Source organism: Adiantum capillus-veneris, chromosome 22, assembly GCF_014529385.1.
Source record: "Adiantum capillus-veneris isolate H3 chromosome 22, ASM1452938v2, whole genome shotgun sequence".
Taxonomy (NCBI): domain Eukaryota; kingdom Viridiplantae; phylum Streptophyta; class Polypodiopsida; order Polypodiales; family Pteridaceae; genus Adiantum; species Adiantum capillus-veneris.
In genome coordinates, this window is record NC_140952.1 from 120,551,922 (window position 1) to 120,840,279 (window position 288,358).

The window sequence follows — 288,358 nt, forward strand, 5'->3', positions numbered from 1 at the left end:
TTCGTTCTAATTTAGAACCAAACGATATCCGCTCAATTAAATAAGATATTCTCATGTAATTATAATTGATGAATTCTCAATGATGACATCACAAATATTACATACAATTATAATCCAAATTTCAGAAGCTTGTGATTTATCTATGCTAGAAATATTTAACACTAAAAAACTACTTCTATTTGGAGATATAGCGCAATTGCCTGCAATATGTAATTGTAAAAATAAAGATTTGATATGCCAAAAATGTGTAATAACAAGTTTTACATTTTGGAAATTATCTATACACCACACATTATATACCTCAATACGTCATTGTTCAGATCCAAACTTCATTGAATTCTTAAATATAATCAGACAAAGTAAACCATCTAAATCACAATTAGATAAATACTTAAAAGATACATTTATACAGGATAAAGATTTAGAACAATATATAGATAAAGACACAACTATATTATGTACACATAATAAAGATGTCATATACTATAATGACCTCATATTATTAAATATTTTCAACCCTTCCAATATATTCAATATAGATATTGCTACAACAACACATCATATACCAGAACTACAACATTGGATAAATGATACAGAATTTCATACCCTATCGAAAGTAGCAATAGGGGCATTAGTAATGTTTACACAAAACATAGATCTCGCAATAGGTATAGCTAATGGAACTTTTGGGACAATCATAGATATTAAATATAACAATATAACATCTATTATAACAAAACTTATAATACATGTAAATCATACACAACAAAATGTAACTATTAGAAGATAAAAAGACATACAATGGAACATGGTATCATAAAACATCTTTTCCACTAACACTAGAATATGCAATGACTGGACATAAATCCCAAGGATGTACTATCTTTGGTAAGTCATTGTTAATAGTTCGAAAATGTTTTTCTCCTAGACTATTATATGTCATGTTGTCTCGATCGACTAACCGAAAGAACATAAAAATATTGAATTCAATTACAATCAACGATTTCTAAATACAAGTAATAAACCATTATATATATGAAGATTATTGACTTGCAAAAGTATACTCCAAAGATTAAAACAAAGGTAACGTATGCTAAATTATTTTATATCAAACTTAAGGTGCTATAATTTATTACTATATTGATATAAAAGAAGTATTAATAAATTCATTTTTATATTTTTCAGATTGAAAGCTAAACAATATGGAGGTAAGCTTATATCTCTAATCACATACTTCAATATTTATAACCTTAAATGTATAAATTGTGTTCAAATATATTAGGTCTTCAATTCTATCAAAGCTACAGCAAAAACCACAATAGACCTACAAGAAAAAGAACAAGAAGAGCAAAGAAAATAAAAAAGGCAACACAGAGAAAACTTCTTCTTAAGAATCAAACAGCTTAAATATGCAAATATCTCGGGACATGATCCAATAAATTACATTTATGGCTGGCCATATTATGATGAGCTAAAACAATATATGGACGCAGCCGACAATATGTTTCAAACATGGAAAAAAACACATACTACTAAAGAACTCCCTGCATATGGTAAATAATTCAGCTTATGTTTTAAAAAATTTAATTCTATTATTCATAATTTCAAATATAATTAATTTAAATAAAATTACTTTGCAGGTCTAACAATACGAATTCTTAAGATATTCAAAGAAGATTTACCAAATGAAGATATAATGCTTGAGTGATACGAAGCTCAAGCTTTACTAGATAAACACACGAATGGAATTTCAACATATGCTATCAACTTATTGCATTTTGGCTACAACATTCCATTAGACTCTTTGAAAACTCTTGATAATAAACTAGCTTCAATCATTCTAAAAGAGTATGAGCAACTATACAACGTAAAAAACAAACAAGATCCAATCACTTTGGAGAGCATTACAGCATCACTAGATATGGAATTTTCACGAAGGCAATATGGCACTACTTGCAAATTTTTCATTACTATGAATCAAAGCAATGGTATAAAATCATAATTTCTTCTCTATTTATAAATGATTATATTCTTCAAACTAAAAAAAATTACATAACATTGTTTATAGATATGGATATAGCTAATAAAGGAGAATCATCTTTGCAATCAACTTCAATACCTATAGATATTCCATCCACCAGTCAAGGTACAATTATTACTCCAAAAATTCACATTTTACTCAAATACCAACAAGTTCAATAATATTTTAAATCAATTATCAATATAGTCAAATAATGCATTCTCGCATCTCTCTCTCTCTCTCTCTCTCTCTCTCTCTCCACCCAAATGTGAATCCATTGTTTATTTTAAAATAACAATCTATATTCTAAAATATTTAAATATATTTTAAATACCTTATATATTTATATTACAACTCATAAAAGTTCATACAAAATCATTTGAAAAGAGTTTAAATTTTTTTTTAACAGAAGCAAAGTCTGCTCGAAAATCAACAACTCCCGAAAATAAAAATAAAATTTTTATTTATAAATTACAATGTATAATAAATAAAAAATATATATATTGGACAAACGAATAATCTAAAAAGAAGGATTTTACAACATAAAAAACAACCTACTAAATTGATGATAACTGACATTAGCAGATACAAGCCGTTCAACAAAAAGTTCACGATCGACATTATAGATTCAACAACAATAAAGGACAAAGCAAATCACTTAGAAACACTGTATATCAAGAAATTTAGATCGATTACTCCAAATGGATACAATGTTTTTTCCGGAAATCCTCCTTCTTTTAATAAATACTATTACCTAAAGAAAAGAGACCTTATTTAATTTAAAAGGTTGTTATCTCTTTCCAACTCTCTCTCTCTCTCTCTCTCTCTCTCTCTATCTATCTATCTATTCAAAAAAATACATTATATACGTAATCTATTGCAAAAATGTATACATTTCACATTAAATCTAACCCTACACAACAACTTCACGCTCAACCATTAGCTAACTGCCCCATACTAGTTTGTTCTAAGAAGAGGACCCATAGCATCAATGCCCCATTTTTCAAAGGGTCCATTTGCAAACACAATCTGCCTTGGACCATGGACCAATCTTCTATTTCCATTTACCTGACAATTGTGACAGCTTTTACATGAGTGCTGGACATACACATGCAAGTTTGGCCAAACATACCCCGCAAGCAAAATCTTCTTCACAGTTAACTCTTGGGAAAAATGACCGCCACATGCCTCTTCCTGCAAACCTTTTGGAATGGCTGGAGTTTCCTTGATAGTTGGTACTCTTCAGCATAGTTGATCCTTCCCTCTTTGATAGAGGGAGCCTTCTAGGAAGAGATAGAAACTTGCCTTCTTCATGAGTCTCCTCTTTTGAGCTTTTGTGAAGTCTTGTGGATACTCGCCCTCCAAAATGTAGCCAATATTGGGATCCAATGACTCCAATCCCTGGTATCTCGGTTGCTTGACAGCTGTTGCCACCATGATGACGTGCACTTCTTTCTCAACAGATGTAATTGCTTGTTGTGCAAGTAAATCGGCATCTTCATTTTGTTTCCTAGGAATATGATATAGTTTCACTTTTTCAAACTGATTAGAAAACCTACAAATGGCATGAACTTTTGTACTTAATCTTTCATTCTTGCATGCTCAAATGCCTAGAATCTGTTTCACAATGAGAAGTGCATCCCCCTTTACCATGAGACATTGTATACCTTGGCCAATGCACATCTTTAGACCATGAAGTAGTGTGTTGTATTCTGCTTCATTGTTGCTAGTTGAACCTGGTAGGCTGACCTTCTCTTTCATGACCACCTCTCCACTTGGGTTGAGCAATACTAGCCCTCCCCCTACTTTTCTTGTGACTCATCGAAAAGCTCCATCAAAGAACAAGCTAAAATCATTAGAAATACTTTTTGGTGGTGGCAATGGTAGGTTCTTTACTTCAGGCACCTTAATTTCCCTCTCATGTACCCTATAACTGAGAATCCCTGCCAATTGTGCACGCACAATATCTTCTACCTTGAAAGAGTATTGAAACTCTCGCAACTCCATAATCCACTTTGAGATCCTAGTACTAAGATTCATTTGAGATGACACCCAATGGAATAATTTTTTTGCAGTGAGGATTACAAAAGGTTTTGGTAGCAAGTAGGATCTAGACTTTCTCACTGCAAACATGAGAGAAAGCATCATGAGTTTTGCCTCCGTGTAGCCTCTCTCCAAGGCATTCATGACCCTACTAGAAAAATAGATGGGTTGCATCGTGGTACTGTGGGGATCTTGTTGTAGAAAAACATCACTAATTGTTTCTTTCCTAACACTAGAGCTAACAAATAATGTGTACTCCCAACAAGGAGGCATGAGTGTTGGTAGCTCTAACAGAATGACTTTAATGTTACAAAAATACTCTTCAAGCTCATCAGACCATGAAAATTATACTTGTTGTGTCAACTTTTGCAAAGAGTGAAGTAACTCCGAAGCTAAGTGAATGAAGCGTGACATATAATTACACCTTCTGAATGAATGAGATGACCTCCTTAAGACTCTTGGGTGATGGTAACTCAATAAGATCCTTTGCCTTTGAAGGATCCACCTCAATACCTTTTTAGGAAACCTTGTGACCAAGCAAGATCACTTCATCATCACCTATGTGGCCTTTGTCAGGGTTGAATTGACCTCTCTTGTTGTAAAGTTTTGTCAAACCCTCTTCTACCTTTTGTAGATGCAATGATTTTGAACTATAAATGCAAAAATCATCAACAAAAACCTTAATGGACTTTCCAAAGAATGCTTGAAACACCATGTTCATGAAGCGTTGGAAAGTTGCAGGAGCATTTGTTAGGCCAAATGGCATGACTCTAAAAGCATAACAACCCCAAGGAGTAATGAAGGTTCTTTTCAATTGGTCCTCCAATGCAATCCCTATTTGAAAGTAACCTGAGTAGTCATCACACACAGTGTACTTCTCTTCAGCAGTTACCTCATTTAGTACCTCATCCTGAAATGGAAGGGGAAAGTGATCTCTTTTTGTTGCCTCATTGAGCGGACGATAAACCACACACACCCTCCACTTCCATTTTTATTGGGAGTGACAACAACGGGAGAGACCCACTCTGAATTCTCCACTGGATAAATGAAACCTGCTGCTAGAAGCTTTCTTACCTCCTTGAGTAGAGCCTTCTCCTTGATGACTCCTAGCCTTTGTAGCTTTTGAGCCTTAGGTGTGGCCTCTAACTTTAACTCAATCTTGTGTTGAACAACATCTCCTCCACGCACATCAGTGTAGTCTTTAGCAAAAAGCCTAAGAAACTTCCTTAGCACACATTTGAACTCCTCTCTTTTGTCCTTTGTAAGTGTTGTAGACAACATACCTTATAACATTCCTTCATCTTGCACATTTTGGCTCTCTTTGGGAACCTACCTCTTCCAAACCTGGGCAAGAGGTCTCTTGGTTGGTTGGATTAAACCCTACCCCCATGACTTCAATGGAAGACTCCTCTTCAGTAATGCTCCTACTACTTTCTTCTTCTGAAGTGTTATCGGTCCACTCTTCTTCTGTCTCACTTTGAGATGATTCTTTGTGGAACTCCTCTTGGTGTTGCTCCTTCATGTCAAAGAAAACCTTCTTATAATTTTCATTCCTGCAAATTAATTTTCCACTCTCCCAATCCTGCAAAGCTCGCATTTTCATTAGCCACAGTCTTCCTAGGATAAATGGCTAACCATTTCCTCTGGTAGACATAACATAGAAATCCACTGCCTTCTTAATGCCAAAGGCCTCCACAAAAACATTTTTGCAAATGCCTATGCACCTAGCCTTGCTATTGTTTGCCATTTTCACTTTAATTTTAGGTGTCTCATGGATGTTCATGCCTAGTCTTTGCATGAGTCCCTCTATCATGATGAAAATTTGTGCACCCCCATCCACTTAACCTTTCCTGGCCAATCTTCCTTTGATGTACAATCTAGCACAGGTGTAATATCCTTATTCATTTCAGCATGTGCAATTCTTACAACAGGCACACTCTCTTTTATCTTTCTCCTAGTGCTAAATGGTTTCGTTAAATCTCTTCTAACTTGTGGGCATAATGCAAGAAACTGAGGCCATGAGATATCAGGCCCCCCTTACCTCTCATGTCTTCCAACAAGTTGTATGGAGCCATACCATGTCCAAGAGGGAAGTCTTGGAGATGGATATGACGTCGAGTCCTCTTAGCTTCCTTGGTCTCCTTTGCCTTCTTTCCTTGTCCATGGTCACTCTGTGATGTGACTCCTTCTTTCTCTTTACCGTTTCCTCGGCCACACTTAATGCCATTTGCTTCCATTTGAACCTTATTTGAATTTGTCACCTCTACCACATGCATATTTGGATCTGGCAAAGGTGGAACTCCTTCTACCCCTTGTGGAGGTGGTCTTGGTCCATTTGGCCTTTGTAGAAGCCTTGGTTGTTGACCAGTTCCCCCTAGATTCATCACTGGGTAATTCAAGTTAGGTCTCCTTGGCCCCCCATGGGGCCAAGGACAATTATACATCCCATGTCTAGACTCTCCGCAATTCAAACATTGCAAGACTCTCCTGGGTCATGGCTCTCTCTCTTCTCACTTCTTTGCTTGTCCCTTTGGACTACATCTTGTGCAAGGTGAATTGATAGGCTGCTTAAAGATTCGTTTAACTTCTCAATCACTTCAGTAGTTACCTCACGAAGCTCCCTAGATGTCGATGATTGTGACTTACCTTTGGGTATAAGACCTTCTATTGGAACCTCTCCCCTTAAGCACTTGAGTTTCCTATACTTCTCAGCAACCCTAGTTTCTGCTGCATCAAAGGTATAAGTTCAGGAAAGAGTCCAACTATGAACCTCTCCTTCTTTAGAAATTTTGTACCATCACCAAGATTAGAAACATTTTGTATCCATAGAGCCCAAAGACGTAGAAACTCTTGCTTGTACAAGTAGTAGTCATCTAAGTCTTTTTGCTTATGAGAAACTATGTCTTGCCATAGTTTTTGAGTGTTCTCGGGATCAAAGAAGTATCTCTTGAAATGATTTACAACTTCCGTGTAATTCCCTTTAACTTTCTCAGGCAAAGAGTCAAACCAAGTGCTATCATCTTTCCTAAGGACCACCTCAAACATTTCTACATGTTCTTGATCAGTTACTATCCTCTTGATACGGCAAGACATCGTAAAATCTTCTAGAAATAATTTTGCATCCTCTCCAGGCTCTCCAAAGAAGAGGATATCGAAACATTTGGCATTGGGACTCCATTGAATCAATTTCAAAGTGACAACACATTTTTGTTTTTCTTTCTTAAAAAGATTTACATAATAATGTTTTCTAAATTGCAATCTATCCTACAACAAAATAATAATATGCACATCAAATGACCTATGATAGTCAACAAGAGGCAAGATGACATGGTTTGGTGATGCAAGAATTTCTCCTACTCTTTGGACACCAAACATGAACACCATACGTTGTTGCAAATGGATATTTCTACTAATTGCAATGTTTATTGTAATGTGTGGAGTGAAATGAAAGGGAAAAAACCTCTGTTCCTCGGCCATTATCCATGGTCTATGTATGACCTAATTCTTAAAACAAAACAAAAATATAGACATCCAAACTAAGGTCTTACATAATGAGAGGCAAAATAAAAGGACCTAAAATTCACAAATTACACATTGAAATTGCAATTTAGTACTAACAATTATGTGTACCTTTTTCCTTGCAATGGGAATGAAAGGATCATACAAATTCTCGTGATTCATACAAACTACTTGACTATGCTAAAGGTTGAACCTACACAAAAAGATACAGAAGCCGTCCTCCGAGGGGGCACCAAAATTGAGGTGGTCCGGGGCGGGCAACAAGAGAGGCAACCTCTAAACACCCCTGAAGGCTCCCGTGCTGCTCAATTGGGACTGGGGAAACCACAAGCACAACACAACAACAAACCCACAGCCAAACCCAAACAAGATAGGCGCACCACCTAGTTATGGTATGCGAACTAGGACGCAAAAGAGATTTTTCACAACAAAGAAGATGTGCCACAAAACACACACACAAGCAACCTCACACCAAGACACACACAAAATGGACCAGAGTGAGCTAGAGCAAAGGGAAGAGAGACAAATGGATCTTGCATAATACCTTATTTATGACTTACAAATGGAGATGGCTCGTTATCAAAGAGTTGGCGGTCTTGCCAGAAAGGCGTGGGCCTCTAGCTGCGATGGTTTGTGAGGAGATTGTGAAGGATTTCATTTAAGCAAGCTTAGTGTTTGTAGCAAATACATTGTGTGTAGCATTGCAATCTTACATGTAGACACACGCATATGCACACATGAAACCCTCAAAACAAAACAAAGATGAAAACATCGAGGCTTTGATCGTATCTAATCAAAGGTAAGATGAAAGGGTTCACTAATGCATTTATAGCAGCAAGTCGTTGTGCTCCAAATAGATTGAAAATTGTTCTTTGAAACTGTAACTTAGTGCTTACAAAGATGTAGATGTTTTGCCTAGTGGTAGGAGTGAGCCGTGTGAACAAGTCTTCTTGGTTCATATTAATATTAAGAAATCAAGACTCAACCCCTAGAGGAGAATAAATATGTGCACATCGAAAGAATTAGAGTATTCTAGTAGTGGAAAAATAAGAGGACGTGGAGAAAGAAGAATTTCTTGTAGTCTTTCAGGCCCAAAGAGTAACACAATTCTCTGTTGGATGTGGATTTTATGGCTAATACAAACGTTAATCCTAATATTTTTCACAAAGTAAAAGGGTTGGAAGGTTACACCATTGGGATTATTCATATAAGAAATTAGTTTAGAAAGCAGTCAAACAATGGAGGAAAGAGATAAGAGGGACAATCAACACACAAAGACCCACACAAGCTCAAGCCAAAGAAGTGAAGCACACCTCAAGAATTTTTCGCCTTGTTGCCAACTTGATGAAGTAGAGGATGAGTAGTAGTATCCAACAGTGTTTTTGAGCCACCAACAATGTGTCTTTATTGATGAAAGAAGGTTACATAGAGTGTATGAGTATTACGAGTGAGGAGATAGAAGGCTTGAGGCATGAAGTAGCAAGCTCAAGATGTGTTGGGCTGAAATTGAGAGAAAGTTTTACTCAAGGAGATGGCTAGGAGGTTGGGTGATGGCTTGATAGAGTGGCTTGATTATGGGGATTGCTTGAGCGCTTGATTACTTGATGGTTGCTTGATGCCCAAGTGAGGGGCAAGAGGCTCTATTTATAGGTGAAGTTGCCCCTTGAAGAAGATATTTGCTTAGAAATATCCAAGGGATTTGTGTGACGAGTGTTTATCTTTTCAAAATATCTTGAAATTATCTTCAAAGTTTCTAGATCTTTCTCTTCAAGAAATATCTAGAGGTCTTCTAGATCTTTCTCCAAATATCTTCTCCTTACTGCCACATGTCAAGGGTTAAGCCTCCAAGAGTTGTTGAGCTATGGTGGGAACGTGTGCATAAAGTAGCTTCCTAAAAAACTGAAAGAGAGCTTGGCATACATCATGGATGATATCAAACAAACTTGTAACCATTTTTCTAAGGGATTTTTCTGGGTCCATAATTACTCCAAAGTGCACCTACTATGTGTAGAATGACACCTCATGGGGTATACTATGACTAAGGCCACTTTTGACCATGCTACACATGTCATATGCCACCTAGGATGCCTAGTAGATAGGAGGTATGTTTTATAGGCTCATTTCATCATGGCTCCAAGAAGAGGTTCACAAAGAATCCTGGGATCATAGGACGAAGCCTTCACAGGGTGATTCCAAACCTTCATTCTCGCTTACTTGATTAGCCGGGTGACTATCCTCTCTTCTTTTGAATACCTTGATTCTCTTTCCTGCAATGGGTATCTTTACCTCTTTTCCATCCAATTCAGCAAGGGTGTAAGTGGCATTGTCATGTACGTACTTGACTATATATAGTCCAAACCATCTTTTTGAAACCTTTCGCATGACATTATGCTAGTTATCAAGACTACTGTCATACACTAAAACCCAATCTCCTTGCTTAATTACCTTCCTTTTTAGCCTGTGTCCTCTATCAAAGTAGTCCTTTCTTTTCAACCTGGCATTCTTCAATATTTCTTTTGCAACCTCAATGTGTTCAGGCCTTCTTTCTAGCTGTCTTATATGCAAGGCAAGGAGCTCTTCTATGCTAAGCTCATCTTGCCAAGATAGCACATTCCATGTGGGAATGGTCTCTTCAATGGGCATTACAGGTTTTTGACCATACATAAATTTTGCAGGCATGTAGCCGGTTTACTGAGTTGTGTGTCGTGCGATCAGCCCATAGAGCATATGGCAATAGTTTTGGCCACTCACTAACTCTCCCTTCACAAGATTTAGCCAAGGGTTTGATGATTGGCGGATGCCCTCTTTCACTTTTCCCGTTTCCTTCCGGATTGTAAGTGGTGGTAAGGGAAAGCTTGATTCCTATTCTAGAAAAGAATTCCATTTCTTCCTCGGCATCCAGCTCTCCTCTGTCTGCAGTTATCTTTCCCACACAACCATAGCGGCAGATTACATCCTCAAGGAGAAATTTACATACTGCCTCTGTAGTCTTTGTCCTTAAAGCTCGCCCTTCAACCTGATTAGTCAAGTATTCTCTTGCAAGAACCAAGTACCTCATCTGCCAGAGTCCTAAAGGCATGGTGACTAGATCCCCAACCCATTTGTAATGCATGGCTAGTGGATAAGTAGGATGTAACCTATCACGATGTCGCACATTTGAATACATTTGACATGTTACACATGATTCCACAAAGTGGGATATATCCTTGTACATACCTTTCCACCAATACCTTTCCTTTAGATTTGAAAATGTTGCCCACACACCACGGTGTCCATCCCATAGGTTCTCATGAAACTCGTGCATGAGATTTACTTGACTCTATTTGTTACATACTACCCTTTGTGGTATAGCACCCCTTTGTTTTGGATGTCTCCATAAGTAACCATCCTGCAGAAAGTACCCATATGCTTTTCTGCATAACCTCTTAACTCATGTTCAAACCAATCACCCTGTTTTGTTAAAATACTCAAATAACGACCAATAAGCAACCAATCTCCTTCATACCCATCTTCTAAAAATAACTCAAGTGCACTAGGTGTGAAAACATCATTATGCTCAACATGATTAATGGAGTAGAACCTTCTGGCTACATCTTCACTATCATCTACCATGTCTTGCTCATCCTCATACCTTGCCATTGATAGCATATCCGCTACCGGATTGCCTTTTCTTGCAATATGCTTGAACTCAGGATTCAAGGACTTAATGTAGGCAATCCATCTTAGCATGGCAATGTCTAGTGTTGAGCAGCTTGTAATCATTCCAAGGAGTGGCAGACAATCTATTTCCACAACCACATATGCTCCAATCAAGTACTCCTTTTCACACTTTAGTACTGTAACCATGCCCCACAACTCCCGTTTTACCTGTGGGTAGTTCCTTTGTCGAGTACTTAGAGCCTTGGCTCCAAACCTTACCACATACCTATGTCCCTCTTCGTCATCCTGCCCTATTTCCCATCCGATTCCTGTCAGACTCGTATCCACTGTCACTATTACTGGCTTTCCACACTCATAGTTTACCTTTCTTAAAGTCGGTGCTTGTTGATCCTTTAGCTTTCTTATAGCCCTTGCTTGTGCGTCTCCCCAATGAACCTTTTGATTTTTCCTTAACAACTGGTACAAAGGATCTGCTACATGTGCATAATGTGGAATCCATATAACATAAAACACACATGCACCAAGAAATCTGCGAACTTCACTCACAAATATGCATACCTCCTTCATCTTTTGAATTGCATCAATTTTTGCTGGGACAAGGTCGTCTCCCATTGGGACCACACATGTGCCCAACAATCAACACCTCCTTCACTCCAAACACATAATTTTTTCCTGAGAGGGTAAGGTTCACCTCTTCCAGTCTGGAAACAATCTTGTCACTCCTTCACTCCAAACACAAACTTTTTTCCTGAGAGGGCAAGGTTCACCTCTTCCGGTCTGGAAATGATCTTGTCACAATCATCTATGTGTTGTGCCACAAAGTTGTGGCACCCCTTGGAATCCAAATCTTCATCTTTATTACTTACTTCACATCCTTTGATAGGAACATCATCAAAAAAGGGCATAGTTACTTGGGGAATAAAGTCACGTAAGACCTTATTCATACCATTTATCATATGTGTAGCCGTACTGGTTGCTCCTTGTGGTAAGGTACACATCCTCACCAGACCCAAAGGTGTCCTCATGGTAGTCAGATCCCTGCTTTCCATTGCTAATTGGAACTGATCATACCCTGAGTACAAATCTCCCATAGAATATATTTCCCTTCCTGCAAATGCTTCTGTAAATTCATCCACAATTGGCCCTATACCCATATTCCTGATTGTGACTTTGTTGACCGGCTACATATCTTGGATGAAGCGCAAAGCTCCATTCTTCTTTGGTACTGTGAACCACCTGTTTGAGTATGGAGCACATGAAGGCTCCAAAATACCCATCTTGATCTTCTCATTTAGCAGCTCAATTAACTTTGGTAAGTGAGCCTTTGGAATTGGTATTGGCCGTAAGTTCCAAGGTACATGAGGGATGGTAAAGATCACCATAGGAGCAACAATGGTAGGATCTACACATCCTATCTCATGCGGCTCAAATGAAAATGCTTTTCCATGTTTAGAGAGAATCTCTTCAAAACATTCTCTTTCAACCTGTGTCAAGGAGTCCTCATTCCCAATCTTCAATTGCTTTAGATACTCCTTTGTAAACCTGTATCCAATCCCTTTTGGATCTCTGAGACTAGGCAGCAAAGAAGCCTGTTCTAGCTTTTCCTTGCAGCCCTTTGGCAAAGGAAGTGCCATTGGTTTTACCTTCTTTGCCACAATCTTGTACTTGGTGTCCACCTTTACTTCATGTTTTTGCTTTCTATCCTCCTGTTCCTTTTGAAATGCCTCAACCACATTGTACATTTCAAGTGAGCACACCTTCACTATCTCATTTTGGTCATGCAAAGGATAATCTACTATAGACTGCAGATCCTGTAATGTGTCCACAAAGGAAAACTCCTCAAACACACCTGTTATGTTTTCATTTTTTCTTAGCAGACCATGTTCTTTCCACTCCTTTTGTAGACTATGTACATGTTTGCGGGAACCTCGACTCAAGTTCTCACATTTTAGAAAAGAGACATATCCATATTCTGTTAGTCCTGCAAAACCTGTACAGAAAACCTCCTTATGTGAGAACCTTTCCCTTTTTGTACCATCGTAATCCCACTCTACAATGGTACCTGGACAAAACCCATTCTCTCTCGATGATCATAAAACTCTTTACTCAATCTGGGCAATGGGCGCTCTCGAAGACTGTCACGATTTCTTTCATGGTTCACACAGATAGTGAGAAATTGAACAACATGTCTTCCATCTTTACTTCTTATCCTAGCATAAGCAGAACCATCATCCATTACCTTTGTTTCCATTCTAACCCCTACAATGTAGGATTGTCCAAGGATGAGATCATAACAAGATGTGTCTTGTACAAAGAAATTTTGCTCTTCCTTTACATCTCCAATAGTCACTTTCACACTTGGACAAGCTGCATATAACTCACTTGATGAATTGTTTGCTACCTTAATGATCCAGCCATGATCTGTGTCCATTGGTAATTTGCACTTGTTGAATAAGCTCTTTGACATTATGTTTATTTCTAAGCCATGGTCAATCAAGGCAACAAATGGCTCTTCAAGATCACCCACCTTGACCATTGTCTTGGTCGTAGCTCTTGCCCAATGATTCCTGGAAAAGTGACTTCTTGGAATGGCTTCGTACTCCTCATCTCCATTTGAAAATTGTACTTGATTTGTTCTTCCAGAAGAATGGTAGCAACCTACGACATCCTCATCATGCTCTCCGTCTTCAACCTGTATTACCTATGTCTTTAAGCTTTCTCCTTTAGATTGTGGGCGAATGGTGTCAACAAGAGTTTGCCTCTTCCTTTTGATAATATCAATGATCTCCTCGTGAAGCTCACGCTTGGATATGCCAAGGACCTCCCCCAAGGTAAACTCTATTTTTCTATTCAAAATTCTTTCTTCTAGAACTTTCTTTAAGTCTGTAGCAGCCTCAATATCAGACTATATCTTATAAGTTTGAGTTTTAGGCCTACCTTTTGATGACTCCTTTTTCCTCCCAGTTGTACTTTCTTCCATAGTCGCTTCAGGTGGGGGTGCTTCCTGTGTGTCGCTTCTTCTAGTAATTCTTTTTTATGGTCCTTCATCACCACTCTCTCTCCTGCGCTTTTCTTCCACAAACACTTCGTTGTTTTAACATTTTGCAATATAGGCATGCACTGACAAGGAGTCCACAGGGTCATCCATCCTGTTTCTAGACGGATACAGTCACCTGCTTCATGTAGGACTTCTCTTGTCATCTTCCCTTTTCTTGCTAGCTCTATAGCACCACAACTTACCATTTTCTTCAAAACTCCTCAATGGTTCAATCTTGACAGTATAAGTAGATGCCTCGGATGCAGAGATGGATTGGGTAGTGGCCATATCCTCTACCAGACTCTGCATTCCTCCTTTCCCAAAGTTAGTCCTTAAGGGTAAACCTGTCTCCCTTAAGTGAATCTTCCCATCCTTGAAGAAGACAAGATCTTTTCTCAAAGCTTCACTGAAGCTGTCACATTCTCTCTTAGCATGCTCTCTATTGTCACACCATATGCATCTATGAACAAAATCTTCTTTAGGTTGTTATTTTTGCCTTGAAGATGGTGCCAATGGTTTCCCCTTCTCTTGAAGCTTTGTGAGTTTTACTTTTAAATCCCTCATACCTTCCACAAGCTCATCTATTACTGCATCATCAACTTTTGGAAGTATAAAGGAAGAAGGCTTTACCATCTTTTTAGAAGCTGTGGAGGTAGATGGTGCACTACCAACAACCATCTTATCCTGTCTAGTTTGGTGCTTGGTAAGTAATGGAATAGGAGCTTCAACTTTGTTCCAATCTGTCTTCAGTCCCTGCTCAGCATCTTTGTCCTCAAGAAGTAACTCAAATTGCTCCTAGAACTCCTTTCCTGTTGCTTGTAAGAAGAGTTCTATATTTTCTGAGTCAAGTGTGGCTTTCTCTGTCCTTGTGAGTTGAGCATATCGCCGCTCAAATGTTAAGGCGGTTACGCCGCTAGCGGAAGCTAAATAGCGAGAACTCAACCAACAACAGAATTTGTCAGACGAGGACGGAGCTTGACTCGCAGGCGCATGGAAACAACTAGGTGGGTGTCAAATCACCTACTCGACCTTCTAATGACAATCACTACTAAGGAAATCAAATCTAAGTTCTAAAATACGCAAGTGACTGAAATCCGTACTATGAACGAATGCTATACGAAACAGGATCTAGAATCATTGAATCGATCTCAAACTCAAGGGGAAGTCTATACACTAGGTAAGAACAACACCCTAAAGACTTGAACTGCAAAATCAACCTATAATCACTCCGTGAGGTAAACGCGTATGAAGACAGGCCGAAAATATAGGTGACCGAAACTTGACCCCAATGGTACTAATGCGTAGCTCTACTCGTTGTGGTTCTATAGATATGCTGCACGCTCCATTCCGACACACGAGTTGGAAGAAAACTCACACCGAAGCTCGTAGGAACTTACCACACATAGAAGCCGATAGCGCGCACTCTTGGTATCTGTGCGTAGCTCTCGCCGTTGCTAACACAATGGCGGTGTTGCTTCTCCAATGGCGGCTCCGTAGCTCGCGTAGCAAGTAGATAAGACTCTCTCTCTCTCTCTCTCTCTCTCTCTCTCTCTCTCTCTCTCACAGACACAGTCACGGCGCTCCAAAAACTCACTTTGATTAAATAAAAACTCTTTTTTTTAGGTTACAAAACTTTGGCTTATATACCTCAGCCTTGGAGGTGAGAACATCTCTAACTAATTACATCAGCAAGTGAAATTACTTCGGAATTACAAGCTGGAAACTCAATTGAGTCCCGTTACTTAATGAATGGCTCCAATCAAAATCAATGTCGGAAAGACATTTATTACAATCAATGGTTACAAAAATGATGAGTGTGAGCAAAAATGTGGGTGTGATCCTCTGCTGGCTCAACACTCCCCCCCTCCGCGTTCATGTCGTCCTTGACATGACTTTTATGCTTGGTCAATAAAGTCCTATTGTCTTGAGCATCTGCAAATGTGATTCGTATTGTAGATTGCCGATGGTCAAGGTTGGGCCGAATATTTTGCTTTCGTGGGTGAAAAAGCCGGTGTAGAAAGCTTCTTCGAATGTTTGCATGTGGAAGCTAGGCAAAAACATAATCCTTTGGTATATGAGGTGTAACACTTTTGGAGAAGGCTGCAATGAAAGATCATATATCATATCAGTCACTGTGTCGGCCGTCGATAGTAGACTTGAGGTCATGGCTTTATCTGGCGCGAACACTTCAATGCAAGCTAAGAGAGTTCTGCAGATTTGCTTGAGCATCTGACACGAAAGGTCAGGAGAGCCAGTAAAGAGCTTGATGGTGCCCGTTAGGGTTTTCACCATGTAGGCTTTACCTATTCTCTCTCCTGCCTTTGGTCCTGGCATCCTGGGATAATTAAGCCAATTTGGCTTCTTTTCTGCAATCTTGCCATGCTCTTTCCAGTTTCTGACTCTTGGCACCGGGCAGAAGGTTGCATTCTCCCAAATCTCCTTTGGTGCCTCCACCAAGTAGATTAGGTAGGTTGGGTATTTGTTCAGCCAACCTTTCCTCCATCTAGGTTGTGAATCTACTATCTTCTTTGACTGTTCCTCCTTTGTGATGTCGCCTTCGTAAAGAGCGACATATTGCTCCTCCTCTATTCTCTTTTTCGTCTTTAGCACTTCAAATTTCATCAAAGGGAAAGGCAGGTTGGGTTGCATCCACTCTTCATGGAGCACTTTTGTGTCTAGTCCCTGAAGTCTAATGGAGATAAGGAGTCTCCTCTCCCATTCCATTTCCGCCTTGGCACTCTCCTCTGCTGACTTTTCTATTTGGTCATGGAGCCTTTGTTCTTCTTCTTCAGAGATTCCTGAAGTCGAGGCCACCTCGTGAGCTGGGGCTGGATCTTCAATTGTGGTTGCCTCTCCAGTTTCTGGTAGCTCTATGGCTGCTCCACCTGATTCTTCGTGTGGTGTCTCTGTCTCTCTTCTTTGTTGCTCTTGTAGATCTTGGAGCTATTTGGAGAGGGCCTCATTCTCTGTCCTTAGTGTTTGATTTTCTAATGTGAGCCTCTCCTCTGAGGCCAATGATCCCTCCGCAATGTGCAACCTTTGCACTTGCTCTAATCTCAGCTCTCTTTGTAATCTTCGGACCTGGTCTTCCAAAGCTGGTATGATAACTCCTTCTTGTTCGGTTCCTGCTCTGCTAGCTCTAGGGGTAGTCCTAAGTCTAGTGATTGTTCTTTCTTGGAGCTCGACTCTTTCCGTTAGCTAAATGAGCTCATCCTTGGCTGCCTCCAACTCATCTTCTATCCGCTCCTTTGCTTCCTGTGCACTTGTTACCTCTCTTGAAGCCTCGGATAGCTGGAGTATCAAGCTGTCTCTCTCATTTTCCGCGTCATAGAGTGATGCTTTATGACTTTCAGATTCAGTCATAGCATTCTCTAATTTCCTCTGCAACTCTGCTTCCCTTTGTTTGGCTGTCTCAATCTCTACTTCCTTTGCCCTGGATCTTTCTTTGATCTTGCCTAGCAATTCATGCACCATGTGCATGTCTTTTTCGTCTTCATCTGTCAACTCTAAAGCTCTTTCTGCCACCACCTCCACTGGCTTCGGCTCTTCTAGTACGTTCTGTTCATCCAGTTTCTCTTCACTTTCTTTTGTACTCTTTGTTTTTTCCTCCGTCCCTCTCCGATCATCTTGTTTTTGTAGGGTGATCCCATAAACTGCCTCAAGGGCCTCTGCTTCAGTGTATCCTATCGCTACCAGATCCTCATAATCATTTCTCTTTTGATGAACTGGATCTATCTCCTTTTCTTTGGTCTCGGCCTTCGGCTTTTCCAAATCATCTGTGTCCATCTCTATTGTGGTCTCTTCCACGATATTTTTCGTCTTCTTCGGGCTTGGTACATCAGTCATAGAGGGGTATCTGTCCTCAGCTTCCTTGGCTTTCCCCTTGTCGGCTTGCCCGTCTTTCTCTTGAGATTTAGTAGACTCATCTACTTTCCCTTTCCCCTTGTTGTCCTTTTTCAGCTCAGCTTTTAAAAGTTGTACCTCCTCTTCAGTGTATGGCTCGACAGGTTGCTGCTCCAGTATAGCCTCTGACTCCTCATAAGCTTTAATATATTGATCTTATTGATCAACATGTAGCCTGGCTGAGCTAGTTCCGACTTTGGTGGGGTCTGGCACCCACTTTTCTTCAAAGTCACCCTTTAGAGCTCTTTCTGCTCTAAACTGCTCCACTAGTCTTTCCATTCTTGCCACTTTCTGACTTTTGGTTTGCTTGGGAGCCACCTTCTTCTTTACTTTCTTCATAAGCGGCTCGTCCACCTCCTCTTCAGGTTCTGAAACTGTTTCTAGTTTTCGGCGTGCTCTTGTGGACGCCCTCTTGGATACTTCGGGCTGTTCTTCCTCCTCGTCGGCTTCTCTAAGCCACTCATTCTGGGAGGGAACCTTTGGCCACTGATCTCTAGCTCCAATAGCTTCATAAGCTATTCTTGTCAGAATTTCCGCTCCTCCTATGTACTTTGGCTTCTCGTTGTGCATGGCAATTACTTGCTCGTGGATGTGTTGAGTGTAATTCACCTCTTTTGGCGTATTGCTCTTTAATGCCCATGTGATGGTGGTCGCAATGGCATGGGGCGGTGTCGTATACTTTTGCGGTCTTTTACTGCAAACATGGAGAAACTGGTTGTACAGTTGGCAAAGGGTTGCCGCTCTTTGGTCCGCCATATCTCCATAGGTTGCATTCTGTTTCTTGGATCCATAGAACTCTATGACCTCCCTTCTTTCCCTGACAGAGCTCCCTTTGTTGTGCAGCTTCAATGCGTCTGCAATGAGCTGTGGAGTGATCTGTACTTCTACCTTCTCTCCATCCATGGCTGTCAATGTGGCTTTCCCATCCTTCTGAATGGATGTTGCCAACTTGTACACTCTTCTTGTATCCACACCTGATGGTCTCGAGGTGAAGAAACTGTGCAAGTCTGCCCTTTCCAGGTACATGCTGATGTCTTCTGACCTGCTATAATCTACCAATTCCTGTGGGATCATCGGTACATCCACCGCTTGCCCTTGAGGGTCTCTGAAAGTCCCCTGGTAGATCTTTATTCCCTCTTTCTCCAATACTGCTTCCTCCACCCAAGTTTTGGTTGGCTTGAGGGTTTCTGCTGGAATGTCAAAGGGTTCCCGCTTCTGCAAGAGCATCTTTGATTGTTGGTCTTTTTCTCTTCGTTGCCGATAACTTGGCGGAATCCATGGATCCTGTAACTCCAATTTCAGAAGTTAACGTCTTTTTAGTACTGAAAGCCGAAATGAAGCTTTTAACTATCCAAATGACTTGAAAATTGAAACATGAGCTATTCAGGGCCTAAGGATGCAAGGTAGGTGAAAAAATATGCAAAATGGGCTCAAAATCATGCTGGAGACATCATACGCGTATGATGTCTTTTGTGTCAAAATGACTTCATATTGGTTGTGCTTGTAGCTGATAGTGTATACATGAGTATCATATGCTTGGATTTGATTTTGGATTCCATTTGGTCAAGTTTTGGCCAGTTTAGTCCAGTTCCGGCTCTTGGCAAAATTTTGAAAGGGATTTGGATTTTATGATCCAAATTGGATAAAACTTGGTGGTTCACTTTCAAATGGCATGTAGATCACTTCTGTTTGGTGGTTGAAGCCCTGAGGTGGCAAAATCACACAGTGAGACATTATACGCGTATGATGTCTTTAGTGTATTATGGACCAAATTTCTCTATAAGCTTGGATTTGGCTTTAGATAGGCTTATTCAGTGGATTTATGAAGTTTGGATAGATTTTGGGCTAAAAATGGCTCTGGAGACATCATACGCGTATGATGTCTTTTTCATCAATTTTGCATGGGATTGGTTCTGTGGACTCCCCATGTACTAGTGAAGGACTATATCTACTCAAATCTTGGTTTGGACTTGAGTATGTTGGATTTGGGCCAAAAATAGGCTTTAGGTGAAGGATTTTCCTTCAATTGGGCTAATGGGGTGATCCTCTTGACCAAATGGTTCCAAATTTCATATGTAGCATGTATTAGGTATATATAATGGATGTATGATGACAAATGAGCAGTTTTCGCTCTGTAAGTGCAAATAGACATCATACGCGTATGATGTCTTTTGTGTCAAAATGGTGCTTTTTGGTTCCAGATAGCTTGTAGATGTGTTAATCAACAATCCTACAAAATTTCAATGAGTTTGGAGTTATTTGGACAAAATTAGGACCAAAAATCAATTTTATGGCCCACTTTGCGTCTTTTTGGTTTTCCTTGGGTTTTCTAACTCCAATTCTCATGATACTTGGTTCATAGGATGTGATTAACATGTGGAATGAGGCTATGCACTCAAATGTTGAAATGGATGTGAAATTCATGCTGTGAGACATCATACGCGTATAATGTCTTTTCTTGAAATGTTGGTCTTTTTGTGCAAAGAATGCTTTGTGCTAGTGCCCTAAGCCCTGCTAACTAGTTTTCAACTTAAAAAGTCATTAGTTTAGCTAAAAAGCCCCCTTATAGGCATTTCAGTCTCCGAAGTCGTCTTTTTGCCTTGGAGTTGAATTTCTTCAACTTTTCTTCTCGAGAGTTGCATTTCCAGCTCATTGGATATGTTGTGAAGCCATCTATTTGGTTGAACTTGACTTTGGCTTCCCGTTCTCCATCTTTCTCCTTTTGGTTGCCCGAAAGCGTCTTTTTCACCATCGGTAAGTGAATCAGCTTTCTTTTGGGTTTTGCTTGCAAACATAAGTCATCCATGTATATTTGAAGCTGCTTGTGAAGTTTCATTTCATTCGGTCGTCAATTTCAGCCGTTATGCCAAAATGACGCTTTGTGTGTCCGCAACCGACGAATTGGTTGTTCCGACCTACTTTTGGTGGTCCAAACCTGGAGATACTCCATGGTTGCATTGCCCTCAATTTTGTTAAGCTTCCTGAGAAGTTTTGTGTCGTTTCGACAACTTTTTCCTGTTTGCCTCTTGCAGGCTCTGTTGACCTAGGGTTTTTCCAGTCGTTCTTTCTCGAGCTTTGAGTGTTAAAAACCCATCTTCTATACTAGGGTAACCCACCTATAAGTTCTTGCAAGGTTTGATTAGGCGGTTGTGCCACTACCTAGCATTCTACCGCATTCCCCGTCTGCTCTTGTTTCTTGGTTTTGGTCAGTTTTCGCGACAAAATTTAATGATAAGCATCAAAAGCTTATGGCAACGAGTCTACCTCTCATGTCTGGTGTCCTCTGAGCTCTCGTAGCAGTCGTAGAAGGCTGTAGAAGGTTGGATGCTCCTGTGTGCTCTTTGCTCTCTCCAAGAAGGTAATAGTGGAAATGAGCTTGAAAGTGAAGTGAAAAATACTTAACTTCGGACTTCCCGGATCACTTGTTACCAAATTTGACATGTGCTCCTATCTCGTCATGAAATGCACTTTAGGATTTGAAATTTCTCAACTTGGACTCCGTTTGACCTGTTTCTGAGAAATCTGTCCACTTTGCCAAAATTCTGTCATTTCGGGCTTTCCGCAACTTTTCCCGAATTGTACTCAATTTTTATCATGGGTTGCCCTTGTCATTAGGATCATCACCATCTATTCTTTTCTATTTTCTGATCTCGTTTCACCTGCTTTTTTTATTTTTCTTTTACTTTAATCAAGAAAATCATAAAAAATAAAGGAAAATAGCAAATAGAAGCAAAAAATTCCAAACATACACAATAAATAGCTGGTAACCCTATGTATATGAATATACAATTATTTGTGATTTCTGGACTTGGATTACCACTTTTTAGCTCCAAAAACACTCTTATTTAGTGATATTTACACGTCTAGAGACCCAAATTCATCATTTGATCTCTTCTTGTTGCAAATCAAGGTATATAAGGGCATAAATATTATCAATATCCGCAATCAAACATAAAAATTGCAAAATCATGTAAGACACTGCCCTTGTAATATAATTTTTGTTTTTCTTTGTTTTTGGCGCTTGTAGCTGCTTTGTAACTCTTGTATACGTGTATACCTTCCCCCCTCCTAGTCTGAGTCCTCCCGGACGACTATGAAGTGTCTATGGGCGAAGCATTGTAGTTGTTTTGGTCATTAGTTCCCAATGCAACTGTAGAGCGATGATACAACAGTCTTTCCAATAAAGATGCTCTTTGTTTGATTGAAGGATTGGTGGTCGGGTTTTGGGTTGGTTTTGGCACTTCGGTAGTAGAATCAGTAGATGGATTCTTCTTTACTTTGTTGTTCTTTTTTACAATCCAAATCTGCTTCCGCTTCACTTGTGCTTGCCACAAACTCTTTGCGACCCAAACCTGCTTTGTTCTTTGTGTTGATTTCCTCGACTTGAAATACCTAGGAGTTTCCGTTGATTGTACTGAAGGGAGTTCCTGTTTACAAATCTTTGGGATCCAAATTTTCTTGCTATAGCTTTGTGCCGTCATGAACTTCTTTGGAATCGAGATCTGTTTCACTGTCCTTGATTGTCTGGAATCACTCTGTTGTCTGGTATTGAAGACTCTGTTTTCCACCTTTGTGTTCTCTGGCACAACCTTTTTTGGACTCCATACAAACTTTGACTCCATTTTTTCCCAAGGTTGAGCTGTTATATTATTGCTTGTCTTCCTTATCCACTATTGAGAATTCCTCATCGAAGAGTAATCCGGTTGTATAGAAACTTTTGGTTGCCATTGCTTCTTCTTTTTCTCTGGTTGTTGTTTACCTTTGTCTTTGGATTCGTCCTTTGGAGTTGGCTCTTCTCCTTTGGTGAACTTAACTAATTGACTTTCACCTTCGTATTTGATAAGCACTGATTTAGAACTCCAGTCAATCATTGCATTGTATTGCTTCTGCCATGGTTGTCCTAGCAATAATGGATGTTGTGTAGCTTGGTCTTCAACCACGTAAAACATACGAGGATACACATACTGGTTAATCTGTATATGTAAAATTGTGCATCCGACAGTTTTGATTGAATTCTCAGAGTAACTCTTTAACTCTTGCTTGGCAGTTTGTAGTTTAGTGTCATTTGTCAATTGTGTATACAAACTGAGTGAAAGTAGGTTAGTTTGAGCTCCTGAATCGAATAGTGCTCTGGCTTTGATTTGGTTGGTTCCTACTTTGCATTCAATGATGGGTTCTTCTTTGTCATTATCCATTTCTGTTATACTGACTGCGTTTATTCGTATTGCTCCTCCATTGCGCTGTTTCTGACGTAGTAGTCTTCTTTTCTCCATTCTTTCCTTCGCCTCGGCTTGCGCTTCCTCCAAAATCATTTTCTTTTTCTGGACACGCAGCTTTTCTTGATGTATTTTGAGAAGCATGTCTTGGGTTAGCGGCAAAAGATACTTTCTCACTCTGCATCCACTAATCCAATTGGGCATTTCTTCTCCGTCTAATGTAGCAAGCTTGACGGCTCCACTTGGTGATAGATCTTTAATCACCAGAGGTCCCATCCCTCGCTTTTTAAGCTTCTTAGCATGCTGTTTCAGAGTGTAAACTAGGACATAATCCCCAACCTTAAACTCTTTAGTCCGCACATGCTTATCAAAAAATTCTTTTTGTCGCCTTTTTTGAGCGTAGATAGAAGCTACTGCTTTTAGGCGAAGCTCGTCTAGCTTTTCCAGGTCATCTATTCTATCAGAAAGCTCGTGCCTTGTCCACTCTAGATCCTTAGCCACCCTTAAGGTTGAAATCAAGAATTCTATTGGTAAGATAGCATTTAGCCCAAAAACCATGTTATATGGGGTCGTTCCTATTGATGTTTTATATGCTACCCTATATGCCCATAATGTTGAATGCAACTTCTGGTCCCAGTCAGTTCTCGACTCAGATACAATCTTCGTGAGGACCGTGCATATGGTTTTGTTTGTTGCTTCAACTTGTCCGTTTGCTTGTGGATGATACGGGGCTGATTTCCTATGGATTACCATGAATTCATCTAGAAGGATCTCTATCACTTCATTTATAAAATGTGTGCCTCGATCACTCACAATTTCTATTGGCAATCTATATCGTACAAAGACGTATTCATATAGAAATTGTGCCGTGGTCCTGGCATCCGCTTTTTGAGTTGCCTTTGCTTCGACCCACTTTGTTAGATAGTCTGTAGCCACAACGATGTATTGTGCATGAGTCTTATATGCAGGAGGTGAAATGGGTCCGACATAATCAATCCCCCATTTTGCAAAAGCTCTTGCCCCCATCGTTGGTCTAAGCGGCATATCATCTCTTTTAAGTGGTACTTTGGTCCGCTGACAGTCATCGCACCGTTTAACGTATTCCTCAGCGTCCATATGTAATGTTGGCCACCATATTCCTGCGGCTAAGACAAGTTTTGTTGTCTTATCACCTGAGAAATGGCCTCCACCTACTCCTCCATGAGCTTCCTCTAGTATTATCACATACTCAGTCTCTGATGCGCAAATCCTAAGCTGGTTGTCTTTACCTCTCTTATAGAGTTGATCTCCTATTAAAGCGTAATCTCTAGCTTCTGTCTCTATAGATTTCTGACGAGCTTTTGGCGTTCCTTCTGGGAAAGTTCTATTTGTGATATATTCAACAATATACTGACTCCATTCTGGAGCGATCATTATCTGATATAATGTCGAATACTCTGCTGGCGGTTTTGATGAACATACAATACATACAGTGACATATTCATGTACGCTTTCTTTCATTCCTGGCCAATAGACTCCCAATTGTAACAAATTCCTATATGTGTTCCTTCTTGAACAATGAAATGCACATTCCTGAACATGTGCTTCGCGCAGATATATATTATATTCCTCAGGATTGATGCATAGTCGTAAAACATGATCATTTCCCAATTGATACAACCTTCCTGCAACCAATTTAAGATTCTTGGATTGCTGAATAGCAATATGTTTTTGGTTGTATTCTCTTCTATCAAAGTCTCCTCCATAGGTTAATAGGCTAACGACATTTTGAGACCACTTCGGTATCATTTCTATGTTGAACAAGTACGCGTCTGGCATGTCGTCATCTACTCCTATAGGGTCTTCTCCATTCGTCAATCGCGAAAGATGTTCAGCTCTAAGATGTGTTTTTCCTTTCTTTACTACTACGGTGAAGTCGAATTCCAGTAAGATAATGAACCATCTCACTATTCTCCCGATATTGCATGGTTTATTCACTAGGTAGAGCAAGGCTTGGTGATCCGTAAAAAACACAAACTTGTTGGCTAGAAGATAATGCCGAAATTTTAGTAATCACTAGAAAGTTAATGATATATTTACACTGGGCAGAATGAGGTGGATGGTTGAATGAAGTGAGGAAATCCTTGTGATGGTGAAGTTTGAAGAAGTTTTGGACTTACTTGTGTAGGTTTTCAAAATGACTATCGATCTTCTTCTTCTTCTTCTCTTCTTTATGCCACCGCCGTCAAGCTTGATTACCACGATGAAAATGGCAATTCGGTTGATGAGATTTCTCAATTTGTAGAGGTTAAACATGGTTTACATGCTGAATTGTACTTTGGAAGTAATAGAGAGAGGCATAGAGATGGTGTATGTACATGTAGAGCTCATATGAGAGCTATGGAAGTAAGAGGGGAGGTTAATGGTGAAGAACATGAGAGAAACCATGGAAGGTGCAGGCTTGAGTTAGGGATTGAGAGGAATGAGTGTGTGTGTGTGTGTGTGTGTGTGTGTGTGTGTGTGTGTGTGTAGAAGTGTGGAAAGAGGTGAGAGAAGACTATGGACTACTTGTGAGAACAGTGGGCAGACTCGGGTCCAGTCAAAACATCATACCTCACCGGTGGTAGCTCCAAAAATTATGAAAATGGTTGAGGTAATTATTCAGCGTTTGGTCCATATTTTGTCTTGTATTCATGCACTTCAAATTTGGAGTGGAGATGGGTATAAAAAATCCCACCAAAATGCCTACTTTTCTTCACAAAAAAGTCTTCAGTGGCCCCACTTTTGTTGAATTTTGCATATGGCTCCAAAGGTGATCCCCTCCTTACATGAGAGCATGACCTAATTGATTCTTCGAGGTTTAAAAATATGCATGTTTGTGGATTATGCATAAATATAATTTATGGATATGATGAAAAAAGACAGGTTAGTATATATAAACAATTTATGGAATCTAGAATAGTGTGGGCTATAAATATATAAAAATACAGGGAATCAAATGAAAAGGGCCCTCATTTTTTTTATTGATATATTTTTATTTACAAGAGGTAAGAAATAATACCTATAAGAAGTAGGAATTTAGTGAAATGCAATGACTGATGGTGAAAGGTATTTTTGAGGTTTTTTCTTAGGAGTGGATTCACACAAAAAATAAGAGAATCTTGCATGAAAACATTTCTATATGGAATAAAGAGTAAGGAAAATGGTAAGAAAAATTGTGATAATGGTGAGTCAATGTACACAACATACATAGGCAAATAACGAACACCTAGGTAGAAATATTTAAATAAATACAAAAATATATATGAAAATTCCTAATATTTAGGCCCTATATACAATGGAATATTTTTACATAGATGGACCATAATATATTTTACTTTTTTTATTTTATTTACTTTTTTGGCTCAACTAACCCAATGACTCACAAGCTGAGAGTTTTAAGGAGATATGGAAAAAGTCCCCTAACTCACACACACCAATGTACAATGAAAACGTGGGGATAGCCACAGTGTTTGGGTGATTTTGGTAGGGTGAGGTAGTTCACTATGGCAATTTTGAATAGCCAGAAAATGGCTATCAACAGCATCCACTAAACCAGCTAAAGTGGGAATGGCTGCTGCACCACCACTTTCAGCCATAGAAGACATACTCAAAAAGATGAATGACACGATGAATAACATGCAAAAAGCACCTATGAGAGGACCCGGACAAGGGACAACCAATTAGATGGTAAAAATGGTGAGCAATCGAGGGTAAATGGACCAACCGTGAGACCAGCAAGTGCTATTACGGACCAAAGTATGATGGGAATGTTGAGTATGTGCTTATGAGGCCACAAGGACAAACCCATGTACAGATATCAGCCAAATATGGCCCCATCTCAAAGACCACCTATGGGTATGTAAAGACCTCAACCTGTGCTGGGTCAACAACCTCCATATCTCGGACATAATGCAGTGCTTGTAAAGTACATGCATCCAGAGGGAGTCATAGATGAACAAGCACTAGTGCCTGTTACACCCTATGCTGAGCCTAGTTTATCTACAGTCATGGTAGAAGGAGATTAGTATAGCTCACACCCACCACCAATGGAAGAACATGTGACATATGCTCCACCAGAGATGACACCAATGTATTATATAGCTATCAAGGTGTTAAATCTCCTATGGTAAGACCCATGATTAAGACCATAACTGGAAACTGTCATAACTGTGGTGTAGATGATCATTGGAAAAATGAATGTCCAAAGCCTGACAAGAACCTCAAGCCAATTGAAGCTTATTGCATACGATGTTTCAAAAAGTGAGGACACTTCTCGGAAGATTGTCCTCAAAATCCTTTAAACAAGGGTAAAATAGTAGTGAACGTAGTCCAAGTGATACCTAGTAGCTCATCTAAGAGTGAACCTATTATTCTAATCAAGGTTATCACCAAAGCCTAGGCTAAGAAAAAGAAACATAACTCCTCTGATGAATCATAAAATACAAAAAATTCCTCTCAAAAGACCAAATGAAGCAGAAACAAAAGGTATGAGATGAGAAAACAGAAACGGCGGTTTGAAATCGAGGATAAAGCAAAGAAGCTATTCTAGGAAAAGGTGAAAGAAACTCAAAGCGAAATCAAGGAAACCACCGTGAAATTTGGAGGATCAATTTTGGTGGATAAAATTTTTGAGCCTATCAATGCAACCTTGGAAGCCTACCAAGTAGGACTTAAAGCAGGTCAAAACATGGAAAACAAATGGAAAAACTATCCTTCTCTAGACATGGAAGTAGCTAATCTTGAAGCTTATTAAAATCTTATAAGAATCACGCAAGAGATGCTAGAAAAACAAAAACCCAAGATCGAAAGTATGGCAAAACCTGAGGAGCTTGTGGTAAGAGACACTAAAGAAAAATCTGAAGTGGTGGTAGAACCCCACCTTGAAGCAAAAGAGCCAGAACTTATAGTGCCGGTCAGCGAAGATGCCTTAGATGGAATTCCATTCACAGAAGAAGACTGACCACAAAACTTATGGAAAAAAGTTAAAGAGATCAATGATGGGAGCCTAACTCTTGAGTCAGCTCCTATAGAGGAAGTTTCGTTAGACAATTTACCTCCTGATATGGACATGGATGTAAAATCCTTGTATGGGGATTGCGGATCTGAAGCTTCAGGAATGTCTAAACCATTGACCTTGAAAAAATTACCCTCTTACTTGGGAGATAACAAAGATGAATCCATAGTGTGTAAAACCACTCAAGTAAAAAGAGCGAAATAGACCCTAGAAGTAGACAACATCCATTCAATCGTGTCTACAACCATCCAATGTACTCTTACTTAAGGTGAACTGTTAAAAATCAAACCATACCTATGGAATGATCTACAGAAAACCGTAGAGAAGGTAGGAATAACGGGGCTAATCGCAAAAAAATTGAAAAAATTGAAACACAAAATGAACAACAAAGAGATTTGATATGTTCCAATGAACAAAGTCGAAGAATACTACGAAGAAGAAGAAGGAAACACAACCCTTCCAGTGAAATATAATGACATAGGAACCATGGCAATACGGGATAGTGGGGCGTGCATAGCCATATCCATGAAAGCAGTATCGGAATCCTCGGGACAACCAGCCATTAGACAAACTCGAATGAAATTGCAATTGGTTGATGGACACATTGAAAGACCATTAGGACTTCTTGAAAAAGTGATAGTTAATTCCTGTGGGTTTGAATATTAACACACTTTTGCCATAGTAGACTTTGGAAAGAAACTCAATTACAAAATCATATTGGGAAGACCTTTCATACGATAAGTACAACTCAACCAAGATTGGGGAAACAATTATCGGTACTTAAAGCAAGTGGGATCAATAACAAGGGTTAATCTAAAAGAACACACTTATAGAGATGTCATGAAAACTCCCATACAAGATTTTAATTCAGTCTCTTCGGCTGAAACTAAGCTTCTACCTTGGTTGAACAAAGACACTCCTATTTGGATGTGCGAGCTTCAAAAAACGGGAGCTTAAAACGAGAAGAATGTATCTTAGAAAGGGATTGCACGGATGAAGCCTATGTACCTGAACCCTCTCCAGAGCATTTTTTTGAACCATTTGAGTGGACTCAAAGTTTAGCGACAATGGATGTATGTGTGAATACATCTATGCCTACTTCATTTTTCAATGAGGACGGCTATGACATAATTCTCATACAAATGATCTCAACCCTCCACATTGAAGATGAGATTCACAAAACCAGGGACTTGATGAAAGCTCAACAAGTCTTTTCAGACCTCTACTATGATGCAACAGATGAGCTAGAAGAATATTGAGCTACCTCAGAAGATTCGGGGGATGAAAAAGAACATGTGAGAGCTAAGCTACTCATGAAAGGAGGGGACGAAAAGTTTTTTTGACTTTCCTAACCAAAAACCAAGAAGACAAAAATGGTATAGATAAAAATTTGAAAGCTAGACCTATGCCATCAGTTTCCAGTAGAACACAATTCTTGATACAGATAGATGCATATGATTGTGTCAAGGACAAAATCACTAGTAGATATCCTTCAAACAAAAATTTTGAAATGTCAAAAACATGAGAAAAACGAGAAAGGAAACTCAAGCGAAGCCAAAAAAAAAAGATAAGGAGTCAACTATGACACGAGTTGAACGGAAAAAGAAGTATCAAGAGTTGAAAAAAGCTCTAAAGGAGGTATACACAACTGAAATGGAAACCACTGAAGAAGATGGTAAAGATGTAATGAGTGTTCCATCCCATTACAAGAAATATATTCTCCAAGATTGAAAAATCATCGTCAAACAACCTGTTAGACAACTACGAAAGGGCCTGAAAATGCAAAACAGATAGATTAGGTTGAATTAGGAGAAGAGCCTAGGCCAGCCTACATTGCAAACGACCTAACAGAAGAAGAAGAAGAGATTTTGTTAAGCTTACTAAAAGAATACCGAGATATCTTTGCTTGGTCTTACAAGGATATCAAGGGTGTTGATCCAGAAATCTGTCAACATACTATACCCATGAGAGATGACGCGAAACCAAGTAGACAAAGGCCATATACATATAATGAGACATTTGCTAGAAATATCAAAGAAGACATTGAAAAACTAAAGGAAGCTCAATTCATTTGTGAAATTGAACACACAGATTGGGTGTCTCCAATTGTGGTAGTACCCAAGAAAAATGGAAACTATGAGTGTGTGTCAACCTCAAGAAAGTGAATGCAGCTACCATTAGGGACAACCTTCCTCTTCCAATCACTGAGCATGTTTTAGAACGAGTTGTAGGTAAAGAAGCTTACAACTTCTTAGATGGTTTTTCGGAATACAATCAACTTTTGGTTGACCCAAAAGATTAGCATAAGATTGCTTTTGCAACTGAATGGGGTATTTTTTCCTATCGGGTTATGCCTTTTGGGTTAACTATTTCTCCTAGCACCTTTCAAACATGATGAGCCATGCTTTTAAAGAATATCTTAGGAAATTCTTAGAAGTATATATGGATTATTTATGCATACATTCATCAATCCGGGGTGATCATTTTGAACACCTTAAAAAAGGTATTCGAAAAATGTAGACTTTATAAGATTTTCTTAAATCCTGAAAAGTGCACTTTCATGGGTAGACAAGAAAAAATTCATGGACATACAGTGTCTAAAAATGGCATAGCTACTGGTATGGATAAAATTCATGTTATTGTTGATTTGCCTACACCGACAACAGTCAAGCGTATTCAAGCCTTCACGGACATTGTGGATATTACAAACGATTCATTTACATGTACGCTATAATTGCAAAACCTATGTATAGCTTGATTACACACTTTGAGTGGACTGAGGCATGTGAAGAATCCTTCATGAAGCTTAACACTAGAATGGTAACAGGACACTTTTATGTCCTTGGACACTTTTGTGTCCTGTTAAGTGACCATTTTGCTTGAATTATTTGAAGAGTATGAAAATGAATTTCCAGGTGCTATATATCCAAAAATTTGCCTTATAATCTGAAAAAACTTAGCATTTTTTTTTTTGAGTATCGATCTCACCATTAACCTTACTCTTGCACAACATTTTTGAACCTAAACTGTGTGAAAAAACGCGTCCTATTTTTCGCTTTTTTTCAATTTTTGGCAACTATACCTCTCTAAACTTCATGTTTGTGAGGTTTAGATGTCTAGAGGTTAGGCCTTCATAGTTCTCAACATGTTTTGATGCTTTTAGGGAGAGCTAAGTGTTAAAGTTGAAAGTAATGACCAATTTACAAGAATTGCATAATCCTGTTTTTTAGCCAAAATTAGCACTTTTATGATTTTTTTGGTGGCTTTCTTGATATCCAAATTCAATTTTGATTGTGTAAGTGTAATGTATAACATAAAGCTAATCTTCCTTGAGTTTTGGGGGACCTAATATGCTATATAGCATAGTATATGATGATGGTTGAGTTTTTTGATTGCTGAAGAATACGATACATTTTAGAGTAGCAAGTATAACTTTCTGAATAGTGCTAGTTTCTTAGGCCAATTGTGTGTATTTTGTAGGTAGTAACCATATCTAATCATAGACTACAAACTTGGCTAGATATTGAGTAGTTTCTATGGGTTTCTAGAGGTCATAATGCTAAACCCAGTTTTTTCATGTTTGTTGCATTTAGCACTTTATCATTGCCCCCAAGGTTCCAATTGTAAGAGATCCATTATCCTTTTGACATGCTCCATGGCTGCTTTTCAATCCAGAGGCCCAAAGGGAACTAAGAAAACATGTATATAGTGAGGCGGTCCGGGGCGGGGAACAAGAAGAGCGGCCTCTAAACACCCTTCGAGGCTCCCGTGCTGCTCAATTAGGGATGGGGCAAGCACAATCAGAGACAACAACAACCCACAGCCAGAAACCAAACAAGAAAAGGGGCACCACCTAGTTGTAGATGCGAACTAGGACACACATGATATCTCCTTGTACTCAAACGCACAAAGAGAGGGGAATGCAAGATAGCCACAAACACCAAACACAAACATTCACCATGCCAGAGAGAGGTAAAGTGCACCAATCAACTTGAGCAACTCAGTCTTAGCCTTAAAGACTAGATGCACACAAAGCTTGATGAGAAATAGAGAGACAACACAAAACTTGACCTTATTGCCAATACACAAATTGTCTTAGGGTCACGGGAGCCCTCTCACCGAGAAACCTCTTACAATTGAAAGTTTTGGCAAACAATTCAACAAGCCCTCAAACCACCAAGCATGAAATGTCACAACAAACTTCAAGGACAATATACCTTCAACCACCTGATGAGCCAACTTATCAAGTCAATTTGAAGAGAAGAGTCGTAGTTGCAGCATACAATTGCACCCAAAACTATGAATCTTATTTATGGACAAGAGCAGGCTACAAGTGTGATTGCAGAGTATAGTATCAATCCACTCCTCTAGATGGCATAACTAACTTCAAGTTTCTCCATGCACCTATGTGTAGTGATGGAATAGAGCACTCACAATGCACACACTCTACACAACTAGGCTTGAAGAGTGGTGTGTTATGTGTTGAGAATAGTATGGTGTAGTGTGATCATATGATCATTTACAAGGGAGAGAAGGGCTCTATTTATAGGTTTTAGAATCCCCGATTAGGATTAGGCCTAATCAAGTTTATTTGAAGGAATAAAAGATTATGCATATTTTTAATTTTTTTTAATGAGGGTGGGTCTCTCTTGTCCTTTGAGTCACATGGATGTGTGCTCAAGGGAAGAGAATTATTGAGGATGAAAGGAGAGAGGGATTAAGTGAATAATTTGGGAGGGCCTATTCTAGTAGAGGGTGCATTTACAATAAGGTTAGTGGTTAGTAGTTAGTAATTATCACTAAAAAATATTTACAAAATCATTCACCACATGGTGAGATATATGATGAGAAAATTTAGAGAAGGGATGAGCTTGTAAAGAGAGGTTGAAGCTTTGGAGAAGTTGACATTCACCTCTTTACAGCACCGGAAGAAGAAGCAGTCAGCATGGCGAAGTAGCGCGTGTCGATGAAGCTATGTTATCTTCAAACCTTGGAAAATTCATGATAAAAGCCTTTATTTTCAGAGGTTATCCTTGGATTTTTTGCTAATTTCTTTACGTTCTTTACAAAGCTGAAGAGAGTATGGTAATATGGATATATATGTAGAGAGAAAGGGGGACACATAGAGTGTAGAAATGGAGGATGAAGGCTATGGAGGTGTGAGAGATGTGGCAATGGTGAAGAGGGTGAATTAGGACATGGGAGTTGCAGGTTTGGGAGTGGGAAGGAGAGGGAGGAGTGTGTGTGAAAGAGGAAAATGATAAAGTGGAAGAGGGAGTGTGGCTGCATAGCAAGGGCAAACTGGGGTCCACCAATAAAATCATAGCTCACAGCTCGTAGCTCAAACAAATATGAAAAACTTTGAGGTGAAAGTTCATCTCACGAGATACAGCTTTTGTTTGTATCACCTTTTCAAATTCGGGGAGCATGTGATCTTTAAAACTTCAGCAAAACCGACTGTTTTTTCCACTGCACAAAGTCCTTGTGAGGTTTTTCTTTGGATGATTCTTTTGAATACCTCCAAGAGTGAGCTCCCCATGGTGCATGCATGCATTCCACATACCCTTGACCTTATTTGGTAGGTCTATAATTGAAGATATTGTTGAGATCATGATATAAATGAATAGTACAACTAAGAAAATCAAATATTGAGGGGTCTAAAAAATATGTACATGTCAAATATAAATAATATAGGTGGAAAAAATATAAAGGGTTCAAATTAAATCTCTCTCATTATAAGTCTACCATAAAAAGATGAATATTTTTGGTGTTCTAATTTATGAGAGTAAAAGAGAATGGATGTAGAAAAGAAAAATCACAATCGTGAAAAAATATACACATAAATAAAACTAGTTTTTTTGGATTTTTGTTGGGATGGAGTTACACAAAAAATAAGAGAAGCTTGCATGAAATTATTTTTATATGAAGTAAGAGTAGGCAAAATGGTAAGAAAAAATATGGTAATGGTGAATCAATGTACATAGCATAAATAACACACCATAGATAGAAATATTTAAATAAATGCCAAAATAATTATGAAAAATCATTTTATTTAGGCCCTATATACAATGAAATATTTACACATAAATGGGCCATAATATACTTTTTTTTTTTTTTTTTTGGCTCAACTAGCACAGTGACTAGCTAATTAAGGGTTTTTAAGAAGATATGGGAAAAGTCCCCTAACTCACACACACCTATATACAGTGAAATGGTAGGGATAGCCACAGTGTTTGGATGATTTTGGTAGGGTGGGTTAACTCACTATGGCAATTACGGAGAGCCGAAAAACGGCTATCATTACCCCCCCCCCCTTAGATAATGGTACATTCATGTACCATTTATCCGATCATACAACCTGTAGATTGTGTAACGTTTGTCTTTGTCTGCTCTCATCTTTGAAGAACCTTTGTTGTATGATTAAAAAACCTTGTGTGATATGAAAGTTTCTTAGAGCCAATAGCAGGATGTAATGAAGTGACTGACTAAACCTCCTCCATTGAGAAAGTTTCCATAAGCACCCCCCAGGATCAAAGATCTTGAAATATCTTTCCCAAAGAGAGATGTATGGTATGGAATCACTTACTGATTTTGGTCGAAGAAACTTGTAGATTTTATTGTTGTCCATCATTGTATATATCACTATGAATGTGATATAAAAGATCGGTTGCTTTTCCTCCTGTGTAAAGTTGATGTATCTGCTACGATCTTCAAGAGCTTGTATGAGCAAATTCCTAAACTGTAGCTCATAAAATTAATTCAACTTGGGTAGGCTCATCAAGTCAAAAATTCTATAACCTTCATGATTTAGGAAAGCTTGATCCATGCTTCCAACTTCTATTGGAAGATATTGCAAATAGTTTACCACATAAGTAGATAATAGATGAAGGTTTCTATTGCTTCCAACACATTGGAAGAGAACTGATTGATGAAATATCCACATGTAGCAATCAACAAGTTTTTCATCTATGATGAAGACCAGAAGCATCACAATGTGCGACCTCCATACACCAAAGAACCAAATGTAGAATGTTTGGAAACATCTCTTCATCACCAAGTATTCATGTCCTCTTCCACTTAAGAAGGTATGGTGCCCCCGATGAAAGGTATATGTGAAGAGAGGAGAAGTTGACTTTGAAGAGGTGAAACCCAATGTGAAGATGATTGGGGCTTCAAAAACTTGGATTTTCTTGCTAAGAGATTGTCCCATGAATGAAGAGTCACCCACTAAAACACCATTGGAGAGAATGATACCATTCTGATAGTTTCCTTTTATGATTTTATTTTTTACTACTCTGCCATGTTCTTCATCCCCTTCTAAGCCCCCCCTTTGGCAAGGTTGTAACTCCTCACATTGTACCACCTCAAAGGTTGATGGATTACTGTTTGATTTTGTGAAAACTTTGGCTTCTTGCATGATAGGTTCCTCCATGCTTAATATACATGGGTCATACCAATTCTTTTCAACATCCTCAAACACTTCTTGAAGATTATCCTCACATGGATTCAACTCACACTCTTCTACTTTGTTTTGGAGTTGGCATTCCATGTACACAATCATCTCTTTATGATCAATGTGGTCCATGATCTCCCCACCTATGATTTCATCTTCTTCTTCACTCTCTTCTTTTAGACAAGATACACTCTTAGAACATTCCATAAGATCAAGGTTACCTTCAAGGTCTTCATTTTCCATAGAGTCATCTTGCACAAAAGCTTTGTCTGCTTGGACTAGAAATTGATCCTCTACCAAAAGGTTGGATGTATCCATTATTGAATCATCAATGCCATTTGAGATATCTTGTGTCGATTTTTGCATGATTGTGATAAAGGTAGAAGAAAGAGATTCCACATTTGAATCTTGGCCACACGCTTTAGCACTTGAATAATCAGTTGGCATGTAGGTAACTTCTTCAACATTTGTCAGAGTAGAAGGAGAGAAGTATGGCAAAGGAGATGACTCCTTGATAGAAACACTTTCATGATGGTTGGTTCTTCCAGCATGATGGAAACCATTTTTGATGTAGAAGTACTTGTGAAACTTCCTTCGGGAAATAGTGACCGCTTCTTCAAAGGTAGAGGGTCCACTACAAGTAACCTTAGTCTTTAGGAAAAGAGACAAACCCGAAATAAATTGCTCCATTTTTACATAATCTGGAAGTGTAGAACTAAACCCATATCCTCCCCATTGACGAGAAAACATATCCTCATAAGCATAGTAGTCTTCACCATGTTGTTGAAGTCTCCCTAATGAAGCCCATGCTTTCTCCGTTGTTGGAAATTTAGAGAATCTGGTCTTCAAAGCTTTGGAAATTTGGGTATACCCATCTTCAATCTGAGAAGACATACTCCAAAACCATTGCTCAGCGTTGCCTCTAAGGCATAGCAATAGAAAATGCCCTTTTTCAATGTCATCCCTTTTACCAAGGATACGACAAACCATTCTAAAATCAGCAAGAAAATCATCAACATCTTCTTCTAGATTTCCGAAGAAGATTGGGATATCATCAAAGGTATAGCGTGTCATAGTCTCTAAATGCTAGAACCACAGAAAGATTAGTTCCAAACAATCATTTTCTCTCATGACATCAACTAACTACAGAAAGTTTTGAAAGGTCTTTCAACATGAATTCTAGATTCTTATGTGAAAATGTTTTTTTTCCTTTCTTATGTTATGCTAATCCAAACCATATTCTAGATCAATTTTTGTTGCATTGAAATTAAACTCAGTCATACAAGTTTTCATGAATTATATAATCTTTTTGATTATGCTAAAATTCAAGCATTCATGCAATACAACAACAATAAGCACAAAGTCAGTCCTCCATGGGGGCACCAATTTGAGGCGGTCCGGGGAGGGCAACAAGAAGAGCGGCCTCTAAACACCCTTCGAGGCTCTCGTGCTGCTCAATTGGGGTTGGGGCAAGCACAATCAGAGACAACAACAACCCACAGCCAGAAACCAAACAAGAAAAGGGGCACCACCTAGTTGTAGATGTGAACTAGGACGCACGTGATATCTCCTTGTACTCAAACGCACAAAGAGAGGGGAATGCAAGATAGCCACACACACCAAACATAAACATTCACCACGCCAGAGAGAGGTAAAGTGCACCAATCAACTTGAGCAACTCAGTCTTAGCCTTAAAGACTAGATGCACACAAAGCTTGATGAGAAATAGAGAGACAATACAAAACTTGACCTTGTTGCGAATACACAAATTGTCTCAGGGTCACGGAAGACCTCTCACCGAGCACCCTCTTACAATTGAAAGTTTTGGAAAACAATTCAACAAGCCCTCAAACCACCAAGCATGAAATGTCACAACAAACTTCAAGGACAATATACCTTCAACCACCTGATGAGCCAACTTATCAAGTCAATTTGGAGAGAAGAGTCATAGTTGCAGCATACAATTGCACCCAAAACTATGAATGTTATTTATGGACAAGAACAGGCTACAAGTGTGATTTCAGAGTATTGTATCACTCCACTCCTCTAGATGGCATCTAACTTCAAGCTTCTCCATGCACCTATGTGTAGTGATGGAATAGAGCACTCACAATGTACACCCTCTACACAACTAGGCTTGAAGAGTGGTGTGTTATGTGTTGAGAATAGTGTGGTGTAGTGTGATCATATGATCATTTACAAGGGAGAGAAGGGCTCTATTTATAGGTTTTAGAAGCCCCGATTAGGATTAGGCCTAATCAAATTTATTTGAAGGAATAAAAAAATATGCATATTTTTATTTATTTTTTATGAGGGTGGGTCTCTCTTGTCCTTTGAGTCACATGCATGTGGGCTCAAGGGAAGAGAATTATTGAGGATGAAAGGAGAGAGGATTGAGTGAATAATTTGGGAGGGCCTACTCTAGCAGAGGGTGCATTTACAATAAGGTCAGTGGTTAGTACTTAGTAATTATCACTAAAAAATATTTACAAAATCATTCACCAAATGGTGAGATATATGATGAGAAAAGTTATAGAAGGGATGAGCTTGTAAAGAGAGGTTGAAGGTTTGGAGAAGTTGACATTCACCTCTTTACAGCACCGGAAGAAGAAGCAGTAAGCATGGCAAAGTAGCGCGTGTCGATGAAGCTATGTTATCTTCAAACCTTGGAAAATTCATGATAAAAACCTTCATTTGCAGAGGTTATCCTTGGATGTTTTGCTGATTTTTTTATGTTCTTTACAAAGCTGAAGGGAGTATGGTAATATGGCCATATATGTAGAGAGAAAGGGGGACACATAGGGTGTAGAAATGGAGGATGAAGGCTATGGAGGTGTGAGAGATGTGGAAATGGTGAAGAGGGTGAATTAGGACATGGGAGTTGCAGGTTTGGGAGTGGGAAGGAGAGGGAGGAGTGTGTGTGAAAGAGGAAAATGATAAAGTGGAAGAGGGAGTGTGGCTGCATAGCATGGGCAAACTGGGGTCCACCAATAAAATCATAGCTCACAGCTCGTAGCTCAAACAAATATGAAAAAAATTGAGGTGAAAGTTCAGCTCACGAGCTACAACTTTTGTTTGTATCACCTTTTTAAATTCGGGGGGCATGTGATCTTTAAAACTTCAGCAAAACCGACTGTTTTTTCCACTGCACAAAGTCCTTGTGAGGTCTTTCTTTGGATGATTCTTTTGAATACCTCCAAGAGTGAGCTCCCCATGGTGCATGCATGCATTCCACATAACCTTGACCTTATTTGGTAGGTCTATAATTGAAGATATTGTTGAGATCATGATATAAATGAATAGTACAACTAAGAAAATCAAATATTGAGGGGTCTAAAAAATATGTACATGTCAAATATAAATAATATAGGTGGAAAAAATATAAATGGGTCAAATTAAATCTCTCTCATTATAAGTCTACCATAAAAGGATGAATATTTTTGGTGTTATAATTTATGAGAGTAAAAGAGAATAGATGTAGAAAAGAAAAATCACAATAGTGAAAAAATATACACATAAATAAAACTAGTTTTTTTGGATTTTTGTTGGGATGGAGTTACACCAAAAATAAGAGAAGCTTGCATGAAATTATTTTTATATGGAATAAGAGTAGGCAAAATGGTAAGAAAAAATATGGTAATGGTGAATCAATGTACATAGCATAAATAACACACCAAAGGTAGAAATATTTAAATAAATACCAAAATAATTATGAAAAATCCTTTTATTTAGGCCCTATATACAATGAAATATTTACACACAAATGGGCCATAACATACTTATATTTTTTATTTTTTTGGCTCAACTAGCACAGTGACTAGCTAATTAAGGGTTTTTAAGAAGATATGGGAAAAGTCCCCTAACTCACACACACCTATATACAGTGAAATGGTAGGGATAGCCACAGTGTTTGGATGATTTTGGTAGGGTGGGTTAACTCACTATAGCAATTAGGGAGAGCCAAAAAACAGCTATCGATAGTATCTGTATTGAGCGTGACTATAGAAACTTTGATGATAGGTCCGCAGAATGGGAAAAATGCAACTTTTTTGTACCCATTTTTTTTGCCCAAAAAAAAATTAGTGAGGTAAAATCAACCATATATTTTGGTCACCAACCCATTGAAGTTAATGGGGCATTTTATCTCATGTCCTACAAAAATCCCCACTCTTATTTATATGCAATCAACCGCAAGAAATTCCTGTTTTGGGCAAAATGCATTGGTCCATCAAATTTGGTGGCTTGTAGTGACCAAGGGATGAGAAAAATTACAAGTTTCTCATTTTTTCCATATGTAGTAGTTATTGAACTATAACCTCATGAAAGGATTTTTCAAAATGAGTGGATCTACTATGGTTTTGGAAAATTTTTCCAAAACCCTGAAAGGACACTTTTGTGTCCTGTTAGGTTACCATTCTAGTGTTAAGCAAGCTCTCACCTTAGCTCCAATATTGAGAAAGCAGCAGATTGAAATAAGATATTTCACATACATGTAGATGCTTCCAATTTTTCCATCAGGTGTATACTAGCTCAACCAGGAGCGGAAAATTTGAATTTTCTATTTCTTATGCTAGCCAACAATTGAATATGGCAGAAAAGAATTATACCACCACCAAAAGGGAAGGATTAGGAATGATCTATACTGTTAAAAAGTATAGACATTACCTAGTAGCCAACAAATTTGTGTTCTTTGTGGACCACCAAGCCTTATTGTACTTGGTCAACAAGCCATGCACCATTCTTTTGGAATTTGATTTCACTGTGGTTGTAAAAAAGAGCACCACTTATCAATGAGCAGATCATTTGTCAAGGATTGTTTCAGGAGAATCATCTAAAGGAGTAGATGATGATCTACCAGATGTATATCTGTTCCATGGAAATAATACCTCCACGGTCGGAAAATATGATATCATTGATGACCATAGCTCAAGTGGATTTGCAAATACCACTTCCTATTACAATTGGATTAATTGAGTAATTGGCTATGTATCAATTACTAGCTAGTAGGCTGTACAAAAGAAATTGAGATGGAATATTCCTCTTATGTATTAATCTTGAAGAGAAAAACCAATACCTAAGTCAACCACATATCACCATAGTAGGACGTCACTTTGCGGAACATCAAACTATGCGACGAATATTAAGACTTGGAGTATTTTGAACAACTATGAGGAGTGATGCTCGCTCTTTTGTAAAGGATTGTCCTCAATGTCAAAAACAAACACCCATACCTCATGTAACATTGTTCCAAATGTCGCATGTTCCTAAGGGGAGTAACTGTCTCGTTACTTACTTATTGAGTCGAACATTTCCTGAGGATATGAGTAAATGCTGTCAAAGAGTAGTCAAAACTAAAGCAAGAGATTATGCTCTTATTGGAAACCAATTGTATTGGAGAGGTAAGGACCAACATCTGCGTCTTTGTGCAAATGAAGTCAAATATATTTCAATTATAGAGGAAGCACATGCTGGATTAGCTGGAGGTCACTTTTCTAGTGAGACCACTGTAAGAGCAATTTTAATGGCAGGTATATGGTGGCTAGCACTTTTTGCAGATGCCAAGGAATACGTTTGAAGGTGTGATGCTTGTCAATGAGCAAAAATGCCAACATGTATAGATAGCATGCCCTTAAGACCAATGATGGGGGCTAGAGCTTTCACAAAATGGGGTATAAATTTTGTTGGGCCAATACAACCACCTGCTTATAGAACCCAAGATCAATATATCATTGTAGCTACGGACTATTTGACCAAGTGGACCGAGGCTAAAGCAATTCAAAACAATGATGCCAGAGCCATTGTTGCATTCTTATATGAGTATATATTCACAAGATATGGACTACTAATAGAAATTGGCAGTGATAGGGGAACTCATTTCCTCAATGAGATAATAGAGTATCTGCATAATGAATTTATGGTCATCCATAACAAATCAACTCCCTATCACCCACAAGCAAACGGACAAGCTGAGCATATGAATAAAATTCTTAGCTCGGTATTGACTAAAGTGGTTAGTTCACGAAGGACGGACTGGAAAATGAATCTCCATGTAGCTCTATGGGTTATCGATTTTCATTCAAAACAGCTTTAAATGCTACACCCTTTAACCTTGTTTATGGTCTTGATGCCATACTGCCAATAGAATTTCTATTTCCCACACTAAGGGTAGCTAAATATCTTGAGTGGACTAGACATGAATTGTTAGAAAGACTTGAAGATTTAGAGAGGCTAGATGAGCAAAGGCTAACTATTGTAGCTCACATCTATGCACAAAAGCGGAAACAAAAACAGTTTTGTTGTTCCTATCTAATTACAAAATCTTCAAAAAAGGGGACTTAGTTCTAGTCTATTCCCTTAAGCAACACATTCCCAAGTTTAAGAAAAATGGAAACAGATCGTTTACATTGAAGATGTATCTCCTAGTGGAGCAGCTAAGTTGTCAACCCTAGATGGTGAACCAATGGCTAATTGAATTAGTGGATGTCGTTTAGATAAGTACAATTTTCCACTAACCAATGAATTTCTAGAAAGAATGCATACACCCAAGCAAAGGAAGATAAAACGACAGTAAGTTATTGATGAAGCCCAAGAAGAAACTCGGCTTCGGGTACTCAAAAGAAAAGTTGCTCTCAATTAGAATCAACTAGCTTGTGCGACCCGCCTACCGGCGGGTCTCGCTCGCTCTTACTCTGAGACAAATTAAATTAATGACACACATGTCAGAACTCTGAGCGTCTCTCTCTTTGGATGGGTGTTGTCACACACACAGAGAGTCTTGTATCCAGTTCTCGTGGGTGGTCCTCTCTCTCTCTCTCTCTCTCTCTCTCTCTCTCTCTCTCTCTCTCTCTCTCTCTCTCCCCCCCCCCCTCCCAGTGTTAAATCACTCATGTGCCTATGTACTCTCTTCAGTTAACAATGCAAAGCACTCTTACGACCGGTATGTGTATGTGTATGTATGTGTGAATTTCTATACATCTCCAATTCATGATCTACCACTGTACAACGCTCCCTGCTGTCAACTGAGCAACTTTGCGATGGATGCCAACTCAGACACAATTGGAAATCCTGAGTATATAGCAGGTGAGGGTGATTGGCAAGCTGGTGAATGATGGTTAGAGAACAAATTGATTAATTATCAAATACAAACATATGTACATTGCACTTGGCATAAATACAGACCAAGAGGTTGTTGAATATTTGCCCCTTTCAAGTAATCTACCTTGCATATATTTATCCATCTACGTGTCTTTAAGCTGATGCACACATAGGGGTCACATTTGGAGAGAGGCGTAGTAGGAGAGAGAACATGCAGTTGACTGTCAGCTAACCAGCATAGTTTGTGTAACTATACCTTTTTTGGCATATTTAAACAACTAAGCCAATAAAAGACTGCTTGTGTCAGACTTGGTCAGGCGTAACTAAGACTCGCGTGACCATCGCCTTACCAACTCATATAAAAACTACGTTGGTGGTTCCTTGCAGCATCACATGTGATTCTCAATGTGTAGACTTCAATGGGGCTTCAAGCACCCTTCAAACGGAAGGTTGATGGATGTTGGGCCTGCTTAGCTCATGTGTGTGAGGGAGAGCACTTGTACATATTTGCAACCCTTAAACAACCAAGGGATAGGTGAGCGCTTAGAAGCCTCTCTCTCTCTCTCTCTCTCTCTCTCTCTCTCTCTCTCTCTCTCTCTCTCTCTCTCTCTCTCTCTCTCTCTCTCTCTCTCTCTCTCTCTCTCTCTCTCCCCCCATAGATATCAGCATGCATGTTCAAACTGCACCATAAATTCTCGGCATTCTTGCGTTTCCTAATTGGAAAGGGTTGAGAGTTGCGAGAAGATACTCCAAGGGCTAGGGCCTGCAATGACTTGTTTGCATTGGCAATATATCCTCGTGAATAGACGAAGTTGAGGAGTCATGCATTGGAAAAATATCGGTGCACCGGTTGAGTCATCAATGCTCGTTTAGGAGTTGTAAGCTAGTGCCCTCAATGGATGCCTCTTCTTTCTCGGCTCACCAGAATGCCTGCTAGGCTGCCTGTTCAACTCCCCACATGCCCATTTTCTCCCTCATTTACCGGCCAAGCCTTTGCATGAGCTCTTCTTTTGACACGTGGTGGGTAGGAATCCTACTGCTCACTTGTTTTGAGCAGCACCTATACTAACACCGACAACCGCAGCGCAAGATTGTTACCTCAAATACTTAATGCTTCACGAGAGAGAGAGAGAGAGAGAGAGAGAGAGAGAGAGAGAGAGAGAGAGAGAGAGAGAGAGAGAGAGAGAGAGAGAGAGAGAGAGAGAGAGAGAGAGAGAGAGAGAGAGAGAGAGAGAGAGATACGTCCCTTGGATCCATGCACTAGCCAATAGCAGCAAAAAAATCTCAGCTCTAAGTTTTATTTGATTCTTTGGTGAACTCATAAAGCTATGCTGGTGTGGTGAAGCGTTGTCCATACTACCTATTGCCGTCACTTCCTCTGCTGCCCATGAAGTGAGGTAAAGCATCACCTCTACTAGGGAGGTGACTCCACGCCAATACACATGGCCACGTAGTTGTCTCCCCTGAGGTGCTTGGCTCGATCCCTTGAGGAGAGTCTGACACGTGCACGGGTGCTGGGAAATTAGCAGCCCATTTCATAGTTGGGTCCCTCTGGGACAGTTGAGAGGGCGTTTGCTGCAACAATCTCAGTGGCTAGTGCAAGGGAAATATATTGGGGGTAGTTGTGATGAAACGCCTCTTGACTGCACGGCCAACACAAAAATGCATGCAGTATTGATCAGAGACTGCGATGGACCTTCATGGGTACCACAATGAGGATATTGAAAGTAAAACGGCTTCCCTAATCAAGCCCTATTAATTAAGGGAATATAAAGGCCACAACGATGGATCCACCTTGAACCAAATAGCTTGTCGCGATTGTTTCATCTGTGTGTGTGTGTGTGTGTGTGTGTGTGTGTGTGTGTGTGTGAGAGAGAGAGAGAGAGAGAGAGAGAGAGAGAGAGAGAGAGAGAGAGAGAGAGAGAGGTTCAAAGCAAGAAAATTGTGCACAGACTCGTGCACATGCTCCATGCAAAGAAGCAAGCTACAACAACTGATCTCTTTTTCCACTTTTCCATGAATGGTAACGTCCGTTCTGGATGTAAACGGAAAATAGAAGAGAAGTTTTAAAGTCATCAGGACTCGGGGGAGGGAATGGATGAACCTCGGAGGAGAATTTTTTGCCACGTGGCAACCGCCATCCCTTTCCTCTTCATGTATAGTATAGATAAATACATATTCCCATCAACACCCTAGATATAGATGACCGAAAATGGGAATTACAGAAAGATGTCGTGTCAACGGATGATGAATGGTTAGATGGAATGGACCTTCGCATCAAAGTGCAACTCAACAACCATAGCACCAATGCATTGGTCAACACAGGAGATCAAGTAAATGCAGTCAGTTATTCCACGTTCAAGAAAGAAACAAGTCAGTCTTTGATAGCAGGAATAGCGACTATCAAAGGATGCAACAAGAACCCAAAACCAACATTGGGAGTAGTCAACTTGAATGTGATAGTACATGGATGTTCACGTCCTCATCAATTTGTATGCTTACCAGATAAACACATGAATGAGACAATGACTCTTGAATTCCCTGGATGCGAATGTACAAGGAAGTATGAGATGGGGATACGAATCAGCTCAAATTATCACCTAAAGGCGGACAACTCATTGTTCCAATTGCACCAAGAAAAGAGGAATGGAAAGGAGGTTACCAGCATCACAGAGCAATCAATCTTCTCCATCCTATTGCCAAGTAAATGCTACAAGTAGCATGCAAGGAGTCAGGCAAATTTGGGTACCAAAAGTAGAGCTTGAGGACAAGCCGATTCAAATCTGGGTGCCCAAAACATCATTGACAATACCAAAGATGGTTCCAAGGTTTAAAAAATAGAGATGAGCATTCCGAACAAAGAACCTAACACGAAAAGGATTTGGAAGAAAAAGGAGCACTTATCTTCTCCGCAAACTGGAAAACCGATCAAGCAATGGAGAGTTAAGTCTCAGAAGACTCAACCACAACATTCTCCACCAAGCTAACCAAAATATCAATGGAAAAAAAAGCTCGGAAACAACCATTATTGATACCAACAGCTCAAGAAATCAGTGTGTTAAAGCATCCTGATGGTACAATCAAGCAAAGAGAACACAAGCTACAAGATTTGCTCTTCGGAAGACAACATTAGAAACCCTCGACATTAGAAACCCTTGAGTTAATTACTCAAGACCCAACTCTTGCACATCATGATGTTTTAATTGCATTGATCTTCAAATCATGGTAGAGCCAACCAAGGCTATGCATAGACACGATTGTTCATCCCATGCACACAATCGTCTCGGAGTATGCCATCTCGGAGGGGTGGAAAGGCACTAAGTAATTAAGGGCAATGTTTGAAGAGGGAGGAAAATTTTGATGTAAACGTGTGATTTTTTACAAAATTACCTAATAATGCCATTATATATCATCAACGGGAGAATTTAACTGATAATATCTCCTCGATGAATGTAAATAGTGTATATACTATCAAAAAATCATTAAAAAATAGTACTTTTTGATTAATTTTCTTGATATTGAAGAAATCCAACAAAAAACAATAAAGTTGTGTTTTTCAATGGATTTTCTTAATTATTGATTTTTACTTTACTTTTTCAACGCATTTTGTTATTCTCTTTGATTTTTCCAATAAATAGGACAAAAATTAATAATAAATAGCAAAGGAGCTCATATGGAAAAACTGAAGATACGTTGATGATTAAAAAGACAAGACGGACAGCCACAAAAAATATCAATCAAATCGATAGGTGGAAGCGGGAAGCCTAAATAAGGCGGCTAGACCTACTTTTGCAGAATTCTTGCAGAATGGGCTATAGGATTCTGATTGGGAAATTTTTTGAGTCTAACATAGATTTCACGGCCTAGTAGGACTAACATGAGAATTTAGGGGAAAATGGTTTGGGAAGTTCGAGTATAGATATCCAAGGTAGGCTAAAATCACCTCATTTCCACTTGTTACCTTTGGAGAGAGGGATTTTCGGTCTTCTTCGAGCGCATTTTTTGGAGTCCATAGTTGCCTGTCTTCAGCGGCGTCTCATACGAGACATGAGGCGTAAGTTCTATACTTATCAATGATCCATTTTGTACAACCGGTAGCTAGTCTAAACCCCTAGAAAAACCCATAGAATCCGAGCAGTTTATGAAGACCTATGACAAAAAATCGACCATAGGGACCTGTTAGCTCAACCAAATCGGATGAGATTTGAGTTGTAGCATGCCCCAACATAATAGAAAACTTCTATATCAACAATCGACCATTCGGCAAGCTTGAGGGAGTCCTAAGTAGAAAAGCTAGGTGTTTGGAAGATGCCAAAATTGGATTCTGAGTCCACAGACAGCTTACCTACGAGGTCTATACACAATATATAGGATTGGTTTCATAAAATCAATCAAGCTTGAAGCCCTCGAAAAGCATTGAACGGCTCGAAGGCTACAAAATGTCAAATTTGACATACGAGGTCAAACTAACTCCAAATGGGTCAAAATTGGATGAGTTGCTTCAGGACTATGTAGCGAATAAGTCCATAGCCTCAAAAGTGACTAACCAACTCTACAGGCCATGTAGTGACAAAAATCGGTGATTTCATAGTCGACAAAGCACGAAGTGATGCGGACAAGACCAAATTTTACCATATTCAATTTAGGACTTGTTTTAGGTGTATAGAATGTGTTCAGGTCAAAATTTTTTAGTTTTGCAAGAAAAACTTGACTGCTATAAATAATCGCGATTATTTACTTTTGGAATATTTTGGCTTGAAATTGTATCATCACCTCACCTATCACTTGTACACACCTATTACATGCCAAATTTCAAGTATGAGCCAAAATGATCAATTATAACTTGAAAAATTGCCAAAAACGTAAATAAGTCCTTGTAAGACAATTTATGAGTTATGAGTCACATTTTTTGATCCAAATAACCTCATATCACATACATAGGATCTATACCATGCCCAGAACCAAGTTGTACCAAAAAATGTTCATTTTGATAAGAATAAGTTAATAATAACAATTATTTACTTTTTGGCCAAAATGGGGTGAATTTGCAACTTTGCCATCATAGGACCAAAGTACATGATATCCTTAGCCCACTAACCAAGTTTGAACAAATTTAGAGCTCAAAATCAAAATTCCTTTACATCTATTGTTTCAAAGACCTAAAGCCCAAATCTGGCACCATTTTCATCTTGTGCACCCAAATGCGCCCATATTTCACTCAAAGTATCTATTTGGTATATACTTCAAGCCTATAACGTCAAATTTGCAAAAAGTTGAGAAATTTACTCACCTATAAATAATCGCAATTATTTACTTTGTTGCAATTTTCTAATTTGAATTCATGATTTTGATCTTTACATGTTTTTATGCATCTATGCATGTTCAAAAATTGATTTGAAGCAAATTGGACTCAATTTGTTAGCAATTCAGACTGAAGAACATTTCAGAGCAGAATCTACAAAATCTGCTAGCTTTGACACTCTATTCACTTAAACAGGAGCCATGCAAGTTGCAGAGAAGGCCAAGAAGAGAGTCTCGCAAAAGGAAAAGCTACAAGAGCTACCACCATACCAATTGGACCCCAATTCTATAAAAATAACCAAAGCGACCTACCTGTCGAAAGAATAGTTGGAGGAGAACGACACCACAGTATTCACAGGTAGATTCAAAAACGACAAAGGACATCAGGTAGACCTGCAACTTATACCAAAAGAAGTATATGATGTCTCAGCAAGGATCAAGACAAAAGAATCCAACAGAAGGCTTGGGCTTAGAGAGTTCTAAGAACAAGAGCCGTGTGGAGTGGATTTCCAGAAAGCTTATGAGCTCTTGTCCGCAATCAAGGAAGATGGAACAACACAGATCTCTGACCAGCAAGGGAGCAAAGTCGAAATAGTAATTACAAAAGAGATCGTGGTTGAAGCTCTCAAATTGCCAGCAGAAGGAATGACAATGAGATCAAGAGACAGAAAAACAGCAAGCACTTTCACCAAGGAAACTGCTGTTGTGACATTTGCCGATCTTATACATAAGCAAGTGGAGGAACAAGCAAGGTTGTACCACCAATACTTCTACTTCCTCGCAAAGAGAGCGCCAAGGTACACGACACCCAATCATGCGGTTGCGACCACATTTACACATGTTCTAAAGTCAACAACCAGTGAACCAATTGACCATGCGTAGAATGTGTTGTCCACACTGAAGGGAAAAAAGAAACAAGGTGAAATAACATATCTGGGAGCACAAGAGATTCTCACAAGAATTTCCTGCCATGCTGATAACTTGCCACCTGCCCTAGATTAGAACACATGGATCGTGTCTGCACAACCATCCCCTCGAGCCACAAGATCTACCAAGAGAACTTACAAATCTGATGAAGAATCTTCCAAGAGCTCTCCCAAAAGGCATAGTAGTGAAAGCTCCGACAATGAGGAAAAAAGATTCCAAAGGGAAGAGATGAGAAGAAAATCCATGGCAGCACATCAAGAGGAGCCTCAACAAAAGCAGGCCATGTTTGAGAGAGAAAAGCATTGCTAGGAACAAAGCTGCCAAGCTCAAGGCAAGGACCCTACAAAGTGGGTACCAATTGAAGTGAAAGGACCAAGAAAAAAGCACCATGCTAGGAAAGAGGCCGAAGATCCCAAAAAGAGGCCGAAGATCCCACAAAGTCATCGGGAGGCAAAGGCATTGAAGTTGAAAGAAGCCCAGGAAGCAGAACGGAAAGCTAAAGCGGTGGTAAAGTAGCAAGAACAAGCTGAAGCAACCGCACAAGGAGAGGCTCAACATGAACAAGGTGGGATGTCCCCAAGACCATCCTCACCATTTACAAAATATCATGATCACCCAATGCCAAGCCCACCACCATCACCAGCAGATAGGACCAACAAGTTGAGCCCACTAAGGAAACAAATCTTGAACGGAAAGAAGCAGCAGACTGCATAACAGGTAGCCACTACTAAGGATCAAGTTAAAGCAAAAGAACGAGAACCGGAAAGAGCAGTAACTCCTGCACAAGAGGAGTCAACAAAGTTTGAGAAGACAAAAGAACAGGAAACAACGGAAACACCTTCTACCTCCACACAACAAGAAATGGCCGAGGCATCCACGAAGCCTCAAGATGACAAAGCAGAAGAGGGTCAACCACAACCTCAAGGGCACGAGCAACCAGCCACCACAACCCTGTCGAGAGAGTCACAAGAGACTGCCAAAGCGTTTAGGCAACTCACAAGAAATGAAGATTGGCAATTCAATGATGACGTAATCCTGCAAGTTAATGAATATGAAAAACAAATGCAGGATATGACAAAAAAACTCCGATCAGCAGCACTTAGCCGCAACACAAAGGCTAAAAAATTGGAGAGGGTGTTTGACGCTCTCTAAGGAGAGTTGGACATTAGGAAAAGTTTGGACTAAAAAATGGGCCTTGTAAGAATTATTGATGTGGCATAGCTTTCAAAAAGTGGGGATCGGTAATTTTTTTGCAAATAAGATCCAAACTTGTCGGAGGTTGGATATTTAGAATCTACTCTTCAAATGCTATCTATTGATATATAGCATGCATGTATCGGACATTGCCTTCATGTAGATCTAGAAAAAGGTGATTTTAGATTACCGTAACGATAACAAAACCTGGCTGCTTGAAAAAAAATGGCATAACTTTCATAGAAGTCATCCAAACTTTTTGGACCTTGGCTCTTTAGAATCCATTTTTCAAGAACTTTCCAATGATAGGTCATATCATGGGGTTCTAAGCAATATTTAGAGGGGTCTACCGGGTTGCTTTCTTTTGTACAACTTTGATGATGTGGCACTCTTAAAAGGCCCAAAAATGAGTTCAAAATTTTCCTAATGAGACAGATTAAATGTCATCACTAATCTGCAACATCAAGTCCAGGATTTGAAAGTTGAAGCTAAACAACACCAGCTAGCAAGGGACAAACAACAAAAGGAGATGGAGGAGTTGGGTGAACTTCTCATGAAGTTGATAGATGCTTGCAAAACAAAAGACGAACAACTGACAGAGGTTACTAACAAACTTCTAACTACAACTTTGTCAATTCAAAAGATTCAAGTACAGTTAGATGTAGCGAACGCCTTCTTGAAATATTCAGAATAGAGGATAAATGATCAAGAAACCTTTTTGCAATAGATACAAGAAAATCCCGCAGTTTCCTCGATCAAAGGAACAAATGAAGTGTACAAAGCATTAGAGAAAAAGAACAAAGACCTCAAGGTAGAGCTAAAGACAGAGCTAAATCTAGAGCACTCTCAACGTAGAGACCAGGCATTCATGCGGGTGCAACGAGAAAAAGAGTTGCTCAAAGAAATAGTCGAGCTAAAGAGAATCAACCAGCTCTACTGAGAGATGGACGGCAAGATACACAGGAAGAAGCAGGAACTTCAGAGAGCCACACATTCATATTTCCTCAGTATCTTTTGTTGAGATGGAAACACAGCCAGTAGAAGGGCTAGGTGGCCATGAAGATTTTCGAATAGCATTAACCAAAGCGGATGAAGTGCCAATGGTCCAGATGTCAAAAGATGAGGAAGATGCACTCAAAGAAAAGGTTACACAAGAGACGGATGAGCAATGGAAAGTAGCGATGGATTGGGAGTTGAGAGTTATTCACTTTATCAATGTTACTCAACTCACTCCCAGTCAAATCAATGCACAATGGAATCAACAATCCCTACCATATCCTTTGATAAAGGTGGAGTTTCTCCAGGTCAAAGAAAGACTTTATAAAGACATGCAAGTAGAAGGTGCAGATGAAGACCACCCTAAGTGGAGGAAGAGCTGGCTGAATAAGAATCCAATATACCTAATTTTGTTCACAAGAGCACCTACGACACTTCAAAAGGATCCAACTTTTTGTTCTGTACCAAGAGTAAGGACATGGCAAGCACATGAGGCAATAACAAAGAAGCAGCCAACTTGGCTGAATTATCCAAGATTGCTAGCTCCAGAAAAGGGATCGCCGCCGACAGAAGAATACATGGTGAAAATCCTAACGGTCACCATGTCATTCTTCAAAAGTCTTCCTGATCTATCATGTGCGCTGCTTTAAAAATTCTGACAAATGATGCTCACCTGCATCAAAGTATTTCATGAGCCAGAGCAAGCAGGAGCCCCGTGGATGTCATTCCTTGAGAGAAATAAAGGTTTATGCTACGATCTTAGTGGTCATCCATCCAAAGAAGTCCTCTATGGCTTCTACACCCGCTGCATGTTCTTACCATCTCACAATATGTTGGCGTTTGAGAAAGCAGTTTACAAAGTGTTCTTCACTTAGCGAAGGAAGATTTTTGGGCCAGTGACCAGCAACCTGACATCAAGATTTGTAGGATACTCCACAGTCGAGCTGAAAAACAAAATCACTATGCAGTTTTTGCAAGTACCAGACAAAGAGAGAAAGATCCGATACAAAAAGGCTCTGCATGCACTTAAAGACCGCCTCGCCAGCCGTCAACCTGAAGTTCAACCCATAAAGCTATGTCAAGGGACGACACAGGCGAGGAGGGAGGGAATGTTAGCAGCAAGCTAACTTGGATATCATTTTTTGGAGCTCTCATTGTACAAAAACTTATTATTTTGATAAGCGGAAATATTATAACTCCTATCTTATGGATAAACCTTGTAATTGATGAGCCGGGGCTACAAGCTTCCAGATTGTATCAATCTATCATTACCCATCTTTAGTTAGAGCTCCTAGATTATTAGTTTTGACCACCAAAAAACCTTGGCTAAGGTATAAAATCCAATTTTTGTAAGTTATTTTCAAGTTTTGGATAATGAAATATAGAGCATGAGTTAATGACACTCACTTCTCTCCTTCTCGCGCTTCCTATTTCCTCTCCGGTTGTCACATTGCAGTCTTGTTTGTTGCATAGCAACCACAGGTAAGAGCTATACGCATTGTGGAATTGGAGCTGATCTCTTAAGACAGCTTATTCCAGTGTTAGAAGATTTCAGCTACTAGTGTAGGAAGATTTCAGACAGTTGACTGGACAAGAATCAGAAACTAGACTGGAATTTGGATACTGAAATAAGAATCAGACTTATGTACTAGAAATAAGGTTCAGATTCAGAAGACTGGACGAGAAGTAAGGGTTACTGGAATATATGCCATGATTGAAATTACAGATCAAGATTACAACGAATATGATTTACAAAGAGAAAGTACAGACGACAATACTGCCAATGATTCTCAAGTACAAGTATAGCCAAGGAGCTAACCCAAATGATAACAATTGCCAACCCGATTACAATGTAATGGGACCTATTTATACACTTCGGGTTTACTGTAGTAATTACCATCGTAACTACTAAGTAATTTGTTGCCCATCTCCTAAGAAGACGTTCCCACACAGTGAACTATCCATCCATCTACATCCTTCCCTTCTTTCTTGAATTTTGGAAAGATTCCAAAATTTCTGAAAAATTCCCCTTTTTTATTCTGATGTGAGACTGAAAAATCCACCGTCTGGTTTTGATGTTGGAAATCTGGCTTGACCACTGACAGAGTGGCCATACAAAGATTGCGAGTAAGTAGCTGAAAAGGCCAAGGACAGCGAGAGGCATCTGAAAAGGCCAAGGTAGAGCTCTCACCGGGCCAAGGTGGAGCACTCATCAGGCCAAGGTAGAGCTCTCATCTCCACCTGCCTGCTGAGGAGAAAAGTCACCACTGAATTGTGAGATGGAACTACCCAATATCCTTCCATTAGACTGTCTTCCTTTTGCCCTTTGACCTGGAGGGTGCCTGAGAAGTCCGAGTACCAGCATTCTCCTTCAGAATCAATCGATAAATGGCCTCCTGCTCAAGATGATACCGCCTGTCGGTGGTCATCTCTACTTCATCAGGCGTGAGGGAATGATAGGTTTTGGTGTCAGGATCATAGAGTGTACGCCTGCCCTTGCTACTTCTGGTTCTGGCCAGCTTATGACAATGCAAAGCAGTATGGATCCATCCTTTTGAAAGAGGCTGATTAGTTTTGACTCGAGCTTCAAAAAGAATTTCAGCCATCTCCATGTACTGTGGTGCCAGACCCGGCTTTGCTACAATGTCTATTTCAAGAAATTTAGAAGATTCAACCATAAGTTGTAGCAACTGATTAGTAATCCTGGTCAGTCCTCTGACTTGAATCTTCCACTGGCCCATACACAACTGGATCCTGGCCCATACACAGCTAGATCCTATGCATCTTCTCTTTCAAAGCTTGAATATCATTGATTTTGAGAGCATCATTGAACAGCGTTTGCCAAGTCTTCCATTCCACAGTCGATCGCTCATACCAATCTTGAAGCTCATCAGTGATTTTGAAGTATGTAAGGTGATCAATTAGTTCTGGGTGTTGAGGATACAGTGCTAGAAAGAATCTCGGCAGCTCTCTTTCTCTTGCTAGAATGGCATACAAGAGAACTGGAGAATCAGGCACAAATTCTAAAAAAATGAGAACAGTCTGGTTCTTTCTGGTGATTCTCACTAGTTGGAACAATGTTCGGAGAGTAGTTGCCTGTGCTCCGACTGACATTCTAGTCTGAGGTCCTTTGCTATTGCCTCTCTGATCCTCAAGAATGGCTTTGACTCCCTGATCCAAAACTCCTCTGGCAGTTTGCATTTGCACCAAAACTTCCTTGAGTTGTACCCTAACATCCTTCATACATCGGTAAGTTGGTTTGTTACCCAGCAGAAGTTCTAGTTCGAGGGCAAGGGAGCGACAATCTGTAGTAGACTGCCTTTGCAAGTGTGGGTTTGTTACTCTCTCGTTAGCATTGAGTATCCATTCAGGAACTCGTTCCAACAGCTGGACTGTACTGGGATGCGCAGGTAAACGGCAAGCTTCTTTATCATGAAAAGTTGCTGATTTCCAACTTTCCACCATTTCCCTGGCTCCAACATATAGCCTTTGAAATCTTTCCAAATCAGACAAGAGATCATCATCCTCTAGATACTATCTGGTTATGGAGGCCTGTTGATGTCTCAATTGCCTATTTAGGGTAATGAGCTGCAGTGAATGTTGATGATCAACAACTGGTCTCTCATCGTGCACCTTCATTTTCCCTTTAGCATCCTTGGTGAGCTGGGACTGATCAGCTGGCTGATTCCCAGTGTGACTGGGCTACTGCTCTTCAGTCTACTCGTTACCCGACTGATGTCCGTCATTCTGTCCTTCCTGCTGGCCCTCATTCTGGCATGGCTGGTCTGGCTGTGTGACTGGCCTCTTTCAGTTGGCCATGTACCACCAGTACAAGGTCCTAGAGGTGGAGATGGTGGTGGGGCATCATCATCATCATTTGTATGCCGTGCTTCTTGATCATCCTCCTCCTTATCAGCTTCATCTTCCTTGTCTCCTTCTTCCTCATCCGGAGAAGTCTGTTGCTCAATATAATCTAATATAGCTTGATTCATTAGAGCAGTGTTATATTCAGTTACCTTGTCCTGCAAATCACTCTGCATACTTTCCATCAAGGACTTCAAATTCTCTAAATCGAAAACAACATTGCCTGATGGATTTAGAATTTCAGAAAAGCTGCTATAGATGTATCTTTCAGTCAGAGAGGCCTTGAGAGCTGTATGGCAAAGAAACATGTTTTTGAATTCCAGCCGCTTCATCTTGAGCATTGTTTCAGCCCGTTCTGTAGCTCTCAGTGCTTCATTTTGTTGATTCTTGATGATCATTATTTCAGATTCAGCCTTAGCTAGCTTCTTGTTTAACAACTCATTAGTCCTTTCTGAATGAGCTTCTAGTACCCTGTGTTGTATGTTTTGCTCTTCCCGGGCTTTCTGGAGCTTTTCAATCTGATCTTCCGCCTCCTTCAAGTCAGCTTTAAGCTTTTTCACTTCATCTTTTGATCCAGCAGCCTCCATCAGTTGTCCCATACAACTGACAATGGTATTCCAAGAAGGCTGTATGAGGACCGAACATCTGTCTTTAACTCTAGTTGGATCAGAATCAGTAGGCTCATATATTGTCATTGGAGCCGTGTAGGGTAAAGTTGCATAATCAGCTTTGCGTAGCAGAAGATGCCCTTTCAATTGATGAGTCTGCATTTGCTGCAGTTTTACCAATTGTAGAATGTGTTCAGTATTTGGAGTAGGAACTCCACCTGGCAGAGTCGAAGAAGCTGGACCTTTGCCTTTGTCCATGTGGCTCTTGCCTTTGTCCACTGACTGGTCTGCTATTTTCTCAGAAGTGGCTGGCTTGGCTTGATCTTTTCCAGAACCAGTATCATTTGCACTTTGTGCTACTGATTGGCTAGGCACAGTCTTCTGAGAATATTGCTGCTCTTTCTGGCTCACTACAGCTTTCTCAGTATTCAGTGTCTTGACCTGGCTTTCTATCTGCTTCAAAAACTCACTGCTCTTTGTCAATGTAGTCTTTGGCTTCTTTGAACTGCCAGCCTGTTCTATAGTTGCTTTTCTTTTCAGGTCTGTTGAAGTAGTCTGACTGTCCGTTGCTTCGTCGTCTGAGGATAGCTCAATGTTCTTAGGCTCAGAAATTGGCTTCTCACTCCAAGCCTTCTTTACCTCATGAGCATCTGCATCAGTGGCCCAATATAGGAATTGCCAAACATACCAAGCTTTAAAAACATTTTGAGATTTCAGCTTGGGAGTTTGTTGGAGTACATTGTGCGAGAGAATTTGACAAAGGTTAATAGGAACCTGTGGATCCAACATCTTGACCAATAGCATAGCAAAAAGTTTTTCGGATACATACATTGGGTTGTTTTTAAGGCTTACTGCTTCGGCTACAAACCTGTAAGCAATGGAAGCTTCCTGTCCTGCTACTGGAACTCCTTGACTACTTGCCTTGCGCTTACATTTAGCCGCTTCATCCTCCTTCAGATCTATACTTATCTACTGTGGAGTTGCCACAAATGGTTTGGGCTCGTTGGGAATTTTGAATGCAAAAGCTATGGTATCTGATGTCACTGACACCTTTTTACCATTTACCATGGCACTTCCATCTTTAACGTCGAAAGAATCAAGAACTTGCTTGATGATGTCTGCGTCAAAAGAAATTCTTGTAGCTTGCAACACAACTCGAAGATCCCATAGTTGTAGCAGATTCATTGCTTGGTCATTGAATACATAACGCAAGATTTTACTGTATGGTATGATGGGAAGAAGGAGAAGATGACTTACTTGTCGTGTCAAAGCCATACCCTGGTGTTGCTGGCAAGGCTAGCTGACAGTCGGAGAAACCTGGGAGCTTGGCAATGGCGAATGGTTAATAGGAGGAAAGCGTCGCGCAGGGGATTTTTGAGGAAAAATGCTAACTCTCGTGACTGTTATACGTGTTTGCACCATAAAAGCTCCACCACTCGTCGTTCCTAGACTTGTGTGCGTCACTACTGTCGTGGCAGACATGCATTGGACAAGACTGCGACCCATCCTTGAAATAATTACTACTGGCGTGCCATCTGACCGTTGGGCGCTTAAAAATTGAAAAGTGTGCACCTCCACTGTTACTGGACTGATTTTCGGTTTGGTTCGACCATACTGGTACTGATTCTAAGGTCAGCCTGATCTGGTTCTTTTGGTACTGGTTCTGAAATTGGAACTGGTTGCACATAAAAAAGTCCAAAAATGTCTGATTCTGGTATCTCTTGATCAGCAAGTTCCAGTTCCTTAGTACCTTGTTCTTTCCTAGTTTCTCTAGCCTCTGAATAATAAAGCTTGATCTTTGCCCCATTACCTGGCAACAATAATCCAGATAAATCTTTCAGTCTGACTGTGCCATTGGAGAAGACCCAGTCTACCTCAAATGGTCCTGTCCACGCAATCTTCAGGTTTGGCTTCTTTGGATCCAGTCTAGACTAATATAGAAGCACCAAAGCTCCTTTCTGAAATTCCCGAACTTTAATTCGACGATCATGCCAGTGCTTCCTTTGTTGTTGAACAATTTCTTGTTCCAACATAGCCCGTTGCCTGAGTTCATCTAATTGCATTAGTTCATCTAGCCGTTTTTTAAGATTATGGTTGAATTCTAATCCATACTTCACATCCATTCTCAAACTTGGGATTACAAACTCCATCGGAACCACAACTTTAGTGCCATACACCATTCTGAATGGTGTCATTCCAGTAGTTACCTTATAAGCTGTCCTATAAGCCCATAGAGCAGTCTGAAGTTTCAAATCCCACTGGTCTGGTTTCTTTTGCACCACCTTAGTGAGAATATTCTTTAGTGTCTTGTTGCTACATTCAGCCTGTCCATTGTATCTAGGATAGTAAGGAGTAGATTTCCAATGCTTGACTGAAAGCATATCCAATAGGATTTCCATAGTGTCATTGATAAAATGTGTTCCTTGATCGATCACAATCTCTACTAGACATCCATATCGGGAGACAATATTCTCAAATAGAAACCTTGCAGTTGACTTGGCTGTGTTGTCAGGAAGAGCCTTAGCTTCAACCCACTTGGTTACATAACAAGTAGCCATTACTATGTACTTGTTCTTCCTGGGAGTAACCTTCTTAAAGGTCCCATAAAATCTAGTCCCCATTTCGTGAATACTCCCAGTGGTTGTACTGGCATCAAGAGAGTCATATCTGCAATTGTTGGTCGACCCATTCTTTGGCATATGTCACAAGTTTTACAAAAACTTTAGACATAAGCAATTAGTGTTTGCCACCACAGACCAGCTTGCAGAATCTTCTTGTAGGTTACTTCGTTGGAAAAGTGTCCACTAGATTCACCATTATGCACTTCTAAAATTACTTGCATTCTTCCTTCCCTAGGGACACATCGTCGAAGTATACCATCAACACCCAGTCGATAAAGTAATCCTCCTTTGATAGTAAATTTCAGGCTTTTTATGATCATGTCTTTCTTCTAATTCTGCTTCCAATCCTCTGGAAAGGCACCTTGGGAAAGAAATTGATAAATATCATACCATTCAGGATCCACTGATTCTTCTTCCTCTAGCTGAAATAAATCAGCATCCACTGGTTCATCTCTCAAGGGTGATTGTGAATATCCTTTCGTAATTCTTGAGAGAAAATCAACTCCACAATGGTTTCGGCCAGGCTTATGAAAAATTCTGAATTCAAACTCCATTAGGAACATCATCCATCTTATCAGCCTACCTTCAATAATGACTTTATTAATCAGAAACAGAAGAGCTTGATGGTCGACATAAAAATGGAATAACTTTCCCAATAGGTAATGCTTGAACTTTGTAGCATTGAAAACCATTCCAAGGGCTTCTCTCTCAATAGTTGTATAACTGGCAAAATAAACCGGATAGTCAGTTCTTCCATCTGCTTGAGCTAATATTGCCCCCATTTCCAATCCCGAAGCATCTACATGTACGTGGAAAATAATATCCCAGTTTGGTTTCCTAAGGACTAGTTTACTGGTAATGGCTTTTTCAGATTTTGGAAGCTCTCCTCGCATTCAACAGTCCAGTTGAACTTACTGGTATTCTTTGTAAGCTCATATAGTGGTACTACTTGAGAAGCAAACTTATGTACAAATCTTCTATAGAAATTCACATAACCCAAGAAAGATCTCAACTCTGAAGCAGTTCTGCGTGCTTTAGCTTGCTGAACACACTGAATTTTGTCATTGGCCATCTCTATTCCATTGCCGGAAACCACATGTCCTAGTAGCTGTCCCTTCCAGACTAGAAAAACAGATTTGAATGGATTCAAACAAATCCGCTTCTCCTGACAACGTTTGAAAACCATTCCTAGGAATATGAGGTGTTGTTCCTCATCTGAATAAACAGTGAAGACATTCATGAAAATGGCGAGGAACCGATGAAGAAATTCATTAAACATCTCCATCATACACCGCTGAAAGGTAGCTGGTGCATTGCACAAGCCAAAAGGCATCACCAGATACATGAAAGCTCCCCACTCAGTGATTGATGAAAGTGGTCTTGGCAATCGCATCAAGAAACATGTCAGTAAAAGGCAAGGGAAATGGATCCTTAATAGTTTGGGCATTTAGTTTCCTATAGCCGACACAAACTCTCAATTTTCCATTCTTCTTGGGGACGACGACTATGGGAAATAGCCAATCACTTCTTGCCACTTCTGTGATGAACCCAGCCTTGAGAAGATTAACAATCTCCTCCTTGACCTTCTTTGCATAGTTGGGGTTCATCCGGTATCTTTGCAATCGTACTAGCCTAGCATCTGGTTTCAGCGGTATTCGGTGCTGACATACTTCAGGATCTACTCCCTTCACATCTGTATGTTCCCAGGCAAACATATCTTTATAGTTTTGGAACATTTTTTGTTCTGTTTCCTTCATTGCCGGGTTGAGGTGTTTGTTGACCTTGATCATCCTAGGATTATCCTCTGATCCTAGGTTCCACTCTTCCACTTCTTGGCCGTCTGGAAGCAACCAGTTTGGCCTGCCTCTTTTTCGTTTGGTCTATTCTTTAGTGTAATCCCAGGATGGTCCATTCATTTCTGAATCAGTATTCTGATCTAGTGGGTACTCTTCAGAACATACTGGTTCCTCTACTATACCAGTATCAGTTGGTTCCACCATTCTTCCAGTTAGCTGGACTGTTCTTTCCCCTGTATTGACTTCAGTAAACTGATCAAGGAATTGTCTCTTCTGCTTGCCAGCCTGCTCTTTCTTCAGCAAGACTGCATTCAAATCAATTTCTGCCAAAGGAAATATATTCATGGCCGCTAGCATTCGCTCGATCTTCTTGGCTGTGTACTTCTGACATAACTCCTTTGGCCTCAGTTCCTTTTCCCAGTTCCTGGTATTGTTGGTCTAGATTTGGATTCTGCCACCACTGGCCCCTTCTATGGTCAATGTTTGGTTTGCATAGTCATGAACAGCATGTGCTGTTCTCAACCATGGGCGCCCCAGCTCCTTGTATTGTTGGTCTGGATTTGGATTCTGCCACCACTGGCCTCTTCTATGGTCAATGTTTGGTTTGCATAGTCATGAACATCATGTGTTGTTCTCAACCATGGGCGCCCCAGTAGCATCCCATATGCTCCTTGCACATCCAGGACTAGGAAACTGGTTTTGAATTTCTCCCGCTCAACTCTTATCTGCATATTTTCAATCATACCCGTCGGCTGTACGACTCTATGATCCACCATTCGTACTTTGAATGGTGATGGTTCCATATTAGTGATACACATTCTTTGCTGAAGATGGGCTCCCATTATGTTGACTCTTGCCCCTCCATCCAAGATAACACTTGAGAGAGGTTCCCACTGCTTCCTACCCTTGTAGTCCACCTGAATAAGTGGAACTTCATCATCTTGGACGGCCATCAGGTCCACTGTTTTGGCCTCTGCCTCAACTTTCCTGCGCTGTCTACTGATAAAGTTGGCCACCTCAGGCAAGGTTTTTCTTATATCCTCCAACTCTACAGTCAGCTTTTGAATTCTATCACAAATTTTCACATGAATTTCTTCTCTCTCTTGGTCAGATTGATTGTCAAAGCTTGAAGAACTGGTATCTTCACATTGCCATTCTTCTTTTGCAGTGCTTCCACTCTTTCCATCCACTCCCATTTCATTAGCTAGTCCATGTACCACAGCCAGCATGGTCTCAGTTATGGCCGGTACTGACTGATCTTTATCAGTCAATTAGGCTGGTATCCTCTGAATGACTCTAGCTTTGGAACTTTCTGGCTACTCTGGCAGTTTCTTGTTAAGTATGGAGCCTGATTTACCCTTTCTAATTTTCTGTGGTAAAAGCGCACATTTGTAAGGCCCCCATTATGAGAAGAAGCCATCGTGCGTGAAGGAAAATCACTCACCGGAAACCAAAATTTTCACGGACAAGAATCAGGAGCTACTTTAGAGGCCTCGGGGGTGGAGGCCCCCGAGACTTATTTTTTCGCCGGAATATTATGGCTAGACGGCGGGTGGAAAGTGGTCGAAAAACAACCAGTCAGTTGGCCGGTGGCCGGTAGTCAATGGCCGATGGTCGGTGGTCGGAAGTCAATGGCCGGTGGCCGATGGCTGGAAGTCAATGGCCGGTGGCCGGTGGCCGAATTCAAAAGCGAACTTGTCTTCTCAAGGGCGGCCACACATGGGCAGATTGGAGGGTCCGATTTGGACTTATTCACACAAGGGCGGCTACACATGGCCGTCTCTCATAAGAGAGGGCAGCCCTTTTGGCCTATAAAAGGAGGCCATTTCTACACACATTTCATAGTGTGAAGTTGATGCAACAAGGTGAGTATGAGGTGGTGAGAGTGAAGCAAGGCGGGAGCTCCATTAAGGGTATAATCCCTTTGTAAACTACTTCTTGTTTTGAAGTACTAAAGCCATTGAGTGGCTGCTTTCCCGTGGACGTAGACCACATTGGGTGAACCACGTATATCGTGTGTACTCTCTCTCTCTCTCTCTACTCTATAATCTCGTGTATGTAAATCTTGTTGAGATGTCGAGCTCTACACCTTGAGCTGGCATCCACTACGGGTCTTGGCTGCTTACGGCATTTACTCACTGGCGCGTTAGGTGACCGACACGGAGGATCTCTGCCAGTGATTCTACAGCTGGACTACACTTATAGTGCCAGCCTAGTACGCTTCTAGCGAGTTCACACTTAGTGACCGCATGTACATATGTGCTACTTTTCAGCTTTAGCACTTAGTCATTTTGTACTCTCTTTTCTGTGAAGAAGAAGAAGAAGCCTTCCATCTCTGTGTGCTTTGTGCTTGTCTTGTGTAGCTCTCTTGCATCCTCATTCTTTACATGGTATCAGAGCCTGGTGCAGGCAAAAGAGGCTAAGAGAGCAAGAGCATCACAATCCCTTCGTTTTTCGCACAAGTTTCTGAACAGGTCTCCAAAGTGCAGTATACAGAGATTTATTGTACAAGTACAGTGGTTGTATGTACGCTTGATTGTGGACACTCGTTGAGTGTAGAAAGCGTTACAGGTACCACGATAGCAGGTTCAACAGATTTGCAGGTTTTTGTAGATTGCAGCTATTTTGTCTTAGTGCTTCAAGATGTCTGACGGTTTCAGTCAGATTGTTACTGAGAAGCTTGAGAATAATAGTTACCCTGCATGGAAGTTCAGAATAACTAATTTCCTAAAAGGAAAAGGTTATTGGGACTATGTAGAAGGAGACAATGAAAAGGAACGAGAGATTCCCGAGGCAAATGCTACAGTAGAACAAAGGAAAGCTTTGAGGGACTATCAACAAGGCCAGAGCAAAGTGATGTATTGGCTTTCTATGAGCATCACAGATGGCATGATGGGCTATCTACAGGATGCTGAAACCCCCGCCATTGCATGGAAAAACTTAGGCAGAGTGTTCGAGGTGAACACCAAGGCCAGGAAGCTTCAACTAAAGTCAGAGCTAAATCAGGTTAAGAGGAACAACCTCTCAATCAATGATTATGCCTTGAAGATCAAGAGTATCATTGAGGCTCTTGGATCTATTAAAGTCTCAGTGGAAAATGATGACATTGTCCGTGCATGCTTGGATGGTCTAGGAGATGAGTATGTACATTTTAGGTCTTCCATGAATACAAGAGACGACATCCCCGTGTTCCAAGATTTGATTTATATGCTTATTCTTGAGGAGAAGAACCTTGACACATCTTCTTCTCATGGCAGAAATAATTTTGAACAGGCCTTCTATTCTAACTCCAACAGAGGTAGAGGTAGAGGTCGTGGTCGAGGCCCAAGGGGTTGCAGGGGCCAATTTCTGGAAGGTCAATCAAATCAAAACAATACAGGTGGCAGGGGAAACCAGTCTCAAGGCAGGGGGAGTCAAAGAGGTCGTGGTGCAGGATCAAGCAGGCAGCAACATACTCCAGATAGCAGAGAATGTTCGACTTGTGGTGAAAGAGGTCACATGTCACGTGACTGTCCAAAGGGAAAAGCAAGTGGAAAGAGAGAACAGGGAAACTATGCATCTACTAGCAGAGATGCAGATGACAACAAAAACGAGCGCATGTTTGTTATGCAGCATGTAATGAATACAATGACTGCAGAGAATTCCACCCAAGATGATGTTTGGTATGTGGATTCAGGTGCCTCTAATCACATGACGTCTCGTGGAGAGTGGTTTAGAGATATGCGCAAACCAGATGTGTCAGGCTATGTGCAGACAGGAGATGACACATCTCACCCCATTGCTCATGTAGGGGACATACCTCTAAATACGAAGAGTGGAAAATCAAAGTACTTAGCAGATGTACTTCATGTCCCAAACATTGCAAAGAATCTTGTTTCTGTTGGACAAATGGTTGAGCAGGGTTTGCAGGTTCGCTTCAATCCGAATGGCTGTTATGTAGAAGATTTCCAGAATGGCTGTAAGCTGATCACAAAGGGAAAATGTGTGGGCAGAATGTTTACGCTGAATGTAGACATGCCTGAGGTAAAAGCTGCATTATTTGCACAGGGCACAGGTGTTGTGGCTGATGTTGACATTTGGCACAAACACATTGGCCATGTCAATGAGCAGAGATTACGCAGTATGCAATCAAAACAGATTGTAAAAGGTTTTCCCAAATTCAATGTGGATGGTATGCATAAAGTGTGTGCAGCATGCCAGTTTGGAAAACAGTCAAAGGGCTCATTTCCACATGAGTGCAATGTATGTAAAAATCCACTTGAGGTGGTGCACACAGATGTTTGGGGTCCAACCGATACTGCAAGTATACATGGTTGCAGGTATTATGTCTCTTTCATTGATTGAGAAGGAGACAGATATGCAAATCAAGACATTGAGGTCAGATGGAGGGGGAGAGTACTTCTCCAATGATTTTTTAGATTTTCTGCGAATGCATGGTATACGCAGGCATTTTACATGAAGATATACTCCACAACAGAATGGGGTCGCAGAAAGGAAAACAGGCACATTGCAGAGGTTGCATGTGCATTGATGAATGAGAAGAGCATGCCTCATCATTTCTGGGCTGAAGCCGTAAATACAGCTGTGTACATTATGAACAGGACACCTACAGCTGCGGTGCATGATGTAACACCTGAGGAAAAGTTTACAGGTACAAAGCCTGATTTGGCACACTTGAAAGTGTTTGGCTGCATAGCTTACGTGCATGTACCAGATGAGTTGCGTAGGAAATTGGATCCTAAAGCAGAGAAATGTATTCTTGTGTGATATTCCCTTGAACAAAAGGGGTACATGTGCTACAATCCTACTACACGAGAATTACGAGTGAGCAGAGATGTAGTATTTGATGAGATGAGCAGCTGGTACAGTAATGCACATGGCACTATTGGGGCTGATGTAAAAGATGATGTGGTTGTACAAAATGTGAGGCCACAGTCACAGGTTTTGAGTGGACCACAAGAGTCCTCTTCTCGTGGCTCTGTTGAGAAACCACGGAATGGTAGACTACATACGCAGGTTACTCCACCAACAGGTATAGGGAATGTATCACGAAAAGGAAAGGAAAAGGTTGATGAACCTCCCTTTATGGCTGATGCATCATCAGGTTTTTCACATGTAGACATGGATTCAGATGGTTCTGAACAAAGTCTTGATGAGGAATTTGGAATTCCAGCTGTCAGGACACCTGGTGTAAGGAAAGTACAAGAAGATGCTAGAGGGCAAAGGAGTGACCCAGGACCGCGCAGATCTAATAGAGCCAGAAATCCAGTTCAGAAATTGACTTATGATGGGTATCTAGCGCATCACCAAGCCTACATGGCTAAGGTGATACAGGATGTGGAGCCCACATGTTTTGAGGATGCAGTTGGAAATGTGCATTGGGATGATGCAATGAATGAAGAGATGGCTGCATTGGAAGCAAACGACACATGGGAGTTGGTGCCATTGCCAAGTGGCAAGAAAGCTATTGGCTATAAATGGGTGTATAAAACCAAGCATAAGGCTGATGGTAACATTGAGCGTCACAAGGCAAGGCTGGTCGCAAAGGGTTATGCACAGACGTATGGCATAGACTATGAGGAGACCTTTGCTCTAGTGGCAAAGATGACGACTGTGAGAGCTGTCATAGCAGTGGCTGCATCTAGAGGATGGATTATGCATCAAATGGATGTAAAGAATGCCTTCTTGAATGGTGAGTTTCAAGAGGAAGTGTATATGGATCAGCCACCTGGTTATGTCGATCCAGGTTACCCAGATTATGTATGCAGACTTCTCAAAGCTTTGTATGGTTTGAAGCAGAGCTCTAGAGCATGGTATGACAGGATTGCTAAGTATCTTGTCAGTATTGGGTTTAGGAGAGCTCATGCTGATCATTCACTCTATGTACGTGAGAGTGATGTGGGGATTGTGGTCATTACCATTGATGGGGGTTTTTCACAAGCCAAGCTCCCATACCCCTCTTCTCTCGTCCCCACCCCATGAAAACCCCCTCTTATGGAGGGAGTGATAAAAGGCATTGGAAAAAGTAAGAAAAAATAAAGTATGATTATGTAAATATATAAGAAAGGTAAAATAGGCCACCTCATGCCCGCGGGGTAGCCCATCCCCACCTTGCCTCCTTTTTCTTCACTGTTGCTCCGCCGGGTGTCCCTTTTCCTCTCCTCCACTCAAAAGGTCAACCCCCTCTCTCTTCCCTTTGTCCTTTCTCCTTTCTCTCTCCCCTCAAGCTACCCCACCTCTCACCAATATAATGCATTATAACTCACCAATAATGCACCCTAACTCACATACAACTTACCCTATCTTCCAAAATAGTATACCCCACCCCCTCTTTCTCTCTCCTATCATATCCCATGACCCAAATACCCCCCTCTCTCTCTAAAGGGCGCCATGTCTCTTGTCTTGTAGCTAAATAACCTCCCCCACACTCACACACACTCAGTTTCACTGAAAAAGGTGCCCACAGACCCATCCCCACCCGGTGGTTACCTGATTTTTCTTGTGTTCACACACATCTGCACACATATTCACCTCTGAGCACACTCCTCTCTCTCCCCTCTTGTAATTACTTTATTCTCCATGTCACCTCTCACTTTTTTTTCATCAACCCATCTCTCTCTCTTAGTCTCTCTCTCTCATGAGACTGCTGTTCTGGCACATATACACACAGCCAGACAAGTGGGGCCCACAGTCACATGGCCTATGTAGATAATGATTTCTTCATTTCTAAATTCTAGAATTTCTCCCCCCCCCTCCTCCCCTATATAAAGAGGGGTCACCATCAGAAAAAAACACACAACATCACCAAAGAACACACTATGCACTGTGTGTGCCTAGTGCACACACACACACACACACACACACACACACACACACACACACACACACACACCATCACCATCACCGCAATCACCATGCTTGTCTTGAGCATGACCTCTACACCCTTGGCTATGGAAGATGAAGGGCAACTAAATGAAGGATGATGGCCATAATCCTCGTGCGAGTCTTCGCCATCAACTCCCACCTATCCGCCATGTGCTCTACCACTCTCTCCCTTCTCATTCCCCTACCTTATGCTACCCATTTCATCGCCTTATTCTCTAAATAAAGCTTGAGGTTTTGTGAGTATGTTTTCTTGCAATGTTTTGCCCATGTGAGGTGTGAGGAATCGCCACCTAGTCTTGTGTTTTGGAGTGAGCTTGTGTATGTGTGAAGGGTGTGCGGATTCGCCATCCTTTTGTGGTGCCTAAGTACTAAGCCGCTATACCCCCTCCCTCACTCTCTCTCTCTCTCTCTCTCTCTCTCTCTCTCTCTCTCACTTGATCTCATTCCCTTTCCTCTTCATCATTACTCCCAAGCATCCATCTCTCTTGGATGAAAACTTTGTTATGGTGGTGTGTTGTTTGCGTCCTAGCCGCTGAAGCTAGGTGGTGCCCCCTGTTTGCTTTACCATGACAAGCTCAAGGCGCGCCATTCGGTCCCCGGTGTTTTAGAGGCCGTCGGGGTTCGGGGTTCGCTTTGCTCCCGTCATTTGGTGCCCCCACTGAGGATATTTTCATGAAACCCTTCAGTTTACAAGACTGAAACCCTTAAACTATTGTGAATGGATGAATGGCTAGCAGGATTTGCTAATTGGACGACAGAAGAAGAAGAGCTCCAAGCACAACTAGACGAACTCCGCATCTCCATCGAAGCTCGAGTGCCAGGCGTAACGGTAATCGATTTGCAGTGGGAGAGTCAACCAACACGCCAAACCCAGTGGATATACATAGGCCAAGTGCCAAGAAGAAGAAGTAGAAGGTCGAAACCATGTCCGCAACCTACAACCAACCCACAACAACAAAATGGAAGGAGCTCTACACAATAGAGAATCAACACTATTCTACTTTGAGAATCGGGTAACTCAAGTCACCGAGGTAATTATCACAGTCAGTTTTCAAGTCGCACCTGATGCTGCAGCACAGATAACGGAAGCATTGGCTCACACTCTCACTAGAGAAACTAGGGATCTACTGAGTTTTGTTCAGGAAAGAACACCACCCTCTCCCACAAGCTTGGACAGTGACTAAGCACCTCTAAGCTTCACATGAATCAGTACAACCTACCTCAAGACAGATCACACATATCAACATGTGTACGCTCAATCAAGGTAATACTGGATTTGAAGGCTCACTACCAGCACGTCATTGACACCATGCCAGGTGGGGAGCGGTTTTTGGAGGTTCTGGCATCAGATCAACCATTTGTCTTACCTTTGGTACAAGGCAATGTACCGTTTGAAGTTTTAATCTATGTCCTAGTATAAGAGGGTATACACGCCTCCTTGTAAAGAAGAAAAAAACTTTTGCAAGTTAGGCAGTGTGTCTTTCTAGCTCTCTCTCAGTAATCATGGCAAGTGTAGCATTTCCAACATTTAAAGGAAAGAAGGGGGAGGATTTGGTAACAGACTTCCTAGATGACTTTGAAGTAGCATGTGTAGTGCATGACAAAGATGTCCACATCTACCTCGGTGTTGAATGCCTTTATCCTAACTGCATTTATGACACCAACACATTGAACTTTTAAATTATTTGCCATTTTGGCTCGGCATGGTGCCGGCCGACTCACCTCTAAACCCAAACGGTGCATCATTTTTTCACTCATGACGCATATTTGTGCGCCACCATCGATGTAGATATTGGAGATGTGTTGCCCTTTTATGTAAGCATCCATCACTGGTAGTATGTTGTCTAGATTCCTCCCAGAGATAGCCCTAGCTATCTTTGGCTTTGGTCGCCTCGTGTTAACCATCTTTGTCCATTGTCTCCTCACCCTAGGTGCTAGGTGGAGTAACTGGGGCCAGGTGATTTTTGGGCCCTGCACAGAAACATCTTGAACCAAATCATATGGTTTAGAACATTCACCCAAAGAGAAATCTACAATGTCAATTTTACGTCGTGACTTGGACGGCTTTTTGCTAGATTCCCCTTTAGTCTTCATCTTTTCTTCCTTTTGAGAAGACTCACCATGCCTAACGCGTTTTACCCCAATGGCATCTACTCCTTTAACCTTGGTCTTATCCTCCTCCACTTTCTCCTTTCCCTTACCTTCAAGACTAATGACGCTTACTGTTTGATTGCCAACTGGTGGTGGGGGTAAGGGTGGAATGAGAGGTTGTGGTTGAATCGGTGGTTGTAAGATTTGCACGGGTGGTGCTTGTCGTGGTGCCCTCGGTGGTGAAACCTGGTTTTGCCTCGCTCCTCTATTGAAATTTTGCCTCCTTGGGTGTGGACAGTAGTACATGCCATGACCATCCTCCCCACAATTGTAGCAGTGGTATTCTTGGTTTTGCCTTCGTTGTCCTCTCCCTTGCTCCTGGTTGCGATTGTGTGCATGCCCTTGTTGTATCAAATGGACTGAGAGATTCTCAAGTTGATTGGTGATTCGGTTGAGCAGGTCTTGCTGATCTTCAATTGGTTCTTGTGGTTGAATCCTCTAGGTGGCTGTTGTAGGTGGTGCTAGAGGTGGTCGGGTCCTAACGGCTTCCTCTCCATCGATATTGCTGGCTTGTAGGTGCAACTTCTTGTCTTTAAGACGGGCCACTTCAACTGCTAGCTCATACGTAGCAGGAAACCTTCCCTTCACCTTCTCTTTAAGAGTTGGCCATAACCCAGCCACAAACCGATCCTTCTTTAGGAAATCAGGTGCCCCCTCATCCTCTCTTAGCGATGCAACCCATCGCCCCCATAAATCTACAAACTTTGACTCATATGATGCGTATTCCAGCATACTGCCCTGCTTCAACTCTGTCAACAATTTCCATAGCTTCTCTGATGTTGTGCCCTCTCCAAAACGCTTGACAAAGGCTGCCCTTAATAAGTCCCACCGTTCCTTGGTTTCTTGTGCCAAGGCATTGTACCATGATCTTGCCTCCACCTTCATTAGAAGTGGGGAGATACGCAAGCGCGAAGCATCATCATCTCTCGCAGAGATGACACATGCTATTTCCAAGTTGTCTAGAAAGTCTGTAGCATCCTCGCCCACCTTACCAGTAAAGGTTGGAAATGCTACACTTGCCATGATTACTGAGAGAGAGCTAGAAAGACACACTTCTTAACTTGCAAAATTTTTTCTTCTTTACAAGGAGGCGTGTATACCCTATTATACTAGGACATAGATTAAAACTTCAAAAGGTACATTGCCTTCTACCAAAGGTAAAACAAATGGCTGATCTGATGCCAGAACCTCAAAAAAACCGCTCCCCACCCGGCATGGTGTCAATGACGTGCTAGTAGTGAATCTTCAAGTCCAATATTACCTTGATTGAGCGTACACGTGTTGGTATGTGTGATCTGTCTTGAGGTAGGTTGTACTGATTCATATGAAGCTTAGAGGTGCTTAGTCACTGTCCAAGCTTGTAGGAGAGGGTGGTGTTCTTTCCTGAAACAAACTCAGTAGATCCCTAGTTTCTCTAGTGAGAGTGTGAGCCAATGCTTCTGTTATCTGTGCTGCAGCATCAGGTGCGACTTGAAAACTAACTATGATAATTACCTCGGTGACTTGAGTTACCCGATTCTCAAAGTAGAATAGTGTTGATTCTCTATTGTGCAGAGCTCCTTCCATTTTGTTGTTGTTGGTTGGTTGTAGGTTGCGGACATGGTTTCCACCTTCTCCTTCTTCTTCTTGGCACTTGGCCTATGTATATCCACTGGGTTTGGCGCGTTGGTTGACTCTCCCACTTCAAATCGATTACCGTTACGCCTGGCACTCGAGCTTCGATGGAGATGCGCAGTTCGTCTAGTTGTGCTTGGAGCTCTTCTTCTTCTGTCGTCCAGTTAGAAAATCCTTCATACTCATTCATCCATTCACAATAGTTTAGGGTTTTCAGTCTTGTAAACTGAAGGGTTTCAAGAGCCCTCCTCCGTGGGGGCACCAAATGAGAAGCGGAGGTGAAAAAAAAATAGACCCAGTGGCCTCTACACCAAGACTATGCACAATGGCCTCATCATGGGGAATACACAATAGGGGCACCACCTAGCAAGATATGCGGCTAGGACGCATACATATACACAATGAAGCATGCATGGAAAACAATTTCAAGATCCACGCCCAAATGTGAAATGGGGTGGTCGGAGAATAAGGTGAGAGGAGTGGTGAGTGAGTGAGAATGGGCTCGCTACGCGTGCATGTAGTAAGGAAGATAACGAGGTCAGGGATACATGCAAGTATGCTCACTTCTCATACAAAAGGTGGCGAATCTGCACACCTTAACATAGAAGTAGCAAGATGATAGGAATATGAGAGGGAGAGAGAGTGTGTGTGTGTGGTGGCGAATCCGCACACCTTAACATAAGCCGAAAAAATGGCAAGGAACAAGAATATACCATACTCACAATGAGATGTATCCAAAGCGACACAAAGTATGGCACCAAGATGGAGTGTGTTGATTGCTTGCAAAAGATGAATACAATAGGTAGCGTATGGCAGGAAAATGAGAAGGGAACAAGATCGTAGGAGGCATAATGGAGAGATGGGAGTTGATGGCGAGAAATATCATGAGTGTGTCCACCCTTCTTCTTCTTGAAATTGTGCCTTCAACCCTTAATTACAAGTGGTGTGGAGGTGTGGTGCTCATCTTTTGGGCATGGTGATGGTGATGATGATGGTGTTGTGATTATGTGATTAGGGTTCATGCTACAAGCATGTAGCACAAGAGTGTGTATGGATAGGTGTGTGTGTGTGTGTGAGTGTTCTCTCCCCCAAGTGAGCTCTCATGGCCTCCTTATATAGGGAAGGAGGGAAGGATTTAGCAATATTTCTATTTGAGGTGAGTGTCCCACTTTGGTGACTAGGAAAATGGGGTGCATGTGACTGTGGCTCCCATCTTGTCTCCTCATTATTTAAAATACCAGAGTCAATAGAGAGATAAAAAGAGAGAATGTGGGTAGGATATAGAGGATAGGAAATCATTTACAATAGTCTAGCTTTGGATAGACATAAGCTTATTAGGGAGAGAAGAGAGAGGTAAGAAAATTATAAGAGAGGTTGTCGAAGGTGGATATTTGTTGATGAGGATGGATCCTCCAAAAATGGTGATAGAATTACTCTAGACTAGCCAAGACCTCATTAAAAGAGCCTTGTCTCTTGTAATCATGCTTGAAGACTTGTAGAACCATAGCCATCCTAGAAGGAAGAAAAGTGGAGATGGCCTGTGTCACCATTACACGAGAAAATTGGGGTCCACTACAAAAATCATATCTCCCTGTTCATAACTCCAAAAATTTTGAAAAAAATTGAGCTAAAAGTTGAGATCACGAGCTACATCTTTCATGTTGAACGCTCCTTCAGATTCGGGGTTCTTCTTAACTTAAAAATTCAGCCAAATAATGTATTATTTGTGGCTGCAAAAGTCTTTTGGTGGTCCCCTTTGAGTGGACTTCTCTCTTGCCTTCAAGTGTAAGCTCTTTCATGTGTATGAAAACATGACCTAGAGTGTTGAAAAGATTGGCAATCATCTAGATGGAGTTATTATTGAAATTTGAAAGTGGGGTTGAGGTTTGAAAATGAAAACTAGTGAATAAAATATTTGGTAGAGTGGAATAATATACATACATGAAAAAAATATATTAGAAAATACTAGAATATATATATTTAATATTTTTAAGGTCAAAAGAGAGATCAACAAAGAAAGCTTACTTATTATGCTACATCGTGATTGATTAGCATAAGTATTATTTATTTAATAAAGGCTAAAACGTTTGTGAAAAAGGAAGAAAAATCAAAAGTAACTTATATAATGGGAAATATTTTGATAAAAGGGAAAAAATATATGGGGGGTTCCCATGCATGGAAAAGCTTGCCTCACCACTATGCAAGCAAAAGTTCTCAAGGACAACCATAAGCTTTTGTGCATCTTCTAAAGTGTGTGCTAGAAGCACTACATCATCCTCATACAACAAAAGCATGATTACCGCTTTGCAAATAGTGACCTCTTCAATGCCTTCTTCTTGCATAAAGTCAAGTACCATTTGTTCCAATTGATCGATGCATAGACCAAAGAGAGTTGGTGACAATGGACATCCTTGTTTAACCCCAATAGTGCTTACAAAAATTTCTGAAATTTCTCTTCCCATGCGCAATTGACAAATCACCTTCTCATAGATTCGAGAAACCGCAAGCATAAACTCACTTGGCACTTGGAGTTCTTCCATCCTTCTCCACAAATTTTTACGTGGAATCATATCAAAGGCTTTCTTAAAGTCCACAAAACAACAATACAATCGCTTGCCTTTCAACCGAATTTCCTCCATGAGAACACGAAGAGTGACAAGATGATCAATGGTGCTATGGCATAGACGAAAACCTGCTTGTCCCTTTGCACGCTTTTCATTCTCTTCAGCCCAATCACTCAATTTCATCTCCATTATGTACCCAAACAACTTTTCCATAAGAGACCCAATCATTATAGTCCGGTAGTTGCTTACATTCTTTACATCCCCTTCTTTATGCAAAGGCTTAACCCAATTAGTACTCCAATCATAAGGCATACCATGTTGAAGTGCAAGGTTGAACATATCACACATCCACTCATGGGTAAAATCTCCTGTCCATTTGATCATCTCCGGCTTGATACCTTGAAGATCTCCCGCTTTGCGAGTGGCCAACCGCATACATCCTCAATAGTAAAAAAAGACGGCATACATGGGAGTGAACCATAAAATGGCATTTTTTCAGTATTTGCTTGCTCATATAATTGCCTACAATGTGTGTACATATCCACTAGACTCAAGTTACCAAAATTCTCAACCCGCTTGCCTCTCAAGTTTCTCCAAAATCTTCCACATGCATGTGCCTTTTCTTGGACTTGAAATTCTTGTTGCTTTACTTCCCATCTTCTTCTCTTCTTTTGAATCAATGCCTTGTATATATGCAAATGACTTTGATAGTTGTCTTTGTCCATAGTTGCATCAAGCTTTATCAAGGACTTTCGAGCATCTTGACATTCTTTATCAAACCACCTTTTGCGTGATCTTTCTTTGTTGATACCATGGAGATGATTTATGGCAAAGCATTCTTCCGCACAAGAACAAATAGCTTTCTTGAAAGCTTCCCATTTAGTTTCCAATGGTGCATCACACTGAAGCTTTGTCATCCATAATTTTTGCTCAACCATTTCAATGTACATTGGTGCCCGTTTGAAATCCATACATAGTGATAACTTCTCTTTCCTTTGGCTGAGATTATCATGCTTAGTTGCTTCTCCACATGAAAGGTCAATACATAAGGTGCGATGGTCGGATTCCGGAGTCCATTGACCAAACATAAAACTCTTTATGCGATACATGATGGCTTCAGAGAGTAGCATATAGTCAATCACACTATCCCCATTATGTCTCCTACATGTAAATCCATTGGTTCCACTCCACAAAGATACACCATCGGCAATGAGCATACCCGTGCTATTACACATGTGTAAAAGTAAATTTCCATAGTGATCCGGCTCTTTCTCATCCATTGAAGTATGATCATACAAGTGAACTTCCTCCAACTCCCTTGAAATGTATGGAATATCAAATTGTTGAGTATCATGTTGCAATGTTTTTGTGCGAGCATTCATATCCCCAAATACAATAACATCACCTTCACCTTTGAAATAAGCAATGTCCTCTTCCAAATCAGAAAATGGTTGATCTCTATCCATGCAAGCATAAAAGGGAGAATCATGATGAGGAATGTAGCAACCGGCTACAAAAATGGGTGCTCTTTTTGGTGTCATAATTTTCAGCCATACATAACGTTTGTACTTGTCATCTTTCACAATTGATACAAAATCTTCCAATCCTTTCTTAACCATACATGCTAACCCTCCTTGTCCTCTTCGTTTCTTGAGATTCTTTGACCACATCAATGAATGTACATTGTAATCCTCCAAGCCGTTAATCCTTTGTGTATCATGCTCCCAAGTTTCAACAAGAAGTACAACATGGGCTTTGCTTGTTAGTTCATCAATGCCAACCCCCGCATTCCATGGGTATCCATTACAATTACAAAAGCATATTTTCAATTGTAACTCGGTCTCATAGGTCACGCATCCCTATTTGCTTGAGAGACTTGCCTCCTCCTTGGGCACATTTTCTTCATGAGAGATCTCCTTGTTTTTATTATTCTTTTCCTCATATGCCTTGCGACACATATTTTGTTGCTTAATAGTGCGATCTTCACATACAAAACATTTTGTATCCCTCAAATAGATCCAAATATTATCAAGGATAATCTTTCACTTGGTCTCATCTGGCATGGTGCATACAATTGGCCGTTCTCCCGAGCGAGCAGCTCCTTGCTTCCCCACTCTATGTGCTCCATAGACCATAACTCCGGACATGCCAAAGTGGGTTTTGAAGAAATATTCAATAACAATGGCAAGAGAAGGAGGTGTCTCTAACTTCTCTTAGGGAATTCCACGAATAGCAATGTTCTTGGAACGTCGCTCCCGTTCCTTCAACTCCTCCACATCCACATTCTCAACATTCTTTGTTTGAACCACAGCTTGCATGAGTGAGGAATTAGAAACCACATTGCTACCACATACATCAGCCCAAGACTTGTTTGTGCATACATTTTTCATGTCGCATACATCCCGGCTCATAGTGTCAAATTTCTCCTCTTTCAATACATGGTCATGCTCTACTTTGCTCATCCGCTCCTTCAAAGCATTCAAGTCCACAAGAGAGCGTTTACATTCCTTGACTTCCTCTTCAAGTTGCATCAAACGTGTTGTTTGCATCTCAAGTGTCCTCTTGAAATTCTCATTCTCAACCACAAGTACTCTTAGTGTGCCATTCTCCATTGCAAGTGCTCGTAAGTCTTCGCCTTGTTTGTTTACGGTCTCTTGCAATGATACCAAGTACGCCATGATCATGGTTTCCGATGTCGTTGGTTGGGTGGTTGTGTTGCTATCTCCACACTAAGGAGATTTTGGATCATTTTCCACAATGGTTGTGGACCTTGTTGAAGAAGAAGAACCCTTGCGAGTGCCGGAAGACATTGTATGTAAAATAGGAGATGAGAATCAATTTTGTTGAACCTGTTCACTTCGGAAATGCTGCTACAGAAATGCCTTTCATAACTCTGAAAATTTCTATCTTTACATAAATGCGTAGAGGACTTCGTGCTCTTCGATTGAGGCTATAGATCACCCAAATCGGAGTTCGGATGAAGAAGTTATGATCAAAAGAGTGGACTGCTGTCTACTAGGTCAAAAAACGGCGCCTGAGAGAGAGAGAGAGAGAGAGAGAGAGAGAGAGAGAGAGAGAGAGAGAGAGAGAGAGAGAGAGAGAGAGAATTGTACCTGCGTAAACCACTAACTTGGCAAAGGAAGGTTCGAAATTGAACGTCGGTGAGAGAGAAAGAGAGAGAATGAAAAGTCGCGATCCTATTTGCGCCTTTTTGGTGGTTGACGTGGCATAGTTCTCCTTTGAGCTTTTAAAAAATGGCCTTTGGGCTAACTGCCCTAAAAATGGTAAACTCTACATTCTAGTGGTTGTAGATTACATGACTAGGTGGGTAGAGGCTCAAAGTGTAGCAAGGGTAAATGCGAAAACAGTGAGCCGGTTTGTCTATACTAATATTTGTTGTAGATTTGACACACCTCTAGAGACTGTTTTTGATAATGGTCCAGGGTTCAAAAGGGGTTTACTCACAGAAGTTTGTGAAGAGATTCACATTCTACATCGTCATAGAACACCCTACTACCCCAATCAAATGGTTTGGTAGAGAAAGCTAATGGTGTCATTACAGGCATCATTAGGAAGATGGTGCAAAACAAGAAAAAGTTGTGGGATAACTTCTTGGATGGTGCCTTGTGGGCATATCGAACCATATATAGGGAGGCAACGGAGTTCACACCATTTCACTTGGTCTGTTGTCAAGAGGCTTTGCAGCCTATCGAGCTCAACATCCCAACAATACAGCTTCATGGCAGAGGTGCACAAGATGATCAAGAGGTATGGATGGATCGACTTCTTACATTAGTGGAGCTTGAGTGGAAAAGAGAAGCAGCCTATGAGTGCTACAAAATGAACGCTACACAAGCGAAGGAGAAGCTTGACAAGAAACTCATGGACAAAGGCATCAAGGAAGGAGAGCTTGTGCTAAGGTATGACAATAAACTTGACAATCGTTTTGATGCCAAATTTGAAACTAGATGGCAGGGGCCATACATAGTCAAGAAGGCTGTCAATTCAAGTTACTATCATCTTATGGACTAGAATCGTAAAGAGCACTCCAGGAAGGTAAATGGGTATCGCATGAAGCCCTATTTGAGAAAGGATCTACCAAAGATCTGTCAAAAGGAAACTTTTTCATTAAGTTTTTTTGCATGAAGCATGAGTGTAACTCGAGCCAAAATGCCAAGGGGCCAAACGATGAAAATCTTGTTAAGGACTCAGAAGCACTCTCTTTGGAAAAGATGCTTTATGATGGTACATGAATATACCATCATCTTGGGGGAGGGCTAATGATAGCCATTTTTTGGCTATTTAAAATTGCCATAGTGAGCTACCTCACCCTACGAAAATCAACCAAACACTGTGGCTATCCGTACCTTTTCATTGTACATAGGCGTGTGTGAGTTAGGGGACTTTTCCCATATCTCCTTAAAACTCTCAGCTAGCTAGTCATTGGGTTAGTTGAGCCAAAAAGGTAAATAAAATCAAAAAAGTAAAATATATTATGGTCCATTTGTGTATAAATATTCCATTGTATATAGGGCCTAAATATTAGAAATTTTCATATTTATTTTTGTATTTATTCAACTATTTCTACCTAGGTGTGCGTTATTTGCCTATGTATGATATATACATTGACTCACCATTATCACAATTTTTCTTACCATTTTCCCTACTCTTTATTCCATATAGAAAATTTTTTATACAAGATTCTCTTATTTTTTGTATGAATCCACTTCTAAGAAAAAACCTCAAAAATACCTTTCACCATCGGTCATTGCATTTCACTAAATTCCTATTTCTTACAGGTATTATTTCTTACTCCTTGTAAATAAATATACATCAATAAAACGAATGAGGGCCCTCCTCATTTGATTCCTTATATTTTCCTATATTTATTTTTTTGAAATTTATAGCCTACACTATTCTAGATTCCATAAATTATTTATATATACTAGCCTGTCTTTTTTCATCATATCCATATAGTATATTCATGCATAATCCACAAACATGCATATTTTCAAACCTCTAAGAATAAAATAGGTCATGCTCTCATGTAAAGAGGGGCTCACCTTTGGAGCCATATGCAAATTCAACAAAAGCGGGGCCACTGAAGACTTTTTTGTGAAGAAAAGTAGGCATGTTGGTGGGATTTTTTATACCCATCTCCACTCCGAATTTGAAGTGGTGGTTAAAAGAAAAAATGTGCACCAAAAGCTGAAAAATCACCTCAAAAATTTACATAATTTTTGGAGCTACCATCAGTAAGGTATGATGTTTTACATAATTTTTGGAGCTACCATCAGTGAGGTATGATGCCTACTTTTCTCACAAGTAGCCCATAGTATTCTCTCACCTCTTTCCACACTTCTACACACACACACACACACACATCCTCATTCAAACCTGCACCTTCCATGGTTTCTCTCACCTTCTTCACCATTAACCTCCCCTCTTACTTCCATAGCTCTCATATGAGCTCTACATGTACATACACCATCTCTATGTCTCTCTCTATTACTTCCAAAGTACAATTCCATCTTATCCCTTCTCTATATACATAAAATTCAGCATGTAAACCATGCTTAACCTCTGAAAATTAAAAAATCTCATTAACCAAATTGTCATTTTCATCATGGTAATCAACCTTCATGGCCGTGGCATAAACAAGAGAAAAAGAAGAAGATGATCGATGATCATTTTGAGAACCTACACAAGTAAGTCCAAAACTTCTTCAATCTTCACCATCACAAGGATTTCCTCACTTCATTCAACCATCTTACTTCAACCATCCACCTCATTCTGCCCATTGACCTAACCATAAAAGACTCCTTACTCAAGATATGTGCATAGTAACTCTCTCTCTCTCTCTCTCTCTCTCTCTCTCCCCCCTTCCTTAAAACTCTACTTTCACTTTATCTACCATCAATAATTCTCTCTTTCGATCCCACATCCATGACTCAAGCAGAAAAAGAAGGCCCGCAATGTTCTGATATTCAAAAAAAAAAAATCATGATTTTTTAGCTTGTTAGGATTTCCAAATAATCTTAACACTAGAATGGTAACCTAACAGGACATAAAAGTGTCCTTTCAGGGTTTTGGGAAAAAATTCCAAAAACCATAGTAGATCCACTCATTTTGAAAAATCCTTTCATGAGCTTATAGTTCCAATACTACTACATATGGAAAAAATGAGAAACTTGTAATTTTCATCATCCCTTGGTCACTACAAGCCTCCAAAGTTGATGGACCAGTGCATTTTGCCCAAAACAACAATTTCTTACGGTTGATTGCATATAAATAAGAGTGGGAATTTTTGTAGGACATGAGATAAAATGCCCCGTTAACTTCAATGGGTTGGTGACCAAAAAATATGGTTGCTTTTACCTCACTAATTTTTTTTTGGGCAAAAAAATAGGTACAAAAAAGTTGCATTTTTGCCATTCTCCGGACCTATCATGAAAGTTTCTATAGTCACGCTCAATACAGCTACTATGTACATGTTTTCTTAGTTCCCTTTGGGACTTTGGATTCAAAAGGAGCCATGGAGCATGTCAAAAGGATAATGGATCTCTTACAATTGGAACCTTGGGGGCAATGATAAAGTGCTAAATACAGCAAACGTGAAAAGACTAGGTTTAGCATTATGACCTCTAGAAACCCATAGAAACTACTCAATATCTAGCCAAGTTTGTAGTATATGATTATATATGGTTACTACCTACAAAATACACACAATTGGCCTAAGAAACTAGCAATATTGAGAAAGTTATACTTGCTACTCTAAAATGTATCATATTCTTCAGCAATCAAAAAACTCAACCATCATCATATACTATGCTATATAGCATATTAGGTCCCCCAAAACTCAAGGAAGATTAGCTTTATGTTATACATTACACTTACACAATCAAAATTGAATTTGGATATCAAGAAAGCCACCAAAAAAATCATAAAAGTGCTAATTTTGGCCAAAAAACAGGATTATGCAATTCTTGTAAATTGATCATAACTTTCAATTTTAACACTTAGCTCTCCCTACAAGCATCAAAACATGTTGAGAACTATGAAGGCCTAACCTCTAGCCATCTAAACCTCACAAACATGAAGTTTAGAGTGGTATAGTTGCCAAAAATTGAAAAAAAACCAAAAACAGGACCCATTTTTTCACACAGTTTAGGTTCAAAAATGTTGTGCAAGAGTAAGGTTAATGGTGAGATCGATACTCAGCTCATAAGGCAACTTTGTGGATATATAGCACCTAGAAATTCATTTTCGTACTCTTCAAATAATTCAAGCAAAATGGTCACTTAACAGGACACAAAAGTGTCCAAGGACATAAAAGTGTCATGTTACCATTCTAGTGTTAATGAGGGTCTCCAACCTATATATAGACCCCTTTCCTTCTTGTAAAACAACCTCCATATATCTCGCATAGGACCCCACCATCCTATGCGTGAGAAGAGACTTAGGCGTAGCAACCACTTTCTGAGCTTCACTGTTGGTGTAAGAGAAGATTTCAAGCTACACATTGCAAGTGAGAGAGTATGAGTTTAGAAAATCTCAAAACCACTATTGTATATGCTCCTCCATCATCATTAAATTGACATTTGGTGCATCAAAGGCGTGATTCCACGTTCAAATCTTCGTCCTTCCATCTGTGCAATACGGTTTGGTGAATTCAAGTGACTTGTGTATTGTGAGTTTCTATCGTTTGATCACCATACAAGTGGACATACAAGAGTATGTTTCAAAATGCTTAGTATACCAAAAGACTAAATATGATAGAGGGAAGCAACCTGGATTACTCGAGCCATTGCCTATCCAAATTCACCATGGGAGAGTATATCCATAGATTTCATCTTTTGATTACCCAAGTCTATCCATGGGATATACGGGAATATGGACAATAGTCAACAGGTTTAGCAAGCAAGCACACTTTATTCCTATCAAAAAGACTATTAAGGAACACCAAATGGAAACTCTCTTCATATCTCATATTTGCAAACAACATGGATTACCAACATCCATTATCTCGGATAGAGATCCTAGAATGACCATTAATTTTTGGAAAGGTCTCTTTGAAAATCTAGGAACAAGATTGAAATTCTCTTTGGCCTATCACCCACAAACGAATGGCCAAAGAGAGATAGCCAAGCTTACGATACTCGATCTACTCAAGATTTATGTTATCGAAGTAGATCAACGCTCACAATGGGAAAGGTACTTACCTCTTGTAGAGTATGCCTACAATATTACCGTACATACTTCTACAAGAAAAGCACCTTTTGAGATCATTGAGGGAAGACCTAAAAGTCCCTTGCTACTCAAAGTACATGGGAAGATCTTCGTTGCCGATGAGTATAGCCGTGACCTACAATAATCTTTTCAAAAGATTAAGGAGGCTATTTCCATCTCTCAACAAAGGAAAAAAGCTGCTGCTAATAAGCACAGAAGGGCATTAATGCTCAAAGAAAATATTTGGGTCTTACTTAAGTTTCCTAAGACTCGATTAAGACAAACAATGGGCAAAAATTCTATGAGCCATCAAAAGTATTATGCTAAACTAGCAAAAATATACTATGGTCCTTTCCAAATCTTAAAGCCCATCACAATCAGACGGCTTATCAACTCAAGTTGCCCAACCATTGGCTCATACAAAATTCCTTTCATGTAAGCCTACTTAAGCCCTACAAAGGAGAGCCACCAAAACTACAAGAGGTACTTCACATTAGCAACGCTCGTAGTGCAACACTCAAAAGTGGAAATTCATGGCGTCGTTATGGGCGTGGCTAGTTTATTTGTAACATAGCGACACTCATAACGACACCCATAGCAACACGGACAGGGGTAAAAAATAAATCAAGAGCGCCCAAAAACTCAGATCTTAGATCTAAGTTTGCGGCACTCAAGCAAAGAGGTAACCTGCGCTCTCCTTCTCTCTCTCTTTCTTCTCCACACACACACAAGGAGAGGAAGGAGAGCCAGGTATGCTCCTTCCCTCTCATCTCTCTCATGTTCCCTTCCCCTCTTTCTCTCTCTCTCTCCCTCTCTCTCTCTCACACACACACATTGTGTTTTTGGTAGAAAGAAAGAGAGAGAGAGAGAGAGAGAGAGAGAACATGCATTAAAAAGAAAACTCACACATGCATAAACAAAGAATGCATACACACACACATTGAGAGAGGAAAAGAGTGAGAGAGAGAGGAGAAAACAAAGAGAAAGAGAGAGAGAAAAAAAAAACCAAAGAGAGAGAGAGGGGGAGAAGACGAAAGGGAGAGGTAAGGGGAGAAAACAAAACAAGAAAGAGATTAGGTTAAAATTTAAATTATATTAGGTTAGATTACATTTAGATTTATGTTTATGTTGAGTTTAAGATTAGTTTAGATTTAGATTTACGTTATACTAGATTTTAGTTTATTTAGGTTATATTAAATTAGATTTAAGTTTATATTGAGTTAGATTTATGTTAGATTAGATTTACGTTAGATTAGATTTAGGTTTATGTAGGTTAGATTAGATTAGATTTAAGTTTATTTTGAGTTAGATTTACATTAGATTAGATTTACGTTAGATTAGATGTAGGTTTGTTTACGTTAGATTAGATTTACGTTAGATTCGATTAGATTTAGGTTTACTTTGAGTTTAAGATTAAATTAGATCTAGATTTATGTTCGATGGACTAGCTTTTTTTAGATTTAGGTTAGATTTTAGTGCATGTCAATGAAGGTGCACTTTACCCAAAGAGCAAACACTAGCTACACAACAATATGTATATTCCCATCAGAATCTGACACCTATTAACTCACATACTAACCATATTCAATTAGCCGCGAATCACCACATGTTCAATTATGTTAAATTTAAGATTAGATTTTGGATTGAGTTTTTATATTAGATTCTACCTTCAAGATTACGGTAAAAAGATTAGAGTTTGACGAACAGTGATCCCTCTCTTCCTCTCTACGGATACGACCTTAAGCTGGAAAGCTTTCAATGGCATGATACTCATATTGGAGGCCAACATGTAATGAGCTAAGTAATCCATGATACTCATATTGGAGGCCAACATGTAATGTGCTAAGTAATCCCTCGAACAAAGATCTATTGAGAAAAGATGTTAATGTTAAGTATGGAGCCTGATTTACCCTTGTAATTTTCTATGGTAAAAGCACACATTTGTAAGGCCCCCATTATGAGGAGAAGCCATCGTGCGTGAAGCAAAATCACTCACCGGAAACCAAAATTTTCACGGACAAGAATTAGGGGCAACTTTAAAGGCCTCGGGGGCGAAGGCCCCCGAGACTTTTTTTTCCGTCGGAATATTCTTTTTCGCCGGAATATTATGGCCGGACGGCGGCCGGAAAGTGGTCGGAAAACAACCGGTCGGTTGGCCGGTGGCCGGTAGTCAATGGCCGATGGCCGGTGGTCGGAAGTCAATGGCCGGTGGCCAGTGGTCGAAAGTCAATGGCCGGTGGCCGGTGGCCGAATTCAAAAGCGGACTTGTCTTCTCAAGGGCGGCCACACATAGGCGGATTGGAGGGTCCGATTTGGACTTATTCGCACAAGGACGGCTACACATGGCTGTCTCTCATAAGAGAGGGCAGCCCTTTTGGCCTATAAAAGGAGGCCATTTCTATACACATTATATAGTGTGAAGTTGATGCAACAAGGTGAGTGTGAGGTGGTGAGAGTGAAGCAAGGCGGGAGCTCCATTAAGGGTATAATCCCTTTGTAAACTACTTCTTGTTTTGAAGTACTAAAGCCATTGAGTGGCTGCTTTCCTGTGGACGTAGCCCACATTGGGTGAACCACGTATATCGTGTGTACTCTCTCTCTCTCTCTCTCTCTCTCTCTACTCTATAATCTCGTGTATATAAATCTGTCTCTCTCCATTAAGTAATCTACTCAATTATCTATTTAGCTACGTCTTATTTCCTAACAGTTAAGATGCTGTGAAATGCTACAACTAGAAAAGACGCAAAGGGGTTTTTTCCACTACATGCACTATCATGTAGACGTGGGTGTGTAGATTTCTTGTTCCCACAAATATAGGCATTGACCAACAAAGACGAGATTATAACCCGGTGGTTCTGATCTCCGTGCACCTCTAGACGGAGGTGTGCGGGGATTGGACATGACTAGAGAATGTGAGATAGTTTACAGTGTGAACAAAGAGAGAGAGAGAGAGAGAGAGAGAGAGAGAGAGAGAGAGATATAGAGAGAGATAAAAGACGGAGGATGCTAATAGAAGATTAAATTTGTTGTCCAGGTTATAAGGTTTTTACCCTCATTATGAGTAATGATGAGGATGTGGGGCCGTCCAACCAAAACACCTATCTCTCAATGAGGATCTTATGTCCTTGTAATTAATGCAAGTATGTTGTGCATCGGACAAGATGCGTTTCTTTGAAGCACGTTGGAGAGGGGGAATGGGGAACACACCCAACACACACGCAACTGTCCCTATATAGCTGAGGGTATTCACATCACCCCTGTCCTCTCAAAAAACCTTCAGAAAAGACGATTTACACTAACAGGGCCTTGCCTGCACTTCGTCCAATGCACACACGCTTTACACAATCCTCAAACAGCGATCACACAGATCTTGCTCGCTTCCAGCTCTTCCACAACTCGACACCTCTCTCTCTTTCTCTCTCTCACACACAGGGGGGCCGGGGGGACGCATACGCTCACACACACCGGCACCACACACCTTGGAGACAAGCAAAGAAGAAAGGGGGGAAAGACGACGCCAAAATCGGCAATCATAGCTTCTTCTTCAAAACAAAAAACACATGTACAAGATCCATATGGTCTACTCATGGCCGCACTATAGCCATCACTGTTCCACACAGAGGGGCACACACCTCCCTCCAAACTCACATCCGTCGGCACACCCTCGACCGGAGCATCCACTTATGGCTTCACTTCGACAACAACTTTTTGTCTTCATCGCCTTCACTCGCTACCTCTCGTGCAAGCCCTTCACTTTTTCGAGCCGCTTTGCGGACCACGCATGTCGGCCTCGACCCTTAATCGTGAGCACACAAAGCTTGTTTCTTTTCTCCCACTCCTGTTCGTTTTCTTCTTCCCCTCCAGCCAAAGAAAAAGAAAGCCCTCCTCGAAAACGCTCTCTTCTCCCCTTTTCCTCTTAGTTTTTCCAAGCCAAAGAAAGAAAAAATATATATATTTTTGGGCAGTGGCGCTAGGGAGCTTCCCTTCTTTCCCTTTCTTTTTTTGCTTTTGAAGCCCTCCTTTCTTATGACAAAACCCTCCAAGCTATACTTTCTCTTTTTTGAGTTTACAACCAAGGAAATAATTGGCATATGTTCCCGCGCGTTCGGTGCTCACAACACAGCCAGGGCTTGCCATAGGAATTTTTTGACCACGTTGCATGGGAGCTCCACTTGTCGGCCCCAAAATCCTCGTGATTCCCCACCATTCCACACCTTGGCCTCAGACAACCCGTTCAAGAGAGAGAAAAAAATATCCGATCCCTTCCCATCATGATTGCCTGCCCAATTGAACTATGGGTATCGCGATGCTCATGACTTTGGTCGGGAAGCCGTAAACTTTGGCTGACTTCCCACAATGTATGCTACCTTGCCAAACCTAGTCGAGGCAAGAAAAACACCTATCCGCACGCCTTTTGATGCGGACAACCTTGCACACACCCGACCCCCGAAAAAATTTCAACTAGCTGTAACTTTCTTGTTTGAGCTCCGAACGGCGATCCGAAAAGACCGGCATGCTCCACAACTTGAGCTTTACATGTCTATCCACTTATCCCAGTTTTGGCCACCTGTCTGTACCTGCTCTGCCCGTCGGGACCTCCAAAGCCTTCCATCTTCGGTCTGGCATATCTTTCACACCGAAGCCTCGTTTGACGAGCCGTTTGGACGAGCTTCTAGAAAATCTTGAACACCACATTTCGGGGCACATTCCACGCATCTCGAACACTTTGACGTGCAGTCCCAATCAGCCCACTTTGAAGGCCCCCTAGCCTATAAAAACACTTTACTGCCCAGGGCCTTCATACCTGCTTTAGCCCTCTGCCATGCGCATTCTAGCACCCTTTGCACTGCATAACACACTTTATAGCGTGGACCAACTTTGGCTGCACCATCATTTCCCTCCCCCCTGTTGAACATTCATGTTCAACCAAAAGTAGCTTTTTTGAACTTGAAGTTGCAACACTTTGCAAACACTCAACTACACTGGAAAACACACCACTATATGTACAATATGTATAGTATGTACAAAATTGCATGTTTGTTACTCTTGAGTCCCTTGAAGTGGGTTGCCCAACCCCCCTTGATCACCATTTGATGCACATCGGGCACCACTCCTCTATCAAAGTACAGCTTGAGCTATACACCATTTACCTTGTGCCTGAGAAGCTTACCATTGGCTCTCACCAGCTCATAGGTCCCATTCGGAAAGGCCTTTTGCACTTTGTACGGACCCGCCCACTTCTTTTTGAACTTCTTCTGGAAGGTGAAGTCCAGGTAGCTCTCATACTTCATTACTAGATCCCCTTCTTCTATCTTTTTTTATGGCAGACTCTCATTGACTTTGGCCATTCTCCTTTCCCGCTGGTTCACATAGTAGTCTGTTGCTGCCTCTCTATCCATCTGCAATGCCGACAATCCTATCTTGTAAGACAGCTTGTGGAGTGGCATTGATGCGCCACATACCTTTCAAAGCACCCAGTTGTGCATGCACTGGCAACACTGTCTCCTTACCATAAACCAACTCAAATGGAGTAAAGTTGGTCGCCACTTTGTAGGACGTCCTGTAGGCCCATAGACACTTTTCTAGATTGATCTCCCATTCTGATTCTTGCTTATACACATACTTCGTGAGCATTTTGATGATTTGTCCATTGGCACTCTCCACAAGACCATTGCATTGGGGATGATAAGGCGAGGAAAATCGATGTTGAATCTTTAGTTTTTCCACCAATGCCTGCATAAGCTTGCTTCTGAACCCTTGCCCTCTATTAGAAATGAGTACCCATGGCACTCCAAAACGGAAACAAATGTTATCGAAAACAAAGTGGGCCACAACCTGTGCATTTACCTCCTTCACAGCTTTGGCTTCGACCCACTGGTGAGGTAGTCGATGGCAACCACGACATACTTCTTACAACTTGTAGACTTAGAGAGTGGACCAATGGCATCCAAACCCCACTTCTCAAAAGCATTCTGAGCAACAATCGCTCCCTGTGACTTAGCTGTCAAACGCCTCTCTCCTATAGTCTAACATTCATGGCATGTCTTGCACCAATAGTGCACAATCCTTCACTATTGAAGGCCACCAAAAACCCGCTCTCAACACTCGAAACAATACTTGATCTTTCCCCTGGTGTCCACTCTCCTCATGACATTGCTCCAACACCAGGTTAATATCTTCTTTATATAGCAGTCTCCTTAGCACCCCGTCTCTTCCGTAAGTCATTAGGTCTTCACCTATTAGTGTAAATTTGCAAGCTTTCTGAACTACCCTCCTCCTCTGTAGTTTAGACAAACCTCGAGGACACTGCCCAGTACTCAAGAAATCTTCCACCTCCTTCAATGACTCCCTACCTGTGTGTGTGGCTGGGGCCACATACATACCTGCAACATGTACCTACACCTTACTGCTTGCTAGCTCGTCTACCTCTTGATTGTGCTCTCTCTTCACATGCTTGAACTGGATTTCTCTAAAGAACTTCAACAACTTCTTGATGGCAAAGAACCAATGTTTTAAGGAATCGCGTTTTACTTGCCATTGGACTAGCAGTTGCTTGATGACCAATAACACATCACCTTTGACCACCAACCTGGAAATGCCAAACTCGACCCATTGTTTCAAACCTAGATGGAGGGCGAGATATTCTGCTTCATTGTTGGTATGAACATCCTCCAAATCATAGGCTTTTGAGAAGATTACCTTGCCGTGTGGATCGTGTATCACCACACCTCCACCATCTTTCTTTGACACCCTCCTATATGCACCATCAAACTACATGGTAAAAGCTCCAATCAGGTCGGGCTCCTCTTTGGCTTCATCTCACACCACTCTTGGATAAATTGGCAAATCTACCGCTTTTGCTGACCAAAATGTCCGCCAAATGGGACCGATTTGTATGGTCAATCTTGAATTCGAACTCGAATTCCTACAACTCTATCACCCACTTCATGATCCGCTTCCCTAGCTTCAAGTGTAGTACTATTTCCAGGAATAGATTATTAGTCGTCAACACATAAAACTTACGCACAATGAGGTGCACTTTGAACTTTCTACAAGCAAAAACCAATGCCATGACCCACTTCTCCGCTTCAGTGTAAGCCGCCTCTCCAGGACTTATTACCCTGCTTTCAAAGTAGATAGGCTTATAGCTTCTTCCTACCTTCTGCAGTAACAGCGCCCCAATAGCCACGGTACCTACCGTCATTGACACATAGAAATCATCCTCTTGGCTTGGAGGGCACACAATTGGCAGCTGACACAAAATTTCTTTCACCGTGTCAAAAGCTTCTTGAGCGTCTTCATCCCATTCAAAACCATGCACCTGTTGAGCCCTCTTTTGGAGAGGATACACATATTGTGACAGCATCCAGAAAAAACGCAACAAGTATTTTAGCTTATGTACAAAGGAGGCCAAGCCTTTCGCACTAGAGGGAGGCTTCACTAACACTAGCACCTTGACCTTTTCTGAATTTGCCTCAATTCCATTTTGTGGCACCACATGACCTAGCAATTGCACTCGAGGTTGTGCTAGCTTGCACTTCTTAGGGTTTAATTGACCTCCTTCTTCGTCCAGCCTTTGAAAACATAGCCGGAGCTTTGAAAAATGATCCGCCCTTGAGCTATAGCACCCAATGTCATCCATGAAAACCCTAATGAATCTGCCCAAGTAGGGACCAAACACCCTATTCATCGAGTCTTGGAAGGTGGCGTAGGCATTCACTAAACCAAATGGCATCCTACGATAGGCAAAGCACCCCCATGGAGAGATAAATGTCATCTTCAGTTGATCTTCAAGAGAAATCCCTATTTGAAAGTACCCTGAAAATCCATCCATAATAGAGTACCTCTCATGACCGGCCACCTAATTTAAGATTTCATCTTAGAACGGCAGCGGGTAGTGGTTTCTCTTGGTTGCCTCATTCAATGGCTTGTAATCGACACACACCCGCCATTTTCCATTCTTCTTAGGGGTGATAACCACTGGAGAAACCCACTCAGACTCCTTCATGGGGTATATAATACCTGCATCTAACAATTGGTTAATCTCCTGCCAAAGAGCCTCCTTCTTAATTTCCCCTAACCTCCTTAGCTTCTGTGCCTTTGGTTTGCACCCTTCTTTAAGAACTATCTTGTGCTCTGCACCCTTCGCTCCTCGTAGATCCTCGTACTTTGTCACAAATAAATTCGGAAAAGAGGCACACAACTCCACATAGCCTTCTCTCTCTTCCTTGGTCAAATCTTTGCTTAGCATAGCAGTTACCTCCTCCACACCTATGCCACCAACCTGCGGTTGCACCTCCCCTTTTGCATGGGATCCTTCAATAGTGACCCCAAAAAAGTCGACATCTATCTTTAGCATATCATCCTTGCTTTGCTCTTCCTCAGTATCTGTGTAGCCCTCATCATAGCCTGTCTCGGTCTCATACTCATAGCTTGTCGTATCATCTTTGTCTTTTTCTGCCACAAGGTGAAAATGGCTCTCTTTGATCTTTAAATCAAGCACCACATGTCTCCCTCTTTCCTTGTCAGGCAAGGTGAACACAATACTCCCCCAATCCCGCTTAGCCCCTATTGCAATCATCTTAGGTAGCCATGGCCTACCTAAGATGATTGGATAATCATTGTCATCCGCTTTCATCACAAAGAAATCGATTAGGCACTCAATGCCCATCACTTTCACTCTTACGTCTTGAGCCACGCCCAAACACCTCACTTTGGTATGGTTAGCCATCCTCATGTGTACATTTGATTTAGATACTGTTGTGACCCTTGTTTCCTTCATAGTAGCTTATGTCATGACGCAAACCTGTGCTCCACCGTCTATATAGGCCTAAACCTGCATCCTCTTTTCAATGACCGCATCCACTAGAGGAAGGACATCAGTCGGGCTACCCACTCTTAATGCCATGTTTCGTATTGCATGCACATTCCCCTTAGCCTTTGGAAGCCTCATGCTGACACTTGTAGACCACTGTCTTCGTATCTTGGTATCTAAAGCCAACAACTGACCAAAGGTAAGGTTAGCCTTTTGATTTTGAACATCGCTTACCAATTCATATTCGGGGTAGCCGCGTCCTAGCTGAAAGTCTGCTGGCTTGATTTTGCGATGCCTCCTCTTCTTGCTAGTTTCCGACTGCTCCTTGCCTTCATACACTTTCTCCTTACCTTTACGGGCCCTCCTCTCCCGCTCGATTTCTGTCTCCCTTTCCATCCTTGCTCTTTTGTTGGCCAAAACTTCAACATCCTGCTTATCCACTCCAATGATATTCACCTTAGGGACTTCACCACCATCCTGACGAGCTGGTTGCACCTGATTCTCGACTACCTGCTCCCTCGAGCCATTGAGCTGTGCTTGGCCTCTACCTCTGCCAAACAATGGATAAATACCGCCTCTTTCTCTTAGTGGATGAGGGCAATCCGGTGCGTAGTGTCCTTCACCGAAATTGTAACACCGGCCACAGTTAGTGGCCTTGCCCTGCCCCTTGCTCCTCTGGGTTTGACCTCTATCCATCACGCTAAGACGCAATTCCTGCATTTTCTCAGACAAATCCTGCACGGTTCACACCTAATTTTGCGGCACAACGGCTACACCTCGATTTGCCTGGTTTTCATCATGAACAACATCCCTCAGACCACCCTGAGGTTGGACCACCGCTTCATAACCTGACACGCCTTGTTCAATTTTCTTTTTTATTTTCTTGCTTTTTGCTTTTGCGATGGCCATTGCACTATTATAGTTTTCTGGGCTCTCAAAATCCACCTTCTCCCTCACTTTAGGATGCAGGCATGCCATGAATTTATCGAGCTTGAAGTAGTCGCCATTGGCCAATTGCATGGCACTCCCTAACTCTTCCCAGCACACTTCAAAACGATCCAAAAACAAACTAAACTCTTCACTTACATACTGTTTGAGTGCCTTCAGTTTGGCATCCATCTCCACTGAGGATGTAAAGAATGAGGATTCAAGAGAGCTACACAAGACAAGCACTAAGCACACAGAGATGGAAAGCTTCTTCTTCTTCTCACAGACAAGAGAGTACAAAATGACTAAGTGCTAAAGCTGAAAAGTAGCACATATGTACATGCGGTCACTAAGTGTGAACACGCTAGAAGCGTACTAGGCTGGCACTATAAGTGTAGTCCAGCTGTAGAATCACTGGCAGAGATCCTCCGTGTCGGTCACCTAACGTGCCACTGAGTAAATGCCGTAAGCGGCCAAGACCCGTAGTGGATGCCATCTCAAGATGTAGAGCTCGACATCTCAACACTTCTCACCCAGCTCTGCATATCACAGAGTCCAAGCATAGTCCTGAAACTTCGAAGCTTCTCAGCTTCGAGGGCCTTGGTAAAGATATCTGCTATCTGCTCCTCTGTGCTTACGTAGACCAAGTCGATGTTGCCCGCCAACACTCGCTCTCGAACTTAGTGGTAATGGACCTCTATGTGCTTGGTCCTGGCATGGAACACTGGGGTCCTAGCCAACTGCATGCTGTTGAGGTTGTCACAATGAATGACAATCTGCTGGTCCACCTGCACTCCCAAATCCTCATGTAATGTGCGTAGCCAAGCTACCTCGCATGCCGCAACTGTTGCACCTCTGTACTCGGCCTTTGTGCTTGATAAAGCAACCTTAGGCTGCTTTTTGCTGCTCCAAGTAACAGCAACACTCCCAAAAGAGAATATGAAGCCACTTTTAGATCTCCTACCAACAATGCTCCCTGCCCAATCTGCATCTGTATACCCATACAATGCTAATGGCACATCTGCTGCATAGAACAAGGCGTAGTCAAGAGTCCCTTGCACATACCGAAGTGTGCATCGTACTCCATCCAAATGTGGCTTCCTCGGAAGCTGCATGAACTGACTCTCCAAGCCTACTGTGTAGCTCAAGTCTGGCCTGGTGATAGTCAAGTAGATTAGACTACCCACAATCTTCCTGTACATCTTGACATCCTCAACAACATCACCCTTCTCTGCACTCAGCTTTGCATTCACATCCAAGGGAATAGAAATTGGCTTACAATCAGCCATACCATACTTTGACAACATGTCCAAAGCATACTGTCTCTGCACAGCCATACACCTTTTGGAGTCCTGATCACCTCAATGCCAAGAAAATAGCGCAACTCACCCAAATCTTTCATTTCAAACTCCTGTTTGAGAAGACCCTTCACATGGTCAATCTCCATAGCATTGTCACTCACAATAATAAGGTCATCTACATATATGGTAATGACCACAATCCCCACATCACTCTCACGTACATAGAGTGAATGATCAGCAGGAGCTCTCCTAAACCCAATACTAACAAGATACTTGGAAATCCTGTCATACCATGCTCTAGAGCCCTGCTTCAAACCATACAAAGCTTTGAGAAGTCTGCATACATAATCTGGATAACCTGGATCGACATAATCAGGTGGCTGATCCATATACACTTCCTCTTGCAACTCACCATTCAAAAAAGGCATTCTATACATCCATTTGATGCATAATCCATCCTCTAGATGCAGCCACTGCTATGACAGCTTTCAAAGTCGTCATCTTTGCCACTGGAGCAAAGGTCTCCTCATAGTCTATGCCATACGTCTGTGCATAACCCTTTGCGACCAGCCTTGCCTTGTGATGATCAATGTTACCATCAGCCTTATGCTTGGTTTTATACACCCATTTACAGCCAATAGCTTTCTTGCCACTTGGCAATGGCACCAACTCCCATGTGTCGTTTGTTTCCAATGCAGCCATCTCTTCATTCATTGCATCATCCCAATTCACATTTCCAACTGCATCCTCAAAACATATGGGCTCCACATCTTGTATCACCTTAGCCATGTAGGCTTGGTGATGCGCTAGATACCCATCATAAGTCAATTTCTGAACTGGATTTCTGACTCTGTTAGATCTGCGCGGTCCTGGGTCACTCATTTGCCCTCTAGCATCTTCTTGTACTTTCCTTACACCAGGTGTCCTGACAGCCGGAATTCCAAATTCCTCATCAAGGCTTTGTTCAAAACCATATGAATCCATGTCTACATGTGAAAAACCTGATGATGCATCAGCCATAAAGGGAGGTTCATCAACCTTTTCCTTTCCTTTTCGTGATACGTTCCCTGTACCTGCTAGTGGAGTAACCTGCGTACGGAGTCTACCATTCCATGGCTTCTCAACAGAGCCACGAGAAGAGGACTCTTGTGGTACACTCAAAACCTGTGACTGTGGCCTCACATTTTATACAACCACATCATCTTTTACATCAGCCCCAATAGTGCCATGTGCATTACTGTACTAGCGGCTCATCCCATCAAAGACTATATCTCTACTCACTCATAATTCTCGTGTAGTAGGTTTGTAGCACCTGTATCTCTTTTGTTCAAGGGAATATCCCACAAGAATACATTTCCTTGCTTTAGGATCCAATTTCCTACGCAACTCATTTGGTACATGCACGTAAGCTATGCAGCCAAACACTTTCAAGTGTGCCAAATCAGGCTTTGTATCTGTAAACTTTTCCTCAGGGGTTACATCATGCACCGCAGCTGTAGGTGTCCTGTTCATAATGTACACAGCTGTATATACAGCTTCAGCCCAGAAATGATGAGGCATGTTCTTCTCATTCATCAATGCACGTGAAACCTTTGCAATGTGCCTGTTTTTCCTTTCTGCGACCCCATTCTGCTGTGGAGTATACCTGCATGTAAACTGCCTGCGTATACCATGCATTCGCAGAAAATCTAAAAAATCGTTGAAGAAGTACTCTCCCCCTCCATCTGACCTCAATGTCTTGATTTGCATATCTGTCTCCTTCTCAATCATGACTTTGAAGTCATGAAAGTGACCAAACACTTCACTTTTGTTACGCATGAAGTAGACCCATACTTTCCTTGTATGGTCATCAATGAAAGAGACATAATACCTACAACCATGTATACTTGCAGTATCAGTTGGACACCAAACATCTCTGTGCACCACCTCAAGTGGCTTTTTACATACATTGCGCTCATGTGGAAATGAGCCCTTTGACTGTTTTCCAAACTGGCATGCTGCACACACTTTATGCATACCATCGACCTTGAATTTGGGCAAACCTTTTACAATCTATTTTGATTGCATGCTGCGCAATCTCTGCTCATTGACATGGACAATGCGTTTGTGCCAAATGTCAACATCAGCCACAACACCTGGGACCTAAGAAAATAATGCAGCTATTACCTCAGGCATGTCTACATTCAGCGTAAACATTCTGCCCACACATTTGTACTCTGTGATCAGCTTACAGCCATTCTCGAAATCTTCTACATAATAGCCATTTGGATTGAAGCGAACCTGCAAACCCTGCTCAACCATTTGTCCAACAGAAACAAGATTCTTTGTGATGTTTGGGACATGAAGTACATCTGCTAAGTACTTTGATTTTCCACTCTTCGTATTTACAGGTATGTCCCCTATATGAGCAATGGGGTGAGCTGTGTCATCTCCTGTCTACACATAGCCTGACACATCTGGTTTGCGCATATCTCTAAACCACTCTCCACGAGACGTCATGTGATTAGAGGCAGCTGAATCCACGTACCAAACATCATCTTGGGTGGAATTCTCTGCAGTCATTGTATTCATTACATGCTGCATAACAAACATGCTCTCGTTTTTGTTGTCATTTGCATCTCTGCTAGTAGATGCATAGTTGCCATGTTCTCTCTTTCCACTTGCTTTTCCCTTTGTACAGTCATGTGACATGTGACCTCTTTCACCACAAGTCCAACATTCTCTGCTATTTGCAGTATGTTGCTTCCGGCTTGATCCTGCACCACGACCTCTTTGACTCCCCCTGCCTTGAGACTAATTTCCCCTACCACCTGTATTGTTTTGATTTGATTGACCTTCTTGAAATTGGCCCCTGCAACCACTTGGGCCTCGACCGCGACCTCTACCTCTACCTCTGTTGGAGTTAGAATAGAAGGCATGTTCATAATTATTTCTACCATGAGAAGAAGATGTGTCAAGGTTCTTCTCCTCAAGAATAAGCATAGAAATCAAATCTTGGAACACGGGGATGTCGTCTCTTGTATTCATGGAAGACCTGAAATGTACATACTCATCTCCTCGACCATCCAAGCATGCACGGACAATGTCATCGTCTTCCACTAAGACTTTAATAGATCCAAGAGCCTCAATGATACTCTTGATCTTCAAAGCATAATCATTGATGGAGAGGTTGTTCCTCTTAGCCTGATTTAGCTCCGACTTTAGTTGAAGCTTCCTGGCCTTGGTGTTCACCTCGAACACTCTGCCTAAGTTTTTCCATGCAATGGAGGGGGTTTCAGCATCCTGTAGATAGCCCATCATGCCATTTGTGATGCTCATAGAAAGCCAATAAATCACTTTGCTTTGGCCTTGTTGCCAGTCTCTCAAAGCTTTTCTTTGTTTTGCTGTAGCATTTGCCTCGGGAATCTTTGGTTCCTTTTCATTGTCTCCTTCTACATAGTCCCAATAACCTTTTCCTTTTAGGAAATTAGTTATTCTGAACTTCCATGCAGGGTAGTTATTTTTCTCAAGCTTCTCAGTAACAATCTGACTGAAACCGTCAGACATCTTGAAGCACTAAGACAAAATAGCTGCAATCCGTAAAAACCTGCAAATCTGCTCAACCTGCTATCGTGGTACCTGTAATGCTTTCTACACTCAACGAGTGTCCACAACCAAGCGTACATACAACCATTGTACTTGTACAATAAGTCTCTGTGTACTACACTTTGGAGACTTGTTCAGAAACTTGTACGAAAAACCCCTAAAACTTGCACTTTGGCATGTGGTCGTGGATTGCAAATGAAGGGATTGTGATGCTCTTGCTCTCTTAGCCTCTCTTGCCTACACCAGGCTCTGATACCATGTAAAGAATGAGGATGCAAGAGATCTACACAAGACAAGCACTAAGCACACAGAGATGGAAAGCTTCTTCTTCTTCTCACAGAAAAGAGAGTACAAAATGACAAAGTGCTAAAGCTGAAAAGTAGCACATATGTACATGCGGTCACTACGTGTGAACACGCTAGAAGCGTACTAGGCTGGCACTATAAGTGTAGTCCAGCTGTAGAATCACTGGCAGAGATCATCCGTGTCGGTCACCTAATGTGCCAGTGAGTAAATGCCGTAAGCGGCCAAGACCTGTAGTGGATGCCAGCTCAAGATTTAGAGTTCGACATCTCAACAGGGGACGCCTCTTTGCAGAAATCATGTAGGAAACGCGCCCGCAGAGCCAGCCAAGCATGCCTCGGCTCCCCTTCTAAAGCTTCATACCATATCTTTGCCTTCTCGTGCATCACCAAAGGAAATGTCTGCATCGTGCTGTCCTCATTTGGCATGGGCAGCGACAACATATACAACTCAAGTTTGCAACCCACTCATCAGGATTTTCTTCACCTGTAAAAATCGGCCCATAGCTTCGAGACACCATGTCGACCAACACCAAAAACTGCTTCTCTTCACTTAACTGGGAGCAATACAATGTGTTCATCCATGGGGGCACCAGAAGATAGAGAGGGGGAATGGGAAACACACCCGACACACATGCAACTGCCCCTATATAGCTCAAGGTATTCATATCACCCCTGTCCTCTCAAAACACCTTCGAAAAAGACGATTTACACTAGTAGGGCCTCGCCTGCACTTCGTCCAATGCACACACGCTTTGCACAATCCTCCTCAGAAAGCGATCACATCGATCTTGCTCGCTTCCAGCTCTTCCAAAACTTGACACCTCTCTCTCTTTCTCTCTCACACACACAGGGGGCCCGGGGGGGCGCACACGCTCACACACACCGGCACCACATACCTTGGAGACGAGCAAAGAAGAAAGGGGGGGAGGGGGGAAAGACGACGCCAAAATCGGCAATCATAGCTTCTTCTTCAAAACAAAAAACACCTATACAGGATCCATATGGTCTACTCATGGCCGCACTATAGCCATCACTGTTCCACATAGAGGGGCACACACCTCCCTCCAAACTCACATCCATCCACACACCCTCGACCAGAGCATCCACTTATGGCTTCACTTTGGAAACAACTTTTCGTCTTCATTGCCTTCACTCGCTACCTCTCGTGCAAGCCCTTCGCTCTTTCAAGCCGCTTTGCGGACCACGTATGTCAACCTCGACCCTTGATCGTGAGCGCATGAAGCGTGTTTCTTTTCTCCCACTTCTCTTCCTTTTCTTCTTCCCCTCCAGCCAAAGAAAAAGAAAGCCCTCCTCGAAAACGATGTCTTCTCCCCTTTTCCTCTTAGTTTTTCCAAGCCAAAGAAAGAAAGAAAAAATCTTTCTTTGGGCAGCTTCCCTTCTTTCCCTTTCTTTTTTTGCTTTTGAAGCCCTCCTTTTTCTTATGACAAAACCCTCCAAGCTATAATTTCTCTTTTTTGAGTTTACAACCAAGGAAATAATTGGCATATGTTCCCGCGCGTTCGGTGCTCACAACACAGCCAAGGCTTGCCATAGGAATTTTCCGACCACGTTGCATGGGAGCTCCACTTGCTGGCCCCAAAATCCTCGTGATTCCCCACCATTCCGCACCTTGGCCTCGGACAACCCGTTCAAGAGAGACAAAAGAATATATGATCCCTTCCCATCATGATTGCCTGCCCAACTGAACTGTGCGTATCGCGATGCTCATGACTTTGGTCGGCAAGCTGTAAACTTTTGCTGACTTTCCACAATGTATGCTACGTTGCCAAACCTAGTCGAGGCAAGAAAAACACTTGGCTGTAAGCCTTTTGATGCGGACAACCTTGCACACACCCAACCCCCGAAAAACTTTCAACTAGCTGTAACTCTCTTGTTTGAGCTCTGAACGGCAATCCGAAAAGACCGGCATGCTCCACAACTTGAGCTTTACATGTCTATCCACTTATCCCAGTTTTGGCCACCTGTCTGTACCTGCTCTACCCGTCGGGACCCGCGAAGACTTCCATCTTCGGACTGGTATATCTTTCACACCGAAGCCCCTTTTGACGAGCCGTCTGGACGAGCTTCTAGAGAATCTTGAACACCACATTTCGGGGAAGACTCCACACATCTCGAAAACTTTGACCTGCAGTCCCAATCAGCCCACTTCGAAGGCCCCCTGGCCTAAAAAACCACTTTAAGCATACATTTTCGCTGCCACTCTCCTGCCCAGGGCGTTCATACCTGCTTTATCCCTCTGTCATGCACATTCTAGCACCCTTTGCATTGCATAGCACACTTTATAGCGTGGACCAACTTTGGTTGCACCAAGGTTTGCAAATATTGCGAGTTCGATCTATCTATTATAGATCGAGTTGTCGCCAGTTATAACTCGTCGGACTCTGACGTTGGCCAACATGCAGCAATCTTGCAACCCAATAGACGTGTTCGCAGGCGCTTTGGTCAAGCAGCATATGTGAGTCCAGAAGATGTAGCCTCTAAAACAGCTTGGGGGATGATGCAGACCACATTCCCAACGAGGCAATGTTTGAGCCCGAGATCGATGAAATGATCGAGACGATCATGGATTCAGAAAGACTTATCTATGATGATATGAAAAGTGAAACCGATACGCCATTCTATGATGGAGAACGCATGTCTAGATTGGAGGCGCTCATGGTTCTTCTCAACATGCAGACAAAGTTTGGATGGAGTGACACTAGCGTCACAGCGCTTTTCAGGTGATCTACTACAATGTGTTTACTTTAATAAAAAAATCTAGATGTATAATGATCTGATATATTTTTACACAATTGTACCATATTTTTTTCGCTGTGTAGATTGCTCAAAGAGCACATACTGTGAGTTGATAATGTGATGCCAAATTCCAAAGAGCAATCTAGAAAGATCTTGCAAAACTTGGGGATGGATTACAATTCGATCCACGCTTGTCCTAATGGCTGCATTCTTTTCAGAGGAGAATACATAGACATGGAGAAGTGTCCAAAATGTGATTCCGAGAGATATTGAGTAGATCTCCATGAAACAAAAAATCCACAAAAGGTTTTGCGACATTTTCCTCTGCTTCCTCAAATCAAGCATTTCTTCGAATGTAAGTCCATGGCCTCCCTAGCATCATGGCATGAGGAGAATAAATCTTTGAATGGTGTGCTACGGATTCCTACAGATTGCGCAGCCTGGAAACATATAGATGAAACATGGTCGGATTTTCCCAGGGAAGCTCAAAATTTACGCCTAGGCCTGGCTATGGATGGCGTAAATCCATTTGGTCAAAGATCAACATCTTACAGTGTATGGCCCGTTGTCATCGTCAACTACAACATTTCCACGTGGTTGACTACTAAGAAGGGGCACCTATGGCTAAGCTTGATTGTGTTGGGGCGGTATGAAGTGAAGAATATGGATGTGTATCTTTGTCCACTATTGGAAGAGCTACAAAAATTGTGGATTGTCATAGAAGTGGTGGATATGAGCCAACACACAGGTCGACGGAATGCTTTGATCAGAGGCATTCGAATGTGGGACCATGCATGACTATCCCAGACTAATAGAATGCTCAGATGATTTACATTTAAACTCAAACACTGTAAATCTTGGTTTTTCTCAAGCTTATATTTTATCATGTGTATACATGAAGGGCTTCAAAAAAGCGGATACAGAGCATGTGTCACATGCGGACCTAAACTGAATGCATGTCGGGCGCCCTCATTGAAGAAGCAAATCTACAAAGTTCATCAAGCGTATCTTCTAGAGAATCATGTGTTATGCGATGCCTTTTTGGGAAGAGAGCCACCGCGGATGTCTGCACAAGCATGGCTAGAGCAGAAGGAGATGTGTGATGACAGTTTGCCCCCAGGGATGAATAGACTCTCTCTATGAATGGAGTTACCATATTGGCCCTGACTCATGATCAACAACTTGCTCGATCCAATGCACATATTCAAGAATGTGCGTAATCTGCCATAGGACCATCTGACCAGCAAGAAAGATACTTTGGGAGCCAGGGTTGACCTTAGTAATGTGGATCATATGGAGCAGTATTGGCCGCAGACAGCATCCGATGGATCAATAAAACTCCCTAAAGCTCCATGGATTTTCACAGGAGGCCAAGAACGCAAAGTAAAAGAGAACATCGGAACTCGCTTACTTTGGCACGCTACAAGAGATTTTGAGGATTGATTATAGAGGATTTTTTGTCTGCTTGTTCAACATGCAATGGTTCAAGATAATCATTGAGGGTCGCAACGCTATTGTGCGTAGAGGAGAGTGTGGTTTTCTTGAGGTGGATTCAACTAAGAAATGGACTGACCTAAGAGACACTTTTGTACTACCCGAGCATTGTGAACAAGTAAGTATGTAAATAGAACTTCAACGAAATCTCCCTACACAGGAATCCCTCCCCCTTTATGAGTCCTCTCTCTCTCTCTCCCTCTCTCTCTCTCTCTACTTGTCCATGTTTTTTTCTCCATTCACTCAATATCAAGATTAAATTTTTGTGTGTTTAATGCAGGTATGGATGATGATGCGTCCTTTGTTCTTTGTCACCCCAGCATAGACAGTGGTACGTGTAGCGTCATCTCTCTAGAGAACCATTACACATTCCTACTCATTTGGCGTCTCCCTCTATTTCAGAGAATTTAGCACGCTCCGAAGCTTCGTGTCAACGAGACGATCTTCACACTCGTCTAGGCATTGATGCTCTAGTGGTGGCGACGGTTGTTGTTGTGTGGATGCCGCCGCTGATGCCTTGACACCGCCTCGTGTTCAACGGGGCTCTTTACCCTCCTCTTCTTTGCTCGCTCCCACACCAGCCAAGGCATCGCCATCTACGCCAGGTTTTGCACGGTTGACGGCCGTTCCTAACAGCTACATACCACTACCTACTCCTCCAAGAGTCACTTCAATCGACACTCCTCCCTTCGGGGCCCAGACTCCAGTGGAGACACCTGACGTCCGTATCCCCATAGACACACCGCTAGAGACCCCTACCGGGACACCCAGGTTCACGCGTCACCGGTGATAGGGCTTGCCTTACTCCATCAGCTTCAGTGGTGGCATCATCTTGGATGATGAAGGCAAGAAGGTGATCTCGAGCATGCACGGTCTTTGCTCTCAGGTGTTTAGACACTACATAATAAACACCTGGAGTGAAGTACCAAGTGATTTAAAATACAGAGTCATCAACATGCTGCATGACGAGTTTCCCGTTTCAACAGGGTATGACCGCTTCAATGAAGACTTGATGAAGGTTTGAATGCGCGAATACTGCAAGCACAAGCGTTCCAAAGCACAAAAAGCAATTAAGCATGGGTGGAATAGACCAGATTGGCTGGCCAAAGAAGACTAGAAGAATGCGAAGAAAGCAGTGCGCGAGAATCCCGACAAGTGGAAGCAGCAAAAGGAGGCAGCCAAAGCGCGAGTAGAGGCAGGGAGCTCGCACCACTTGGAGAGCCAATTTTGTAAGTGTTTTTGCATTGCTCTTTAGGTTTGATAGTTTAGGGTTTAGGGGTTCGTAAATTCTAACATAATGGATTCTTTGTATGTTTTGACAGTGGTCGATGACAGGACGTGACCCCACACCGTACGAGCATGAGTACACAGGCAAGAAGGGCTTAAACGCCCTGATGGACATTTTGAGTTCTCACGGCGGCATGGTTAATACGCAGGCAAGAATGGCTTAAATGCCATGATGGACATTCTAAGTTCTCACGGCGGCATGGTTAGTATTAGGGTTTACTCTTTTGTATTTGTTGTATTGTTTTATAAATTATATGTTTATACTTATAAAAAGTTGTCTTATTGTTTTTTTTTTTTGCAGAATCCGACAGATACGTCGCTTGGATGCAATGAGACGTCTAATTAGATGATGTCAATCTAGCCATAGCTAGATAGCATTAGTTTCCTTTTGTCATAGCATATGTATCATGAGATGACGTTTAAACGTCTTTTTGTAACTATTGGAAAACCAAGTATATTTTTTCAATAATGACAATAGTGTTGTAACTATTATATTTGCAAAGTTTAACAATCAAGTGATTTTGCCTATGATGTGTACAATTGTTATTGATTTAATTTCATCAAATTACATTTGTCAATTTTGTGTCTTTATTCTGCAAACAATACTATGGATGATGGAATTACTGGTTATATTGTCTTGTGGGTGACTACTTTGGGTCTATATCTAAGCTTGCACTTTCTTTCAAAGGTGAATCTGGGTTTATCTTGGCTTCATTTAGGTTTATTCTATTATTGAAATATTCAATATGATTGATGGGTGGCAGGGCATCCAAATTTTTTTTTGGGTGTCGCTATATAAGGATCTGTAGCGTCGCTATAGGTGGCCTATAAAGGTAGCTATGATCGTCGCTATATAGCAACGTCTGTAGCGACGCGTTTAGCGATGCATATAGCAACGTCCCCGTATCAACGCTTTTAGTGATGGTCTTAGCGATGCCCGGGAGTATTAAAACCCAATGTATTTTTGTCACTAACAGTGTCAAAGTGCACACAACCTCTTGTAGTGCAAGTGAACCAATTATTGAAGACCCTCTCAAAGTTGAAGACCAAGAAGAGGTGCTACAACCCGAAGCTATCCTTCGGCATGAATACAAGGTACTACGACATGGTTAGATTATCCGACGGTATCTTATTAAGTTCAAAAATTATCCGTTTGAAGATGTTAGATCGATGCAAGGAATACAGCTTAAGGATAATATGAACCTTATCAATGCTTACAATTCTACATTAGAGTAGGAAAATGTACAAATTTTCTTTTAAATGACCAATGTTTTTGTATTATAAGACTACTTCTCTTTTTATTGTGCACAAATTTAAATAGTATGCATGCTTAGAATCATGTTTGTGATGATGACGTTGGAGAGGGGGAATGGGAGACGACACCCGGCACAACCAGAAACACCTATCTATAGCTCAAGGTCAACACAGCACCCCAATCCACTCGAAAACACCTTCACAAACACGACCTGCACACAATCCGGCTCCACCGACACACTTACCAAGTGCCCACGCGCTTTCCAAAACCATGAATGCGCTTTCGCACTTCGCCGCGCTTTGGTCTACCTCCCTCTGCGCACACACACACACACACACTCTCTCTCTCTCTCTCTCTCTCTGGGCAAAAGGCCAACAGTCCGAACGCACACGCGCTCCGACGGCACCGCTGCTAGCACCAGACGAGACGTGGAAGAGAAAAGGGGAAGGGGAGAGCAACACGATGCCAAAGACGAAGAGGATTGCCCATTGATAGCTCTAAAAAACCCTTAACCAGATCAAACGAGCTCTCTCTCACACTCTTGCCTGCTCCTCCTGAGTGCACAGACCCCAAAAAAACAAAGACCCCCCATACAAAACGTTTTGCCCCTTTACTGGGCTCGTTTTTTAAGTTTTTAGGCATTTTTCATGGTAGGCCAACATGTGGCACTCCCCATTGGGAGGCTCAGCTTGACTTTGACTAGCTTGGTGCTTATCCCGAGGCTTCACTTGCACACCCACATGTAGGAGCTCTTTAGGAAGCAATGATGGCGCCGTCGTTGCTCCTAAAGGCGAGCTTGCCTTCAAAAACCCCTGGGCGGGGGGCACTTCGAGATTCGCACTATCTGAAACGGACCCAACCCTCACGGGGTCCACGTCATCATCTCTCCCGCGCGGGTAGAGCCGCCCCGCCTCGCGGGTTGCCACCCAAAACCGCTGCAAACTGCCACCCGCCACCTGCGTAGCGCCGGGGGTGTCTTCCGCCATAGCCCACGAGCTCAAGGAGCTCCACTCTCTCCTTCTCATGCCAATGGAATGCCCACGATCCAGCCCTTATAGCATGTGCCCTTGTCTCCATCCTTCGCATATGGGGCAATGGGGCGCCACGTGGCAGCCCCCAGCCTTCCAAGGCCCCTTTAAAAAAAAAATTCACTTGTGAGGGACTCCCTCTTGGGTGCCAAATTGGCCCTCCCTTCCATTCCTTGTTGACAAGTCTCACTCCAGAACTGTAAATCCGTGTTTCGAGACCGTATGCCCGGCTCCGTTCTACACCATTTCCACCGGCTTTTGACTCATTGAGCCCGCCGTTCAAGGCCGTCAAAAACCAAAAAAGTACCTGCATCATCCTCCTTAGTACCTGCTGCCACTTTCAACTTGTTATAACTTGTTGACCAGGTACCCGATTGACGTGTCGTCAATTTGTGCTAACCCCACATGGTGCATACTTCCACCGAAAACTTTGGCGAGGTTCAAAAGACGCCAGATGGCATGTCTTCCAATGCGGTCAAGTGGGCTCAGACCCGGCCCCCGGAAAATCTTTTAATGGCCATAACTTGCTATCTAGAGCTCCGATTCACGATCCGAGAAGACAGGCATGCTCCATAACTCGAGCACTACACACATATGTACTGACATCATCCTGGGCCACCTATCGCCATCTGCCCTGTCCGGCGAGGATCTGCAATGCACCCCACTTCAAGCGGCCATATCCTTCACATCCGAGCTCCGTTTGACGAGCTGTCTAGACCTGCTCGGAAAGCGCATCGAGCACCACCTTCCGGCACACAAAACTACCATTTCGGGCATATGAGACCATTCTCCAATTTAGCACCTGACAGCACACCCATGGCCTAAAAAGCCGCATCAAGCATACATCTCCACTTCCAGCTAGCTGCAGCAGCACTTCACAACCGCATTATCACCTGAGCCTGCACCTGCTCGATCACATAGCCCCGCTTGGGCCCATTTCTACCATCGACAACATTTAGCTGTACCATCATTGCCCAGCCCCTCATTCAGCATTTATTCTCAACCAAAAGCATACTCACTGCACACCAAAATGGCAGAACCACACCAACACTGAGCAAACCTCAAACCACACCACAACCTCTAGGTACAATATATACATCGCTCCTTGTTGTTGCTCATCAGGCGGGTTGCCCAGCCCCCTGCATTATCTGCTATCACCCTCTAGGGTCAAACACCTGGCATTGGCCATCACCATCCACCTGCTGCAGCTCCCTATAGAACTGCTCCCAAACACCAACCCAATAGTGCATATAAAATGCACCCAACATCTCCTCACTTCTCCACACACTCACTAGCATCCAAGCATTCAAAAGAGCACTTCCGTGCTCACCACTTTGCCCAACGGCCATACCAACATTGGCACCAGCATGAGCATACAAACCTGACCCTCCCTCCCAACCATGTAATGTGGAGGCACCCTCCACAAACTCCTGTAACTGGCGAGCTGCCCACTGTACTGCTGCACTGACAAGCATAGCCTTCAAGACCCAATGGCACATCTCGCTCGATGGCCTAGCCGCATCCATAGCCTGTTCTTCATCTTCACCCATGGCCAAATGCACCTGTTCATCACCCAAAGGCCTCTCTACCGGCACCATCTCATTGCACTCCAAACCTATGGCAGCCTTGACCATTGGCTCCTCAGGCTTATCCACAAACACAGCCGCATGGCTCAACCAATGCCTCCTGCAGACCATCCTCTGTAACCTTCTCACTTTCCACAACCATGGCAGCTTCCTCTTTGTGCACCAAGCTCCGAACCTGCTTCACTGTCAAAGCCCACTGCACGACCACTTTAACCAACATCACCATTAGCATGGTGCCACACAAGACCTTTATCTTCATACCATCATCCCCAAGCTTGGGCACTTCCACCTGCTCCTCAGCCATAGTGGCAACCATCACCTCTTCATGCACATAGCAAGGTAGCTTTATCTGCACCATCTCAAGATTACTGGAGTCTGTCTCCTCGCCATAGGACGTGGACCCGTCCTCTCTACTTGTACCCCACAAACTTGAGCTCGAACTCTCATCACCACTGCCATAGGCTGACTCGGTAGCTGTATCCTTATCCTTTAGCGGCTTCAAAAAAGTTTGGCTACTACCAACTTGGCCGTGCACACTCTCATTATCAAAATCCAAACTCTTGGCATCTCGACCACAATCTGCCACTTTCTCAAGAAAACCCTCCACAAGAACAGGCTCTACCATCTCCCCAAGCTGCACTTGGCACTTGGTATCTGCCATCTTTTCCACACACAGGCTCTCCTCAACACATGGCTTGCCCTCGTTGGCAAGCGCATCCACCACAGGCACTGCCACCCTGCAAACAGGCACTTCCACACAAGAAAAATCGACCATTGGCCTTACCTCCACATGCTCCTCACTTCGCATCCCTGGCACCATCCTCGACCTATCCAAAGAACACCCTGCTGCTGCCACAATCGGCGCACAATCTACCGGCTTCAACAATCCAAGCTCCATTTTCCTTTTCACTTTGCGGCTCTTTAACCTGGCAACCTAGACCGCTTTAGAATAGCACTTAAATTCTTCGTCATCCACTTTTTCTCGAACCACCGGATGCAAACATGCCAAAAACTTTTCCAGCTTGAAGCAATCCCCATTGACCACATTGGTGATAGCCACCATTTGCTTCCAACGAGCTTCGAACTTAGTCACAAAAACCTCAAAATTAGCACTCACATCTTTCCTTAGTCCTTTGATCTGCGCTTCCACTTCATCAATCGATAACACCTTACGAAACCGTAGCAGAAACTGCTCTCTAAAACTCTGCCAAACCTGTATGTCTGCCGCTCGCAGACCATCAAACCATAGCTTTGCTCTTCCTCGCAGAACCAAGGGCAACGTATGCACCTTGTCATCATCACCTGTTATCTGCAATGACAGCAGGAATAATTCATAATCTGCCAGCCAGTCATCCGCATCCTCGCTTCCGTTGAAGATCGGGCCACTGCTTTGCCACATCTTTACTTCAAATCACATCACTGGGGAGCTATCAATGCACTCCTCCATGGGGGCACCAAAAGATGGAGAGGGGGAATGGGGGACGACACCCGTCACAACCAGAAACGCCTATCTATAGCTCAGGGTCAACACAACACCCCAATCCACTCGAAAACACCTTCACAGACACGACCTGCACACAATCCGGCTCCACCGGCCCACTTACAAAGTGCACACGCGCTTTCCGAAACCACAAATGAGCTTTCGCACTTCGCCGCGCTTTGATCTACCTCCCTCTGCACACACACACGCACACTCTCTCTCTCTCTCTGGGCAAAAGGCCAACGGTCCGGACGCACATGCCCTCTGACGGCACCGCTACTAGCACCAGACAAGACGGGGAAGAGAAAAGGGGAAGGGGAGAGCAACACGATGCCAAAAACGAAGAGGATTGCGCATTGATAGCTCCAAAAAACCCTTATACAGATCAAACGAGCTCTCTCTCAAACTCTTGCCTGCTCCTCTTGAGCGCACAGACCCCAAAAAAACAAAGACCCCCCATACAAAAAGTTTTGCCCCTTAACTGGGCTTGTTTTTTGAGTTTTTAGGCATTTTTCATGGTAGGCCAACATGTGGCACTCCCCTTGGGAGGCTCAGCTTGACTTTGACTAGCTTGGTGCTTATCCCGAGGATTCACTTGCACACCCACATGTAGGAGCCCTTTAGGAAGAAACGACGGCGCCGTCGTTGCTGCTAAAGGCGAGCTTGCCTTCAAAAATCCTTGGGCGGGGGGCACTTCGAGATCCGCACTATGTGAAATGGACCCAACCCTCACGGGCTCCACGTCATCATCTCTCTCGCGCGGGTAGAGCCGCCCCGCCTCGCTGGTTGCCGCCCAAAACAGCCGCAAATTGCCACCCGCCGCCTGCGCAGCGCCGGTGGCGCCTTCCGCCATAGCCCACGAGCTCAAGGAGCTCCACTCTCTCCTTCTCATGCCAATGGAATGCCCACGATCCAGCCCTTATAGCATGTGCCCTTGCCTCCATCCTGCGCATATGGGGCAATGGGGCGCCACGTGGCAGCCCCCAGCCTTCCAAGGCCCCTTTAAAAAAAAAATTCACTTGTGAGGGACTCCCTCTTGGGTGCCAAATTGGCCCTCCCTTCCATTCCTTGTTGACAAGTCTCACTCCAGAACTGTAAATCCGTGTTTCGATACCGTATGCCCGCCTTCGTCCTACACCATTTCCACCGGATTTTGACTTCATTGAGGCCGCCGTTCGAGGCCGTCAAAGACCAAAAAAGTACCTGCATCATCCTCCTTAGTACCTGCTGCCACTTTCAACTTGCTATAACTTGTTGACCAGGTACCCGATTGACGTGCCGTCAATTTGTGCTAACCCCACATGGTGCATACTTCCACCGAAAACTTTGGCGAGGTTCAAAAGACGCCAGATGGCATGTCTTCCAATGCGGTCAAGTGGGCTCAGACCCGGCCCCCGGAAAATCTTTTAATGGCCATAACTTGCTATCTAGAGCTCCGATTCACGATCCGAGAAGACAGGCATGCTCCATAACTCGAGCACTACACACATATGTACTGACATTATCATGGGCCACCTGTTCCCATCTTCCCTGTCCGACGAGGATCTGCAATGCACCCCACTTCAAACAGCCATATCCTTCACATCCGAGCTCCGTTTGACGAGCCGTCTAGACCTGCTCGGAAAGCGCATCGAGCACCACCTTCCGGCACACAAAACTACCATTTCGGGCATATGAGACCATTCTCCAATTTAGCGCCTGACAGCACACCCATGGCCTAAAAAGCCGCATCAAGCATACATCTCCACTTCCAGCTAGCTGCAGCCGCACTTCACAACCGCATTATCACCTGAGCCTGCACCTGCTCGATCACATAGCCCCGCTTGGGCCCATTTCTACCATCGACAACATTTAGCTGTACCAACGTCTCTCAAACACCGAGTAGAATTTGTCACTCTACTTTGGGAGAATGAATTGGACTAAAGAGGAGACATGCTTGCGGCAGCTATGTCTCCCAAGCACCAAATCAATTAGTCATCCATCTTGTAAAGATGTCAAAAGGTAAAAAGGGATCCTCTACTTGCTAAGTAAGATTGACTAATGACGAAGACTTTATCTCTTCTACCTCATAGTCGAGGAAGACTATGATTTCAAGAGAGAGGTAATGTCATAAAACTAATATCTAACCAACCCAAACGATTTTCTCATATTAAACTAATCACTTAATGTGGGAGAATAAACGGGAACAAGGGTTAAGATATTGAGATGTGCTTATAGATCTATCTCAACACGGGGCCAATGGTAAAGGGGCCCAGATGCATGTTCTATCAAAGAGCAAGGCTAACCAATGCAGCATAAGACCTTAGGGTTAGCTTCATTGAAGACCTTCAATAGCTAGTATAAAAGTTCTTTGACCTTAGGTAAGCTAGGGCTGAACTTGAGGTGGGATATGGCCCAAGCTTGAGGTGCTTGAGGTGGGAACCCGGCCCAAGATTAAGGTGCTTGATGATTGAGGTGCTTGAGATGCTTGAGGTGCTTGTCATGCTTCAGATGATATGGTTGCACTTGAGGTGAGAACCCAGCCCAAGCTTAAAGTGCTTAAGGGCCAAGCTTGTGGTGGTAACTGGGCGCCTATGCATGAGGGGATTGAGGTGTCAAAAGGTCAAGATTAAATCCCTACAAGGAGGGGGTGAGCCCTACAAGAGGGGAGATGAGAGAACACACCCACACACTCACACAAGGCATGCATGGTACAAAGAAAGCAAAAGGGACACTTGTCAAGTTTCTCCTCATGTTGCCCTCATAATGCGCCTGAAGACTATTGGTTGGCCACCCAAGGTGTCCAATGATAATTTAGGCGATTTAATTAATTGATTTTGCATTTATCAAGTCCTATCTCTCAAAGAGAAAACGGGGACACTTGTCCCAAGGATACCCTTGTTGCTTGTAATGTTTTCCGCTTGTGATTTTCTAGGCCTGGAGGGGTCCAATGAGCTTCAAGCATGAGCTACAGGGGGGGTCCACCCAAGCAAGCTAGAGGGCTTCTTAGGGGGTACACGCACCCACACACACTCACACACACTCTCATTGTGTGCTATGCAAAGTGCATGATATCCCTCTCCTTCTTCAAGAAAGTCAAGTTTGAGAGCCTACACCAACACTCTGGTCTATGGAGTGTAAATCCAACCAAGAGCCATGCCTCAATGCTTAAGCTTGCCATCTTCTTCATCGTCATTACTATGCTATTATGTATGATAAAAAGAAGATTTATGATAAGTGAGGAACTAATTCTTTCTCCTATGGAATGTTTCTTTTTCCTCTTCCCTACCCTCATTCCCTGCTAGCTCTCTCCACCTTTGAAGGTGTTTGAGGTCTTGGGACTGAGGCTTGGGATAGTTAAAGATTTCTTCAAAGTTTATGTTATGCTTGTGATGCATGAAGATTTCCATCTTCATTGCATCACCTAGGTCACAAACCTCCCCTTACGAGCAATAGCGACTTCGCTATTGGGGGAGTGGTTTGACTTTGGATTTCAAAAGGGGGCCTTATGGCCGCATGCACAACCGCTTACAGACCTGCCACTTCACCATTGCAAATGAGCCGCCGGTTACTGCCCAGTGGGCGCGCGCACAACGCCGCCCCTCCTCTTCCAAAAACTACGCCTAGCGCCACTCGTGCCACAAAGGGCCCGCCATCGCCACGAGGTGAGGGAGCTCTCCTCTCTCCCCCTTTGTGTACCTACTGAGGCTCATGGCCCCGCCCATAAAGAACCCCGTTCGATCCCGTGGCTACGCCTATGGGATAATCCGCCTCCATGTGTCATTTCCTGGGCCTCCAAGCCTTAAGGCTTTAAAATCTGTTAAAAAAAACCTCTTTCATGAGAGAGAAACCCCACCTTGGGGTGCCAACCTTCCATGCTCTGTCCACCAATCCCATTCTAGAGCTGTAAAGCCCGGTCACAATTCCATATACCCGGCTTCATTCTCCGTAATCTCCATCAAATTTGACTTCTTCAAGACCATTGTCTGAGGCTGCAAAAAAGGCAAAAAAGAGATGTCAATCCCCTCCTTAACACTAGCTCCCGACTTCATCCTACTATATCCTGCTGATTTGAGCATCCAATTGACGTGCAATCAGTTCCTACCAACTCCATATGAAGCATACTATCACCGCGAACCTTGGCAAGGCCAAAAGATGCCAGATGGTGCATCCTGGAAAAATATGGACTCTCCTTGGGCCTTTTTGATTAGTGAAGGCTTAAGGGAGAACCAATGAGAGGGCTCTTGGGATATCACCTAGAGGAGGAGGAATAGTAGGGGTGCAGCCTAATTGTGTCCCTCTTCAATTCTTGGTTCTTCGAGAGTGGGGGGAGGGAGGCTAGGGGGGCGCGCGAGGGGGAGGGGGGGTAAAAGGGGGAAAGAGGTGTCATAAAAAAGGGAGGGACCCGCCCAAAAGAAAAAATACGTAGGCTTAAAAACCCTAAAAAATGAATATGTTTTTTTTAAGTGTCAAAATTGACTCATTTGCCTCCAAAAATATCGCAAACCATATACTAACTTCAAAAAGTAAAATTCCCCCCCTTAAATCCACTTTTCTCTCCCTCTATCACTACTTTTCTCTCCCACACTCTCCCTCTTCTCTCTCCTCCCATTCTCTCTCTACGGTCAAGGTAGCCATAGCCAAAATCTTTCCACCACTCTCTTTCTCTCTCTATAGCTCCCCCTTCTTTCACACCTCCATCAACCCTCTACAGTCCCACACCGCATAGCCCACAGCTCACCACTATCCTCTCTACCTCTCACTCATCCCCTCTTTCTCTATCTCTACTGTCAAAGCCACCATAGACACCATAGGTAGCTCACCTCACCCTCTCCTCATCTCCTCATTCTCTCTCCACAGTACCCACACACAATAGCCCACATCCTTGCCCACTTCTCTCCCTCACGTAAATTCCCAAGCATGTCCACCGCTAACACGCATAGACGGCCCAAACCAGAGATACAGGAGATTGTGTTGCACAACACAAAAACATCAGAGGGGGGATGGATCCCACAGGTCTTCAAGAAGGGTTCATGGGTCTGCATGCAACCGTCCAATGCTGGACCTCATGGCGTACGATGTTGAGGTGTACTAGAATGCCATTGGCCGGGAAGACTATTGGCATTCAAAGAAACCAAGTCCGGAATGGTGGCCATCGTGCAACACGTTGTTGGGCACATTTCTGACACCCCATTTTTTTGTAAATTTGTACATACGAACATGACACCCAATGTCAAAAGTGTGTGTGGGATTTCTTTTTGTGGGGTTTTTAGCTTGTTTTAGCAAGCACATGTACATGCACTGCAAGTTGCTAGTGTAGTGACAACTGTCGGGCTACTATAAGTTCTCGTGAGTGAGTTTTTTGAAGTGAGACTTGTATATAACTAAAACTCATGTAAAACCTTAAAAAAGTTCAGCCAAACATCAGAAAGTTGCAATTTTTAGCTCGTTGTGTCTCTTGGTGCTTTTGGATGCAGTTTTTTGCCCCGACTAGTCTTCTCTACGTGTAGTCGTGCTGGGACAGCTTTCTGTTCACGTCAATTTTTCTCATGGTGGCGTATGGAATCAATTTTGGTCATCTCCAGCTTTCTCCCCTTGGCTTTAGAAGATCGAAAGAAGACCACATTTATCACACCATGGGGATGCTTTTGTTATTGTGTGCTTCCTTTTGGTTTTATGAATGGTTGTGCATGGTATCAAAAGCGCGTCAACAAGGTGTTCTCTCCCTTTCTTGGCAAGTTTGTTGTTGAGCGGAGGACCACACCTATACATTTTTGCTCACATTCATGTTTTTGTAAACACTTATTGTAATAAATGTCTTTCCGACATTTCATTTTTTTCATGGAGCCGATTCATTGTAATTAGCGGGACTCAATTGAGTTTCCAGCTTGTATTCCCCAAGTAGTTTCACATGCTTATGTAATTAGATTAGAGATTTTTTCACACCTCCAAGGCTAAGGTATAAGAGCCAATTTTTGTAAACCTAAGGACACTTTTGAATCATTAATCAAGGTGAGTTTTGGAGCACCGTGACTGTGTCTGAGAGTGAGTGAGAGAGAGAAAGAGAGTCTATCCTCTTGCTACGCGAGCTACGGATCCGCCATTGGAGAAGCGACACTGCCATTGTGTTAGCAACGGCGAGAGCTACGCACCGATACCAAGCATGCACACATTCGGATTCTACGCGAGGTGAGCTCCCATGAGCTTCTATGTGAGTTTTCTCCCTACCTGTGTGTCGGAATTGAGCGTGCCATATATCTATAGAACCGCAGCGAGTAGAACTACACATTAGTACCATCGGAGTCGAGATTTGGTCACCTATATTTTTCGGCCTGTTTTCATACGCGTTTACCACACAGAGTGGTTATAGGTTGAGATTGTATTATAGATTCATAGGGTATTTTCCTTACCTAGTGTAGAGACCCCCCTTTGAGTTTGAGGCTGATTCGATGACTCTAAATCATGTTTAGGATAGCATTTGTTCGTAGTACAGATTTCAGTCACTCGTGTATTTTAGAACTTAGATTTGATTTCCTTGGTAGTGATTGTCATTAGAAGGTCAAGTAGGTGATTTGACACCCACCTATTTGTTTCCATGGGCCTGCGGGTCAAGCTCTGTCCTTGTCTGACATTCTTGTTTGTCGGTTGATTTCTCGCTATCATAGCCACCGCTAGGGGCGTAACCGCCACAGCATTTGGCATTGTTGCCGAGGATGAGAGCCCTAAGTAGGTGACCTTAGACTAATCCTACGAGGTGATTTGTTTTGTTACTTTGTATATTTTAGCTAGAAAGGTCTAGGAGTGGTGGACTTCGAGGATCTTTGAGAGGTACTAGGAAACTTGTGGTATTCCTGGGTCTTTCGTATTTGACAGTTTTTTAGTTTAGATTAGACGGATTTTTGTTGGTGTTGAGTGGTTGTTGAGATTGAGGTATTTACTAGTCCGTGTGTGGCAGTGAATCTCTTTATACTCACAATTGTAAAAAACCATTTTATGATTAGAAGTAGCTTAGGTAGGACTTGATTTGATCCTGATCTAGAGCTATTAATCAGTGATTTATTTGCTTGATGTGTTTGTTTGCATGTTAGATCACTAAACCGTTGATTTGGTAGTGAAACTTGCATAAACAAAGTTCAGAGAAATTTTCTGTGAGACTGAGTGTTGCTGAGCACTTAGGAGAGCTCTTGGAAGAGTTCTGTGTTGAAAAACTGGAATTCTGCAACTTTAGACATCATACGTGTATGATGTCTTAAGGGCTAAAGAGAGACCAAAACAGAAAATTAAACGTTACCAGAGTGTTCAGAAGGGGGGTTTTACCCTAAGATCAACATAAAACAAGGGCTTTAACACTTCTAGAAACTCAAAATACCAAGTCAAGAGTGTAAAATACACAAAGAATAGGAAAATTTGATTCAGAGCTTATTTTTGCATCCAGACTTGATAAAACACTTGAAACTCAAAGATAAACACTTGACAAAGCTTAAAATTGAAAACTGGCAAAATCTAGGACAAAAGACATCATACGGGTATAATGTGTTTTGGCACTTGCTGAAGTGATTTTTCAAATTTGACTTGACAACATTGTTACAAATACTGTGCAAAGCTCAAATATCAATTTTGGACTGAAATTGGGCAAAAAGACATCATACGCGTATAATGTCTTTTTCCTAATTCTACGCATATTTTGATATTTTGCTAACATAGATCCTTTGTACTAGTTGTCTAGAGCTTGTATTTCAAGTTTCATGTCATTTGGATCACATTTGACCCCAAATAAGTCAAAAATTGGGAAATTTCCAAGAAAAGCCTAATCTGGCCATAACTTGCACAAATAGAGTTCAAATTGAATTTTGTGAGTGGACAGAGTATAAGGGTGCTACTGGGAGTGATCAAAGAAAAAATATCCAAAATCTGTGAAAAAAGACATCATACGCGTATAATGTCTTTTTGAGCAAATCTGATACAAAATTTTCACTTGAGGTAATAGAAGTCTTCCAACTGACAAAACAAACCATTTGACCAAGTATCATTCAGTTTGGATCACTTTTGATCATAGAGAATTGGGATAAACAAACTGCCGAGACTGAAAAGTTAGATTCCTCTAGGGGGATTGATGAATTTGAGATCCGGTAGATATCTCCAGAATAACCAACCAAGACAAAGAGAACAAGTGAGTCTTATATCAACCGAGGAGACAAAGTGTAGTGCGACCGTTAGAGCCGATACTTGAAGGAAGTATTTCGGATACTTCTTCAGAGAGATCTTACGAGATTTTCACTGAACACTTAGGATACTTGAACTTAAATGAAAGAGAAAACATGGCAGCAGGACCATCAAACCCTTCAGCCACAATGAAGCTATTGTTCATAAAGTATCAATACGACAATGAGCAAGGTTCCAAGATCTACAGAGATGGTATGGACCACTATTGTGTAAAAATAGAAGATAGACCGAGTGAGTTCAAGGACTTGGTGCCTGTGAGCTATAGCAGAGATAGGTACCTAGATGACAAAGGTATCATGTACTTGGTAGTCCTGAATCCTAGCATTGTGGACAAGTGTGGATTGATGGGCATAAAAGCCAAAGTAGATGAGGAACCTGCGGAGAAAGCACCAACAATGACCTTCCCTAATTCGAGGTTAAGGCGAGAAAACGAAACTTCGAGAGTCAACACTGATAAAATCTATGTGTGGCTATAAAAATATAATAATGGAGAGCAAGATCTCTATTATAGATGCGAGGAACCCTATGTTGAAGAGTTGACAGAGCGGAAAAGACTTTATGTCTTTACCTACACAGAGGGATCAGAAACGAAGATTGTCGTATATGATAAGTATGGAAGGCAATACTCGACAATGGATAAAAAAGAGTTGGAAGGATATACATATTTTGGGGGACCACTCCACCATTATTATGTCACTCCAAGCCCACTGAGACCAGCACCTACAACTGTCATGCCAGACCCGATGGCAACAGGTGGAGAGAGGACTCACGTAGCTAATTCTTTCAATCGACCTCAATATTCTATGCCAAGCCCCATGGGAACATTACATTCTAGAGAGTCAATGGCTACGAATCGAGGTAGTGCAGTTCCATTCCCTACACATACTACGGTAGGTCAGATGTTTACAGCAGCACCATCACATTTGCCTCCTAGTAGTAGATTCGTGGCAAGGGAGCCAACTAGAGCAGCCCATGAAGTCCATGACGCAAGAGGAAGTTTTAGTCGGGATACATGAGCAATGAGATTGGTGGCAGACAATAGACACATGAGACCATCTCAAGTGGACAAGTGTATGCCGAAGAAGTATAGCGGCTCAGAAGATCCGTATGCACATGTCTCACTCTTTAAGCAAGTCTTAAGAGCAGAGCAGATAACAGATTTCCACATACAATACAAAGGATTTGGTCTGACTTTAGAAGGGACATCATTGACATGGTTTCAACCACTGAATGGTGGAGGTTTCCATGACATTGACCATTTGTTGCAAGAGTTTACCGAGGAATTCTCAAAAAGAGGGATCAAACACAACACTGTATCCCAAATATATGCTTTCAAACAGAAGGAGCAAGAAAAGGTGAAGGAAGCTTCGCTTCACTTCAAACAATACATAGAGAGATGTCTAGTATGGGAACGACCGCAAGATGATAGACTATCTGTCCTCTTTATAGAAGGGCTGAGAAATGACACTCTCAAGAAAGACTTACACCTGAAATCTTGTACAAGTTTTGAGCAAGTGACCAGAGAATCATTGTACTTAGTGGATAACTGTGCGGTTTATGGAGAGGTGACAACGGATATGGATGTCGCATCCAGTAGCTCATCATTCGTAGCTAGCGAGACCACCACTAAGAAGAATGTCCAAACAACAACAGTACCGAACATGGAACAAATGATAGAGGATGCTATGAGGAGATTAGCACCTTACCCTAAACCAATGCCAAAACTAACGAAATGGTGTGCGATTGAACAAAAATGGACGAATCACTCAACAGAGGAGTGCTATTACAACAAGGGTTATGTGAAGGAGCGTCCCCACTATGCGCCTCCAGCTCAAATAGTGCTGTCATGAGTTTTTTTGGGCAAGGGATTGCGCATATGTACATATACATGCATGGTGCATCAAATAAAGAATTGCCCATTTTTCAGAGCCAGGTGGTTACATGGGGTCCACATGTGTACAGGTAGGACAGGGTGTACATAGTGCATCGATTTTCACTATTACCAGTACCACTGTGTTTTTTCTACAATAAGGAGGAGTTGGTAGCGCGTAAAACTTCTCAAGGAAGTTATCCGCGGGCCGATGACATGAGGTAAGCAGGTGCGTCAGATGGCATCGAGTGGCGTCAGGAGGTCGAACGGGGTCAATACTTGCACGCGAAGAAGTATGGACACGACGTGCCTATTTTCTTGTGATACTTATGCAGAAAGGTCATCATGAGGACCACTTTTTGGGGCCACTTCACGTGGTTGCGGGATGCATTATTTGGAAAAACTGAGTGCCAGGTGTGCGGATGATGCAAAAAGGTGACAACTATGCACTGCGAGGTCAGTTTTTGGCATGTTCGGGGTCCGTTTGAGGTCATCTAAAAGGCCACGGGTGCCCAACTAATAAAGCTAAGTGTGGGAACTGAAAAAACAGAGAGAAGACCAGAAAAAACGTGGAGAGAAGAGGAGGAACAGTCGCAGGTGTGTTTTTGGGATTTTTGGAGCCTGTTTTGGTCGTAAACTGCTCATCCGATGTCGGATTTGAGCACTTTGACATTGTAGATTGGGGTTTTGGACTGTTCTGAAAGCGATGGCGCTGTCCATTTTTCCAAATTCCTCCCTCTGTTTTTGCTATTTTGGCTATGTAAGTTTCTCCTATGAGCGAAGCTTCTGCTCCAATTTGTGATTGTATCTGGTATCTTTTACCCATATTGTGTGAGCTATTTGCGCCATTGGTGTTGGCCCAAGCTCAATTGTATTTAAACATTAGAAATTATCCTCTTTTGAGCTCACATTCTTTTGGCGCCTCCACGGAGGATCTTCTTCGAGTACCTTTTGCTTCGAGCTTCAAGCTTCCAGATTCGGGGCTACAGGTTACAGGTTACAGGGACAGGTACAGGTACATGTGATTCACATAGGTACATGTAGCTGGAGTACAGTGATATACTGGCAGTGATGTCACTTGCAGTTGTTGTGGGTATGCATCACTTGGCGCCTATTTGAGCGCATTGTCTGTTGGATTGTACGTTACTTGTGGAAACTGCCATTGTATGCATTTGTGGAGCCATAATGGTTGTATTTGGCAGTCCCAACCATTTCTGAGACTTGGTCTGGAAGATAGTCATTTCTGAGACTTGACTATACGCGATTTGCATTAGCCTTCATGTGAGGGTCGATAGCGTGAGGTTTTTATTGAGCTGGGGGATTCTCAAATGTGGAGATCCTTTCGGTGATACAGGTAGCTGGAGCACCCTTTTCATGACCTCGCCATAGGCTATGTACTAGTGAATCCTATTTGATGCTCGGGTTCTATTGTTGACAGTTTATGCATACATATACAGTCTATATTTTGGGTTCCTACTGCTCTACTTCTGGGGAAACTCTGCCAAAATTTTTCCAAGTTATGGTGGCTGGTGCTGAAATTTTGGCAAAATCAGAGGCTAAGTCAGGTGTGCCTTCTTGGGAGCTTCATGGTTGGCTTTAATGGATGATAAAAATGGCCCTCAATTCACTCCATTTCATTTAACTCAAAGAATCTAGATAAATGTTCATGTGTTAAGGAAGATTTTTTTTCCAGCAGCGCATAGTCTTTATGTTCGGGCCAAGAAGATTACGAGAGATCCTGGAATGTCCTTTGCCTATTGTCACTCCGATGATTAACTATGAAAACTCATTTGATGTGCATGTGTTTGTCCTTATCTAAAGTTGATCTCCATTGAAGTTTCTGGGGATTGGGTAGTGAGAAGTTTTGGGTTCTTGCACGTGTGTTTGAAGGGGTTGTCAAAGCATTGTAACTTGGGTAGCCATGGCTTTCTCTTATCCGGAGTTTCATGGAAGAAGTGATGAAGATGTGGAAGATTTTTTGGAAAATATGGAGGTTGCCTGCATTAGCAACCAGATTCATGACCCTGCGCAGATGTTACGTCTTCTCCAAATTTGTTTGAAGAGTGATGCACGAGTCTGGTCCAAAACATTTGAAGAGGAGTTACGTGTGGCTGATCCACTTGTAAGATTGAGTTGGGACAATCTAAGGCATGGGTTGGAAGTAGAGTTTGTGAAGATAGAAGATCCTGACAAAGTGTGGCAATAAGTACAAGGTTTGGTGCAAAAGGAAGGTGATCCAGTAGATGCGTACATACGTAAGTTCTCATTGGCATGGGAGCAGATGTGCAAGGCCTTAGCACCACAGGTACCCCCTCCTGACATGATGAAGAAGGACAGGTTCTTGGCTGGTCTTTGGGAGAATATACGTTGGAGAGTGGAGCTAAAGAAGCCTAGGACATATGAAGATGCACTAGAGGTAGCAAGGAACAAAGAGTGGAAGTTGAGGAAAATGAGCCAGTTAGGGGTGGAGTCTTTGCCAATGAGGTCTAAATTTCAGCCTATAGAGTCTTTACAAGGTCGCATGTCAGGGGTTCATCATGAACCAGTGGTTCCTGTTACTACTCAGATTATGGCAGCAGTGGTCACTACATCGGTGCAAGATGATGGGCTAAGGCAAGACATGAGGCAAGTGGTAGATTTGATGAAGAATCTCAGCCTAAACATGCTAGGTCAAGTGGTAAATAATCAAGGTCGAGAGAGGTTTGACAATCAGCCAAGAGGTGAAGAAAGGCCTAGGAATGGTGATGGACAAAGCAATGGTAGGTACTGGAGGCAGATGCCCACATGTTATAATTGTGGAGATTTGGGTCACATCAGCCCACAATGTGATAAGCCACCAAGGATGGGGGGAGACATGTATCCATTGCCAAGACAGGTGCTAACTAGGTCAAATGATTATGGCATCAAAATTAAGGGAGACGAAGGAACTAGTGGACTGACCCAGGAGGAAAAGGGAAAGACAAAAGTGCTAAGTGTAGTCACCTTGGAGAAGGCATCAAAGCTAGAGGATACATTAGTGATGCCTATTGGGAAGAGGAACACAGAGGATAAGGAAGGAAGAAGTTCCCTAGGTCCTAGTAAGAAGAAAGGAAAGAGCCATGAAGGCAAGGATGTCAAGGCCAAGAGGAAAAGGAGAGCTCGTTGAAAGTTTCATGTTTCAGATTTTCCACTAGGGGATAAACAATTAAACTATGACTTGAAGGAGGATCTGACAAGCAGGAAGGCAGATGTTTCTTTTGGGCAGCTTATAGAGATGGTGCCTAAGCTAAAGCGAAAATGGAAGAGGATGGTTAACCCAATGGAGAAAGAGCCAGAGAGAGGTTCAATAAAGGCGTTGGCAATGGATGAGCTACCAGAGATTTGTCCAATAGTAGATGTGTGGCATAAAAGGAAAAGTTTGGGACAAGGTTATGTGGATGGTGGAGCCCAAATATGCGTCATAACATAATCATGCGTTGAGAAGATGGGTCTCACAGTGGCTGGGGTGTCAGCTTTTTGGATCAGATTGGCAAACCATCAAAAAGTAAAATGCTTGCGTGTTGTAAAGAGCTTAGAAGTGGAGGCATATGATGCAAAGGCAGTGGTTGATTTTCATGTGATGCTAGCAGGGTTGGGAGCATATCCTATTATAGTGGGCAGACCATGGTTATGTGCAGTGGGAGCTGTTCAAGATTGGCGACATGGTATGATTAGCCTCTATGGAAAGACATGTACCAAGAAGCTTTATAATATGGACACAATGAAATGATTAGAGGAGCTTTATGAAGATGAGGATGAGTCTAGTGATGAAGACTCTTCCACAGTGATAGATGAGGACAATGATAGCACTACCAGCAGTGGTGAGGATGCTGATGTTGCATTTCTTTTGATGGACAAAGAAATCCAAGAGTTTGGTTTACTTGCATTTGCGAATGAGGTTGAAGATGAAAGTGAAGGGCCTTATGAAGTGATTGAAGGGCTGATGCAAACCAAGGTTGAGTTGTCAAAGAAGCATGAATTCATGACACAAATGATCAGTGGAGACCTCTCAGCTATGGAGAAGGATATATATTTGCACATGCTGGCTAGTTTTCCTGATTTGTTCATTACTTCATATGAAGAGATCAGAGGGTTCAAGGGCAAAGAGATGCATATAGAGCTAAAAGAAGGTGCTAAGCCAGTGCGGCAAAGGCTAAGAAGGATGGGTCAAGAGAAAATGGAAGCCTTGCGAGAAGAGGTGGACAAGTTGTTGAAGGAAGGGTTCATAGTCCCTGTGGAGACAACAGAATGGGTGAGTCCAGTTGTAGTCAATCCAAAGAAGGATGGGAAGTGGAGAATTTGTGTAGATTTTAAACCCTTAAATGCAGACACTAAGAAGAACCCATATCCTCTTCCATTCATCGATCAGATCTTGGATTCAGTGGCAGGTTATGAGAGGTACAATGTGTGTGATGGTTTTTCAGGCTATTTTCAATTGAAGATTGCTCTTAAAGACCTCACAAAGACCACTTTTATTATGCCATGGGGCTGCTATTGCTACACAGTATTTCCATTTGGGTTGTCAAATGGACCTTCCTTCTATCAAGAGAGAGCAAATTGGGTGTTGGAACCATTCATTGGTAATTGTGTTAAAGCTTTTATGGATGACTTCTGTGTTTATAGCAGTAGGGCTGAACACCATGAGAAGCTACAGATGGTATTGGCTCGATATGATGAATGTGGAGGACAACTAAATCCAAAGAAATGTCATCTAGCACAGCCAAGGGTGAAGTTATTGGGCCATATGGTGTCAGAAAATGGCATTGAGGCTGATCCAGATAAGGTTAAGTCTATTATTCTTCTTCCATCACCTACGAGTACGAAGCAATTGGCAACTTTTATACACAAAGTGAAGTACATGGCACGCTTTATTCCATTGCTTTCGCAGCTTCTTTATCCATTACAGAAAGTGGCAAAGCATGATCCATTGCAATGGGATGACAAGTGTGAAGAAGTGTTTCAAGAGGTGAAAGAGGTGTTAGGGGGGTTGTCAGCCATGCAGGCTCCTGATTGGGAGAAAGTGTTTTATGTAAATCCATCAGTAGGGGATGATGCCATTGGAGCCATGATATTGCAAAAGGGGAAGGGCAGCCATTATATGAGGCCAGTGTATTGTGCAAGCCGAGTGAAGTTGGTAGCGGAGAGAAAGTTCTTGGAAGTAGAGCTAGTGATGGCCAGTGTAATATTTGCTTGTCGACGATTTCGTCATTACTTGCTACCACAGCCTTTTTTTTCTTGACGAGTTATGCCTTTTTGCCACAGTTTATTAATGGTACTAACATGTCAAATGTGGTGAAGAAATGGGTAATTGAGCTTCAAGAGTTTGAGTTCTCTTTTCTAGTGGAAGATAGTACAAGGGCTACCCTAGCTGATTTGTTGACCTACAAGGAGAATCCCCTTATTGTTAAGGAAGAGGTGGTGAGAAAGGTAGTTGAAGAAGTGCCACAGATCAGCAATGCACATGTGTTGTTCTTTGATGGTTCATACAGAAAGAGCCATGATGCAGCTTCAGGGGGTATAGCACTTTATGATCCAGAGGGGAAGCTAGTATGCAAGAGAGGGTTCAAATTGGATGCTCATAGTAACAATGAGGCTGAATATGCTACTCTCGAAGCCGGATTACACATTTGTTTGAAGCATGGGGTTTGAAGGTTGAGCATAAAAGGTGATGCCTTGTTAGTGGTGAAGCAAGTGCTGGGTGTGTGGAAGAGCAAGAACACCTCATTGAAGGAAATGTGCTTCAAAATTAAAGGCCTGTTAAAAAAGTTTGAAGCATGGATCATCAGACACATTTAACGTGCTCTAAATGGAGAGGCACACGAAGCAGCTCAAGGCATGATTGGGGAGCTATTTGTGTTGAGGAACACTTTACCTCTTTATCATGGCCGGGAAAGTTTGGCTCAAGAAGAGGAGTTTTTGCTAACAGGAATTATTCCAAAGGAGATTCAGAAGTCTAAGAAGTATGGTTTTGTGCGTAGAGCATACAGGTACAAATTGATTGGTGATGTCTTATACATGAAAGGGGCTGATCTCGTGTTGAGACGTGTACCTTGGCGGGAGGAGCTTTACAGAGTGTTGGAAGAGAATCATGAAGGCGCATGTGGTGGCCATTTTGCTCTAAAGATCACCTTGCATAAGATATTGCAAGAGGGTTATGTATGGCCTAGTTTTCACAAGGATGTTCACCATTGGTGTAGGTCTTGCAATAGGTGTCAAGCATTTGGGAAGAGAGTGTTGAAGCTAGAGCTACGAAAAACCATTATGGCGTTTGATGTGTTTGAAAAGTGGGGGATTGATGAAATAGGCCCGTTACCTATCACAAGTAGGGGCAAAATCTATATCTTGATGGCAGTGGACTATCTCTCTAGATGGGCAGAGGCTATAGCAGTAAAACAGATCACTACAAAGGATGTGGCAAAATTTGTGTATGATGAAATATGTTGCAAGTTTGGGGTGCCATTAGAGCTATTTTCAGATAAGGGGCCAGGATTTAGAGCTAAACTTCTAGACTTCTTATGCACAAAGATGAAGATTAGGCACCAGCATACCACTCCTTATTACCCGCAGTGTAATGACTTAAATGAAATATTCAATGGTGAGTTGGTACAAATTCTTTCTAAAGTGCCAGAGCACCAAGGAAAGAATTGGGATTTGGAATTGCGTAGTGAATTATGGGCTTACCATACTTCGGTGAAGACAGGTACAGGGTTTACCCCATTTCATTTGGTGTATGGAAAGGAAGCACTATTGCCTGTGGAGGTAGAGTTGCCTGCGTTCAAGATGTTAGAGAAGTTGCTTGGGATGCCTAGTGATGCATTCAAAGAGAGGCTCTTGCAGTTACAAGAGGTCCAGTTGGATAGGATGAGCGCATTGGAGCATTATGGGCAGATGCAGGATAAGGCTTTGGCAAAGATAAATGAAAAGGTCAAAAGTAAGGGTATCAAGAAACATGACTTGGTTTTGCGCTACAACAGTAAGCTGGACAACACCTTCCAAAATAAGTTTCAAATTAAGTGGGAAGGCCCTTTCAAGGTAGTGGAGTGTTTTCCAAATGGCACATATCAGCTGGCTAACCTGGATGGTGTTCTACATAAGTCAAGGGTAAATGGATTGCGTCTTAAATTGTATCATGCTAGATTGATGATGGTGGATCAAGATGAGCTGTTTGTGGATCAAGCAGTGTTGGTGAGGGATGAGGAGACCTATGATGCGGCGAGTCTCATATCTCTCTTTGCTGTTGCTGATCATGAATGATCTAGCAGGCTAGGGGATGGGCAAATTATGTCAGGAGTTTTTTGGAGCAAGGGATTGCGCATATGTACATGTACATGCATGGTGCATCAAATAAAGAATTGCCCATTTTTGAGAGCTAGGTGGTTACTGTTAAGTATGGAGCCTGATTTACCCTTGTAATTTTCTATGGTAAAAGCGCACATTTGTGAGGCCCCCATTATAAGGAGAAGCCATCGTGAGTAAAGGAAAATCACTCACCGGAAACCAAAATTTTCACGGACAAGAATCAGAGGCAACTTTAGAGGCCTCGGGGGCGGAGGCCCCCGAGACTTTTTTTTTTCGCCAAAATATTATGGCCGGACGGCGGCCGGAAAGTGGTCGGAAAATAACCGGTCGGTTGGCCGGTGGCCTGTAGTCAATGGCCGATGGCCGGTGGTCGGTAGTCAATGGCCGGTGGCCGGTGGTCGGAAGTCAATGGCCGGTGGCCGAATTCAAAAGTGGACTTGTCTTCTCAAGGGCGGCCACACATGGGTGGATTGGAGGGTCCAATTTGGACTTATTCACACAAGGGCGGCTAAACATGGCTGTCTCTCATAAGAGAGGGGAGCCCTTTTGGCCTATAAAAGGAGGCCATTTCTACACACATTTGAGTAGTGTGAAGTTGATGCAACAAGGTGAGTATGAGGTTGTGAGAGTGAAGCAAGGCGGGAGCTCTATCAAGGGTTTAATCCCTTTGTAAACTACTTCTTCTTTTGAAGTGCTAAAGCCATTGAGTGGCTGCTTTCCTGTGGACGTAGCCCACATTGGGTGAACCACATATATCGTGTGTACTCTCTCTCTCTCTCTCTCTACTCTATAATCTCTTGTGTGTGAAATCTATCTCTCTCCATTAAGTAATCTACTAAAAAATCTATTTAGCTACGTCTTATTTTTCTAACAACTGGTATCAGAGCAAGGTTTGCTCGTAGCTTAATTATCTCAAGAAAAGGATTCCTTGAATTGAGTGGGAGTTATGGCAGAGGAAGGGAAGCTCAAGATTGAGAAGTTCAACGGCAAAAACTACCAACATTGGAAGATGCAGATTGAAGACTATCTCTACCAGAATGACCTCTATTTGCCACTAGGCGGTCTTGCGAAGAAGCCCGCAACAATGGCAGATGAAGCATGGATTGTCCTTGATCGAAATGCACTGGGAACAATCCGGTTAAGCTTGGCGTCAATGGTGGCCTTCAATGTTTCGGAGATGAAGACCACGGAGGACTTGATGAAGTCACTTGACGACTTCTACGAGAAACCATCGGCATCCAATAAGGTATTTCTTATGAACCGCTTGTTCAATCTAAAGATGGCAGAGAATGGTTCAGTTGCAGAACACCTAAATGACTTTAACACAACCATAAGTCAACTTCGATCAGTGAAAATCAATTTCGATGACGAAGTGCGAGCTCTCCTTATACTATCATCTCTACCGGCGGATAGTTGGGACAGCCTTGTGATGGCTGTAAGTAATTCTATCTTTGGTACAAATACTCTTAAGTTTGATGATGTTGTGGGTGTTATCCTAAGCGAGGAATTGCGAAGGAGAAGCATAGGAGAATCATCAAGTGCTGCACTATCAGTGGAAACAAGAGGAAGGCCTAAGGAGAGGTTCAAAAACCAAAAGGGTCGTGATCGCTCAAGGCGGAGCAAGTCACGCACAAAGTCAGTTCTTGAATGTTGGAACTGCGGCAAGAAGGGCCACGTCAAGGAGGATTGCTGGTCCAAGAAGAAGAAGGAGAGTGAGTCTCAAGACAACAAGCCAACATCGGAGGCCAATGTGGCAGGTAAAGTAGAGCAAGATGCTCTAATTCTCTCATTAGATAATGTGTCTAATTCCTCGATAGTAGATTCTGGGGCTTAATTCCATGCGACACCACACAAGCAACATTTCCAAGACTACACCAAAGGTAATTTTGGGTATGTATACTTGGGAGATGATGAATCTTGTGAGATTGTCGACAAAGGTACAGTTTCTGTCAAAACTGCTAACGGAAATGAATGGAAGTTTAAAGATGTTAGGCATGTTCCTTCTCTTCGCAAAAATTTGATCTCTACAGGACAATTGGACGATGAAGGTCACAACATTGCATTCGGAAACAAACGGTGGAAGATCTCAAAGGGATCTTTGGTGGTTGCCAAGGGAGAAAAAGTCGGTACACTTTACTTGTGTACTGTCAGCACGCAACCTTCAGCTTGTGCAGCAACTACAGAAGTTGACAGTGCGGTGTGGCACTACCGACTTGGGCATATGCGTGCCAAAGGAATGCAAATCCTTCAAACAAAGAAGCTTCTACCAGGTTTGAAAGAAGTGGACTTAGAGTTCTGTGAAGATTGTGTTTATGGTAAACAAAAGAGGGTAAAATTTCAAAAATCAGGAAATGAAATAAAAAATAAAAAACTTGAGTTGGTTCATTCTGATGTTTGGGGTCCTGCAAGTACACCATCACTTGGTGGCTCATTGTACTATGTAACATTCATAGACGATGTGACTAGAAAAACATGGATTTATGTCATGAAGAATAAATCCGATGTAGTTTCCATATTTCAAAGGTGGAAAGCCTTTGTGGAGAATGAAACAGGTACCAAGGTTAAATGCCTCAGATCCGACAATGGAGGCGAATATTGCAACCAAGCTTTTGAAAGCTTTTGTGCTAGAAATGGCATTCGGAGGCAAAGGAAAACCCCAAGGACACCTCAACAAAATGGGATTTCGGAAAGGATGAACAGGACAATCATGGAACGAGCACGAAGCATGCGGCTAGGTGCAGGCCTACCGCTTCAGCTTTGGGCGGAAGCTGTAAGTACGTCTGTGTACTTAATCAATCGGTCACCCTCAACGGCATTGGATGGGGGAGTTCCAGAAGAGGCATGGACAGGTAAACCGGTGAATTATGCATTTCTCAAAGTGTTTGGGTGTGAGGCTTTCATGCACATAGATAGAAGCCTAAGATCAAAGCTAGATGCAAAGTCCAAAAAGTGTTTCTTCATTGGCTATGGAGAAGGAGACTTTGGGTATCGCCTATGGAATCCTGAAGATGGTAAAATCTTAAGGAGTAGGGATGTAATTTTTCAAGAACAAAATATGTACAAAGATTAGTTGGAAAGAAAACAAACAAAAGAAACAGGTGATGAGTACATGGAGCTTGAGTACGGTGAAGACTCAAGGACTGAAAATGGTGACAATGTGCAGCAACGTCAACCAAATGAGGAGCCTCAACCTATTCCCCGAAGATCTACAAGAGCAAGTAGACCTCCAGAAAGGTTTGTTGCTTCCTTCAACCATCTCTTGATCTTAGATTCTGGAGAGCCGGAATCATACGAAGAAGCTATGCAACATGAATCCAAAGAAGAATGGACGAAGAGCATGCAAGTGGAGATGGACTCACTACATCGCAACCAAACATGGGAGTTGGTTGAGTTGCCTAAAGGTAAGCGGGAACTTCAAAACAAATGGGTGTACAAGCTGAAGGAAGAAGAAGGTGGGAAGAAAAGGTACAAGTCTAGCCTTGTGGTAAAAGGTTTTTCTCAAAAGAAAGGTATTGACTTCAATGATGTATTTTCTCCTGTTGTAAAAATGAACTCAATTAGGCTTGTCTTAAGCCTTGTGGATGCTCATGATCTAAATCTCGAGTAAATGGATGTAAATACGGCATTCCCTCACGGTGACTTAGAGGAGGAAATCTACATACTTCAACCAAAGGGGTATGAAGTAAAAAGTAAGGAGAAAATGGTTTGCAGATTAAAGAAGAGCTTGTATGGTTTAAAGCAAGTATCAAGACAATGGTACTTGAAGTTTGATCGATGGATGTTAGATCAAGGATTCACAAGATGCAACTCGGATCACTGCATCTACACGAAGAATTTGGGAGATGGGAAATTCATCATCCTAATGTTGTATGTTGATGACATGTTGATTGCAAGTGCTAACATGCAGGACATCAAAGACCTAAAAGAGGAGCTGTCCAAATCTTTTTCAATGAAAGATTTAGGTGTTGCAAAGAGGATACTTGGTATGAAAATATCAAGGGACAGGACGAAGAAGACAATAAAGCTATCTCAAGAAGATTACATCAAGAAGGTACTAGAAAGGTTTGCAATGCAAAATGCAAAACCAGTTTCTACACCTTTGGCCGGTCATTTTAAACTAACGAAGGATATGTGTCCAAAGACACAAGAGGAGATAGCCTATATGTCTAAAGTTCCATATGCTGCAGCGGTAGGTTCTCTAATGTATGCTATGGTCTGGACAAGGCCAGACATTGCACATGCAGTGGGAGTTGTGAGTAGGTTCATGGACAACCCAGGTAAAGAGCATTGGCAAGTTGTGAAGTGGATACTTAGGTATCTAAAAGGGACAACAACAAATGCTTTGTATTTTGGAGGAACTGATATTTTTCTAGAAGGGTATGCTGATGCAGATATGGCAGGTGACAAAGATACTCGAAGGAGCACTACTGGCTATGTGTTCATGGTTGGAGGCACAGCAGTAAGCTGGGCTTCAAACGTGCAGAAAGTGGTTTCACTTTCTACCACGGAAGTAGAGTATGTAGCAATGACGGAGGCAAGCAAAGAAATTCTGTGGCTTCACAGATTCTTAGAAGAGCTTGGATTCAAACAAGACAATTGTGTCTTGTACAGTGATAGCCAAAGCGCTATCCATCTTGCGAAGAACTCAGCCTTTCATTCAAGGACAAAGCACATTGAGGTGAGATATCACTTCATACGTACTCTTTTGGAAGAGGGACAGCTAAAGCTAGGAAAGGTGCATACAAGTGAAAATCCTGCAGACATGTTTACAAAGGTGGTCAACAAGGAGAAGTTGAGCTTTTGCTCATCTTCAATCGGAATTCAAGGATAAGAAGCCAGAATGGAAAGCAGTCACAGGTTTGGTTTGGAGATCAGTCTCCAAGTGGGAGATTGTTAAGTATGGAGCCTGATTTATCCTTGTAATTTTCTGTGGTAAAAGCGCACATTTGTAAGGCCCCCATTATGAGGAGAAGCCATCGTGCGTAAAGGAAAATCACTCACTGGAAACCAAAATTTTCACGGACAAGAATCAGGGGCACATTTTTTTTCGCCGGAATATTATGGCCGGACGACGGCCGGAAAGTGGTCGGAAAAAAATCGGTCGGTTGGCCGATGGCCGGTAGGTAGTCAATGGCCGATGGCCGGTGGTCGGTAGTCAATGGCCGGTGGCCGGTGGCCGAATTCAAAAGCAAACTTGTCTTCTCAAGGGCGGCCACACATGGGCGGATTGGAGGGTCCAATTTGGACTTATTCGCACAAGGGCGGCTACACATGGCTGTCTCTCATAAGAGAGGGTAGCCCTTTTGGCCTATCAAAGGAGGCCATTTCTACACACATTTCTGTAGTGTGAAGTTGATGCAACAAGGTGAGTATTAGGTGGTGAGAGTGAAGCAAGGCGGGAGCTCTATCAAGGGTTTAATCCCTTTGTAAACTACTTCTTCTTTTGAAGTGCTAAAACCATTGAGTGGCTGCTTTCCCGTGGACGTAGCCCACATTGGGTAAACCACGTATATCGTGTGTACTCTCTCTCTCTCTCTACTCTATAATCTCTTGTGTGTGAAATCTATCTCTCTCCATTAAGTAATCTACTCAAAAATCTATTTAGCTACGTCTTATTTTTCTAACAGTTACATGGGGCCCACATGTGTACAGGTAGGACATGGTGTACGTAGTGCATCGATTTTCATTATTACCAGTACCACTGTGTTTTTTCTACAATAAGAAGAAGTTGGTAGCGCGTAAAAATTCTTGAGGAAGCTATCCACGGGTCGACGACATGAGGTAAGCAGGTGCGTCAGATGGCATCGAGTGGCGTCAGGAGGTCGAACAGGGTCAATACTTGCATGCGGAGAAGTATGGACATGACGTGGGTGTTTTCTTGTGATACTTATGGAGAAAGGTCATCATGAGGACCAATTTTTGGGGCCACTTCACGTGGTTGCGGGATGCATTATTTGGAAAAATTGAGTGCTAGGTGTGCGGATGATGCAAAACGGTGACAACTATGCACTGGGAGGTCAGTTTTTGGCATGTTCGGGGTCCGTTTGAGGTCATCTAAAAGGCCACGGGTGCTCAACTAATAAAGCTAAGTGTGGGAACTGAAAAAACAGAGAGAAGACCAGAAAAAATGTGGAGAGAAGAGGAGGAACAGTCGCAGCTGCGTTTTTGGGGTTTTTGGAGCCTGTTTTGGTCGTAAACTGCTCATCCGATGTCGGATTTGAGCACTTTGACATTGTATACAGGGGTTTTGGGGCGTTCCGGACGCGATGGCGCTGTCCATTTTGCCAAATTCCTCCCTCTGTTTTGGCTGTGTAAGTTTCTCCTATGAGCGAAGCTTCTGCTCCAATTTGTGATTGTATCTGGTATCTTTTACCCATATTGTGTGAGCTATTTGCCCCATTGGTGTTGGCCCAAGCTCAATTGTATTTAAACATCAGAAATTATCCTCTTTTGAGATGAGTTTTTTGGGTGTGTGTGTGTCTCTCTCTCTCTCTCTCTCTGGAGTGGGAAAATAGACAGTCTCTCTCCTCTCACTCCATAGGTGTGTTCCATGTCTCGGCCAGGTGTGTTGTGTAAGCCGAGTGGTGCCTCCTAGTGTGTGTGTGTGTATCATTCCAAGAGTGTGTGTAGGGTCATTATAGAGGCGCTGTGTGTGTTTTCATCCCGCTCACAGCACCACCTTAGGTACATCCAGTACCTCGATACCCAATGGGAAACGTACCAGGACCTATGGGGATAGAAAGACCACAGTCGGTATTGGGGCAACAACCACCTTTACCAGGAGCGAGACCAGTGGGCATTAGATATGCACCCACCCTAGAGAATCAGGAAGAACAAGATTTAGTGCATGTTCAGACTTATTACGAAGATTCCGGTGCACACATGGCTCCTACTGTGTATTACCCACCTGAACAACCAAAACAACCAGAACCTTGGAGCATGATAGAAAGTGTTGGACCACCAACATCCGCACATGCCTCAGATGAAGAGAGGTATAGCTTGGACTCAAGAACACTTATGTTCATAGCTCATGGAGGGTTGTCAGGCCAAAGACCAGCTTATCCACAAAGGGAAAATCAAGGGACACAAAGACTTGCATTAAGACCCTGTTATAAGTGTGGAGGTGTCCATTTGATGAATTTTTGTCCACACACAGAGATCATTAGAATAAATGCATATTGCACAGAGTGTGGTGTCACTCACTTCATTGAGGATTGTTCAAAGAATCCCAAAAAAGTGCAAAAGACGACATTGAACATGCTAGAGTCGATTCCTACTAGCAGTGGGTTTGAAAATGAAACTTTGATACCAATGCAAGTTGTTACTAGAGCTCAAGCGAAGAAAACCACTAGAGAACCAGAGAATGGAAAGTCAGAGACTAAATTGGCTAGTCAAGGACGACGAGGCCATAGAAACACATGGAAAGCTAGGAAAGCACGCATGAAACTAAAAAAAGAACAGCAAGACACGATTCTAGCTAAGGAATTAAAACAAACGAAAGACAGATTAGAGAAACTTGAGAGTCAAAACGGAATATGAGAAATGGACTCCGAAAAGTCAAAACTGAAGAGCGTCAAAGAGACAACGAGTGTGAGCTCAGGGGGATTAGTGTTAGTCGACAAAGTACACGAACCATTGGATGCACTGATGAGAGCTTACGAAACGAGATTAAAGCGCAACCAAACACAAGAACAACTGTGGTTGACTTATCCAAACACGGAATTGGAAAAGTAGAGACTCGAAATGTGTCAGAGAACGATTGAGACTGCACAAGCCTTGTTAGAACCACCTAGAGAACCAATGAATTGTGGAGCGGAAAACCCAATTCATCAAGAGACTATCCTCTCACGGAAAGTTGAAAAGCCTAACAGTGCACAAAAGCCTAAAAAAATGCACGGGGATTAACGTATAGTGATGAACATAACAGATCAAGAAATAAAGAGTTTTCATTCTGTGATACAGAGGTCTTATGGAAGAGATAAGGATTACAATGAGTTTTGGAAACAAGTGAGAGAGAGGCAATCTTTGTAAACGAGCTGAGTTGTCAAGATAATCAGACTAATGGGGAAAAGGACATTAGGAATCCTCCCATAGAGGAATTTGAGGCAGGATCTCAAGTGGAACTAGATCTTCATTCTTACTGGGGAGATGGAGGCTCTGTTAGAACAGTAGAGAGTAAACCTCATTCGCTGAATACCTTACCTTCATACTTAGGAGAATACAAAGAAAAATCTGAGATTAGAGCGCTTCCCTCATGAGGAATCTCTTCAGAAAAAGTGATGGACTCGCAAGGATTGATAGACATTTTGTCAACACCTGTGACATGCACTATCACCCTAGCTGAGCTTTTGAGACTATGACCAAACATGTGGACAACTATAGGAAAATGCTTGGATTAATTTGGGATAAAAGAACCAATTGAAAAACTGCAAGAGGGCATACGAGAGCTGAGTAAGCCACAAAAAAGCGCTAAGCCTGTACCTTTGAACAAGGTCAGAGAGTATTGTGAAGGCGAAGAGGGGAATACAACCGTACCATTTGAATTCTAAGGAGTTGACACGATGGCAATACTTGACAACGGGGCTAGGATAGCCATTGCTACGAAAGAAATCTGGAAAAAATGGGGAAAATCGGCGAAGAAAAACGAGGTTGAAACTTCAACTAGCGGATGGACATATGGAGAGACCTTGGGGACTATTAGAGAAAGTCGTAGTGACTTCTTGCGGAATTGAGTACGAGTATACCTTTGCTATTGTTTCTAAGGAGAATAACTATGATATTATACTTGGAAGACCGTTCATGAGACAGTTGAAAATGGTCCAGGATTGGGGTTACGACCACATATACTTGAGACATATGGAAACCACTACTCGTGTGAACCTAAAAGACCATAGCTACAAGGATGTGAACCGAACACCAGTTGAAGATTTTGATTCAGCTACTTTGGCAGGATCAGAGTTTCCAGTGTGGTTAGGCAAACCCAAAGAGTTATGGATGTGTGGAGCTTCGAACTGTGGAAGTCTAAAGCGTGAAGAATGTGTTTTAGAAAGGGAAATTGAAGACGAAACTTATATAGGTGAACCCTTTCCAGAGGATGCACTTGAACCATTAGAATGGACACACATTCTAGCAACCCTAGATGTTTGTGCAATTCAATATGATCCCACAACGAAGTTTTGTGATAAAGATGGATATGATGTGGTTCTGTACTTCATGATCAGAGCTGTACTCGAAAAGGAGACTGAAAAGATTGATACACCAGACAAGGAAGATGAAGAGGAGATGTTTCACGACATTCTCGATCATCCAAAATGGGAAAATGAAGCTGACAATGAGTCCACAAACAACTCAAGCGAGAACAAGAAAACCATAAAGGATGTCAGATTCTACGACTTTCCAAATCAGACTGAAAAACGCAAGAAACGCTACAGAGAAAAGAGAAAAACGAAAAGAGTTAGAAACAATTCGATGCCTAGGATAAGAAGGAAAAACCAATTCCTAATGCTAGTAAAGGCGGAAGATTGTGTGAAGGACAAGATTTCTAGAAGAATGAGAGGAAATGTGATAACGAGCTCACGAAAAGACAAACGAAGCTCAAGAAATCGAGTTCAACCCAGTAAAATTGAAATCAAAACAGACAAAGCGGAAAAGAACATGAGAAACAAGGAAAACAAAGAGTCCAAATTAGAACGCCGAAACAAGTACAGAGAGTTAAAGAAAACTCTGAAAGAAGTTTGGATGACTGAAATCGAGAGTGGTGAGGACAAAAACGCCAATATCAAGGGAAACATGGATGTTCCCTCTCACTACAGGAAATCTACGATAGAGGATAGGAAGGTGATACTGACCCAACCTCACCTTCTGACCCAACCTATCCGAGAAAGAAAGGAGAACAAATCCTATGATGGACCGGAGGACGCTAAAAAGGTTGATTTAGCAGCTCCAGGAGAGGAACCAAGACTGGTATACATAGCTACAGATTTGTCTCCAGAAGAATAAGAGAGACTTTTGAGTCTTCTCAGAGAATACATGAATGTGTTTCTCGGGGGGTTCACTATGAGTAAAACTACCATATCACGTGCATTCAAGACATGTTTGTAAAACCCCTTTATCTGTGAATTTTGTTAAGAATATAATGTACCCTTTTCTTTAAAAATCTGTAAGGTTTTTTCAACTTTGAAAAACTAATTCCCTTATGTATGTATATTTCTGTAAGTTTCAAGAACTTTAAATACCCTTCTATTGAACTCATGTGATAGATTACATTTTTATTAGGTGACCTCCCCCGGGATGTGTTTGCATGGTCGTACAAGGACTTGAAAGGAGTCGATCCATCAATATTCCAACACGCTATTCCATTGAAACAAAATACTAAGCCTAGCAGACAGAGACCGTACACGTATAATGACATTTTTGCTAAGCGAATCAAAGAAGAAATAAACAAGCTAATGGAAGTTGAATTCATATATGAGATTGAACACACGGACTACGTATCTCTGATTGTGGTAGTGCCTAAGAAAAATGGGAAAATCGGAGTCTGTCAATTTGAAGAAAGTAAATGCTGCTACAATCAGGGACAATTATCCCTTGCTGATATAACTGATCATGTTCTAGAACGTGTATCGGAGAAAAGAGCATATTCCTTTCTAGATGGATTTTCAGGATATAATCAGCTTTCCATTGCGCCAGAGGATCAACACAAAATAGCTTTTGCAACGGAGTGGGGAATTTATGCGTATCGAGTTATGCCGTTTGGTTTAACTAATGCTCTCGCAACCTTCCAAAGTCTGATGACGCATGCATTCAAAGAGTACTTGAGGTTGTTTCTAGAAATATACATGGATGACCTGTGTGTACACTCTCTTCTGAGAGATGAGCATCTAGAACACCTAAGAAAGGTATTCGAGAAATGTAGGACATATCACATTTGTCTCAATCCTGAGACGTGTGTGTTTATGGTCCAACAAGGCAAAATTTTGGGACATATTGTCTCACATAACGGAATATCCACAGATATGGAAAAGATAAAAGTAATAGTGGATATGCCTAGACCAACCAACGCGAAACAAGTGTAGAGCTTTATGGGACATTGTGGATATTATAGACGATTCATTTACATGTACGCTATAATAGGCCAACCACTTTACAGGCTAATAGTGAATTTCAAATGGACAGAGAAATGTGAGGAATCCTTCAAGAAACTGAAAGAGGCACTCATTGCTGCTCCAGTCTTGAAATCACTAGATTGGGAGAAGATATTCCATGTGCATATAGATGCTTCAACATATGCAATAGGATGCATCCTGGCTCAGCCAGAAGAAGGAAACATGGATTTTCCAATCCGCTATGCTAGTCGACAGCCCAACAATGCTGAAAGGAATTACACAACAATAGAGCGAGAGGGATTAGGAATGATTTATGCTGTGAAGAAATTTTGGCATTATCTTCTAGCCAATAAGTTTGTGTTTTTCACAAATCGTCAAGCCTTGCTCTACCTAGTGAACAAACCATGCAATACGGGACGGATAGTGAGATGGTTCATCATCTTATTAGAATTCGACTTCACGGTAGTAGTAAAGAAAGAAAAGACACATCTTAGAGGCGGATCACCTTTCAAGGTTGACGAGTGGAGAAGACCCTATAGGTGTAGATGACGACATGCTAGATGCGTACTTATTCAACATAGAAATGATACCAAAGTGGTCTCAGGATGTTGTTAGTCTATTAACCTATGGAGGAGAGTTTGATAGAAAAGAATACAACCAGAAACAAGTTACTATTCAGCAATCCGAAAATCTTCAATTGATTGCAGGAAGGTTGTATCACTTAGGAACCAATAACATTTTAAGGTTATGCATCAATCCTGAAGAATATAACATATATCTGCAAGAAGCACATGTTCAAGAATGTGCATTTCATTTTTCAAGAAGGAGCACGTACAGGAATCTGTTACAACTGGGAGTCTACTGGCCAGGAATGAAAGAGTGTACATGAATATGTCACATTATGTATTACATGTTCGTCAAAACCGTCAGCTGAGTATTCAACATTGTATCAGATAATGATCGCTCCTGAATGGAGTCCATATATTGTTGAATATCTCACAGATAGAACTTTTCCAGAGGGAACCTCAAAACCGCGTCAGAGAGCTGTACAAACAGAAGCACGAGATTACGCTTTAATAGGAAATCAACTCTATAAGAGAGGAAAGGACAACCAGCTTAGGATATGCGTAGCAGAGTCAGAGGATGTGATAATCCTAGAGCAAGCTCATGGAGGAGTAGGTGGAGGCCATTTCTCAGGTGGTAAGACATCAAAAATTTTCTTAGCTCCAGGAATATGATGGCCGACATTACACATGGACGTTGAGGAATACGTAAAACGATGTGATGACTGTCAACGGACAAAAGTACCACTGAAAAGAGATGATATTCCGCTTAGACCAATGATGGGAGCAAGAGCCTTTGCAAAATGGGGGATTGATTATGTTGGACCTATCTCACCTCCTGCATACAGGACCCATGCACAATACATCATTGTGGCAACGGACTATCTAACAAAGTGGGTTGAGGCAAAAGCAACTCAAAAAGCAGATGCCAGGACCACGACACAATTTCTGTATGAATACGTCTTTGTACGATATGGATTACCAATAGAAATTGTGAGTGATCAAGGCACACACTTCATAAATAAAGTGATGGAGATCCTTCTAGAGGAATTCATGGTAATACATCACAAATCAGCTCCATATCATCCACAAGCCAATGGACAAGCTCAAGCGACGAACAAAACCATATGCACGGTCCTTACAAGGATTGTATCTGAGTCGAGAATTGATTGGGACTAGAAATTGCATTCGACATTATGCGCGTATAGGGTACCGTATAAAACATCCATAGGAACTACCCCATACAACATGGTTTTTGGTTTGAATGCTATTTACCAATAGAATTTTTAATTCCAACACTCAGAGTAGCTAAGGAATTAGAGTGGATAGCACATGAGCTTTCAGATAGAATAGACGACCTTGAAAAGCTAGATGAGCTTCTCTTAAAAGTCGTGGCTTCAATCTATGCTCAGAAAAGGCGACAAAAAGAGTTCTTTGATAAGCATGTGCGAACTAAAGAGTTTAAGATTGGGTACTTTGTCCTAGTATACACTTTGTCCTAAGATTGGGGACCTCTTGTGATTAAAGATCTATCACCAAGTGGGGCCGTCAAGCTTACTAGATTAGACGGAGAAGAAATTCCAAACTGGATTAGTGGATGCAGATTGAAGAAGTATCATTTTCCACTAACCCAAGAGATGGTTCTCAAAATACATCAAGATAAGCTGCGACTTCAGAAAAAGAAAAAGATTGTTGAGGAAGCACAAGCGAAAGCAAAAGAAAGAATGGAGAAAAGAAGACTACTACGTCAGAGACAACGCAATGAAGGAGCCTTACGAATAAACGCAGTCAGTGCTTTTGAAATGGGTGAAGACAAAGTAGAACCCATCATCGAGGTCGAAGTGGGCACAAACCAGGTTAAAGACAGAGCACTATTGGATTAAGGAGCACAAGCTAACCTGCTTTCAGTCAGTTTGTACAAGCAATTGAAACATGACACTAAGCTGCAAACTACCAAACATGAGTTGAAGAGTTATTCAGAACACTTAATTAAAGCAATCGGATGCACAGTACTGCACGTATAGATAAATCAATATGTGTATCCACATATGTTTTATGTGGTTGAAGACAAAGCTACGCAACATCCGTTGTTGCTAGGACAACGATGGCAAAATAAGTACAATGCAATGATTAATTGGAGCTCTAATTCAGTTAACATCAAATATGAGGAGGAAAGTCAATCAATCCCGTTCTCCAAAGCAAACGTACAGGTGCAAGCCAAAGAATCCAATGACAAGGATAAACGACCTAAAGAGATTAAGAAGGAGCAATGGCAACCAAAATCCACTTCTACAAAACAGGAATGCTCCTCAACGAGGAACTCTCAGAAATGGAAAAAGAAGACAGAAAATAAAAGCACAGTTCAACCTTGGATAAAGATAGACTCAAAGCTCGTATGGAGGCCAAAGAAGGTTGTGCCAGAGAGAACAAAGATGGAAAAAAAAGTCTTCAACACCAAACAACATAGTGATTTCAGACAGCCAAATTCAGTGAAATAGATCTGGATTCCAAAGAAGTTGATGAGACCACAAAGCCATAGCAAGGAAATTTGGATTCCAAAGATTTGTAAGCAGAAACTCCCTTCAGTACAATCAACAGAGAATCCTAAGTACTCAAGGATAGAGACATCACAACCTAAAGTCAATAAAATTTGGGTAGCAAAAAAATTGTGGCAAGCACAGGAAAATCAGAAGCAGATTTGGATTATCAAAAGAATAGAAATGTAAAGAAGAATCCAGATACTGATTCTACTACAAAAGTGCTACAGACAACCCAAATATTGCCTAAAAACCTGACAATCAAACAAAGAGCGGCATTATTGGAAATATTGCTATTTCATCGCTCTACAATTGAATTGACCAGGCATGACCACAACAACTACAATGCTTCACCCTCAGACACTTCATAGTCCTCCGGGAGGACTCAGACTAGGAGGGGGGGAGGTATACAGGTATACAGGAACTACAAGCAATAAGGACAAAGAAAATGATATTACAAGGGTAGTGTCTTACATGATTTCGAATTTTTTATGTTTGATTGCAAATATTGATAATATCTATGCCCTTATATACTTTGTTTTGCAATAATAAGAGATCAAATGATGAATTTAAGTCTCAAAATTTGTATATACGACTAAATATGCGTGTTTTTGGAGCCAAAAGTGGAAAAAAGTGGTAATCCAAGCCAAGAAACCACAAATAAGTGTATATACATATACACAGGGTTACCAGCTAATTGTTGTGTATTTTTGGAAATTTTTGGCTTGAATTTGCTATTTTCCTTTATTTTTTAGGATTTTCTTAATAAAAGTAAAAGAAAAATAAAAAAGCAGGTGAAACGAGATCAGAAAAAAGAAAAGAATAGATGGTGATGATCCTAATGACAAGGGCAACCCATGGTAAAAATTGGGTACAATTCGGGAAAAGTTGCGGAAAGCCCGAAATGACAGAATTTTGGCAAAGTGGACAGATTTCTCAGAAACAGGTCAAACAGAGTCCGAATTGAGTAATTTCAAATCCTAAAATTCATTTCACAACGAGATAGGAGCACATGCCAAATTTGGTAACAAGTGAGCCGAGAAGTCCAAAGTTAAGTATTTTTTACCTCACTTACAAGCTCATTTGTACTATTACCTACTTGGAGAGAGCCAAGAGCACATAGGAGCATCCGACCTTCTACGACTGCTACGAGAGCTCAGAGGACTCCAGATATGAGAGGTAGACTCGTTGCCATAAGCTTTTGCTGATTACCACTAACTTTTGCGGCAAAAACTAACCAAAACAAAGAAACAAGAGCAGACTGGGAAATGGGTAGAATGCTAGGCAGAGGCACAACCGCCTAACCAAACCATGCAAGAACCAATAGGTGGCTTACCCTATTGTAGAAGATAATTTCCTAACTCTCAAAGCTCGAGAAAGATCAACTGGAAAAACCCTAGGTCAATAGAGCCTGCAAGTGGCAAACTAGAAAAAGTTGTCGAAACGATACAAAACTTCTCAGGAAGCTTAACAATGTCGAGGACAATGCAACCATGGAGTATCTCCAGGTTTGGACCACCAAAAGTGGGTCAAAACAACCGATTCGGCGGCAGATACACAAAGCGTCATTTTGGCATAACGGCCAAAATGGACGACCGATTGCCAAGAAACTTCACAAGTAGCTTCAAATAGCCATCAATGACACATGTATACAAGCAAAACCCAAGAGAAATCCGTTTCACTTACCAATGGTGAAAAAGACGCTTTCGGGCAACCAAATTTCTAAAGGTGGAAAAGAAGGAACCAAAGTCGAGTCCAACCACATAGACGACTTCCCAACACCTCAAATGAGCTGGGGATGCAACTCTCGAGGAGAAAGATTGAGGAAAATCAACTCCAACACCAAAAGACGACTTCGGAGACTGAAATGCCTACAAAGGGGGGCTTTTAACTAAACTGATGATTTTTAAGGTTGAAAACTAGTTAGCAGGGCTTAGGGCACTAGCACAAACCATGCTTTGCACAAAAAACACTTTTTATCAAGAATAGACATCATACGTGTATGATGTCTCACAGCATGATTTTCACATCATCTTGAACACATGAATGCATAGCCTCTTTCTATATGGTAACAACATCAAATGTACAAAGTATCATGAGATTTAGGGTTGAAAAACCAATTGGAAACTAAAAAGACGCAAAGTAGGGCATAAAACCGACTTATGGCCCTAAATTTTCCAAAATAGCTCCAAACTCAATGAAACTTTAAAGGATTGTTGTTCAACACATGCACAAGCTATCTAGAACCAAAAAGTACCATTTTGGCCAAAAAGACATCATACGCGTATGATGTCACTTTGCACATACATAGCCAAAATTGATCATTTCTCATCATATATCCATTATATATATTAAATACATGCCACATATGAAGTTTGGTACCATTTGGTCAAGGGGATCACTCCATTAGCCCAATTAGTGGAAAATTCTCTATTTAAATCCTAATATTCTTTTCAAAATTCATCATACTCAACTTCAAGTCAAGATTTGAGTACACACAGTCCTTTACTATCCTATGAGGAGCCCACATAATCAATCTCATGCAAAAATGACACAAAAGACATCATACGCGTATGATGTCTCCAGAGCCAATTTTGGTCCAAACTATACCCAAATTTCATAAAATCATTGTTTAAGCCTATATAAAGCCAAATCCAAGCTTACAATGCAAAATGGTTCAATTTTACCCAAAAAGACATCATACGCGTATGATGTCTCCCTACTTGATTTTTGCATTTCAGAGTTGCAACCACCACACAGAAGTGATCTACATGCCATTTGAGAGCAAACCACCAAGTTTCATCCAATTTGGATCACAAAATCCAATTCCCTCTCAATATCTTGCAAATAGCCTGACCATGACTAAAATGGCCATAACTTGACCAAATGGGACCCAAATTCAAATCCAAGCATATAGAATGGATGTATGCACTATCAGCTACAAGAACAACCAATATCAAGCCATTTTGACACAAAAGACATCATACGCGTAAGATGTCTCCAGCATGATTTTGCACCCAAATTGTATATTTTTCCACATGCATTGCATCCTTAGGCCCTGAATAGCTTATGTTTCAATTTTTAAGTCATTTGGATAGTTAAAAGCTTAATTTCGGCTTTCAATACTGAAAAAGACGCTAACTTCTGAAATTGGAGTTACAGGATCCATGGATTCGGGGAAGTCGTCAGCAAAGAGAAAGAGACCGACACTCAAGGAATCAATAGCAAAAGCCGAGCCATTTTCTATTCCCCCAGAGACTCTCAAGCCCACAAAGAATTGGGTAGAAGAAGCAGTGTTAGAAGAACAAGGGATAAAGATATACCAAGGTACTTTCAGAGACCCACGGGGACAAACAGTGGATATCCCAATGATTCCCCAAGAACTGGTGGGCTACAACAGAACAGAGGAGATAAGCAGATACTTGGAAAGGGCAGATCTCCACAGTTTTCTCACTTCCAGACCATCAGGAGTAGACACTCAAAGAGTGTATGAGTTGGCAACCACCATACAAAAAGACGGAAAGGCTACACTCACAGCCTTGGACGGGGAAAAGGTTGAAGTGGTTATCACTTCTCAGCTCATTGCAGATACTCTGAAGCTGCACAACAAAGGATGCTCAGTTAGAGAAAGACGGGAAGCCATAGAAGTGTATGGGCCAAATAAGCAAAATGCCACCTATGAAGACATAGCAAATCCGAGAGCGGCAAAGCTTTGCCGGCTCTACAACCAGTTTTTACACATATGCAGCAAAAGGCCACAGAAGTATACACCACCACATGCTATTTCCACAACAATCACTTGGGCAATAAAGAGTAACATCCCGAAGGAAGTCAATTATGCTCAGCACATCCATGAGCAAGTAATTGCTTTGCAGAACGAGAAGCCAAAGTACATTGGAGGAGCCGAAGTATTGACTAAGATAGCTTATGAAGCTAGCGGAGCAAGCGACTAGTGGCCAAAGGCTCCCTCGCAAAACCAATGACTAAAAGAGATAGATGAAGATGAAGACCAGCCAGAGGTCACAAAGAGAGTGTCAACAAGGGCAAGGTGGAAACTAGAAATTGTTTCCGAGCCAAAAAAAGAAAAAGACGAGCCCCTCAAGAAGAAACCCGCTCCAAAGCAAACTAAGAGCCAGAAAGCCGCCAGAATGGAGAGGTTGATTGAACAGTTTAGAGCCGAGCGAGATTTAAAAGGAGATTTTGAGGAAAAGTGGGTACCAAACTCAAAACAAGTCGGAGCCAGCTCAACAAGACCAAATATTGATCAGTACGATCAATATATCAAGGCTTATGAAGAATTAGAAGCTATCTTGGAGCAGCAACCAGTAGAGCCATACACTGAAGTAGATGTTCAGTACCTTAAAGCTGAATTAAAAAGAGGTGACAAGGGCAAGGGCAAGGTAGAGGAGCCAAGTCCTAAAGGAAAGGAAAAGATAGTGGAGGAGATGACTACTCAAGTTGAGGTGGATGTGCTAGAAAAGCCCGAAATACAACAAGAGGAGAAGACAACGGATCCAGTTCAAGAGAAGAAAGAGCAATATGATGCTCTATTAGACACAGGATATCATTCAACAAGAGGCCCTCAAGGTTGTCTATGGCATTGCCATAGCACAAGAAGAACTGAGAGGAGGACCAAGAATAGATTAGACAGAGAGCAGAGGTTAGTACCTGAGAAGGAAAAGGATAAGTTGAAGCTAAAGGAGAATGTAGTAGAAAGATCACTTGAGGTTGAAGATGAGGATGAAAGAGATATCCAGAAAGTGCATCAACTATTGCAGCAGATCAAAGCCCAGAGAGATCAAAGCTCGATCCAAGACAATGAGGGACAGCAAAGAAGAAGTGGAAAAGAGAGAAGATGAGCTGGAAACAAAATATGAGAGTACACTAAAAGAATCAGAGTACCTCAAGGCATCTCTCTTGGAAGCAGAAAATGAAAGAGATGGACTAATCCTCCAACTTGCTGATGCTTCAAGAGAGGTGGCCAGTGCACAAGAAGCCAAAGAAAGAATTGAAGATGAATTGGAAGCTACAAAGGATGAGCTCATTGAGCTACGAGAAAGGATGGAACTGCAGGAGAGAACAATCCTAAGGCTTAGATCCACACCAAGAGCTAGCAGAGCAGGAGTAGAGCCAGAGGGAGCAATAGTCCTCGTTCTAGAAGATCAAGTCCGGAGCTTGCAAAGAGAATTGCGACTAGAGAAAGTGCAAAGATTGCACATTGCGGAGGGCTCATTGGCTGCAAAAGAATTACCATCATCAGAGAACCAAGCACTGAGAGAGGAGAATGAGGCCCTCCAAAAGCAGCTCCAAGATCTGCAAGACAAAATCATAAAAGATACAGAGGTTCAACAAGAAGAAACAGGCGGGGCAGCCGTGGAGCTACCAAAGACTAGGGAAGCCACACCTATTGAAGATCCAGCCCCAGCACAAGAAGAGGCCACAACATCAAGACTTACCGAGGAGGAGGAAAACAGATTGCACGAGCAGATAGAGCAGGCAACAGAGGAGAGTGCAAAGGCAGCCATGGAGTGGGAAAGAAGACTCCTATTCTCCATCGGACTTCACGGGTTGGATACTAAGGTGCTGCAAGAACAGTGGATGCAACCTACATTTCTTTCCTCTACTAAATTTTGAAGTGCTGAAAACAAAGAAAAGGCTAGAAGAGGAGTAGTATGTTGTGCTATACGAAGGCGACATCACAAAAGAGGAGGAATCAAAGAAGATAGTAGACTCCTAGCCGAGATGGAGGAAAGGGTGGTTGACAAAGTACCCAACCTACCTAATCTATTTGGTTGAGGCACCCAAGGAAGTTAGAGAAGATGCAACATTCTCTCTAGTGCCACGAGTCAGGAGTTGGCAAGAGCATGGCAGAATCACAGCAAAGAAGCCAAATTGGCTTAATTACCCTAGGATGAGAGGACCGAAGGTGGGAGAGAGAATAAGTAAGGCCTACATGGTGAAAACCCTAACGGGCACCATTAAGTTCTTTACTGGCTCTCCTGACCTTTTGTGTCAAATGCTCAAAAATATTTGCAGAACATTACTGGCTTGCATTGAAGTGTTCGCGCCGGATAAAGCTACCAGCTCAACATTGTTGTCAACGGCCGACACAATGACATATATGATGTATGATCTAACCTTGCAGCCATCTCCAAAAGTATTACACCTCTTTTATCAGAGAATCATGTTTATGTCGAGCTTCCGCATGCAGGCCTTTGAGGAGGCATTCTACACTGGTTTCTTTACTCATGAAAGTAAGATATTTGGCCCTACACTGACCATTGGAAACTTGAGATACGAGTCACATCTTCAGATGTTGAAATCGACGGGACTCCACTAAAGACAAAGCAAGGACGTCATGTCAGGGACGACATGAACGCGGAGGGGGGGAGTGTTGAGCGGAGGACCACACCTACACTTTTTTGCTCACACTCATGTTTTTGTAAACACTTATTGTAATAAATGTCTTTCCGACATTTCATTTTTTTCATGGAGCCGATTCATTGTAATTAGCGGGACTCAATTGAGTTTCCAACTTGTATTCCCCAAGTAGTTTCACCTGCTTATGTAATTAGATTAGAGATGTTTTCACACCTCCAAAGATGAGGTATAAGAGCCAATTTTTGTAAACCTAAGGACAATTTTGAATCATTAATCAAGGTGAGTTTTGGAGCGTCGTGACTGTGTCTGAGAGAGAGTGAGAGAGAGAGAGAGAGTCTATCATCTTGCTACACGAGATACAAAGCCGCCGTTGGAGAAGCGACACCACCATTGTGTTAACAACGACGAGAGCTATGCACCAATACCAAGTGTGCGCACATTTGGCTTCTACGCGAGGTGAGATGCCATGAGCTTCTATGTGAGTTTTCTCCCTACCTGTGTGTCGGAATTGAGCGTGCCATATATCTATAAAACAGCAGCGAGTAGAGCTACACATTAGTACCATGGGACTTGAGATTCGGTCACCTCTATTTTTTGGCCTGTCTTCATACGCGTTTACCGCACGAAGTGGTTACAATTTGAGATTGTATTGTAGATTCATAGGGTATTGTCCTTACCTAGTGTAGAGACCCCCCTTTGAGTTTGAGGCTCATTCGATGACTCTAGATTATGTTTCGGATAGCATTTGTTCGTAGTACGGATTTCAGTCACTTGTGTATTTGAAAAATTAGATTTGATTTCCTTGGTAGTGATTGTTATTGAAAGGTCGAGCAGGTGATTTGACACCCACCTATTTGTTTCCATGCGCCTGCGGGTCAAGCTCCGTCCTCGTCTGACATTCTTGTTTGTCGGTTGAGTTCTTGCTATCATAGCCATCGCTAGCGGCATAATCGCAACAACATTTGTGAAGGATCTTATTGATGACTTTTGTGTTTATAGCTCTAGAAAGGATCATTGTTCAAAGCTTGGGAGAGCATTGAAGCAATATGATGAAAGTGGAGGTCAACTCAACCCAAAGAAGTGTCATCTTGCTCAACCAAGAGTGAACTTTTTGGGGCATATGGTCTCAGAGAATGGGATTGAAGCGGATCCTGACAAAGTGAAGGCTTTGGTACTCCTCCCATCACCTAAAGATACAAAGAAACTTTCTACTTTTATTCAAAGGTGAAGTATATGGCAAGGTTCATTCCTTTTTCCTCTCAACTTCTTTATCCTCTACAACAAGTAGCAAGGTTGGATCCTCTACAATGGACAAATGAATGTGAAGTTTTTCAAGTTATCAAAGAGGTTCTTGGTTCTCTTCCTGCTATGCAAGCTCCTAATTGGGATAAGGATTTTTATGTGAATCCATCAGTAGGTGAGGATGCTATTAGAGCTATGCTTCTTCAACGAGGTAACAATTCCCACTACATGAAGCCTATCTATTGTGCTAGCAGGGTGAAGCTAGAGGTGGAAAGAGGCTACACCGAGGTGGAGCTCATCATGTGTAGAAGGTTTAGGCACTACCTTCTCCCTAAACCATTCACATTCCTCACTAGCTACACTCTTTTACCTCAAATTGGTGAATAGCCCTACTTTGTCAAAGAGGCTCATGAAGTGGATTGTGGAGCTACATGAATTCCAATTCTCTTTTCTTGTTGAGGAGAGTACAAGGGCTACATTGACTGATTTTCTTACTTATAAGGAAATCCCTCTTCTTCTTAAGGAAGATGCAGTGAAGAGGCAACACATGGAAGATGCAGTGAAGAGGCAACACATAAGAAAGATGCAGTGAAGAGGAAACACATGGAAGCTCCTGACATAGACAATGCCTATCTATTGTTTTTTGATGGATATTATAGGAAAGCACATGGTGAAGCTTCGGGAGTTGTGGTAATTTATGATCCTCAAGGTGCTTTGGTAACTAAAAGGAGTTTGAATCTCACAGCACAAAGCAACAATGAAGGTGAGTATGCTACGTTGGAAAAATGTCTCAACCGTTGCCTTGAGCTTGGCATCCGTCGTGTGAGGGTAAGAGGTGATGCTCTTTTGGTGGTTAAGCAAGTACTTGGGGTGTGGCAAAATAAGAATCCAAGGCTGAAAAATATGTGTTTTCAAGTGAAGAATCTGCTTAAACGTTTTGAAGCTTGGAGTTTAAGGCATGTGGATAGGTCTCAAAAATGAAGAAGCACATGGTGCAGCGCAAGCTTCAATTGGGAAATTGTATGTGATTAGGGCTGATTCTCCTCTTTATTTGGGAAGGGAAGCTTTAGAGAGGGAGGAAGAGTTTCTACAAATAGGTATGCTTCCATCGGAGTTGGAGAAGTCAAAAAAGTACGCCTTCCTACGTCGTGCCAAAAGGTATGTGCTACTTGGTGATGCATTGTATATGAAGGGGGCTGATCTTGCGATGAGAAAAGTGCCTTGGAAAGAGAAAATTTACAAAATTCTAGAAGAGAATCATGAGGGTTCTTGTGGTGGTCACTTTGCATAAAGTATTGCAGGAGGGGTATGTGTGGCCAAGCATTCAACGTGATATTCATCATTGGTGCAAGTCTTGTAAAGAGTGTCAAAGCATGGCAAATAGGGTTATCAAATAAAAAATTAGAGGCACCATTGTGGCCTATGATGTGTTTGAGAAGTGGGGTATTGATGCAATAGGTCCTCTTCCTATGACAGCTAGAGGAAAATGTTACATACTTACTGCTGTTGACTATCTATCTAGGTGGGCCGAAGCCAAAGCTGTTAAGCATATCACGAGTAAAGATGTTTCCTTATTTATATATGAAGATATTTTCTGTAAATTTGGCATGCCATTGGAGTTACTTTCTGACAAGGGTCCAGGTTTCAGGGGAGAGTTGGTGGATTATCTATGTGAGAAGCTTCATGTGCATCACAGGTTTACTACTCCATATTATCCCCAATGCAATGGCATGAATGAAAGGTTTAATGGATAGATCATAAGGATGCTTACAAATATGACAAGAAACAATGTGAAGACTTGGGATTTAGAGCTACCTTGTGCTCTATGGGCTTACAGGACTTCCATCAAATTAGGTACTAGTTTCTCTCCCTTCCATCTTGTTTTCGGCAAAGAGGCTTTACTTCCTATTGAGGTGGAGATACCATCTTTGAAAATGATGATAAAGCTTGAAGAAGGGCCCAATGATGCATTCAAGGAAAGGCTTCTATATTTGCAATGTGTACAGTGGGATAGGTTGTTGGCTTTTGAGCATTATGAGCAGGTCTTGAAGAAGAATCAAGCAAAGGCAAATGAGAAGGTGAAGGACAAGGACATCAAGGAGGGTGACATGGTGCTTTGTTACAATATTAATCTTGATAGAACTTTTCAAAAGAAATTTTAAATCAGGTGTCAAGGTACTTTCTTGGTCTTAAACTGGTTTCCAAATGGCACATATCAGCTTGCTGACTTGAATGGTACCCCACATAAATCACGTGTGAATGGCTACAGGTTAAAGAAGTATATTGCAAGGTTGATGACTGTGATTGAGGATGAGCCTTCTTTTGAAGAATTTGCTAATCATGTGGCTAATGATGAAGATGAAGTGAAGACTCTCTCATGTGGTTTACAGGATCTCTTTTGTGCTGCTGATCATGAATGATCTAGCAGGCTGGGGTGTGGCAAACTATGTTGGGCGCATTTTTGACACCCCATTTTTTTGTAAATTTGTACATACGGATATGATGCCCAATGTCAAAAGTGTGTGTGGGATTTCTTTTTGTGGGGTTTTTATCTTGTTTTAGCAAGCATATGTACATGCACTGCAAGTCGCTAGTCTAGTGACAGTTGTCGGGCTACTGTAAGTGTTCGTGAGTGAGTTTTTTGAAGTGAGACTTGTATATAACTAAAAATCACGTACAAACTTAATAAAGTTCAGCCAAACATAAAAAATTTGCAGGTTTTAGCTCGTTGTGTCTCCTTGGTGCTTTTGGATGCAATTTTTTGCCCCGACTAGCCTTCTCTACGTGTAGTCGTACAGGGACAGCTTTCTGTTCGCGTCAATTTTGCTCATGGTGGCGTATGGAATCAATTTTGGTCATCTTCAGCTTTATCAACAATAATTTTTCAATCTTTTTTCCAAGCTTTAAAGTGCTCCAATCGAAGTTGTGCTCTTCAGGGTACGACTAGTTCTCTACAGGGTTATGGCTATGGCAGCCTAGTGGCAAATTGTGTGTAGACAGATTCGGAGGGCATGTATCTATGAATTGTGTAATTGATGTTGAATTTGTGGCTTTGTGATGTTTGATTGTGAAAGGAGAGGCTCTTGTCTTCATATGCATTGGTCGGCGTGTGCTGTAAATCCCTGCTTTGACACGGTTTTGCTCCTATGTGACATAGTCTCTTGGGTGAGCGGCGACTAGTAAATTCCCAAGGGTCTACTCCTATTGGACTTGTGGTGATTCAAAAGGATTTTGCAAAGCTTCTAGTGTCTTGTAGTTCTCTTTCAACGCTCTTCGGTGACATTGCTATTGAGGTGTTTCAGTTTGCTTGTTTCCCAACAACGTGTACAGTGCAACTGAGATCCACCTACAGAGAGTTTCAACTCAATTTGCACCTCATTGTAAATCCTCATGGTTTATCTATCCCATGAATATATCATGTTTAACGTGCATGCGATCATTTTGTTTGACTAAGGTCATTTGTAAAGATGTTTTTCCATCCAGCTTAGTTGAGGAGCAGCCGCTTGAGTGCCTCTCAGGCACATTGTGGATGCTCACATTGGGGAGCTTATGTTTCCTAATGTCTCGTTGGAAAAACTTACCTAGTAGAAAATATTCATGTACTCCCACAAGTACGTGGTACCGAAGTCAAGCCAAGGCTATGGTAGGTCAGAAGCTGTGGAGACACCCTTTTCAAGTGCAAGGTGCTGTAAGATTTCCAAGGGTCCCTAAAGTTTGGTAAGGCAACCATATCGGTGGGTCTCAGTTGGCATTGTCTCATCCATTTGTTTGTGCATGCATTCCACTCTCTGCCAATTGTGGAAACACCGACAATGTTTGTTTGCAAATAAGTTGAGGTAGATGCAATGGACACCATTCTAGGTGTCAATTGGGGCTATGTTGACGGTTTGCATGATGGTGATCGTTACAAGTGCAATGTGTCCCCCACACAGCTTTGCCTTCCATATTTGAAGGCAAGGTGCACCTTGTATGCACGGTTTAGCTACGAAAGGTGGATGCACAAACATGGAAAATGGATACCCTTGTAGCTGACGGCCGAAGAGGTTCAATCCTTTGAAATTCGTGTCCGCATGCCCAATAATGGGGTGGAGGTGGTTGCAGTGAACCCGCATTAGACTCTTGCCAATCTTTGGGAACATTTTTTCATAATGGGGTTCGAGGATGTCTGCGATGCAAGTTTCAAACTGGAACAACGCAAGGTCTGCTTTGTGCTTGATTAGATGCCTTTTCTTAATTTTTTTGGGTATTTGTATCTTGATTGCCCATTTTTGGTTGTGTAGATTGGAAGGCAGATGGAGGCCAATATGCTTGTTTCCAAAGATTGGGCTACAGACGAAGTCATCTTGTTAGTAAGTGAATTGGCTTGTAACTTTACTCTTTTATGTACTGGATATCTTATTAAAGATTTTGAAAATTTTTAGGGTGTTGTAGTTGATTTTGTACTTGAGTTTTAAGGTGTTGTGTAATTTTATTTTTATAACGCATATTTTTTATTTTTTTCGAGATGGAGTATGTCTATAAAAGGGGGACCACCTCCTCATTTTACCATTTTCATCCCAGCATTGCAGAGAGACCTAGCATACCCAGTTGGGCAAAGAGAAAGCATGGCTGCAACTAGTGCTTTAGATGCATTCCTTAGTGAGGCTGGGCATGCAAATTGCCCTGAGCTTCATGCATTTTTCACAACCCAACCCGATTTGGAAACCACCTTGACCCTCCACTCTCAATCTCTTAAGCACATCACTTCATACATTTCCACGTGCATGGGGAGATTCATTGTTGAGTTATCAAACCGGCAAGGGCAATGGGTCCCTGAGTCTTTATGCACCACATCTACAAAGAGGACATGCCATTTCATCAGCGGCTTGCACGCTTTGCCACCATAGCACAACCCCCCAGACAAGATGTGCGGCTTGAAGATGATGATGTGTGAGCAATGCGTAAGGCAAAGATCAGAAACACATTTTTCTCAGTCCAGGCCATAATGATCTTCCTCCTTCATGAGTGCCCAGCAGGCCCTGACATAGTGCTTGTTAAGTATGGAGCATGATTTACCCCTTGTAATTTTATGTGGTAAAAACACACATTTGTAAGGTCCCCATTATGAGGAGAAGCCATCGTGCGTGAAGCAAAATCACTCGCCAAAATCTTCACGGCCAAAAATGAGAAAAATCTTCGTCGGAATATTCCTTTTCACCGGCATATTATGGCCGGATGGCCGCCGGAAAGTGGTCGGAGAACAACCGATCGGTTGGCCGGTGGCTGAATTCAAAAGCGGACTTGTCTTCTCAAGGGCGGCCACACATGAGCGGATTGGAGGGTCCGATTTGGACTTATCTACACAAGGGCGGCTACACATGGCTGCCTCTCATGAGTGTTGAGATGTCGAGCTCTACATCTTGAGCTGGCATCCACTATGGGTCTTGGCCGCTTACGACATTTACTCACTGGCGTGTTAGGTGACCGACACGGAGAATCTCTGCTAGTGATTCTACAGCTGGACTAAACTTATAGTGCGAGCCTAGTACGCTTCTAGCGAGTTCACACTTAGTGAGCGCATGTACATATGTGCTACTTTTCAGTTTTAGCACTTAGTCATTTTGTACTCTCTTTTCTGTACGAAGAAGAAGAAGCTTTCCATCTCTATGTGCTTTGTGCTTGTCTTGTGTAGCTCTCTTGCGTCCTCATTCTTTACATGGTATCAGATCCTGGTGCAGGCAAGAGAGGCTAAGAGAGCAAGAGCATCACAATCCCTTCGTTTGCAATCCATGACAGATCTTGTACAAGTTTTTGAACAGGTCTCCAAAGTGCAGTACATAGAGATTTACTGTACAAGTACAATGGTTGTATGTACGCTTGATTGTGGACACTCGTTGAGTGTAGAAAGCGTTACAGGTACCACGATAGCAGGTTCAACAGATTTGCAGGTTTTTGTAGATTGCAGCTATTTTGTCTTAGTGCTTCAAGATGTCTGACGGTTTCAGTTGGATTGTTACTAAGAAGCTTGAGAAAAATAACTACCCTGCATGGAAGTTCAGAATAACTAATTTCCTAAAAGGAAAAGGTTATTGGGACTATGTAGAAGGAGACAATGAAAAGGAACCAAAGATTCCCGAGGCAAATGCTAGAGCAGAACAAAGGAAAGATTTGAGGGACTGTCAACAAGGCCAGAACAAAGTGATGTATTGGCTTTCTATGAGCATCACAGATGGCATGATGGGCTATCTACAGGATGCTGCAACCCCCGCCATTGCATGGAAAAACTTAGGCAGAGTGTTCGAGGTGAACACCAAGGCCAGGAAGCTTCAACTAAAGTCGGAGCTAAATCAGGTTAAGAGGAACAACTTCTCCATCAATGATTATGCTTTGAAGATCAAGAGTATCATTGAGGCTCTTGGATCTATTAAAGTCTCAATGGAAGACGATGACATTGTCTGTGCATGCTTGGATGGTCTAGGAGATGAGTATGTACATTTCAGGTCTTCCATGAATACAAGAGACGACATCCCCGTGTTCCAAGATTTGATTTCTATGCTTATTCTTGAGGAGAAGAACCTTGATACATCTTCTTCTCATGGCAGAAATAATTCTGAACAGGCCTTCTATTCTAACTCCAACAAAGGTAGAGGTCGTGGTCGAGGCCCAAGGGGTTGCAGGTGCCAATTTCAAGAAGGTCAATCAAATCAAAACAATACAGGGGGTAGGGGAAACCAGTCTCAAGGCAGGGGGAGTCAAAGAGGTCATGGTGCAGGATCAAGCAGGTAGCAACATACTGCAGATAGCAGAGAATGTTGGACTTGTGGTGAAAGAGGTCACATGTCACATGACTATCCAAAGGGAAAAGCAAGTGGAAAGAGAGAACAGGGCAACTATGCATCTACTAGCAGAGATGCAGATGACAGCAAAAACAAGCGCATGTTTGTTATGCAGCATGTAATGAATACAATGACTGCAGAGAATTCCACTCAAGATGATGTTTGCTATGTGGATTCACGTGCCTCTAATCACATGACGTCTCATGGAGAGTGGTTTAGAGATATGCGCAAACCAGATGTGTCAGGCTATGTGCAGACAGGAGATGACAGAGCTCACCCCATTGCTCATGTAGGGGACATACCTCTAAATACAAAGAGTGGGAAATCAAAGTACTTAGCAGATGTACTTCATGTCCCAAACATTACAAAGAATCTTGTTTCTGCTGGATAAATGGTTGAGTAGGGTTTGCAGGTTTGCTTCAATCCAAATGGCTGTTATGTAGAAGATTTCCAGAATGGCTATAAGGTGGTCACAGAGGGCAAATGTGTGGGCAGAATGTTTACGCTGAATGTAGACATGCCTAAGGTAAAAGATGCATTATTTGCACAAGGCACACGTGTTGTGATGTTGAAATTTGGCACAAACGCATTGGCCATGTCAATGAGCAGAGATTGTGCAGCATGCAATCAAAACAGATTGTAAAAGGTTTGCCCAAATTCAAGGTGGATGGTATGCATAAAGTGCGTGCAGCATGCCAGTTTGGAAAACAGTCAAAGGGCTCATTTCCACATGAGCGCAATGTATGTAAAAAGCCACTTGAGGTGGTGCACACAGATGTTTGGGGTCCAACGGATACTACAAGTATACATGGTTGCAGGTATTATGTCTCTTTCATTGATGACCATACAAGGAAAGTATGGGTCTACTTCATGCATAACAAAAGTGAAGTGTTTGGTCACTTTCAGGACTTCAAAGTCATGATTGAGAAGGAGACAGATATGCAAATCAAGACATTGAGGTCAGATGGAGGGGGAGAGTACTTTTCCAATGATTTTTCAGATTTTCTGCGAATGCATGTGTTGAGCCAGCAGAGGATCACACCCACATTTTTGCTCACACTCATCATTTTGTAACCATTGATTGTAATAAATGTCTTTCCGACATTAATTTTGATTTGAGCCATTCATTAAGTAACGGGACTCAATTGAGTTTCCAACTTGTAATCCCGAAGTAATTTCACTTGCTGATGTAATTAGTTAGAGATGTTCTTACCTCCAAGGCTGAGGTATATAAGCCAAAGTTTTTGTAACAAAAAAAAAGGCAGATTATTAATCAAAGTGAGTTTTTGAGCGCCGTGACTGTGTCTGAGAGAGAGAGAGAGAGAGAGAGAGAGAGTCTTATCTACTTGCTCCGCAAGCTACGGAGCCGCCATTGGAGAAGCGACACCGCCATTGTGTTAGCAACAGCGAGAGCTACGCACAGATACCAAGAGTGCGCGCTATCGGCTTCTATGTGTGGTAAGTTCCTACGAGCTTCGGTGTGAGTTTTCTTTCAACTCGTGTGTCGGAATTGAGCGTGCAGCATATCAATAGAACCACAACGAGTAGAGCTACACATTAGTACCATCGGGGTCAAGTTTCGATCACCTGTATTTTTCGGCCTGTCTTCATACGCGTTTACCGCACGGAGTGGTTATAGGTTGATTTTGCAGTTCAAGTCTTTAGGGTGTTGTTCTTACCTAGTGTATAGACTTCCCCTTGAGTTTGAGATCGATTCAATGATTGTAGATCTTGTTTCGTATAGCATTCATTCGTAGTACGGATTTCAGTCACTTGCGTATTTTAGAACTTAGATTAGATTTTCTTAGTAGTGATTGTCATTAGAAGGTCGAGTAGGTGATTTGACACCCACCTAGTTGTTTCCATGCGCCTGTAGGTCAAGCTCCGTCCTCGTCTGACAAATTTTGTTGTTGGTTGAGTTCTCGCTATTTAGCTTCCGCTAGCGGCGTAACCGCCTTAACATTTGGCGCCGCTGCCTGGGACGAGAGCCCTAAGTAGGTGACCTTAGACTAATCCTACGAGGTGAGTCGTATAAACTACTTTGTATACTTTAGTTAGAAAAGATCTAGGAGTGGTGGACTCCGAAGATCTCGAGAGATACTAGGAAGTGGGGTATTCCTGGGTCTTCCGTGTTGACAGTATTTTTAGTTTAGCTTAGATTTTTTTGTTGTTTTGTTGGTGTTGAGTAGTTGTTGATAGAAGAAGAATTTGCTAGTCCGTGAGTGGCAGTGAATTTCTTTAAAATCACAATTACCAAACCCATTTTATGATAATTAGGAATAGCTTAGGTAGGACTTCATTTGATCCTGATCTAGAGCTTGTAATCATTGGAGTATTTGCTTGATATGGTTGATTGCATGTTAGATCACTAAACCGTCGAGTTAGTAGTGAAAATTACAATAAACAAAAGTCAGAGAAATTTTCTGTGTATCTGGGAGTTACTGAGCACTTGAGAAAGCTTTAGGAAGGATTTTGTGCCAAAAAACTGGAAATCTACAACTTTAGACATCATACGCGTATGATGTCTAAATGACCAAACAGAGACCAAAACATAAATTTTGACTTTACCAGAGTGTTCAAAAGGGGGGTTATACCCTAATTTCAACTTAAAACAAGAGCATTAACACTCAAAGAAACCCAAAAAGACAAGCCGGAGTCCAAGAAACGCAAAGAATAGGAAATTTTGGATTCAGATCTTGTTTTTACATTCAAACCTGACAAAAACACTTGAAACTCAATTATAAACATTGGATAAGGCTTAAAACCAAAAATAGTCAAAATCTGGGACAAAAGACATCATACGCGTATAATGTCTTTTAGCACATCCACTGCTTATTTTTGATATCTGACCTGACAAGATTGTTACAAGCATAAATATCAAGTCTTGACTTAAATTGATGAAAAAGACATCATACGCGCATGATGTCTTTGACCTAATTTTGGACATATTTTGATACTTTGCCAACACAGATCCATTGCAATAGTTGTCTAGAGGTTATATTTCAAGTTTCATCCCATTTGGATCACAATTGACCCAAAACAAGTCAAAAGCGGAAAATTGCCAAGAAAAGCCTAAATTAGCCATAACTTGCTCAAACAGAGTTCAAACTGAATTTTGTGAGTGGATAGAGCATAAGGGGGCTACTGAGAGTGAGCATAACCAAAATAGTCCAAATCTGTGAAAAAAGACATCATACGCGTATAATGTCTTTTTCAGCATAACTGCAACAAAATTCTCACTTGATGAAACAGAAGTTGTCCAACTGACAAGATTAAACAATTGACCAAGTATCAATCAGTTTGGATCAATTCTGACCACAAGAACTTGGGAAAACAAATTGCCGAGACGGAAAAGTTAAAGTCCTTTAGGGGAATTGATGAATTTGAGATCGGGCAGGAATCTCCAGAATAACCAACCAAAACAAGGGGAACAAGCAAGTGTCATATCAACCGAGGGAAGTGTAAACCAAAGTTGGGTGCAACCATTAGAGCCGATCTTTGAAGGAAGTGTTTCTGATACTTCTTTGGAGAGATCTTACGAGATTTTCACCGAACACTTGGAACACTTGAACCTGAACAACAGAGAAAATATGGCAGCAGGATCATCAAACCCTTCCGCCACAATGAAGCTATTGTTCATAAAATACCAGTACGACAATGAGCAAGGTGCCAAGATCTACAAAGATGGAATGGACCGCTATTGTGTAAAGATAGAAGATAGACCTAGTGAGTTCAAGGACTTAGTGCCTGTGAGCTATAGCGGAGATAGATATCTAGATGACGAGGGTACCGTGTACTTGGTAGTCCTAAACCCTAACATTGTGGACAAGTGGGGATTGATGGGCACCAAAGCCAAAGTAGATGAAGAACTTGAGGAGAAAGCACCAATAATGAACTTCCCTGATTCGAGGTTAAGAAGAGAGAATGAAACTACAAGGATCAACACTGATAACATCTATGTGGGGCTATACAAATATAATAATGGGGAGCAAGATCTCTATTATAGATGTGAAGAACCCTACACCGGAGAGTTGACAGACCAAAAAAGAATTTATGTCTTTACCTACACAGAGGGATCGGAAGTGAAAATTGCCGCTTACGACAAGTATGGGAGGCAATACTCAACAATGGGCAAGAAAGAATTAGAAGGATATACATACTTATTATGTTACTTCTAGCTCACAAAGACTAGCACCGAAAAATGGAGTGCAAAACCCAATGACAACAGGAGGACAAAGAACTCAGGCTGCTGACTCTTTCAGTCAACCTCAGTACTCGAAGCCCGGACCAATGGGATCATTACATTCCAGAGAGTCAATGGATACGAATCGAGGTAGTGCAATTCCAATCCCCACGTATACCACTCCAGGTCCAAGGTTCGAAGCGGAACCATCACATTTACCTCCTAGTAGTAGACTCAGGGCAGGGAAACCGACAAGGGTAACCCATGAAGTCCATGATACTAGAGAAAGCTTTAGCCGGGACACAAGAGCAATGAGATTGGTAGCAGACCATAGACGTATGAAACCATCTCAAGTAGCCAAGTGTATGCCAAAGAAGTATGGTGGTTCAGGAGATCCGTATGCACATGTGTCACTCTTTAAGCAAGTCTTAAGAGCTGAGCAGATAACAGATTTCCATACACAATACGAGGGATTTGGTCTTACTCTAGAAGGTACGGCATTGACATGGTTTCAACCACTGAACAGAGGGGGATTCCAGGACATTGACCATTTGCTAAGAGAGTTTGCTGAGGAATTCTCAAAACGAGGGATTAAGCACAATACGGTCTCACAAATATATGCTTTTAAACAGAGAGAACACGAAAAAGTGAAGGAAGCTTCACTTCGATTCAAACAATACATTGAGAGATGTCTAGTGCGTGAACGACCACAAGATGACAGACTATCTGTTCTCTTTATTGAAGGATTGAGAAACGACACTCTCAAGAAGGACTTGCACTTGAAAGCTTGTACAAGTTTCGAGCAAGTAACGAGAGAAGCATTGTACTTAGTGGATAACTGTACGGTTTATGGAGAGGTGTCAGTGGATACAGATTTTGCATCCAGTAGCTCTTCCTCCGTAGCGAGCAAGACTACCACTAAAAAGAATGTTCAAACAACAACCATGCCAAATGTAGAGCAAATGATAGAAGATGCTCTAAAAAGGATGGCACCATACCAAAAACCATTGCCAAAACCACTGAAATGGTGTGCTATTGAACAAAAATGGACAAACCATCCAACAGAGGAATGCTATTACAACAAAGGGTACGTAAGGGAGCGTCAGTATGCACCTCCTGCTCAATTAGCACCACCTCAGATACATCGAGTACCTCGATACCCAACGGGAAATGTACCAGGACCTATGGGGATAGAAAGACCGCAACCGGTACTGGGACAACAACCACCTTTACCAGGAGCAAGACCAGTGGGCATTAGATATGCACCAACCTTAGAGAATCGGGAAGAACAAGCCTTAGTGCTTGTTCAAGCCTATTATGAAGAATCTGGTGCACACATGTCTCCAACTGTGTATTACCCACCAGAAGAACCCAAACAACCAGAACCATGGGGCATGATGGGGAATGTTGGAACACCAACAGTTACAAGTGCTTCTAATGAAGAGAGATACAATTTGGACGCAAGAACATTGATGTTCATAGCTCATGGAGGGTTAACAGGACAAAGACCATCCTATCCACAAAGGACGAATCAAGTGGGACCAAGACCAGCACTAGGACCCTGTTACAAGTGTGGAGGTGACCATCTGATGAATGCTTGTCCACATACGGAAATCATTAGAATTAACGCTTATTGCACTGAGTGTGGGGTTACTCACTTCATTGAGAATTGTTCAAAGAATCCAAACAAAGCGCAAAAGATGACATTGAATATGCTAGAAACTATTCCTACCAGCAGTGGGTCTGAAAATGAAACTCTGATACCAACGCAAGTTGTTACTAGAGCTCAAGCTAAGAAAACCACTAGAGAACCTGAGAATGGAAAGTTAGCAACTGAAGTGGTTAGTCAAGGACCGCGGAGTCAGAGAAACACATGGAAAGCTAGAAAAGCACGCATGAAGTTGAGAAAAGAACGTGAAGACGCTATTCTAGCTGAGGAACTAAAGCGAACTAAAGATAGATTAGAAAAACTTGAGAGTCAAAACGGGAAACGAGAGATGAGCCCGGAAAGAACGAAACAAAAGAGTATCAAAGAAACAGCGAGCTTAAGCTCAGGGGGATCAGTGCTAGTCGACAAAGTACATGAACCATTGGACGCACTGATGAGAGCTTATGAAGCTAGGTTAAAGAACAACCAAACACAAGAACAGAGGTGGATGACATACCCAAACGCGGAATTGGAAAAGCAGAGACTTGAAATGTGCCAGAGAATGATCGAGACTGCACAAGACTTATTAGAACCACCAAGAGAAACAATGAATTGTGGAACGGAAAACCCAATTCAGCAAGAGACTATCATTTCACGGGTAGCTGAAAAGACTCCCAGTGCACAAAAGCCTGAAAATACACACAAGGATGACCGCATAGTATTGAACACAACCGATCAGAAGATAGAGAGTTTTCATCCAGTCATACAGAGGATTTACGGAAGAGATGAGGATTACAATGAATTTTGGAAACAAGTGAGAGAGGCAAACTTTGCAAACGAGCTAAGTTGCCAAGCTAATCAGACAAATTGGGAAAAGGACATCAGGAATCCTCCCATAGTGGAATTTGAGGCAGGATCTCAAGTGGACTTGGATCTGCAATCTTACTGGGGAGATGGGGGCTCTGTTAGAACAATGGAGAGCAAGCCTCATTCACTGAATACCTTACCTTCATACTTAGGAGAGTATGAAGCAAAATCCGAGATTAGAGCACTTCCCTCACGAAGAATTTCATCAGAAAAAGTCATGGACTCGCAAGGATTGATAGAGATCTTGTCAACACCAGTGACATGCACTATCACTCTAGCTGAGCTTTTGAGGCTAAGACCACATATGTGGACCACTGTAGGAAAATGCTTGGAGAAATTTGGGATAAAAGACCCAACATCGAGACTGCAAGAGGGTATACAAGAGCTGAGAAAACCACAAAAGAACGCTAAGCTTGTACCCTTAAACAAGGTCAGAGAGTATTGCGAAGGTGAAGAGGGGAATACAACCTTACCAGTTGAATTCCAAGGCGTGAACACGATGGCAATACTAGACAGCGGAGCTGGGGTAGCCATTGCTACAAAAGAAATCTGGAAAAAATGGGGGAAACCAGCAATAAGGAAGACTAGGTTGAAACTCCAATTAGCAGATGGACACATGGAGAAACCTATGGGGTTATTAGAGAAAGTCGTAGTGACTTCTTGCGGCATTGAATACGAACATACTTTTGCTATTGTCTATTTTGGCAAGGAGAATAACTATGATATCATACTGGGAAGACCATTCATGAGACAGTTGAAAATGGTCTAGGATTGGGGCTACGATCACATATACCTGAGAAATATGGAAACCACTACACGTGTGAACCTGAAAGACCATAGCTACAAAGATGTGAACCGAACACCGGTAGAGGAGTTTGATTCAGCTACTTTGGCGGGATCCAAATTTCCAGCTTGGTTAGGTAAGCCCAAGGAGTTATGGATGTGTGGAGCCTCGAAATGTGGAAGTCTGAGGCGAGAAGAATATGTTTTAGAAAGGGCTATCGAAGACGAAACTTATATAGGAGAACCCTTTCCAGAGGACACGCTTGAACCATTAGAATGGACACACATTCTAGCAACCCTAGATGTTTGTGCAATTCCGGATAGTCCCACAACAAAATTTTGCGACAAGGACGGGTACGACGTGGTTCCGTACTTCATGTTGAGAACTGTACTCAAAAAAGAAACTGAAAAGAACGATACACTGAAAAAGGAAGATGAAGAAGAGGTCTTTCACGACATTCTCGATCATCCAGAGTGGGGAAATGAAGCACACAACGAGTCAACGGACAATTCAAGCGGAAACGAAGAAACTATAACGGATGTCAGATTTTATGATTTTCCAAACCAAACTAAACAACGCCAGAAATGTTATAGAGCAAAGAGAAAAACAAAGGGGGTTAGAACCAATCCGATGCCTAGAATAAGAGAAAAAAATCAATTCCTAATGCTAGTAAAGGCGGAAGATTTCTGGAAGAATGAGAGACAATGATCAAAAGAGCTTACGAAAAGACAAAAGAAGCTCAAGAAATCAGGTTCAAAGGAATGAAACGAAAACTGAAACAGAAAAATCAGAAAAGAACAAGAGCAACAGAGAACACACGGAGTCCAAGTTAGAACGTAGAAACAAGTACAGAGAGCTCAAGAAAACTCTGAAAGAAGTTTGGACGACAGAAATTGAGAGTGGAGAGGACAAAAACACCAAAATCAAGGAAAACATGGATGTTCCCTCCCACTACAGGAAATTCACAATAGAGGATAGGAAGGTGGTATTAACCCAACCTATTCGAGAGAGAAAGGAGAACGAATATTATGACGGACCGGAGGATGCAAAAAAAGTTGATTTAGCAGCTCCAGGTGAGACACCTAGACCGGTGTACATAGCCATAGATTTGTCTCCAGGCGAGGAAGAGAGACTTTTGAGTCTTCTCAGAGAGTACAGGGATGTGTTTGCATGGTCTTATAAGGACTTAAAGGGAGTTGACCCATCAATATGCCAACACACAATCCCACTAAAACAAGACGCAAAGCCTAGCAGACAGAGACCATACACATATAATGATACGTTTGCTAAGCGAATCAAAGAAGAGATAGATAAGCTAATGGAAGCTGAATTCATATACGAGATTGAACACACCGATTGGGTATCTCCGATTGTGGTGGTACCCAAGAAGAACGGAAAACTCCGAGTGTGTGTCAACTTAAAGAAAGTGAATGCTGCAACAATCAGGGACAATTATCCCCTGCCGATAACTGATCATGTTCTAGAGCGTGTATCAGGGAAAACAGCATACTCCTTTCTTGATGGTTGTTCAGGATATAACCAGCTAGCCATAGCACCGGAAGATCAACATAAAACAGCTTTTGCAACGGAGTGGGGAATTTATGCTTATCGGGTTATGCCTTTTGGTCTAACCAATGCTCCCACAACCTTCCAGAGGCTGATGAGGCATGCTTTCAAAGAATACATAAGGTTGTTCCTAGAAATATACATGGATGACTTATGTGTACATTCTCTTCTGAGAGATGAGCATTTATAACACCTAAGAAAAGTATTTGAGAAATGTAGGACATATCGCATTTGTCTCAATCCTGAGAAATGTGTGTTTATGGTCCGACAGGGCAGAATTCTGAGACATATTGTCTCACAAAACGGAATATCCACATATTTAGAGAAGATAAAAGTTATAGTGGATATGCCTAGACCAACCAATGCGAAACAAGTACAGAGCTTTATGGGACATTGCGGATATTATAGACGATTCATTTACATGTACGCTATAATAGGCCAACCACTTTACAGGCTAATAGTGAACTGTGAATGGACAGAAGAGTGCATTAGGAAATTTCAGAGGTCATTTGGAGGGCCATATGAAGAGAGAGAAAAATAGAGCGCGTCCAATGAGCATGAAGGCTACGTTACGTAGGAGAGTACGTGGAAAGACTCAAAAAATAGGAAAATAGCATAAAACTTTCACGAAACTAGGATTGTAGCATAGTAATTTCCTTCCTTTTACCGAGCTTTTAGGTGCTTGCATGTGGTCCCACTTCTGATATTCTCTTATGGTCATTAACGTACTGGAGGGTGACCATTAAGCCCGCACAAGATATTGGAATTCTAAAACACTTTCCCTCCATTAGAATGCTTTCAAAGTGAATCTCCCTCCACTAAAGCTTTTCTCTGAGAGTTATGGCGTCCACGTCTTCTCGCCCAAGAGCCTCCAGGTGTTTACTGTCTCTCACACCAACAACCAACAACTGCACTTTGCCTAGAAGGCCAAGTAGTAGCATATCCTCAATTACAATACCAGCTTCAATAAGTGCAGAGAACCAATGGGTTGGACAAAGGATAAACAAAGGTTCATGGGTCCTCATGCAACCAAGAAGACCCAAGAGGTCTAGTGGTATCAACGTTTACCGCTCAGCATGGAAGGCCAGGGTGTTGGATTTCAAAGTTGAAATCGGCAAAAGATCTGTAAAGGAAGTTCTTGTTCAGCATGTGTTTACCCATCCAGAGGTGATAGAAAACGGTGGAAATGTATCAGATATACATCAACCACGTTGCAATTGTAAGTACTCTTGACATGTGAACTTACTGATACTCTCATTATAACTTTTCCTATATATTTTGCAATGTTTCTCCCGCTTGTTATGAGTAATGTCTCCATTCTTCACAGCTCAATTACATTAGATTTGTCATTTGTACTTATTGATACTCTTAGTTTAACTCTTCTTATATATATTGCAGATGTTTATCCCTATTCTTATGAGCAATGGGAACCTGTGGAGTGCATAATAGGCCTCTTCCATGTTGTTCATGCCCACATTGGTTCTCTACAGTACTCAGAGAGGAGCAGCAAAAGACTGGCTGATGAGGGAATCTTTTTTTATGACCACTTTTACCAACTCAGCTCAGGGAATAAGAATGGCATGTTGGTGAAAGTGCCTCTACCAACCGATTGGAACACTGTGGACTGGCCAGTTCCCGAGGAAACAATGGTGGAGGCAATGCGAAGTAAGCTCTACAAGGATATACAAAGGTCTCTACGTAGCTCTATTCCTACCAAACTGGTTAGAATTGCAAACTTTTGTCCTGTTGCACTCTTCATAGAGCTGTTTCATAGCTACAACATCCAAGTTACAAAAACTATGTTCATGTGCAAGTCATTTCAGCAGTCATCCTGTGACAAACTTCTTGACAAAGGATGGTATGCAAAGGAAGAGATTGGTTTACGGTGCGAGGTCGCGCTTGATACTCTAGTTGTCAAGTACATGATTGCAAGCCAATCACTGTTACTTTCATTTTGGTATATGCAATCACAAATGCTAAACGGTAAGTACATTCCTATGAACCAGGTTTCTGCGGGTTTGGAAGATAATCCTACTGTGGATGTGGAAGTGATTGATAAAGAGCATGGCCTACTATTGGTGGTTACAATAAGGGAGCTATGCAGTCTTCAGCATTTGTGAAATGACATCATTGAAGAGTCAATGGACAAGGACCTATCAGATTTTTCCTTTTTCTTAGCTGGCCGTAAGGTGATGTGGCGAAGGGAAAAAGATATTTTGTGCAAAGAGTTGGATGGTCGGGTTGAAGTAGTGTCAATGTAACAGATATTCTTGTGAACCCAAGTGTATACAAATGACTTTCAAGACATGAAGTTTATTGATCTCATTTTTCAATTGTGCCCTGTGAAAAAGTGTGCTTGAAATACATTTCTTTACCACGTCAAATCTCTCTCTCTCTCTCTCTCTCTCTCTCTCTCTCTCTCTATATATATATATATATATATATATATATATATATATATATATATATATGTTAGACAAGACAAAGACATGATAGAAGAATCATCTTAATTCATTAGAAAGTACAAACTCGTCCGTGAACAATGGACTGAGATACAATTTTTGTAAGTATGGAATCAGAATGTCTTCAAGGTAAAAATCGAAGGAATGCCCCTCGAAAGAAGGTGGTGAGATAGTTGTTCCCGGCGGATTTAGTTCTCCCTTTTCAGGAGTATCATCAATTAGTAGTGTATTAGTTGCATCAAAGGGTACACCGATTTGGCTAAACGGTTTGTACAAAAGAGGTAAGCCTGGTTTTTTAGGGTGGTAGTGGCCCTCAACGGTAACGCATTTTCTTTGATCATACAAAAAGGCAAAATCTGACGTGTGAGCTTGGCATACACTGCAAACTATTGGCAACAAGTTTTGCCTTTGCATTGAAGACCATATGGCAACTATGAAGCGCGGAAGAAGAAATTGAATAAATTCCTTGGTTCCTGGACGAACCACGACTCGACAAGTTCCCATCCGAAACGTTTGCAAATCCTCAAAGGGTCCTCTGTCACCGAGAGGCACCCGCATCAGCAGCAATCCATTGACGTCCAAGATAATCAACCTCTGTAAAAGTTGACAAGTACATATAAGTAGTTAGAAGCTGAACATATTTTGCCATACTTGAATAAACATTACCGGAACAACCGTATCTACAGGTAGCAAGGGTCCATACTGGGTCTCTGTAGTGTTCATGTCGTTGTTGCTCTCCTCCGCTTTATCTTCATAGTCATCATTCACATCTTCATCAGGGGTCTCCCCCATGGCTCTTTCTGCCTCATTCAAGGTTTCTTCCAAGGTCTTTTCGTCTCCCTCGGTTGATCGGCTTGCCTCATACATCCTTGCCTGATCCATATCATTTTGCTCATCCCTAGGCCTGCTTTCCTCGTCCATATCCTTTTGCTCATCTATAGGCCTGCTTTCCTCATCTTGGGTTTCAGCCATAGGCTCTTTTGGCTCCTCCACTGGCTGACTTGGCTCTTTCATTGTCTCCTCCGGTTGAACCTTAGCACCTTCCATATGCTCATTTGACCTTTCCTCATCCTCGGAGCTTTCATCTTCTGCTGATATGACCCCCGCGGCCCGTTGCGATTCCACTGTATCGGATGTAGGGGTTTGTCGTGGTGGCACATCATGTTTTGTAAGATCAATAGTGCGCTCATCCAAGCCGCTATCTTCAAGCTCTCTAGGGCTAGACATAGTAAGCAGGTGTTGTATTAAACTTACCCGGTATCTTTGTAAATAATCATATGTGTAGTTTTTTAAAGCACTCTGCAAAATTGAAAGACCACATGGTGAGAATTCTTTTATAGACTAAACCAAAACTAACTGAATGCATTGCCAAATGGGTACCTTAGTCATGAAAGGTTTTAATGCAAAGTAGCTTTGCAGGACATATTCTGCATGGAGAAGACATCTCCAGCCGCAAGAATTCCCATCGGTTTGATTTGGGACAGGTACTTCTTTGATTGGGGCCTTGTATAGTTCATACCTTCCACATAGCTTGCCATAGGCAAGCAACAACCTCTTTATACAACTGCACAAAGCAATGTCAAGATGTTAGCATGAGGCTTCAAATTTACATGGATATCTATAAGAAACACTTTCTGATACAAAACACTTACAGCCTAATTTCAGGGTGGGTTCCTTTTATTGAATTGAACACCCACACTGCTAATTGGTCAACATCAAGGCATATGAGACTCCAGTGATGGTTGTTCTCATATGGAAAGATGATCACAGTAACTTCCAGCATAGCACAGTGGAGAAACCAACTCTCAAAGGTCCCAGATGGATTGTTCTTTTGTCTAATAATTACTGACATTTGTGGATCAAGGAGAAACACCTCTGTGTGAGTGTGCAGTGGGAGTTGACTTTTGATCAGGCTACAAAGACTCTACCTGAGTTAGCAAACCTATTATCTGAGTTTTCAAAGCTAGCAAGATAGTAACACTTACTTAAGACAAGCATAGATAATTGTGTCTGAAATCTGAGCATCTGGATTCTGCAATAAATCAATGTCCACTTTTTCCAGAGCTAGCTTTTTGGCTCCATCTACAAATGGTATCTCTGCAAGCAAACCATTCTTCATTGAAAGTAGAATTTCTTGATTGCTTGCCTCTATAGACAGGGTCACATTGCACTCTGTTTGCCTCTGGGACTCCACTGCTACTTTTGCTTTCTCCTTAAGCTCTGCTTCCCTCATGTCCTCTGTTTGGCGAGCAATAGTCTCTGCCCTTGCCCTTGTATTCACATCATGTGTGACATCTACAACTGTGAGTTGTGGCACTAGCTCCGGGGGGTATAACAAAATTTCCCTCATTTTCTTATCCTTGCAGACATTGGGGACCAGCAGTTTGTCATACCTCCACCTTATTCTTTTCAGTGTCTCACTATCTTTGTCCATTATAGTAACCCTGTGGGCATGGGCTGCAACAATGGTCATGTCACTGAAGTACTCCAGTAGGAAGTCCTCTGCTGCTTCCTGTAGAGCCATTAATGCCACCACCTTCCACCTTTTGGTGCCCCAGATAGCTTCATCACATATGGACCTCACCATCCTCTGGAAGGGCAGCTTTGGTATGCATAAATCTACACATTTCTGTGCCTTTCTGATTTCTCTGAAAAGTCCCATGCAGGTTTGCAGCTTCTTCATCCTTGGCCCTTTCAAAATTTTATTTGGTTTTCCAGGTCTTTTCTTTGGGGTTGCAGATCTGCTACTTGCTTTAGATGGTAATCCTGGTCCCTTGCCTGCCTTCCTTGCAGTGGCTTTTGTTCTAGCCATCTCACTGTACACCAAAAGAAGAGTCTCAATCCCCTTCTCTCTTTCTATGACTCTCTCTCTCTCTCTCTCTCTCTCTCTCTCTCTCTTTCTCTCTCTCTCTCTCCTTTCTATAGCTTAGCATATCTAAATAGAGAGAGAGAGAGAGAGAGAGAGAGACAGAGAGAGTGCGCATTACTAAAGGCGCGCGCGGAGCACGTTTTTACCTCAACAAACACCTCCGTGCGCCGTTAGTATAGGGTAAAATAATACACACATACTCTCTCTCTCTCTCTCTCTCTCTCTCTGGTCAATGCACAGTACTAACGGCGCGCATAGAGACATGCACTATGGGTATGCCTCTCTACGCGCGCCTTTGGTAAAGAGAGAGAGAGAGAGAGAGTATGTGTGTGTGTGTGTGTGTGTGTGTGTTTGTATTCTAAAGATGTGTGTCTGTGTGTAAGTGAGTGTGTTTGTGAGTGTGTGTGTGTGTGTGTGTCTGGGTGTGTGTGTGGGGGTGTTTGTGAGTGTGTGTGTGTGTGGGTGTGTATGTGTGTGTCTGTGTGTGTGTGTGTTTGTATTTTAAAGATGTGTGTCTGTGTGTTTGTGAGTGTGTTTGTGAGTGTGTGTGTGTGTGGGTGTGTGTGTATGTGTTTGTGAGTGTGTGTGTGTGGGTGACAGAAACAGAGATAGAGAGATAGAGGCAAAGGCAGAGGGAGAGGCAGACCTTCGTTATGTCGATGGGTGGGCTTGCTGTCGGAGACGCAGACGACGGCTCTTGCACTCTCTCTCTCTCTCTCTCTCTCTCTCTCTCTCTCTCTCTCTCTCTCTCTTTCACTCACTCTCTTTCACGAGGTGTGGTTTTTCTCTCTCTTGACCTCTTTATATGGCGTACAAAAAGTATACGGTCTCAATAATGACCACACGTGCGACAGCATGCAAATATACTATAATTTATAGTGACACGTGGGGCGCCGCCGTGTGTATCCGTTATAAGTGTGATTTTGAGAGAGAGAAAGAGAGAGAACAATAGAGAGAGAGAGAGAGAGAGAGACAGAGAGAGAGAGAGAGAGAGAGAGAGAGCCAGAGAAAGAGAGAGACAGAGAGAGAGAGAGAGAGAGAGAGAGAGAGAGAGAGAGCCAGAGAAAGAGAGAGACAGAGACAGAGACAGAGAGAGAGAGAGAGAGTCTTAGCGAGACAGAGAGAGAGAAAGAGTGATCAGATTGTCACAGAGATAGAGAGAGGGAGAGACACAGATTGAGAGAGAGATAGAGAGAGGGAGTCCTTACTCTCAGAGAGAGAGAGAGAGAGAGAGAGGGAGGGAGAAAGACAGAGTCAGTTTGACACACAGAAAAGCAATGGAGGAGACACCTCCCTTGGAGTTCCTGCAAACCCCACCAACAAAAGGTGATCTCTCACTCTTTCTCTCTGTATTTCCAACAGTTGGTACAAATTGTGTGTGTGTGTGTGTGTGTGTGTGTGTGTGTGACTGTTGTTCAACACACACACCTCAATACCCATACTTCCATAGACAGAGACACAGACACACATACACACAGACACACACAGAGATATATATACATTGTCTCTTTCCCTACCCTCTCTGTACACGTTACTAACGGCGCGCATAGCCAACCAAATATTGGCTCCAGCTCTCTCCGCGCGCCGTTAGTATTGTTATGACTCTCTCAGTTGTACTTAAGGCACGCAGAGAGAGTTGCAAAACGCACTTTTCCTTCCTCACGCGCCTTTAGTCAAATAGAAAAATACAAAGAGAGAGAGAGAGAGAGAGAGAGAGAGAGAGAGAGAGAGAGAGAGAGAGAGAGAGAGAGACTAGGTGTGTTTTTGTTTGTGCTTTGGTGAGAGACAGATATATATATATATATATATATATATATATATTTATATATATATATATATATATATATTTATATATATATATATATATATATATATTTATATCTATCAGGAGAGAGAGAGAGAGAGAGAGAGAGAGAGAGAGAGATCATGATGGTTTGGTTTTGGCAGAGTTGACATGTTTCCTGATGGTTTTGACTTGTCATGTTTCTTGATGAATAGGATTAAGGTCCAGTAGGCAGAAGAGGCTGAAACCAGATCCAGAGCTTGTGCCAGGATTTCAACCCTTGCAGGCTCAGTTGCTTAATGTATCTGCCAAAAGAACTGTTGACTTTTGTCAGGACATATCTGAAGAAAAGTCAATTGGTGAAGATCAATCAGAGAGGTCACCAGGGCAAGAGGATCCCTCACCCTACAAGGGTGTGGTGCCCTGTAGAGTACTTCTGAAGAAAAATACAAGAAAGAGGAATATAGACTTCTCAGATGATGCAGATGTGCTAGAAAGTAGTCCCTGTGCAACTAAATGTAAAGACAAAGAGGATGTGTCTTCTCTGGAAGACCCAACTGCAACTGATGAGAGGCTGTTTGATTTTGCAGCATCTTGTGGTGCTGGGGACAAGTATGATCTAGTTCATTCTATGTTTAATCCAAAGTTTGACATTGAAGACCTGTTAGCTCAGCACAGTAATTTCTTGCAGTCCTACAGAGATAAGTTTGAAGTGATGGTGCAGGTAGGAAGGGTTGTTCTGCCTACTATGACTCTTGTGCATTTAAATGACTGTGGTGGAAAGGGACAGGGAGTGAAGAAGTATAGGGAATTACCACCCTCTTGCCGACATTCAGCCTGCCCTTTGCATCAAAAAGAATGCAAACTCATTCAGGAAGCCTTTGGCTTTATGATTTACCTGAACAGCCTGTTTGGATTCCTCATGATGAATCCTGATGAGGTGTTAGAGGAGCAGGATGCAGCACTAGATGAGGAATGCGAGGAGACAACTCATATGCAAGAAGTCGAGGAGGTTGAAGACACAGTCGACCTTGAGGTTGAGGCAATTGAAGTACAAAGAAGTAAGATGCTCTCTGTGAAAACCACAGAAATCAAACTTCCATTGGATGTCAGTAACTTCACTGAGAAGCATGCTCAGATGATGTTGCCTGCTGTGCCTGACTTCAAGATTGGAGACAGGACCTATATCTTCTTACATGATGTGCAAAGTGTGTTTTATTTAAGGGAGGATTTCTCCCTAGCTATTATTTCCAGAGTCCAAGAGAAGAGGAGTGGATTTGTTTCAGAGGATAGTAGTGATGATGAGGCAATGGAAACATCCAGCAATCCAATGGAATGCCTTCGAAGATGCTTTGAGAAAGCTGAAAAATACAAGGAGACACTACCTGATGAAGCCACCTTCCAAGCAATAAGACAAAGCCTAAGACCATCGAAAAGTAACAAAGAAGTGGAGGATTGGTTTAACCATTCAGGTCAGGGGTCAACTACATCTGTAGACCTGTGGCAAGAAAACCTCTTTATGCAGGATGAGAGCTTCATGGTAACTCTCTCTCTCTCTCTCTCTCTCTCTCTCTCTCTCTCTCTCTCTCTCTCTCTCTCTCTCTCTCTCTCTCTCTCTCTTTGTGTCATTTTTGACATTGTATGTGCAGTCTTGGATTGCTGACAAGGATGACTTCCTTCGGCGCCGGACAAGAGAGTATCGAGGAAGGGATGCGGCCCTAGCACAGTACCTTTCAAAGCTTTGCGAGTCGCCGATAGTAGTTTTTCACAATTCCATGTCACAAGAGGGTTCAATAGCAACTTACACATTCAAGACACTATCACGCTTCTTGGGTGGACCGGTGCTGCCCAAAAGTGAAGATAAAGTCATTCTTGTGGACAAAGTGTTTGCTAGAGATTGTTTTGGTTACTGCCCAGGCTATACAGGTGGTCGGGCAGCGTATTACTACACCTACACAGCAATGGCACTAGCTCTTGGTAGACAAAACCCAGATGAACTTTTAGAGTATGGCAAACATCTCATGATTCGTTACAAGGGTGACGTGCTAAAAAACAAAATTGAACCTGCAAAATCTTGATACACTTCAAGTAGCAATTGTATAAGATCATGTATTACATAAATTTTGTACAATGTCATCCAATCAGAGTATCTTTCTCCACTTGTGATTCACATACACCATTGTCTCTCTCCACCTTCGTTGACTTTCACGAGCTCCGGAGTTGTTGTATGCCATTGATCTTTTAGCTTTTTGTTGTTGCTGAATTTGCCAAGACTTCTTTTGCCTGCATTCGATGAATGATTCTATGATAGAACCATTCAAATAGTTCTCTCAAACTATTAGCCTTGATTCGAGAGCCACCATGTCGTGTGTGCCTGAAATAAGCATTTCTCGCCATGTAATGAGACTTTTCCATCCCTTGGGTATTCCATATTTCCGGGTTCCCATACTTCTGTATAAAATATGGCAAATGATTGAAGATGATGTGCTAGATATGAAAACAGATTAGTTAGAATGTTTTACAGTCACATATTTGCACATAAGAGAGAAAGAAATACATTATAATACCATGTAGTGAGTAATCTGGGTGTCTGTCCATGCTGTCTTGAATGATTTTTTCAGAAGGTTGAGATTTTCCATGAACTTGTTCATATCACCTTGTGACCAGTCATCTTTGTCGCACATCAAAAATAGGATGTCTATTGATCGCCAAACCTCAGCCTTCGCGTTACGAGTAGTTGGTTCGTGGTCTTTGACTGCAATATGTAGCTTTTTCCAGCTCTGATACTCTACCTTGCTAACATAAGATGTGTTATATATTTTTCCATGTTTTGTTAGCTTTGGATCTCTTGTACCTTGGGGCTTAGATAAAAACCTCCGTGCCTTCACCCCACCGATGGATGGTTTGCATGGGACATCCTTCTCAGCAGTTGATCTCTTTTCATCCCGCTGGATTTTCACATTGCCACCATGAAGCCCCATATCCGACAGTACCATTTCTAAGCACTGGAGGGCTAATTTTTGTTCTGCGGAGTTCTTAATCTTCCAAGCAAACCCGATGTATAAGTAGACCAATTTCTCCACAATTCTACAAAGGGCATGCATTGTACAAATGTGGACATTCACAAGTGGTATTTTCAAAACGGGTCGAAAAGCAGGATCCTCAATGTGAAGTGTTGGAGCTTTTCTCCACCACTTTGGGTCCATGACCTTTGCAGGCTCCATGCAGAACAAACACGGTGACTTTGCCATTGCACCCATTCCACAATTATACATGCACTTTAATGTTTTAAGGTCACCTGCAAGATGCCACTGAACTTGAAAGTCTCCCCTTCCATCTAGACGTAGTACCTCTCCCTGGTTAGTCTGTCGATCAATCACCTCCGGAATATTAGTTCGATGGAACACCCAATATAGAATCTCATGATCTTCTTTCTTTACCTGCAACACAAAATAAATGAGACTTAAGTAGATCTGAACATTTGAGCTTACTTGAGAATATCGCTTACCTCAAACGCACCAAGCCACCATATGTTAGATTCTGATTGAACACTAAAATATAAAGGATCATCACTGGGACACTTTGAGAGGGCTCTATTCATTAAAGTAATAGTAACACGCTCTAGCTTTTTCTCTTTAACAAGCTCACACTCATCCAGTTTTAACACAAAATGTAATAGCCCACGTGACTCTTCAAATGTGATGTTGTAAAACTCCACCATTCTCTTCTGTAGTATCCGCAAATCCATAAAAATATTGTTGAACTCATCATATGCCATGTTCGCTCCATGGCCACTGTAAGTTACTTTAATATGAAAGGGCTGTCCAAGATAGTCTCCCTGTGCCTCGTTAAGCTGAAGCCTCTCTTTCCAAACACTTGAGGCTGATGGTAGAAGTTTGGATTTTATACCCTTCCTAACAAAGATGGATGAGACAGACTTTTGGATAGCCGAATATCCTCTTTTGCTTACACCAAGTGAATCAAGTGTGCCTTGTATCTCTTTTGCAGGCACCGAGTTCTCTGAAATAAAGCGGTCCACTACATTTCTTTGTAGAACCTTAAACTTCCTGTCATGTACTATATCTGCTGCCAGGCTTCTACTTATAAGTGGCTTCAATCTCTTTCCTATATTGGCTTTGGGGTCAATGTTTTCCTTGTCAGGATAGATTGAATCTCTACATGAAGACAATGCATAAGTAAATAACAGAAAATTTGCTTCACTAACACTATTTAGGCACATGAAAACAATGCATAACAAGAAAAAACAAAAAGATTACTTAACTAAGACAATGTAGCCAACCAAATTGAAAGTGGCACTCATTACTGCTCCAGTCTTGAAATCACCAGATTGGGAGAAGACATTCCATGTGCATATAGATGCTTCGGCATATGCAATAGGATGCATTCTGGCTCAGCCAGAAGAAGGAAACATGGATTTTCCTATCTGTTACGCCAGTCGACAGCTCAACAATGCAGAGAAGAATTACACCACAACAGAGCGAGAAGGATTAGGAATGATATATGCTGTGAAGAAATTTTGGCATTATCTTCTAGCCAACAAGTTTGTGTTTTTTACGGATCACCAAGCCTTGCTCTACCTAGTGAATAAACCATGCAATACCGGGAGAATAGTGAGATGGTTCATTATCTTACTGGAATTCGACTTCACGGTAGTAGTAAAGAAAGGAAAAACACATCTTAGAGCTGATCATCTTTCGCGATTGTCGAATGGGGAAGACCCTATAGGAGTAGATGACGACATGCCAGACGCGTACTTGTTCAACATAGAAATGATACCGAAGTGGTCTCAAAATGTCGTTAGCCTATTAACCTATGGAGGAGAGTTTGATAGAAGAGAATACAACCAGAAACATATTGCTATTCAGCAATCCAAGAATCTTCAATTGGTTGCAGGAAGGTTGTATCAATTGGGAAATGATCATGTTTTACGACTATGCATCAATCCTGAGGAATATAATATATATCTGCGCGAAGCACATGTTCAGGAATGTGCATTTCATTGTTCAAGAAGGAACACATATAGGAATTTGTTACAATTGGGAGTCTATTGGCCAGGAATGAAAGAAAGCGTACATGAATATGTCACTGTATGTGTTGTATGTTCATCAAAACCGCCAGTAGAGTATTCGACATTATATCAAATAATGATCGCTCCGGAATGGAGTCAGTATATTGTTGAATATCTCACAAATAGAACTTTCCCAGAAGGAACGTCAAAAGCTCGTCAGAAATCTGTAGAGACAGAAGCTAGAGATTACGCTTTAATAGTAGATCAACTCTATAAGAGAGGTAAAGACAACCAGCTTAGGATTTGTGCATCAGAGTCTGAGTATGTGATAATCCTGGAGCAAGCTCATGGAGGAGTAGGTGGAGGCCATTTCTCAGGTGATAAGACAACACAACTTGTCTTAGCCGCAGGAATATGGTGGCCAACATTACATATGGACGCTGAGGAATATGTTAAACTGTGTGATGATTGTCAGTGGACCAAAGTACCACTTAAAAGAGATGATATGCCGCTTAGACCAATGATGGGGGCAAGAGCTTTTGCAAAATGGGGGATTGATTATGTCGGACCGATTTCACCTCCTGCATATAAGACTCATGCACAATACATCGTTGTGGCTACAGATTATCTAACAAAGTGGGTCGAAGCAAAGGCAACTCAAAAAGCAGATGCCAGGACCACGGCACAATTTCTATATGAATACGTCTTTGTACGATATGGATTGCCAATAGAAATTGTGAGTGATCGAGGCACACATTTTATAAATGAAGTGATAGAGATCCTTCTAGATGAATTCCTGGTAATCCATAGGAAATCATCCTCGTATCATCCACAAGCAAACGCACAAGCTGAAGCAACAAACAAAACCATATGCACGGTCCTTACGAAGATTGTATCTGAGTCGAGAACTGACTGGGACCAAAAGTTGCATTCAACATTATTGGCATATAGGGTAGCATATAAAACATCAATAGGAACGACCCCATATAACATGGTTTTTGGGCTAAATGCTATCTTACCAATAGAATTCTTGATTTCAACCTTAAGGGTGGCTAAGGATCTAGAGTGGACAGGGCACGAGCTTTCTGATAGAATAGATGACCTGGAAAAGCTAGACGAGCTTCGCCTAAAAGCAGTAGCTTCTATCTACGCTCAAAAAAGGCGACAAAAGGAATTTTTTGATAAGCATGTGCGGACTAAAGAGTTTAAGGTTGGGGACTATGTCCTAGTTTACACTCTGAAACAGCATGCTAAGAAGCTTAAAAAGCGAGGGATGGGACCTCTGGTGATTAAAGATCTATCACCAAGTGGAGCCGTCAAGCTTGCTACATTAGACGGAGAAGAAATGCCCAATTGGATTAGTGGATGCAGAGTGAAAAAGTATCTTTTGCCGCTAACCCAAGACATGCTTCTCAAAATACATCAAGAAAAGTTGCGTGTCCAGAAAAAGAAAAAGATAGTGGAGGAAGCGTAAGCCGAGGCGAAGGAAAGAATGGAGAAAAGAAGTCTACTGCATCAGAAACAGCGCAATGAAGGAGCAATACGAATAAACGTAGTCAGTATAACAGAAATGGATAATGACAAAGAAGAACCCATCATTGAATGCAAAGTAGGAACCAACCAAATCAAATCCAGAGCACTATTGGATTCAGGAGCTCAAACTAACCTACTTTCACTCAGTTTGTATAGACAATTGACAAATGACACTAAATTACAAACCGCCAAGCAAGAGTTAAAGAGTTACTCTGAGAATTCAATCAAAACTGTTGGATGCACATTTTTACATATACAGATTAACCAGTATGTGTATCCTCATATGTTTTACGTGGTTGAAGACCAAGCTACACAACATCCATTATTGCTAGGACAACCATGGCAGAAGCAATACAATGCAATGATTGACTGGAGTTCTAAATTAGTGCTTATCAAATACGAAGGTGAAAGTCAATTAGTTAAGTTCACCAAAGGAGCAGAGCCAACTCCAAAGGAAGAATCCAAGAACAAAGGTAAACAACAACCAGAGAAAAAGAAGAAGCAATGGCAACCAAAAGTTTCTATACAACTGGATTGCTCTTCGACGAGGAACTCTCAACATTGGATAAGGAAGACAAGCAATAATATAACAGCTCAACCTTGGGAAAAAACGGAGTCAAAGTTGGTATGGAGACCAAAAAAAGTTGTGCCAGGGAACACAAAGGTGGAAAACAGATTCTTCAATACCAGACAACAGAGTGATTCCAGACAATCAAGGACAGTGAAACAGATCTGGATTCCAAAGAAGTTCATGACGGCACAAAGCTATAGCAAGAAAATTTGGATCCCAAGGATTTGTAAACAGGAACTCCCTTGAGTACAATCCACGAAAACTCCTAGGTATTTCAAGGCGAGGAAATCAACACAAAGAACAAAGCAGGTTTGGGTCGCAAAGAGTTTGTGGCAAGCACAAGCGAAGCGGAAGCAGATTTGGATTGTAAAAAAGAACAACAAGGTAAAGAAGAATCCATCTACTGATTCTACTACCGAAGTGCCAAAACCAACCCAAAACCCGACCACCAATCCTTTAATCAAACAAAGAGCAGCTTTATTGGAAAGACTGTTGTATCATCGCTCTACAATTGCATTGGGAACTTATGACCAAAACAACTACAATGCTTCGCCCACAGACACTTCATAGTCGTCCAGGAGGACTCAGACTAGGAGGGGGGGAGGTATACAGGTATACAGGAGCTACAAAGCAGCTACAAGCGACAAAAACAAAGAAAAACAAAAATTATATTACAAGGGCAGTGTCTTACATGATTTTGTAATTTTTATGTTTGATTGCGGATATTGATAATATTTATGCCCTTATATATCTTGTTTTGCAACAAGAAGAGATCAAATGATGAATTTGGGTCTCTAGACGTGTAAATATCACTAAATAAGAGTGTTTTTGGAGCTAAAAAGTGGAAAAAAGTGGTAATCCAAGTCCAAAAATCACAAATAAGTGTATATTCATATACATAGGGTTACCAGCTATTTATTGTGTATGTTTGAAATTTTTTGCTTCTATTTGTTATTTTCCTTTATTTTTTATGATTTTCTTGATAAAAGTAAAAGAAAAATAAAAAAAGCAGGTGAAACGAGATCAAAAAAAAGAAAAGAATAGATGGTGATGATCCTAATGACAAGGGCAACCCATGGTAAAAATTGAGTATAATTCGGAAAAAGTTGCGGAAAGCCCGAAATGACAGAATTTTGGCAAAGTGGACAGATTTCTCAGAAAAAGGTCAAACGGAGTCCAAATTGAGAAATTTCAAATCCTAAAGTGCATTTCACGACGAGAGAGGAGCACATGTCAAATTTGGTAACAAGTGATCCAGGAAGTCCAAAGTTAAGTATTTTTTACTTCACTTACAGGCTCATTTGCACTATTACCCACTTGGAGAGAGCAAAGAGCACACAGGAGCATCCAACCTTCTACAGCCTTCTACGACTGCTACGAGAGCTCAGAGGACACCAGACATGAGAGGTAGACTCGTTGCCATAAGCTTTTGATGCTTATCATTAACTTTTGTCGCGAAAACTGAGCAAAACCAAGAAACAAGAGCACACGGGAAATGCGGTAGAATGCTAGGTAGTGGCACAACCGCCTAACCAAACCTTGCAAGAACTTATAGGTGGGTTACCCTAGTATAGAAGATGGGTTTCTAACACTCAAAGCTCGAGAAAGAACGACTGGAAAAACCCTAGGTCAACAGAGCCTGCAAGAGGCAAACAGGAAAAAGTTATCGAAACAACACGAAACTTCACAGGAAGTTCAACCACATCAAGGACAATGCAACCATAGAATATCTCCAAGTTTGAATCACAAAAAGTAGGTCAAAACAACCGATTCGATGACAGACACACAAAGCGTCATTTTGGCATAACGGCTGAAATTGAGGACCGAATGAAATGAAACTTCACAAGCAGCTTCAAGTAACTATTGATGACTTGTGTTTTCAAGCAAAACCCAAAAGAAAGCTGATTCACTTACCGATGGTGAAAAAGACGCTTTTGGGCAACCAAATGGAGAAAGATGGAGAACGGGGAGCCAAAGTCAAGTTCAACCAAATAGATGGCTTCACAACATATCCAATGAGCTGGAAATGCAACTCTCGAGAAGAAAAGTTGAAGAGATTCAACTCCAAGGCAAAAAGACGACTTCGGAGACTGAAATGCCTATAAGGGGTCTTTTTAGCTAAACTGATGACTTCTTAAGTTGAAAACTAGTTAGCAGGGCTTAGGGCACTAGCACAAAGCATTCTTTGCACAAAAAGACCAACATTTCAAGAAAAGACATCATACGCGTATGATGTCTCACAGCATGAATTTCACATCCATTTCAACATTTGAGTGCATAGCCTCATTCCACATGTTAATCACATCCTATGAACCAAGTATCATGAGAATTGGAGTTAGAAAACCCAAGGAAAACCAAAAAGAGGCAAAGTAGGCCATAAAATTGATTTTTGGTCCTAATTTTGTCAAAATAACTCCAAACTCATTGAAACTTTGTAGGATTGTTGTTAAACACATCTACAAGCTATCTAGAACCAAAAAGCACCATTTTGACACAAAAGACATCATACGCGTATGATGTCTATTTGCACTTACAGAGCCAAAAGTGCTCATTTGTCATCATACATCCATTATATATATCTAATACATGCTACATATGAAATTTGGAACCATTTGGTCAAGAGGATCACCCCATTAGCCCAATTGAGGGAAAATCCTTCACCTAAAGCCTATTTTTGGCCCAAATCCAACATACTCAAGTCCAAACCAAGATTTGAGTAGAGACAGTCCTTCACTAGTACATGGGGAGTCCACAGAACCAATCCCATGCAAAATTGATGAAAAAGACATCATACGCGTATGATGTCTCCAGAGCCATTTTTAGCCCAAAATCTATCCAAACTACATAAATCCACTGAATAAGCCTATCTAAAGCCAAATCCAAGCTTATAGAGAAATTTGGTCCAAAAATACACTAAAAGACATCATACGCGTATGATGTCTCACTATGTGATTTTGGCACCTCAGGGCTTCAACCACCAAACAGAAGTGATCTACATGCCATTTGAAAGTGAACCACCAAGTTTTATCCAATTTGGATCATAAAATCCAATTCCCTTTCAAAATTTTGCCAAGAGCCGGAACTGGACTAAATTGGCCAAAACTTGACCAAATGGGATCCAAACTCAAATCCAAGCATATGATAATCATGTATACACTATCTGCTACAAGCACAACCAATATGAAGTCATTTTTACACAAAAGACATCATACGCGTATGATGTCTCCAGCATGATTTTGAGCCCATTTTGTATAGTTTTTCACCTACCTTGCATCCTTAGGCCCTGAATAGCTCATGTTTCAATTTTCAAGTCATTTGGATAGTTAAAAGCTTCATTTCGGCTTTCAGTACTAAAAAGACGCTAACTTTTGAAATTGGAGTTACAGGATCCATGGATTCCACCAAGTCATCGGCAACGAAGAGAAAAAGACCGACAATCAAAGATGCTATTGCAGAAGCGGAACCATTTGACATTCCAGCAGAAACCCTCAAGCCAACCAAAACTTGGGTGGAGGAAGCAGTATTGGAGAAAGAGGGAATAAAGATCTACCAGGGGACTTTCAGAGATCCTCAAGGGCAAGCGGTGGATGTATCAATGATACCACAGGAATTGGTAGATTATAGCAGGTTAGGAGACATCAGCAGGTACCTGGAAAGGGCAGACTTGCACAGTTTCTTCACCTCGAGACCATCAGGTGTGGATACAAGAAGAGTGTACGAGTTGGCAACATCCATTCAGAAGGATGGAAAAGCCACATTGACAGCCATGGATGGAGAGAAGGTAGAAGTACAGATCACTCCACAGCTAATTGCAGACACATTGAAGCTGCACAACAAAGGGAGCTCGGTCAGGGAAAGAAGAGAGGCCATAGAGGTCTATGGGCCCAAGAAACAGAATGCGACCTATGAAGATATGGCGGACCCAAGAGCGGCAACCCTTTGCCGACTGTACAACCAATTTCTTCATGTTTGCAGTAAGAGACCACAAAAGTATACGACATCACCCCATGCCATTGTGACCACCATCACATGGGCATTAAAGAGCAATATGCCAAAAGAGGTGAATTACGCTCAACACATCGACGAGCAAGTAATTGCCATGCACAACGAGAAGCCAAAATACATAGGAGGAGCGGAAATTCTGACAAGAATAGCTTATGAAGCTATTGGAGCTAGAGATCAGTGGCCAAAGGCTCCCTCCCAGAATGAGTGGCTTAGAGAAGCCGACGAGGAGGAAGAACAGCCCGAAGTACCCAAGAGGGCATCCACAAGAGCACGCCGGAAACTAGAAGTAGTTTCAGAACCTGAAGAGGATGTGGACGAGCCACTTAAGAAGAAAGTAAAGAAGAAGGTTGCTCCCAAGCAAACCAAAAGTCAGAAAGCGGCAAGAATGGAAAGATTAGTGGAGCAGTTTAGAGCGGAAAGAGCTCTAAAGGGTGACTTTGAAGAAAAGTGGGTGCCAGACCCCACTAAAGTCGGAACTAGCTCAGCCAGGCCACATATTGATCAATACGATCAATATATTAAAGCTTATGAGGAGTCAGAGGCTATTTTGGAGCAGCAACCTGTCGAGCCATACATTGAAGAGGAGGTACAACAATTAAAAGTTGAGCTGAAAAAAGACGACAAGGGGAAAAGGAAAGTAGATGAGTCTACTAAGCCTCAAGAGAAAGATGGGCAAGCCAACAAGGGGAAAGCCAAGGAAGCTGAGGACAAACATCCCTCTATGACTGATGTACCAAGCCCGAAGAAGACGGAAAAAATTGTGGAAGAGACCACAGTAGAGGTGGACACAGATGTTTTGGAAAAGCTAGAAGCCGAGACCAAAGAAAAGAAGATAGATCCAGTTCAACAAAAGAGAAATGATTATGAGGATCTGGTAGAGATAGGATACACCGAAGAAAAGGCCCTTGAGGCAGTTTATGGGATCACCCTACAAAAACAAGATAAACGGAGAGGGACGGAGAAAAAGACAAAGAGTAAAAAAGAAAGTGAAGAGAAACTGGACGAACCGAAAGTACTAGAAGAGCCAAAGCCATTGGAGGTGGTGGCGAAAAGAGCTCTAGAGTTGACAGATGATGATGAAAAAGACATGCACATGGTGCATGAACTGCTCAGCAAGATAAAAGAAAGGTCAAAGGCAAAGGAAGTAGAGATTGAGACAGCCAAACAAAGGGAAGCAGAGTTGTAGAGAAATTTAGAAAATGCTATGACTGAATCTGAAAGTCATAAAGCATCACTCTATGACGCGGAAAACGAGAGAGACGGCTTGGTACTCCAGCTAGCCGAGGCTTCAAGAGAAGTAACAAGTGCACAGGAAGCAAGGGAGCGGATAGAGGATGAGTTGGAGGCGGCTAAGGATGAGCTCATTGAGCTAAGGGAAAGAGTCGAGCTCCAAGAAAGAACAATCACTAGACTCAATTCTACCCCTAGAGCTAGCAGAGCAGGAACCGAACAAGAGGGAGCTATCGTACCAGTTTTGGAAGACCGGGTCCGAAGCTTACAAAGAGAGCTAAGATTAGAGCAAGTGCAAAGGTTGCACATTGCGGAGGGATCATTGGCCGCAGAGGAGAGACTCACATTAGAAAATCAAACACTACGGACAGAGAATGAGGTCCTCCGCAAACAGCTCCAAGATCTACAAGAGAAACAAAGAAGAGAGACAGAGACACCACAAGAAGAATCAGGTGGAGCAGCCATAGAGCTACCAGAAACTGGAGAGGCAACCACAATTGAAGATCCAGCCCCAGCTCAAGAGGTGGCCTTGACTTCAAGAATCTCTGAAGAAGAAGAACAAAGGCTCCATGACCAAATAGAAAAGTCAGTAGAGGAGAGTGCCAAGGCGGAAATGGAATGGGAGAGGAGACTCCTAATCTCCATCGGACTTCAGGGACTAGACACAAAAGTGCTCCATGAACAGTGGATGCAACCCAGCCTGCCTTTCCTTTGAAGAAATTTAAAGTGCTAAAGACGAAAAAGAGAATAGAGGAGGAGCAGTATGTCGCTCTTTACGAAGGCGACATCACAAAGGAGGAACAATCAAAGAAGATAGTAGATTCACAACCTAGATGGAGGAAAGGTTGGCTGAACAAATACCCATCCTACCTCATCTACTTGGTGGAGGCACCAAAGGAGATTCGGGAGGATGCAACCTTCTGCCCGGTGCCAAGAGTCAGAAATTGGAAAGAGCATGGCAGGATTGCAGAAAAGAAGCCAAATTGGCTTAATTATCCCAGGATGCCAGGACCAAAGGCAGGAGAGAGAATAGGTAAAGCCTACATGGTGAAAACCCTAACGGGCACCATCAAGCTCTTTACTGGCTCTCCTAACCTTTCATGTCAGATGCTCAAGAAAATCTGCAGGACTCTCTTAGCTTGCATTGAAGTGTTCGCGCCAGATAAAGCCACGACCTCGAGTCTACTATCGACGGCCGACACAGTGACTGATATGATGTACGATCTTTCATTGTAGCCTTCTCCAAAAGTGTTACACCTCCTATACCAAAGGATTATGTTTTTGCCTAGCTTCCACATGCAAACATTCGAAGAAGCTTTCTACACCGGCTTTTTCACCCACGAAAGCAAAATATTCGGCCCAACCTTGACCATCGGCAACCTACGATACGAATCACATTTGCAGATGCTAAAGACGACAGGACTTTATTGACCAAGCATAAAATTCATGTCAGGGACGACATGAACGCGGAGGGGGGGAGTGTTGAGCCAGCAGAGGATCACACCCACATTTTTGCTCACACTCATCATTTTGTAACCATTGATTGTAATAAATGTCTTTCCGACATTAATTTTGATTTGAGCCATTCATTAAGTAACGGGACTCAATTGAGTTTCCAGCTTGTAATCCCGAAGTAATTTCACTTGCTGATGTAATTAGTTATAGATGTTCTCACCTCCAAGGCTGAGGTATATAAGCCAAAGTTTTTGTAACCAAAAAAAAGGCAGATTATTAGTCAAAGTGAGTTTTTGAGCGCCGTGACTGTGTCTGAGAGAGAGAGAGAGAGAGAGAGAGAGAGAGAGAGAGAGAGAGAGAGAGAGAGAGAGAGAGAGAGAGAGAGAGAGAGAGAGAGAGAGAGAGTCTTATCTACTTGATACGCGAGCTACGGAGCCGCCATTGGAGACGCGACACCGCCATTGTGTTAGCAACAGCGAGAGCTACGCACAGATACCAAGAGTGCGCGCTATCGGCTTCTATGTGTGGTAAGTTCCTACGAGCTTCGGTGTGAGTTTTCTTCCAACTCGTGTGTCGGAATTGAGCGTGCAGCATATCAATAGAACCACAACGAGTAGAGCTACACATTAGTACCATCGGGGTCAAGTTTCGATCACCTGTATTTTTCGGCCTGTCTTCATACGCGTTTACCGCACGGAGTGGTTATAGGTTGATTTTGCAGTTCAAGTCTTTAGGGTGTTGTTCTTACCTAGTGTATAGACTTCCCCTTGAGTTTGAGATCGATTCAATGATTGTAGATCTTGTTTCGTATAGCATTCATTCGTAGTACGGATTTCAGTCACTTGCGTATTTTAGAACTTAGATTTGATTTCCTTAGTAGTGATTGTCATTAGAAGGTCGAGTAGGTGATTTGACACCCACCTAGTTGTTTCCATGCGCCTGCAGGTCAAGCTCCGTCCTCGTCTGACAAATTTTGTTGTTGGTTGAGTTCTCGCTATTTAGCTTCCGCTAGCGACGTAACCGCCTTAACAACATGGTATACGTAGGCAGTTTACATGCAGATATACTCCACAATAGAATGGGGTCGCAGAAAGGAAAAACAGGCACATTGCAGAGGTTGCACATGCATTGATGAAAGAGAAGAACATGCCTCATCATTTCTGGGCTGAAGCTGTAAATATAGTTGTGTACATTATGAACAGGACACCTACAGCTGCGGTGCATGATGTAACGCCTGAGAAAAAGTTTACAGGTACAAAGCCTGATTTGGCACACTTGAAAGTGTTTGGCTGCATAGCTTACGTGCATGTACCAGATGAGTTGCATAGGAAATTGGATACTAAAGCAGAGAAATGTATTCTTGTGGGATATTCCATTGAACAAAAGGGATACAGGTGCTACAATCCTACTACACGAGAATTACGAGTGAGCAGAGATGTAGTCTTTCATGAGATGAGCAGCTGGTACAGTAATGCACATGGCACTATTGGGGCTGATGTAAAAGATGATGTGGTTGTACAAAATGTGAGGCCACAGTCACAGGTTTTGAGTGGACCACAAGAGTCCTCTTCTTGTGGCTCTGTTGAGAAACCATGGAATGGTAGACTACGTACGCAGGTTACTCCACCAACAGGTACAGGGAATGTATCACGAAAAGGAAAGGAAAAGGTTGATGAACCTCCCTTTATGGTTGATGCATCATCAGGTTTTTCACATGTAGACATGGATTCAGATGGTTCTGAACAAAGTCTTGATGAGGAATTTGGAATTCCGGCTGTCAGGACACCTGGTGTAAGGAAAGTACAAGAAGATGCTAGAGGGCAAAGGAGTGACCAAGGACCGCGCAGATCTAATAGAGTCAGAAATCCAGTTCAGAAATTGACTTATTATGGGTATCTAGCGCATCACCAAGCCTACATGGCTAAGATGATACAGGATGTGGAGCCCACATGTTTTGAGGATGCAGTTGGAAATGTGCATTGGGATGATGCAATGAATGAAGAGATGGCTGCATTGGAAGCAAAGGACACATGGGAGTTGGTGCCATTGCCAAGTGGCAAGAAAGCTATTGGCTGTAAATGGGTGTATAAAACCAAGCATAAGGCTGATGGTAACATTGAGCGTCACAAGGCAAGGATGGTCGCAAAGGGTTATGCACAGACGTATGGCGTAGACTATGAGGAGACCTTTGCTCCAGTGGCAAAGATGACGACTGTGAGAGCTGTCATAGCAGTGGCTACATCTAGAGGATGGATTATGCATCAAATGGATGTAAAGAATGCCTTCTTGAATGGTGAGTTGCAAGAGGAAGTGTATATGGATCAGCCACCTGGTTATGTCAATCCAGGTTACCTAGATTATGTATGCAGACTTCTCAAAGCTTTGTATGGTTTGAAGCAGGGCTCTAGAGCATGGTATGATAGGATTGCCAAGTATCTTGTCAGTATTGGTTTTAGGAGAGCTCATGCTGATCATTCACTCTATGTACGTGAGAGTGATGTGGGTATTTTGGTCATTACCATATATGTAGATGACCTTATTATTGTGGGTGACAATGCTATGGAGATTGACCATGTGAAGGGTCTTCTCAAACAGGATTTTCAAATGAAAGATTTGGGCGAGTTGCGCTACTTTCTTGGCATTGAGGTGATTAGGACTCCAGAGGGTGTATGGCTATCACAGAGACAGTATGATTTGGACATGTTATCAAAGTATGGTATGGCTGCTTGTAAGCCAATTTCTATTCCCTTGGATGTGAATGCAAAGCTGAGTGCACAGAAGGGTGATGTTGTTGAGGATGTCAATATGTACAGGAAGATTGTGGGTAGTCTAATCTACTTGAATATCATGAGGCCCAGACTTGAGCTACACGGTAGGCTTGGAGAGTCAGTTCATGCAGCTTCCGGGGAAGCCACATTTGGATGGAGTACGACGCACACTTCGGTATGTGCAAGGGACTCTTGACTACGCATTGTTCTATGCAGCAGATGTGCCATTAGCATTGTATGGGTATATAGATGCAGATTGGGCAGGTAGCATTGTTGATAGGAGATCTACGAGTGGCTTCATGTTCTCTTTTTGGAGTGCTGCTGTTACTTGGAGCAGCAAAAAGCTGCCTATGGTTGCTTTATCGAGCACAGTGACCGAGTACAGAGGTGCAACAGTTGCGGCATGCGAGGTAGCTTGGCTACACACATTACTTGAGGACTTGGGAGTGTAGTTGGACCAACAGATTGTCATCCATTGTGACAACCTCTGCAGCATGCAGTTGGCTAGGAACCCAATGTTCCATGCCAGGACCAAGCACATAGAGGTCCATTACCACTACGTTCGAGAGTGAGTGTTCGCGGGCAACATCGACTTGGTCTACGTCATCACAGAGGAGCAGATAGCGTATATCTTTACCAAGGCCCTCGGATCTGAGAAGCTTCAACGTTTCCGGACTATGCTTGGACTCTATGACATGCAGAGCTCGAGGGGGAGTGTTGAGATGTCGAGCTCTACATCTTGAGCTGGCATCCACTACGGGTCTTGGCCGCTTACAATATTTACTCACTAGCGTGTTAGGTGACCGACACGGAGAATCTCTGCCAATGATTCTACAGCTCGACTACACTTATTGTGCCAGCCTAGTACGCTTCTCGCGAGTTCACACTTAGTGACCGCATGTACATATGTGCTACTTTTCAGTTTTAGCACTTAGTCATTTTGTACTCTCTTTTTTGTACGAAGAAGAAGAAGCTTTCCATCTCTGTGTGCTTTGTGCTTGTCTTGTGTAGCTCTCTTGCATCCTCATTCTTCACAATGAGAGAGGGCAGACATTTTGGCCTATAAAAGAAGGCCATTTCTACACACATTTCATAGTGTGAAGTTGATGCAACAAGGTGGGTGTGAGGTGATGAGAGTGAAGCAAGGCGAGAGCTCTATTAAGGGTATAATCCCTTTGTAAACTACTTCTTGTTTTGAAGTACTAAAGCCATTGAGTGGCTGCTTTCCCGTGGACGTAGCCCACATTGGGTGAACCATGTATATCGTGTGTACTCTCTCTCTCTCTCTCTCTCTCTCTCTCTCTCTCTCTCTCTCTCTCTCTCTCTCTACTCTATAATCTCTTGTCTGTGAAATTTATCTCTCTCCATTAAGTAATCTACTCAAATATCTATTTAGCTACATCTTATTTCCTAACAACTGGTATCAGAGCAAGGTTGCTCGTAGCTAAATTATCTCAAGGAAAGGATTCCTTGAATTGAGTGGGATTTATGGCGGAGGAAGGGAAGCTCAAGATTGAGAAGTTCAACGGCAAAAAATACCAACATTGGAAGATGCAGATTGGAGACTATCTCTACCAGAAGGACCTCTATTTTCCACTAGGCGGTCTTGCGAAGAAGCCCGCAACAATGGAAAATGAGGCATGGATTGTCCTTGATCAAAAGTCACTGGGGACAATCCGGTTAATCTTAGTGTCAACAGTGGCCTTCAATGTTTTGGAGATGAAGACCACGGAGGACTTGATGAAGTCACTTGACGACTTCTACGAGAAACCATTGGCATCCAATAAGGTATTTCTTATGAAGCGTTTGTTCAATCTAAAGATGGCAGAGAATGGTTCAGTTGCAGAACACCTAAATGACTTCGATCGGTGAAAATCAATTTTGATGACAAAGTGCGAGCTCTCCTTATACTATCATCTCTATCGGATAGTTGGGACAGCCTTGTGATGGCTGTAAGTAATTCTATCTCTGGTACAAATACTCTTAAGTTTGATGATGTTGTGGGTGTTCTCTTAAGCAAGGAAATGAGAAGGAGAAGCACAGGAGAATCATCAAGTGTTGCACTATCACTGGAAACAAGAGGAAGGCCTAAGGAGAGGTTCAAAAACCAAAAGGGTCGTGATCGCTCAAGACGGAGAAAGTCACGCACAAAGTTAGTTCTTGAATGTTGGAACTGCGGCAAGAAGGGCCACGTCAAGAAGGATTGCTGGTCCAAGAAGAAGAAGGAGAGTGAGTCTCAAGACAACAAGCCAACATTGAAGGCCAATGTGGCAGGTAAAGTAGAGCAAGATGCTCTAATTCTCTCATTAGACAACGTGTCTAATTCCTGGATAGTAGATTCTGGGGCTTCATTCCATGCGACACCACACAAGCAACATTTCCAAGATTACACCAAAGGTAATTTTGGGTATGTATACTTGGGAGATGATGAAGCTTGTGAGATTGTCGGCAAAGGTACAGTTTCATTCAAAAATGCTAACGGAAATGAATGGAAGCTTAAAGATGTTAGGCATGTTCCTTCTCTTCGGACAAATTTGATCTCTACAGGACAATTGGACGATGGAGGTCACAACATTGCATTTGGAAAAAAACGATGGAAGATCTCAAAGGGATCTTTGGTGGTTTCCAAGGGAGAAAAGGTCGGTACACTTTACTTGTGTACTATCAGCACACAACCTTCAGCTTGTGCAGCAACTACAGAAGTTGACAGTGAGGTGTCGCACTATCGGCTTGGGCATATGAGTGTCAAAGGAATGCAAATCCTTCAAACAAAGAAGCTTCTACCAGGTTTGAAAGAAGTAGACTTAGAGTTCTGTGAAGATTTTATTTATGGTAAACAAAAGAGGGTAAAATTTCAAAAATTGGGAAATGAAAGAAAAAATAAAAAACTTGAGTTGGTTCATTTTGATGTTTGGGGTCCTGCAAGTACACCATCACTTGGTGCCTCATTGTACTATGTAACATTCATAGACGATGCGACTAGAAAAACATGGGTTTATGTCATGAAGAATAAATCCGATGTATTTTCCATATTTCAAAGGTGGAAAGCCTTTGTGGAGAATGAAACAGGTACCAAGGTTAAATGCATCAGATCCGACAATGGAGGCGAATATTGCAGCCAAGCTTTTGAAAGCTTTTGTGCTAGAAATGGCATTTAGAGGCAAAGGACAACCCCAAGGACACCTCAACAAAATGGGATTTTAGAAAGGATGAACATGACAATCATGGAGCGAGCACGAAGCATGCGGCTACATGCAAGCATACCGCTTGAGCTTTGGGCGGAAGCTATAGGTACGTATGTGTACTTAATCAATCTGTCACCCTCAACATCATTGGATGGGGGAGTTCCAAAAGAGGCATGGACAAGTAAACCAGTGAATTATGCATTTCTCAAAGTGTTTGTGTGTGAGGTTTTCATGCACATAGATAGAAGCCTAATATCAAAGCAAGATGCAAAGTCCAAAAAGTGTTTCTTCATAGGCTATGGAGAAGGTGACTTTGGGTATCGCCTATGGAATCCTGAAGATGGTAAAATCTTAAGAGTAGGGATGTAATTTTTAACGAAAAAAATATGTACAAAGATTACTTGGAAAGAAAGAAAACAAAAGAAATAGGTGATGAGTACATGGAGCTTGAGGATTGTGAAGACTCAAGGATTGCAAACGGAGACAATGTGCAACAACGTCAACAAACTGAGGAGCCTCAACCTATTCCCCGAAGATCTACAAGAGAAAGTAGACCTCGAGAAAGGTTTGTTCCTTCCTTCAACCATCTCTTGGTCTCAGATTCTGGAGAGCCGGGATCATACGAAGAAGCTATGCAACATGAATCCAAAGAAGAATGGACGAAAAGCATGCAAGTGGAGATGGACTCACTACATCACAGCCAAACATGGGAGTTGGTTGAGTTGCCTAAAGGTAAGCGGGCACTTCAAAACAAATCAGTGTACAAAGTGAAGGAATAAGAAGGTGGGAAGAAAAGGTACAAGTCTAGGCTTGTGGTAAAAGGGTTTTCTCAAAAGAAAGGTATTGACTTCAATGAAATATTTTCTCCTATTGTAAAAATGAACTCAATCAGGCTTGTCATAATCCTTGTGGCTGCTCATGATCTAAATCTCAAGCAAATGGATGTAAATACGGCATTCCCTCACGGTGACTTAGAGGAGGAAATCTACATGCTTCAACCAAAGGGGTATGAAGTAAAAGGTAAGGAGAAAATGGTTTGCAGATTAAAGAAGAGCTTGTATGGTTTAAAACAAGGATAAAGACAATGGTACTTGAAGTTTGATCGATGGATGTTGGATCATGGATTGAAAAGATGCAACTCGGATCACTGCGTCTACACAAAGAGTTTGGGAGATGGAAAATTCATCATCCTAATGTTGTATGTTGATGACATGTTGATTGCAAATGCTAACATGCAGGACATCAAAGACCTAAAAGAGAAGCTATCTAAATCTTTTTCAATGAAAGATTTAGGTACTGCAAAGAGGATACTTGGTATGAAAATATCAAGGGACAGGACGAAGAAGACAATAAAGCTATCTCAAGAGAATTACATCAAGAAGGTATTAGAAAAGTTTGCAATGCAAAATGTAAAACCGGTTTCTACACCTTTGGCTGGTCACTTTAAACTAACGAAGGATATGTGTCCAAAGACACAAGAGGAGATAGCCTATATGTCTAAATTTCCATATGCTACATCGGTAGGTTCTCTAATGTATGCTATGGTCTGGACAAGGCCAGACATTGCACATGGAGTGGGAGTTGTGAGTAGGTTCATGGACAACCCAGGTAAAGAGCATTGGCAAGTTGTGAAGTGGATACTTAGGTATGTAAAAGGGACAACAACAAATGTATTTTATTTTGGAGGAATTAATATTTTTCTAGAAGGGTATGCTGATGCACATATGGCAAGTGACAAAGATACTCGAAGGAGCACTACTAGCTATGTGTTCAAGGTTGGAGGCATAGTAGTAAGCTGGGCTTCAAAGCTGCAGAAAGTGGTCTCACTTTCTACCACGGAAGCAGAGTATGTAGCAATGATGGAGGCAAGCAAAGAAATTCTGTGGCTTCACAGATTGTTAGAAGATCTTGGATTCAAACAAGACAATTGTGTCTTGTATAGTGATAGCCAAAGTGCTATCCATCTTGCAAAGAACTCAGCCTTTCATTCTAGGAAAAATCACATTGAGGTGAGATATCACTTCATACACACTCTTTTGGAAGAGGGACAGCTAAAGCTAGGAAAGGTGCATACAAGTGAAAATCCTGCAGACATGTTTACAAAGGTGGTCAACAAGGAGAAGTTGAGCTTTTGCTCATCTTCAATCGGCATTCAAGGATAAGAAGCAAGGATGGAAAGCAGTCACACGTTTGGTTTGGAGATCAGTCTCCAAGTGGGAGATTGTTAAGTACGGAGCCTAATTTACCCCTTGTAATTTTATGTGGTAAAAATGCACATTTGTAAGGCCCCTATTATGAGGAGAAGCCATCGTGCGTGAAGGAAAATCACTCGCTAGAAACCAAAATTTTCACTGCCAAAAATCAAGAGCAACTTTAGGGGAATATTCCTTTTTGCCAGAATATTCCTTTTCGCCGAAATATTATGGCCGGATGGCGGCCGAAAAGTGGTCAGAAAACAATCGGTCGGTTGGCTGGTGGTCGGTGGTCGGAAGTCAATGGCCGGTGGCCGGTGGCCGAATTCAAAAGCGGACTTGTCTTCTCAAGGGCGGCCACAAATGGGCGGATTGGAGGGTCCGATTTGGACTTATCTACACAAGGGCGGCTACACATGGCTGCCTCTCATGAGAGAGGGCATCCCTTTTGGCCTATAAAAGGAGGCCATTTCTACACACATTTCATAGTGTGGAGTTGATGCAACAAGGTGGGTGTGAGGTGGTGAGAGTGAAGCAAGGCGGGAGCTCTATTAAGGATATAATCCCTTTGTAAACTACTTCTTGTTTTGAAGTACTAAAGCCATTGAGTGGCTGCTTCCCCGTGGACGTAGCCCACATTGGGTGAACCACGTATATCGTGTGTAATCTCTCTCTCTCTCTCTACTCTATAATCTCTTGTGTGTGAAATCTATTTCTCTTCATTAAGTAATCTACTCAAAATATCTATTTAGCTCCGTCTTATTTCCTAACAGTGCTACCACACTTGAAGCTCGGTGGGGTCTTGGCAAATGTGAAGGACCCCAAGCCCGTGCCCATTGACACATCCGCAGAGGAGAGGACACTTGCCTTGACCTACCCTGTAGGGATTCAAGGCCTCTTGGAGGCCTCTCCATCTGTCGGTTCGTCCTCGGGGCCACCAGAAGGAACCAGCACTCGGGATGCCATCCCTGAGGTAGAGATTACCCGTTTCTCCTCCATTATGCTGGGTGGGGAGGAGTTTGTGTTTTTACATGATCTGGAGAAATCCTTTGAGCTTCGCATGGATGAGTGTTTCGCCATCCTCGATTCCCATGGCAAGTTTGAGGTTGATACCACCACCTCCCATGACGATGATCTCCTACTGCCCATGGGGAATATTGTGGCGGACACAGTGGCGATCGCACAAGCCGAGGTGACAGCGGCCGAGCAGGCCAAGGTCTCTGAGGAGGAGTTTGTGGCCGTGCAAGCCATGTGTTTGGCTAAACGCACAAGAGTGGATTCACCATCACCTGCTACAACACCTGTTTTTCTTGATCCAAAGGGGAAGTCAAGTGTGGATCTTTACTTGCACCCGGCTGCTGATGAGGAGGATCGTAGACAAGAGGTATAGATGCTCACTTAGATTTGATTGTTACAATTGATTTTGTTAATGTTATAACTAATTTTTTGCCATATTTCTCACAAATCCTATGTTTTGCAGGATGTTTTGGAGGTTGATGCCTGGGCGCAACCATCAGGGGGAGGAGGACGGTGTTTGGACCTCAAGTGGCACTTTCTCACTACCTCGGCACACTTCCGACTGGTGACGTTGCATTTGTGCATGCCGACTACTCCCCCAATGGACGCTACAACATTTCTGCCCTCCGTTCACTCTCCAAGGCCTTGTGCTTAGCAATCCTTGCCCAATCGGCCAACCTTGTAGTGCTTGTAAAGAAAGATTTTGCAATATCCACTTTTGGCGTCAACTTTCACGGGTGCCTCATCGACCATGTCGGCATGAACCAAGCTGTAGGGCTAATGACACCCAAGAAATTACAACCACTTTGCTTAATAGGGAGCCACCCCAAAAGGCCAAGTGCTAGAAAATTGTAATTCGAAAGATCCTAAAGCAAAAGCCGGATATCATGTAAAGCATTGATTTCCTTAATGAATCTACTTTTTGGTGTCTATGACTCTCTCTTACTTGCAAGCTTTTGAATTTGTTATATGTTTGGCTTCCAATGTGTTTATGAGAAGCACCGGTGCTTAGTGAATCATGCAGTTTTTGATGCATGCTGGGTTGGAAAGCATCATGGCCAGCCAACTTGCATTAAATCATGGGGAAAGTTATTGATATGCCTAGAAAAGGGTTTGGGAGGCCCCAAAATGGGCTGCCACAAGGGCGCGCGTCTGGGTCTTCCATAAGCATACGGAAGGGGCAAATGTCTGCCCTTGTGGCATCCCATTTTGGAGCATCTCAAGCCCTTTAAAAAGCTTATCAATACCTTTCCCCATGAATTAAGACAAAATGGCTAACCAACATTCACTCCAACAATAGATCCTTTCATAACCAAGTTGTTGTACAAGCCCAGATAAGTTTCAGTTGCAAAACCAAAACTAATTACATGTATGCTTCAAAACATCTATGCTACATTGACTTAGTGGGGCATGCACTTCCTGATGCATCCAGGCTATTTAAAGCATTGAAGCAAGGGAAATATCCTGAATGCAGGGAAAAACATCTTGGAAAGCTTTGGAAAGACCTTGGTAGGCCCTAAAAATGGCTGCCACGAGGGCATGCATTTAGTCCCTTCATCGGCCTGTGGAAGCACCAAATGCGCGCCCTTGTGGCAGCCATTTTGGGAGCATTCCAAGCCCTTTCCAAGGCTTTCCAGAAACTTTTACGATGCATTCAAGATATTTGGGTTGCATCAGTGCTTCACATAGCTTGGATGTATCAGGAACTGCATGCTTGACTTAGCCAAGGTGCTTAACGTAGGCAAGTTTTCCCAATGCCAAGGTTTAAGCGACATACATACAAAATAAGGTAGAGAAAACATGGACCGCTGCTACATCGCATGGTGCACAATTAAAGAAATACAATGCACAAAGAGTGGAGTATACAATCAAAAGACGCTTATATTCAAATTCTTTCCAATCTTGGAAGTTCCATAAATACAAAAATGGTTTGATAACTAATTACAAGCTAATGCTCATGGTGTACACGGCGAGCAAGCTGCATATCCTTGGGCATAATCATTACACGCTCTGCATGGATGGCACATAGGTTCGCATCCTCGAATATGCTAGTTAGATATTGCTCTGCTGCCTCTTGGACTACCCCTATGGCCACGACGCCCATCCGAAACTCAGTGTTGTACATTTGCAAAACCTCCCTGCAAATCCTTGCAAAAGGGGCCCTCCGAATCAAGAGCTCGGTGCTCTTCTGATAGTGATGAATCTCTGCAAATGCACCAGCTGCGCTTTTGCACCTTCTGAGGTCGACGGGGAGGTGCATTTGTTGCACAAGTTGGGGTAGCTTGCTTCCTCTTTTTGTAGACAATGCTCTTTCTCTTTTTCGGTCGCACAAGCACCTCCAACACCTCATATTCCGAGTCCACCCACTCTTCATATGATTCATGCTCTTCATTATTGTGCGGATGTGATGGTGTGGGTCCACTCCCTTTAGGGAGTGTCTTACCCCCAATAGACATGTGAGCGGCATAAGTTTGTATTTCGACACCAACCCATGGGGGATCATCATCCGTTTGCGTCTCTTCGGAGCCTTCTAACTGTTGTTTGTGGTTATTTCTTTCTTTTCCTTGGTCGCTCTCATCTGTCATGTTTCCCTCAGAATCGTTGGAGTCCGATGAATAGACAACAAGGCGATGCTTCCTTCTCTCTTTTCCTGCTGTAGAGGACTGACCATGTTGATTTGAAGCTCCAGCTTCTTCTATGTGGAGCTCACCTTGAACTTGTGAAGTTCCAGCTTCTTGTGCTGGAGCTGGGATTCATTGGCCATCCGGGCCCTCTGGATATTCAATCCTTGCCGTTTGTTTTGATCTTTCCATGGTAGCACCTACTATGGAAAATGACAAAATGAGTGCCTTCAACCTTTAAATAGGGGTTTTTGGGATTTAGGTCCTTTCACACTATGCAACCAATTAAGTGAAAAACTCAAATAAACCAATTGAATTTAACAAGTAAACCTAGATCATGCGGACGGCTGACGCGACACCCAAATGCTGCCATTTTGATCCTTAGTTGCACGCCAAGCCTCATGGCCCAGGGCCACTCGCGAGCGTTTCCACTTCTCGGATGCTTCTGTACAAGAGGCCTTGCGTAATTGCTTTGCTAACATAGACTCTCTTGCCTTCTCAGTAGTGCGAGTTCTCCCAAAGGTGTGCCTCAAAAACAAGTTAAACATCTCTTGGAGGTAGTTGGAGTGTGAACCACAACCACCATGCCGAGTATTCTTGAAGTAGACTCCTTTTGCTCGATAGTGGGACTTCTCCATGCCTTGTGTACTCCATATATCAAGCGAACCATAGCGATCCATGTAGTATGCACCATGCGCATACCAAAAAGGAGATAAGCCAATAGAAAAGTTGCATTTTCAAACATTGCATATCTATTAAGTCTGTTAAAACAAACCATGTAGTGTGTAATCCTGCTTTCAGACCATCCGTCCTTAGCATCCTTTGTGATCTCATAAAGCACCTTCTTGAACTCCTCTCGCTGCTCAACAATGGTGCTTGAAAGACTCATCAATTGCACAAACTTTTGAAAGGATGACCATACTAGCTTGCGTTGGTTAGCAACCTCCACATTGGGATCTTTGTCTGTCGTGCATGAACACAAATCCTTCCACAACTCCCACCGCTTCTCACTTGCTAGATCGACACTTGCCTTGTGTACCTACATTGGATACTTTGACATCTTCTTGAAAAATGAACATGCCTTGGCTCCATTCATGGAAACCTTGTATGCTACCTCATATGTCTTCTCCCTACAAGTCTCTGCTGCAATGTTCACCCTTGATTGGTGACATCCAATATCATTAAGGAGCATCTCCACCCCCTGCAAGGAGTCTTTTGACCGTTGAAGGGGCTTCATTGTGAAATCATAATCAATATGATGCTTTAGCATCCTATCAAATATTCACATAAACGCATGCAATGTACAGAAGTGAACATTGTTGAGGGAGAAGGGAATTATGGGGTTCCACCCAGGATCTTTGCTATCCCTATTGGGCACCTCTAGCATATCACATGAAAGAACCAAAGTTTGCCACTCCCTATTTATATGATCATCATTATCTTTGTCCTGACCTTCCACTTGAGTTGCTCGATTTGTCTTGTGCCCTTTCCCACAGAATGGGTAGGGAAGTAAAGAATTTTCACCTTGTTTGCATCCAAGAATTCACTTTATGGAATTTAGATCACCACCTAAATGCCATTCAACATTAATCTCCCCACGCCCTAGAACCATGAGCTTCTCACTGTTTATTTGAGCTTTAATGACCTCTGTGACCCGTGGGATTCTACTAAAAATCCATGCAAGGACTTCATGTGTCTCTTTCAAAACTTCAATTGCACCAAGCCACCATATATCCTTCTCTGATTGCATACTAAAAGAGGGCTTTGTCGCTTCACTCGAACTGCAAGATTACTTGGCATAAGCTAGGGCTTCATTCATAAGCGTGGTGCTCATTCTCTCCAACTTTCTTCCTTTTACAATTACACACTCATCCAACTTCAGCACAAACACAAGCTTGCCTTCAAGAACTGCCACAAATATAAAGCCTCAGAATGCATGTTATGACACATCACAGAGCATGTAGGAAACCCTAAACTAACTTGCATAACTCAAATTGTAGAAAACAGCCATGGACTGCTGCAATCATATCAAGTCCACAAAGATATTGTTGAATTTGGTGTAAACAACACCTTCGGTCAGCAACACACTATTAGAAACAGTATCTCTTTCCTTCCTGCGGCCCTTCCTTCCTTGCGATTTGCTACGGAGAGGCTGAAGAGGCATCGTGTCCTCAATATACGAGTAGTCCCCTAATCGGTGAACAACATCTTCATTTGACACCCTCTTGGCAATCGCCACTCTGTGAGGAAGTGGGAATAGGTTTTTCGTGACTTCTCGACTTCTTAATGCATCTTTTAACACTTGATGTATTGCTTGATAGCCCTTCGTACTAATCCCAACAGCATCACAAATATCCTGAACATCTAGGTCAGTGACAATATTAGAAAATCTTTGAAGAACTATCTTAGTGATTGCGTCTTTCAAGCATGCAAATAAAGTCCTCTTTGTTGAAACAAGAATGAAGTAAAGATGCCCAAGATGACACATTCTCGTTGCGGCACGTTTCTTGGACGAAGTTCCTACTACCCAAAACAACAATGATGAGCGGTACTAGACTTAAACAACATGAGGGGCATAACATCTTACCTCATAGCTGTCACCCTTTGTTTTCTTGCCCCACCACGTTGTGAGCGGGATGGAAACACACAAAATGCCTTTATAATGACCCAACACACACTCTTGGAAAGATACACACACACACTATGGGGCACCACTCGGCTTACATAACACACCTGGCCGAGACAGGGAACACACCTATGGAGTGAGAGGAGAGAGACTTTCCACTTGTCCACTCAACACACAGACACAGACACACACACACAGACACACACCCAAAAAACTCCACTCAAAAGAGGAGAACTTCTGATAATTAGATACAAATGATCTTGGGCCAACACCAAGGGGCAAATAGCTCACACAAAATGGGTAAAATATACCAGATACAATCACAAATTGGAGAAGAAGCTTCGCTCATAGGAGAAACTTACACAACCAAAACAGCAAAAAAACAGTAGAGAATTTGGAAAAATGGACAACGCCATCGCGTCCGAAAGGCCCAAAACTCCAGTCTACAATGTCAAAGTGCTCAAATCCGACCTCAAGTGAGCAGTTTACGGCCAAAACAGGCTCCAAAAACCCCAAAAACACAGTTGTGGCTGTTCCTCCTCTCTTCTCCACATTTTTTCTAGTCTTCTCTCTGTTTTTTCAATTCCCACACTTAGCTTTATTGGTTGGGAACCCTTGGTCTTTTAGTTGACCTCAAACGGATCCCGAACAGGCCAAAAACTGACCTCATAGTGCATAGTTGTCACCTTTTTGCATCATCCGCACACCTGGCACTCATTTCTTTTCAATAATGCATCCCGCCACCACGTGGAGTGGCCCCAAAAAGATGGTACTCATGATGATCTTTCTGCATAATTATCATAAGAAAACACCCACGTTGTGTCCGTACTCATCCACGTGCAAATATTGACCCCGTTCAGCCTCCTGACGCCATTAGATGCCATTTGACGCATCTGCTTACCTCATGTTGTCAGCCTGCGGATAGCTTCCTCGAGAAGTTTTACGCGCTAGAAACTCCTAGTTATTATATAAAAAACACACTGGTACTGGTGATAGTGAAAATCGATGCACTATGTACATGCTGGCCTACCTGTACACATGCGGGCCCCACGTAACCACCTGGCTTTGGAAAATGGGCAATTCTTTATTTGATGCACCATGCATTTGTATGTACATATGTGCAATCCCTTGATCCAAAAAACTCCTGACATAATTTGCCCATCCCCTAGCCTGCTAGATCATTCATGATCAGCAGCACCACTAGTAGATGCTCATTCCACCTGGATCAAAAGGCCAAAGGCATATTGCCTGATTCACAAGAAGCATCATAACACCACACGTACATTTGTCAACAATCAACCAAAATGCACCATAGGCATATCCAACTAACACATCCGCCCTGTCTAGAGTTTCAAAATTATATTTATTGCATGCCACATTCAACCCAACCGATAGAGACAACTCAAGTTACTCATCACTTGGCATCTTGGCTTCACCAGCCATAGCAGCAACTTGCAAATCATGCACCCAAGTAGCTAAAATCATTGTGTGAAGGTAAAGATGTTGATATCCAAAGCACAAAAGTATCCCCGTAGCACACATATCCCTAGCATAGGCATCCACATAGCTGAGATTGGACTCATATATGCCAAACCCCTTCTCATCATCATAACCATACTCATCATCACACATAACTTTATCCACATCATAATCATGGCTAGCACCACTATCCATAGCTTCTAGCATGGGTTCATCAGTCTCCAAGAATACAGATCCCTGCTCTAAACCACAATCATGCTCACAAATCAGTTCAATCACTGCACATACATCAAAATATGGCTTCAAAACAGGCTCCCCATCCAACAAATCCACAAAATGGCTCTCAAACTTGCCCTCTTCCCTAGTTTCCAAGGAACTAGTATCCAAAGATACGTGCTCATCATCAATAACCTCAACCTCACACTCACACCCAAAATCACAAGGTACACAAGTAGCCAATGCATCCTCTTCAAGACTTTTCAATCCTGTATCCAAAGCATTACTCACCTCTCTAGGCTCTTCCATAAACCTGTCAACCTGCAAGACCTCTTTACGCTTCACAATAGACCTTGAGAACAAACGAGAAACATCATAGCATAGGCTACTTTTCACCTGCTTAGTCTTAACTTCATCTTCCATGCCAAACCATCTTGCACATGTATACCTGTACTGATACCATGTTCCTCAAGATGCTTAAACTTCCATTCCTTGTGCTTTGCAATGCTTACCGCATCTTCAAAAGACTCGGGCCTCTTCAACTCAACCTCGAACCGCAACCAAGGTGACAAACCATCAACAAAAAAACTTTTCTTCAATGAACAAGGGGGGGTCTCATCCTTAAGAGCAACACACCAACGAGTCCATAAATCTGTAAAACCTTGTACATAGGCATCAACACCTTGACAAGAACCTTGCTTAAGAGCATTGAGCTCAATCCATACAGCATTTGCATCTTCCACAACCTGGAAACGCTCTAAAAAATCTTCTATAAACTTGTCAAGACTCAAACCATAAGAAGAAGCCACTGCTTCTTTAGCTTCCAAATCCATGAACCAAACATGGGCCTCATCTTTCAAAAGCAATCCAAATAGCCTCAAAATCTTCTCCTCATCACACATATTTTTGCTTATGCATGCCACCTCGACTTGCTCCAGAAAGTCTTCCGCATCTTCACCACTTCTTCCATGAAATTCCGGATAATAGAAAGCCATGGCTACCCAAGTTACTATGCTTTGAGAACCCCTTCAAACACACGTGCAAGAACCCAAAACTTTTGACTGAATCAATTCCCAAAAACTTCAATGGAGCTCAACTTTAGATAAGGACAAACACATGCACACCAAATGAGTTTTCATAGTTAATCATTGGAATTACAACAGGCAAAGGACATTCCAGTATCTCTCTCAATCTTCTTGGCCCGAACATAAAGACTATGCGCTGCTGGAAAAAAATCTTCCTGGACACATGAACATTTATCTGGATTCTTTGTGTTAAATGAAAAGGAGTGAATTGAGGATCATTTTGATCATCCATTAAAGCCAACCATGAAGCTCCCAAGAAAGCACACCTGACTTATCCTCTGATTTTGCCAAAATTTCAGTAGCATAACAGCATAAATGGCTCAAAAGACCAAAGAACCAGCCATCATAACTTGAAAACATTTTGACAGAGTTTCCCCAGAAGTAGAGCAGTGAGAACCTAAAATATAGATTGTATATGTATGCATAAACTGTCAACAATAGAACCCGAGCATCAAGTAGGAATCACTAGTACATAGCCTATGGTGAGGTCACGAAAAGGGTGCTCCAGCTACCTGTATCACCGAAAGGATCTCCACATTTGAGAATCCCCCAGCTCAATAAAACCTCACGCTATCGACCCTCACACGAAGGCTAATGAAAATCGCATATAGTCAAGTCTCAGAAATGACTATCTTCCAGACCAAGTCTCAGAAATGGCTATGACTGCCAAATAAAACCAAATATGGCTCCACAAAGGCGTACAATGGCAGTTTCCACAAGTAACGTACAATACCAGCAAACAATGCGCTCAAACAGGCGCAAACTGATGCATACCCACGGCAACTGCAAGTGACTCCCACTTGCCAATGTATCACTGAACTCTAGCTACCTATACTTGTAACCTATAATCTGCAGCCTGCAACCTGTAATCCCGAATCTCGAAGCTTAAAGCTCGAAGTAGAAGGTACTCGAAGAAGATCCTCAGTGGGGGGCGCCAAAAGAATGTGAGTGGGATGAAAACACACAGAACGCCTCTATAACGACCCGACACACACTCTTGGAATGATACACACACACACTATGGGGCACCACTTGGCTTACACAATCCACCTGGCCGAGACAGGGAGCACACCTATGGAGTAAGAGGAGAGAGACTTCCCACTTGCCCACTCCACAAAGAGACACACACACACACATACCCAAAAAACTCCGCTCAAAAGATACAAATGAGCTTGGGCCAACACCAAGGGGCAAATAGCTCACACAAAATGGGTAAAATATACCAGATACAATCACAAATTGGAGAAGAAGCTTTGCTCATAGGAGAAGCTTACATAGCCAAAACAGCAGAAAAATAGTAAGAAATTTGGCAAAATGGACAGCGCCATCGCGTCCGGAATGGCCCAAAACCCCAGTCGATTGTCTCTACCTAGGCTATTATGTGTGCTATATTGCATAAGTGTAGCCCAATGTCCCTGTCTATGCTATAAGTGTGCCATGTAAAAGTACTCTATTGTAGTAAGATAGCAACATGTGTGCTATACAGTAAAAGTGTGTGTAAGAATAGCACAATGTTCTTGTCTATGATATGGTGTGTGGTATGTGAAAGAGCTATATTACATATTGAGAGCACTGTGTGTGCCATATAGCGTTAGTGTGTGTAATAAGAGGCCAATGTCCCTATCTATGCTATTATTTCATAGTATTTCTTGCAATATGAGTGCTATATAGCATAACTATGTGTAATAATAGCCCGATGGTCCTGTCTATGCTATTATGTGTGCCATGTAGCATGACTCTATCAGAGTATGACAACATCATGTCTGCTATATAGCAGACATGTGTGTATAATAGCACAATATACCTATCTATGGTATTATGTGTGCTATCCGATTATATAATATTATGAGAGCACTATGTGTGCTACATAGCAGATGTTAGTGTAATAGTAGCACGGTATCCATGTCTATGCTATTATGTGTGCTATGCAGAGTGTGATATGTGTAATAATAGCACAATATCCCTGTCTATGCTCTTTTGTGTATTATGTAGAAGAACTGTGTTATAATATGAGAGCATATGTGTGTGATGTGTGTGTGTAATAACAACTAAAAATCCCTATCTATGCTATTATGTGTTATATACCAAAATTGATCATGTAATGAAAGCTGGGTTATCTATCTATGTTATTATATGTGCTATGTATCATAGCTATATGTATTTATACCAATGCATCTGTAGCTATGCTATTATGTGTGATATATAGCAAAATGTAATTCTAATGCATTTTTTTTCAAGCAGACAGAGTATTTCTTGAAGTTTAAAGATATCCACCCACATGTGACAATTGGGCAAAGGTCCTTTGAGAAGTTGAAGCCTTGGTTCGTGCGAACGTTGAAAGATCGAAATACTTGCTGTTGTGTTTATCATATCAAACTAATGTATCTCAAAGATGCGTTTAATGTTATGCGCTCATTTGCTTTTGGTTTTCATGGGAGGTCATGTACATGTAAATGCAATGTTTGCAAATCAGATGGGGTGAATGCATAATGTCTTGCTATTGAGCCCTCGTTTTCAGGGATCACGAAGTTGTGGGAATCATGCATATGTACAAAGGCTGAGGCCCGGATATGTTCCATAAACACACCTTCTTGATGGGCCAATGCAAAAACTGTGGTGTGGAAAAGCTCAACCTTTGTCCACGAGAACGTGAAGAGATGACAAAGACAGTTCCACTGCAAATCTTCGAGGACATTAAAGTTAAAACTAAGCATGGTCTAAGTAAGAGAAAGATGTTGTCACTAAAATAGGTGGCTTTAAGTGAGTTGACAGGGAGGATAAAAGACGACATCAGAATCTTCATCGAGCACAATTTCACTTACAGATGGCAGGCACATCAATACAGAGAATGTTTCAGATACCATCATATCTGTAGTAGACTTTGCTGAAAATTACTCGTTCAAAGAGAAAAATGAAGTACAATCCATGCATTGGCATACAGATCAATGCACCATCCTTGTTCACATAACGTACATGTGTGACAACGAAGATGACAGTATTATCAAGCATATACATTTCTACATCTCCGATGATAGGCAACATGATACACTATTTGTCCAACATTTTTTTCTTCTTTGTGATCAGTGGCTTAAAGACCAGGGGCTGAATTTCAAGAATCACTGGGTGTGGTCAGATGGTGCAGCCTTGCAATTCAAGGGTGCAAGGCCATTTTACTTTGTTGCTAGATATTACCAACTAACAGGTACAGAGATGACATGGAATTTTTTTGGCTCTGGCCATGGCAAGGGGGAGCATGATGGCGCTAGAGATGTGATAAAGAGAGCCCTTACACATGAACAACTCAAGAGTAATGGACTTGTTCTTAGGCAAGCTGCAGACGTGGTTGCATTTTTGACGAGAACAATGTCCAATGCTACATGTAGCTCTTATGCACAATCCACTAAAGCAGGTCCTACTATAAACATGAAATTTTGGCTAGTAAAAGAGACAGAAGTGACAGGTATAATCTATGGGGTTGTGAGAGAGTACTAGGATCTTGATCACTCCATTGCATTTCAGGATTTTGTCATCATGATCCTACTCAATTAAGGACCAGACGGCTTTCTTGTTTTTGTGATTCTTGCATGAAGGGCCATTGGAGGACTTGTTCCAGCAAATCATATGCAGGCAAGTGGACACATAAGGAATTGAAACCACTCTCTGAGGTAACAGAAGAGATTGAGGTACTAGAAGATGAAGCTGCAATGTTTGAGGGATCCCAAGATATGCTAAGTGAGTATCTCATTGAAGGTGATAACTTTGCAGTCAATGCATTTTTCTCTATACATGCCTCATTTGTATTATGTGTATTTGCCTCTTTCATGTCCGTAGCAGCCACAACAAATTCTCCCATTGCCTCTCCCGATTGAATTGCTCTGCCACCTGCCTTAGTTGTGTCAGCAAAAGCCGCAACATCACCGTTACCCATTGTTGAGCCTATTCCAGGTACTCTCTTAGTGAGGTCCTCCTCACCCAATCCTCCCATCTCTTCAACAGCGGCATCTGTACCCTTTGCCTCCTGTGCATCAACAATTTCATCAATTGCATCACTTGGACAAACCACCTCGGCTTGGGCTATGACATCACTTGCACCCACTGCCTCACGTGTTCTATCTTCTCTCTCAAAGAGGACCTCCTCACCCATGCCTCTCGTATCCTCAACAGTGGCATCTGTACCCATAGCCACAACTGCATCAAGAAGGGCATCTATGACAGAATGAACAATACTTTATGCTCCACCATCATTAACATTGCCATCAGCAGCAGCATATGTGCTAGCATCAACTTCCATAGCATCCACAATTCCATTTTTGCAGGCATCAACTACCGTAGCATCAGCAATGGCATCTGTGCAGGCATCAACTGTGGTAGCATCATCAATGGCATCTGTGCCAGATTCAACAGTGGCATCTATACCCATAGCCACAATTGCATCAAAAAGGGTATCTATGACAGCATGAACAATACTTTTTATGTTCCACCATCATTAACATTGCCATCAGCAGCAGCAGAATCTGTGTGAGCATCAACTTCCATAGCATCCACAATGTCATTGTGCAGGCATCAACTAGCGTAGCATCAACAATGGCATCTGTGCAGGCATCAACTACCATAGCATCATCAATGGAATCTGTGTTAGATTCAACTGTGGTGGGGGTGGGTAATGTACCCTTTTCAAGTTTAGCACGGTCAACATTTGTATGCAAATCATCATGCACAACCTGCACATCAACTACATTAGGCACACTTGGAACAAATTCAGCAGTACTAGTAGGTGTACAGGGATCAACTGTATCAAAAGACTCTTTTTTTTTCCCTGTAACCCCCCTGGTAGCTGTAGCACCCTCTCTTGGATTCTTCACAGGATAAGACTGATCTAGTGAACCTACAGACCCCTCAACTGTATCAAAAGACACTTTTTTTTTGCCTGTAACCCCCCTGGAAGCTGTAGGACCCCTTCTTGGATTCTTCACAGGATAAGATTGAGCCAGTGAACCTACGGACCCCTCATCTAGAAACCCTGAAGAGCGAGTGCGTCTCATGCAAGTTCCTCTTTTTTCATCTTCTTGATTATCTACGACAAGAGAAAGTAGAAACATATTACTAAACATGTACAGAAAATAAATCAAATAATTTGCAACTACTCGATGCAAAGAATTAAGAGACATGTCACTAACAAATTCCAACACTTGATTCATCAATGAGCGTGGATACAATAGGGGTGCAATGGATTGCACATGCCTTCTAAAGACATCTTCTAATTGCATGAAGTTACAACAAAAACACACTCATTTCTTTGCATTTGGTTTCTTCCTCTTCCTAAATGAATCAAGAGGTATATCCATTGTGGGACTTCCACCTAAGTACTTGGGAGTCCATTTCTTGCGCTTTGGTGTTGGCTTCTTCCGCGCTGGAGGGGGTGTTGCTTTCACCACATCTGCAACTGCCTTATCTGATGCTTCATCTCTAGTGAGGGAACTTGGTGATGCTTTGGCACTCAACAAAGAACGCAATAGCCTTCTTGAAGTTAGTTGTTGCCTAAGTGATTTGAGTGCAGAAGACTTTTCCATGAAGATGTCTTCAACTACTCCACGTACTGCATCCCCTACGGCAGACTCCGCTTCAAGGGTCGCTTCAAGGGTTGGCTGCATCCCTGGGGTAGACTCCGCTTCAAGGGCTGGCTGCATCCCTGGGGTAATCAGGCCATTCTTCCTTGTGGAATGCATCGTCTCGTTGGAGCAAGCATGTGATTTTCTACAAAGCAAGCTATTTACAAAGCCTCACTTGGAGTATCCCAAAATATACACATAAATACTGATTTTGGTACCTACCATTGGCCTGTGTAGAGACTCTCTCTGTTTTTTTCCTCAATGATTCTTGTATACAGGTCTCTGCTGCGATGTCTATACCCTGCAAATGATTTCATTAAATGCAAGAGTTTAAACTCCCAATGGAAATTGGGCCTACAATAGTACTAGTAAATAATTGACAGAGTGACTACCTACACTTGATTCTTTCATCTCACTCTTCACCTTCAGACCAATCATATGCTTAGCTCTAGGGGGAATAGACATGTTGCAATCTAGTGCAACACAATAGCCATAGTCCCTACATACATGCGCGAAGCATAGCATATGGTACACATGGGTCCAAGGTAGGGAGAATACATCCAAGCTTCTGGCATCAAACGGGAATCCACATCCTATACAATGGTAGAACCCATTAAGTGCCACCTCGCTAATGCTGTGCTCAAAATCCACAAGAGGAAAAGGCTTCATCAAACTGGCCCCCACATTATGTGAAGTCCTCTCCATGGTAACACAAAATTTAAAGTGCTTTGATTCCTATGCTATGTTGGTCTCTACTTCTGCAAGTAGTGCCTATGAAACAAAGAAGACAACACATCTAATTTAAGTCTCAATAACCCAAGAAAAGAAGATTGCTAAAAAGAATATGCAGCGTGAATCTTATCCCTTATTTGCAATACCACATATAAGACAAGAACTTACTCTATATGCTATAAAAACAAGCGTGATGTGGTATATGATTTGCATTGTGCTATATAGCGCATAGCACAATCCAAGTATAATGTGCTATAAGTGCTACATAGAGTATGCATTGTAGATCATAGCAGAGAGACTTTTTAAAATACCAGATATAGCCAAAACATTTTCTCTATATACTATATAGCACAAGCTTGTTGGGTATATGATATGCAGTGGGCTATATTGCACATAGCATATAGCACAAATATTGTGCTATGCACAATTAGAGATAGAGCTATGTAGCACATAGCAAAAATAGAGATTGTGCTATAAAGCACAATTCACTATTCCACACACTCCAGGGCTATATTGTGAACATATAACACACAAAATGTGCTATTTAGCACATAGCACATAAAAATATTGTGCTATGTAGCACATATCAATATTTAACACACACTTCAGGGCTACACTGTGAGCATATAGCATACAGATTATGCTATATAGCACATATTACACATGTCCATTGTGCTATGTATCACATAGCACATAGCATAGAATCACACACGTTCCAAATAGATGAGGGTAATATTGTGAACATGTTGCACCTAGATTGAACTATAAAGCACATAGCACATAACCACACATGGCACATAGCATATAACCACCCACTCCATGAAGATGATGGCTATGTTGTGACCATATAGCACATATTTTGTTCTATATAGCACATAGCAGAAATAGAATATGCTCATACAATAAATAACCATACAATTCAAAACACTCTAATCACATAACCACATGGAAGTGAACCACATACTCCAAAACAAAGTGAAGCACATGTAGGTGGGTATGCACCTTTGTTTTAGCCACATTGGCTTCTAATTCAGCAACATTGTCTCTAGTAGTACTCGAGAACTTTTCAATCAAATCAATCAGGCGTTGTCGATCTACAGGGTCTTGCACGCAATCAATCTCTGTTTGCAACTTTATGGCCAAAGTGTTTGAGCTTTGAGCACCCTCAGCCCTATGCAATTCTCTGACTTGATCCTCTACCTGCTTCTTTGCACCCTCTACTCTTGACTTATAGTCTTGCAATCTGCCCTCTGCAATATTGTTCATTTTTGCAAGTGCCCTGCTATCCTCCTCTGCCAATTGTACCAGGCATCCTCCTGTAGGCATGCTTGACAATGGTACAAATGTACCTTGTGTTTTCAATGATGATCTGGTAGAGGCAGCAGTGGTTTTGGACCCTCTCCCTCTACCACTCATCTGCTCTTCCCACCTCTTGATCCTCTTTTGCAAGTTGTGCCTTTCTTCTGAGGCTCTCATTGCCCTCTCTGCAAAGATAGCCCAAGAAATTTGATGTTTACCAGATTCACTGTTGCAGTTTTCCAATGCAAAGGCCTTTGAAAATTGAGTCCCTACTTCATACATGAAGGAACCCTCCTAGTAGACATCATGGTGTCTCCACACAAGCTTTTGTAAGAACGCCGACCGAGCATGGTATGCCTTCACTTTCTTTTGGCTACCCGAAACAGGCTTTGGGCATATAAAGACAGCTTCCCAATCCTCCTCAAAGATGTCATTGTTTCCTGTCAAGCTAGGCGGATCAACTCCCTCCAATGGAAATCCACGCTCCATATGAAATTCCTCGGCAAGACTACAAAACTTCGTATGCAGAGGTGGTTCGATGTTCCTAAATAGACTACTGCTTGCTTGAATCAGATGCTTTGAGAAGGTGCCATGATGTAGTCTCAAGTGATATACCTGCACATCATCCAATGAATTCATGAGACGTGGTGTGCCCTCGCTTATCATCCTTGCTAAAAGAAACAAGAACTTCATGGGCCTGCTCTTGTAAGTAGGGCATTCAAGGTGATGTGCTATGGGATTTTCCTCAAGGTTGCATGCAGCTTGTGGACAGCATATTACCTTGGAAGTCTATGTCCTCTCATGCAACCAGCAGTAGCATTAGGTTTGCTCACCTCTTGCTGCAAATGAGCAAGGTGTGGCACTCATGCAGCTCCAAATGCAGCTTAATGTAGCTAAATGATCCCAGGTGGGGTACGTGTGCTCAAGCAGTAGAGAGTGTACATGTTCAATGGGAGAGACGTACCTCGAAGAGAAGAGGGCGGTTATTGCAATCATCCTTGAAGCATCCAAGCTTGCACAGTAGAATCTCTAAGCACAGTAGACCTTGAGTGTTGAGATGTCGAGCTCTACACCTTGAGCTGGCATCCACTACGGGTCTTGGCCACTTACGGCATTTACTCACTGGCGCGTTAGGTGACCGACATGGAGGATCTCTGCCAATGATTCTACAGTTGGACTACACTTATAGTGCCAGCCTAGTACGCTTCTAGCGAGTTCACACTTAGTGAGCGCATGTACATATGTGCTACTTTTCAGCTTTAGCACTTAGTCATTTTGTACTCTCTTTTCTGTAAAGAAGAAGAAGAAGCTTTCCATCTCTGTGTGCTTTGTGCTTGTCTTGTGTAGCTCTCTTGCATCCTCATTCTTTACATGGTATCAGAGCCTGGTGCAGGCAAGAGAGGCTAAGAGAGCAAGAGTATCACAATCCCTTCGTTCGCGTTTTTCGCACAAGTTTCTGAACAGGTCTCCAAAGTGCAGTATACAGAGATTTACTGTACAAGTACAGTGGTTGTGAAACGCTTGATTGTGGACACTCGTTGAGTGTAGAAAGCGTTACAGGAACCACGATAGCAGGTTCAGCAGATTTGCAGGTTTTTGCAGATTGCAGCTATTTTGTCTTAGTGCTTCAAGATGTCTGACGGTTTCAGTCAGATTGTTACTGAGAAGCTTGAGAAAAATAACTACCCTGCATGGAAGTTCAGAATAACAAATTTCCTAAAAGGAAAAGGTTATTGGGACTATGTAGAAGGAGACAATGAAAAGGAACGAGAGATTCCTGAGGCAAATGCTACAGCAGAACAAAGGAAAGCTTTGAGGGACTGGCAACGTGATGTATTGGCTGTCTATGAGCATCACAGATGGCATGATGGGCTATCTACAGGATGCTGAAACCCCCGCCATTGCATGGAGAAACTAAGGCAGAGTGTTCGAGGTGAACACCAAGGCCAGGAAGCTTCAACTAAAGTCGGAGCTAAATCAGGTTAAGAGGAACAACCTCTCAATCAATGATTATGCCTTGAAGATCAAGAGTATCATTGAGGCTCTTGGATCTATTAAAGTCTCAGTGGAAGACGATGACATTGTCCGTGCATGCTTGGATGGTCTAGGAGATGAGTATGTACATTTTAGGTCTTCCATGAATACAAGAGACGACATCCCCGTGTTCCAAGATTTGATTTCTATGCTTATTCTTGAGGAGAAGAACCTTGACACATCTTCTTCTCATGGCAGAAATAATTCTGAACAGGCCTTCTATTCTAACTCCAACAGAGGTAGAGGTAGAGGTCGTGGTCGAGGCCCAAGGGGTTGCAGGGGCCAATTTCTGGAAGGTCAATCAAATCAAAACAATACAGGTGGCAGGGGAAACCAGTCTCAAGGCAGGGGGAGTCAAAGAGGTCGTGGTGCAGGATCAAGCAGGCAGCAACATACTCCAGATAGTAGAGAATGTTGGACTTGTGGTGAAAGAGGTCACATGTCACGTGACTATCCAAAGGGAAAAGCAAGTAGAAAGAGAGAACGGGGCAACTATGCATCTACTAGCAGAGATGCAGATGACAGCAAAAACGAGCGCATGTTTGTTATGCAGCATGTAATGAATACAATGACTACAGAGAATTCCACCCAAGATGATGTTTGGTATGTGGATTCAGGTGCCTCTAATCACATGACTTCTCGTGGAGAGTGGTTTAGAGATATGCGCAAACCAGATGTGTCAGGCTATGTGCAGACAGGAGATGATACAGCTCACCCCATTGCTCATGTAGGGGACATACCTCTAAATACGAAGAGTGGGAAATCAAAGTACTTAGCAGATGTACTTCATGTCCCAAACATTACAAAGAATCTTGTTTCTGTTGGACAAATGGTTGAGCAGGGTTTGCAGGTTCGCTTCAATCCAAATGGCTGTTATGTAGAAGATTTCCAGAATGGCTGTAAGCTGATCACAGAGGGCAAATGTGTGGGTAGAATTTTTACGTTGAATGTAGACATGCCTGAGGTAAAAGCTGCATTATTTGCACAGGGCACAGGTGTTGTGGCTGATGTTGACATTTGGCACAAACGCATTGGCCATGTCAATGAGCAGAGATTGCGCAGCATGCAATCAAAACAGATTGTAAAAGGTTTGCCCAAATTCAAGGTGGATGGTATGCATAAAGTGTGTGCAGCATGCCAGTTTGGAAAACAGTCAAAGGGCTCATTTCCACATGAGCGCAATGTATGTAAAAGGCCACTTGAGGTGGTGCACACAGATGTTTGGGGTCCAACCGATACTGCAAGTATACATGGTTGCAGGTATTATGTCTCTTTCATTGATGACCATACAAGGAAAGTATGGGTCTACTTCATGCGTAACAAAAGTGAAGTGTTTGGTCACTTTCAAGACTTCAAAGTCATGATTGAGAAGGAGACAGATATGCAAATCAAGACATTGAGGTCAGATGGAGGGGGAGAGTACTTCTCCAATGATTTTTCAGATTTTCTGCGAATGCATGGTATACACAGGCAGTTTACATGCAGATATACTCCACAGCAGAATGGGGTCGCAGAAAGGAAAAACAGGCACATTGCAGAGGTTGCACGTGCATTGATGAATGAGAAGAACATGCCTCATCATTTTTGAGCTGAAGCTGTAAATACAGCTGTGTACATTATGAACAGGACACCTACAGCTGCGGTGCATGATGTAACACCTGAGGAAAAATTTACAGGTACAAAGCCTGATTTGGCACACTTGAAAGTGTTTGGCTGCATAGCTTACGTGCATGTACCAGATGAGTTGCGTAGGAAATTGGATCCTAAAGCAGAGAAATGTATTCTTGTGGGATATTCCCTTGAACAAAAGGGATACAGGTGCTACAATCCTACTACACGAGAATTACGAGTGAGCAGAGATGTAGTCTTTCATGAGATGAGCAGCTGGTACAGTAATGCACATGGCACTATTGGGGCTGATGTAAAAGATGATGTGGTTGTACAAAATGTGAGGCCACAGTCACAGGTTTTGAGTGGACCACAAGAGTCCTCTTCTTGTGGCTCTGTTGAGAAACCATGGAATGGTAGACTACGTACGCAGGTTACTCCACCAACAGGTACAGGGAATGTATCACGAAAAGGAAAGGAAAAGGTTGATGAACCTCCCTTTATGGTTGATGCATCATCAGGTTTTTCACATGTAGACATGGATTCAGATGGTTCTGAACAAAGTCTTGATGAGGAATTTGGAATTCCGGCTGTCAGGACACCTGGTGTAAGGAAAGTACAAGAAGATGCTAGAGGGCAAAGGAGTGACCAAGGACCGCGCAGATCTAATAGAGTCAGAAATCCAATTCAGAAATTGACTTATTATGGGTATCTAGCGCATCACCAAGCCTACATGGCTAAGATGATACAGGATGTGGAGCCCACATGTTTTGAGGATGCAGTTGGAAATGTGCATTGGGATGATGCAATGAATGAAGAGATGGCTGCATTGGAAGCAAATGACACGTGGGAGTTGGTGCCATTGCCAAGTGGCAAGAAAGCTATTGGCTGTAAATGGGTGTATAAAACCAAGCATAAGGCTGATGGTAACATTGAGCGTCACAAGGCAAGGATGGTCGCAAAGGGTTATGCACAGACGTATGGCGTAGACTATGAGGAGACCTTTGCTCCAGTGGCAAAGATGACGACTGTGAGAGCTGTCATAGCAGTGGCTGCATCTAGAGGATGGATTATGCATCAAATGGATGTAAAGAATGCCTTCTTGAATGGTGAGTTGCAAGAGGAAGTGTATATGGATCAGCCACCTGGTTATGTCGATCCAGGTTACCCAGATTATGTATGCAGACTTCTCAAAGCTTTGTATGGGTTGAAGCAGGGCTCTAGAGCATGGTATGACAGGATTGCCAAGTATCTTGTCAGTATTGGTTTTAGGAGAGCTCATGCTGATCATTCACTCTATGTACGTGAGAGTGATGTGGGGATTGTGGTCATTACCATATATGTAGATGACCTTATTATTGTTGGTGACAATACTATGGAGATTGACCATGTGAAGGGTCTTCTCAAACAGGAGTTTGAAATGAAAGATTTGGGCGAGTTGCGCTACTTTCTTGGCATTGAGGTGATCAGGACTCCAGAGGGTGTATGGCTGTCACAGAGACAATATGCTTTGGACATGTTGTCAAAGTATGGTATGGCTGATTGTAAGCTGATTTCCATTCCCTTGGATGTGAATGCAAAGCTGAGTGCAGAGAAGGGTGATGTTGTTGAGGATGTCAATATGTACAGGAAGATGGTGGGTAGTCTAATCTACTTGACTATCACAAGGCCAGACTTGAGCTACACAGTAGGCTTGGAGAGTCAGTTCATGCAGCTTTCGAGGAAGCCACATTTGGATGGAGTACGACGCACACTTAGGTATGTGCAAGGGACTCTTGACTACGCATTGTTCTATGCAGCAGATGCACCATTAGCATTGTATGGGTATACAGATGCAGATTGGGCACGTAGCATTGTTGATAGGAGATCTACGAGTGGCTTCATGTTCTCTTTTGGGAGTGTTGCTGTTACTTGGAGCAGCAAAAAGCAGCCTACGATTGCTTTATCGAGCACAGAGGCCGAGTACAGAGGTGCAGCAGTTGCGGCGTGCGAGGTATCTTGGCTACGCACATTACTTGAGGACTTGGGAGTGCAGGTGGACCAGCAGATTGTCATTCGTTGTGACAACCTCAACAGCATGCAGTTGGCTAGGAACCCAGTGTTCCATGCTAGGACCAAACACATAGAGGTCCATTACCACTACGTTCGAGAGCGAGTGTTGGCGGGCGACATCGACTTGGTCTACGTCAGCACAGAGGAGCAGATAGCGGATATCTTTACCAAGGCCCTCGGAGCTGAGAAGCTTCGACGTTTCCGGACTATGCTTGGACTCTGCGACATGCAGAACTCGAGCGGGAGTGTTGAGATGTCGAGCTCTACACCTTGAGCTGGCATCCACTACGGGTCTTGGCCGCTTACGGCATTTACTCACTGGCGCGTTAGGTGACCGACATGGAGGATCTCTGCCAGTGATTCTATAGCTGGACTACACTTATAGTGCCAGCCTAGTACGCTTCTAGCGAGTTCACACTTAGTGACCGCATGTACATATGTGCTACTTTTCAGCTTTAGCACTTAGTCATTTTGTACTCTCTTTTCTGTAAAGAAGAAGAAGAAGCTTTCCATCTCTGTGTGCTTTGTGCTTGTCTTGTGTAGCTCTCTTGCATCCTCATTCTTTACATTGAGGACACATGCATGCGAGAGAGAGAGAGAGAGAGAGAGAGAGAGAGAGAGAGAGAGAGAGAGAGAGAGGGGGGGGGGGGGGGGGGGGGGGGGGGGGGGGGGGGGGGGGTGTTGGGTGTTTGAAACTGAAAGAAAGTGGCTGTGTGAAGGCTGAATTTTTAAGTATAACATTTTTTAGAATATAAATTTGGACGTCACAAGTGACCAAACCCCCAATGTCATGCTATGCTATTTAATTATATCACATATATAGCTTTCCACCTATTCATGCTTTCACCTTACTTCCTCTTCATATGACATCAGGCTATCTATCTCCACCTTATCACGCACGTCCTCATTCAGGCAATCCATGAATTTAATCAAACTTAAAAACCTGGCATTTTTTGCAGTAGTTACCTCAATCAATTTTCCCCAAAGGGCTTCGAACTCCCACTCAAATGCTTGAAAATCACCCTCGAAGCTTTTCTTCAAACCATCCAGCTTCCACTTTACTTCATTCAGCTGTGCATCCGCAACAAATCTGCTTCAAAAAGCTGCCTCTAGGGCTTTGCAACCTACCTTTTCTTCTTCACACAGGCTATCGAACCATAGCCTCTCTTTACCACGAACTAGGAGCGGGAACACCTGTACCGCACCATCCTCTCTCGATAAACCACTTTCCAACATGATCAATCCATAGTCTTGAAGCGAGGTTTCCGCATCTTTGACCACACTGGAAATGGGAAATCCCGCCTGAGCCATCAAGGCCGCACCTTTGGCATCACCAAACACACCACTTCGACATCAACTAGGAGCATCAGTACGTTGTCGGGGGATATGTGTTCGCTATGTGAGCTGGGCAGGAACCGAGCCTCTGGCTGTGGGAGGTGTGAAAGAGAGAGAACAAGTGACAACGACAGCTCTGCCAATCACCGCAATCATCAATTAATTGAATATTACTTTGAGTACAACTTAGTCCTTACGCCAAGGCGGGCTGTTAACAGCATCGTCACTTGGATCATCTGCCAACTAGGAGTTTAGGCTCCCGCTTTACAGAATTAACCGGGCCGTTAACGACACCAGACTTAAAAGAATGTTAATTCAATCTCTATATCATGACGGTTGTGGAAATGTCCTTTTGTCGCTTTATACTGTCTTTGAATTATCTACTTCAATTACCTTGCGTATTCTGCAAGTTTCAATTCAGTTCACTTCCTGCTTTTGCCAAACCTTAACTCTTTCCTCTTTGCCTGCAATCCCTTCTTCTTGCCTTTACCTGCTCAAGCCTCGAGGGATTCTCTTGTCCAAGCTCGTCTTCTTCTTCTTCGAACAACTCTCCTTTTTATTCATTGATTCTTGTTATCTCCTTGCTATCCTCCTTGCTCGTTGCTTGTTTTCTTCTCGTTTTCTTCGCATGCAAATGACTCCCCTCATGCCGCCATGGTCAAGAGAGAGAGATAGAGAGAGAGACCTCGCTTTGGCTCCCTTCTTGTTCATGCTCGAGGGGGAGAGAGAAATAGATTTGCCTTGTCCTCTTTGGCATGGTTCTCCTCTCCTTGTTATGCCTTCTTTAGCCGAGAGAGAGAGAGAGAGAGAGAGAGAGAGAGAGAGAGACCTCGCCTTGGTTCCCTTGCTTCCCTCCCCCTCTTCTTCTTGCCTTCGAGCTACACTCCTTGATTCCTCTCACCTCCTCGTTGATTCGAATTGCCTTCTTGCTCCGCTTCTTGAAGCTTCCCTCCTGTGTCGGTTGGAGATCCAGAGAGAAAGAGATTCCCTTGATTCCTTGGCTTCCCTCCAATACCCTCGTTGGCTTCGCCCCCTTCTCATGCAAAAGAGGCGCCCCCGCCCCCCGCTATTATTAGCATGCCCCTCCCTTAGCAACGACGGCGCCGTCGTTGCTAGGGAGCATAAAAACTGCCCCCTGCTGACGTGGCAGTCGACTTTCTGACCATCGCAGAATCCGTCGGGACCGGCTCCGAAAACGTTCGCCTTGGCATGCTGGGCATCTTTCCCTGCTTAGCCGCGCTCAGCTGAGCTCTGTGCAGCCCAGCGCGATCTTGCCTTCCTTCCCCTGCTCTCGGCCTCGCTGCTGAACGCCATGCTTCCCCCTCCTTCCTTTTTTTCTTTTTTTACACACAATGGGCTTATTTTGGGCGGCCCTTGGACGGCCTTGCCCTTTTAGTTTTGGGCGGCCTAGCCTATTTTGGGCGGCCAGCTACTTTTTAAGGGCACCACAGTTGGCATATAACTCCAGCCAATCAACACGGTCCATGAGACGACATTTCGAACAATGTGCTCATCAAGAGCTTTTTGCGCTTTCGTAACGGCACCACATTAAGCATGCTTATCAAGCAAGGCATGCTTTCGTAAAGGCACCGCGTTTAACATGCATATCGGCCAAGCATTACCTAGCAGCACATTTTTCTCGAGCAGTCATTGACTAACAATATCATCGTGAATTTTTATTGCCCATTCCGACATCTAGAATAATGCTAAAATAATCCAGCTCAGCATTGCTGATAACTGACACCGGACTCTGCCTGCCAAGCCGTAGACTTCTCAAACTGCATAGAACGCACACAAACTCTGCTAAGGCTGTAAATTTCCAGATGGCACTCCGACCGAGGCGACCGGCCTAGCACGAAACCGGCCCCCGGGAAAACTTAAACTGGCGATATCTTGGCAACCAGAACTCCAATCACTGATCTGAAAAGACCGACGCGCTCCACAAGGTGAGCACTTCAGGCCCATGCATTCATTTCAATTCTGCCACGTCAGCTGCAGTTGCCCAATCCGCTACGGATCTGCAATCGGCTTGAACTTTAAACTGCCATAACTTCTTCATCGTAGATCCAATCCGACGAGCCGTAAAGACAGGCCACTAGAGCACTTCAAGCACTACAGTCTTAGGTCATAATATCCCATTTGTGCTCACATCAAGCATAGCCCTTTTTGGCATCATTAAGGCATCAGTTGGCCCTTTAAGCCGCATTTGGCATACATTAATCATTAAACTTGGCTTGTTATCAAGCCCTGATCACTGCTCAGTAAATGTGTAGGCTTCAAAGAACACTACAAGAGGCTTTTCATATTAGCAATGCTCACACAGCGACGCTCAAAAAAAAAAATCCCGGCGTCGCTATGAGCGTCGCAAATTTACAAGTAAATTTGTGACGCTCGTAGCGACGCCGACTGGGCTAAAAAAAATAACAGAGAGCGCCCAAAAACTCAGATCTCAGATCTGAGTTTTTCGGTGCCCTCAAGCAAGGAGTAGGTAACGCTCTCCCTCTCTCTCTCTCTCTCTCTCTCTCTCTCTCTCTCTCTTTCTTCTCCACACACACACACACACACACACGAGGAGAGGAAGGAGATCCAGGTATGCTCCTTCCCTCTCCTCACTCTCATGTTCCCTTCCCCTCTTTCTCTCTCCCTCTCTCTCTCTCTCTCTCTGTCTCTCTCTCACACACACACACACACACACACACACACACATAGTGTTTTTGAGAGAGAGAGAGAGAGAGAGAGAGAGAGAGAGAGAGAGAGAGAGAGAGAGAAAGAGTACAAACATAAATAAAAACGTACACACACATATATAAACAAAGAATGCACACACACATTGAGAGAGGAAAAGAGAGAGAGAGCATGCATAAACAAAAAACGCACACATTGAGAGAGGAAAAGAGAGAGAGAACATGCATAAACAAAAAACGCACACATTGAGAGAGGAAAAGAGAGAGAAAACATGCATAAACAAAAAAACGCACACACATTGAGAGAGAAAGAGAGAGAAACTAATTTAACGTCGTAGGAAACTAATTAAAATTAAAAGACCTAAAGATCTAGCCGACGAGGAGTTGAACTCAAGACCTATTATTCAAGAGGGAAATGGCATAACCAATCTATCATACTTGGCATGGGTGATAGAAAGGTTATACCATTTATCTCTTTTTATTCGCACACACATCCACACACGCGCACACACACAAGAAGAAGAGAGTTATAACGTCGTAGGAAACTATCCTAAAAGACGTTAAAGATTAGGTTAGATGTAGAGTTACGTTAAATTAGATTTAGGTTTATTTAAGTTAAATTAGATTAGATTTAGGTTTATTTTTAGTTAGATTTACGTTTATTTACGCTAGATTTAGATTTACGTTATATTAGATTAGATTTAGGTCTCCATAGACTGCGATGCCTGCATGAAGCGGGTGAAGAAAGCCCTCAATGGAATATAGGGTATTGCTGCCTTCACTCATGGTGGGCTCCGTCGATCCAAAAGTATTGGTGAAATGTCTTCAGAAGATAGGGAAGAAGGTGGATCTTCAGGGCGGCAAGAGTCACTACATCCCCGACAATGACCATCTAGACAACCTCTAGTCATTCAACATCAACTTCAAAGTTAGTAACAAGAGCAAGAACGGTCCAAAGGCCCAATTTCTGTCGTCAGATGTGGATGGAGATGAGGCAGCGTCACCGCCGGAAGTTAACTCTCACATCTTTAGTGATGAGAATGCCAACTCTTGCCGAGTTATGTGAAAAATTATGTGTTAAGTCAGTTTTAAGGTTCTTATAATCCCTGTTAGTTTAGTTCTTTGTTTTTAATATAACATAATTTACGTTAGATTTAGATTTATGTTATATTAGATTAGACTTAGGTTTATTTAGGTTTACCCACACACACACACACACACACACAAGAAGAAGAGAGTTTTAACGTCGTAGGAAACTATCCCAAAAGACGTTAAAGATTAGGTTAGATGTAGACTTACGTTAAATTAGATTTAGGTTTATTTTTCGTTAGATTTACGCTTATTTACGTTAGATCGAGTCCACGCAAGAATTACTTACGGTTTAGGGTTTAGAGTTAGACGAACAGTGAAAAGATCTACTGTGAAAAGATGTTAAGATGCTGTGAAGTGCTACAGCTAGAGAAGAGGCAAAGGGGTTTTGTCCACTACATGCAGTATCATGTAGACGTGGGTCTGCAGATTTCTTGTACCCACAAATATAGGTATTGACCAATAAAGATGAGATTATAACCCGGTGATTCTGATCTCCGTGCACCTCTAGACCGAGGTGTGCGGGGATTGGACATGACTAGAGAATGTGAGGTAGAGAGAGAGAGAGAGAGAGAGAGAGAGAGAGAGAGAGAGAGAGAGAGAGAGAGATAAGACGAAGAATGCCAATAGAATATTAAATTTGTTGTCCAGGTTATAAGATTTTTATCCTCATTATGAGTAGTGACGAGGATGTGGGACCGTCCAACCGAAACACCTATCTCTCAACGAGGGTCTTATGTCCTTGTAATCAATGCAAGCATGCTGTGCGACGGACAAGACATGTTTCTTTGCAGCACGTTCGCGAATTTGGCGAGTTCGATCCATCTATTATAGATCGAGTTTTTGCCAATTATAACTCGTCGGACTCTGACGCTGGCCAACAAGCAGCAATCTTGCAACCCAATAGACATGTTCGCAGGCGCTTTGGTCAAGCAGCATATGTGAGGCCACAAGATGTAGCCTCTGACATCTTGGGGGATGATCATGCAGAGCACATTCCCAACGAGGCAATGTTTGAGCCCGAGATTGATGAAATGATCGAGACGATCATGGATTCAGAAAAGCTTATCTATGATGATATGAAAATTGAAGCCGATACGCCATTGTATAATGGAGCACGTATGTCTAGATTGAAAGCACTCCTGGTTCTTCTTAACATGCAGGCAAAGTTTGGATGGAGTGACACTAGTGTCACGGTGCTTTTCAGGTGATCTATTACAATTAGTTTACTTTAATAAAACTCTAAATGTATAATGATCTGATAGATTTTTACACGACTGTATCGTATTTCTATGTTGTGTAGATTGCTTAAAGAGCACATACTACCAGCTGACAATGTGATGCCAGATTCCCGAGATGAAGCAAGAAAGATTTTGCGAAACTTGGGGATGGATTACAATTCTATCCACGCTTGTCCTAATGACTGCATTCTTTTCAGAGGGGAACACATAGACATGGAGAAGTGTCCGAAATGTGATTCCGAAAGATATCGAGTAGATCTCCACAGGACAAAAATTCCACAAAAGGTTTTGCGACATTTTCCTCTGCTTCCTTGCATCAAGCATTTCTTCGAATGTGAGTCCATGGCCGCCCTAGCATCATGGCATGAGGAGAATAAATCTTCGGATGGTGTGCTACGAATTCCTGCAGATTGCGCAGCCTGGAAACATATAGATGGAACATGGTCGGATTTTGCCAGGGAAGCTCGAAATTTACGCTTAGGCCTGGCTATGGATGGCGTAAATCCATTTGGTCAAAGATCAACATCTTACAGTGTATGGCCCGTTGTCATCGTCAACTACAACATTCCCCCGTGGTTGACTACGAAGAAGGGGCACCTATGGCTAAGCTTGATTGTGCCAGGGCGATATAAAGTGGAGAATATGGATGTGTATCTTCGTCCACTATTGGAAGAGCTACAACAATTGTGGATTGGCATAGAGGTGGTGGATATGAGCCGACACATAGGACGACGGAATGCTTTGATCAGAGGCATTCTAATGTGGACCATGGATGACTATCCCGGGCTAACAGAATGCTCAGGTGATTCCGAAAGATATCGAGTAGATCTCCACGGGACAAAAATTCCACAAAAGGTTTTGTGACATTTTCCTTTGCTTCCTCGCATCAAGCATTTCTTCGAATGTGAGTCCATGGCCGCCCTAGCATCATGGCATGAGGAGAATAAATCTTCGGATGGTGTGCTACGAGTTCCTGCAGATTGCGCAGCCTGGAAACATATAGATGGAACATGGTCGGATTTTGCTAGGGAAGCTCAAAATTTGCGCTTAGGCCTGGCTATGGATGGCGTAAATCCATTTGGTCAAAGATCAACATCTTACAGTGTATGGCCCGTTGTCATCGTCAACTACAACATTCCCCCGTGGTTGACTACGAAGAAGGGGCACCTATGGCTAAGCTTGATTGTGCCAGGGCGATATAAAGTGGAGAATATGGATGTGTATCTTCGTCCACTATTGGAAGAGCTACAACAATTGTGGATTGGCATAGAGGTGGTGGATATGAGCCGACACATAGGACGACGGAATGCTTTGATCAGAGGCATTCTAATGTGGACCATGGATGACTATCCCGGGCTAACAGAATGCTCAGGTGATTCCGAAAGATATCGAGTAGATCTCCACGGGACAAAAATTCCACAAAAGGTTTTGTGACATTTTCCTTTGCTTCCTCGCATCAAGCATTTCTTCGAATGTGAGTCCATGGCCGCCCTAGCATCATGGCATGAGGAGAATAAATCTTCGGATGGTGTGCTACGAGTTCCTGCAGATTGCGCAGCCTGGAAACATATAGATGGAACATGGTCGGATTTTGCTAGGGAAGCTCAAAATTTGCGCTTAGGCCTGGCTATGGATGGCGTAAATCCATTTGGTCAAAGATCAACATCTTACAGTGTATGGCCCGTTGTCATCGTCAACTACAACATTCCCCCGTGGTTGACTACGAAGAAGGGGCACCTATGGCTAAGCTTGATTGTGCCAGGGCGATATAAAGTAGAGAATATGGATGTGTATCTTCGTCCACTATTGGAAGAGCTACAACAATTGTGGATTGGCATAGAGGTGGTGGATATGAGCCGACACATAGGACGACGGAATGCTTTGATCAGAGGCATTCTAATGTGGACCATGGATGACTATCCCGGGCTAACAGAATGCTCAGGTGATCTATTGACACTCCTCACTCAGACACTGTAAATCTTGTTTTTTCCCATAGTTGATCTATTATCATGTGTATACATGCAGGGCTTCAAACAAGCGGATACAGAGCATGTGTCACATGTGGACCTAGACTGAATGCACGTAGGGCGCCCTCACTGAAGAAGAAAATCTACGAAGGCCATCAAGCGTATCTTCCAGAGAATCATGTGTTACGCGACGGCTTTTTGGGAAGAGAGCCACCAAGGATGTCTGCACAAGCATGGTTAGAGCAGAAGGAGATGTGCGATGACGGATTGCCTCCAGGGATGAAGAGACTATCTCTATGGTACGAGTTACCATACTAGCCCCGACTCATGATCAATCACTTGCTCGATCCAATGCACATATTCAAGAATGTGGGTAATCTACTATGGGACCATCTGACCGGAAAGAAAGATACTTTGGGAGCCAGAGTTGACCTTAGAAATGTGGATCGTATGGAGCAATATTGGCCGCAAACAGCGTCTGATGGATCGATAAAACTCCCTAAAGCACCATGGATTTTCACAGGAGCCCAAGAACGCAAAGTAAAAGAGACCATTCGATCTTTGCGGATCCCCACTGGCGTAATGCACTCGCTCCGAACGTGTTTTACTAAAGAAGGAAAGCTTACCGGTTTGAAGTCACACGATTGGCATAAAATGTGTCAGGTACGTTCATAGTGGACTTTAATGTGTCAGGTACGTTCATAGTGGACTTTAATATCATTGCATAAAATGTGGACTTTAATATCATTGCTGCACATACTTTACAGTTTATTTTACCGGTTTCCATTGAGGGATGTTTGTCTCTCGACATCCGTAACACAATCTACAAACTTGCAAACCTGGTGCAATGGATCTCACAAAAGGAGATCAACGTAGACTCCATACCATTCGCCAAACTAAATGCTGCGGAGCTTGTGTGCATGTTTGAGAAACATTTTCCTACTACCATGCTAACCATTCAGGTGCATCTTCTTGTTCACATAGTTGATGAGGTGGAAATAGCTGGCACAGTTCATTCCAGATGGATGTTCTTCTTAGAACGTTTCATGAAAACGCTTAAGGGATATGTGCGTCAAAAGGCACGTCCGGAGGGTAGCATGGCAGAAGGTTGGTTGGTATCAGAGTCCCTAGTGTACATTGGAGAGTGGCTAGACGGATTTGATAAAGCCCAGGACACGCTATGGCGAACCATAGATGATGAGTGCATATCTGGGATTGTCATGTGCAATCTCGGTGTTGAGAAGAAGATGACGGAAGATCTAGAGGCTAAAATCAACCGATTTTGCATGCTTCACAATCCAGTGATGCAAAAGTGGATTTCACAATATGAGGATGAAAAGCAAGAGTGACAAAGGGCACGAATCGAATGGAGACGGAAGACGACCACCGATGCACTATCCGCCGGGTCTGGAGAGCCTACCAACATTCATGAGCTTAAGATGGTTGCACAACCAATTGAAAAGCGCACAACAATGCGGTGACGAAGTGACTGAGGAAGAGTGGGAGTACTCTCGGGGTTACGCGACCAAGGTAAGTTTGCAATGTACGACTAGCTAGTGACTTTATTTCTAAACGTTTGAACGGCCACTCATAATCTTTGTTCGTTGTAGTATAAGTCATACACAGCAGCATGGTGTAAAGGTCGACATTTTAGGGTGGAACAGATCGACAAAAAGCGTTTTACTCAAGATTGTGGAATCATGGCAAAATTTGAACAGTCTAGTCGACGACGTTCCTCTGATGCAGATCCTGTGGTGGCGGAACTCACTTACTTCGGCACGCTACAAGAGATTTTGAGGATCGATTACAGAGGATTTTTTGTCGACTTGTTCGACGTGCAATGGTTCAAGATAATCATGGAGGATCGCAACGCTACTGTGCATAGAGAAGAGTCTGGTTTTCTTGAGGTGGATTCTACTAAGAAATGGACTCACGTAAGAGACACTTTCGTACTACCCGAGCATTGTAAACAAGTAAGTATGTAAATAGTTAACATCCCCCTTTTACAAGTTATGTGCTTGAAAGCTCTCATGTAAGTTATGTGGCTCTGGCAGGTAATATTTCATCCTACAAATCTACATCAAACTGGTGGTACGTCATAGAGGTAGCCCCTCGTAGTGCAAGGACGTATGAAGGCTACCATGTGCCAATCACAACGACATCAATGGAGGAGATAAGAGAAGATGCTCAATCAGAAGCCGCTGCGGTGGTGCCACACGAGCATCAAGATGCTACTACTCTATATGGGGTGCATGCAGAGGAGCTACAAAATGAAACAGAGGATATGTATTTAAACGGAGAGCTCTATATAGATATAGGAAGTTATGCTGAGTTATGCGAGGTTGAGAGAGAGATCTCTTAAAGACACAAATATTGTATTTGAACAATTTTGCTCCGTGTTGTAAAAGCTCTGGCTCTCTAAGTACCTTCCATGGTGTATAACGTTCTTTTCTACTCACGCTCACATCTTTTGATTGAAAATTTTGAGTTTTCGACTTTCCTCTTCTATCACTCAATTCATTGCGTCATTGTATTTATATGCGTCATTACGTCATTGTATTTAATGGTCTTTGCTTCATTGTCTACTCTATTCATTCAATATTAAGTTTAAATATTCGTGTGTTTAATGCAGGTATGGATGATGAGGAGTTTCTTTCTTCTTTGTCACCGCAGCAGAGACAGTGGTACATGGAGCATCATCGCTCTGGCGCATCATCGCGCGTTCCTACTCCATCCGCATCTCCCTCTCTTTCGGAGCATTCGGCGCGCTTCGAAGCTTCGGTGTTGATGAGACGATCTTCACACTCGTCTAGACACCGGCGCTCTAGTGGTGGCGGTGGCGGTTGTTGTGGGGATTCCGCCGCCGATGCCTCCACACCGCCTCGTGTTCGATGAGGCTCTTTACCCTCCCCTTCTTTGCCCGCCCCCACACCAGCCACAGCATCGCCATCTGCGCCAGGTTTTGCGTGGCTGACTGTTCCTAGCAGCTACACACCTCTACCTACTCCGCCAGGAGCCACCCCACTCGACACTCCTTGCTTCGAGGCCCAGACGCCGGTGGAGACACCTGACGTCCGTACCCCCATCGACACGCCGCTAGAGACCCCTACCGGGACACCCAGGTTCACGCGTCACCGGCCAGAGGGCTTGCCTTACTCCGTCGACTTCAGCGGCGGCATCATCATGGATGATGACGGCAAGAAGGTGATCTCGCGCATGCGTGGTCTTTGCTCTCAGCTGTTTAGACACTACATACTAAACAAATGGAGTGAAGTACCAAGTGATTTAAAAGACAGAGTCATCAGCATACTTCATGATGAGTTTCCCGTTCCAACACGGGATCGGCGCTTCAATGAAGACCTGATGAAGATTCGATTGCGCGAATACTGCAAACACAAGCGTTCCGAAGTGCACAAAGCAATCAAGCATGGGTGGAACAGGCCAGATTGACTGGCCAAAGAAGATTGGAAGAATGCGAAGAAAGCAGCGCGCGAGAATCCTGACAAGTGGAAGCAACAAAAGGATGCAGCCAGAGCGCGAGTAGAGGCAGGGAGCTCGCACCACTTGGGGAGCGGTGGATGGGCATCATTTGAGGCCGATTTTGTAAGTGTTTTTGCATTGCTCTTTATGTTCGATAGTTTAGGGTTTATGAGCTTTTTAATTCTAACATAATGAAATCTTTGTATGTTTTGACAGTGGTCGATGACAGGACGTGATCCCACACCGTACGAGCGCGAGTACGCAGGCAGGAAGGGCTTAAATGCCCTGATGGACATTCTCAGTTCTCGCGGCGGCATGGTTAGTATTAGGGTTTACTCTTTTCTATTTTTTGTATTGTTTTATAAATGTCGTTATATGTTTATACTTACTGAAAGTTGTCTTATTGTCTTTTTTTGTAGAATCCGACAGATACGCCGCTTGGACGCGATGAGACGTCTGACTAGACGACGTCAGTTTAGCCGTAGCTAGATAGCATTAGTTTAGGGTTTCTCATAGCTTATGTATCATGAGACGGATTTTATACGTCTTTTTGAACCATGTATATTATTACATTTGTCACCGCAGTTCATTTTGCCAATCAATTCTTTATGCCTATGATGTTGTAAAATTGTCATTATTACATTTGCCAATCAATTCATTTTGCCTATGATGTGTACAATTGTCAATTTTACGCTTGTCAATTTTGCAAACAATGCATCTTGTGGGTGACTATTTTGGGTCTATTATCTACCCTTGCACTTTTTTTAAAAAGTGAATCAACTACAATATGGTTGATGGGTGGCAGGGCATTCAATGCCCTGTCACCAAAAAAAATTTCTCTCGGGCGTCGCTATAACCGTCGCTATTTATGGCTCTGGAGCGTCGCTATAAGCGTCGCTATAGACTTCTGTGTAAACGTCGCTATAACCGTCGCTATGACCATCACTATGAGCGTCGCTATGAGCGTCTCTATATAGCGTCGCATATAGCGACACTCTCGTAGCGACGGTTTTAGCGACGCCGGGGGTTATAAAAACCCAGTGTATTTTCGTCGCTAACAGCGTCACAAGAGCACACAACCTCTTGTAGTGGAAGCTTAGCTTGCATTTCTCTGCTCTTTTTCTCATCATGGCAGCAGAGCTGTACGACAACGCTCCTCCATGGGGGCACCAGAAGATGGAGAGGGGGAATGGGGGAACACACCTGGCACAACAACAAAGGCCTCTCTGTAGCTTAGGGTATCCACAACATCCCTATCCTCTCGGAAAACACCTTCAAAAACACATCTCTCACTAGGAGACCACCGCCTGCTAAATTTCCATTGCTCACACACTCCACAAATCCACCGCACAATGCACACCTATTTCCATGGTCTGGCTCCACCCTTACACACGCACACAGCTGCTCAATATCACTCTCTTATACAAAACACCGTCGGTCCGCGGGGGGCACACACTTCCACACTACAGTTGTTGGGAAACAAGCAAACTGAAACACCTCTATAGCGATTTCACCCAAGAGCGTTGAAAGATAACTACAAGACACCAAAAGCTTTTCAAAATCCCTTTGAAACAACACAAGCCCAATAGGAGTAGACCCTTGGGAATTTACTAGCCGTCGCCCACCCAAGAGACTATGTCACATAGGAGCAAAACCCTTCCAAAGCATGGATTTATAGCACACGCCGACCAATGCATATGCAGAAAAGAGCCTCTCCTTTCACAATTAAACATCACAAACCCACAACTTCAATATCAATTCCACAATTCATACATACATGCCCTCCAATTCTGCCAGCACACAATTTGCCACTAGGCTGCCATAGCCATAACCCTGCAGAGAACTAGTCGTAACCTAATGAGCACAACTCCAATTGGGGCACTTTAAAGCTTGAGAGAAAGCTTGAAAAATGACTGGAGAGAAAGCTGAAGATAACCAAATTTGATTCTATACGTCGCCATGAGCAAAATTGACGCGAACAGAAAGCTGTCCCAGAACGACTACACGTAGAGAAGGCTAGTCGGGGCAAAAGCATGCATCCAAAAGCATCAAGAAGCCACAACGAGCTAAAACCTGCAAATTTCTGATGTTTGGCTGAACGTTTTTTAGTTTGTACATGAGTTTTAGTTATATACAAGGCTCACTTCAAAAAACTCACTCACGGGCTACAGTAGCCCGACAGCTGTCACTAGACTAGCAACTTGCAGTGCATGTACATGTGCTTGCTAAATCAAGCTAAAAAACCCACAAAAAGAAAGCCCACACGTCCTTTTGACGTCGGGCTTCATGTCCATATGTACAAATTTACAAAAAACGGGGTGTCAAAAATGCACCCAAGATAGTTTTCCAACCCTCAGTCTGCTAGAGCATTCATGCTCAACAATAGCATAAGCATATTGTCCACCCGGATCAAAGGGCCATACAACATAAGCAAAAATTGCATGAAGAAACACCAACCATATCAATTGCATCACTCCCAATATCAAAGAATAAACTATATGTAGAATCCAAATCCTGTTTAGGCATAAAGTACTCTCAACAAATACAACAGAGAAACACCCTTTCATCATTATAGCATGCAAGGAATCCTTTAACATCTCATCCAAAAAGTCTTCAACTTTTATCTCAACCATTTTTATATCCTCATGCATATCCATTTCATTCTCCCCACTCTTCATTAAGCCTCTATCCAATTCAACCATATCATGCTTGATAGGTAAGCCATCTTCCATATATGCCTTAGGCTCCTTAACAAGAGGATCAAACAAGGAAGCATCAACCATATTCACATGAGGCATAACAAGAGAGCCTCCATCATTTTCCATATCTTCTAAAACCTCAATATTCTCTTCATCAATTAAGGCAGGATCATCCACACCATCATGCACGCCATGAAGCTTCTCATTGATAGGGTCCTCATCAACAACACAAGTAGTATACTTAGTTGCTGCATCACCCTTTTGCATACAATCACCCAAAGAAGATACTCAAGAGCCCTCATCATACACATCAACCTCTTTGTCATTTCTATCTTCCTTGACCTCCATCCTGTGATCTTTGACTACCTCATCTACAAGAGAAGAACTCATAGCAACAACATTCGTATCAGAATCCTCATTGTAACATATATGAGAAGCATTAGCCATGTGACTTGGACATTCAAAATGATCATCTCCTTGGATTTGAGACTCATTCATGACTATAGTAGCCTTCTTGCCTACATCCACCTTACTAGCATCATCATCTTTGACATGAAGGTTGATATCAAATCTCTTAAACAACAAAGATGGCATACATTGAGCATTCTTCTTGATCTCATTATGCATATGACATTCTTCTTTCACATGCTCAAGAGAATGAGAAACATGGAAGTCTTCATTGCATACGTTGTCCATATTTATGTCTAAAACATAAGATACATTTGGCTTCACATCTTCTTGCAATCCAAGCTGCCTCACTCTCTCTAGCTTCCATTCCTTATGCTTTGCAACCTTTACTGCATCATCAAATGTAAGTGGCCTTTTAAGCTCAAACTTTAGCTTCAAATCAGCTCTCAAACTTTGCATAAACATACACTTTTTAAGCATAAGAGGAGGAGCATCACTGCCCAAAGAAACACACCATCTCTTCCACAAGGCATTGAACTCCTTGACAAAGGCATCTACACTTTGACCATCACATTGCACAAGTCCTTCAATGGAGTGCCATACATACGTTGGGTCCTCTACCTTCCTAAACCTCTCAAGGAATACCTTCTTGACCTCATGATAAGTCATCACTTGTGAAGGTTGAGATGATTTTCACCAAGACTCATACTCATCATACCATATCCTTGCATCCTCTTTCAAGCAAAAGAACAAAATCTTGAGCATAATCATTGGATCTTCCTTATTTGCAATCAAACAACAAAACTCCATCTTCTCAATGAATGCATCAGCATCCTCACCTACATGCCCATAGAACCTTGGAAACTCTGTCATAGCCATCAAAGCTATCAATTGAAGGTAACTTGAAGAAGATCCTCGGTGGTGGGCACCAAAACACTGTTGGGAAACAAGCAAACTGAAACACCTCTATAGCGATGTCACCCAAGAGCGTTGAAAGAGAAATACAAGACACCAAAAGCTTTTCAAAATCCCTTTGAAACACCACAAGCCCAATAGGAGTAGACCCTTGGGAATTTACTAGCCGTCGCCCACCCAAGAGACAATGTCACATAGGAGCAAAACCCTGCCAAAGCATGGATTTACAGCACACGCCGACCAATGCATATGAAGACAAGAGCCTCTCCTTTCACAATTAAATATCACAAACCCACAACTTCAATATCAATTCCACAATTCATACATACATGCCCTCCAATTCTGTCAGCACACAATTTGCCACTAGGCTGCCATGGCCATAACCCTACAGAGAACTAGTCGTAGCCTGATGAGCACAACTCCAATTGGGGCACTTTAAAGCTTGAGAGAAAGCTTGAAAAATGACTGGCGAGAAATCTTAAGATGACCAAATTTGATTCCATATGCTGCCATGAGAAAAATTGACGCGAACAGAAAGCTGTCCCAGCACGACTACACGTAGAGAAGGCTAGTCGGGGCAAAAGCATGCATCCAAAAGCATCAAGAAGCCACAACGAGCTAAAAACTGAAAATTTCTGATGTTTGGCTGAAAATTTTTTAGTTTGTACATGATTTTTAGTTATATACAAGGCTCACTTCAAAAAACTCACTCACGGGCACTTACAGTAGCCCGACAGTTGTCACTAGACTAGGGACTTGCAGTTCATGTACATGTGCTTGCTAAAGCAAGCTACAAAACCCACAAAAGGAAAGTCCACACACCCTTTGACATCGGGCATCATGTCCATATGTACAAATTTACAAAAAACGGGGTGTCAAAAATGCACCCAACACCGTCATCGAGGGGAAACACCAGAGCAAGAGAAAGAGAAGGGGGGAAGGGGGAACGACGCAAGAAAAACCACAATGGAGACTTCACCTCTGCTCAAACACTCTTTACAACTCGTTTACATCAAATAGCGCACCCACATGATCCCCTGGCAAGAAAACACGCACTCATGGATTAGTAGGCACACACCTCTGCACAAAAAAGCCAACCCAAGAACTCTCACACACTCTCTATCTTGTCTCTCTGCAGGCTCACCATCTCGAGTCTCTGGTAAGAAGCCTACTTTGGCAAAAAGCATGAAAAATGGCTAAAAAATGGTTTATATAGGGGTGCTTCTTTCAATTTGGGCATTTGGGCTATAATTGGTCCACTTTGCATCCACATTTGGTAAGTTTGGGAGGAGCTAGCCGCCTCTCCTTACTTTGCTCTCTTTGCACTTGAGAGGGGGGAATTAGCAATGTCGCTATTGCCCCCTAGTCATTTTTTATTTTTTATTTCTTCTTCTTTATTTTTACCCTTTGGCAGGCCCAACCTTGCATCCTCCTTTGATTCTTCCTCAGCCACATTTATCTGGCCCTTGTTTTGACCTATCTCCCACCAGCCTCTTCTCTCTCTATTTCTCTCTCTTCATTTTCTCTCGGCCGCCCTCCTTGTCTTTGCCTTTGCTTGGCCGGCTTTGAAACTGCCCTTACTTGAACCCCATGGGACTCTCCCTTTGCATTTGGGTGCCCTTTGACCACTCTCTCTCTCTCTCTCTCTCTCTCTCTCTCTCTCTCTCTCTCTCTCTCTCTCTCTCTCTCTCTCTCTCTGTGTGTGTGTGTGTGTGTGTGGCTCACTGTCTGCGAGAATCCCTCCCCTTATGAGCAATAGCGACCTCGCTATTGGAGGGGCGGGGGGGGGGGGGGCTTTGAGTTTGGATTTCAACAGGGGGCCTTACGGCGGGAACAAGTGCTTACAGACCTGCCACATCACCACTACAAACTAGCCGCCATCGGCTACTGCCCAACGGGTGCACGCACAACACACCCCTCCTCTTCTAAAACTTGCGCATAGCGCCACTCGCGCCGCAAAGGGCCCTCCATCGCCACGGGGTGAGGGATCTGCCCTCTCTTTCCCTATGTGTACCTACTGAGGGTCACGACCCCACCCAGAAAGCCCCCCATTCAATCCCCTGGCTACATCTATGGGATAATCTGCCTCCACGTGTCATTTCCTGGGCCTCCAAGCCTTAAGGCTTTAAAATATTTTAAAAAACTCCTCTTTCATGAGAGAGAAACCCCACCTTAGGGTGCCAACCTGGTCCAACTCCCATGCTCTGCCCACCGATCCCATTCTAGAGCTGTAAAGCCCAGTCACAATTCCATGTACCCGGCTTCATTCTTCGCAATCTCCATCGACTTTGACTTCTTTGAGCCCGCTATCCGAGGCCACAAAAAAGACAAAAATAGATGTCAATCCCCTCCTTAACACCAGCTCCCGACTTCATCCTGCTGTATCCCGCTGACCGAGCATCCAATTGACGTGCAGTCAATTCCTCCCAACTCCACATGAATCATACTATCACTGAGAACCTTGGCGAGGCCAAAAGATGCTAGATGGCACATCGTCCGATGCAGGCAACTGGGCACAAACCCGACCCCCGAAAAATCTTCAAATAGCCATAACTTGCTACCCCGAGCTCTGATCCGTAATCCGAGAAGACATGCATGCTCCCTAATTTGAGCTCTACACATGCATCCACTAACATCAGCCTGGAACATCTGTCCCCAGGTGCCCTACCCGTCGGGGACCTGCTAAACCTTCTAACTTTAAACTTCAGTATCTTGCACAACAGGGCTCTGTTTGAAAAGCCATCAAGACCTATTTCTAGAGCACACCTAGCACTACATTCTAGAGCACTCACTTGGCACTTTGGACACCTTTGCTTGCTATCCCATTTGGGCCCATCTTAAAGATTTTTTGGCCTAAATAATCTCTTTAGACATAGATTCTCGCTACCCTTTGGCTGCCCAGGGATTCCATTCCTTCCCTAGCCTTCTGCATTGTGCCTACCTGCAAACTTTGCTTGGCATCTTGAAGCTTTTTTGTCCTAAAGAAATGCTTTAGACATACATTCTCGCTACCCTTTGGCTGCCCAAGGATTCCATTCCTTCCCTAGCCTTCTGCACTATGCCTACCTGCAAACTTTGCTTGGCATAGACCACTTTCTAGCTCAGACCAACTTTGGTTGCACCAACGTTATGTTTGAATTTAAAATTATAATTACCCATAACTACAAACCTTTAAGGGCAATGCAAAAACACTTGCAAAGTCAGCCTCAATCAAATGATGCCCATCTGCCACTCCCCAAGTGGTGCGAGCTCCCTACCTCTACTCGCACCTTGGCTGCCTCCTTTTGTTGCTTATACTTGTCAAGATTCTTGTGCATTTCTTGCTTTGCATTCTTCCAATATTATTTGGCTAGACAATCTTGCTTGTTTCAACCATGCTTGATTGCTTTTTGCACTTTAGAACGCTTGTGCTTGCAGTATTTGCGCATCCGCACCTTCATCGGGTCTTCATTGAAGTGCTCATCCCAATTTGACATGGGAAACTCATCATGCAACATGTTAATGACTCTGTCTTTTGATTCATTTGGCACTTCACTCCACATGTTTAGTATGTAGTGTAAAAACGCTTGAGAGGAAAGGCTGCGCATGCGCAAAATCACCTTCTTGCCATCGCTTTGATGTTGACCGAGTACGTCAAGCCCTCTCGCTTGTAATGTGTGAACCTCGGTGTCTTGGCAGGGGTCTCGAGTATCTTCTTGATGGGGGTACACACGACAAGTGTCTCCACTGGAGTCTGGGTCCCGAACGAGGAGTGTGGAGTGGCGTGACTCCTAGAGGAGTAGCGAGTGGTGTGTAGCCAGGAACGATTGATAGTCGCACAAAACTTGGAGTAGAGAGTGATGGTGTCGCTGATGTGGGGGCGAGCAAAAAAGGGAAATGTAAGGAGCCTCGACAACTATGAGGCGGTGTGGAAGCATCAGCGGCAGTTCCTCTACAGCAACCAGCACCGCCACCACTAGAGCGTCGATGGCTAGAAGAGTGTGTAGATTGTCTAGTCGACACCGAACTCTCGAAGCGCACTGATCACTCCAAATCAAAGGGAGATGCTGAAGGAGTGGAATGACGCGTCGGTGTTTCAGAGCGATGGCGGTCCTCCTACCATCTCCATTGCTGGGGATCCAAGGAAGAAAGAAATTGATCATCATCCATACCTACGTTAAATACACGAGCATTAAATCTTAATGGTGAATGGAGAAGAAAATTTGAACAAGTTATAATTTGATTAAGCACAATTTAAATTTCACAAGTATAGCATAGAGACAAGAATGGACAAAACTCCACGTGAATACAATATATATTATAAAAAGGAGCAAAATTGCTCACATACAATGTTTATGGATTTAAGAGGTCTCTCTCTTATCCTTGCATGACTCAGCATAACTCCCTATGTCTATATAGATCTCTCCGTTTAGGCAGATGTCCTCCGTTTCATTTTGTAGGTCCTTCGCATGCATCCCATAGAGAGTAGCAGTGCAAAGCTTGTCTGGCACCACCTCAACGGCTTCCAAATCAGTATCCTCTCCGATTTCCTCCACTGATGCCGTTGTGATTGGCACATTTTAGCCCTCATAAGTCCGTGCACTACGAGGGGCTACCTCTATGACATACCACCAATTTGGTGCAGACTTTGTAGGATAAAATACCACTTGCAAGAGCCACATAACTTACATGAGTGCTTCCAGACCACCAGTCCACTAAAGTTGGATGTTAAATATTTATAGACTGACTTGTTCACAATGCTTGGGTAGTACGAAAGTGTATCGAAGGTCGGTCCATTTTTTGGTTAAGTCCACCTCAAGGAAACCTAACTCTCCTCTGCACAGAGTAGCGTTACGACCCTCCATGTTTATCTTGAACCATTGCACGTCAAACAAATCCGCAAAAATTCCTCTATAATCAATCCTCAAAATCTGTTGTAGCTTGCCAAAGTAAGTGAGTTCCACCATCACAAGATCTGCATCAAAGGACTGTCGCCGACTAGATTGTTTGAATTTTGCCATGATTCCACAATCTTGTGTAAAATGATTTTTGTCGATCTGTTCCATCCTAAAATGTCAACCTTTACACCATGCTGTCATGTATGACTTATACTACAACCAACAAAGATTATGTGTGGCCGTCCAAACATCTAGAAAGCCACGAGTCATACATTGCAAACATACTTTGGTTGCACAACCCCAAGAGTACTCCCACTCCTCCTTAGTCACCTGTTCATCGCACTGTTGTGCACTTTTGAATTGGATGTGCAACCATCTTAAGATCATGAATGTTGGCAGGATCTCAAGACTCCCTTGATAATGCATCTATGGTCGTCTTCCCTGTCTCCACTCGATTTGTGCCCTTTGTCACTCTTGCTTTTCATCCTCGTAGTGTGTCTGAAGCATGAAAAATCAATTGATCTTAGCCTCTAGATCTTCTATCATTTTCTTTTCAACACCGAGATTGCACATGAAAATCCCAGATATGTGCTCATCATCTATGGTTTGCCAAAGCGTATCTCGGGCACGATCAAATCCATCTAGCCACTCTCCAATGTAAACTAGGGACTCTAATACCAGCCAACCCTCTACCATGCTACCCTCCGGAGGTGCCTTCTAACACACATATCCCTTGAGCATTTTCATGAAACGTTCTAAAAAGAACATCCATTTGGAATACATTGTGTTTTCTATTTCCACCTCATCAACTATGTGAACAAGAAGATGCACTTGAATGGAAAGCATGGTAGAAGGAAAGTGTTTCTTGAACATGCATACAACCTCTGCAGCGTTTAGTTTGGCGGATGTTATGGAGCCCACATGGATCTTCTTTTGGGAGATCCATTGCACCCACTTTGCAAGTTTGTAGATTGTGGTACAGACTCCAGGAGACAAACAACCCTCAATGGCCACCGGTAAAATAAACTGCAAAATATGTCTAGCAATTGTATTAAAGTCTCCACACGGATATGCTACACAATTCCCACTATGATCTATTCCACTTCAAACATACCTGACACATTTGATGTCATACGTGTGACTTCAAACTAGTAAGCTGTTAAGTATGGAGCTTCATTTACCCTTGTAATTTTCTGTGGTAAAAGCGCACATTTGTAAGGCCCCCATTATGAGGAGAAGCCATCGTGCATGAAGGAAAATCACTCACCGGAAACCAAAATTTTCACGGACAAGAATCAGGGGCAACTTTAGAGGCCTCGGGGGCGGAGGCCCTCGATAATTTTTTTTTCACCGGAATATTCCTTTTCGCCGGAATATTATGGCTGGACGGCGGCCGGAAAGTGGTCGGAAAACAACCGGTCGGTTGGCTGGTGGCTGGTAGTCAATGGCCGATGGCCGGTGGTCGGAAGTCAATGGCCGGTGGCCGGTGGTCGGAAGTCAATGGCCAGTGGCCGAATTCAAAAGCGGACTTGTCTTCTCAAGGGCGGCCACACATGGGCGGATTGGAGGGTCCGATTTGGACTTATTCGCACAAGGGCGGCTACACAGGGCTGTCTCTCATAAGAGAGGGCAGCCCTTTTGGCCTATAAAAGGAGGCCATTTCTACACACATTTCATAGTGTGAAGTTGATGCAACAAGGTGAGTGTGAGGTGGTGAGAGTGAAGCAAGGTGGGAGCTCTATCAAGGGTTTAATCCCTTTGTAAACTACTTCTTCTTTTGAAGTGCTAAAGCCATTGAGTGGCTGCTTTCCCGTGGACGTAGCCCACATTGGGTGAACCACGTATATCGTGTGTAGTCTCTCTCTCTCTCTACTCTATAATCTCTTGTGTGTGAAATCTATCTCTCTCCATTAAGTAATCTACTCAAAAATCTATTTAGCTATGTCTTATTTTCTAACATAAGCTTCCCTTCTTTAGTGAAACATGTTAGGAGCGAGTGCATTAAGTCTAGGTCCACATGTGACACAGTCTCTATACCCGCTTATTTGAAGTCCTGCATGTATACACATGAAAATAGATAAGTTGAGAAAAACAAAGGTTTATAGTGTTTGAGTTTGAGTATATATCACCTGATCATTCTATTAGTCTTGGATAGTCATGCATGGCCCACATGAGAATGCCTCTGATCAAAGCATTGCGTTGATCTGTGTGCCGACTCATATCCACCACTGCTATGCCAATCCACAATTTTTGTAGCTCTTCTAATAGTGTACGAAGATACACATCCATATTCTTCACTTTATACCGCTTCGGCACAATCAAACTTAGAAACAGGTACCCCTTCTTGGTAGTCAACCACGGGGGAATGTTGTAGTTGACAATGACAACTGGCCATACACTGTAAGATGTTGACCTCTGACCAAATTGATTTACGCCATCCATAGCCAGGCAGAGGTGCAAATTTTGAGGTTCCCTGGAAAAATCCGGGCATATGTTGTCTATATGCTTCCATGCCGTGCAGTTTGCAGGAATCCACAATACACCATCCGAAGATCTATTCTTCTCATGTCATGATGCTAGGGTAGCCATGGACTTACATTTGAAGAAATTCTTGACGCAAGGCACTAGAGAAAAGTTTCACAAAACCTAGAATTTTTTGTCCGTGGAGATCTACTCAATATCTCTCAAAATCACATTTCGGACACTTCTCCATGTCTATGTATTCCACTCTGGAAAGAATGGAGTCATTAGGACAAGCATAAATAGAATTGTAATCCATTCCCAAGTTTTGTAAGATCTTCCTTGCTTCCTCTTTGGATTCTGGCATCATATTTATCAGCTGGCAGTATGTGCTCTTTGAGCAATCTACACAGTGAAAAAAATGCGCTACACTTGTCACTTGTGTAAGTAATTTGGTACATTATACAATTAGAGCTTTTTATTGAAGTAAACTCATTGTAATAGATCACTTGAAAAGTGTTGTGACGCTAGTGTCACTCCATCCAAACTTTGTCTGCATGTTGAGAAGAACCAGAAGTGCCTTCAATCTAGACACAATGCTCCACCATACAATGGCGTATCGGCTTCACTTTTCATGTCATCATAGATAAGACTTTCTGAATCCATGATCGTCTCGATCATTTCATCGATCTCGAGATCAAGCATAGCCTCGTTGGGAATGTGCTCTACATGATCACGCTCCAAGTTGTCAGAGGCTGCATCTTGTGGCCTCACTTATGATGCTTGAGTAAAGCACCTCTAAACACATCTATTGGATTAAAATATTGTTTCCTATTGACCAGCATCAGAGTCCGATGAGTTGTAATTTGAAACAAATCGATCTATAATAGATGGGTCAAACTCGTCAAATTTGCGAACGTGCTGCAAAGAAACACGTCTTGTCCATCGCAAAGCATGTTTGCGATGATTATAAGGACATAAGACCCTTGCTAAGAGATAGGCATTTTGGTTGGATGGCCCCATATCATTGTCACTACTCATAATGAATATAAAAACCTTATAACTTGAACATAGATTTAATCTTTGATTGGCATCCTCTGTCTCTTATCTCTCTCTTTCTTCATCTCCCTCACAATCAAGAAACAATAGATCACACTATAAACTACCTCAAATTCTCTAGCCATGTCCGATCCCCGCACACTTCGATCTAGAGGTGCACAGAGATCAAAACCACCGGATCATAATCTATTGTTTTCACCATATGTAGAGCGAGGGCGTCTCTCTAAATGCAATCACTTACACTTGCAATCTTGTCAAGGATGTTGGCTCTTTGGAATGCATTGATTATGGGATATACCCAACGTATTGATATGGTTTAAATAATTCAAAATATTTTGTTAGTCAGTGGTTGTTTAACAAAAATGCCGTGCTTGGAACTACCCTTGGTCGATACGTATGACAAAAATGTGGTGCACTTCATAAAGTACAAATAATGCTTGAGGAGTTTCATGTTTGAGATGTTTTCTCTTGGTATGCACTAATCACGGGTATGCCCAATGAATGTTGTGGAAAAAACTCATTTGCCTCTTGTTCAACTATAGCAATTCACAGCAGTTTAACATCTCTTCATAGCAGCTCCTTGTTCAAGGGATTACTGCGCACATTACATGTCTGCCTCCATTCTGAGTACCATGCCGTTGAAATCTTTCCAACCTAATTCCGCATCCGTGGAAAGAAAGAGAGGGAGAAAGAGAGAGAGTTTTTTGCACTTGTGATCTTGCAAACAACTACATACCTAAACTCATGTGAGCTACATGCAAACTATTGCAAACATAACCATAAACCTAACTCTAAATTTAAACCGTAATCTTGAAGCTAAACTTTAATATAAAAACTAAATACAAAATCTAATCTTAAATCTAACCTAATCTCTCTCTCTCTCTCTCTCTCTCTCTCTCTCTCTCTCTCTCTCTCTCTCACACACACACACACACACACCCAAGCCAGCTTGATATGTTGTGAAAGTTTTGAGCTATCCAATTTCCTCTTCCATCACTCAAGCTCAACAGAAGGAGAACGCTTTCAGCAGCTAGTGCTGATGCCTACCCTTTGAACATTCCAAAGCTAACTAGATTCAAACACCTTTAAGCTCTACAAAAAAGAGAGATATGGTGGGCCTCTTCTTCAACTCTAAACCTTAAAGCTTGAGTCAAATCCTAAACCTAACCCCAAAGCTTTATTATTAAATTTAAATCTAAACTCTAACTTAAATATAAAAACTAAATCCTAAACCTATGTGGACTCTCTCTCTCTCTCTCTCTCTCTCTCTCTCTCTCTCTCTCTCTCTCTCTCTATATATATATATATATATATATATATATATATATATATATATATATATATATATATATATATATATATCTTTCCCTCTCTCTTTATCTATATATGTCACAGTACGTCTATTTACAAAGACAAACATTGTAGAAGCTCTTCACCAACCGATGCACTATTTTCTTGGACAATGCAAACATTATATTAGATCCACGAGGAGTTTATCGAATAGGTCTCGCAAATCATTTTGAAATTTTGAAGATGTTTAATATTACATTTCATTTCATATTCTCTCTCTCTCTCTCTCTCTCTCTCTCTCTCTCTCACACACACACACACACACACACACACAATTTGTGTGTGTGTGTGTACGTGTTCTTTGTTTATGCATGTGTATACATTCTCTCTCTCTCTCTCTCTCTCTCACACACACACACACACACACACATACTAGAGTGTGTGTGTGTGTGTGTGTGTGTGTGTGTGTGAGAGAGAGAGAGAGAGAGAGAGAGAGATATATAGAGAGAGAGAGAGAGCGGCATGGGTATACCTGTTTCGCAAGAGCGCCAAAACTCAGATCTCAGATCTGAGTTTTTGGCGCTCACGGATTACTTTTTTACGTGGGCGGCGCTGCTATGATCGTCGCTATAAGCGTCATTTTGAAAATCCGACATTTGATGATTAATACATTGCAAAAGAGCATCAAACTTAGCAGACATAAAAATTGCTATGCAAAATTAGAAGGTATTCCTAATTCAAAGATTCCTCTCAACAATAAGAAAAAAGATGCGTTAGTTTATAACACATAGCAACAAGCAATGACAAAGCACATAGATTTGCAACACTATTAGCTCAGAAGAAGGACAGATACAACATTTAGAGAGAGAGAGAGAGAGCAAAGAAAACACTAAAGAGAAGAGAAGAAAATGCTAAAGGAAAAATGAAAGAGAAGAAAAACACCTATTTATATGTCTTTTGACTTTCCACCTTCATCTCTCTTTTCATTTCCTAAACTCACCCTTCACTTATGCACTCAATATGTTTTGAAAGACTTTTTATTTTTGAGATTGGGGAGACCTAATAGTATCAATAAAATGTAACCATCCTAAGTAGGTTTCAAACACCTACATGTTGCCTGAAGCTCCATAGCCTTGCCATATAAGGTGTACATGCCATGAATACATCTAGCATCATTTTATGATTAGAAAGGTCAACACCATGGAGCTGGCATATCATCAATTAGTGGATGGGAGAGATGCCTCTCGATGTTATTCTCCCTCCCAGGCTTTTGAGTGCAGTGGAAGCCTGTGAGTATCATTCAAATGCCCATAGCAACACTCTAGTAATATTGGTTCTTTTCATTGCTAAATGAACCCAAAGAAATAGTAGGCAATTCCTACCAAAGTGTGTATATGTGTGCGTGTGCATGTGTGTGTGTGTGGGGGGGGGGGGGGGGGGGGGGGGGGGGGGGGTGGCACACAATCTACACACACACACACACACACACACACACACACACAGGGTAGCATAGAGGAGAAGGAGCAGAGGATGCACAGACGATAGCTTGCCTTGAAAGAAGTATTTATGTACACTTGGAAGGAAAGGGTAATCAAGGGCGACAAAGAGAGGAGGAGTGTTCTAGAGCAGAAAATGCTCAAGGGGTGCACCTTTAAGAAACTATTCCAATAACATGCACTCAAAGGGTATTAAAAACATCCATTTACTTAGATAAGGAAATAAAATGACCCATTTTCTTCAAAAACTTACCGGTTTTTTTCTAAAATCAATTAAGAAACCCCATTTGTTAATATAATTCTATTAAATTTTATAGTTTTGGCAATTAAAAAATCCATCAATTTGAACTCACGTGGTAACTTACACGTCTAAGAGGTGAACCTCTCAAGAGAAAACGCTTGTATAGAAGCATGTCGATTCAGTAAATATGGCTTAATACTACTGACGGCTTGAATGGATGATCATGCGACTAGATGGGTCATCAAAATATTAGTAAAGAAAAAGTAGATAAACTCTAACCGACCGTAGGAAAGTGAGTGCCGTTCCATGGTGGGTAGGTGTATGAGACGCTTTGTGTAAGGGCTCGTGAAAAACAAGCAATCTATGTGGACACTCACTACAAGAGGTTCTTCATAGTAGCAGCACTAGCAGTGCGATGCTCAAATGTGAAAATTCACGGCATCGCTATGAGCGTTGCTATATGCAACAAATAATATGGAAATAATGCTTGTTGATGCTCATCGATATTACCTTGATGTTGACATTTTATAAAACTAGCATGCTTTGGAATGTGATTAAATTATCTATATAAGGTTTTTGATTATTGATCTAATTTAATTGACAAGTCTAAACTTTGTACATCTGTGTGTGAACCCATAAACCTCTCATGGAGGGTCTCATTTAGAGATGGCACAAAACTGATTATTTGAAAATTTAGTCATTTTACAAACGAGATGTTTTGTGACTTTGGCTAGGTTGCTAAAGTAAAACAGGATGACACAGACATGAGAAGATTCTTGGTTTTCCACAATTCATTAAGTTTCATAAAGCTCGGATTTTTTTCATAACCATGAATACATAATTTCACTTGTTGCTCTAAGATAAATGTGTAATCTTCATGAATGAGAGCCCCTATTGAGACTGCATTGAAAAATTTCTCCCAATATTTTTGGGGAGGATGTTTTACATGGTTGTCTATGTCATTTTTTATTCAAAGTTTGGGATGACAACCATCCTTCAGCGCGGAAAAAAAAGCATATGTTACTATCTTAATAATTTCTATTTTGACATACGTCATAAGGTACACCTTTTAGAGGCTGTCATTAAAATTGCTAATTGACGTAGTAATTGTGAGGATACTTTGGAATGTAAGTAGACTGTAGGAGATTTTTAATCTAATATAAGGGACAAATCTAGTATTTTGTATATGTGGATATGGAAACTTGATAATGCTCATGGTACAGTTCGAATTTGTTTTACAGTTTATAGATGAAATACACATCAAGATTGACTCTTTTGTATGATACTACTTTGTCCCTGATAAAATCTCTTTTTAATGCTAGTTAAATCCTTCGACCGGTTGTCTCTACACTATTGGTAGACATATAGTAATTTGGAAAATGTGCACTCACTCTTGATTGAAGTACAAACATGAAGCTCCTATGTTTTTATCAGGATGATTATATGAGCTAGTATAATGTGATGCATCGCTAGTTAATAAAAACAAAGAAGACTAATAAGAAAGAAAGTGCAATTGGTTATTAAAAATCAAAAGCTACATGGGCATGGAAAGCCCATGAGCCTCATGCCCATCGAGTTATACAAATTGGCGAGCAAGTATTTTTGAGCAACAATATAATTGAGCAAGTCCATTTAGGCATTCTTTATCACTTAGAGAAAATTGCAAAAGTGCAAGTAGATTTTCCAATGTTTGTGCTCTCACTCTCATCACCACAAATGTCATTGTCAACGAAGTCCTCTGTGATGTCTGACCCATAGCACACTTGATCACTGCATAGAGGATCGTGATCCCAATATCCTCATCCTTTTCTTTGAGAGACTCTCCTAATTGCAAGACTACACCCAAGGTTTCAAAAAAAATAAACAACCCTTTAAATCAATGCACAATTATTACTAACATTCCTATTTTACACAATGTCATTTATCATGTAATCAGTACACTCATTGTAATCAACACACCCATTCTATGTTGAAAGCCAAGCATGTTGAAAGCTGTGATAACAAAATAATAGCATATGTTGATTCTTACGAGGAGATGCCAAAGGTGAAGTTGCATTATTATAGAAACAAAACCATTTGAAACTAGGACGCCTTTATGTCACAAATAAGATAATTTTAATGACACAATGCAACTACATGACATTGTTTGAGCTAGTGTTTTTTTAATCATGAAGAACTAATCAATTTCAAAACGCCTCTAAATATTTGAAGAATATATATCTACAATATCATTATAGAAGGAAATTTAAGTTTTTCCTTCCTTCCATAGCCTATCTTCAAAGTCACTTTACCTAAGGACAATGGCCATGTTCAATGCGATTACCAATTGCTTGCTATTTGGGATCTCTAAAAAAAATTTAAGCGAGAAATACTATTGTCACTCTATTTATCAACAAAATCATCAAGAAAGAAGATAAGCTGTTGCATTCATGACATCAAACATTCATAACCTACTCTTTGGCTCAAGTTTGTTCCTAAATTCCTTTGGAACGTGAGTATATGCCTCACAGCCAAAGACTCTGAGATGCTTGTATGAGGGCATTTTGCCTGACCATACCATCTCTGGCACTGAATCCTTCTGCAAAACCTTGCTAGGAGATTTATTTACAAGATGAACAGCTGTTGATACAGCTTCAGTCCAAAACCCATTTGGCAGCTGTGCATTAGACAACATACTTCTGACCTTCTCTTGTATGGTCCTATTCATCCTCTCAGCAACACCATTTTGAGGAGGATTGTAAGGAGCAGTAAGTTCACATTTTATTACTTTTGACTCACAAAAGTCCTAAAAGGCCTTTGAAACATACTCTTCACCATTGTCAGTGCATAAGCATTTAAGCTTCTTGCCACTCTGATTCTCCACAAGTGTCACAAACGTTTTGAAAACACTAAACGCTTCATCCTTGTGCTTGAGAAAGTAAACCCATACTTTCCTCGAGTAATCATCTATAAATGTCATAAAGTAAGAAGCTCCCCCTAGAGATAGGTTAGGCATAGGTCCACACAAATCACTATGAACAAGTGCCAACTGTGTATCTCTTCTACTGCTTCTATGCTTATGTGGCTGCTGTGTTTGCTTACCATACAGACAATGTTCATAGAATTCAAAATCATTAAATGAAAAGCCAGGCAAATAACCAGAACGAGACAAGATTTCCATTCCCTTCTTGGACATATGTCCTAACCGGCTATGCCACAAAGAAACGTTCGGCTGCTCGGTTACATTGATTACATTTTTAGAGACATTTGATATATAAATCATGTAAAGTCCTCCAGACTTTACTCCATGTGCTATTGTCATAGAACCCTTGGATATTTTCCACATTTTCTGTCCAAAAGTGGTGACGTAGCCAGCATCATCAAGTAAACCTGTGCTGATCAAGCTCTTTGTAATTGCGGGAACATGTCTCACATTCTTAAGCGTGAAAGAAGAGCCATTCTGAAACTTCAATTGAACATCTCCAACACCTAAGATCTCACATGTCTGCCCATTGCCTAGCCAAACATGATCTTTACTTGTCACATAAGAGGTAAACCACTCCTTGTTTGGAGACACATGAAGTGATGCCCCTGAGTCTATAATCCAGTCACTCAGTGCATTTCCATCAGATGCTGTAAGAAGAGCTGAGTCCATTGTATTCTTCAAGAAGTAGATGTCTCCTGACACTAGACTGTCATCCTCTGCAAAAGTGTTTGTCACATTTATTTCTTGAATCTTCACTGAGGACTTGTTCTTCTCACCATGGTCTTCAGCTTTCTCTTTGCCTTTTTCTGCTTTCTATTCTCTGCAGTCTCTTTTCATGTGACCCTTCTTGCCACAATGGTAGCATTCTATGTCACTCTTGCCTTTAGCACTGCGGGACTTGCTACAAGACTGATTCCTCTTTCCACCTTTGTACTTTTCTTTGGTCCTTCCCCTTACAACTAAAGCTGTTCCTTTGCCTTTGTCCATTGTCTTTCTATTGGTTTCTTCAGTAAGCAGACTTCCTTCTACACCTGCTATGTTCAAACCATCTGGAGGTGCAGAATTACTCAAAGCTGTGCGAAAAGTGTCCCAACTTTCCGGCAATGTGATCAACGGGAACATAGCTCTAATAGGTTCATCAAACTTGACACCTTGAGCTGACAACTGACTGTAGATTGTGTTGAATCCATTCAGATGATTGTACATAGGTGTCCCTTCTTTCATCTTCAAGTGAACAAGCTTCTTAAGCCAGTATACCTGTGAAGCTGCACTTTGCTTCTCATAAAGATCACTCAGCTTTAACCATGCTTGATAAGACGACATCTCGTCTGCTACATTGAAGTAAACGCTTTCTGCCAAAGTCAACATAATGGTAGAAAGTGCCAATTCATCCATTTCGCTCCATTCATCTTCGTCCATATCTTCTGGTTTTATCCCCTTGAGCTTTATAGGTTTTATCTGTTTCTTTTGTACCAACACGTGCCAAATCTGCTTCTTCCACAATGGGAAATTGGTTCCATCCAGCTTCTTGATATTGTAAAGAGCAGTGTCCTGTGATCCAGCCATAGCTACGCTTCATAGTGGTTTACTTTCCTGGGAAAAATTCGGCAGAGTTTCCCCTGTAAACTGACCTCTGAACCAATATCAACCTGTCAAATGAACCAAGAAAGCTTCAGATTCTGCATAAATTTCGGCAGAGTCTCCTTTGTAAAATGGCTCTGGTGTACTCAAAAAACAGACCAAAAAACAGCTCAAAACACACTGTCTCTCTGACACTGTAAGCTGCGGGTAAACCTGTCCTGCACCTGTACTGTCTCTGACTGTCCTGTCACTGTCCTGTAAGCATAGACTGCGACAATGCCTCAACGGCAGTAAAGCAAAGATGCAATCCCAACTGTCTAACTCACAGTCAATACATCCTAGCTGCCTATCTAAGGGTGCTCGAGGGATCGCTCCAAGACCTGTATCACCGAACAACAAAGGCTACAGTAAATCTGACAGTACATAGACTTTCCACAAAGTCATACATCCACAAATTTCCCACTATATGTTGTAACCACTGCGGCGGTTGTTTGCTGCGTGACTCAGAGCCAGCAAACCCTCAACAAACATACATCATCTCTGACAATACATCCCATGTGGAAGTACCTGCAATGTCAGGATGAAATCTGGAATATCAAGCAACAACCACAAGCTACCTGATGAACTAGTGGATGTCGCCTACAGTCTGTGTGTAGATGCGCCCGTGTCGTATGTGACACGCCTCCAAGAACTGTGAGCCGTCCTTCGATGTGTAGACAGCCACAAATCAACACTCTGGGAGTGTCGATATCCTCAGCACCTGCAGTCGTAGGCCGAAAACCTCAAATTTGCAGAGTCGGATCTGCACCCGCCGAGACCACGTAGTCGAAAATGGCCTGCGCAAACCTTTGTCGAAGCCGAACGGTGGCCGAGATGACCTCAGAATGAAATTCTGAGAACACCAAGGCCTTCGGGTTCTCCCACAGGATTTGGGGCCGTGTCTTCGCCTGTCAAATTTCACTCCAATCTGAGATGGTGACTCTAGCCTCCTGCAGTGCTGCCCTGAGCCTCGATCTGAGCTCTCATACCAGTTGAAGGAGTACGAGCGGAAGTGCGACGCGAGAGAGAGTGCGAGAAGAAGAGCACGACGATATGGTGAACTCGCTCTACTGTAATGTGTAGAGCATAGTGAGTTCTTATTAGGTTTTTACAAAAGAATATGTGTACATACCTGGCGTCCCTCCCACTTACCTGGGTGACCACATTGGGCTTTATACCCCAACAGGTTGCAGCATCATTGTAGCATGTACAACAAGTCACTTGTCTTGTAAACATTAATACTGGTTTTGACAAAACATGAGCTTCAATTGTTTTTCAAAGTAGCTTGGACTCATGTCCATATGACACCGGACCCTCTGTTTTTGCAATCAGTCCCTTGCCCTGCCTCTACAATCTTTTTGATTGAACATATTCATTCAAATATCGGTCTTGCAAATTTTTTGCACATTGACATGGGTCTTCCTTCTATCCGAGTAGTTATTCTCAACTCAATTTCCTTCTAGGTGTTTTGAATTCTTGTATTTTTTCTGGCATTCACACTTCTCCCCATTGGGAGGACTGCAGGTGTCCTTGTTGGGGTTGTTCTCGCAGTTGTGTTTAAAGTGGAGACAATGACATAAGCATACGGGGCCATTAAAGACCTCGCCATATTGGACCTCCTCTTTGGCATCGTGATAGTGAGTGTATATTTAGAAAAAGAAGACATATTAACATTTTTGTTTGGCTCATGCTGTATCATCGGGTGGAAAGAACCTTCTCTCTAGAGTGTGCTAGCTCTATCTCGAGTGCCTTGTTCACTAACAAAGCATGCTATTAATTAGTGTTTAGAGTTTGTGTTGAAGCTTTGCTTGCATAAGAACTTAGAGTCAAAGCCTCTTCTATTGGCAACCAGTGTAATATAGGTTCTACAATTAAAGCCATTTCTACTTGCATTGGCAACTAGTGCAAGAAGGTTATGTTGCCGAAGCCATTTCTGCTTGCATTGGCAATCACTACAATAAGTTTATTTTGCCAAAGCCTTCTCTACTTGCTATCTTCTCACTTTGTCTTTTCCCTTGTGATACCTGTCGGAACAGGTACGCGCCAGCGCGGAACTGTTCTAGCAGGTTCACGATATGGCAACCAAAAGAAGATTATTCAAGGTGGGCGATCTGTCAAACAGCACCTACATTGCCTACAACCTGGTCGTTGACAACAAGGACAACTTCACTGCACTAGCAAACAAAAGCTCCAACAGGTTATATGTTCGTGGTATCTGATCCTCATGAAGCCTCATTCCTTTCCATTGCTTGCAGTGCCACGGACATTGCGTTCTACAGCCCACCGTTACTCTGAGGTATAAGATGCTTAGCAAAATAGTTGAGAAGGGCCGGTGCACGTGCGCTACTACTAGTGGGAACTTGGAATTTTAAAAGCAGTACTCTACTCAAGCTGGAACCAATGCAGTGCTGATAAACTGTTGTTAGCAGGCGTCATGGCAACAGCATGGTCGTAAACAGCTTGCCTCTGAGGGTTCGAGAGAGTCTTGTAAGCTTCTTGAATTTCAATGAATCGTCTGGTAAGACTCCTCAGCACGTCCCGAAGAGCTTACATCGGGATGATATCTTCATGCCAATTGCCTGTATGCCTTCTTGATGCCAGAAAGACCCACATGCAGGGGAATCTCCAAGATGTCGTACAGACTGACAGTCGATCACTCCCAGGCGAACGCCTACTCAATGTTGCTCCCCCCTCCGCCTCTCCTCATCAACATCATCAGCATCATCAACCCCCAGCTCGAGCGTTATTGTCTCCAACGATGTCGCAGCCGCAAGTTAGTACCCCTCTACCCACCTCCTACGCGCCTGTAGCAAGGCATTACTCATCGTCCACAGGTGGCAGTGAAGGAGCAGAGATCCCTCTTTCAAATGGGGTGCACGACCCTACCCTCATGACCCTTCGCCTCCCTGGTCTGTTGTTGCAACCAGTCCGCGCATGAGGGTAGTTAAAAAAGAAAACGGTTGCAGGGAGGTTTAGGGTCACGCGAATAGGATGATTTCTTTTTTTTTAAAAGGGAAAATTACCCAAATACCCCTCTAATTTATGGAAATACTCCTCAAATTTCAAGAACTCCCAACATATCCCCAATATTCAATATTTTGTCATAAACTCCCAAAATACCCTTCAAATTTTCCAAAATTCCCAAAATACCCCTAAATGTGAGATTAAAATTTTCCAAAGATATAAAAATTTGTAGCTTTTCATGAGAAGATTGATTTTTTATCAATATAAAATGCTAAAACTAGAATTTGAGTTGGTTATGTAGGCCTGCAGATGAATTGCCTCATTGTTTTTAGACATTATTGCCTTTTTCACGAGGTAATTTGTGACAAATTATATGCTAAGCACTCAAAAATGGATCTCAATAGTAAAAAAGGAATAAAGAGTAGAAAATCTTGAACAATCTAGCCAAAATAAATAAAAGTCTATTGTGGGAATTTTTGAAATTTGAGGGGTATTTTGGGAATTTCCACAAATTATAGGGCTAGGGACCTATTGTAGCATGCGGTGCCACAAGCAAAGAAAGTAGCACCACATGCATATATTTCAATTGTGTGCCTCTTGGGCAAACAATGGCAAGGTGGCCGCATGATGTTGAGGTGTTTACAACGGATGACAGTACAACGACACCTGCAATGTGATGATGAGCAATGGGAGGGCTTTTTTTCATGATTAAAGGGACTATGGCATTGGATTGTAGCCATAGACGTCAGTCAATGTATAGAAGAAACAACTATTCTCCTACATTGGTTGCTCTTCTTTATGTGTTGTTCCAAAGGATCGTGGAAAGCTCTGAAAGCTTTAATTGCCATTATGTGACTAAGGCAGGCGTGGATATCCTATGACCTTACCTCTGCATCCTGCAAGCAAATTCACTTGAGGCTTGGGCCTTTTCTATGCAAAAGAACTTGCATTTGACTCTTGGTCGTATCGCGTCTGTTTAATGATCATGATAGACTCATTAGGCAAGAAATTGTCCTCACAAAAAGTGGTTCTAGAAGCAAAATGATAAGATCAAGCAGCCTTTTGGAGGTCCCTGCAAGGCACCTCTCGAAGCTTTATTTTATCCTTAAATTTACAATTAGAAGGTCTCAAAGAATTAAGAGGTAGCTTAGAAGACAATGTTGCACAAGTTGCCAAGGAACTTAAGCAAAATAAGAACTTTTGGTAACTAGTAAATTGGAGCTTTCCACAACCCTTTTACTGCCTCTTATCAAAATACCTTGCCACTTTGCGTTTATATTGGCCTTCTCCCTTAAAATATTGTCTAAGACCTCATGCATGTCAACACCTTTCGCAAATCCAGAAGACAACATTATAATTGATGACAGTAGACATATTAACCTCTCAAACAATTGAACTTGCTTGTACAAGCAAGTGCTAAACTCTCTGAAATGATTCTCCATTTTACTCAGATTTTCCATTATAACTATGTCTCTATCAATTTCTCTCTCGAGCAAAAGAAATCAGTTTTCTTCACAAGTATTACCTTCCAAAGGAGCACTCTCAATGTGATGCAACCATTTTGAAAAGAGATGACAACCTTTTATGTGTCCTTGGTTGATTTTTCCCCTTTCATGGTCTTGTCTATCCAGACAAGCCCCAATTTGCACTTGCAAGCTTCCATCAAAGAATGTCGTTGTCTATAAATCTGTTTGAGTAAAGGAGACTTTAGAAATCATCTTTTGTCACAACTAAGAAAAGAAACAACTAAACATCTATCTGCTTCACATGAGCCTCATAGAATGGGCCCTCCTCTTTTGTTCTTAGCAGATCTTAACATGGATTAATTGTTAGTCAAGTCTGGTAAATAGCAATAGAAAAAGCACACCTCAAGAATCTCCTTGAGATGGTCATGAGATAGTTGGGTATGCTTGAGCTCATCATCCATGCATTGGGCACATCACTTCATTATTTCCACTACATATGTCATCAATGTAGTTGTAGCGAGTGCATCCACAACTTACTTCTCTCATTTCCTCCACCATTTTAGTGTCAAGCTGGCAAGAGGAAAGGGAGGGGCACTCAAGGGTCTTGCACTGAGAAGCTGAGAGAGAGAGAGAGAGAGAGAGAGAGAGAGAACACTTGTTCTCACTTGCTTTAGGCCCTTGTTTTGTCTTGCTTACAAAAGTGGAGGTGTTTCATGCTTTAGGAGGTTCTTGGATAGCATTGTAGTCTTATGAGGTTCTATGTTTTTTGCAAAATCTATGTACCAAAGGTTTGGTGGGAGTCTAGGTATGCCACATGTAATTGAATTAAATATGTTTTGAGTATGACGAGATATATTGCTTGCTTGTGTCTCGAGTATTCAATTTTAATAATGGTTCTAAAATCTTATTTATTGTCAATTAAGTGTTAGATTTATGGTAGTGAAGTAATGTGCATGGAATAATTTTTTCCTTTCACCATTATTGTTCTTGTATCAATTTGCTCGGATTTATCTTCGCTTGGTTTTTTTTGCTCGATGATTAGAAACCCCCATGTCCATCCACTCTACAAAGAAGAGAGCACACCCAAGAAGGACTTCTCATTTAACAAAGGGCTCTTTTATAGTTTTGGGCTTCAAGCTCTTCAACTACGGGATAAAGTTGAGACCTTTAGCCTATACAATTGAAACTCCTCAATGAGCCCAAGACCTTATACAATGTGAATAGGAAATATTTTGCACATCAATAGCACATCCCCAGCTTGGTGCATAATCAATGTAGCATGTGTTAGCCATTGCTAACATTCCCCCCCTCACCTAATTTGGTGCACTGATAGCCGAAAATGACATGCCATATGGGGTGGCCTCTACACCACACATGGCATGAACATCCCCAAGAATCATCTCAAGGTAGGAGTGATCCTATAGGTAGGAAGGGGCACCACCTAGCATAAGTGCGGCTAGGATGCAAACATTCATGACCTAGGGTAGCAGAAGTGAAATGCCATCTAGGTAGTCAACATGAAACGGTGGTATAACAGACATCCATATGCAAGAAAATTCCTAATCACTAGTCATTAGTGTGTGCACGAGGAGGTATGTGACAAGCTCGGAACAGAGCACACTGACTAATGGGAGAGATCTCACATGATGGAGCACAAGCAGGGCAATATATAAGAGACGAAACATCCCATAACTATGGGAAATCAAAATAGAGAGTGGACCCCAAAAATCAAAACAACATTGCACCCTTTATTGCCAATGATGATAATTACAAGTGGTGGTCTTGACAACTACAAACCAGGCTCTTGGCATTAGGGATGCATCATGGAAAGTGGGTGCCATATGGTGCATGGCGAGGTTAGAGTTAGCGGGAAGGTTAGTTGAGGGAAACATCAAGACGATATGGCCACCGACGACATCAATCACCAAAATCGAGAGCGGCCCAAGGTAGCATGGAGTAGGTGCCTCCAATCCAAGCGGGCTCATGTTGCTTGGCGGGAGAGTAGTGACTACTTCATGTGCATAGAGTGGTTATGATTAGTAACTCAACCGTGATATGGTGAATCATGGGGAGAATGGTGATGCTGCCAATGCTAAAATGCCCAAGCTTGCAGCCAAACATGGTGCCATTAGCTCTCAAACATGGGGTGCACTACGTGCTTAGTGGTGCTTACAATGTAGTGTGCATGGAGCTAGTGTGCTCCACCTTCACTTGTGTCTTCTCTCTTGTGTGTGTCTTTTGTGCTAAGCGGAGGCCTCTTTATATAGGCTTGAGAGGTGGTCCTTACCTATTAGTCATTGCAAATATCCTTTGGTCGTTGTAGAAGGTCTAGATGCCTCTCTAGTAAGAGAGATAGAGAGAGAAAGTAGAGATAGAGAGAGAGAGAGAGGAAAGAGTGGGGTGGGGGAAGAGTTTTTTTACAATCCACTAGACATGGCTAGGTTATTAGAGAAAAGTGGGGTTTTGGGGAATTTACAAGGGTTTTGTCGATGGTTCGGGTTGTCAGTGTGAGGTTTTAGTGCTGCTGGAATCCGTTTTTGTCGTGAGAAGACGAGATGTTTTGTGTTACCTCCTTTCGGTGCTGGCCGGGGCATGCCTTCGGCGCCACTTCTTGTTTTGGTGTTGGCGACGCGCGAGTTAGCTTCCTTCTTTCTTTTGATGTTGATGTCATATTTTCCTTTTCTTTTTTTTATATTGTGTATATGCGTGTGTGTGGTGCGTGTGTGCATGTATGTGTATATATGTGTTGTGTGTAGTGTGTATCATATATGGTAAGTATGTGTGTATATGTGTTGAGAGTAGGAGGGGAGGGTTGTTTTTATCAAATATGTGCATATATATATATATATATATATATATATATATATATATATATATATATATATATATATATAAATATCGTGTGTTTTACTGCATGTACGGAAAACGAACAAGTGGGATAAGACGACGCTAGGAAAGATGGGAGGGGAGAGTGCATGTGTGTGTGTAGTGTGTGTGTGTTGTAGGGTGAGAGAGAGAGAGAGAGAGAGAGAGAGAGAGAGAGAGAGAGAGAGAGAGAGAGAGAGAGAGATGGCTTCGTGCCTGCAAACTGCGCCTGTGGGCTGGTCCAAGCACAGAGAGCGAGAGTGCGGGGGGGGTGAGGTGGTGAGGGAGGGAGTGGGTGTGTGTGGGTTGTGGGAGATAGAGAGAGAGAGAGAGAGAGGTCATCTCCTGCGCCTATAGGCTGGTCCAGAGGACGCGCAAGGGGGGGGAGAGAGATAGGGTGGTAGGGATGCTTTTGGTCATCTCTGAGCGAGGAAGGGGGGGGGGGGATTAAATGGGGTCAAGGATGGGATATGAGGGAAAGGGGAGAGTGCATTATTATGGCTCCCCTTATGGGTTGTTCACACACAGCTAGAGACAATCAAGGGAGAGGAAGAGAGAAGGGGGGATGGAGGTAGGGAGAGAGGGGAGCGATGGCAGGGGGTCGGGCTAGGCCTATCGGTGGGAAGAAAACAAGGGGGGAGGAGAGAGAGGCGTGTGCGAGGCAAAGAAGGAGGGGGGGGATAAGAGAGAGACTACGGATCATAATGAAAGAGAGGGATATTTTGAAGAAAAAAACGACGTCCGGCATTCGTTTCCTAGAACCTTAGCTCTCTGGCCCAGCTAGAGGGCCGTGCGGATAACCCGACGTCATTAGCCCTCTCCCTAAGGTTAGGGGAACTCATGCCTGTAACTTATCTGTTTGATCATTGTTGGCGAAGGTGGCGGTTGATGGTGTATCCTCATCAGGAATGTCAATAGGTGGAGCCTGATCAAATCGAAGAAAATAAGTTTTGAGCCGCCAACCATTTCCCCTAGTTTTATGAAGTTTGCCATCAACTTCCATAAGCTGGTAACTTCCATTGGCATACTTTTGCTTGATGATGAAAGGGCCTTCGCATCGGAGTAGGAGTTTCTTATCTTTGCGTGTGTCAAAGCAATTGTCGTAGCGGAGCACCAACATTCCTTTCTTTAATTCTTTTTGCCGAAGATGCTGGTTAAAGCTAAGCCGTCTGTGCTCTGCTTGTGCCTCATAATATTTTATTGCTTCTTTTCTATCCAGCTGTAGTCTTTCCAAGTCAATGATGTGATCTCTCAAATGCATGCTAGGCCATTGAGGTTGGCTTGCCATTACTCTGAGACTTTGTAGCTGCACTTCAATGGGCAAGATTGCTTCCTTACCAAATACTAGATGATACGGTGTGAATCCCAAGGATGTGCGGAATGAGGTTCTGTAGGCCCACAAAGCTGGTAGTAGGTACTTATCCCAGTCTCCAAGATGATTTTTTACCTTCTTGGTGATAATTTTAGAAACCATTCCATTCACCTTTTCAACTAGGCCATTACATTGAGGGTAATATGGTGAAGAGTGCCTCCTTGTAATGCCAAGTTTCTTCATTAATTCTCCTACCAAGTCTGCTCTGCAAACCTGGCCCTCTATCAGAGATGATCTCTAAATGGTGTGCCAAACCTATAGCATATGTGCTCATAGATAAACTTAGCTACCTCTACCGCTATGATTCTAGTAGTGGCTGTAGCTTCCGCCCATCTAGTCATATAGTCGACTCCAATGATGATGTAAAATTTCCCTGAGTTGGCCCTAGGCAATGGTCCTATGGCATTGATACCCCACTTTTCAAACGGTCCATATGAAAGAATAGGTGTCTGAGGTTCATGCATAAGTGACCTCGTGCCTGCCTTTTGACACAACTTACACGTCTTGCACCAGTGGTGTACTTCTCGATTGAGGCTAGGCCATACAAAGCTAGCCTGCAAGATTTTCCTACTTGTTATGTCTAGGGAAAAGTGACCACCACAAACCCCGTCATGACAGCTAGCAATTACTCCCGTGATTTCATTAGAGAGACGGACCTTCCTAAGTATTTGGTCCTTACCCTTATAGTTGAAACCATGAGCCGATACCTTGTGGCCTTCCGCGCGAGTCATTGCTTCTGTCCCTTTGTTAAATCCGTTGGGCATTCCCCTATTTCCAAAAAATGCATGATGTCAGGTAAGGCATCACTACCTTGAAATAGAGGGATCTTTAGCTTTATAGCCCCAACCACCACTTCTTGTAGTCTTTCACTTGCTAGGGCATCTGCTTCATGGTTTTGAGCCCTTGGGATATGGTGTATTTGAACTTCTTCAAACTTACCCAACAAGGTTTTTACACCTCTTAAGTGAGTCCTCAAGCTAGGATTCTTGCTGTCCATACTCCATTTACTTGCCTTACAGAAGTAGAGCATCCAAATACATTGAGGTGCTTTACCCCTTGCGAGACGCACCATTGTAAACCCTTCGTTAGTGTTGCATACTTGGCTTCATTGTTAGAATGTGAATCAAACAATTGGCCAAGCGAAAATACCTTGATACCTTTGTCATCAAAGACCACTATGCCTGCAGAGCTACTTTGTCGGATGCTCGCTTGTAGGCTCCATCAAAGTAGAGAGTGTGTGCTCCTTCTACCATCAGTGGTATTGGAAATAATCAAATTTCTTCCCCTTTATATTGCTTCTCCTTCCTCTCAAAGCCTTGGTAGTTCATGAGTCCCCCAAGCTTGCCCTTGTCGTGCCTTCCACCTGTACCGTGTAGTCAAATTCTTGCAGGCGAACTAGCCATTTGGTAATCCTAGCAGACACATCCATGTGTTGTACAACATAGGGAAACATCTCATCCGTGGTTAGAATCATAAATTGCTTATGAAGCAAATATGACCTGAATTTTTTAGTTGCAAATCTAAGCGCTAGGACTAAGTGTTCCACATGGGTGAAACCTTTCTCTGCTGCTATCATCATTCGACTAGAGAAGTAGATTTGCTTCATGAAAGATGTTGTTGTATCCTTTTGGAGTAGCACAGCCCCCAATGAGTCGTCACCCACACTTGAGGTGACATAGAATTTTTCATCACACTTAGGTGGTGAGATAGTTGGAAGGGTGGCTAAGACCTCCTTTACCTAGTTGTAGTGATGTTCGCTTTCCTTGTCCCAAGTGAAAGTTGATTTTTGAGTGAGCTGTTGCAGTGGTAGAACAAGTTGTGATAGTAGATGTATGAATCTACTCAAGTACCTCCCCTTTTGTAAAAAAGAGACTAGTTGACGTGTGGTTGTTGGTGAAGGTAGGGCTATGAGTGCGGACACCTTACTTGGATCAGCGTTGATACCTTTTTCTGAAATTTCATGGCCTAATAGAATGACTTTACTCTCCCCAATGTGGCATTTGTCCACATTTAATTGCCCACCTAGGCTTTGCAACCTGGCCAAACCTTCAGTTACCTTTTCTAAGTGTGAAATGCGAGAGCTATATATACAAAAATCATCAATGAACACTCTTATGGATGTTCCAAAGAACGGTTGAAAGACATATGTGACATATCTTTGGAATGTGGCAGGTGCATTTGTGAGACCAAATGGCATAACTCTGTATGCAAAACAACCCCATGGCGTGATGAGAGTGGTTTTTAGCTGATCTTCCAAGGCTATAAGTATTTGAAAATATCCATAATAACCATCACACATGGTGTAGCATTCAAAGCCCGCTACTTCATTCAAAATTTCATCCAAGAAAGGGAGAGGAAAGTGGTCTCTCTTTGTAGCTGCATTTATTGGTTTGTAGTCAACGTAGACCCTCCACTTACCATTCTTTTTAGGCGTCACTACTACGGGTGACACACACTCTGATTTTTCTATAGGATGGATGAACCCTGCTTCCAGCAGCTTCCTTACCTTAGCCGGGAGTTCCTTTTCTTGTATGATCCCCAGTCGTCGTAGCTTTGCACAACTAATTTTACCCCTTTCTTCAGCTTAATATGATGTTCCACCATTGTAATACCTATGATTCTTTCATAGTTGTCAATGAACAGGTCAGGAAATCCCATCAGCATTTGCAAAAAACTATCTTTCTCCTCAAGTGTCAATTATGTGGACAACATACCCTTCAATCTACTTTCTCCTAGGGCAGGTGATTTGCTCTCCTTTTCATTGCGTTGCCCTTTTGGTGATGGATCACCAGTTGTGCTTACCCTTTGTGGATCCTTTATGATGATAGCCATCACATTGATGGAACTGTCACTTTATTTGGTGGATGTGGTCTCCTCCTCAGAAGTGGAAGACTCGCTTGTGGTTTCATCTGCTGATGTTTCTAGATCCATTTGCTTCTGCTTACCAGTCTTTCATGTCGTAGTAGATTGTCTCCCCTTTCTTACCAGTCATGCGTAGAAGGCCAGTGCCCCAGTCCTGTTTTGCCTTCATGGCCATCAACCATGGCCTTCCCAAGATTAATGGATAGCCCTCCCCCTTAGTAGGCATTACAAAAGCATCTACCTCTACCTCAATGTTGAAAGCCTTTATCTTCACAGCACTTACCACACCTACACACTTTACTTTTGCATTATTTTCCATCTTTGCCTTGCATGGAGAAGGAATGTCAACCTCCAGCCCTAACTGAAGCATCATAGCTTCGCTCACAAATTTGTGCACCTCCATCAATGTAGGTGTTTCCAACCCTCTTTCCTTTTATGTTGACGTTAATAGTCAGAAGAATGTCATCCATTCTGCAACCTGAAATTTCTTTGGCTACCTTTTCTTTGGAGCGTCTTGTACTTATCTTTGCTTTGGAGCGTCTTGTACTTACCATTTTGGACGATTGCCGCCTTACCTTTGGTGCGAGATGTAGCAGCCACATCCAATGTTAGATCATAGGGCTTAGAACTTTCCCCTAAGTGGAAGTCGATGATGCCTAATTTCCATTGTGGCCTGGATGGCCTCTTGCTAGTCTCTGGTTTCATGCTTCTCTCATCATCAGATTGTGTTTCTTTTTCCCTCCTAGATCTTTTTAGAGTCATGGCTTCAAATGGTTCTATAAAGGTTACCTTCTTCTTACCCTTGTCCCTCTCCTTTGCTCTTGGTGTACCCACTACTACGGCCTTTCCTTTATCTTCTAGCCTTAGGATGTTTACAGGGCGATCAGGTGGTGGTGCCGGTGGAAGAGGTGGAATGGATGCTTGTGGGGGTGACTGGGGTGGGCGTAGAATTTGTGTTGGTGGGGCTGGTGCTCGGGGTGGGGGTGTTATTCCTCTAGGGGGTGACAGTTGGTTACTCCTACCTCCTCTATTATAGTTTTGTCGTGGTTTGGGACATTAGTACATACCGTGACCATCTTCTCTGTAGTTGTAGCAGTGATACTCCTTGTTTTGTCATCGTGCTCTTCTTGGGTCTTGATCTATTTCTTGATTCCTTCCTTGCTATATTAAGTGGACAGACAAATTCTACAGTTGGTCAGTAATATGGGCCAACATATCTTGTTGGTCATCTCTTACCCCAGGAGCCGGTGGTGGTGGAATGGTGGTTGTTGTGGTTTTCGATTGGTGCAATGTTCCTGCTTCTGTTGACTAGGTTTCTTTGGCTTTCATTCGCAGCTTCTTGGCCTTAAGGCGAGCAATGTCGACGGCTAACTCGTACTTAGCCAGGAATCTACCCTTCACCTTCTCCTTGAGAGGCGGCCATAAGCCATGTGTGAATCGGTCTTTCTTTAGGAAATCGGGTGCAGCTTCCCCCCTTGCCAGTGACTCAACCCACCGTTCCCACAAATCCACAAATTTGGACTCATAGATGGCATATTCTAAAAGACCCTCCTGCTTCAAGTCTCTCAACTTGTCCCACAACTTCTCTGAAGTGGTACCTTCCCCAAAGCGCCTCTTAAAAGCAATTTTTAAGGACTCGCAGTCATCCTTAGTTGCTTGTGAAAGTGCATTATACCATGACCTAGCTTCTAGCTTCATGAGATGCTTAAAGGTTCTAACCCGGGATTCATATGTATCTTTATTGCTCACTACACATGCTACTTCAAAGTCATCTAGGAAGTCTGTTGCCAAATCCTCCCCCTTTGTTCCTTTAAATGTTGGAAATTCTACACTTGCCATGATTACTGAGAGAGAGCTAGAAAGACACATTCCTTAGCTTGCAAAAAAAAAAAAAAAACTTTTTTTGTTCTTCTTTACAAGGAGGTGCGTATACCCTCTTATACTAGGACATAGATTAAAATCTTGAACGGTACATTTCCTTGTACCAAAGGTAAGACAAATGGTTGATCTGATGCTAGAACCTCAAAAAACGTTCCCCACCCAGCATGGTGTCAATGATGTGCTGGTAGTGAGCCTTCAAGTCTAGTATTACCTTGATTGAGCGTACTCGTGCCGGTATGTGTGATCTATCTTGAGGTAGGTTGTACTGATTCATGTGAAGCTTAGAGGTGCTTAGTCACTGTCCAAGCTTGTGGAAGAGGGTGGTGTTCTTTCCTGAAACAAATTCAGTAGATCCCTAGTCTCTCTAGTGAGAGCGTGAGCAAGTGCTTCCGTTATTTGTGCTGCAGCATCAGGTGCGAGTTGGAAACTTACTGTGATAATTACCTCAGTGACTTGAGTTACCCGATTCTCAAAGTAGAATAGTGTTGATTCTCTATTGTGCAGAGCTCCCTCCATCTTGTTGTTGCGGGTTGGTTGTAGGTTGCGGACATGGTTTCGACCTTCTCCTTCTTCTTCTTGGCACCCGACCTATGTATATCCACTGAGTTTGGCGTGTTGGTTGACTCTCCCACTACAAATCAATTACCGTTACACCTGGCACTCAAGCTTAGATGGAGATGCGGAGTTCGTCTAGCTGTGCTTGGAGTTCTTCTTCTTCTGTTGTCCAGTTAGTAGACCCTGCTAGCCATTCATCCATCCATGAAAGTTTAGGTGTTTCAGTCTTGTGACTTGAAGAGCTTCATGAAAGGATCCTCGGTGGTGGCGCCAAGGAAAATGATAGCCGGAAATGACATGCTATATGGGGTGGCCTCTACACCACACATGGCTTGAACATCCCCAGAAACATCTCAAGGTAGGAGTGATCCTATAGGTAGGAAGGGGCACCACCTAGCATAAGTGCGGCTAGGACGCAAACATTCATGGCCTAGCGTAGCAGAAGTGAAATGCCATCTAGGTAGTCAACATGAAACGGTGGTATAACAGACATCCATATGTAAGAAAATGCCTAATCACTAGTCATTAGTGTGTGCACGAGGGAGGTATGTGACAAGCTTGGAACATAGCACACTGATTGATGGGAGAGATCACACATGATGGAGCACAAGCAGGGTGATATACAAGAGACGAAACATCCCATAACTATGGGAAATCAAAATAGAGAGTGGACCCCATAATCAAAACAACATTGCACCCTTTATTGGAGATGATGATACTTACAAGTGGTGGTCTTGATGACTACAAACCTAGCCCTTGGCATTAGGGATGCATCATGGAAAGTGGGCGCCATATGGTGCATGGCGAGGTTGGAGTTAGCGGGAAGGTTAGTTGAGGGGAAACATCAAGACGATGTGGCCACCGACAACATCAATCACCAACATCGAGAGTGGTCCAAGGTAGCATGGCGTAGGTGCCTTCAATCCAAGCGGGCTCATGTTGGTTGGAGGGAGAGTAGTGACTACTTCATGTGCATAGAGTGTTCATGATTAGTAACTCAACCGTGATGTGGTGAATCATGGGGAGAATGGTGATGTTGCCAATGCTATGGTGCTTACAATGTAGAGTGCATGGAGCTAGTGTGCTCCTCCTTCACGCGTGTCTTCTCTCTCATGAGTGCGTATATCCGTGTGTGCGGTGCGTGTGTGCATGTATGTGTATATGTGTTGTGTGTAGTGTGTATCATATATGGTAAGTATGTGTGGGAACGAGAGTAGGAGGGGGGGTTTTTTTTATCAAATATGTGCATATCTATATATATATATATATATATATATATATATTGTGCGTTTTATTGCGCACAGGGAAAACGAACAAGTGGGATAAGACGGCGCTGGGGAAAATGGGAGGAGAGAGAGAGAGTGTGTGTGTGTGTGTTGTAGGGTGTGTGTGTGTGTGTGTGTGTGTGAGAGAGAGAGAGAGAGAGAGAGAGAGAGAGATGGCTTCGTGCCTGCAAACTGTGCCTGCGAGCTGGTCTGAGCACAGAGAGCGAGAGAGCAAGAGTGAGGGGGGGTTGAGGTGGTTAGGGAGAGACTGGGTGTGTATGGATTGTGGGATATAGAGAGAGAGAGAGAGAGAGAGAGAGAGAGAGAGAGAGAGAGAGAGAGAGAGAGAGAGGTCATCTCATGCACCTACAGGCTGGTCCAGAGGACGTGCAAAGGGGGAGGGAGAGAGATAGGGGTGGTAGGGCTGCTTTTGGACATCTCTGAGTGAGGAAGGGGGGGGGGGATTAAATGGAGTCAAGGATGGGATATGAGGGAAAGGGAAGAGTGCATTATTATGGCTCCCCTTACAGGTTGTTCACGCACAACTAGAGACAATCGAGGGAGAGGAAGAAAAGAGAGAGAGAGAGAGAGAGAGAGAGAGAGAGAGAGAGAGAGAGAGAGAGAGAGAGAGAGAGAGAGAGAGAGATAGAGAGAGAGAGAGAAGGGGGCATGGAGGTAGTGAGAGAGGGGACAAATGGGGGGGTCTGGCGTGGCCTGCCGGTGGGAAGAAAGCAAGGGGGGAGGAGAGAGAGAGAGAGGCGTGTGCGAGGCAAAGAGGGGGGGGGGGGGGGGGGATAAGAGAGAGAGTACGGATCATAATGAAAGAGAGGGAGATTTTGAAGGAAAAAAATGGTGTCCGCCATCGTTTCCTAGAACCTCAGCTCTCTGGCCGGCGGGCTAGAGGGCGGTGCGGATAACCTGGCGTGAGCACGTCCTTGTATTCTGCTAAAGCAAAGTGCGGTGACATGGTAGAAAGCACCTCTATGGAGGAATGTTGATCTTCAAAACATAAAACAAGTCATAACTATCAAAGGCCAACAAAGCTGAATAAAACATGAAGTGCAATGAACAATCATGCAAAGTGAATTTGTGCCTTCAAAATATGGTTTCATCATAGCCAAAAACTAAACAACGTAAAACAAAAAAACACATAAACTATCATGAAGATTAAACCACTAAAAGTTTAGGTTTAAGGATGTAACAAGCAATCAATCATGACCTTGCACTAATGCAAGTTCATAAACCTACTAGCCTAAAAACTATATGATCAATTTTAATTAAGCATCCAAGTCTATCATGTCTATGGGCCATAAAGAAGCTCTCAATCTGTTAGTACATTGTCACAGCTTTTTGAAGCTCATGGAAGATTGTTTTGATAAAAGTAAAACACATCACAAGGCGACCACCCCAAGGCAAGTCTAGCTATGACTCTTGGCTCCCTAAACCCTCAAGAAGATGTTCCAAGAATCTACTAGCCTACCAAAGCGATGATTAGCCCCTATCAGCCCAGGGCATCGGTTTAAGACCTTGATCAAGCGAGCCAAGGTGGTTTCCTTGCCTTCTAAGTTCCAATAAGACGCTAGGCCTCACATAGACACAACATAACATATAAATTGTTTTTCAACGTGTCTTGTAGCATTTTTCCTACTTTTTCTTGAAACTTTTTTTATTCATATTTTTTTTTCTTCCATAATGAGAGTGATTATGGAAAATGGACTAAGGAACTTAGTTGCATTTATACATCCGTATAACAAAAACTATACGTATAATTTAGTGTTATACGTTGTATAGTTGTATTGTATATGTATATCCCAATAAAACATATTTTGATCCCAACAAATATATTTCGATAGAAATATATTTTATTTTACAAAAATATGCATCGCGACAGGTCATTCGAGTTGCCGCGCCAATGATGCTTGTGATAGAGACAGAAAGAGATAAAGTAGTCACCGGTAATCACTTCTGCTTCTTTTTTTTGTTTTTTTCTCTGACGTTGTATTTGCTATCGTTGTTGTTGTAGAGCATTGCTCACACCTCAGTATTAGTTTGCAGGTTAGTCCACTCTCTTTGAATGTGTTGACCCTCATGTCACACTACAAAGAGAGAGAGAGAGAGAGAGAGAGAGAGAGTGTTTAGACACCCGTCCTTGGTTGTGTTGATCCTCATGACACACTGTAAAGGGGGTTTAGACTTCAGACGCTTCGTCCTTGACTGCTATTGAATTCGGTGTCTCACTGTAGGGAGTAGCTTTCACACATTGGTTTGCACATGCCATTGATTGGCACACACACCCAAATTTAGGCCAAAACCTTATGCAATTAATCCATCAATTTCACATTGTGTAGCTCAAATTTCATACTTGATCACACATAAGCAAATGTTGCATGCTCAATTTGTCAAAAATTAATCCTAATCGGACCTAATCAAGCAATACACACACTTGGAAATTAAGCACATAAGTTTAATTTTGGCTCAATTGGAAATGCAATTACGCATATCCCTAATGATTGCACACACATTTGATGCACATTTCACAATCTAAAAGCATTTGGGTGCCCCAATTAACCATTACATTGTTCAAGTGGTCTTCAATTGTCCACAGTCACTCAATCTTTGCCCAATTTCTTGGCAATTAGGCATATCCAATGATTAGAATTTCCTAACATTCACATCAATTATATGATCATCGCACATTCACATATCATCAATTTTATCAATTTCTATGCATGCACACACTCAACATTAGGTGCACATACACTTGAATTTTATGACAATTTTTTCCCTCTTTGGTGCATTACACACATAATGATCTTTATGTACACACATGAATTACTGTTGAAAATCGAGCTTATCCTTGAGACACACATTATTCATTGGTCAAAATTGACCATCAATTTCATCTCAAGTGAATCAAATTAGGTGCAAAGTGTAGGTCAATTGATTCACACATATAATTTGAGCAAGTGATTAGCACACATTGAACCACATTAATCAATCAAGAATTGAAATGAGCGAGTGCACTTACATTGTAATCACACTACAATCTATTCCTTTGCTCCACGCAAAGATGCATCACTGCACACAAAAGTGTGTACACCACCAAATCCGTTCCAAATTTGACCAATGTAGGTCAAAAATCAAACACTAAAATCATCAAATTAAGCATAAATTAGGACCATTAACTTTATTAGAGCGATGATTCCACCTCTTATTAACGGGATTAAACATACACTACACATCAAAGGTTAGTGGTTAGGTTAGCAAAAATAGTCAAATGTTGGTAGAAATTTGTGATTGTTAGCATAAAATTAGCACACGGAAATTAGGCAAAATTAGTGAGGGTTAGTATGAAAATAGTGAAATTGAGGGTGAAATTAAGGATTTGGGGTATTCATAACTCAAAAATTAGCTTCAATTACTTGCACACGCATCATCAAATCACAGTAATTTGAGCTGCACACACTTAAAAATCAATAAAATTAGTAGCAAAATCACTCTATTCTAAACATCCTCTTCTCATTAGCTTGGGATTTCAATCCCCAGCAGCGGTTCCAAATGTAGGGGGACCTTGTATCAATATCCTAATTGCAACCCACACAAAATTATCAATCCGTGGATTGGCAACTCTGCTAGCGCTTAGAGGCACGAGCGTCATAGGATGCATCAAAATACAAGATTCAAGGGATTATTTGTTAGGAATTGGATCGTGCTAGCTATGGTGGATGAAAGAGAAACATAGCTTCAATGTGTGAGTGTGTGTGTAAGCAAGGTTATCACTCAAGTGAATTAGGTTCCAAGATAGAATTAGCTTGGACTCATAAACAGAATATTGAGTATTGACTTAGTTTAGCACAAGCTCACCATGGACAAGCATGTAGTGCAAAATGAAGTTGTTTATTCATTCAAGAAATGAGCTTTAAGTAGCTCTAAAGCCTTGCTCCACAGCATGTGGGATAAATCCACTCTCCTCTCCCTGACTCACACTTTAGGACAAAGGTCACACTTTACAATCCTCCCCTTGAGGTTTGGACTAAGACAAGATACTGAAGATGCATGATCCACACATGCTAACAAAATCCACATAGGATGGTGATATCCACACAAGAAAATAAAGTCCACAAAGGATGGTGATATCCACACAGGATGACAAAATCCACACAAGAAAAATCCACAAAGGATGGTGATGTCCACAAAGGATGATGAAATCCACACAGGAAAAAGTCCTCCCATAGTAGAGAGTGTGCATCTTCAAAATGGGTCTTCATAAAATACAATGTTGCTCTCGTCTTCATCCTTTTTGTCTTCTACTATGTGAGTTGATCCTTTGTCAGGTCTCTTGCCTTCGTTGCTTCTACTGTTGCTTCTGTTGTTGTTGCTTTCTCCACTGCTACTGCCTCCATTTGAGTAGTGTCGAGAAGGAGGGTGTCCCTTTCTACCACATTTGTTGCAAGGTTTGTTTGTGTAGCAGTCTTTCGCTACGTGTCCCATTCTTCCACATTCATAACACTTTCTTCCGTTTGTCGATGTTGATGACGAATGCCTTCCCCTTGAAGATGTCGCGATAAAAACTCCTCCTGATGAGGTGAGTGAACCTCTTTGTTTTCTTTCTTCTGCTTGGACTGAGTTGATGACATCTTGGAATGGTGGTGCTGGTTCTTTTTCTTCAATAATTGTGACTAAGTGGTCATAAGAAGGTGGAAGTGCACTTAACACTAGTTTGGTACCAAAACAGGACACTAAAGTGTCATTTTTTTACCAATTTAAAATTAAATGCTACTTGCATTAGACGGTTTATTTAAGAAAACCCTCTTCATATGCTTAAATATGTTAGCTAAAGGGTCTTTTAAAAATATAACCTTGCATTTTAGAATCTACCATGATCAAGAACTATACTCATCAAGTTGACCCTCGTAAGACTGCGATTGATGCTTTGATGAAATCGCCTATATAAGCTCAAGAAAAAATGAAGAGACCTTATAGAAAATTTTAGGTGATTTTTCCACAATTTTACTATAGATAATTGAAAGTTGCATGTGCAAAAAAATTGACTTTGTAATATATAAAATAATGGAAAGTTCCATGTATTTGATATGATCATTTCAAGCATATCGTTGTATACAAAGAAAATTATTTTTCTGATATATTTGTGAGTTTTAAAAAGTGATACATTTCTTGTCCTTTCCATTGAGCACTCAAGGTGGCAAGTAGAAGGGCTTTGATATGAAACAATGATTGAATCATTTTAAATATTCAAAACTGCATAAGAGAAAACTTTAATATTTATTCTTGAGACTAAAACCTCAAATAATATCAAACTTTCCACGTAGATCAGCTAAATGTATCAAAGTACGTGGTACATACACAATTGGGGTGCCTAAAACCTTGGTTTCAATGTTATTATGGAGAACTCAAGATTTTCAAGAGTTTTTGCACGATAAAAAAATCAAGATAGAGTTCAAGCAACCAAATTTAATTGAGTTAGGGAGCCCAAAAAATACGTAGTTTCTTGGTTTAAACATAAAATGTCATTTGTAGTTGTCAAATTGCACTACACTAGTACCAATTTCATGAGTGGACCTTTGGAAGACCCAGATTATGCTTTTATTCAACACGTGCTCAGGTATGAAATTATGTCTATAACTTGCGTGTCACTTCAAAACTTATCTTTAATTTGAAGTGCATTGCATTGTTTTGTAACACTAAGTGCTAACACTTGGCTTTTATAAATATAAAAAAGGCCATCTCTACAAAAAGATAAAAGAAGTTTATGATTTTTTTGGTTAAACAACTTGAAATTTTACTAAAATTTATGACTTAGAGCTTACCAAAATTCTCTCCATACGGGTTGTATTTTGATATGGAGAAAAATCCAGTGTTTTCTTTCCCTCATGACCAACCTATGGTAGAAGCAAGGTGTAAAAAACTTATTTCTAGCTTGACAAATAAATTTCCAAAACTTGGTAGAAAAACAAGACACTTTAGTGTCTCTGGACACTTAAGTGTCCAATTAGAGAACTAGTGTTAATAGTATGGCCACTTTGTCATCTTCTGGTAATTCAACTTGGATGTAAGTGAGCTGCGTGACAATGCTCTTAAGCCTATTCACTAGGCTATCTATGTCCTCCCCTTCAATCATAGTAACTTTGTAAAGCTGTCTTTTAAGACTAACTTTGCTTCTTTTGGCCCTAGCTCCAAAATTATTTTCTAGGACATGCTAGGCTTTATGTGCATGCTTACATTCATCTATGAAATGCACATAGTTATCATGCAAGGAAGTGATGATGATTCCCAATGCTTGTTCGTCTTTGGCCAAATTCTGTGCACTTGCTATGAGTGTAGATGCCCTAGTGTGCACTCCATCAGGTTCGTCTTGTTGCTCTAAGGCAATGCTAATGACAGACCACAAACATTTTTTCATAATGTAGCCTCTTAATTTCGTTTTCCAAGTGTGAAATCCCTCCCCATTGAATTTTTCTATTCCCTTGTCCCCCATTTTTTCTGATAGAGGGGTCTTAGCTTAGAAGACTCTCCTAGCCAATGTCTGCCTCTTTTACACGGTGCACAAATAAAAAGATGATTATTTATTTGCAAGTTATTGTGATTGGCTGCAAGATTTGAAATTTTGATGTCTTCTTAATGAAATGTGAAGTACCTCTTCGCTCAAGGTGAAGTCACCCTTCACATACACCTTTGAGTTCTTGATGACTGGAATGAGCCTTCGAAGTTGGCTTTGGATACCTTTGTAGCTCCCCTTTTAAAAGCTTTGTATGCTCGAAGAAGCTGCCTTTGAATGCTGGTGTAGAAGCTTTGCAAAACTTTGAGGCTTGATGCCCTTGTGTGGCTTGGGAGGCTTCAAAGCCTTAGGCCATGGCGAATGCCTCTTACAAGGTCGGGGATAGGGCTTTTGGAATTGGAAATGAAGGCCGCGGAAAGGAGCTCTTGATTGGAGTGTCGAGGCTGCTGGTAGTCAGTCCGTGGGAATGAGGTTTTAAGAAACTAGTGGCATTTGAGAAGCTTTGTGGGAAAGCAAGCTTGTTAAGGGCGGGCTTCTGCAGTCGTGAGATCCCGTGCTAGTGCCAGTGGGCAAGCATACACTTTTCGGGCACGTCGAGCAGGTCGGGCAAGGCGCGGGTAGAGCCGGGGGCACACCGGGAAAAATCTTTGGGCAAGAGGCGCGGTCGACTGTGGGAATCTACCCCAGCGGACCCGCCAGGCTCGAAAAAATCAAAGTTGATTCAACTTTTGGGTCCGCCCATCTTGATCGATTTGGTTTAACCAAATTGAACCTCGCACCTCTTTGCCAAGAATAGACTACCTATTTTGGGCTAGCCAACAAGCCCACGGGCCTTGCTTGTGGAAGAGCTCCGAAAATTACAGTATTAAGCTCAAGTCGGCAGGCCCTTTCCCACACAAACTCACACACACACCTAATAATAGGAAAAGTTGGGGATGGAGTTTTAGGGGGTTCTCGAGCTCAGATTTGAGTGCTTGCAGGCTCTATGGAAACCTTGCATCGAGCACTTCGAGATGAGGTGAGCAATGCAAAAAGGAAAACGAGTTTAATGAATTTAATTGAAGAGGTAAATGATGCAAAAATTGACGCAAAAAATGCAATCTAAAATACAATTCAAATGATGCTAATCCTCTCCCTAATCAAGTATACCTAGCCATGGAGGGTAGTGGCCTCTTGGCTGTGCCAAGGACATTCCCACACATAGCTAGATTAGTGAGATATGCAACTTAACTATGAAACTGTTAATAGGACGTGATAAAAATTATGCAATGCTAATCGATCTAATGGAGATGCTAATGATTAACACACACTAATGCATAATGACAATCCTAGCTAGCACACCATGGCTTTGATATCAAATGTTAGGAGTTGGATTGTGCTAGCTATGGTGGATGAAAGAGAAACATAGCTTCAATGTGTGAACGTGTGTGTAAGCAAGGTTATCACTCAAGTGAATAAGGTTCCAAGATAGAATTAGCTTGGACTCATAAACACAATCTTGAGTATTGAATTAGCTTAGCACAAGCTCACCATGGACAAGCATGTAGTGCAAAATGAAGTTGTTGTTTATTCATTCAAGAAATGAGCTTTAAGTAGCTCTACAGCCTTGCTCCACAGCATGTGGGATAAATCCACTCTCCTCTCCTTGACTCACACTTTAGGACAAAGCTCACACTTTACATTCTTCTACCCATCATAGAGAGATGCCATGGAAGGGGCTTCCTCTAATCAAACACACAATCCTACTTACTAATTACTTTGCACACAATCATGTGATTAAAATTAACCTTCACATTAATCACCCTATCACAACTCCTAATCATACAACTACACAATCATGCAATTAACATACCTACTTGCATTAGTGTGGCCATTTTGGTCCAACCCCTCAATGCTACTATGTATCCACACACAATGATTGCACACCTTGTAGAGAGAGAGAAAGAGAAGGAAGGCATAGCCTTCACACACCATGGACAATGGTGTGGATAGAAGATATTAACTTAAAAAGGGATTAGAGATCTAACATCACATTAATATACAATATCACTTCACATAATCAAAACAAGGAAGACTAATAAGAAATAAAGTGCATCTTGCTACATGGCCATGGAAAACCCTTCAACTATGGGATAAGGTTGAGCTCTTTAGCCTATACAATTTGAAACTCCTAAATGAGCCCAAGACCTTATACAATGTGAATAGAAAATATTATCCACATTAATCGCATATCCCTAGCTTGGTGCTTAATTGGTGTAGCATGTGTTAGCTGGTGCTAACATACGTGACAATGGACTACAATTGCGCCATGTCCCCCACATATCGAGAGCGATGTCTCATAGGTGAGAAACTTCAAAGATCGAGAGTGATTCCTTGAGCAGATAAATGCCTCGATCAGCGTGTGAGTAGCTCCCTTTTGATTGGCGGATTCCAAGATGGAGCAAGTCGCAGTGCAGCACCTTAAGCTCGAGCGACCACTGACCTGCTCCCTGTAATTATAAAGGACCCTTTTTCTCCTCCTACTTTTCTTTCGCATCAAAAGCTGAGAGTAGGTGTTGCAGTTGTCTGCCATACAGGTTATTAATATCTCTCTCTCTCTCTCTCTCTCTCTCTCTCTCTCTCTCTCTCTCTCTCTCTCTCTCTCTCTCTCTCTCTCTCTCTCTCTCTCTCTCTCTCTCTCTCTCTCTCCAAAGGTAACAAGTAGTCGTTGTCCCTTTGTCTTGCATACCTTCTCTCTCGGTAGGTTACTGAGATCTCTCTCTCTCTCTCTCTCTCTCTCTCTCTCTCTCTCTCTCTCTCTCTCTCTCTCTCTCTCTCTCTCTGTGTGTGTGTGTGTGTGTGTGTGTGTGTGTGTGTGTGTGTGTGTGTGTGCACGCGCATGTAGATAACGAGATGTCATGGCCCCTTATGTGGGATATCAATCATCCTAATGATCATGTCTACTACAATCCCTATCATTAGCTCTTGTGCGCATTCTACAATTGTGTCCACATTTATCACGATGTTTGCTTCTGATTTTATGTCTACCATCACTACTGCTTTTGTGTTGTTCCTTCTTTTCAACTTAGCCTCACACTAAAGCTCCTTTTGCAAATCTTTGACTCTCCCTCTATACATCATCATGGACAAAAGGATGAGTTTACCATTTTGTCAAAAGGCTTTGTTTATAGAACCTATTTCCACAACAGACCAATGTTTGATGTCATAAAATATAATACCTAACCAACCCAAATGATTTTTTCATATCAAACTGATCATTTAATGTGGGAGAATAAAAGAGAACAAGGGTTAGAATATAGACATGTGATTATGGATCTATCTCAACGTGGAGCCAAGGTTAAAGGGGTCCAAATGAGAGATGGTTTGTCAAAGAGAAAGGTTAGCTAATGGAGCTTAAAGACCTTAGGGTCAACTTTATTAAAGACCTCCAAAGGTTAGTGTTAAAAGTCCTTTGACCTTAGGCAAGCTAGGACTCTACTTGAGGTGGGAACCCAGGGCCCAAGATTGAGGTGCTTGTCATGCTTGCTGACTAAGGTGCTTCTCGTACTTGCTGACTAAGGTTCTTGAGGTGCTTAATGACTAAGATTCTCCATGACTAACGTGTTTGAGGGGCTCAAGGTGTTCTAAAAGTCAACAAGTATCCTTACTCATGGGGGGGTGAGCCCTCATTGTAAGAGCATGAGAGAGAACCCCGAGAGAACACACACACCCTCACACAAGTGAATCCTTGCGTAAATAAGCAATGGAGACACATGTCGAGTACCTCTCCATGTTGCCCTCATAAGGTTCTTAAAGCCTATTGGTTGGCCTCTCAAGGGGTCCAATATTAATTTAGCTAATTTAAATAAATTGTTCATGAATTTATCAAGTCCTCTCTTTCAAAGGGGAAAGGAGGACCCTTGTCCCAAGGCTGGCATGGTTACTTGATATGCACTCTGTATGTGATTGGCTAGGATTGAAGGGGTTCACCAAGGAAGCTAGGAGCTAGCCTGGGGGTATACTCTCCCACACACCCTCATTGTGTGAAGTGCAAAGTGCAAGAGCTCCATCTTCTTCTCCAAGCTTGTTGATACACTCTTGGCTATGGAATGCAAAACCAACCAAGAGCCATACTTCAATGCTTAAGCTTGCCATCTTCTCATCTTCATTAATATGCTAAGCAATAAGAGTGATGATAAGTGAGGAACTCCTTTTTCCTCCTTTGGGTGTTTCTTCTTCTTCTTCCCTACCCTCATTCCCCTCTAGCTCTCTCCATCTTTGAAGGTGTTTGAGGCCTTGGGAATAAGGTCGGGTATGGTTAATGCTTTTACAAAGATTATGGTATGCTTGTTATGCATGAAGCTTTCCATCTTCATTGCATCACCTAGGTCAGAAGGAACACCAAGATTGTGTTGTATCAAGTCTCTCTTGATGGGAGAATCTATAATAAAAAAGCCTATTGGAGGGGGGACTGGCTCCACATAAATCCGATCCTCAATTGTTTTCATGTTCTCTAATTATGTCTCTTGCAAAAGTATTGTTCACGCCAAGTTAATTAAGTATAATGGTTATGTTGCTACCACTAGATAAGTTCACCCTCTATGTTCTCAAAGTAGTCTCACTCTAATTCTCACTCTAATTCTCTTAATTATGCTATTCTCAAAGTTCATATGCCATTTCCATTACATTGGTATCAAAGCTATTGGTTTCTCTTTTCTTACTTAAAAAGAGAGGTCCTTAAGTTTTCCATGAAAGGTTTTACATTGATAGCCGTTTTTCGGCTCTCTGTAATTGTCATAGTGAGTTATCTCACCCTATCAAATCACTCAGACACTGTGGTTACCCTCACCCTTTCACTGTATATAGGCGCATGTGAGTTAGGGGACTTTTCTCATATCTCCTTACTGAAATAAAAAACCCTCAATTAGCTAGTCATTGGGCTAGTTGAGCCAAAAAAATAAAAAATATAAGTATATTATGGCCCATGCGTATGTAAATATTTCTTTGTATATAGGGCCTAAATAAAAGATTTTTTCATAATTATTTTGGTATTTATTTAAATATTTCTACCAAGGTGTGTGTTATTTATGCTCTGTACATTGCCTCACCATTACCACAATTTTTCTTACCATTTTTCATACTCTTTATTCCATATAGAAATATTTTCATGTAAGCTTCTCTTATATTTGGTGTAACTCCACCCCAACAAAAATCCAAAAAAAACTAGTTTTATTTATGTGTATATTTTTTCACTATTGTGATTTTTCCCTTCCTACATCTATTTTGTTTTTTTTCTAAAAAATTAGAACACCAAAAATATTTATCTTTTTATGGTAGCCTCATAATGAGAGAGATTTATTTTGATCTCTTTATATTTTTTCCACTTATATTATTTATATTTGACATGTACATATTTTTTAGACCCCTCAATATTTGATTTTCTTAGTTGTACTATTCACCTATATCATGATCTCAACAATATCTTCAATTATAGACCTACCAAATAAGGTCAAGGGTAGGTGGCATGCATACATACACTATGGAGGACTCACTCTTGGAGGTATTCAAAAGAATCATCCAAAGAAGGATCCCACAAGGACTTTGTGCAATGGAAAAATCCAGTCGGTTTTGCTGAATTTTTAAAGTTCACTTGCTCTCCGAATTTGAAAAGGTGATACAAACAAATGTTGTAGCTCGTGGGCTGAACTTTTGCCTCAAATTTTTTCATATTTTTTTGAGCTACGAGCTGTGAGCTATGATTTTATTAGTGGACCCCAGTTTTCCCATGCTATGCAGCCACACTCTCTCTTCCACTTATTCATTTTCCTCTTTCACACACACTTCTCCACTCATCATCCCCACCTCTCTCATCTCTCTCTCTCTCTCTCTCGTGTTTTAGTGTGTGAGAGTGTTCCATTGGTGTTAGGGTTAGTGTAAATTCCTTGCTTGTTTGTGGGTTGCTCTAACGATTCTCCTCTTTTGCATCCTAGTTCGCTCTTAAACTAGGGGGTGCCCCTTGTGTAGTTGGGATTTGGCTGTGGGTTTGTTGTTTTGGTTTGTGTTGTGTTGTGCCCCAGCCCCATTGAGCAGCACGGGAGCCTTGAAGGGTGTCTAGAGGTTGCTCTTCTTGTTGCCCGCCCTGGACCGCTTCAAATAGGTGCCCCCACTGAGGAAAACAACTCGTGTATGTTTTTGTGTAGGATCAACTTTTAGCATAGTCAAGTAGTTTGCATGAATCACGAGAGTTTGTATCATCCTTTCATTCCCATTGCAAGGCAAAAGATACACATAATTGTTAGTACTAAGTTGCAATTTCAACGGGTAATTCGTAGGATTTTAGGTCCTCTTAGGTTAGCCGAGATAAACACTTCGGTAAATCCTTTTATTTTGCCTCTCATTAGGTACGATATTAGCTTGGACGTCTATATTTTTGTGTTATTTTAAGCATTAGGACATGCATAGGCCATGGATAATGGCCCAAGAATAGAGGTTTTTCCCTTTCATTTTACTCCACACATTAGAATAAATGTTGCAATTAGTAGAAAGATCCATTTTCAACAACGAATGGTGTTCATGTTTGGTGCCCAAAGAGTAGGAGAAATTCTTGCATCACCAAACCCTGTCATTCCACCTCTCATCAACTACCACACTTCTTTTGATGTACATGTGTTCATTTTATTTTAAAATGAAGTGCAGCCCGGCAAAATAGTGTGTATGTTTGTTTTTTCTTTGTCCAAGTTTGTTACAAGAAACAAAAAACGATCATTTGTTCTAGCAGGGAATGTGTGTGCAGTGAAAGTTCAATCCTTAGAGATCTAGCTCTATTACCAATTGAGTTGCAGGAGCAAGTAGTAAGGCGTCTCCCTCATAACAAGAGGGTGGTGAAGTTAAGACGAAAGGTCCTACGCGTGGATTCCATTTTCCTCTTGTTGTTGGTCACTAAGGAAGACCGCGCATTCATCCAACTAGTGTGTGCCCTAAGATTGGTAAATAGAGTGAAATTTGGCATTTGGCGAGTGCATTTCACCATTGAGGAAGACTCTTCAGGAAACTTGCGGCCAGAGTTCATGCTTCATAGACTCACATTTGGTGAATTTTTCCCTCATTTGCGTCTTATTAATAGTTTTTCTTTCGCTTTCAACAAAGGAGATAGGGAGCTATTCAGAGCTTGTCTTAATAAAGAGAGCATAGAGAAGATTGCAAATTTGTATAAATTCTCATCCTTCTCTACTTTCTATGACACTTTGTTCATAGTGACATTGTAAATCTCTTTATGCTTTTGAATGATTTAACCATAATCCTAAGGAGTTTTTGTCCAGGAATTTTGTAGCACAAGTGGAGTCTTTAAATCTTGCAAACTTGATTGGACTTGATGAGGATGTTCTTTATGAAATTGTGAGAAGGTTGCCTCACTCCGACTGTGTGGAACTCGAAGGAAAAGAGCTCCTAGTCAATTGCTACTTTCTCACGGCCTTCGACGAGCATGAAGATCTAGTTTTTATACAAACCGCTTGTGCGTTGGGAATTGTAGAGCAAGTGCAATTTATCACTTGGGACGTGGTTGCCCTTTTGGATCCAAAAAATGAAGTTCTAGAGATTTCTGTTTATTGCCTTAGCTTTGAAGAATTTCAACCCTTCTTAGAGCTCATCAATAGTCTACCTTTTTGTTTTGATCAAACAAATCGAGACCTCATTGAAGCTTGGATAGCTGAAGAAGAAAACCTAGAGTGGTATTTTCTTACTTCTTCATTTGCAGGCGAGTGGTTCTAAATCTCTATTGTATCCCTTATTGTAACTCGTGTTGTAATCTTTCATAATAATGGAGAGCCAACGCCAAATGTCTGGATATCCTCTTTTCTTTGGAGAGCCTGGAGAGGATGCAGAATTATTTTTAGCAAATTTCAAGATGTCTTGCCGTATCAAGAGGATAGTAACCGATCAATAACGTGTAGAAATGTTTGAGGTGGTCCTTAGGAAAGATGCTAGTACATGGTTTGACTCTTTGCCTGAGGAAATTAAGGGGAATTACACAGAAGTTTTGAATCGTTTTAAGAGATACTTCTTTGATCCCCAAAACACTCAAAAACTATGGCAAGACATTGTTTCTCATAAGCAAAAAGACTTAGATGACTACTACTTGTACAAGCAAGAGTTTCTACGTCTTTGGGCTCTATGGATACGAAATGTTGCTAACCCTGGTGATGGTGAAGAATTTTTAAAGAAGGAGAGGTTCATAGCCGAACTCTTTCCTGACCTTAAGGTAAAAGTTGAGGCGAGTGCACCTGCTACTTTTGATGCAGCGGAAACTAGGGCTGCTGAGAAGTATAGGAAACTCAAGTGCTTAAGGGGAGAGGTTCCAATAGAAGGTCTTAGACCCAAAGGTAAGTCACAAGCATCAACATCTAGGGAGCTTCCTGAGGTAACGGCTGAAGTGATTGAGAAGTTAAATGAATCTTTAAGCAGCCTGTCAATACACCTTGCACAAGCTGTAGGTCCAAAGGGACAAGCAAAGAAGTCAGAAGAGAGAGAGCCACGAACTAGGAGAGTCTTGCACTGTTGGAATTGCGGTGAGTCTGGACATGGGATGTATAATTTTCCTTGGCCCCGTGGGGAGCCAGGGAGACCTAACTTGAATTACCCAGTGATGAATGCAGGTGAAGGAACTAGTCAGCAACCACGGCTTATACAAAGGACAAATGGAGCAAGACCACCTCCACAAGGAGTGGAAGGAGTTCCACCTTTGCCAGAACCAAACGTGCATGTGGTAGAGGTGACAAATTCAAGAGAGGTTGACATGGAAGCAAATGGCATTAAGCGTGGCCGAGGGAAAGGTAAGGAGAAAGAAGGAGTTACATCACAAAGTGACCATGGACGAGAAAAGAAGGCAAAGGAGACCAAGGAGGCTAAGAGGACTCGACGTCGTATCAACCTCCAAGACTTCCCTCTTGGACATGGAATGGCTCCATACAACCTGTTGGAAGACATGAGAGGTAAGGGTCCTGATATCTCATGGCCTCAATTTCTTGCATTATGTCCACAAGTTAGGAGGGATTTAACAAGGGCAATTAGCACTAGGAGAAAGGTGAAAGAGAGTGTGCCTGTTGTAAAAATTGCACAAGCTGAAATGAATGAGGACATTACACCTGTGCTAGATTGTTACATAAAAGGGAGATTGGTTAGGAAATGTCTAGTGGATGGGGGTGCACAAATTTGCATCATGACAGAGGGACTCATGCAAAAACTAGGCATGCACATCCATGAGACACCTGAAATTAAGGTCAAGATGGCAAACAATAGCAAGGCTAGGTGCGTAGGCATTTGTAAAAATGTTTTTGTGGAGGCCTTTGGCATTAAGAAGGCAGCGGATTTCTATGTCATGTCTACCAAAGGAAATGGTTACCCATTTATCCTAGGGAGACCATGGCTAATGAAAATGTGAGCTTTGCAGGATTGGGAGAGTGGAAATCTAATTTGCACGAACGACAATCATAAGAAGGTTGTCTTTGACATGAAGGAGCAACGCCAAGAGGAGCTCCATGAAGAATCATCTCAAAGTGAGACGGAAGAAGGTTGGACCGATAGCACTTCAGAAGAAGAAAGTAGCGGCAGCATTACTGAAGAGGAGTCTTCCATCGAAGTCATGGGGGTAAGGTTTAAGCCAAGCAACCAAGAGACCTCTTGTCAAGGCTTGGAGGAGGTAGGTCCTCAAGAGAACGAAGGTGTTCAAGATGAAGGGATGCAGGAAGGTATGCTATCAACAACACTTACAAAGGATGAAAGAGAAGAGTTCAAATGTGTGCTAAGGAAGTTTCCTAGGCTTTTTGCTAAAGACTACACCGACGTGCGTGGGGTAGATGTTGTTCAACACAAGATTGAGTTAAAGCCTGAGGCCACACCTAAAGCTCAGAAGCTACGAAGGCTAGGAGTTATAAAGGAGTAGGCTCTACTCAAGGAGGTAAGAAAGCTTCTAGCAGCAGGTTTCATTTATCCAGTGGAGAATTCAGAGTGGGTCTCTCCTGTTGTTGTCACTCCTAAGAAAAATGGCAAGTGGAGGGTGTGTGTGGATTACCATCCCCTCAATGAGGCAACAAAAAGAGATCACTTTCCCCTCCCATTCCAGGATGAGATACTAAATGAGGTAGCTGGTCATGAGAAGTACACTGTGTGCGATGGTTCCTCAGGTTACTTTCAAATAGGGATTGCATTGGAGGATCAATTGAAAACAACCTTTATCACTCCTTGGGGTTGTTATGCTTTTAGAGTCATGCCATTTGGTTTGACAAATGCTCCTGCAACATTCCAACGTTTCATGAATATGGTGTTTCAAGCATTCTTTGGAAAGTCAATTAGGGTGTTCATTGATGATTTCTGTATTTATAGCTCAAAATCATTGCATCTACAAAGGGTAGAAGAAGGTTTAAAGAAGCTCTACAACATGGGAGGTCAACTCAACCCCGACAAGTGCCATATAGGTGAGGATGAAGTAATCTTGCTTGGTCATAAAGTTTCTTACAAAGGCATTGAAGTGGATCCTTCAAAGGAAAAGGCTCTTATTGAGATACCATCACCCAAGAGTCTTAAGGATGTCATCTCATTCATTCAAAAGGTGAATTATATGTCACGCTTCATTCACTTAGCCTCGGAGTTACTTCACCCTTTGCAAAAGTTGACACAACAAGTAGAATTTGCATGGTCTGATGAGCTTGAAGAGTACTTTTGTAACATTAAATCCATTTTGTCAGAGCTACCAACAATCATGCCTCCTTGTTGGGAGTACACATTCTTTGTTAGCTCTAGTGCTGGGAAAGAAACAATTGGTGCAGTTTTGTTACAACAAGATCCCTATAGTACCAGGATGTGGCCCATCTACTTTGCTAGTAGGGTCATGAATGCTTTAGAGAGAGGCTACACAGAGGTAGAACTCATGATGCTTTCTCTCATGTTTGCGATAAGGAAGTTTAGATCCTACTTGCTCCCAAAACCTTTTGTAATCCTCACCGCAGAGAATTTGTTCCCTTGGGTGTCATCTCAAATGAATCTTAGTACTAGGATCTCAAAGTGGATTATGGAGTTGCAAGAGTTTCAATACTCTTTCAAGGTAGAAGATAGTGTGCGTGCACAATTGGCAGGGATTCTCACTTATAGGGTGCATGAAAAGGAGATTAAGGTGCCTAAAGTAAAGACCCTACCATTGCCACCACCAAAAAGTATTCCTAATGCTTTTACCTTGTTCTTTGATGGAGCTTTTTTTCGAGCCACAGGAAAAGCAGGGGGAGGGCTAGTGTTGCTCAACCCAAGTGGAGAGGTGGTCATGAAAGAGAATTTCAATCTACCAAGTTCAGCTAGCAACAATGAAGCAGAATATTACACACTACTTCATGGTTTAAAAATATGCATTGGCCATGGTATACAACGTCTCATGGTAAAAGGGGATGCACTTCTCATTGTGAAGCAGATTTTAGTCATTTGGGCATGCAAAAATGAAAGACTAAGGGCCAAAGTTCATACCATCCGTAGGCTATTTAATCAATTTGAGGAGGTGCAATTATATCATATTCCTAGGAAACAAAATGAAGATGCTGATTTACTTGCACAACAAGCTATTGCATATGTAAAGAAAGAAGTGCAGGTCATCATGGTGGCGGCTGCTGTGAAGCAACCGAGGTACCAGGGATTGGAGTCATTGGCTCCCATCATTGGATACATTTTGGAGGGTGAGTTTCCACGAGACTTCACAAAAGCTCAGAAGAGGAGACTCATGAAGAAGGCAAGCATGTATCTCTTCCTAGAAGGCTCCCTCTATCAAAGAGGGAAGGATAAAGTGTGCAGAAGAGTACCAACTATCGCGGAAATTCCAACCATTCTAAAAGGCTTGCATGAAGAAGCATGTGGTGGTCATTTTTCCCAAGAATTAACTGTGAAGAAGATTTTGCTTGCGGGGTATGTTTGGCCAAGTCTGCATGTGGATGTCCAACATTGGTGTAAAAGTTGTCACAATTGTCAGGTAAATGGGAATAGAAGATTGATTTATGGTCCAAGGCAAATCGTGCTTGCAAATGAACCCTTTGAAAAGTGGGGCATTGATGCTATGGGTAAACTCTACATTCTAGTGGCTGTAGACTATATGACTAGGTGGGTGGAAGCACAAAGTGTTGCAAAGGTAAATGAGAGGACAGTGAGAAAATTCGTCTACACTCACATTTGTTGTAGATTTGGCACACCTTTGGAGATTGTTTCTGATAATGGTCCAGGGTCTAGAAAGGGATTGCTCACAGAAGTCTGTGAAGAACTTCACATTCTACATCGTCACAGTACACCCTACTATCCCCAATCAAATGGTTTGGTAGAAAAAGCTAATGGTGTCATTGCAGGCATCATTAGAAAGATGGTGAAAAACAAGACAAAAGTTGTGGGATGACTTCTTGGATGGCGCCTTGTGGGCGTATCGAACCACATATAGGGAAGCCACGGAGTTCACACCATTTCACTTGGTCTGTGATCAAGAGGCTTTACAGCCAATTGAGCTAAACATTCCAACAATGCGACTTCATGGCAAATCAGCACAAGATGATCAAGAAGCATGGATGGATCGACTTCTTACCTTAGCTGAGCTTGAGTGGAAAAGAGAAGCAGCATACGAGTGCTATAAAAGGAAAGCCACATAGACAAAGGAGAAGCTTGACAAGAAACTGAAGGACAAAGGCATCAATGAAGGAGATCTTGTGCTAAGGTATGACAATCGACTTGATAATCGTTTTGATGCCAAATTTGAAACAAGATGGCAGGGGCCATACATAGTCAAGAAGGATTTCAATTCAAGTTACTATCAACTTATGGACTTGAATGGGAAAGAGCACTCCAGGAAGGTAAACGGCTATCGCTTGAAGCCTTACTTGAGTCGCCTTCTACCAAAGGATCTACCAGAGAAAAAGGCAACTATCTCATGTAAGTATTGCTCCATGAAGCATGAGTGTAACACAAACCAAAATTCCAAGGGGCCAAACAATGAAGATCTTGTCAAAGACTCTGAAGCGCTCTCAAAGATTCTTTATGATGGTACATGAATATACCATCATCCTGGAGGAGGGCTAATGATAGCCGTTTTTCGGCTCTCTGTAATTTCCATAGTGAGTTATCTCACCCTATCAAATCACTCAAACACTGTGGTTACCCTCACCCTTTCACTGTATATAGGCGCGTGTGAGTTATGGGACTTTTCCCATATCTCCTTACTGAAATAAAAAACCCTCAATTAGCTAGTCATTGGGCTAGTTGAGCCAAAAATATAAAAAATATAAGTATATTATGGCCCATGCGTATGTAAATATTTCTTTGTATATAGGGCCTAAATAAAAGATTTTTTCATAATTATTTTTGTATTTATTTAAATATTTCTACCTAGGTGTGTGTTATTTATGCTCTGTACATTGCCTCACCATTACCACAATTTTTCTTACCATTTTTCATACTCTTTATTCCATATAGAAATATTTTCATGTAAGCTTCTCTTATATTTGGTGTAACTCCACCCCAACAAAAATCCAAAAAAACTAGTTTTATTTATGTGTATATTTTTTCACTATTGTGATTTTTCCCTTCCTACATCTATTTTGTTTTTTTTCTAAAAAATTAGAACACCAAAAATATTTATCTTTTTATGGTAGCCTCATAATGAGAGAGATTTCTTTTGACCCCTTTATATTTTTTCCACTTATATTATTTATATTGGACATGTACATATTTTTTAGACCCCTCAATATTTGATTTTCTTAGTTGTACTATTCACTTATATCATGATCTCAACAATATCTTCAATTATAGACCTACCAAATAAGGTCAAGGTTAGGTGGCATGCATACATGCACTATGGAGGGCTCCCTCTTGGAGGTATTCAAAAGAATCATCCAAAGAAGGACCCCACAAGGACTTTGTGCAGTGGAAAAAAACAGTCGGTTTTGCTGAATTTTTAAAGTTCACTTGCTCTCCGAATTGGAAAAGGTGATACAAAAAAATGTTGTAGCTCGTGGGCTGAACTTTTGCCTCAAATTTTTTCATATTTTTTTGAGCTACGAGCTGTGAGCTATGATTTTATTAGTGGACCCCAGTTTTCCCATGCTATGCAGCCACACTCTCTCTTCCACTTTATCATTTTCCTCTTTCACACACACTTTTCCACTCATCATCCCCACCTCTCTCACCACTCCTCTCTGCACCCTACTCACCTTCTCCTCAACCTTGAAGAATAAGAGAAACCATGGTGAACTCATACCTCCCACACACAATTCCATTCCAAAATTGACCACCTAGTCTCATTTTTCCTCCTCCAAATTACCCATATCTATCAAAAAACCACAAAATTCAGCCTCTTCTCTTGAAAGACAGCATCATGGTGGTTGATTACTCAGCTTCAATTACCTTGTCTCTCAAGGAAGGTCAAGAGTGGAGAAAAAATGTACCGTCAAAGCTAGTGGACCGTCAACAAGTGTCAAAATTGGCCCTACTCAAGACACTTGGAGCATCAACCTTGTAAGAAATCCACCTTTTCTTACCTCTTAAGAGTTTTTTTTCCTTATTTGTATCCTACATGGATACTCCCATTGTAAATATCCAATTCCATTTGTAAATTAATACTAACTCTACTAACACTAACCCACTATGAAAAGTCCTATCACCTCCATTTCTCTCCTCTCTCTTTCCCCACCAACTTCTTGATAATTCCAAGGAAAAGAAATTAGGTAAATTGCTAAAAATCTAACCCAACCATGGTTAGAGGAGTAACCCTAGCCTTCAAAATTGCTATAAAAGGAGGGTGTAGCTAGCACAAACAAAGAGAAGAAAGAGCACTATGCTATAGCTTGAGAAGCCAAGCTCAACCTCTTGAGAAGGAGCTCTTGACTGGAATCTCATTGGCATTAGGCATATGTATGTGTTGTATTAGGGGTGATTAGCAAGGGAACTCTATGCCATTGTAAGAGAGAGTGATCATTCAATTGAGAGTAGGAAATCTATCATTTCTCCTACTAGTGTAAGCCCAACATTTGCTGAATCAAGGAGGGTGAATTTGGACTAAGCATGGATACCTTGTCTCCCTTCCAACGTGAAGTCATGGACAATAATGATGTGTAAGTGTCTTGGTGTTTTATTTAAGTTCTTGATAGCTTGTCTCCGGGTATTGTTATCAATTTAGCCATAAATCCCACATGCTGTAAGAGGGCGACAGGGTGGAGAGGACTCCCCTGGCCTTAAGACAGTGATTGGGGTGGCTTTTTTCTTGTGATGTGTTGTGGTGTAATTTACTCAGGCTATGTTGAACAAATACTAATCTCACTTTTATTGGTCATGACAAATTTGTAAGAAGGCATTAGTGCAACAAGCACCCCCTTCCCCCTTCTCTTTCTTTCTTACATATATATATTTATGTTTGCTTGATCATTAACGATACACTTCAAAGAAGCCCGAGCACCATCTCTCTCTCTCTCTCTCTCTCTCTCTCTCTCTCTCTCTCTCTCTCTCTCTCTCTCTCTCTCTCTCTCTCTCTCTCTCTCTCGTGTTTTAGTGTGTGAGAGTGTTCCATTGGTGTTAGGGTTAGTGTAAATTCCTTGCTTGTTTGTGGGTTGCTCTAACGATTCTCCTATTTTGCGTCCTAGTTCGCTCTTAAACTAGGTAGTGCCCCTTGTGTAGTTGGGATTTGGTTGTGGGTTTGTTGTTTTGGTTTGTGTTGTGTTGTGCCCTAGCCCCATTGAGCAGCATGGGAGCCTTGAAGGGTGTCTAGAGGTTGCTCTTCTTGTTGCCCGCCCCGGACCGCGTCAACATGTTCATTGCAATAGAGTAAGTTGGAGAGGGATTTATTATCTTGGTTGAGAAGCACTTAGTTCAAGGTACACCGTTGGGAACTATAGTTTTAATAATGGAGTCTTTCGAGGCTTGCCTTTGGCCTAACCATCATTGAGCTACAAGCAAGCTCAACAGGAACCATAATCAACCGAGCAATTTTAGACCCTCTCCAATAGTCTTTGCATCAATAGATTCTAAATCACAGGTGTGGCTGATTGAGAACTAATTTTCAAAAATAAAGAAGAGCAGCAACTAAGGTTTTTGAAGGTACCAAAGCACAAAGTAATCTAAACATAAGTTTAATTGGCATGGCTGACAATAACCAAGAGAGTAGAATGAACATTGATAACTTTGATTTTGCACATAAAGGTTATAATGATGATGCCCCCATGTTTGTTAATGACCTTGTTGCTAGGTTGCAGCAAGCAATGGGCAACCCTGCTTTGCAAGCCAAATTTACTCAACAATTTCGTGCTTATGGGATTTGTCTTCCTCTCTGAGAGGAGAGAGAGCTTAGGAGGCCTCTTGGTGAGACCTCCAAACGAAGACTCACTCCCATAAGAGAGGAGGAATCCAAAGAACAAGAAATAAGTGATTCCCTAAGTTTCTTAGAATATGTGGCTCCATGAAAACGGTGGTCTAGATGATCACCAACTCCTCCCAAGAGGAAACGGTCAACCCACAATCCCTCTCCTTGTCACTCCAAAAGGGAAGAGAGGAAACAAAGGAATAAAAAGGTGACCCTCTTCTCCTTCTTCTTCACCTTCCTCCTCTTTTGAAAAAAGCAGAAGCTATTCTCCTAGATAATACAAGAGGGGAGGACATCACAAATCTTACTCTGCATGGAGAAGGTCCCAAAAGCTCAAGAAGTTCAAAGAGGGAGAAAATACTATCTCTTCTCTCATCTATGATGGCACCTTTGGTGCTACCGACAAAGTATTGGCCTTCATCCAACAATTTTATGCGGCCTTTGGAGATGAGGACTTCACGGAGTCCTCCAAGCTACACCATGTAGCTATGCACTTCCAAAAAATTTATCGTCAATGGTGGGCTAGCCTTCGTGGAAACAGAGAATTCCCAAAGACATGGAAAATTTCCATCATGAAGCAAACCGTGCAAGTGATGCAAAGGACAAAGTGCTTACCGAATGGTAGGGTTTGAAGCTTCTCTTCAATGAGTCTATCAACAAATATGTGGACAAGTTTTGGGATTTACATCTCAAGGCTACTATCTTTCAAAAGATAGACTTTGCCAAGCAAAAGGAATAATTTTTTGCGGGATTACCTGAAGAAATGGCCTCTCAAGTGCCTCGTTCTATCATCAAAGTAATCCACCACACTATGGTTTCTTTGTGCATCAATTTCTAGCAAGGGGCTAGAAGGAATGCCCATGGAAAGCAAAGACAAAATGGATGCAAAGGGGAAAAAAATGTCTAAAACTCTTCCCAATGAAATTCCAACAACAACAACAACAACAATTTGTCCAAGGAGAAGGGAATTTACAAAGGTAAAAATAAACTCTCTCTTGAAGAGCTAGAAGCTTTTTGTAGGGACCACAAATGTTTTAAGTGTGGGGAGAAAGGACATGGCTATCGTTCTTGCCCCAAAAGAAATACCCTCAGTGAGACTCCTAGAGCTTCCATTGTCGAAGCTCCAAATAGGATTCTCATTGCAAGGATCACCTCTCTCCTATGCTTCGGGAAAGGTAAGGGAGCATGATGCCTTCATCTTGTTTGACCCTGGCTCCACTCACAACTTCATGTCAACGGAGTTCGCCACTAAGTTGGGCATTCAATCTTTCCAAATGGGAGATACTGTAACTACTAATGGAGCTTTCAAGGGACAACAAGCCTCTATTATTCCCTTGCTTGGGAAGTTGAGGCCTCATGTCCAAAGCTACGTCAACAAAGAAGACTTTTTCATCTCTCTTCTCCACCATGAGGATGTTATCCTAGGGACACCATGGTTAAACGGCATGGCTACCAACATGAAGTTCCCTGAAAGGAGAATCTACTTCACCTACAGGGAAAAGAGCAAGCATATAGATGCTAATGAGTCTGATCGTACTATACCACTTGTAAATTCACTTGCTTTTGATAGGTCAATGAAAAGCTAATTTTCTACGTACATGATTTTTGTCAAAGAGTCTCTAAATGAGACTAATGTTTTAACAAAGCAAAGTGTTAGGAATTAAGAAGAATTAGACTTGTCTAATTTTCTAAATGGATTCCAAGATGTGTTTATTTATGATATACCTATGGACTTACCTCCAAAACAAGGGGATGATCACCATCTAATTGAGCTCCTACTAGGAAGCTCACCGCCTAACAAGCCTCCTTATCGAGTTTCCCAAGCTGAAGAGGAGATCATAAGGTAAGTACAAGAATTTTTAGACAAAGGGATGGTGAGTCCTAGCTCCTCTCCCTTTTGTTCTCATGTCCTTTTAGTGAAAAAGAAAGATGGTACATACCGCATGTGTGTGGATCACTATTAACAACAAATTTCTTGTACCATGCGTAGGAGATCTGTTTTATAAGCTACAAGGTTTGACCTATTTCAATATGATTGACCTTAAAAGTGGCTATCATCAAATAAGGATAGTGAATGAAGATATAATAAAGACTGCATTTTGTACCATGTTTATTCTTTGTGAATATCTAGTTACGCCTTTTGGCTTGACTAATGCACATTCAATCATTTAATGGAGAAAATATTTAGACCCTACTGCAACTTCACTAAAGTTTTCTTTGATGATATCATCATCTAATCCAAGTCCTTGGAGGAGCACAAGCATCATCTCCAAGTGATTTTTCAAGCTTTGAGGTATAACAAGCTTTTTATCAATCAAAAGAAGAGTGAATTTTTCCTTCAAGAGATCGAGTACTTAGATCATATTATCTCTCAAGATGGTATCCATATGGATCCATCAAAGTTGGAGGTAATAAAAGCATGGCCTAATCCAAGGAATCTACATAAGCTAAGAAGCTTTATTGGTATGTGTGCAGACTATGGATGCTTCATAGCCAAACTCTCTCAAATAGTGGGACCATTGCATGACTTAACGTAGAAAAACGTTAAGTAATCATGGACTGCTAAAAAAGAAATTGCTTTTGACAAGATCAAAGAGAAACTTACCTCCTAACCAGTCCTTATGCTTCCGGATCTCTCAAAGCCATTTGAAGTCCAATGTGATGCTTGTGGTGATTTTCTTGGAGCAGTCTTGCTTCAAGAAGGGCATGCCATAGCATATGAGAACCGAAGGCTCAATGCCAATGAACAAGTCTTGGGAATATACAAAAAAGAGCTTTTTTAGTTATTCTACATGTCGTAGACACATGGAAGCACTATCTATTAGGGACCCCCTTTATTTTTAGCAAACGGACCACCAGAGTCTCAAGTACTTCATGACGCAAACCAAGATTTTTGAAAAACAAATGAGGTGGGTAAATTCTCTTTCGCAATTTTATTTTCATATTGCTCACATTGCTGGTAAGCATAATCAAGTGGTTGATGCACTTTCACGATGACCAAGAGTTAATGCGATGTCTATAGCAACTCACAATGATCTATCTTCTATGATAGATCTAATATTTAACCAACCCAAATGATTTTCTCATATTAAACTGATCATTTAATGTGAGAGAAGAAATGGGAACAAGGGTTAGAAATAGACATGTGCTTATGGATCTCTCTCAACACGGGGCCAAGGTTAAAGTGGTCCAAATGAGAGATGTTTTTTCAAGAGAAAGGTTAGCTAGTGGAGCTTAAAGAACTTGTGGTTAGCTTCATCAAATACCTCCAAAGGTTAGTGTTAAAAGTCCTTTGACCTTAGTCAAGCTTGGGCTGTGCCTGAGGTGGGAACCCAGCCCAAGCTTGAGGTGCTTGTTGTGCTTCCTGACTAAAGTTCTTGGAGTGCTTGTCGTGCTTGCTGAATAAGGTGCTTGAGATTCTTAATGCCTAAGGTTATAATGTGCTCTATGACTAAGGTGTTTGAGGGGCTCAAGGTGTTCCAAAAGTCAACAAGTATCTCTACTCATGGGGAGGCGAGCCCTCATTGTAGGAGCATAAGAGGGAGCACACACACCTTCACACAATTCAAGACTAGCAACAAAGACACATGTCAAGTACCTCTCCATGTTGCCCCCATAAGGTGCCTAAAGACTATTGGTTGGCCTCTAAATGGGTCCAATGCTAATTTATTTAATTGTTTATGCATTTATCAAGTCCTCTCTCTCAAATGGGAAAGGGGGACACTTGTCCCAAGTCTTAGCATGGTTGCTTGATATGCACTCTGTATGTGAATGGCTAGGATTAAAGGGGTCCAATCAACTTGCACCATGACCTACAAGGAGGGGTCAACAACGAGGCTAGGGGCTAGCTTGTGGGGGAGTGTGCTCTGCATCGTATTGCAGGGCAGTAGCGGAGTACCTAACCATAACACCCAGGTATGTGTTTTTTGTGTGTGTGTTTGCATTGTGTGGTAGCGTTCCTTTTTTCGTATTGCATGGTGTTCATAAGGTACCTTACCACACAATCCAAGTGTGTGCCTAAGTTGTCCTATGGAATAGTGCTTACCACGGGGGCATCACCTCGATGACGGGGGGAATATGGTGTCCTTGTGGTCAGTATTGGCTCACTGTCTAGGTACTACGTTGGTAACGTGGTGATTCTAGTATCCTTATGGTGAGTCAACTCAGAGTCAACTTCCCTTCCCCTTTCCAAAAAACCTAATGGACATCAAGCGGTAACACGGCTATATGATGCTCGTATGCAAGCCATTATTGCTCTTTAGATTCGGGTGGCACTCGGTCACTAACACGGCTAATTGAGTGTTGTTTGTTAGAAGCATCTATTTTTGCATAAATGTGGTGTTCAGGTCGTT